The 285,836-nt window shown below is 46.1% G+C and overlaps 1 protein-coding gene across 4 annotated transcripts; it reads left to right on the top strand.

Annotated features, from left to right (window-relative positions):
• The first annotated feature begins 156,246 nt into the window (after window positions 1-156,246).
• Window positions 156,247-284,374, top strand: LOC138449069 (zinc finger protein 547-like). Of its 4 annotated transcripts, none has more exons than XM_069604740.1 (8): window positions 156,247-156,375; window positions 197,828-197,954; window positions 200,805-200,906; window positions 205,966-206,076; window positions 240,332-240,448; window positions 273,721-273,828; window positions 274,167-274,271; window positions 278,411-284,374. In XM_069604740.1, the coding sequence occupies exons 1-8, from the start codon at window positions 156,352-156,354 to the stop codon at window positions 279,220-279,222; spliced, it is 1,506 nt and encodes a 501-aa protein (XP_069460841.1). In that variant the 5' UTR covers window positions 156,247-156,351; the 3' UTR covers window positions 279,223-284,374. The 4 variants fall into 4 exon arrangements, with proteins under 4 accessions (XP_069460841.1, XP_069460840.1, XP_069460842.1 ...); XM_069604739.1 differs by having other exon boundaries at window positions 273,718-273,828; XM_069604743.1 differs by lacking the exon at window positions 156,247-156,375 and adding an exon at window positions 177,043-179,512 and having other exon boundaries at window positions 273,718-273,828.
• Window positions 284,375-285,836: the final 1,462 nt, after the last annotated feature.

Below are 285,836 nucleotides of genomic sequence, written 5' to 3'. Positions count from 1 at the left end.
GCCAAACACTAAAGGCTATTTTACAGTCAGGAAATCAGCATAAAAGACTTTCACAAGAGCAAATTGAAACAGAGAAGGTAAAGCAACATCACAAGAAAAGGAATGATAAGACTCTTGGGGTGAAGATAGAGAGGAGGCAGCACCAGGCGGTCACTAGTAATCAAGAACTAATAATGAAGGCCAATCTAAAAACAGAGAAAGGACTCAAGCAGAAAGAATTGCCAGTGCCAAGTAAAATCCAATGATGGGTACAAATGTAGAAACTAGACATAGAAGGAACATGAAGAATCGAACCAACAATGAAGTTGTGGAGTCCCATTTTTCTCTGCTTCCCTCACTGTGTTCTTGCCTCTATGATTGTAAAGCGCAGTTTTGCTTCCTGAAGCTAGGTCCATGCTCAATAAATAACCGAGTAACATTTATAACTAGGAAGCTGTGGAGTGCTTGTACTTTTAGAGGTTGCAGTTCGTTAAAAAATGGAAAACAATGACCTGTTCTAGTCTGCCTGGAAACAGCAGAGACTGACACTTTTGTAGTGTTTGATGGAGCTACAATACAGATGAGCTGGGGAAGACTGCACTGGCTGTGAGCTGAGGAGACGTGTTGGTGCCCACCTTTGAAATTGTTCCCTTTGTGGAGTACATGCACAGAACCCTAGAGAAGAGCCACCAAGCCAAATGCCAGCTTTGCCAGCCTTTAATCAGCACTTAATGAGGGAAGCAGGCAGCAGGGCCCCAGCATAACCTTTTTGTAGATTGGACCCGTGTAGATCACTCGGAATTCCCAGGTATGCATGGATAGGATCTTTATTAAAATGCTGTAACCAGGGTTTGATACATTTTCTGGTATACTTTCCTTCAGCCAAGAAATGCCCAGAGAAAGGAGACTGGCTCATTACAAGTCCCCTGTTATCCCGCTAGTAATTCTGGCAGGATACCGGGGGACTACTGGAACTGTCTCCGCCGCCCGATATTCCAGTATTACCAGGATATTATGGGTGGCAGAGACACCGGTAACTCTCACCGTCACTGGTAATGCTGGTGCCGGTGTTTGCTGCGATTGTGTCTCCCTACTGGCAGACTTGGAGCTTGGCTCATTATGAGTTTGCCAGTCCGGAAGTAAGGCGCCAATGTATACCGGCACCTTATTTCCGGACCGGCAAACTCATAATGAGCAAATAAGTGTAACTACAGTGAATAACTTGCTGTTGCTTCCTTAAGGTGCAGACTGGTAGAGGGCAGATCCACTATCAACAAAATTGCTATTCTATCAAGACCGAGGACATCTGATTGGTAAGAATTTGAAAGATATATTTATTCTTTTTATAGAAAAGAACTGCACGTATGAAGAAATATTATGGAATGGTTTTAAGCAGGTTACGTTAAACTGAGCTGATAAGCAGGAGAGAGGGTTGGGCCACATTTACCCATCCAAAGCATGCTTTGTAAAGCTCTAGCTCTACACCGTTCAGTTCCTTCAGACATGGGCGCTCAGTTTCATGTCAGAAGAAACTCCTTCTGTGCCTTAGACTCTTGGAGCAAACCTGACTTTTCTAGCCCAGCTAGTGTTGGTCCCAGCTAAATGGGCTCTCTGATTTTTTTTTTTTTTTTTGTAAATATTTTTATTAGTTTCATCACAAACAAACATTGCACCTTAACATGGTGCATAAAACTACTCAAACCCCAACACCCCTCTTTTCCTTCACCTCCCCCTCTTTAAAATCACTATAAAAGGCCAACACGGTCCACTAACCCACAACTGTCTCTTCTCCATAATCCAGGGAGCTGTCCGTGTCCAATTCTTTGGGTCCCATGCCCGTCAGAGATGCAATCAGATGCTGCCACGCCATCAATGATTCTGTTTCCTCCTCGCTCCCTCTAAATGCATGGTCTCAGAATTGTTTACACGTATAAAGCAGTTTGCATAAACTGTTATGCAACAACTTCACACTATTACACTATTATTGACAATTAAAGACATAGTGCCAGATTTTCACAAAAACAGAAGCCCAGTTCACAAAGGGCATCTAAATGAGCACATTTTAGATGGGCCTATTCAGATGCCCTTTTCATCCCTTTGAACATTTGTGCAAATCAGGGGTCATTTCTGCGTATTTAAAAGCGCATCCTGAATTCACAAACAGGAAGCACTTTTAAATGCGCATAAATTAGGCGCATTACGCGCAGAGGGATGATCAAATCATGACAGGGTCATTTCCAACCCGTCTTGCTTTTTTAAAGTGAGACAGCCACTATTTCAGCTGCAGCTGTCCCTCTTGCATGTCGATCCCTCAAACAGGGAAAGAGGGATATATATTTTTTGTTTTGTTTGGTTGACATTTCACAGTGACAGGCCCTTTAATGGCCCGTCATGGTGAAGTGTGTCCCAGGCACTCACGAGGGTGCTGGGAGCCTGTTAAACATTAGTGTCGGGTTGTTTTCAAGGGGGCTGGCCAGTGCATCATTTGGACTACAGCACAGCCCCCTGAAAACAGGGCTCAAGTCGAGGGTACACGCGGGGGGATGGAGTCCACCCACTTTATTCAGAGGGGGGACTCAGTCCCCCCACCTAAAATGAGAAACATTAAATGTCCTCTTTGAATTTCTGAATAAAAGCTGACCTCAGGGATGAAACTGCAGTCTGGCAGATTTGGAGGCCGGAAACTCCACCACTAAACCATATAACTTGATGAAAACAACTAAAGGTGAAATATGCCATTTCGGTACTGCAAGTCCCAGGGAAAACATTTGTATTGGTTCTTGGAGTTTAAAACATGTTAAATGTTAAAGGTATTTGTACCGCGCAGCGTCACCAACGGAATTGGTCCCCAGACGCTCAGGCGGATCTGTAAATGATAAAGGTGGGATGGGTTAGTAAGGTGAAGGAGGGAGTAGGATAGTGAGAGGAGTGGTGTTCTGTTGGCAGCTTCAGCTCAGTATACACCGGGTGCTGAGCTTTGGTGCGGGTATCGGATCGGAGTCAGTCCGTGTGTGCTGTTGTTCCGGCTTATGTGTTGTTGCAGTGTTGTGAAGTGCGTGCGGCTTGTTGTGCGAGAGATGGTTGTGTGAGTTTTTTGAGTGAGATAAGTATGCAAAGTTTGAGTTTATATTGGTTAGTGGGTTACCTGACCTTTACCATGCTAACATTCACAGTTCTGTCTGAGTATGGCACTTGTTGGCCCTTACATTTCCATCTAGATGCGGCGCGGGCCAATGTTTAGGACTTCATCCAGGTGTGCTCATGCCAACATTCACACTTTTATCTAGATGCGGCGCAGGCTAGAGTTTAGAGATCCGTCCAGGTGTGGGTCTGCTAATATTCACAACTCCAGGTGTGGCACACGCTAGCATTCACGTTTTCCCTAGGCGCAGGCATGTTGTCCTTCAATCAATCCGCAACAATTTTGCGCCCGGAGTTCCCGGAGGTTTATGGGCAACTGCTTTTCCTCTGATGTGAGAATGTCCTGTGTATTTGTATTTATTTATTTGTATTGCGCAGTGTAGCCCTAAGGCAGCTGTGCGCATATCTTACATAGTATAGGTTCACATTATACAACCAAATTATTCAGCAGATCATAGTTACATATATATATACAAGGTCATATATACAATGGCATGTTACAAATGGTAGATAGCTAAATGCAGTTTTGGTTCCAGAGACCTGCTTTGACTTTATTTCTAAAGGTCGTAAATGATATTTCAGATCTTGTGGTAAGGGGGAGAGCATTCCATTTTTTAGCAGCAAGAACAGGGAAGCTAACTCCACCTGTCCTTTGTTGGTTAATTCGTGGTACAATTACACAGTGAGTTTGGGCTGTTCTGGTTGGTCTTGCTGAAGTATGCCGTGGAAATGTATCGCAGAGGTAGGGTGGTGCCTGGTTGTGTATAGATTTATGTGTTAAGGAAAGTACTTTAAGGTCGATTCTTTGGTTAATATTTAGCCAGTTGAGATTTTGTCTAATTATGGAGATGTGTTGTTTCTTTGGGATGTTACATGCTGATCTGACTGCATTATTCTTCATTACTTGCATTTTATTTAGGTTTTGTTGTGAGGTGCCTAGATAGAGTGCATTGCAGTAGTCAAGTTTAGATAGCACTAGTGTTCTTGCTACTGCTATGCAATTGTTAGTGGAAAGGTAGGGTCGGCAGGCTGTGATAAACTTACATGTGTACGCTGTGGCGATTGCCAGTGTATTAGCTTGTTTCTTGAAGGAGAGTGGCGAATTAATGTGAATGCCCAATGTTTTCACATTATGTGATACATTTATGGTATTGCCATCGATGTTGAAAGATTTGAACGCAGAATTTAATTTGTTTAGTTTACTGGGGGACCCAAGTAAGAGAAGTTTGGTTTTGTCGTTGTTTAGACATAAACCGTGGTTTGCCATCCAGTTTTGTATAATACTTTATATATCATTTAGTGTTTTGCTGTCTACAGTGTGGTCTCCAGTGATAGGTATGAGGATCTGGGTGTCGTCAGCATAGTTTGTGTATGTGACACCCAGATGGTCAAGAATATTAAATAAAGGTTTGGTAAAAACATTATAGAGAGTTGGTGATACGCAGGATCCTTGAGGGACTACACAAGGTAGTTAGATGGGATATTAGGGTCGAGTGTTGTTTTTTTTAACAATGGGAGTTCCCATGCATCCTTAAGGCTAGTAGGTACTGAACATGTGGCAAACGAGGCACTGATGAATTTCGTAATAAACGGTGCGAGGATGGGGGCCGCTTCTTTGATTAGTGTAGCAGGACAGATGCCCCCTTTACAATTGGAAGGTTTAAGTTTAAGTATAATCTGTTCAACTTCTTTAGTGGATAACGGTTGAAAGTTAAATTGTGGCAGTTCTGCCAGAGGTGACGTGGGGAGGTTTAGTGGTATATTATTGTTGATGATATTTTTTTTTAAGTTAATTTTGTTAAGTAGCATTGTAATTTTGTCTTGGAGCGCATTTTGAATATTCGTGCACCATTGAGTATCTTTGATACATGGGTCTGGTATGGGAGCAGGTGATTCAAGTTCTTTTAGCATATTAAACAATTCTTTTGTATTAGAGTTAGCTTTCACTATACGGTCATTATAGTTATCTTTCTTGGCTTGGATAATGGCTGTTTTGTAGTTGAATGACAATGCACTGAATATCTCTTTATTCTGTGCGGTTGGGTGTTTTTTCCAGTTAGTCTCTGCTACTCGTTTCTCTTTCCTAAAGATCTTTAGGTTAGGTGTGTACCATTTATTTAAATGGGCAAGTGGCTTAGATTTCTGTAGTTTAAGTGGGGCTAATGTATTGATAGCTGGAATTAAATTCTCTAAGGTGAAGTTCCGTTTACTTCTTATCGTTGATGCTGGTGCCATAGTGGGAATGGAGCGAGTTACTGATTTGTCAATAGCGAAAGTAATCAGATGATGGTCTGACCATGCACAAGGTATATTTCCTAACATCTTGATGGGGCAGTTGAGATCTGCTAGCCAGTCCAGGGTGCGACCCTTGTTGTGTGTAGGACTGTTTATACAATGTGTAAATCCTAGTTCTGACATTGTATCTTTGAGGGATGAGGCTTTGGTGTCTTTAGGGTCGTCAAGGCCAAGATTGAAATCAACTAGGATTATGACTTGAGATTTGCATTTGGTGTTAACAGATAACATTTGTGATATATCATTTTCAAAGGAGGAGATACCTCCTGGTGGTCGATAGATCACGTGCATGGTGATAGTAGTGGTGGCAGAGGTGGAGAATTTAACAGTAAGTAGTTCTGCTGAAGGAAAGTGGTCTTTATTGGTTATTCTCAATTCTAGCGTAGTTTTAAAGATGACAGCTACACCGCCTCCTTTGGTTTGATTAGAGTTTGGGGCTCTATCAGCTCGAAGAATAGAGTAGCTGGCTGGTAGAGTTAGAGCTAGGGCTGGCCCAGATGTGGGGTTCAACCAAGTTTCAGTAACAGCCAGAATGTCAAGGTCATTGTCGGTCAGAGTGTCAAATATGTCCACGGCATGAGCTTGGATAGACCTGGCATTTATAAGTCCTACTTTGATGGTATTAGGGAGTGTATTATTGGTTAAGATAGGTTTATTACTTGTATTCATCGTTTTAACTGTGGGTAGATCGGATCTAACATTGTGCACGTGACCTAATTTGTTGGAGGCATGGATAATAAGTGTGGAGTGTCGTGATGTTCTAGATCCTATCCTCCAGTTTCTTAGAGGCGTATTGCACGGCCCAGTAATAAACTGCAAGGTTGGGCAATTCAATGTTAAGTGGTTACCGTTGATCATATCTGCACTGCTGTCAGTCAGGAGAGAGGATATTGTCTGATGGATAGTATTATAATATTTGTTGTAGGAGTTTAGACGAGGGTGAATAGTGAGGGAATGAGGTGTCATGTCAATGCATGCTTTAAGGAACCTGGTTGGAGGGATGTCTACTGAAAGTGGTAGGTTAGATGTCATTTTTAGCTTAATGGATTGTTTATTATATCTATATGGGCTAGCCATATTGGCAAGGATAGCAGAAGTCGAGCAGTCCACTGAAAGAAGTGAGGTGATGCAATTTAAGAATAGTAGTGGTTGTAGGGGCATTCTCACTCTGGGTTATTAGTCAGTTATGCCTAGGTGGGGTGGTCTAAGATGTTAGGTAGTGTGACTACCTGACATGGGGGGCATTGCCATTGAAAATTAGCCAAATTAGTGGTGTTCGAGGTGTAGAGGCCGTCAGCGAGCCTGATTAAGGAGTCATCGGGCTGGTCTAGGTCACACAGAAATTCGGATGCATGGTCGCCAGTACAGAAGTAGGTGCGATTGGCGATATGCAATAGTTAGATCATGAACATGCAAAGGCTGATGGTGCAAATGCGTTCGCAGCATTTAGTGTTGTAATTACATACACCAGCTACTAGGCGTGAATAGTAATGTGTGGGCCCCCGAAAACCTCCAAAGAGCCATGGGTTGTGGCTGTGTGCTGTTGCTGTTGATTAGATCGATAAGTCATTTGCTTGTAGGCCATCACCACCAGTTGGATAGGCCCATCTCAAGATTTGGAGAAAAAAAACCCTTGAACTCTCTCTAGAGTTTGTGTGTTCTTGAGGTCATCTGTCACACCAGTCAGAGATAATCTTTGAAGACGTGCGCAGACTATACATTTGAAATGTCCTGGGCCAGTTATGTTGGAACAAAGTAAGTAAACATATTGTGACAGCGCTTACAACAATTTACTAGGGTGGTAAGTAGTGAGATTAATTTTGATACATTTTCATTTGCTTGCTTGTTGTTGGTCTTTTAAAAATATATATATATTCACAAATATATTGGTTTCAATGGCAATAAATATATTACGTTTAGAAGATTGATTTGCTATCTTGGGGAACGTCCATTGTAGTGTATAAATTCCCTGGTTCCCTGTGGTAGTGCGTTTGCCTGCCATTGCTATACAATAATAATTAAAACTTAATCGCACCACCTGCGTGTCTTCCTACCACCAACACACAGGAATAGTGTCATCCACAAAATGATGATCAGCTCCATTGAACCTCGAGCACAGCATTGCAAGTCTGTAAGGCACCAATAGCGGGGCGGGGCCCCCCTCCACAGTGGCTGGAGAAAATTAATTGGTACGGGCGAGTTCATCAATCGGGCCCTGTTACTCGTTGCCAAACATGTTATAAATGAATAAGCCACACCTGGTTGGTTGGTTGCATGTATGTGGTTAACAGGAGCGATGAAGGGTGTGCTTCAGCTGAGCAGCAACGTGCTGACCACTATAACAGACTGCAAACCTTGGCAGACAACCATTCAAAATACACATCTGAGAGTGGGCGTGTAATGGAATGCAATGAGCAACAGCGCTGGGCAATATAATACACAATGTGAGGGGCTGAGAACAAAGGGGTGGGAATAAGGTCATCATTGTATGTTTCTTTCATTTCAGAACCCAAAAATAGTCCCTTAGCATGACATTTGTGGCATACATGTTTTACTATTTCTAATGCCTGCGCATTTTATTTGGAAACTGACCATGATGTTAAATACCCACTTACTCGATGTTTTAACTTTTTTGCTGGAAAAGCAACGTGTTCCCATCAGCTGGAAAAGGTTCCTTGACAAATGCTCACAATGACAGACCAACGAGTGCTGTTTCAGTCACAATGTGTACAAAATAAGAGCCACTCATTCGAACCCAACTGGATGATTATGTGCAGAGAACAATAACCCGCTAAATACCAGCTGTGAAAGCAGTGGCAGCAGCCCGCCTGCCTTATTAGGGCCCACTAATGATACATGGGAAGCTTCAGACAACGGAAAGAGCTGCTTGCCACTTTCATTGATCTCGGCGCAGCATTTGATGTAGCTAATCGGGCACATGTAATTGACAGGTTATATACAATCTGGACCTTTGTTAACCTTTAATTCATGGTACACCAAAATTAGATTGGCAATTGTTTGAACGGATCGGAGAGGCAGGGGCATACAGCGGCACAGCGGGACACAGCCTCTGCTTATCCTTTGACACGGTGGCCTTTCACGGGCCACTGAGCAATAACGCCCACTCGCTTTCGCCCTCTTGTATTTATTAGCTCGTAGACGCAGGCGACCGCGGATACTTAAGTGTCTGTCGACAAGTTGCTCCATCTCCTTCCATCTTAGTAAGGCGGGCAGAAGATGTCTTCCTGCTCACTATGGTGTAACAATTTCTGATGTGAAATCCATACAATTACCAACAGGAGGAACTTTTCAATGGTGAACTGAATATATTTTAGTACAGAGCCAAACAACATACAATCAATTAAAGTTGAAATCCAACAGTTAGCCGTAAAACACTTCCCTTTGGGTTGCACACCTTTTAAAGTTTTCAAAAACACAATTAGAAGAAAATATCCTCTCTTGGTTTTGTGTGTGTGTATTGATTTTATGAAAAGCAAATGCCATTCGTTCTGTGCAATTTGGGTGGTTATGCAAAGCCAATTTCATGAAATGTGCATATTTCACCGTGACATGCTAATTTCTGGTGATGTCACATCCCATAGTGTTTGTTGATGAGTCCCCCCCACTTTAATTTTTAGGACTTGACGCCTGCCTGGAAATGTGCGGGCCACCTTTGTGATGAAGGTGCCCTCCGTATTTCCAAAAACGGGGCATGTTTTTGAGAATTTGCTCCCATAGTTTTTCTTTATCAACAAAACAAACCTTGTTCATTTAACCCATGTGAACCTCCCTTTACATAAAAAGCGTGATCTTATATGATCTACATATTTGGACCATAGACTAGCATTGCAAAAAATCCACTGGGAATCTTTAAAAATGTCAACATGTTACATTCATGATACAAGAGGCCGAATATTCCCTAGATCTCACCCTAACAAATGGCGTAAATTGCAGGCCGCACTTATTGCCTTTTCCCTTCCTTCCAGCCAAGCAGCTAAAAAAAAGCAGCTTCCTACTGGTCGAATAGGAAAAAGCTCACAGTGTTTACATCCGCCCACAGAATTTGCACTGGCAACTAGCCATTAGCGCGTGATAAATCACTATTGGCAAGTAAGAAATTGTATGCATTTACACGTGGAGAATTGGCAGGCGTGCCAGGCGGCGCTTGAAATGTATGCATGACTCGTAACTTGCATTTTTCATTCTTTCACCCTGTTCATATTTTCTAACCCTACACCTATTTCACCATGATTCCATAATCTCATATATGACACAGAATTATTCTTCCAAAGTTAGAAAAAATAACTTTATAATGTAGCCATGTTGCATGAGACAGAACACATTAGCAGTGTAATTCATGGAATTAATGTGCGCCGAGAAACGAGGGCGTAAGCGTGAAAATGGCACGTTTCCTGATTCATGGAAGGCAGTACGCGTGGCTTACCTGGGACCGGCGCTGAACTACACGTGTCTCACACATCATTGCGACATCCCGAAGGCTGTGCGCGAGACGCTTAGTGAGGTCTAAGGGCTGAGGAGACGCTGTTTGGCTGTGGCGAGTGACAGCAGTATCCAGCAGAGAAACCAGCAGAGGAGCGAGATCCCAGGTGCAGCATATCAGTGTCCTGAGAGGTGCGTGTGCCTGTGCCTTTTAGATTTCTACCCAGTCATCAGTCACCTGACTGGGTCTCAAGGCATAAAAGGCCGCCTCTCCCGCCCTTGCGGCGTTAAGCCCTGAGGTCTAAGGGCTGAGGAGACGCTGTTTGGCTGTTGGGAGATGGATCCTTCAATTCTGGTAGCCTCGACAACGCTAAGGACTCGAGCCCAACTCAAGCGTGTGGCCCCGCTTGAACCTCCAGAGCCCCCGCCGAAAAAATGCCGGCAGAAGCAGGTGAGCCAATATTTTCCATGTAACTCGCCTACAGACAATTTTGGTCACACGAGAGAATCCACTCCCCATTTTCATGACAATGTGTTTATTGGCCCAGCCGAAGTAACGTCATATTCGAAGTCCCCTGGATCCAATTCCCACCTAAACCCTGAAGTTACGTTGGGTATCATGCAGGCTGCATACCCTACACTCAATTCGAATCAGGAAAGATCAAAGACTTGCCGTCTGTCGAGCCTCAAATTACTACCGACGTGTGATTCGCCTGAAAAATACAACCACGCCACGAGAGACTTACCGGTGGGATCGGATCCCTCCCTTGTAGACCGCGACGGGATGGGCGTGTCCCCTCGAGAGTCGCGGGGGCCAGTGGTGGGGATGATGCGAGATACCCCCTTCCTGGACGCGTGCTCACAAGCGCCGGCAGTTGCTTTCGACGAGTTCGCCGTGGATGGGGGGCGGTGCTATTCGATAGCCCCGGAAGAGGAAAGAGAAGATGTCGAGGACCGTGACTCCCTAGCGGAGGCTGTGGATACTACACAGCGACTTGCTGATCCAGCGGAGGCGAGTCCCGAGTCCCGCAAGCTTTCGAACTGCTTCAATGAAGGCGAAAGCCTTTCTGTCGCGGAGGCAGTTTGCGGTAATGACGTGTTAGTGGTTACTCATGAAGGCTTATTGTCCATAAAGTCTAGCCAACTACAAACGAATACACCAACTTCATCGTTACTATGCTCACCCGCAATCAATCCGGCTGAAGTTCAAGCTTTGACTGATGACGTCCTATCAGGTGACAAACTATGGGTCGGTGAATTGGTGTCTGGGACCTCAGACAGGAGAACTCGCTGGAGGTGGTATCCACAGTGCTAAAGAACCTGATATTACTGAACAAATCGTACTCAAATAAACATTCTGTCACATCTACTCCTAAGCTTGTTGCATTGCCGGAGACTCCTCAGGAAAGGAATCGTCCGAACATTACGCTTTTAAATAGTCGCAGTTGGGAGTATGGCAAGAGTATGAATTACAAAGTCTTTGACCCTGCATCCCCAGATGAGTCAGTCTCGCCTATGCAAAATATAATGGCAGACTCACAAAAAACACTCCCGATGCATGGTGGGTTAAATCTTAATCTCAGACAGAATTTTCAGCAGCAAATCACAAATGAGTCAAACAATGAAGGTTCTGTGAATGATTCGACTACAAAAGACTCCTCATTTATCGAACGCCCCTTTCCGAAAATTAGACGGGAAAGGAATCGCCATAGACATGTAAAACGTAACTTACAAGGAATAGGCAGTGAGAATCAGCCAGCCTCATGCGTGCATGTACCAGCAAATGAGCTTCTAATAGCTCTAACTTTGGCAATGGCGATTTCCTTAACACCCTTTACAAAGCTATACGAATCAATAAATGAAAATATAAAAGACATTTCGACCCTAACAGCTATGCTGAACTCAAAAGTGATGCACTTGGAGTCATTACAGTCCGCCCAAAAATCTAAATATGAGGAACAAAATCACACCATATTAGCGGAATTAAAGTCCTTAAACGAAGTCAAACTAAATGACAAAATCGATAAAAAACTCTTTGCAGAAGTTGCAAGGGAAGCCTTGTCTCTCTTTCGAAAACCGGAAAGTGAACGAAACTGGGATGTGCAAATCCCGGGAAGCGATATAACACAATCAACAAAGTCAAAGGAAGGCTCCCGTGAAAAGGATAAATTCAATTGCGATAAGTCATCTAAAAAGCTGTCTTCTAAAAGGCAAGACTCCGAAAGCCAAGTAGAAGGATCTGGAGACAAAGAGAAAACAGCCTTGCCCACTTCGCCGGATCCAGGTTGTCTCCTAGCGGAACCGTTGGCTGGGCCCCTAGCCAACTGCATTACATCGACAAGGGATAAGCCGGACGATGCTAATACCCTTGATATGTCCTTCAACACTGCCTTTCTACAATCTAAAAATATTACGAATCCGGCGTTACTGGACGCCCAACAAGCTTCAAGTTCCATGCAGTCCGTGTCGGAGGTGTCACAAGCCAGCGAGCCAGGTATCCAACCTCCGTCCGTTGTGATGCCGGGCGTGCTCTTTCCAATTTTTGGGAGTCAAGATGCCGAAACGAACTTGAAAGCTTATGTGACCGAAAAAAAACCACAAGCTTGTTTGGAGAAAAAACAGAAGAATTTGCCGGCACGGAAAAAAGGGCAACAAAAGGGTGTTTGCAAATTCCTTCGTAACCTAAACATGTTCCAACTGGTGGATAAGGCCATTACCTCAAGCTTGAAGTTAGCGAATACGATCAATGAGAAAGTACCCGTACGTTCAATTGAAACGGCAAAGGAACCTGATACTATTGAAAGCTTATTATGTCAAGAGGATCACTCAATCCAGATTGAGTTATTGGACCTTTCCACATATGAGGAGACTGATCCAACAAATGACTCCGGTCCAAGTGAGCCGTCCGCCATTGAAGTTCCACAGAAAGGAAGTATCACTGGCTTAACGATCGCTTCAAAATGTGACGTTCCTCATCGACAGAATGATACTCAAATATCGCACAAAAGTTGTGCTGTTCCTGTGAGCAATAACCCCCTGTCGTGTTCAATTGACCTCTCCAAAGTGAGGCGATGCGAGATCATTCCCAATATAACTGGAGACGGGGTGAGGGCCAGCGTCCCCAGGAGTCCGGTCTTTAAAACACTTCAAGAGAGACGGGAAGGTCAGCGTATGAATAAACCGCAAAATATGTTCGTGCCCAGCAAAATCAGCTGCATTGGCATGAATGGAGCCAACCAAACGGAAAGAAGCGGCGTCTCTCTCTCTACTTTCGCCACTGAATTCCGATGTCTGCAACTGAAAATGTCCCTCGATCACCTCCCTTTACCAAAAAAAAACGATACTATGGCTGAACAAAGGCAAGAAAAAACGGGTGACAAAGAATCATCGATTCTAGTCAAAGTAACGTTGGAAAGCTTATCCAGAGGAGATAACTTCATTTTGAACAGATCTAACGTATTAAATTATTACATCACATTCCCCATCTTCGGTCGCTTGATTCAAAGGATATACAAACGGTAGAATTTCCAGATGAGACCCGCACAGACTTAGTGACTCTTCATTTAAATTCCCATATAATAGCGAAAGTAATTCTGGAGGCTGAAGAAGACCTGCTATCGATGGGTTTTGATTCATATAAAGTGGAGGTCTTTGAAAGCGGCGCGAACGAACAGAGATTGAAAGGTTCCCGTGATGCACGGGCCCCTCAGATCGACACACAACGGCCCAGCCCAATAGTACAAAATACAAAGGTATCTAACTACTCTCAACTGCTGCTGCAGAAGCAAAACGAAAAACTGCATTCGCAGAAGCAAAATGAAGATCTCCGAAATGTTTGTCACAAGGAAGCCATAAACCAGAATGACGAGCGCCTCGAGGAGGGCGAGCCAATGAGAATGACCCCGATGGAGAAAATTAAAATAACAATAGCAAACAGAACTCCGGTACCTGTGGTGATGGCCCAGAATACAAATACCCAGGTAGAAAACGAGGCCCCGCAGGAATGGTCTTGGTTAGCTTCAGCCCTGCATATTAAAAAGAACAGCTAATGTTCAATCCTGAACCAGGCTCAAGAATGTTTGTTTGCATCTTGGAACACTCGCGGCTTTTTACATCTGTTCAACACCCCATGGATTGACGACTTACAGGTGATATGCCTGCAAGAAACTTGGTTGCGCGAAGCTCCATTGCTACCTGATTTTGAAGTTGCACTGAATCCAGCCGCAAAGGGTGAAAAAGGGCGCCCGGTAGCAGGGTTATTAACCCTGATCAAACGATCGTCCGGTTACCGCCTAATTAAATCAACAAACCATACGCCCTACATTCAAGTATGCGAGATAAAGAAACCCACTGACAAACTTTCGCCAGACGACACATTAAATATAATTAATATTTATTGGAATCATCAAGTGGCGGGGACTCACTCTTTTATCGATCAAGTTTCCGTAATAATCGACAACTTGCGGGAATCTTCAAGTGGTTCAGGCACTATGCTCTGCAGTGATTTAAACATCGATTTTTTCACACCGCAGAGCGAGGCTAAAAGACGCCTCGCACAATCTTGGTTGGAAGAATTGAAAAAAGAGGGTTGGCGATGTTAAACGGCCACATACAGGGAGATACACCACCAAAAGTTACGTGGCAAAATGGAACTCAACGTTCAATAATCGATTACATTTTTGTCTCTGATAAATTTCAGGAACAAATAAAATCATTGAATGTCTGTAAAATGATGAATAGTGACCATGACATGTTGGTAACTAAATTCGACAACAGTCTTGTAACACAAAGACAAAAATGGGGATTTAATATTTTAGTCGAATCTAACAGACTACGCCTAAGACTAGAAGAACAGGACGTCGCCAAGATTTATACTCAGTTTAAATCGCATTCAACAGACATCGAATACGCTTCGATATTGATGCAATTCAAATCTAAGACCAATGGAATGAAAAACTACAGTTTCCAAAGAAATCACTCCTTTGATTTAGCAGTGTTACAACGAAAGAGAGCAATGCGAGCTGAAATCAGGAAGAACAATAAAGGTCCAGCAGAAGAAAAATTGCTAAAAAACAAGGCAACTAGACAGTGTTACAAAAACTGGATTAATTCCCACCAAGCTATACTATATCAAAATGACGCTGAGGCTATGTTACGTACGTTATCGTCCAAGAACAGCAGGGATTTCTGGTGAGTAATAAACGAATTGGAAGCACCGCAGAAGGCGTTAGTTACATGTCAAGTAACGGAAGAAGACTGGATCAAGCATTTCACCATGCTATATGATAAACCTCGCACTCCAGAAAGGCAGCAACTATCCACACTATCAAAGTGAAACTTACTTTCTCAAAAGCTGAAATTCGGGAAGTCATAATGAACGCGAAAAATTCAAGAGCACCGGGGCCAGATGGACTGACGAATCTTATGATTAAACAGTTTCCTGACCAATGGACGGATTTGTGTTCCGACTTGTTTTCACGAATAAATCTAGAGAAACGAGTGCCAACTTCCTGGAAAACTAGTATCATAGTACCAATATTCAAGAAGGGGAACAGAGCGTTACCAAACAACTATCGCCCTGTGGCACTGCTCGATGTGTTAGGTAAAATCTACGCATCGTTATTGCAAAAGAAACTGACTAAATGGGCCCAATTGGTGCAAAAAGTCGATGAGAGACAAGCGGGGTTTGTGCAACTAGTAGGGTGCTCATTGAATTTGCTGATCTTGAATCTGCTAAAGATGGAAGCTCTGAGGACTAACACAAGAGTCTATGTGGCCTTTGTCGATTTCTCGATGGCGTTCGATATGATTGATCGCGAAGTGCTGTGGCAGAAATTGGAAACCTGGGAGTGTCCAGAAGATCTTCTCGCAGCGATCAAATAACTTCATACTGACACCTCGATCGCCATTCGCCTTGATCAAAAAGGTGCATTATCGACCAACATCAATACCTATAAAGGAGTCAAACAAGGTTGCCCATTAGCAGCAGCAATCTTTAGTTTATTTATTTTCGATATAGGTGAGGCAATCCAATCTGTTAGAGCTTTTTCACCCAAACTTAACTCAGCTCCAGTAGGCTGGTTATTATATGCCGACGACCTTGTTCTTCTGGATCGTACGCCGATCGGGCTTCAACGTAAATTGGACGTGGTCCAACAATACGTAGACAAGAACCGTTTAAAAATCAACCCGTCAAAAACAGAAATCTTGGTGTTTGAAAATTTACGATCTAGTCGGATTCAAAAGGGACTAAAATATCGGTGGAGTTTAAATCAGGTCAAGCTAGAGTCATCGACCTCCGTAAAATACCTGGGAATGATCCTTAACTCTAGCATTTGTGATGACCCGTGGGTAACTGACTCCAAGAGGAAATGCGGGCAGCTGGCATGTCAAGCACTAGTAATCCACAATATGGCCGTTTTTCCATACGTCCAGTGAGGAATTTTTACGAACAAAAAGTGGTCCCCATCTTGTCTTATGGTGCAGAAAATGCATTCGGCTGCCCTCCATCTCACTGGGCCTCCTTAGAACACATGTTTTGGTCAAAAGCACTGAGTCTGCCAATAGGCATTTCTACATCGTGCATAAGATACGAACTTGCTCTCGTGTCACTACATGCACGGATCTGTTGGAATCAACTGGTGCTGTTACGAAAATCTAAAGCCGAAATTGGAATTCCTCAATTCAAGATCTTCCACAATGCAAGTGATGGTGATACCGACATATGGTCGCAATGTATAAAACGAGGTGAAGACTTGTTGTCTGGGTTTAACATCAAGCTCTCTGCGTCAACCCAGCTGGTGCCAAACTAAAGATCTGGCGCGCAGATAGGATAACAACAAGTAACGAGCGCCTTTCCGCAAGTGCGATGAAAGATGCGCCGGCTGAAGCCAGAAGTTATAATTCGTTGCTACCTTATATAAGTCTATTCCCAAATCCAAATGCACGAAGACGATACATGCTATTTAGGCTGAATGCCTTCTTAACGAAGGATCGAATCAAACTAAAAGCAGGAGAAACTGACCTAAATGTGATCTGTTGTATCTGTGGTAAAGATGTGGAATCCCTGAAACACCTCGTCTTATTCTGTTCGGCTTTAAAAAATGAAAGATCGATCCATCTGGGAGGATGGGCTTCAAATCACCAAGCATTGAGTGCCGAAGATTGGTGGCAGAAAATGTGGAACGGAAAGGACCGGAAATTAATCATGCCCCTGACTTCATTTTTGACAGTAATTGAAGAGTCGCTAAACAAATTGATGCCAAAAATGTAAAATGAATTTGTGTGATTTTTTAGACTTGTGATTAGTAAGAGAGCACGATTTGACATTTAAGGCGGAGAAAAGACGGCGAAATGGACATAGGCTACAGGGGCATTTTTAAGTAAAACCGTGATAATTGTAATAGTATGACTGCTTAATTGTTGTGAAAACATTTTAAAGGTTTGATTTTCAAACCAATAAAAAATAAAAAAAAATAAAAAAATTAGTGAAGGCGCACAACGTCCAGCGCACACACCTAAAAAGGGGGCGGAACACGCGGAATGGGGAAGAACCTTCGAAAATGTGGGCGTTAGAACCGCTGGGAAATCCTCGCAACGCCCACATGTATGCTAACAACACGTATTCATAGAATCGAACAGGGCAAACCTGCGCGCGCCAAAGGACACGGAAAGCCGGAAACACATAAGCCAGGTGGAAGCTGGCGGAAGCGGCCCCGCGCAGCATAAAAGTGCGCGCAAATAACAAACAAGCTCATACAGCTACGATGAATGTACCATTCCTCACAGCAGTGATCGTGGGACACCGCAGGAGGAGGAGGAGGATAGCCATGACCCGCATTTTTGTACCCAAGACCAGCCTTTTTGGGATCCCGGATGACCAGGTCTATGGCAGGTATAGGTTTCAACCTAATATCATCCTAGACCTGGTCACTGAGTGGGAGGATGACCTCACATCACCCACCCTGTGCTCCCAAGCACTGAGCCCCTTGGAAAAGGTGCTCAACATACTGCTTTTTTTGGCCACTGGATCATTTCAGCGGACAACTGCCATAGTTGGTGGCATCTCTGTAATAATTGAGGATTCAGAACAAGTTAGGTAACTGACAGGTTATCTCAATGACTCACCGATACTCCTCTTCCTCTCCTTTCTCTCTCTCTTTCTCTCCCTCTCTCTGGATCGGATATCTTCCAACAGGGTGATGAGTACAAAAGCCTCCTTAAACCGTTTTTCCTACCTCTAGAAGACTAGAGGAGAGAAAAGGTCTCAGGGAAACCCTCTGGGGAAGAAAACCCTGTGTCAGTGACTGCAGTATCGATGTCGTCTGTGCAGCGTAGATTCAGGTGAAGAGTGGTGGAAAGCGGTCTTGACGGAGAAAAAAGAAGAGAGTTTGGTAAGTATATGAGGGTAAGTGAGTGATAGAAATTTGAGGTAAGTATTTCTCAAATTACCCTTAAAAAGGATTAGGAGGTGTATCACGCTGGAAGAGGAGACTTCTGGTAACCACCTGATGAAGTACGGAAATTCGTTAGCACAGTACAGAGTATAGAGTGAGCAAGAAGTGTAAAGTAAGGGGTCTTTACCTGGCAAGTTGTGGGAGAGGAGCTTGGGTGTACAACAGGAATAGCAGGTGTTGTACGAGCGGGTCTGAAGACCGAACTCGGAATCCCTAGATATTGAATAAGGGAAAGAAATGTGTCAACTAAGGGTTACTGTTTGAATCAGGGGTGTCTGTTTACATCTATCCTTCGTACCGATGAACCTTAACAGTCTGCTCGCCGGATTCCTGATTAGGTGTGTGCGAGAGGGAGCTGGAGTCTCTGTGGTCGGAGAGGAGTCGAGTAGAAATGCAGAGTCTGAAAGCCGGAAAGAACGAGGGACAGATTTAGGTGCTATAAAGTTTTCGATGCAGGAAAGACGTATTGGAAAGGTATCCCTAGATACGAACTTACATAGCGTTGTCTGTGAAGAGTAGCAACGCATCCATGCGTTGTCAGCAGGGACAGATAAACTGAATCTCGAGTAGGAGGGTGGAGCTTCCTTGGTGCTCGGTTGTGCATTGTCTAGACCCACACCGTCCATAGCTATGGCCATCTTGGAAGGAAAAATGGCCGAAATTCGTCGTCCATGGGACCAACGATGCCACAAAGACCAATGTCTCCGAAGAGGCGTGACAATCTCACAGCCACGCAGTCACACTGCCTACACCAGGTGTTGGCAATCATGACTGCACGCCCTTCAATCCGCAGGCACATTTACATGCCTAGAACACCCGCAGAAAGGCAGGTCATGGTCCAGGACTTTTACGGGGTGGCACACTTCCCCAAAGTGCTTAGTGCCATTGATTGCACCCATGTGGCTCTACGTCAACCTAGGGCCACTGAGCCCATCTATCGCAACCGCAAGCACTGGCATTCTATCAACGTGCAGGTGGTATGTGATGCCAAGGGAATCATCACCTCTGTCTACGTAAACTATCCAGGGTCCACCCATGATAGTTTCATATTCAGAATGTCACCCCTAAACCGGGTCCTGGAAGCTGGGAGGCATGGCGACACATGGCTCATTGGTGAGTACAAATGCCTGTGCACATACATGTCACACAGAGACAAATAGACAACCCCCAACTAATGACAACCATTATCACCTCCCCAGGGGACAGTGCCTAACCTCTGAGCACCTACATGATGACGCCAATACAGAACCCCACCACACCATCCCAGGTAAGATACAACACAGCCCATATTCCAACCAGGGCCATAGTGGAGCGCACATTCGGAGTGCTGAAGTCACGTTTCCGCTCCCTTGACCGCTCTGGTGGACAGCTACTATATGCACCCATAGTAGTGTGCAGGATCATTGTGGCAGCATGTGTCCTGCACAATGTTGCAACACGGCGGGGCGTACCGGTGGACATGGTGGTGCCCCACATCCCCAACCACATGCACGCCCGCTGCGCATGGGAGGGGAAAGGGCACGTGGCGAGGTAGCCTGTACGCAGCTTGTGGCTACATTTTTCACCTAAAATCCCACCCCTGTGGAGTGCACACAGGCCTGGCACATACCAGGTGACAATGATGACAAAGGGACAGTCAACTGTCACAGCCTTACCACCCTCAGAATGTGTCCCTGGAAGTGCTACATTGTACATTGTGTTCATCCCAAGCTACTTAAACAAACCCAATCACGTGTGACCAAAAGGCACACAGTCATGGTGCATAATCCACTACCCCCTTGCAAAACAGCACATCCAAATATTGGTATGTCACCTAAACCCTCCCAAACCCCATGTCACCCACCCGACACACCATGTTATGTTATGTTACCTGAACTTATAGAGCGCAAGGTCGCCCAGAGGCATCATGGCGCTGGTGAGGAAGCTACTGACCAGGAAGAACAGTGAAAAGCCGGAGAACTAGAATAGAGTGGTTTTCAGAAATTTCCTGAAGTCCAGATGGTTAGATGTAGATTTGATTGGCATTGGGAGGGTGTTCCAAAGCTTGGCCACAGCAATGGAGAAGGCTCTGCCGCCAAGTCTTTCCCGGTTATACCTGGGAACAGCAAGTAAGTTGGTGGCCGAGGAGCGGAGATTGCGTTCCTGGATATATCGGGAGAATTTGGATTGAAGGAACTCAGCTCCTAAGCCATGAATGGCCTGGTGGACAATACATAGTGACTTGAACTTAACTCGCTGGGCCACTGGAAGCCAGTGGAGTCGGCGAAGCACTGGCGAGATAGGCGCACTGTAAAGAGAGCCAGTGGCTAGTCTGGCTGCCAGGTTCTGCATACGTTGGAGTCGTTGGAGGAGGCCCACCGGTTGAGAAAGGTACAGAGAATTACAATAGTCCAACCGTGAGAGGACTAGCGCAGCCACCACGGGAGGACGCATAGCTAACGGGATCATAGGAAGGACCCTCTTTAGTACCCTAATCTGGTGGTGGGCAGACTGGCAAACGGCTGTCACCTGATTTGACATGGATAGGGAAGCAGAGAGAAAAACCCCCAGATTCTTCACTTTGTTGACTGGGCAAAGCAGAGGACCCAATGACGTAGGCCAGAAAGCGGGAGTCCATAATGAGGGGCTGGGGGGGGGACCCACCAGCAACACCTCCGTTTTGTCGCCATTGAGCTTCAGCCAGTTTTGATCCATCCAGGCAACGACTGCCTCTAAGCAGTCATGATGGCATGCAATGGGAAAGCAACCAAATAAATGGACAACACATGACACAACTGTCACAAAGTGCACCGTGACAAATGGAAACAGGCCAGAGACAATTCCCTGTGACACATCAAAATGAAACCGTACACATGAACATATACTTACCAGCATAACAAATCATGAACACATGACCCAACAGTGGTAACGTCAGACAGTGACCAATCACAATATCTGAAGTGTCCCAATGTGACAAAGCCACCACATGGACCCCTCCCATCTTTAGTTTGTTGCTGGTAGGTAAATGTTGCAGGGTACCGCATACAGCATGAAGTGCATCAACAACGGAGACGGGCAAGGTAACACATGAAGATGCAACATGTAAATATGCACAATGAGCAATATTAAAACCAACATACATGTCAACCATGCACTGGAGAAACCATCATGAATCCCCGCTAGGGGTGTATAGACAGTTTGGACTTTAGACTGAACATACAACTGATGGAAGCCCAATGCACCTGTGTAAGTTACTGTCACACAGTGCCCTCCTTGAAAGCCCATGAAAAGGGGAAGCAGGAGTGGCATATGTATCTGGACCCTAAGCCTCAAACACAAGACAAGCATGTATTGGCCCAGCCGGAACACGCAGTGGATGCCTTCGGATGCCACACAAAGCAACACACTTACATGAATGCACAATAGACAAAAAAAGTGAAAAATAAAAATAAACAATAAAAAATGGCCATGGTTGACCGGGGGGGACCACCCAGAAGGGAGGAGGTGCAGGGTGCGCCTCAACACCCACATGCGTGGATGTTCAGAAAAAGAAAATAAAACTCCATTGGCTCATGGCCTGCACAGCTAGCCTATAGTGGGAGAACTGCCATTGCTGTCTTCACCCTCTGATGCAATATGAGAAGGTGTGCGTGGTATGGGAGGCTGACCATGCATAGCCTTGGCATGCGTCTCCATGGCAGCAAGCATGCAGGTCTCAAAGGTTTTGCTCTGCAGGATGATGGTCCGGAGGTCCCCATGCAGCACCTCACGTGTAGCACAGAGTTCCGCCTGCAAGGCCTCACGTGTTGCATGGACTTCCGCCTGCAAGCCCAAACGTGATGCACGGATCTCCTCATGTGTAGCCTGGAGCTCAGCCGAAATGTTGTGTGTTAGCTGCGCCATCTGCTGTTCCGCCCTTCTACTCTGGGCCATCTCAAGTGCACCCAGAGTAGCTCTGGGGGAGGTGTTATCTTCCCTCAGGGCATCCCTGTGGGCCTGTGCCTCTGCAGCCATGTCTGTGCGCAAAGCCCCCAGTTCAGCCTGTCTGTCCCTGTTGGCGGCCAAAATGTCCTGCATGTGTGAGCGGGACGTGGACCGCGTTGCCTGCTGCTGGAGCTCCACCTGCCTTTCGGGGGGGGAGAATGAAAGTGGACACCCTTTCCACTTTCATCTCACATGATGCCCCCTGTTGCTGTGCAATGGCATAAATGGAATTCTCCCACACAGTGTTACCGGGTGGCGCCTGGTCACTGCGTGGCCGGACACCACACCTGTCGGGCCCAAGGAGACATGGACCTTGCTGTACTGGTGCTGCCTGTGGCTGCAGGACTGCATACCTCCTTTGATCTCCTGGCCCAGGAACAGGAGCAAATATTGTGGAGCGTAACGCTGCATCAGTAACTGCCACAGGCAGACATTCCAACACTGAATGGGCCCTTGAGGGTTCTACCCCCACTGCAGGTGTGTTGGACAGAACAGCATCCATGCCAGAATCACTCACCTGTGACGGCACATATGGGTCAATATTAGATTCTGCACCAGAGGCATAGAGATCCTCAGAGGTGTACCCAGAGACACCCGTGGACAGGATGGTCTGTAGCAACAATGGATTCTCGTGCGCTACCACCCCACATCCTCCACTGGTGCCTGGTTGGGGCTCTGAATACTCCTCCTGCGCCATCTCTTCCTCCTCCACTGCTTCCAGTGCCTCATCACCTGCACAAAATCAAAAAGAACACATGAGCACACATGTTAACAGCGTAGGCCACACACGTAGGCATTACAATGTTGACATCCAACACATTAATCAGACATGTCACACATGACACAAACTCAGCCATGCACGCAGTGCCAATGAAGTTGAAGGGGACCCTGAGAGCAACCACGGATGAATCTAAAATGGAAAAACAACACATGTGCTGCATGGTGGATAGCACCTGCATCACACAGAAGCCTGTGCCTTGCATGGACCTTCAACAAACATGACAGATGCCAGCACACAGATAGCACATAGCATAGCCATGGCAGAACTGACAAGCAGGGCCAGATGGGAGTGAATCACTACTGTCCGCCATCCATGTAAAATGTATGTCATCAGACAGTACATGGAAATCACTACGACAAAACACACGTGTAGCACGATGCAACAACGCCAGTGTGTTGAAATACAGTGACGGGAGGCACATCGATACATCAATGGTAGGTCACTTTGACATCACACTAGTGAATAGGCACGTTGAAGGTTGAAACAGGGCTCAGAAGTGAGCAGGTGCAGTGCAGTACATGTGTAGGGCCTCAACTGTCAATAAAAAGACAAAAACAGTAATTACAATGTTGTGTCATGATGGCAGTGTAAGGGCAAGTGCAGTCATCATGTGCAAAGTATTTGCTGTGGGTTGTAGGGATACAGTGAACCCCAAACCCAAGGGCAGGGGATACCTTGGAGGCAGTACATGGGTGAAAAGGTCACTCAGAGTACCCTGTTGTAGCACACAGTGTGGGCAGGTGTCAATTGCATACTCACAGTCATCTGGGACTACAGCAGGGGAGAGGAAGACAGAAAGCACAACACATGAGTAAGCATCATAAGTGCGCCCAGACCTGGGAAACACACAACACCAGTTGCAAGAAGGCAGGGAGGCTGTACCAGAGGGAGGCATCTGCTCAACACAGATGACAACCCCACAGAAATGGTCATGATGATCAACTGACCCTGAGTGAACAGGAAAGGGATGATGAAATACCATGAAAAGGAGTAAATACTGGAGATGGAGTGGCATGAGGGGCTTGCCTCAGACCCATAGGGGCTTGCTTGGAATGCACATGGTCCATGAATGAACACGCATGGGCACTGTGAGCCAGTGCCATCAGCACAGTCAGAGTGACAGGTCCTGCATCAAGGCCAAAGGTTGTTCCACACAGTACAGGTCTGGCAGAGTTGCAGAGGGAAGAGTGCATATTCACAGAAAATTGGGAACAGGCTGTTGCAGTAGTCCGCCATGGGACTCACCAGTCCCATGTAGACAGTGAGCTGCTGGGGGATAGAGAGGCAAGGAACGATGGCCCTGATGAGGATCAGCTTGCAGGGTGACGTCACAGAGATGTCAGTCATGTGACGACAGAGGGTGAGTGTTGAGTGGAAGATCATCACAGACTATCCGCAAACATGTCATTGAGCAAGAATATGGACAAGAGAGGCTGGGGAGTGATTGGCATGGAAGGAGGGTGCAGGTGTGTTGATGAGGATTGCCTCTGTATGCAGCACATGGCTTGCATGCAGTCCCCATTACAACAAGCACGTATCAGTCAAGCATTGCATGGGCCATACATGCCAGTCATGACTACATAGCCTGAACTGGCAGTCAATCACAACACATCACCCAAGCAACTTACACATGGCTTGCACACACATGCATGGACACTCACCGGACAATGTCTCAAGATCCGGGAGGTCTCCCACGCCTTGGATCTGATCCTCTGGGATGAACGCTCCAGCGATCGCCTCATGTTCTGTTCATCGTCCTCTGGTGGTGTCCCACTGCCAGTCACCAGAGTAGAGGCGTAATTTGAAGCCTGTTTGTTTTTAGCTCAGCATTTGAGGTCATTCCAATGCTTTGAGCAATCATGAGCTGTGTGCTTCACATATCCCTAGGCACTTATGCCATCCGCGATGCACTGCCAGTGGGCCCTACGCTGAGCAGGTGTAGTTTTGCACCCTGCCGTCACCAGCATGTCGCGGCCGTGTTCCGACACGTAGCCCACAAGTGCGTCCAGTTCCACATTATTGAAAGTCTGCTTCCTTGACGTGCCGGAGGGCTGAGCCGTGTCTGGGGTCCCAGCCTGTTTCACAAGAGCACGCTTCTTCCTCTTGAGAGGTGGTGCGGACCCTGGGTGGCTTCCGCCGCTCCGGTCAGTAGGGGCTGAAGCGCAGGTGGACTGGCCACTGGAAGCAGGCAATGGCATGATGAACAAAGGTCTCACTCCAGGCATTGGCTGCTGGGTGCTGTTGCCAGGACCCAGCGCCACAACTGCCTCGGTGTGAGGGGCCGGGACCAACACTGTCCCGGCTGGGTGACTTAGAGCCGGGGTAGTGTCAGCTGCAGCTGCCCCTGCAGCCTCCACACCCTGGCTGCTCGGGGCATCAGATGACATTGCTGCCCCAGATCCATGTGGCCTGGTGACAGCAACTTTCCCCGCCACACGTGGCTTGGACTTCGTGACACGGAAGTCGGCCTGTGAGTCATCCCGTGACTGTTCCGTGACCAATCTGGGCTGGGCTAGCAGGCCCTGTGCTGGGGTGGTGTCAGCTGCATCTGCCTGACACGCTGGCGGTGGGGTGGCATAGCTGTCCCTGAATGGTCCTGGACACACTGCCCTCGTGGGCCACCCTGCCCACATTGCCCACGGCTGCCACCTTGGCCACCCTGGTCACCCTGGCCACATCCCCTACCGCGGACACCTCTGGGAGGCCGTCCAGCTGTTCCTCCCTTACCACTTGATGGCCTCCCAACCATGGCACTGATGTACTTGTGCGAATGGGAGGTGCAGAAAACAATTGTCCTGGGCAATTGGGCTGAAGGGGGCAGGGTAGATGGAATAGGTACCCCTGTGCTTCTGCAAGGCTGTCTGACGTGCATGCGACCCCTCGGTAGACCACGTGCGTGGAATTAAAGGCATGGTCTAGTAAACATTTTTATTGTCCCTACGGGTCGGCCATGTTTTTTTTAAGCCTAAGTGGCACGGTTTTAGAAAACTTTCCTATGGACCTTACCCGAGTTTTCGTCCATTAAACGCACGCGAAAACAAACACCAGGGAGCCGCCATTTTCTGATAATCCTATCTTTTCCCCGATCGCCCTGGCTGACCTGCTTTTGCGGCACTAAATCAATTCCCCCGCCCCTGAGCCTGTCATCAGCAGACTCGTACCGCCCATTTCCCAACGCCAAAGCACATCTCGTGTCAACATTCGCTGCGCTTCAGCTACCGACGTGTCGCCATGGAAATGGCAGGACGCCTCTCTCCTCAATAAGTATAAACAGACCGTTTCACAACACACAGCAGCCGATTTTTGATTCCGTTCCTCTCTCTGTGTTACTTTGAGTATTCTGTGACTCGTTTCAGTGCTCTGGTCAGCTACCTTCGCCGCTTGTAGCCCGTGTGAACAGATACCAGTACCACCGCTCTAAATTATGTTAGTTTGTTTTACACACAATGGCTACAATAATGCCCTACATGTACGAGCCCGAGTATACCGAGGAGGAACTATTGGAAAGGGAAGCACGCGAAAACGATGGGGATTCGGACGGCAGTTGGCAGGACGAATGAACAGATGAAGAGCCTGGGCCTAGTCGAATGGACGGCGTCTCCACCTGGTGCACATGCAAACGGTGCGAGCTAATGCCAACTGAGGACGAGAACTGCTGCTGCCGAGAAAACTCGGGATGCCTGGCCTACATTTCGGAAGGCGAGCCACGACCGCATTGCATCACCAAGCTGCCAGACTTAAGGGCAGCCTGCCTCACACGGGCCGTGTTGAGAATAATGATGGTGCTTATGCACGAACTTCGAGCAACTGTTCGTCCTCGTAATCCGAGTAACGAGTAAGTATACTCTGCTTGTCATGCCACTCCTATTTCATGGTCTTCTACTATATCCAAAATTACATCTACATATCATTGTAACGCATGTAAGTCGTTGAATAGTGTGCATTTTCTGGATAGCATTTGTCCGTGTAAAATGCCATTAGTTATAAGAATTGTCATTGACAACAAACGTTTATTAAACTTAACTTGGTAATTTAAAAACAGTTTGTTTCATTCCTTTTCACAGGTGCTACAGGCTGGTGGCCTATCGTTCCTTTACATGGTGGCTTCACGGGAGGCTTGGACACCGCGTTCGAAGAGTGATACCCGCCTGTGCCGTTCGTGCCATTAGAGAAACGTTCCCGAGTGACAGCGGTCAGTACAGGGGATTTTCTCTCGCTGTGCTGCAACCTGACCTGTATAATCTTTAAAGTCTTGTATTTTTGTGTTATAAAAATAAGATACAAAATAAAACACCACATATATTTTAACAACGGTTGTCTCGATTTTTTAAATGAATCAAGTGTCTCTCCATTCAAGGATGGACGTCAGACATCTGTGCTCTGAATGGGTGAAGGTCTGGTTGCTGTGAAGCAGGGTGGTCACTATCTATCTAAGCCAACATAACATATTCTCGATAATGCATGCACTAAAACACACTTGTTCAAAGTCTTTCAGTAGGTTATGTCTCTATAAAAGTCACACATATATCTATACTAACATTTACCATTGGATTATACAGTCTTGATCACTATAATACACCGGTTGAAGTGTGGGTCTGTGCTCACAAGAATCTCCGGCATGTGGCATTTGTTATTGATAAGCAACGATATACTATCATTGATATAAAGGCGATATACTGTATATTGATATAAAGGCGGTTCGCGCCGGTGGATGCGCGCTGGCATGGGGGGCTGTCAGGGGCGCGAAAGGCCAAGGTGCCAAACTACATGTACACTTCAAAAGGTGTCCCACGCCAAGGGGCCATCGGTCACATGGCCTCCTCAGACCCCGTGTCTCCAGCCAGGCCTCCCCTTGAAGCAGGCCGCCCCCCTGCTATCCACATAAGTGTGTCTCCATTCAGCAGTCTTCCTGTGCCTTATCTGCACGCCCCAGGGCCATCCATCCCACCCCCCTGTATCAAAGGCGGTTCGCGCCGGTGGATGCGCGCTGGCATGGGGGGGCTGTGACGGGCGCAAACGGCCAAGCTGCAAAACTACATGTACACTTCAAAAGGTGTCCCACGCCAAGGGGCCATCGGTCACATGGCCTCCTCAGACCCCGTGTCTCCAACCAGGCCTCCCCTTGAAGCAGGCCGCCCCCCTGCTATCCACATAAGTGTGTCTCCATTCAGCAGTCTTCCTGTGCCTTATCTGCATGCCCCAGGGCCATCCATCCCATCCCCCTGTATCAAAGGCGGTTCGCGCCGGTGGATGCGCGCTGGCATGGGGGGCTGTGACGGGCGCAAACGGCCAAGGTGCCAAACTACATGTACACTTCAAAAGGTGTCCCACGCCAAGGGGCCATCGGTCACATGGCCTCCTCAGACCCTGTGTCTCCAGCTAGGCCTCCCCTTGAAGCAGGCCGCCCCCCTGCTATCCACATAAGTGTGTCTCCATTCAGCAGTCTTCCTGTGCCTTATCTGCACGCCCCAGGGCCATCCATCCCACCCCCCTGTATCAAAGGCGGTTTGCGCCGGTGGATGCGCGCTGGCATGGGGGGCTGTGACGGGCGCAAACGGCCAAGGTGCCAAACTACATGTACACTTCAAAAGGTGTCCCACGCCAAGGGGCCATCGGTCGCATGGCCTCCTCAGACCCCGTGTCTCCAGCCAGGCCTCCCCTTGAAGCAGGCCGCCCCCCTAATACCACGACATACACACGTCATTCATTCACAAACACACCCCAGTTTCTAATATTTTAAAAACCACTCGATATGTCTCATGAGAACATCTTTGTGCTTTGCAAGTCAACTCCTGAACGTGCTACCTGGGAACCACTGAGATCTATGCTAATCTGCTCGTCGTCGTGCTATCCTTGAACTTCTGTGACCGCTTCAAGCATACCCATCAGTGCGCTACCTGTGGCCATCCACCTATTCTCCCGCAACATACTGCTCTGCTTGCTGAATCCAACTGTTTGTTGGTCAAGAAAGGCCATGTATCCTGGTCATATTTCGCAGATTTTTAAATTTCTATCTATTTTCGAGTAGAGTACACAATAGTGCTATGTTCATTGGTCTCATTGGTATTGACTTGAGTTTCCATTGCTATGCTATCAATAGATCTATTTATTTTCATCTTTGTCTATTGTCATTGAATTGCATCCTTCGGGGGTCCAGTCTATAATGTAAGCATGTTTCCTTCTCGTGCAAGACAGAACATCCAAGGAACGAGTCACATGTTCAGATTTCAGTCACATCAATTATACATTTCTGCAACTTATGCAAATGCTAAGCAGCACATAATGAACTGGTATAGTTCCTGTGACCAAAACAAACCTTGCATTGATCATTGTATGATTCATTTACTTTTGTATCAAATCTTTACTCTTGAAGATTGTATAATAATGTTGATATTTACTTTTCAGATTTATCAACAATGCCTGCCTGTTCGATTAGCGGTTGCCCTTTCGAAGACCCATGCGAAATCTGAAGGAACTACAATGCATGTATTCCCGAAAACTGTTGATCAAATAAGAGAAAGGGTCAGACATTGCGGATATCCACTGGATGAGCTGGAAAGTAGAGTCCAACAAGTCTTAGAGGACAAGAGGGGTGATCGATACCGCATCTGCAGCCGGCACTTTTCCTTGGACATGTACACAACTTCTTGGGTAACAAAGAAGAATAAACGGCGAACGACACGGAAATTGCGCAAAAACGTTATTCCCACTCTATTCGTCCACATTCCGTCACCGGTGAGTCAAGTGTCCGGATTTAGCTTTAGGCCTTGCGGTAGTGTTTAGGTAGCCGAATGGATTAATTGATATTGTAGGTGTTCTATCCCTTGTAATAATTTCGATATTGATATGAGTGTATAGTTTTTTGAATAATGACATTTATCAATATATTCTTTTTCGATTTCATAACCCAAAAATGCTCGATACAGCACAGGGAACTGTGCTGTATGGAGCATTTTTCAAGTATTCTGTCGGCTTACATGGCTATTTTTAATATTGGCATTTCATTATCAATCATTAATTGACCTTTACAACTTCTTGACTATCCCTTGAATCTGAAGCAAGAACATTCTACATCCTTGACGTGGTCGCAGTAATCAACCACTTCTAGCGCGTATCAGGTAATCTTACTAGGCTAATCCGCTACATACTTGTTTTATGCATGTCAAGTAATAGTTTTATTCTATCGTGTAATTATTTTACCGAATGTTTGGTTACTGCTTTCCAATTGATATACACCTTAGTTATCGTCCACTGGTGTTTGTTTTCAGTTATTATTAGTGTTATCCATACTAATGCAAGTACTGTCTTTCAGGGAGATGCTGAAGCGTCCGCCACATCTACAACATTTCTAGATGTTTTTCAACATCAGGAGGTATGGATACTGACAGCTCCATCGAGCATCATCATCAGAGCTGATATTCTTGTCGTTTGATTGTTCTACACAATGTTTCTTTTGTGGTTAGCCGTTGATATGTACCTGTGCTGTCGACCCCAGGTGTGTGTTATGTTTTCACAATTGTAATCCTCACTAATGCAAGTACTATGTTTCAGGCAGTTGATGGAGCGTCAACCCCTGCACTTGATGCAGAGTCTGACATTCAAGTATACGAATCGGCGCAACAGCTTTCAGAAGTGCGCACTACATTTGCAACATCCATAGATATTCTTCAGCAGCACAAGGTATGGATAATGACAGCTCCATCATGCGTGATCTTATAACGTGATTCCATTTGCTATACTTTCTTCCCTATTAACGCAACTGCTGTGTTTCAGGGAGACGACGAAGCTTCCACCACAATCACAACATCTCATTTAGATGATGCAGATGTAAAGGAATTGTTGAAATAAGTCGATGAAATGTGATCATATTTGGATTTTCCTTGATTCTTTTGGACAATGCATCATTTGCGGTTATCTCTTTATATGTACCTGTGCCGTCGACCCCAAGTGTGTGTTGTGTTTCCAATATTGAAAACCATACTAATCCAAGTACTGTGTTTCAGGGAGACGACGGAGCTTCCACCACAATCACAACATCTCATTTAGATGATGCAGATGTAAAGGAATCGTTGAAATAAGTCGATGAAATGTGATCATATTTGGATTTTCCTTGATTCTTTTGGACAATGCATCATTTGCGGTTATCTCTTTATATGTACCTGTGCCGTCGACCCCAAGTGTGTGTTGTGTTTCCAATATTGAAAAGCATACTAATACAATTACTGTGTTTCAGGGAGATGCAGAGCCAGAGGTATGGATACTGACAGTTCCATCGAAATAGATCATCACTGGTCGAATACTTGTCGTTTGATTGTTGCACACAATGTTTAAATCGTATTTGGCTATTGAGATGTACCTGTGTGTTCGTCCTCACGTGTTTTATGCTAACAATATTTTGATACATAGTAATGAAAGTACTATGTTTCAGGGAGACGATGGAGCATCATTCCGTGCTGTCTATGCGGATACAGAGAATACAGTCGTTGCAGCGCAAGAGGAAGGGGAGGACATGCGGAAATGAATCAGAGCTACAGCGTGCAGATGTTGAAGGTTGAGTCAAAAAAGTTGCAAAGAAAAAAAAACAAAAAAGGTTAGTTACAAACAGTTCATAACTTTAAAAAAATGTTTGTGCTGGGGACTATTTTATGTTTATTTTTCCAGTCAATTCTACTACACTCCATCTTGTGTTTAAACTGAACATCCCTTTTCCAATCTCTCCTCCAGTTACCCGTGGGTGTCAGAACTATACACACACAGACAGTGAAGCAAATGAGAGATGTGGCTTGCCAGACCGTGTACACTATGCAGGAACTATTAATTGAGGCGAGGCGTGTTCAGGCTCGAGATGCTCATGTCCAATGGCCAGAACATGAATTAATTGTGTTTGGAGACTACAGCAAAGTTGCATTGGACCATAGCTACAGTGCGACCGCACCACCACAAGAAGATGTTATTGAATGTATTGAAGATAGCTCTGAAGTAGTTGCAGATCAATTTACACAATCTACACCCGCCAAAAATTTGCCACCAAAAAACCTGTCGACATTGTTGTGTTCTCCCATCAATGTTGAAGTAATAGATGTTGAAATGACAGAGAATGAACCAGCCGCAGCATCCATAGACGCATCAGAACTTGATATCAGCGATATTACTTTCCAATGTGTTGAAATCTCCACAACATCAAAGGCCGAAACAACGTTGACGCAGGATGACAGTCTAATGAAAGAGAGCAAATACATTGTATTCGACAGTTGTTTGATGGAAATTATAAGTATACTGAAATGTGTGCATTCCATTAGAGGGAAAGTATGTGGGAAGCCATTGATTAATCTGACTCGTCAAATAAAAGGCAGTAACGTCAAAATAAATGCCGCCTGTAGATTAAATCATAGGTTCTCATGGTCTGCACAACCAATGCTGGGGAAACTGCCAGCAGGCAATCTACTGTGTGCAGCTGCATCACTTTTTAGTGGCTCCAGTTTTAGAAAGTTAGAGGCTTTCTTTCAGTTTGTGGGACTCCATTTCATTTCTAAAGCGCTGTACTACACATACCAACGTGATTATCTGTTTCCGGCCATTAGTGATGCTTGGAAAATTGAACAATTGTCTCTAGCAAGTACATTCGAAGGCAAAGGTTTCAGGCTAGCCGGCGATGGACATTGCGACAGCCCTGGATTTTCTGCCAAGTACTGCACCTACCACTTTCAAGACATGGATAGTAAGAAAAGTGTGAGTTCGGTGGTCGTGCAGGTAACACAATGTACATCCTCAGTGGCCAGGGAGAAACTAGGTTTTATAAAATCAGTGGAATATCTACAATCGAAGGGAATGCACATCGACCTCATAGCCACGGTTAGACACGTTTCAATTGCCAAGACAATGAGAGAGCAGTTCCCACATATTAAACATCAATTTGACGTATGGCATCTTGCTAAATCAATCAATAAGAAAATCTCGGCTGCAGGGAAAAAAAAAGGTTTTGAAAGCATTTTGCAGTGGTCACATTCTATCACCAACCATCTTTGGTGGAGCTCAAAAACTTGTGAGGGGTCAGTGGAAATACTACTTGAAAAATGGCGGTCACTGATGCACCACTGTACCAACGTTCACCGCTGGACAGCAAATGAACATTTCCACCAATGTGAACATGGCCCTTTGTCCCCAGAGGAGGCACGGAAGAAGAAGTGGTTGATTCCATCTTCACCGACACACAAAGCCATTGAGAAGATTGTTTTCGACAAAACTCTATCAAGAGATTTCAGAGGACTGACTGAATTCTGTCACACAGGAGATTTGGAGGTGTTCCACAATATGTGCCTAAAGTACAGGCCAAAGCGCTTGCATTTTAGCTTTCGGGGCATGAGACATAGGACTCTACTAGCAGTCTTGGCCCATAACAGCAATGTCGGACGTGAACAATCTAGGACTAGGGGTAAAGTAAGGATGCCTCGCTACACTAAGGTGTTTTCAAAACGAAGTAAGCAATGGGTGATCAAACCAGTCTATGATGAAATGCAGTTCGACTTTGTGAAAGGCCTTATTGTTGCTGTGTTAGAGAAGCACAGATATGGAATTTTGGACGTTTCTGTGCAGAGCAGTGATCCATTGCCACCGAACATTGCGACTGTGCCATGCCCACCCGAAGCACAGCTGATTGTGAAGTACAAATCCCGGTTTAAATAATTGCAATACGATTGTCTTTTTGTAAATAAATGTTATTGTACAGTGTACCTGTAAACCTAACCCCTACCTTCACCATCATGGGTGGCGAACAAGCTGGGTGTCGTCTTTGAATTCTCTCTATTCACCTCACATATGTGTATGTATATATTTTTCTCATGTCTCATCTCATGTAAATGTAAATGCTGCGCACTGTTAACGGAGGGGAGGCTTGCGTATTGCAAATAATAAAACAAACAAACAAACAATAAATCTCACTTTTAACTCAACTCCTGTGGTACTTTATACTTTCCCTGACCTTCTGCCAAAAATTAAATGTCTCAATTTGGGCTGCAAAGCTCGCAGACAACGGGGACAAAATTGGGGCACTTAGAACGCGCCAGCCAAGCGGGCCGTGGCATTTGGGAGAGAAGCCAGTTCACATTTGCACATTGAGGCACACTACATAGACGGATTCTAAACTTCAAGTTCTCACAGATGCCTATACTACGTGATGTTGCAAATAAAGAATGCGAAGGACAGTGCCCAGATGAGGCCCACAAGTCGCACTGGAAGTATAAGGGTCTATTGTTTTTTGACCTTGAGACAGGGACCATGCCGAAAGAACTACATTTGAAGGGAGTGCGCAATAACGTAAGAGACGATAAGGCAGTAAATTCAGAAACTAGACCGAGTTTCATTTTAGGTTAGTATACGAAAAATCGTTGTCAAGAGCACGATCCATTTTACAGACTGCATTACGAAGAGACACAATGGAAATTTCAAATATAATGTAAGTAAATCTTTACACGCTTTTATACCGGAATGAAGATTTAATGAATGGATGCATGAATGAATGAAGAGCTAGGAAAAGCAAGTAAAACTGTTCGTAGTGGGCACATGGGCATGCAGGTCCACTGGTCTCACCGATCTCGGTCCTTGGCCCAGCCACTTTTCCCTGCACTGCCTACCTGCACTACGGGACTGTCTCTGTATCCTTCAGCCCCTTCTCCCGGCATTTACCTTGCACTTGCCACCAGCTGGCCCTATTATTTAATTTGTATTCAACTAACCATGTACAGCCCTTCCCCATGCACGATCAGAAAGACACCTGGCCTAGTAGGATCGTTGTCTGTCTGCCCTTGTTCCCCACCTGCCTCGTCACGCCTAGAAACACTTGAGTATAGGCGCGTTACACATGCCATATCATATATCATATCATTCCTCACGCATGTAGACTGTCGTTTATCATTGTGTGTTGGCCTCGATTTATCTCGTTACTTTTCGCATTGATTTTAGAGACGAACATACTCCATTGAACTATCCTTGCAAGCAAATAGTTTCTGATCGGCCGTAATAAATAAAATGAGTAATATTAATGAAGTTCGGCTAGCAAGACTAATTATAATTTTTTTGTTTTCATAACAGGTATTTGATCCCTTTCTGCCACTGCCATCTGTTTGAGACACCGGCGGATGGATTCTTCAGCAGACACCTGCAGCTTTGTGTCAACAACTGGAGCACGATCACCATATTATGGGACGATCGCCAAGGGCCCACATGCCCTTACGCTGTACTAGTGGCTAGAAGCAACATATCAACCTTTTGGCTGGACTAGTGCCTAGTTGATGGAACAGCCTTGCGATTCACCGTGCTTCCAAAGTGATTCTTTTTACGAAAATGAACACCCTGTGTACCATAAAGGAACAGCGCGTGACTCAAGATGAAACGGAACAGTTATTGCGGATACAGATAAAAGAAAATAAATGGCTTCCGGAGTTCATATGTCAATTGCTGAATATTCTCTAAACATTTAATGTCAAATAAATGTACTTTACAGCCAGGGCGAGCGGGGAAAAGATAGAATTATCAGAAAATGGCGGCTCCCTGGTGCTTGTTTTCGCGTGCGTTTAATGGACGAAAACTCGGGTAAGGTCCATAGGAAAGTTTTCTAAAATTGAGCCACTTAGGCTTAAAAAAACATGGCCGACCCGTAGGGACAATAACATTTTTTACTAGACCATGCCTTTAACATCCCGCAGTACGCTGTGGCACCTAGAAACACAGAAAATGCATACGCGTGGAACGCGCAGGCCACTATGACCTCGTAAATGGGGTATGCGACACACATGGGCAACCACAGTGGGAATAATACGTGCGTGACTCACCGTCTGCCTGGAAAAATGAAGAAAAAACACGCGTCTGTGTGTGTCAGCAACTCGCCCGCCAAAACAAGAAGTAAGCACTGCCGCAGTAAACAAGAAGTACGCACTGCAACCGTTGTGAAGTAATCGCGTGTGAACCCACAAGAAGAAGAAGAATCCTATGTGGACTTTTAACTGGTACCGAAGGCAACGTCCGTGCGCGTCACGTCACTTATGCGCTTAGCGCTAACGGCCTTTCCTCGAATTCCACGCTAATGCACTGTTTTTGCACATGCAGAGTCACTCTGCATCAAGCCGGCCACGCAACAACACACGGAAGACCACGCTCCTGCCCACAAGGCCATTTACCTGCCCCCCATTTACTTGCCCCCCAACGCCTCCTAAGATCCATCTGCTGCTACCAGCCAACTCAGTGTGCCTGCTGCCAACGTGCCCTGCAATTTGGTGCCTGCACAGAAGACATTGCCAGGGATCCTGTTGCTGCGACCAACCCTGCTGAAACACAACTCCCGACTGCTGTACCATTGCTCCACAGCCGAGCCCCAGAACCCAGTTGCCCACCCACACCTGCCTCAGTGGTTGCCATGTCACACCAAACATCATCTGGGGCCAGTGGCAACCTCCCGGCAGAGAGGCAGAGGGCTGCCACCTTCACTGCCAATGAAGTTGGCATCCTGGTGGAGCAAGTACTAGGGCATTATGATGCCCTCTTATCAACATTGCGCCTCGACTAGGAAGGACGGAGCAGGATCTAGGCGGGCATTGTGGATGTCATCAACGCAGAGGGGGTGGTATCCCGCAACTACAAGGATGTTCTGAAGCGCTGGGAGGACTTCAGGGCCAGGACCCTCTACAAGGCCCTTTGCCTCATGGAGGCTGAGGATGAAGTGGGGAGCCGGACCCAGATGACCAACAACCAGATGAGGGTCCTGGAGCGCATACGCTCAGCGCTTCACCACCAGGTCCTACTGTTGCAGACCCGTCTGGAGTCGAGTGGTAAGTGTGCATTTGTTCTTGTCCAGCGTAGTGCATGTTGAGGTGTGGCTGGAGTGTGCACCTTGGCCTTATGTCTGGGATGCCCCATGTATGGATGTGTGTGAAGGTACATACAGAGAAGAGAGTGGGCACCACCATGTATTCAAAAATGTTCAGAATATTCAAGTAAAAATCAAATGTTTCAAAAAAGAATATACATCCAATTGAAAAGGAGCTGGCTGTGACAAGTCTGGAGACACCCGGACTTATAATTGCAACACACGCTGGAGACCAAGTAATAATACTGGGTCACACAACCGCTCTCATATGGGGCCCAAGATGGGCACTTATTTATATCTGATTCATGACAATATGTTCAAGTATCCATAATATACCATACTTCTTAGAGAAAGGAAAATGAGTCTTTCTGATTCATATCAAAAATGATTTATCCATAATAGTTCAAACAAAAAGCTATCACTAATAATCCTTAGTGAGGAAGCAGTTGCCACAATCCACATGTATTAGACTAAAAAAGCCAATGCATTTCGGAAATTATTTCCTTCATCAGGGCGAGTCTAATTATATAAGGCCAGCAAGCAAGTATATAGCATAACAAATGCAAGTATGTGACATAAATTCATATAATGGTAACAATTCAAACGAAACATACATTGAAAAAAATGAAAGGAAACATACCAATCAGTAGATGTTACATCATGGGTAAATATCAATAGCAAAAAAGAAAAAAGAAAAAGAAAAATGCCGTAAGTGGTTTATAAGGTAAATAAATGAAACCAAAGAATATTAGGTGTGGATTTACCTCATTGGTGTGGTCAGTGGTGAAAAACAGAACGTCCTGCGTTCATGCCCACTCAGCAGTGGGTTGTAAATGATATTATGCACAAAGGCATGGAGAAAATCCACTCGTGCTTACAAGGAAACCAATCTGTGGATCATAAAAGATCCAATTAGATACTGTGTTTTACACTCATACTTGGTCAAAGAGAAGGATTGTAATCAGATTCTTACCTTATAATACACAGAGAGAAACGATCCTCCACTGTGCAGCTGCAGGGCAGTGACTCAGACTGCAGTGTGAAGCCGTTGTCTAGGCAACGGTTCTTTTGTTTAGCATGTGACCACCTCGTTTCTGTGAGATGCAGGTGGTCACAATTAATGATGTAAAATCGGCCACACCAATGAGGTAAATCCACACCTAATATTCTTTGGTTTCATTTATTTACCTTATAAACCACTTACGGCATTTTTCTTTTTCTTTTTTCTTTTTTGCTATTGATATTTACCCATGATGTAACATCTACTGATTGGTATGTTTCCTTTCATTTTTTTCAATGTATGTTTCGTTTGAATTGTTACCATTATATGAATTTATGTCACATACTTGCATTTGTTATGCTATATACTTGCTTGCTGGACTTATATAATTAGACTCGCCCTGATGAAGGAAATAATTTCCGAAATGCATTGGCTTTTTTAGTCTAATACATGTGGATTGTGGCAACTGCTTCCTCACTAAGGATTATTAGTGATAGCTTTTTGTTTGAACTATTATGGATAAATCATTTTTGATATGAATCAGAAAGACTCATTTTCCTTTCTCTAAGAAGTATGGTATATTATGGATACTTGAACATATTGTCGTGAATCAGATATAAATACATGCCCATCTTGGGCCCCATATGAGAGCGGCTGTGTGACCCAGTATTATTACTTGGTCTCCAGCGTGTGTTGTGTGAAGGTACATGACAGTGCTGCATGTGAGTCCAGTCAAGCGTGTTCCACATCAATGGTGTCTGTATTGCAATGCATGATGTGCACCAGCATGTAATGAAGCAAATATGTTTGCATGCCTGTGTCTGTACTCGGCCATGTTTGGGGTGTGATACATGGATGCTTATGTCACCTTCATGGACGTGCACAGTGTACATGTGCGTGTGTCTGGGTGGTGAGTATGTGACTATGAAACACCACGGATGCATGACACATGGCCATCTCAATGCCTGATTGACTGATGCAGCACAGTTGCCAATGAGGGCTCTATGACAGGAGCTAGACATGGCCAGATGCATGACTGTCCGGTGGTGGGTGTGCATGTGATCGCCATGTCCCATGATGCATGTGAGGTTCAGCCCCCCTTCTGATGTTCAAACGGTGCCTTGGACATGGATGCAAATGTCTGTTGCACGTGCCATGCTTGTTTGTGCATGTGTGTTGCTTGCACTGATGCATGTGTTGTGGACGGTGATGATGGTTGTGACGTTTGACAGTGCCCCTCATGTGGATTTGCTTTGTGTCTAGGAGACTATTGTTCAGTACCCTGATGCTTGTGTTCAATGTCGCCCTATCTACAGCAGCGATTGAGGAAGAGGGCGGAGACGGCGCTGTGGAGCAAAGTGGCGGGGATGCCTCCACCAGACGGAGACGCAAGGCCCAGACACCCTCCCAGGTTAGGTCATCTTCCGGGAGAGAGGGGACTGGTGCCACGTCCGCGACTACAGCCGCAGCTTCTGAGGGGATGCCCAAGAGGGCCAGGTCGGATGTGGGATCCTCGGCAGCGGAAGGGGCAGGTGAGCCCCCACAGGGGCAATCCAGTGCAGAAGACGGTGCAGAGGCATCCAGGTCGGTGGTGGGTGAGGTGGAGGAGGAGGCTGCATCAGACCCGCACATGGGGCCTGGAGGGGGTGATGGCACCAGTCCACTTGCTGCAGTCCAGGGGCAGGAGGCAGCGTAGGTCGCCGCGGAGGAGCCTCTGCCTAATCTTGTCCCTGATATTGTGACTGCATCACTGTGCACCAGCACGGATGCCTAAGTCCAGTGCACTACGCAGGTAGAGGATGAGTACACGTCAACTGACCTTCCTCTACCTGCGGATGAGGTAATCCGTGACAGGGTTGAGCCCGTCCTAGTTGGTGTCGTGATGCGCACACGTGTCATTCGTCATGATGTGCGTGCTTCCTGGCAGGACCATGCACATCATCATGAACAGGTGTGTGCCATCCTGAACTGGCTAGGACGGCTCATTGTCGCGGCTTTGCTACATGTGCAGGACCTTGGTGCAACCCCCTCCTCCTCTTCATTCACTATGCGCCAGTCGTACTCCATGCCGTCTTCTGGCTCACATGCCACCAGGGCCCCCTGTGGACCTGTCTCCTCCACCGCGGCCAGTCTGGTGGAGATCCCATCACTGCCACAGTCGGGAGTCAGATGTTCAGCAGAGGTGGTCATCCTAGCAACAGGACCCTGGCAATGGAGGTTGTGCAGGCACCTTTATGATATGATATGATATGGTATTTGTAACGCGCCTATACACAAGTGTTTCAAGGCGCGACGAGGCAGGGAGGGAGGGAAACAAGGGGAAGACAGACAAACGATCCTACTAGGCCAGGTGTCATTCAGATCGCGCAAGTGCAGAGGTAAGGGGAAAAGGAGGAAGTGCAGGGGGAGGAGGTGGGGGGGAAGTGCAGTACAAGGTAAGTAGCGTAAAAAATAATAAATAATAAATAATAAATAAAAAGGGCCAGCTGCTGGCAAGTGCGAGGTAAGTGCAGAGCAAGTGCTGGGAAGGGGGCTGTAGGGATACAGTGACAGTCCCACAGTGCAGGAGGAGCCAGGGAGGCAGTGCAAGTGGAGAGTGGCTGGGCCCTGGACCGAGGTTGCTGAGAGTGGCCCATATGCAGGTTTAGTGCTGAATTCAGTGGGGAGTTAAGCAGGATTAGCAGGGGAGAGGGAGAGAGAAGGCAGAAGCGAAGAGGAAGGTTTTGAGGTGCTTCCGGAACCGGAGATGGTTCTCCTCAAGTTTCAGGGAGGCAGGAAGGCTGTTCCAGAGGGAGGCCCCTGCTGCGGAGAGAGATCTACCCCCAGCTCGTTGCTTCGAGAAGCGGCTGACCATGAGGGAGTTGGAGACGGATGAGCGAAGGGCTCGTGAAGGAAGATATTTAGGAAGAGAGAGTTGAAGGTATTTAGGTCCCAGGCCCCAGAAGGCCTTGTGGACAATGCAGAGGGTTTTGAACTTAATCCTCGCAGCCACTGGGAGCCAGTGAAGAGATTTCAGTCCTGGAGAGATACGGTCCCTGGGCTTGAGGCCAAGGACAAGTCTCGCAGTTCTGTTCTGGATAAGTTGCAGAGGGCGGAGAGTGGAGGCAGGCAGATTAAGATAGAGGCTGTTACAGTAGTCCAGCCTTGAGAGAACCAGGGCTCGGGAGACAGTGAGCTTCTGGGGGAAGGAGAGGAAGGGATGAATACCTCTGAGGAGGTGCAGCTGGTAGTGTGACTTCTTAGAGACGTCAGATATATGAGGAGAGAAGGAGAGTGTGGAGTCGAAGATGACCCCGAGGTTTTTAGCCTTGCAGGTAGGGGCAGGAAGGGGGCCAAGGGAGGCCGGCCAGAGAGCTGCAGGGAAGGAGGGAGTGGGTGTGCCGATGAGTAGAATCTCAGTCTTACTGGCGTTGAGGCAGAGGTCATTGGCGGCACACCATTCCTGGATAGCAGACAGACAGTCGGAGATGAGGGAAGGAGAGGAGGAGGCCGAGGGTAGCCTGAAAATGAGCTGGGTATCGTCTGCATAGCACTGGAAGTAGGGGCAGAGAGCGGCGATGCGGTGAGCAAGGAGTGCCAGATACTGGTTGAAAAGCCAGGGAGAGAGGTTGGATCCCTGGGGGACACCACAGGTGGAGAAAAAGATGTCAGAGAGGAAGGAGCCCATTTGGACCTGGGAGGGTCGACTGGAGAGGAAAGAAGTCAGCCAGGCCAGAGCCTGACCAGTGATACCCAGGTTATCACAGAGACAGTTGAGCAGGATGGCATGGTTGACAGTGTCAAAGGCAGAGGAGAGATCGAGCAGAATGAGAACACAGGGAGTGTTGGAATCGAGGTTCAGGAGCAGGTCCTCACGGATGTTCAGGAGAGCAGTTTCCGTGCTTCTGGCCGCTCTGAAGCCGGATTGATGGTCATGAAGATTACCAACAGATTCAGCATGGAGGTTAAGCTGGGAGATGGCCAGTTTCTCCAGGAGCTTACCCAGGAAGGGAGTAATGGAGATTGGGCGATAATTGGCCGGGCAGGAGGGGTCGGCAGAGGGTTTCTTGAGGAGGGGGTGCACAAGGGAGTGCTTGAGGGGGGATGGGAAGACTCCAGAGGCGAATGAGTGGTTGCAAAAGTCAGCCAGGGCAGGAGCCAGGGAGTCGATGTGGTCCTTGATGGTTTTGGAGGAACAGGGGTGAACCTGTTTAGACGAGGCTTTCATAGATCGGACTTGTCTGGAAACCTCATCAGCAGAAAAAGGTGGAAAAGCAGAGAAGGAGGGTGGAGGGGCGGCTGCAAGAGAGCAAGAGGAAGAGCCGGGAAGAGAGGGAGGGAGGAGAGAGGAGGAGAGCGAGGACAGGATGTCCTGAGTTTTTGAGATGAAGTGCGAGGCCAGTGCAGTGCAGAGGGCCTGGGAGGGGACAGGAGAGGTAGAGACTGCAGCAGGGTTGGCCAGCTCCTTGCAGATTTTAAAGAGTTCGGCCGAGTTGTTAGATGCCTCAGAGATGCGGGCTTGGATAAGGGCTCTCTTCTTGGTGTGAACGGAGAGCCGGTATTGCCTTTGGAGCATGCGACAGGCCAGTTTGTCATAGGATGAACATGAAGCACGCCATTTCCTCTCTGCCACCCTACACTTGCGTTTTAGGGTGACGAGATCCGAGACATACCAGGAGTTACATTTGGCTTTGGGCTTCAGGCGGATTCTCATGACGGGGGCAAGGATATCGAGAGTATCAGATATAGAGGAATAGAGCATGGAGAGGGCTGTGTCAGGGTGGGAGTCAGCTGAGGGGGGAGGAGGGGGCGAGAAGGTAGCAGCGAAAGCCTCAACTGACACGCGCTTCATGGGTCGGATGACCGAGAAGGTGGGTGGCAGTGAAGAGGGTGGCTTTGCCTGTGGGGTAGGGAGGGAGAGGTGGGAGGATAGGAGAAAGTGATCGCTCCAGGAGAGAGGAGTGGAGAGAGGAAGGGAGAGGGGAAGGTCAGAAGAGATCAGAGCATCAAGAGTGTGCCCTGCAGAGTGAGTAGGCCCAGACGGGAGAATAGAGAGTGAGAGAGAGTTACAGAGTTCGCGAAAGAGACCAGTGGGGGGACAGGAGGCATCGAGGTGGATGTTGAAGTCACCGAGAAAGAGGAGTTGGGTGGTTGAGGACAGGAGTGAGGAGGAGAGGTCAGCCCATTCAGAGAGGAAGGAGGAAATTTGACCAGGTGGCCGATAGATAGTAGCCACGGTAAGGGAATGGCTAGGAGAGAGAGAGAGTCGGCAGACAAGGCATTCAAAGGAGGAGTAGGTCTGCGTAGGAGTGACAGAGGCAGGAATCCACTCAGGGAAGATAAGGGCAACACCACCCCCTGAACGGTTGGGCCTGGGCACGGAGAGGATCTTGTAACCGTCAGGTAGGAGTGTGTCGAAGCTGGTGGCAGAGCTGGCTGTGAACCATGTCTCAGTGAGACTGAGGACGTCGAGGTCCAGTTCCTCAAGAAGGCGACAGATATCAGAGGAGTGCTTGATGGCAGAGCGAGCATTTAGAGTGGCAATGTGGAGAAGGTTGCCACCTTTGAAAAACTTCCGGGGAGGGGTACAGATCAGAGGTATGCCCTGCGGAGGTGTTAGAGAAGGAGTTGAAGAGGGAGCAAGAGAAGGGGCAGGGGGGGAGGGGAGAGGCAAGGTAGCCGAGGACAGAGGAAGGGGGACAGCGGGAGCGGAGAGGAAGTTGATGAGGCGTGGGAGGCGTCTATGAAAGAGGTGAAGGTTGGCCTGAGGGCCTTGGACCAAGACGGTCCCGTTAGCATAGACATTAATGATGGCCTTAGAGGAGTGGAAAGGGGCCAAGAGGACATCCCAACGGGTGCCACCATTAATGGGAGAGGAGGAGAAAGGAGAGAGCACAGAGACCATGTGAAGGGTCCATAGGTCAGGTGAAGGGACGAAAAAGAGAATGTCAGTGAGAGTTTCCTTGGAGCAGGCGCTCGTGTAGGTGTCAGCGATAGGGAGGCCTGGGTTGGAGACCAGGATGTCCTTTTTAAACTTTTTCCTACCGGATTTAGTGAGGAGAGCAGGATAGTCAATAGAGAAGCAGTTAGAGTAGATAGGCGAGATGGAGAGCACCATGGAGTAGGAGGGGAGGCGGACGACACGAGTATGCAGACAGGAATTGAGTGGAGGGCACTAGTTTAACACGATACAGAGCAAACAGTAATGCGTAGTAGGTCAGGGCCACCTAAGTTTGAGAATCCTGCGAGGGGAGAAAAGCACCCTAGTTTAACACAATGCAGAGCAAACAGTAATGCGTAGTAGGTCAGGGCCACCTAAGTTTGAGAATCCTGCGAGGGGAGAAAAAGCACCCTAGTTTAACACAATGCAGAGCAAACAGTAATGCGTAGTAGGTCAGGGCCACCTAAGTTTGAGAATCCTGCGAGGGGAGAAAAGCACCCTAGTTTAACACAATGCTTTGAGCAGGGCACGTGCACGACGCCCCCAGGGGTTGTCAGCATCCCAGAGGCAGTCGTGGTGGCACAGGCAGTTCGCATCAAGGCAGCAGCAGGCTCGACGTGGGAGGCGTCTGGACTCAGGGCCAACTACATCACAGGGGTAGACATCGGCAAAGGGCAGGAGGACCCAGGACAAAGTGTATCTTCCGTGTGGCAGCGGATGGGCCGGCAAATAGGTGCAGAGCGGCGGCGGGCATAGAGGGCACGGCTCACCATGGTCAGGGCGGAGAACTCCATGCGGCGGGCAGAGAGGCGGGCAGAGTTCCTCGAGGAGACTTGCAGGGAGTTGGTTAGGAGCATGGCCGAGTCCCTGCGAGCCCTCGAGGTGAGAGCTGAGTCCCGCCTCTGGGCTATAGACACGGAGTTCGATGATGCCCTTGCCAAAACTCTTGGTAACAAGGGTGAGCCATACGTCTAGCCCGCCGCCATTATATATAGTTCTTTAGTGTGAGGTTTCCTTTCTTTTTGTTTTTTGTTTGGAGGACACGGACATTGCTCCACTTTTTGTATATAGTTGTTTTTTAAGGTGTTTTTTAGGATCATTCTGGCTTTTGGGATCATGTACCCTTCATCCTTTCTTGTGCATAGTTGGACTTTGGTGGATTGTTTGGCTTTTATTTTCCCATGGAGTAATGGTTTATTATTACAACGACAAGGACAAGGACCAGTTTCAGAATTTTCTCTTTTTTGGATTTTCATGTTCATTTGGATTTTGCATTTCAATTTGTTTACGTTCATTTCATTTCCATTCTCATTTTTGATGTTTATGTGGTGTATTTTCACTTTTCTTAATACATTTTCATTTGGTCCAATCTGAGTGTTGTCTGCTCTCAATTGTTTGGTGCATGTGTCAATTGCCATTGGCTCAGGAATGTGTCGCTGCTGTGTGGCTATGTTGGACATGTATTTGGGTGCATACATGTGTGCTTTGGTGAATACCATGCCATGGGGCCAGTACTGTGAAGTGGGGCCAATGGATGGGTGTGGAGTTGCACTGGGGGGGCAGCGTGGGGTGGCATTTGGGTGCACATTTGCTACATGATTGTATGTTGTGACAATGGGTTTGGTGGGGGGCCATGAGTCGGGCCTGCCTGCAGGTTGCCGTCACTGTGGGGGGGGGGCATGAGTCGGGGCCTGCCTGCAGGTTGCCTTCACTGGTGGGGTGGGGGACATGAGTCGGGCCTGCCTGCAGGTTGCTGTCACTTTGGGGGGAGCATGAGTCGGGGCCTGCCTGTAGGTTGCCATCACTGGTGGGTTGGGGGTACATGAGTCGTGGCCTGCCTGCAGTGTATGGTGCCATGTGGGCTGCCTGCAGGCATGGTCATGGGTGATGGGGGGTCCCTTGTGGTGTGGGCTGCATGCGGGCATGGTCACAGGTGATGGTGTTGTCCCTTGTGATGTGGGCTGCCTGCGGGCATGGTCACGGTTGATGGGGGGTCCCTTGTGGTGTGGGCTGCCTGCGGGCGTGGTCATGGGTGATGGTGTGGTCCCTTGTGGTGTGGGCTGCCTGCAAGCATGGTCACGGGTGATGGGGGGGTCCCTTGTGGTGTGGGCTGCCTGCGGGCATGGTCATGGGTGATGGTGTGGTCCCTTGTGGTGTGGGCTGCCTGCAGGCATGGTCACGGGTGATGGGGGGGTCCCTTGTGGTGTGGGCTGCCTGCAGGCATGGTCACGGGTGATGGGGGGTCCCTTGTGGTGTGGGCTGCCTGCGGACATGGTCACGGGTGATGGGGGGTCCCTTGTGGTGTGGGCGGCCTGTGGGCATGGTCACAGGTGATGGTGTCGTCCCTTATGGTGTGGGCTGCCTGCAGACATGGTCATGGGTGATGGGTGGGTCTCTTGTGGTGTCGGCTGCCGTCACTGTGGGGGGGGAACATGAGTCGGGGCCTGCGCACAGGTTGCCATCACTGGTGGGGTGGGGGGACATGAGTCGGGGCCTGCCTGCAGGTTGCCGTCACTGGTGGGGGGTACATGAGTCGGGGCCTGCCTGCAGGTTACCGTCACTGGTGGGGTGGGGGTGACATGAGTCGGGGCCTGCCTGCAGTGTATGGTGCCATGTGGGCTGCCTGCAGGCATGGTCACGGGTGATTGGGGGGTCCCTTGTGGTGTGGGCTGCATGCGGGCATGATCACAGGTGATGGTGTGGTCCTTTGTGGTGTGGGCTGCCTGCGGGCATGGTCACGGGTGATGGGGGGGTCCCTTGTGGTGTGGGCTGCCTGCAGGCATGTTCACGGGCGATGGGGGGTCCCTTGTGGTGTGGGCTGCCTGTGGGCATGGTTACGGGTGATGGGGGGGTCTCTTGTGGTGTGGGCTGCCTGCAGGCATGGTCACGGGTCATGGGGGGTCCCTTGTGGTGTGGGCTGCCTGCAGGCTTGGTGATGGGGGGTCCCTTGTGGTGTGGGCTGCCTGCGGGCATGGTCACGGGTGATGGGGGGTCCCTTGTGGTGTGGGCTGTCTTCAGGCATGGTCATAGGTGATGGTGTTGTCCCTTGTGATGTGGAATGCCTGCAGGCATGCTCACTGGTAATGCGGGGGTCCCCTGTGGTGTGGGTGTCTGCGGGCATGGTCACAGGTGATGGCGTGGTCCCTTGTAGTGTGGGCTGCCTGCAGATATGGTCATGGGTGATGGGGGTCCCTTGTGGTGTGGGCTGCCTGCAGGCATGGTCATGGGTGATGGGGGTCCCTTGTGGTGTGGGCTGCCTGCGGGCATGGTCACAGGTGATGGGGGGGTTCCTTGTGGTGTGGGCTGCCTGCAGGCATGGTCACGGGTGATGGTGTTGTCCCTTGTGGTGTGGGCTGCCTGCAGGCATGGTCACGTGCGATGGGGGGTCCCTTGTGGTGTGGGCTGCCTGCAGGTATGGTCACGGGTGATGGGGGGGTCCCTTGTGGTGTAGGCTGCCTGCAGAGATGGTCATGGGTGATGGGGGGGTCCCTTGTGGTGTCGGCTGCCTGCGGGCATGGTCACAGGTGATGCTGTGGTCCCTTATGGTGTGGGCTGCCTGCAGGCATGGTCACGGGTGATGTGGGGTCCCTTGTGGTGTGGGCTGACTGCCGGGTGTGTTCGCGAGTTCATGGGTGTGCGAAAGGCGCTTTTCAGGCGATTTCGCTTGCCCGAGCGGGGTACATGTATTCAAGTGTGTGCGCAAGGAATTTTCACGCAATTTGGCTGGTGCGAGCAGGGTACACATATTCAAGGGGTTGCACAAGGAGATTTTCACGCGATTTGGCTGGCGCGAGCAGGGTGCGTGTATTCAAGGGGGTGCGCAAGGAGATTTTCTCGCCATTTTGCTGGCGCGAGCGGGGTGCGTGTATTCAAGGGGGTGCACAAGGAGATTTTCACGCCATTTTGCTGGCGCGAGTCTGGAACGAAATTTTGCTGGGTTTCGCAAGGCCCTTTTCACATGATTTGGCTGCCGCGAGCGGGCTATGCTTTGTTTTTTACGCAAATACGGTGTAGGGGGGCTGTATGCTGGTCCAGGGTTAGCGCGGCCCTTTGCGCCATATTGGGGATTTCTTTGGCTTTTTCTGGTGCAAGGGGAGTTCTTGGGGGCATAACTGGCGCTGCTGGATGTTGACTACGCCACGGCTGCAAATGGCTCGGGCAATCCATGAATACGCGGTGCGCCAAAATGCTGTTTTATGCTGCGCTTGGCGCATGCGTGGCGCACGCTCCCTCTCTGCGCCAGGCTACTTCTGCGCAGAATTCTATGAATTGGCCCCTTTAAATGACTTACACAACCATCACTCACTACAAGGGTAAAACCTGCAGAAACACTTGGTGTCAGTGGCATAAATGCCATTTAAGCTTTAACTGCATGGCATGTAGGCTTGAAAAAAGACACTTAAAAAACCAACTGTTCAGTCTTAAAGAATTCCCATTCCAAGAGCAACAAAGGATTTGAGAATAACAAGTGCCATGAACGGTATCCAGTCAATATATCTAAAATATTACAGAGTGGTACATTTCAGAGTGGACCATAATACGAAAAACACTGCAAACATTAATTAAATAAATAAAGGGTAGTGGGGAAAAGGGGTTAAAATAGGTCAATTTGGGGTGACGTTATAAGGGTAAAAAAATGGGGTCGGAGGGGACCCCTCAAATTTAAAACAATTCAGTGTTTCTCTATTTTGTCCATGATAAAATGTAGCACTCTGTAATTGTGGTCAGTAAAATTACATATAACCCCATGAACCTGTGAAACTTCCTTTAACAAGTGACCACATCACACAGAATTGATCTGTGTAACCATCAGCTACAGTCCCTTTCACTGGAAGGAATTCAAGACTTTGGAATAACAGTAGAGGCCTCTACAATGATTGACCCGACTCTTTCAGCTAATACAAGCACCTCTGAGTGATAACATTTTTATTTTTATTTCTTTTATTTTTATTAAAGCGTTGGTTCATTTCAAACCTTTGCCACACAATGAAAAAAAAGGAATACATTACATCAGTACAAACAACCAACATTAGTCAGCTTTCCACTAAGTTCATAATAGGTTAAAGAAATTTAAAAACATCAGGTATGAGGAAATATTAATAGGGAGGTACTGTTTATCAAAAAAAAAGAAAGCTGAATTATAAATAACAGGAGGGGTCCTCTTCCCTTCATAGATAGCACTTAACCTAGACCCTCCCTAATATGATAAAAATGTCCTCTAAAAATCTTGTTAATGCGTGTCAATTTAAGATCAGTCCCCTGGCCCAAAGCAAACCACCATTACCCAGCGTTCCTGGCTGGGAACGGACTTACAAAACCACCTAAAAATGATGTTCTAATGTCTCTCAGCTGCAGACATAAAATGACTAAATGCTGTAGCGTTTCTTCAGATTCACTACATAATCTACAGGATGTTTCTCCTTCAACCACCTGATTTCGTTTGCTTAGCACCTCTCTTGTGTGAAACAAGTTAAGTCTAAACCTCATGAATACTATTCGATGACGCACTCTGGAAAATCTAATCAAATATTTGGGTACATTATTTAGAGTATAAATCTCAGTCATGACAAGGCAGTTGGAGGCAGATTGTGATTTCTCATTTATTGTCATAATCCAGTCCTCACTCCAAATGTTCTTTTTGACTGCTTCAGCATTGGATAGCAGCGAGTCTTCCATCAGATTTATTCTCGCCAATATTCCTGTTACGGTCTTGGCCCAGGACTCCCCAACCCAATCCTAACTAACTGCCTTTTTTTAAAAAAAGATTTTAAATTGAGGTGGCGAGCTCTCTAGTAAAAGTTTGCGATAAAGTAGGAGACCTTTCCACATAACCACAGCATATAAGGACACCAGCTCTAGCTTGTGTCTTATCAATGCTATGGGGGTGCATTGTGGGAGCTGCTGTTACGCTCACCTGGTTCCCACAGGGGCGTCGATCGGACCCAGACAGCTGCGGTCTCCACCAACGTGATGCGTAGTGAAGAGATGACAGTCTGGACTGGCCCACCTAATCTTGTCTGCTGGACTCGTAGAAGTATTCTCCTGCAAGTGGAGAAAGGGATTTAGCCACACGTGGACTTTAGTGATGGCCCCCCCAACTGTTCTCGTTCTCCCCACTAATCACCTCCGATATCCCCTCTTGGTAACCTCACCTTATGTTTTCAAATGATGAGCTCTCCATCCTGCATGGCATGCAGGGCGCTTAGATACCAGTTACTTCACTGCTTTGAAGGTACTGGAGGAGTTCCGGAGGAATATTGACTCCAGTGTCTATAAAGTTCAAAGAGTTCAATATGTCCGATGTTCACTCTTGTTCCATTCCCTCGTTAGGTTGCAGCTGGGTCCAAAAGAATATTGCCTGGAGGCAGCTAATGGCGTTCAGGTAAGAGTCTGTATTACCAAACACTGTCCGGTAAAAGTTGCATGAGTTTAACTTGCTGTTTTCTCTCCCTTTATAGGTGCGGCATAGAAAGATGCAGCAAATTAAAGGATAATACCTCTGGTGGTAAAGCAGATAAGCCTGTGGTGGCAAAGAGATTGTCTTTGTCGGTTTTCTCGGCTCACCTTGTTATTCCTTTTGTTTTCCCCCCAGGTGCTGGGTTTCGACAAAGAAAATGATGGAGGCAGCGCCGAGCTGAAAGATGCGGTGGACTGGTGAGTATAACGCGGCGCTGATGCTGGCGAAGCGACGCGTGCTGAAATAATGTCCTTTCCGGGCTCGGAGATGTGCTGAGTCCGGAATCAGGTAAGGAATCAAATAATTTCCGTGATCTAACCTCTTCTCCTTTCTTTTCCTTTTGTCTAGGAGCTCTGGATTCAAGGCGGGCGTAGCAGAAGACTGGATGCTGACTTGCAGACACAGTGAGCGTTACGCTGCTGGATGCAGAATAACACGAAGCATGAGCTGCTGTTCGGACGTGGTTTAAATAGCCTGCAAAGTAGTCCCAGGTAAGAAGTTCCCCAGAACCACACCCGAGTAAAAAATAGTCCCTGTAATAAAATAGTCCCATCCAGGCCTCACGTTGGCTTGGACTCATTTGCAGCATGGTCTGCATAAGGTAAGTAAAGTCTATGAGCCTGGCGCCTATGGCGCCAGGACTGATTTCTATGATGAGCCTGGCGCCTAAGGTGCCAGGACTGAATCCAAACAGCCCCCAGCCGGGGGTGTTGGGGTTTTAATGAGTATCTGGATGCCTGATCCCGGGGCTCATGCACTCGATCTGGATGCCCGGGGGTAGGCATCATGACAGCTGCAGGATCTTCCTCCAGAAAAGACCCTCCAGTTTGGGCCAAATGTCCCATGCTAAGCTTAGAGAAACTTCCCCACCATACGTCAAAATAGGGGTTACCTTTTGCTTATAGAACTTAAGCACTGGCATCAGGGAGAATTTATATGTATATATTTCCGAAGAATTACACATGCCTGCGTAGCCAGATTCCTGTGATCTCAATTCCATCACTCGCTTAGCGTCGTTGATACTAGGATTGATGTCAATTCCCAGGTACTTCTCACTGTTTACTACGGTTATTGGTTCGTTCTCCAAGTGCCAGACACATTTTTCTCGTTTCTTCTCCTTTAAATTTTGGAGGACCAAAATTGCAGATTTAGACACGTTCATTTTAAGGCCATTGACCTGAATGTATTTTTGTAACGCATTTAATTTGCATTGGAGACAAATCTTTGTCTGGTCCAGGATGATTAAATCATCTGCATAGAGTAACCAACCAACTTGTTCGCCATTAAGTCTAGGTGGAAAAGAGTCGCCCTCTCCTAGAGCCACTTTGCGGTCAGAAATAAATAAATTAAAAAGTTCCAGGGCAAGGGGGACAACCTTGCTTTAGCCCTCTTCAGGTCTCAATTCTTTTGGAAAGGAGTCCGTCTAGTGTAAGCTTCACCTACATTGAAGTAGAGGTGTAAAGCGAGATAATAGGAGAGCAAATATCCCAGGGGCAGCCCCATGACTCAAATTTAGACCACAGCAGCTCTCGGTCGACGCTATCAAAGGCTTGTGCAAAGTTAACGAAAGCAATCAAGTTTTTCTTTCCCTCCCGCAAGGCTCTGATTTTTAGGATGTTTAACAAGAAAAGGTTCAAGCTAGATCCTACCTCTTTTACAAAGCCTGATTGTCTTGGGTCATAATGGCTTAACTTCTTTACCCATTTCTTTAGCCGTGTTAAGAGAAGAGAGGGAAACATTTTCCCCAAGACATCCAGGTGCACGATAGGGCAGTAATCTTTAGGCTCAGATCTAGTGCCTTTTTTAAAGATCGGGATCACCACTGATTGCTTCCAGGAGTTTGGTATTTCACCTCTAGATCTTACTTCTGAAAAAAGGGTCATACAAAAGTTGGCCCATTCTTCCGGGGGGTCTTTTAAGCATAAAATTAGAAAGGCCATCTGGGCCAGGTGCCCTGGAATTGCTGGCCTTCATAATTAAGCATTTAATCTCTTCCCTTGAGAATGGTGGAGACCATCCACTGCTTTGATTATCCTGGTCACTCCGGGCTAGAGCTTTCTATACACCTTGTTTCTGGTAAAGGGCTCCAACCCCTACCCAGTCCGACTTATTAACTGAGTTCGACATCAGGGCCCTCTGTGTGCCCCCTGCTTCATTTAACAACAGCCACAGACTTCTCGATTCCTTGGAGGATAGTGTTTTGAGCATTAGTTCCGATTCTAGCTGTAATGTAATGACTTTGTGCGATAGAAGCCAGTTTTCATATTGCTGTTTCCTGTTCTTAGCTTTTTCGCCTCCGTCCAACTCCCTGGAGAGGTTTAAACGTCTAATATTGCTTCTCAATTCGGGCCTTTTAGCTACCACCTCTTGGTCGAATTGTTGTTTTGGCTTAAATTGCCATCTTCTCCCCTCTCCCTTGATCTCCCAGTAATCATTCAAGAGGGACACAAAGCCACATTTAAATTAGCCAACAAGCAATAGTTCAGGGAGGCCACCACATCAGGGTTTAGACAGAGGCGATTTCTACCTGGCACAACTTGAACATTAACCTCCCATTTGCTCCCCAGTTTTTTTTAATTGGTTGTAGCAAAGTCATGGTCACTGTGTGTCATTGGGATCACCTTCAGCGTTTTAACAAAGGGGGCAATTCCTGGGGAGACAAAAAAGTAGTCGAGTAGAATTTTGGCTTCCTCTACTCTGTGTCGCAGCCCCTGGAATGTCCTCTGGAGTATGGCCAATCAACATATGAAAGTCACGCTCTGCAATTTCCTCCATCCAGACCGTTGTCCTAGATCTTTTCTTTTTCTCTGCAGTGATCGCAGGGGTACATTTCAATCCCTTCTTCCTTGCATTCAGGCAGTTCATATTCAAATCCCCACAAATAATTATCATCGGATTTACACAGTTAATCATGAAGTCATCATTCACCTTCTTTATCAAATTCAAGAACCTCAAATCATCCCCCTCTAGTGGGTTCCAGTAGATGTTAATGACCACCAAATTGAAAGAGGGACCTGAGCACCTTCCCTCACATACCATTAATATAGTTTGCATATAATGGCTTTGGTTAGTAGATTTAACAGATTTTATGCCCAGGACCTTCTTAATTAAAGTCAGGAGGCCCCAGCTCGGACTACCTCTTCCAAATTTGGTGGCAGGATTTAGAAAAAGATGGAATCCCTCTGCTTCAAGTGCTGCCGATAGCCAAGTCTCTTGAAACACAAGATATCAAAGACCGTGAAACCCCCAGCCGTGTCATTGAACAGGTGGCTTAAGCCCCTAGAGTTTCATGAAGCCAGAACCAAATGGTCGCAATCGGCGGCATCCCGGCATTAGCAGCTCCTATTAGCATTGAGGGCGCTTGCTACCCTTACACAGCTTTTTTCCTCCAGGTGGCTGCTTTTTATTGGCCGAATTCAACACTATTGTCCTTTTCGACCTTGGCATTTAATCGAATGTGACTTTATTCGGGCTCAATGCTACTGTTGTCGTTTTAAAGTGAAGTCCTATAGCCTCCCTAGGAGCGGCTATCTCCCGCTCCCTTTGAGGTCTCGAGACCCAAGTTCTTTCCTCTTTATCAAGGGCTTCTAACTGCCATACAGGTTTTTCCTCCATATCTGGGTCTGCTAGCTGCCATTCAGAGACCCATGTATGTTGTTTAGTATCAAAATACTTTTACTGCTTATATCAAATCCCAGAGGCCAAAAATGTTCAGCGGTTGCCAGGAGCAGGTTGAATCGATTTTTGAGTTCAGGTGTAAACAGACGTAGTCAAATTTTTGGGAAATAGGGAATTTGACTGCAGCAATATCTCCGGAGGCTATAGCCTCTAGGGCTGGAATGTGGTGTAAAGGTTTTAAGATGTTTGTACGGTTCATTCGCAGTCCGTCACTTGCTGATTGAAGTCTATCCAAATATAACTTAGACCTTCCATTAATGTTATCTCTCAGCTTTGATCCTGTATTGCCACTAGGGATGGATTGATCATTTCGGGGTCAAGGGTGTACCTCCTTTATAGGAGGCGTCCTTGGGGCCAAATTATTTACAAATTGGTTACTTCCATGCATGAGAATTCCCTCTGGTGAAATAGGCATCGAGACCTCATGGCACATATTGGTTACCACCTTTAAGCGTCTCTCCTCCAGGGTCAAAAACCAGACTTTTAGAGGCTCATGAGATTGAGAGCTTACAGGAGCCAACACTTCAATGTTGATTGGTGGCGGTTGGCCCTCGGTCACCTCTTGGCCACTCCCACGAGATAGAGTTGCTATCGGCTCATGGTCAACATCTTCCATCTTGTACACTGATATGTCCAGGAGCTCCTGATCGATTGAATTGGCTGATGTATTCACACGTGTTGTCTTCATCATGGCCAACATTTAGATCTTTACTCTTTTCCACCTGAGTTGCACTTCGTGGTCTTTTGGTCACCAATTCTGCATCGGGGAGGTGAGCTTTGAGGTTTCGGATGAAGCCTCTAGAGCCATTTGACTTAGCTGGCTTTTTAAATTGTTGATACTTGGATTTTTTCAGTTGTTGCACCGGGGCAGACGGGGGGATAGTTTTGCCCATGTTCTTTTTTTTTCCTTCTTGTATAGAAGATTTGATAGGTGTTCCCCTCCACCTCTTCATCCTCAGCCCTAGTGTTTAGGGATACCTCCTCTTCTTACATGCATTTGGTTGTATGCCCCTCTAGGTTTACTGCTTCTGGGTGGAGGTTCAAAGGGTTTATGCTCATAGCATTATCCAGTGAGCCACAGGAGGCCAGAGTGGGCCCGTCAATCTCTTCCCTCGTTATTGGTTTTGCAGGGATAAATTCAGTTGTCTCTGATGTTATCATTAGGTCCACCCTTCGCTCTTCGAGAGGAATCCTAGGGGCCGAGATCCGTTCGAGTGGACATGTTTGAGACTCTTTGGTCACACTCTTAATCATTTTTTTTAGGTGGATCACGCCCCCATTTCAACATCCATCATGTGGTCACACTATAGTTTCTGCAAGACGCTTTCTAAGGCAAATTCTTTACCAAGCCTGCTCTCTAGAGAATTAACAAATGCCTCAATGTGGATCAGTTTGGAATTAGTCATGGCCAACATTGTGGCCTGGTCTTTATAGTTGTTGTTTTTAGCCTCATACAGCTGTAGGAACGTCTCTGCCGCTAGGACCCCTCCTCTTCCTTTGTGTTTGCCCGGAAGCTGTGTAAAAGCCTAGTCGCCGAGGCTGCTCTGATGAAGATGAAGAGTCTGAGTCCGACTGAGGCGTGTATCTAGTTTGACTGGTGTTTGAATCAGGCTCTCCACCAAGAATATTGGCGATGGAGTCTGCATCAGGTGCCACTCTCCCAGTGTCCGGGATGTCTGCTACACAACATCTTTTCCGCGCCAACGAAGAATTATAGCCGGGAAGTGGAGTTCCCATAGGCGGGATCTGTGGCCCAGTAGAATGGGATGATATTGCAGGATTAGCGGGAGGAGACAACAAGATCCCCCTCATAGCAAAGCTCTCCTTCTGTTCAGAACAAAGTTCTAGAAGATGTTCGTTTTCTAGGAGAGCCATATATGAGGGTTCGCTCTGGGAGGTTTCATCTAAAGGATTTCCCTTATCCTGCATCCAGGCATTTGGAGGCATATTTTTCCAGTGATTAATGGGTTCACTTCCCTTAAAAAGAAGCGCAGTGTTTTCGGCAGCAAGCTGATAGGCCCCTTGGCCCCCCTCCCAAAGGGCTGCAGCGGAGTACTAGGGGAGGTGCAGCTTGTATTAATCACAGGCACCGATGTAGTCAATGGCGGTGAAGTCGTCAGGGAAGGAGGAGGAAGTTGCAAAGAGGTACCTCTCAACCCACTGCAAACACTGTACATCACTCGGGACACAACCGACCCAACTCACAATAAAGGAAACATCCAGGACTTCATAATCACAGCCTTGCCAACCATCTAATACAACAAATCCCTACCTCTTGACTTGTCAAATTACCTTTCCATTCCCTTCACAATCCACCACGTCATTCTGGCCAACCACACCCAAGCCTATAAAGGAGACATCCTGATCCTTCATAGACTACCCTTAGGAACCACTCACATAAGCCATGGTTTGTTATGACCCAACAACACCCTACCAAGATCACTGAACAACACCCTGAATTCAAACGGTAACATGCATTCCCTAAAAAAAACTATGAACCATCATAGCCAGCCATCTGAACCCTGGTGCACGCAAGGACTCATCAAAGGACTCCTGCAGAAGCAAGAGAAAACCTGGTGTCCAAAATCCGATTTGATCCTAAATCTACTTAAATAATTCCGGTCATCCTACAGATATTCAACACAGTAAATGTCTCCTACTTCCAGAACCCCATAGCTGAAGCGAACAATGAACTGCACCAGCACCCATTTATTTATTTATATTTGTAAAGCACATGCCACAGGCCTGAGGGCATAATTGCGCTGATAAGAACATAAAACCAGACATAACGAACAGCACATAAACCTAAGATCAGGGGCCTTAGTTGGGCAAAAGCTATGCCCCTCGCTCCAGGATACTGTGGGTACTATATTCCGGAGGGCCTCTCAGAGCCTGAGCTTGCCTAGAGGTCCGCAAAAGATTAGTGTTCACGCCCCATTGAGAAATTCACCATCAGCAACTTCTACACTCACAAGATCCACTAAAACAGTGTAACTAACATGAAAGCAGGTAACGCCCTGCTCGTTCCACCGGCAATATAACAACATGGACTACCTTCAAAGCACCCCATAGAAGACCGGCTGAAGTGATTAGCATCCCTCAAATGACCATCCTACTCTAATGACATCCTATTTTTCAGACCCAGAAGCAGCACAGACACACCCACTATCTAAGTGTTAGACAATGCAATTTGTATCATTGACAGTAGGTAATCCTGCCTCCTGGTACTCTTCAATCACTTTGCAGACTTTGATAAAATAGACCATAAAGCTCTCATCAACATGCTTCACAAGAACATGGGAATCAGAGAGAACGTCCTTTGTTGGTTCGCCTCCTACCTAGAAAAATGCCATCAGTTTATCTAGATGAAAACCTCCACATCAGCCCCTCCACCAATCACTTGCGAAGCCAGCAGGGATATATCCTCTCAACTATTATCTTCAACTTGTACATGGAGCCCCTATTAACCGTCCTTGCCAGCTACAATATCCACATTCGACAAAATGCTGGTGAGACACAGCTCTGCCTGAAAATATCCATCAGACACATCCACCATGTTAAAGCCCACCTTGCCTTTATTCAGACCTGGATGTCCAAAGCCTTCATAAAACTGAACCTCACCAAAATGGAATTCTTGCTCCTTAACAACGACAACCCAGAACACTTCCACATCCAGATCTGGCTGCTCGCTTATACTTCAAGGGGCTCACCATGCAGGTGACACCTGGGCAAAGTCGCTGGAATTCCCCACTGCTCCTTCAAAGCATGCTTAGTGAAGAAAGCTCAGACAGCATGGTACCCACCACCCTACCTGCAGAAAATCAAGCCCTTCCTGTCACGCACCATCTTTAGATGCAGCGTATAGGCCCAAATCCTATTCCCACCTAGACCAGGGATGCTCATAACCGGCCTACCTCGACTACCCTAACACCTAGGAAAAGTGCTCTCCATCCTGATGCCCACCTAATCAAAGGTTGCTGCAAATACAACATAGTCACAATCATTAAACGCCACTAACTGCTCCTATTAGCGCAAAGTCCCTTGAAAGCCAGTTGCATTATGAACAAAGCTGTCAAAATGGCAGATCCTCCTAGCTAACAAATAAAGTCACAGTTGTTGGCGGTCATGACATCATCCAAAGTTAGAACCTGGCCAGGCTAGAGCAATAGACGTGGAGGAAAGAAGGAACCTGGAAAAGACTTCAAACCAGGGATAGATTTGATATCTGTCCTGCAGTCGATTGTGCTAGAATACAAGTGGACCCTTTTGCAGAATTCATGAAGCTCTCCGTTTAACGAGGATATGTCACTGCCTCTCATAGGGTCCTGTATCAACTCCTTCATCAAAAAGCACACAATATACTATGTTGTTAAACCAAGTACTTGCTTTATCCCCCCTATCAATACTTGGAATGATTAGACACACTATTGTTTCAAATCTTTAAACACTGCACGTTACATATCCAATGTATGAGATCCTGATTCTTTTTTATGTAGACCCCTAATCCCACCCCCCCCTTACTTCTCTTAACCGAGTTGCTCATCTCCTTAGCCTCTCACGGTGGAGCACTGGCATGCCATCCCTTGATCCCCTCCTAATTTGCTCTGATATGTTAAGTGCTGTCACAATTGTGGCCCTGTTGGTTCCCGTAGGACAGCAGGGACACTAACCTCACGCACTCCAACATATCGGTAGTGGCCCTTACATCCGTGTTAGGGAGAATTCGCTCTTTAGGCTGAATTTCCTAACCTAGTGAGTCCCCCAGCAGCTTTGCTGGATTTCTGGAGTTTGTTTTTTTCTCCTGCCAAGAGTGAGACTCTTTTTCTCCCACTCTTGGACATGATTTATGGTGTTCCTTTGACTGTTAATGTGTTTTATGGGCTATGGGGTCCTTTACTCCATAGGGCCTCATGTGTTTTTACTATGTGTGTTACACAGCACCCTCCGTGCAGTGACACAGGGGTGTCATAGTGACACCCCACCATAGACTCCATACCCTGGGACGGACTACTGTCTCCCAGGGCATGTAAAGTCACCATTGGCTTTACTAGTCCCAAATTATGAACAGAAACCAGTACAAACCATCATATTGTGGACAAACTGGTCGGGGCAATTTGATTGCCCGGGGGTCTGTTAGTCGAGGGGGCACGTCTCCGTCCCCCCTGACCGAGTTTTGGCTGGTGGCAGTGGATACTACTTTTTATATTCGACCGCGAATATATCCCTATGGGATTTTCCCATTTTTCGAGGCTACCAACTTAAATTATTTAATTCTCATAGCCTCGAACATACCGCCGGTTTATTTATTTAATATTAATTCGCTGGTTGGTATTTTTTGCCAGGACTCGATTCTAAAATGGCGTTTGTGTTCTCTTCTGTGACTCCAACCCAAGTCGAGCCCTTTGTTCCACTTTTTGGCGGGCTTCTCCACAGAAGTCTCCAAAAGTGGTGCCACTCTGTCTGGGAACCACAGGGGGTCTGGGAGGGGGTTTAGGCTCCCTGGACTGAGTTACCTTGGTAACTCAAGTCGCACTCTTGTGTGATTGGCCCAAGTGGTGAGCCGGCCGGCTCACCACTTAGCATGTTTGATTGACAGCTAGGCTGGGTGAATGGGGGTGTGCTGCATAAAAGCAGGGCTTTGGGGACTGGAACTTCAGAAGTCACCACAGGACCTGAGAATCCGACGAGGGAGATGCTGAGCCGACCTACCACGACGACACCACCGGTGGAGCCCTGCGGAACCGACTCACCACTTCCTGACGACAGAGACGATCTCCCGGCTGGAGAGGCTTCTTCCCCTGACTGGTGGGCACAACCAGTTTACCTTCTTTTCCTCGCATCCCAGGACGTCTTGTGGTCGAATTGCCCATGCCAAGCACCTTGGCAACCGGATAGCCACTTACCCCTGGATCGCGAATAAAAGGACCGCTCCTTTTACCTGAGAACTCCGCGGCTGGTTTCTTCCCTGGCAGTGCAACGGACTCCTGTCTTCCTCCCCGACAAGATCCTCTCTTCCCCCGGACGAAGCACCGACTTGCATCCGCTGCCAGGAACAACTGCCCCCGCTGGAGCATTCTCACCACTTTAAGGTACCGTGTCCGCCAGGCCTCCCTTTCTAAAGATTGCTACAAGGTAATAATAATCCCTTAACCTTCTGGACTGGGCTGGCCGCCTTGACCATCTAACTGGTCCCTTTCTTTGGTCCACCTCTTTCTGAACCCTTTCAAGACTTTTGTGCACTGCAACCATGTGACCTTGGACACATTTCGTTCTGATCCTCTTAAAGTGGATCCGGCCTCCTGAACTCTAACTTCACGGTTTTACTTTGCCTTCCTCTCTTGTTGTGTTCTTATGAAAGTGTTGGGATCTGTTTCAATTTATACCCTGCTTTTCTCTCCCTTTTTAAAACGAATTATTAGAGTGCCATCTGCGTTAAGCGCTCAACGCTGTCTGAAAATAAGTGGGGCTCTACTTAAGACTTGTCTAATATTCTTTCAAGGGAGTGTATATCTTTTAGTGACAGTGTTTCTTAACTGCTTAACCTTAGTGCCTGTGTGTTTTACTAGATGTGGTTTTAAATAAATAATTATATCTCTTTTACACCAAGCTCTGGTCAGTGTTTACTTGTTCTACTGTGCCCTTTTGACCTATTGTGAATACTCTGTATACTGCCTAACTCTTCTTGAGGGAAGTCTGACTGCTCCGCCACAGCTACCAAGTGAATCTGTGTGGTACAGACTGCTACCAAGTGGGTTTACTGCCAAACACCTGCAGTCTTAAATCTTTTGCAGTGGTCCCAGAGGGAACTGCACAGGTTTCTGCCTAACACTGGTGGCAGCGGTGGGATTTGAACCCACGCCTCCCAAGAGACTGGAGTTCAGAAGAATGAATGCCCAGGCTGAGCAGAAGCAAGCTGAGTTAAGACTCAGAGAAATAGAGCTTAATCATGAATTAGAAATGAAAAAGTTGTCTGTGGAAAATGCTTCTCTCTCCTCTGGTTCTTCTAGGAGTTCCAGTCCCAAAAGACCCCGGATGCCTAATGCCTAAAGAATTAGTGGGTATGTATGAACCTAGATTGGATGTGTTGGATTGGTTGAAATGAGGGAACTGCACAGGTTTCTGCCTAACAATCCATTTTCCTTGAAAGTAAAGAAACCAATACGTGCCTACAGCAAAGATACCACCTGTATTGCTGAGCGGCTTTCATCCTATGCTCTGTCTTCTCTCTGCATGCCCACCGACACTCTATCAATTGGTCCCTGCCCAACTGCCTTAGAACCAGAGTAGCTTCTCCTTAAACCTCTGTCTGATTCTAGCACAGCTGTTACCTTACAATTCCCTTTTTCACACTCTACTTTCAGAAACCTTTTAAAATCACACGTGCCCAAACAGCCAATTATACGTTGGCCACAAATGTCAATATACAGCATATCATTTAGGCTATGCTCATCCACTACTGTTTTTTGTTGGCATTCTGGTACTTGTAGTTTTGATTTTCCCATTATAAATCCGGTAATGCAACTCCTGAAGTAAAAGAAAAAACAAATAAATGACCAGAATGACATTGGGCATGTTGGCATGTAAGGTTTCCTCATCCCTGTCTCTTGCATCAATGGCAACATTCTGTGTAATGAGGTGTATCTGTTAATAAACCACCCACATCACCCCTCAGGTCATCATATTCCATGATTTCTGGCTGCCTATGGGCCCACAGACATAGTTTTAGATTTAGATCAGAGATGTCACCTTTTTCAGTTACACACGTGAGAAACCCATCCAGGCTCGTTTTATTTCTTGGAATCCTGTGACTAGCAGTCTGAAATTTAAATAAATACAAATCTCATAATTCCAAGCTATAATGGTACGGATTTGCTTGGAACTGAGAAATTTGGGAGCTCTGTTAGCCCCACCTGAACAAGGACGAATACCATTGTTCATGTGGCTTCTCAATGAGCTAAACAAGGAGAAACCGAGGGATGGCTTACCTTAGCTTTTTATTCAAATCAAGACAAACATCCAGAAAATCCAGCCAAATGACCAGCGGTGGTCTTCCATTACACACCTCCCTATTTCACCGTTTTTTTGGAGCTTCAGGATCTGTAAGCAGCGGGCTAGAGACCAACACAGTGCAGGGCAAAGATGCTTTGTTGTAATGTTGATGTGTGCAGATCTGAAAAGCTAAGGCAGTTTGCAGTGTATACGTTTTAGCTATTTTGTGACTTGGCTAGAGCAGTGGTTGATTTGCATTACAGGTTGCTAATGTAAATTGTTTGTGTGGTTGACTGTAGTGTTTGTGAAAGTGGTGTTTTAGGAGTGGAGAGTGGTGCTTTGTGTATATATAAGTGGTGGGTTAGTGTGGATTTAGGAACATTTAGTTTTATGATATGATATCATATGATATAAGACATTTATAACGTAACTGTACACAAGTGTTTCTAGGCACGACAAGACAAGGAAGGGAGGATAGAAGGAGGACAAAAACAACGATCTTACTAGGCCTTGTGTCATTCATATTGTGCCAATGCGAGGGGGGGGGATAAGTGCTAGGAAGGTAGGGAATAGGCGAGAGTGTAGAGTAACTCGTAAGTGCTGTCAGGAGGTGGCTCATAAGTGCAGAGAGTCCTCGTAAATTCAGTGGGTGGCCAGGTAACCAGAATGTGCAACAGACAAGGACATAAGCAAGGAAGAGGGAGAGAGAAAGTGCAATGAAAAGGAAGGTCTCGAGTTGCTTGCAGAACAGTGGTCCTGCTCAAGTTTGAGAGAGGCAACTGAGGACAGAGGACTACCCCCTAGTCTTTGCCTGGAGAAGCATCTCACCCTCACAGAGTTGGAGGTGGATGAGTGGAGGGCTCGAGTAGGAAGATGCTTAGGAAGAGAACGTTGGATGTAGTGTGGTCACCGGCCCCAGAAAGCCTTATGGACGATGCAGAGGGTCTTGAACTTGATCCTCGTAGCCACAGGGAGCCAGTGGAGAGATATTCGGACTGGAGAGATCCAATCCCTGGGCTTGAGGCAAACAACAAGTCTTGCAGTCCTGTTCTGGATTAGTTGTAAAGGGCAAAGAGTAGAGGCAGGCAGATTTAGAACGAGGCTGTTGTAGTTGTCCAGCCTAGAGAGGACCAGGGCTCTGGAGACAGTGAGCTTCTGGGGAAAGTGAGAAAAGGAAGAATACCTATGAGGACGAGCAGCAGATAGTTTGACATCTTATAGACGTCAGAGATGTGAGGAGAGAAGGAGAGGGTGGAGTCGAAGACGACACCAACGTTCCTATCCTCACAGGAAGGTTTAGGTAGAGGGCCCAGGGTGGGCGGTCAGAGTGAGAGAGGTAAGGTGGAAGCAGATGTCCCAATGAGGAGGATCTCAGTTTTACTGGCATTAAGGCAGGCATCGTTGGAGGCACACCGTTCCTGAATTGCAGACAGATAGTCAGGTATGAGAGAAGGAGCAGATGACAATGCCTGAGGGGAGCATGAAGGAAAGCTGACTGTCATCCGTATAACACTGAAAGTTAGAGCAGAAGGTAGCTATGGGGTGGGCCAGAGGTGCCAGGTAGTGGTTAAAGAGCCACGGAGAGAGGTTAGACCATTGGGGAACACCACAGGCAGAGAGAGAGAGAAGAGAGGAAAGACGCAAGTTTGACCTGGGAGGGTCGATCAGGGAGAAAGGAGGTCAACCAGGCTAGGGCCTGACCAGAGATACCCAGGTTGTCGTGGAGACAATTGAGCAGCATGGCATGGTTGACTGTGTCGAAAGCAGATGATAGATCAGGGAGAGTGAGGACAGAAGAAAGGTTAGAGTCAAGATTGGAGAGCAAGTCTTCACGGGTGTTCAGGAGTGCAGTTTCCGTGCTTCTGGCTGCTCTGAAGCCAGACTGGTGGTCATGGAGACAACCAACAGATTCATTATGTAGATTTAGCTGGTAGATGGCCAGCTTTTCCAGGAGTTTGCCCAGGAAAGGAGTGATGGAGATTAGGTGATAGTTTGCCGGAGCGGAAGGATGGGCAGAGGGCTTCTTTAGAACGGAGTGCACAAGGGAGTGCTTAAGGGGTGAGGAGAAAGTTCCAGTGGCAAAAGAGTGATTGCAGGAATCGGCCAAGGCTGGAGCAAGGGTGTTGATGTGGTCCTTAATGGTTCTGGAGGAGCAGGGGACCACCTGCTTTGACAAGACATTCATAGATCGAACTTGCCTAGAAACATCGTCGTGAGTGAACAGGGGGAAGGAGGAGAAAGGAAGAGGAGATAGAGCTGGAGAAAAGCCTGGAATGGTAAAAAGGAAGAGGAGATATGGCCGGAGAGGTGCCTGGATTGGGAGAGCAAGAGGAGGTAGAGGAAGAGAGAGTGGACGGGATGTCCTGAATTTTAATGGTGAAATGACATGCCAAAGCCGTGCAAAGGGCCTGGGAGGGAATAGGATAGGTAGAGACTGCAGCAGGATTGGCCAGTTCCTTGCAGATTCTGAGGCATTTGGGAGAGTTGTTAGAGGCCGCTGAGACGCTGGAATGGATGTAGGCTCTCTTCTTACAGAGCACAGAGAGTCTGTATTGCCGTCTGAGCAGGCAGCAGGCCAGTTTGTCAGAGGATTTGCTAGATATCCTCCACTTCCTCTCAGCCACCCTACACTTCCGCTTAAGGTTGGCGAGGTCGGAATCGTACCAAGAGTTGCACTTGGATGTGGGCTTCAAACGGATCCTCATGACGGGCAACGACATCAAGAGTGTTAGAGATAGAGAGGGGAAGGTTGGAAAGGGCTGTGTCAGAATGTGAGTCAGCCAAAGGTGTAGGAGGAGGAGAAAAAGTAGCGGCAAAAGCTTCCACTAACACACGCTTCATGGGCCGGATGACCGAGGAGGTGGATGGCAGTGCTGGGTTCGGCTTAACCTGATGGTAGAGAGTGACAGGTGCGAGGATAGAAGAAAGTGGTCAGTCCAAGAGTGGTGAGAAGGTTGGGGAGGGGAGGTCTGACCAGATCAGAATATCCAGGTTGTGCCCTGCAGAGTGACTCGGGCCAGAGGGTAAAATAGAGAGAGAGAAAGAGTCGCAGAGGATGTTAAAGAGCCCCCAGGAGGGGCTAGCAGCATCCAAGTGGATTATGTTGTAAAGTGCTTATCTGTGAATGCATGAGATGTGAGAATGTTGGAGTCTTGCTCAAGAGAACCCAAGAGAAATGCCAGCATAGAAAGGTGCATTAATAAATGGGGGAGGGGGAGTGATAATAGATGTCTCCTGTGCAACATGCTAACCGAGAAAACATAAGAATGTGCATTTCAAACGGGCAACAGACATTAAAAGGAAACAAGTCGAGTGTTAAGAGCCCAAGAAGAAAGAAGTTAAAGCTAGGCTCAGAAGAATGTTGCAGGAGAACTGTAAGAATAACACTGGGAGGAAGTGAAGTTAAGCCCCAAATGTGAATTGATGCCCGAGAGCAAAGCAAGCCCCAAAGTGGAGAAGTATAAGCAGGGGCAAAATGCAGGGGGAAATGTAGTGAAAGAAGGCCCCAGCGCTTGCCCAGGGCACCAGTGAAGAAGAAGAAGAGGCACTCCAGAGAAGTATCAAAGGGGTTGCTGAACAAAGAGGTTTCCCCAGCGCAGGCTCTAAAGAGCAATAGTGAATATGAAGGGGAGTAAAGCCCAGTGCAAGGGTGGATGCAGCATCAAGTGTTAAAGCAAGAAGAAAAAATAGTCACAGCGGTGATTCGAGGGTTAAAACAGGCCCAAAGAGCTGCATACACAAGTGTAATCGCCCCGCAGTAGGGAAGAGTAAAGATAGCCCAGCGCATATGGCCCCGTAAAGGCACTGGGCATTGTGTTCTTGGGAAGTTCTTTTGTATGGTGAATATAGGGATACAAAAGACACATACCAGTCGGTGCTTTTAATGGAGCAGCGCCTGGCAAAGAGATACAGGAGCGGCATTTCAGAGTATGCTTGTAGTTGTATGGCAGCCACAAGGGGCTAGCAAGACAGCGTCAGGAGCATAGAGAAATTGTTTGGGAACAGGAGCAATTTTTTTTGCGAGGGGTGATATAAAGCAGTGAAGTGCTGTGCACATTAATGGAGCATAATTCTGAAGAAGAAAAGTAAGTTATCGGGTGATATTACGTCTACAGTATCCTTTTGTTTAATTTTTTTTTTACAATGTATGACATGGTTTATGAGATGTCACTGTTCTGGTTAGAATTGTCTTGTAAGGTACATGTTGAAGTAGTTGGCTGAATTGATGATTAACGTATGCTGCAATAGAGGATATCACTTTTTAAGGATTTGCAGGCATCTATGGACTTTTATGGACTTTTTAGAAATACAGTCATTGGCCCTCATTACGACCCTGGCGGAAAGTGACTGACCGGAGCGCCACAGCGTAAATAGCGTTTCCGCCATTGCACGAAGGAGCAAAGTGCGGCCCATTCCGACCCATCGGGCACGAGCACCACGCCACGGCGGAAGTGCAAAGTCCGCGATGGCGGAAATGACCCCAAAACGGCCCACACCGCCGCCGTACGGCGCCCTAGGTGCAATACCGCCACCCCTCTTAGCGGTCACCGCAGTGTGCGCCTACCGGAAAGTACGGTGACCGGAAATATACGGAAACGGAAGTTAAAACATGGGCCCGGAACGGGAAACATCCCGGCGTACACCTATAAAACCACTAAAACCACACAACCACTAAAATCACTACCCTGAAACACACCCCAACCCGTCAACCACCCTAGCGAAACCAAGACAAATGGGAAAAGTAGCGAAGAAAGCGTGCGACCGCAAGCGGCAGGTCCACTTCTCCCGCGAGGAACTCACCGTGCTAACCGAGACCCTCCAGGAGAATGCTGCCGTCGTCTTCTCCACGCAAATGACCAGAACGGCACTTGCAAACAAGAAGACCATATGGGCTCTGGTGGCACAGCGGGTAAGTGCGGTGGGGACCGCACCCCGCACCCCACAGCAATGCCGCAAGCGATGGGACGACCTGCGGATACGCGTCCGCAGCATACTCTCTGCCAACCGCAACATTGCCACAGCCACCGGGGGAGGTCCTGAATCACCCATCAAGTTGACCCCCTGGGAAGAAATCTGTGCCTCCACCATCGGAATGGAGAGCATAGAGGGAGTCGGAGGGATGGAGAAAGGAGTGCAGACATCCGAAGATTCAGGTAGGTGTACCAGATAAAACAATGCCAAATCCACACAGTCCATCCATGTGAAGTACCATGCGTCCACATAGTGCAACAGAAACACATGTCCAGGAGAACGGCCACACACATCGGCCTGATAGCGCACGTAAAAACCCACAATAAATACATAAATAATTAAAAACCCCTAATACACGCACTACACGTGCAGCAGGCACACCCTAACTGCAGGCTGCCAAACAACTGCACCCTCACTCCACACACAAATCAAAGCACCTCCAAGGACCCGACCCAAATCACCCTCAGGTACCACCCCAGAGCATGTGATACAATGCCATTCCAATTCCCACAGACCCATCATTAACCCTCGCCCTCCTTTACTCCACCACAGGGTCCGATCCAAACGACGAGCTACAGGACACCCCTACCAGCACACCTGCAAAGAGGGCCAAGACCAACGGCCAGAGACCCTCCACCTCAGCTGCACGCATCAAGACACGGCAGCAGCACAAATCAGGTGGCAGCACAGAGGAGGGAACATCAACAGGCACCCCAGCAGCCAGCATGCCCACAACACCACCACCACAGGTCCCCCCAATGGATGCCACAGAAGGCACTGCCTCTGGTGGCAGCAGCACCATAGGTGACACCCCATTGATGGCAGCATGCTCCGACACAGAAAACGGGGATGTCGAAGTCAGATCCATCCATGACCTGTCCCAATCCCCCTGTCTGTCCCATCCCGTACAACATGAGGATACCACGCAGGGGCACCCACAAGACAACGACTGGCCATCCCCCACAAGCCCTGTGGCAAGGCAACATGAGGACAACAGCCCCTCTGTGACACCCCCGCAAATGGGCATGGCCCAGCAGAGGCAACAGTCCCTCGACCAGTTAATCGTGCAACAGCAGCAAATGGCCACGCTCCTCAAGGACCATGCCGATGAATGTGGGGGCACTAAGGCAGACATAGAAACATCAACTGAGACACTTAGGGCAGAAATGGAGAGAGGCACAGAGACGCTAAGGGCACAAATGGAGAGTAGCACCGAGAGCCTGAGAGTCCAAATGGAGAGTAGCACCGAGAGCCTGAGAGTCCAAATGGAGAGAAGCACCGAGAGCCTGAGGGGGGAACTGCATGCGACGTCCAAAGACGTATGTGCCGAACTTGCCGCAGTGCGCCGTGTGCTCACTGAGCTCTCGCAAACCCTTAGGGACATGCATGGACGTGAGCAGGCAGACACATCATCCGTTGCAAGTTCCGTCCAGGGCAGCCCCCAACGTAGATCTGGAAGGAACCTGCGCTCCACAGGCAGGGGTGCCCCTGATACCCGCAGAGGGGGCTTGCAATAGCGACAGCCCACTGACAATGAGCATCTTTGGACACTGGGGTTCGGGGGGGAGGTAGGAGGGTGGAGGGGGTGTGTTGGGCTCACTTGGGTGGCGGGTCGATAGGGTGTTCAACATGACATCACATATGCCATAAAAAGTGCACGATCAACCAATGAGATGTGTGGACATTGATTTTTGTGTACTAGGCCATCATAGGCGTACAGTCCATATTGTGCATGTCCCAGACACGCACAGTGCCACGAGTCCCGTGTCCATGTATCAGCCACCAGGCGTGAGTGCTAGAAGCATACATCAATGAGATGCTGACGAATGTCACGGGCCTCCGGTGCCTCGCAGACTCCATGAGGTGCTGCCACATCCCCACCCTCATCATGACCATCATCAGGTGCTTGCAGTTCTGCGTCAGGGGGCATGGGCACATTTCTACGTACGCACATGTTGTGGAGCATGACACATGCCATCACCATCTTTGCAACCTTCTCATGGCGGTACAGGAGTGCCCCGCCAGACCTGCTGAGGCAGCGGAAACGAGTCTTCAGTAGGCCGAATGCCTGTTCAATGACTACACGGGTACGTGAGTGGGCATGGTTGTAGTCCTCCTCATGCTGGTCCCGTGGGTTCCGGACTGGTGTGAGGAGCCATCTCTTCAGTGGATATCCAGCATCACCTGTATGTGGACGAGAAACGTATGATGTGGAATGCCATTTCTACGTACGCACACCCCCCCCCTTCCTGCCAGGTCATTGCCAAATCACATTCCCCACATAATCATGCATGTAATGAGACTCACCGAGTAGCCAGGATCTGTTCCCTGCGTGTCGCTCCATGTAGCGTGGTATTGTAGAGTTCCTCAAGACCATAGAATCATGGGTAGATCCAGGGAATCGGGCACAACAATGTGTAATGATCCTGTTGGAGTCACACACCATTTGTACATTCAGGGAATGAAATTGTTTTCTGTTGCGGTACTGGGCCTCCATGGCATGTGGGACGACCAATTCCACATGGGTGCAGTCGATGGCACCAATGCAACCCGGTATGCCGGCAAGTGCATGGAATCCCACTTTTGTGTTGGTAATTTCCTGCTCCGAGCGTGGTAGAGAGATGTAGTCGTCTGCGTGCTGCAGGAGGGCATCGAGCACTTGCAATAGTGTCCGTGAGAACAGTGGCTGAGAAATGCCATGCAACTGTCCGACTGTGTGCTGGTAGGTGCCTGTGGCCAGGAAGTGGAGTACAGACACCACCTTCAGTAGGGGTGGGATGGCGGTTGGGCTATCTATCATGCTGACAAGGTCAGCCTGTGTCATGTCCACAATGGCGGCTATGGTGTCCCGGTCCAGACGGTAGAGGGTGTGGATCTGCTCATCAGTGAGGTTGAACGGATGTGCTCGGAGGCGTGGGATTGCGGGCTGCCTGCGTGGTGGTAGTGGCTGTGCTGGCGGCCCTTGCTGGCCCTGCCTTGGCCTCCTCCTCCTCCTGCGTCTCCTCCGTGCGGCTGGTTGTAGTTGGTGTTCGTCTTCTTCTTGGAGTTGGAGCACTTGCAGTGCTATCAGGTCCCCCAGGGCCAACATCGCGAGTCCTGCCGGTAGCATTTCGGTGTGGTTGTGGGAGGAGACTGGCTGTGCAATTTATGTGTTTTCAGGCTGTATGGCCTCCACCTGTGGTGATTAATTCCACCTGTGCAAACTGCTCTCCCCTTTGGCCGAGCACGTCCCGCGCACAACGCTGCAAATCGGGGAATGGCATCTTGCTATTGCAATCATGTATTTGTACCCGATGGCCGTGTAACATTGGTTGACATGTTCATTCTGCTGTGGTCCCATTGTTGCACATACTATCTGTGCAGTCGCGAACAGACTTGTGAAGGGTCAGTGGAACGTAGTACTCGAGTAACGGTGGGCCCTCATGCATCACTGTACCGAGTTGCAATGACGGGCGGGGCGTCCCATTTGTGGGTGAAGGCAGTTGCCATTTTCACACACAGCCGCACTAGATGGATTAATTAGTGATTTCAAACGGCCACAGATGCCTCTTCGACGTGATGTTGCAAATGTGGAATGCGAAGGGCGGCGCTTTCGGTTTCCAGCTAGCGGCGAGGAGATGCCCACAGGTCTGACTGCAAATATAACGTTCTGTTGTTCAATGTCCTTGAGACAGGGCCCATGGCGAGGAAGCAATGATTGATATGAATAGTTTGGGATGCGCAATTGCTATGTGGGCGATGAGGCCGGCCGTTCCCAAATACATGTTACTTCACAACACTGGAATTACGGGCTGGGGCACTGTGGATTTTGCAGGCTGCATAACGCACAGACTCAATGGTTGTTTCTAATGTTATGTGAGTAATTATTCAGGCGTTTTGATTCCGGGATGAGGGAATGATGCATGGATGCATGGGCAGGTGATTTGCTACAGAGTTTGCCATGTACAGGGCTTCTTGGGATCTATCCGCCTCCCCTACGCTATGTGATGCAGGGCTGCCATGGTGGGACCATCGTCTATCTGGCCTTGTTGAGCCCTCCCTGTCTCGACACGCCCTCAGTCACTTGTGTCCATGCACATTAACATTCCCATCTGATGGATTCTGTTTTGACAGACGCATGCACAGGTACACTCGTTTGTGATGGTGTTTGCACCTCGATATAGATGGTTAGGAGTCGCAAGTGGTTTTGGGGTGGTGATGATCCTTTGGAGTGGGCTAGCATGCATATGGCTGTGGATTTCGTGTGATCATTGAAGTGAGTTGTTGGAATGTAGTTCTGATGGCCATTCTGTTCTTTTTCTTTTCTTTTGGTTGACAGGTATCTCCTCCCCTTTTGCCACTGCCATCTGTATGCCACTCCTGCAGATGGGTTTTACTCCCGACACCTGCTGCTTCGTGTTAATCAGTGGAGCAGCATTACGATCTTATGGGACGATCGCCAATGGCCCACATGCCCTTACGCAGTACTGGTGGCTCGGAGCAACATTTCGGCCTTTCAGCTGGACTAGTGCCTCCCCATTGGGACGGCCCTGCGGTTCTGTGCGCTTCCATGTTGCCTTTTCGTACGTGAATGTGGCTCTGTGTACCATGAGGGAACAGGACGACACACAAGTAGTGGCTGGTCATTTCTTGCGGATGCAGCCCACAATGGTGATTGGTGTTTAGGAGTTCATGGCCTGATGGCTGTATGGGCTTGGTGACTTTGATGTGCATTAAATTTCTATTCTGATTTGGCCCGTGTAGCGTTTTTCTTTGCAAGTGATGTGGCATATGCCTATTTGGGGGGCGATGTATTGTGAGGAGATCTGCATTGGGTTCCAGCTTCGGAGTTTAGTTGCGTGGTACTGTACTGGGCGCGTTTGCCTACTAAGCCCGTGAGGTCAGGGATGGGGGCTGCCAATATGACAGTTTGAATGTTGTCATGCTCAGGGGCGGGGGATTGGGTTTTGTGTAACAGATGCCGGTCAGCCAGGTGGACTGGTGGAATGATGTGATTCTCGGAATATGGCTGGTCACAGGTGCCTGTGTTTGCGTGCGTTTCTTGGTGGGGGACTGTGGTCATGTCCATTGGGATGGCTTCTGTATTCGTGCCATCTGTGCCCTGCAGCTCCCATTGGCCCCTCTTGTGTTTCTTTTGTTCGTTGCCATGCATGGGTGACTTGTACATTTCAATGGTTGCATTGTGGCTTCATTGCACCTACGGGGAGTTGTACTTTGTGGGCAGGGAGCGGTGTACAGGCACTCAGTGGGGCCGTTTACGGTTGATTCGCGATGCCGTACTTCTCACCATGGCGGAATGGTACATTACGCCATGCCTGATGGCGTTAGGTACATGTCCGCTAGGGTCGGAATTGGCGTACCGTTGCGCCATGGTGGTGTTTGCGGTTTCGCATGGCGCGCGCGCGCGTGCTTGGTGCAGTTAGCGTTGGCGTTCACTACGGTGTCGCTAATGGCTTCGTACTTTGCGGTGACGGGTCATAGTCGCACCGAGCGCTATTCGATGGCGGTATTGCATTTCCGCCATCGTTTTCCGATTTCCGCAAGGGTCGTAATGAGGGCCATTGTGTTAAGTGTGTTTAAGTGAAGAGCATGAAGTATGCCAGGAGTGGTGAAATGGAAGAGCCTGTATGTGTGAGTTAGTGATAATGATTGTGAGGCTTTGCAGGTATCAGTACATTACTAATGGACATTTATGGACTTTATAGAAATTAGTTATTGGGGGTCATTACGAGTCGGGCGGTAGGGGATACCGGGCACCGGTAAGGAGACCGGTGCCGGTAATCCCCTTCCGCCCGATTCCGAAGTCCCCTAATGGGAACCGCAAGGGACGTGTGGTCTGACCACACGTCCCTTACTAGTCCCGTTAGGGGACCAGGCTGCCATTTTAGCAGGCCCATAAATAGCGCCTTCCCCATTCCCATTGAGCCCTATAGGGGCTCAATTGGGTATGGGGAATGGTTTGTTCAATGGGGACTTACCGGTCTCGCCAGGGTCGGACTACACCGGTAAGTCCCCATTGAACAACACCGGATTCAGACCCGTTATTGGCGGCAGTTATGGCGCAAATAGCACCATGACTACCTCCAATCTCGGAATGAGGCCCATTGTCTTGCTAGACAATTGTATGTGCGTGATGTATGCTTGGTATGGCAAGATGTTTGAGCCTGTGTAAGTGGGCTAGAGGTAATACTTTTTTGTTAGGCATTGCAGGGTTTATGTTGTGCAATACAACAAAGACTTTTAGCACTCCAGCATGACTTTTCACCATGCATGTTTTTGTTGGTCCTAGCAAAATCAAACCAAATTGTAATTATTTTAACATGTAGATAATTCTTGGTAAGGATGGAAGTATAGCGCTAAGTGATCTGAAATGTACCACGGATGACAGAGAGATCAGAGTGATTATGTCAGCAAATGTGCAAGAGTCGTGTACCCTCGAATGTTTAAATTGAGGTCATGCCTAATATACTTAAATAAAGGGAGGTCGTGCCTCTCACATTGAGAATCTGAGTGTCAGATTAAAGTATGGATGTGAAGTAGGGTTCATGTCTAAAGAAGATGTTATATGAGGTTATCCCTCAGCAATGGTTAAGGGGGTGAGGTCACGCCTGAACTCAGATATATATGTGGGAGTAGTAAGTTTCCCAATATGTTTAGTAAGAGGTCACGCCTCTAGAAGGTGGTAATGGTTAGGTCGCGCCAAGGACCATTTATTTAGAAGAGGGAGGGTGCCCTGACAGTTGTCATGGGGAGGTAGTGCCTACTGCAATGTATCCTAGGTGGGATAGTGATTTACACAGAGGTGAAGTGAGAGGTCACGCCTCCATGGGATGATGGTTGGGTCGCGCCTGAGCCATCAGTGTTTCTAAGTTGGCAGTGGGATCAATCCCATGTTGTTTTAGAGTAGCACACCCTCTTTAAAGGTGCAAAGTGTTGTGTGAATGTGCGCTAGCTATGTTTTCTTGAGAAAAGGAGATGTGTTGTAAACTATATTAGTTTATGTGTATGTATCTGAAGTAAGAGAGGGAGATATGTTGTAAAGTGCTTATCTGTGAATGCATGAGATGTGAGAATGTTGGAGTCTTGCTGTAGAATGTTGACCTGTCCGTGTGTGTGAAGGTTCCAGCCTATGCCAGTTGGAGCTGGGCCTACCTGGGTGATGGGACCCAGTGGTGTCCTCTAAAGTAAGATATTGATGTAACTAAGAATAAACCTTAAGTGTTTCACCTGCAAAGCGTACCGAGGCTGCTTTACATCAGATATTAAGGTCTCAGAGCAGGAGAAGTTGAGGGGTAGAGGCAAGGAGGGAGGAGGAGTGGTCAGCCCCCTCAGAGAGGAAGAGGGCAGCCTGGCCAAGCGGCCTGTAGATGGTGGCCACAGTGAGAGAGAGGCCAGGAGAGATAGAGAGCCTGCAGACCAGGTATTCAAAGGAGGAGTAGGCCTGCGTAGGAATGACAGAAGCAGGAATCCACTCAGAGAAGATCAGGGATACTCCCCTTGCAGGGCGGTTGGTTCTGGGTTCAGAGAGGGCCTTGTAGCCCTCAGGGAGGAGAATGTCAAAACTCATGGCAGAGCTGGCCATGTACCAAGTCTCGGTGAAACCGAGGACATCCAAATCAAGCTCTTCGAGGAGACGGCAGATGTCTGAGGAGTGTTTGACAGCAGAGCAAGAATTAAGATTAGCGATGTGTAGCAGTTTGGCACCTTTGCAGGACTTCCGTGGAGGGATACAGGAATGAGATACCCCCTACATAAGTGTTAGAGGTGCCCGAGAATGGTCAGAGGAGGAAGGGGGAGATGACAGGGTAGTCAGCGAGCAAGAACAGGTTGCCCGAGAGGTGGCAGAGGGAAGAGAAGGCAGAGTGGCCAGAGAAGCAGCAGAGGGTACCAAAGAGGTGGCCGAGGAAGGAGGTAGCAGAGCGGCCAAAGAAGCAGCGGAGGGTACCGGAGAGGTGGTGGAGGAAAGAGGCGGCAGACCGGTCAAAGAAGCAGCAGAGGGTGTCAGAGAGGTGGCGGAGGAAGGAGGCAGCAGAGGAGCCAGAGAGGGGTAAGTAGGAATAACGGGAGAAGGAAGTTGATAAGACGCGGGAAGGGTCTATCGAAAAGGAGCAGATTGGCCTGAGAGCCCTGGACCAAGACGGTATTGTTTAAGTAGACATCAGTGATGGTCTTGGAGGAGTGAAAGTGGGCCAAGAGGTCATCCCACCAAGTTCCACCATTAATGGGAGAGGTGGAAAAAGGAGAGAACAGAGACCATATGGGGGGGTCCATTGGCCTGGAGAGGGAAAGTCAAAGAGGATGTTGGTGAGGGTCTGTCTGGAGGAAGCACTGGTGTAGGTATCAGCAATAGGGAGGCCTGGGTTGGAGACCAGGATGTCCCCTTTGAGCTTCTTCCTACCAGAAATAGTGAGAGGAATAGGATAGGATAGTTTTGACATTTGTTTTCGGTTTGCGTAAATTTCATTGTGTAGGGTATTTTGTTTTGCTGATGTAGTTGTTTGTCGAGATGTGTTATCGGACTAGGGCATTGCTGTCAATTGACCAGTGGCTCGAGTTTTTTCCCGCAATAAAACACCAACCCCGTGAGGCACCAAAAGTATCAGGAAAACCTGCAGCATGTCCTTTCAGATGCAAAGCAAGCCTTTCCTTCTCCATACAATAGCTTTTCAAGGGTATGCTTCTGCCCAACAGCCACAGAGCTTTGACCTCTTGTGCATTCCTTATCCTATTTAAATTACTTCTCACCTTTACCAGCGAGAAGGGAGGCGGTTTCCCCACGCAGCATGTCAGGAGAGGACAGGAGTGGAAATGAAAATACATCTGGACCTGAAGAGAAATATTAAGACGGTTTGAGAGACCAAGTACTGCAGAAAATGATTCTGCAGAGAAATTATTTAGCCCACATAGCTGAGATACAAAGACAAAATCTTCAGCCCGGGAAGTGCATTTTAAAGGTCTCATCCCACCAGGGAGACTGGGAGGAGATCCATAACTGGCCTACTTCCACCACCTTATAAAATGTGCGCTCCATCCCGCTGCCCACCTCATCAAAGGTCTGTGTAAATATAACAAAATAGCCACAATCATCAAACAAATTCTAACTGCGACTACTAGCATGAGGCCCCTTCAAAACCGGTTGCATCGTATACACTGATGTCAACATTACACATCCTCCTAACTAACAGGAGGCGGCCATCACATCATCCAAAGTTAGAACCTGGCTAGAGCAACAGAAATGCAGGAAAGAAAGAACCAGCAATAGATTTCAAAGGAAGAATACCACTATTATCATGCCTCTAAAAAAGTATCCTGGGAAAATAACCCTGAGAAGTCCCAGAGAAAATATCAAAGGGGGAAGACTTGCTGCTTTGCATTTAGAAGGCATTGCTGAAATCAGAACTGTAGGGAGGGCCCAGATGACAACAGGGAATGGGATTCCAGCAGTAGTTCAGTCTCTGAGGGAGTGTGGACTCAGGCTCAAAGGCACAAGAAGTGCAGATGCCAAAAGAGTTTCACCAAAGACCCCATCAACCAAATAAAAGACATCAAATGTTGTATGGCCCCTTATCACAAAATGCAAAATATTCTGTGTGGGAACATCTAGAGTTGTATAAACAAACAATGTCTTCCTTTGAGATAAGGAATGATCTCAAAAACATGGAGTATGCAAAATGGACGCTCTCTCTCGGGCGTTCCAGCTTCTATGCAGAACCGGGGGCCAAAACCACCATAGATGGTCTACTTATAGGGTGTCCATTTTAAAACACTTTTCTACACACAGAAATCCGCTAAGAGGCCCGTAAAGCTGCATACAATGTGGTGTGTGGCGAGGACCAATCACCAAGAGACTTTGCACAATAGTGTAAGTGTATATTTGCACACACTTCTTCAGATAAATAGCAACATAAGGGAGAGTGTATTACCACATTATTTAATTCTCTTCCAAAATACATGGTCACCCAATTAGTGAACGACTTCGATGAGTCCTAAATACTCAAATGGGCGATTTCCCAAGATTTAAGGTCCAGAGGCCTACAGGAAGTAAAAACAACTCCAAAACTCCCCAACCATCTACAACACCTACCACTGTGAAAGTGATATAGATGAAGAGCACTCCTCCTTTGGATTTGTTGGTAGGGGGGGGGTCGAAGAAATGCTCCTTTTATTACCAAACATAATGACCGACAGGGGAGGCCCTCTGCCCAGTCCCAATCAAGTAGTGCTCAACCCACGTTCCAAAATACAGACTCTTCTGACACCAGTATATATATAAGCGCATGGCTTCTAGATCCATCGTAGTTTACAGATGCCCTCCCCGCAACAGGGGGTGAATCAAAATCAATGAACAGTTCCCCGAAAAATCGTAATCAGAATGTTTTAGGAGAAATAAACCTAACCCCCCCTCCAAATCCAACATTTCCAAAATACCCTTGTAATCCTAATTTTCACAACCACTTCCCTCCTTCTCTTTCTAGTTTCCAGGACAATGGAGCCCAGAACCATGTGCACCAGAAAGCAAGAAATTAAGGCTACAGTAGTAATTTACAACAATACCAGTGTTACCGTGCTAGAAGGGATAGCTACCCTTTCAGGGTGCAGCAAAGGTATGACCAAATACCCCACTACAGTTCTGAATGACGGGAAAAGATCGCTCAATTTGAGTGAAAGGTCAAGCAATTGACAGAGAACATTGAGGATTTTGAGGGCCCAACCGAATCCTTAGACTGCCAGCGTACCCCAAAGTGCCCCAACGTCTGGGTCAGGTGCCCTGGGGGACAATGGCAAGAGGCAAATAATTCAAATTATTGCGTCATAGTGGAAGAGGAAAATGGGGATGTGGCGGAAAAGATGTGCCAAGCCATGGAGGAAGCTTCCTTTCTGGTCCATAAAAAAAATCCCTGAATTAAATAAAGAAATGTAAGAAACTACTAGCGTCAACTCCTTCCACTGGGAACTAGAACCAAAAGAACTCAGAAAAATAGTGAAATTCCAAGAAAATAAAAATAAAATGGTCTTCCAGAGATGGTGTGACACCTCTTAAAGAAAAGTCGGTCAAAATAGAACACCCTGGATCCAGGTATGAAAGCCAATCTGATAAGAGAAGACAGCAAAGAGTCTGTGGAAAGGGAGGTGGCGGGATACACCTAGTGCATGTTTAGTCCAACAGGTTCCCAAGCCAACTCATGTGAATATAATCTCAAAAAAGAAAGCACATACATTGTGATGACCCAAGGTCAAGAAATAAATGACATCAAGAAAATCCATGCCGAGCTGTCCAATAACTCACACATTCTTTGTAAACTAGAGTCTAAAGATGGTAGATTATATGCTGCTGTTCAGATACAGGGTCAGTGTGCTTCATCAGCTCTGGTGGACACAGGGTCGTAGGCAACCTTGATTTCAAAACAAACTTTTGACTAAATCAACCTAGGGAGGGGAAAAAGTAATACAATCCCTCTCAAACCTCTTCTAGGAGAATTTCAAAACTTTGATGGAAAGGATATTTCTGTCAATGGGATTGCAATAGGAAGATCAAAATGGGGAGACATTGTTTGAAACATCTGGTGATCGTCGTGACTCCAGAGAGTACACCCCGTTTACTAGGGAATGATTTCATTCAGAGGTTGTCACCTCAGATTGATTCTGGTGAACCAGGTTCCTTGGACCCAAACAAACCATCCCATCAAGCTGGAGTGCCAATTATATCAGCCTGAATGACTCTTGTCACTTGATTGAACGATACCCCAACCAAATTTAATTACATTTTCAGAACAATCAGGCTCCCGAGATCACTATTATCTCAGTAGAACAAAGTGGCAAGGGGTCCTCATCCTAACTCCTAAAAATGTATCTCCCTCCCCACAACAAGTGGTCTGCCATGTAGGAAGGGGATACTTTATAGTTCTACATTCAGGTGGACCCTAAAGAAATCGAAAGTTCTCCTGAAAAGTGTTGACAAAAACATATTCACCATTTTTTAAAAACCTTTATTTATAGACACTTGGCATCGATACAACACAAGCAAGCAATGATCAGCAAAACAAAACATCTTTCCAGCACATACCATTGGCAACCCGAGGCACGCCCATTGATCGCTCCCCAAGAACCAACATGCATATGATTAATTCAAGGAGCTTTCCCTGGCCAAGTATGTTCGAAATTAACTCCAAAGGTTCTTTGGGTGGTTGATGCCAGGTAACAAGGTTATATATAGTTCCTCCATATCACTGGCCCAGGTGACATCCTTCAACCACATCTCACTCGTAGGAGGCTGTCTGTGAGTTTCTCTCTTAAAAATAGACCTCTTAGCAAGAAACAAGCCCAAATGTAGGAACCTGTGCTTGACCATTTTCCTTGTGACCCCCAGCACAAGCTCACAGGTTGTCAGAGACAGCTGCATGCCCAGTATCCAAGAGCACAGTCTCAACAGTATGCCAGTAATCTTGTAATACAGGGCAAGACCATAACATGTGCAGCAAGCTCGCATTGTCAGATTTACATCTGGGACACACACGGAGCCAGTTTGAAATCGATTCAGCTTCGACAGAAGATAGTACAGTCTATTCAAAATCTTAAATGTATAAGCATATACTTGGAATTTAAAGACAAAGCACAGATCGCCTTCCACTGCTCATCTGGGATCTCATTTTGGAGGTCGTCACACCACTTGGAATGGATTGATGGAGTGTGTCAATTATCAAGTGACTGAATCAGTTTGCACAGCACATATATGCTTTTCTGGCGCCTTTAGGATGCATGATAAACATGCATGCGACGGAGGTTCCTCTGGATTTTTTTTTTTTTTTACAGCAGCTCACATTTGCATATAGTGCAAAGTCTGCAATGCCCCACCACCCACTGCTGGTCACATACCATCCCAGTGTACAAAGCGACCATCCTCGTATAGATAACCAACATTATTAATACTTGCTGCACCAGGCTTTGTTCAAGGCTCTTATCTAAGGTAGAGGGCAGCGTTGACAGTCCCCACAGGGGGAGGCGCTTGTCATAAAGGACAGTTAGCTGGAGCCTTGCATTGAGCCTTGTCCACGCCTGCCAGGTTGCCCCAGCAGGGTCCATTGGATGTGCTGTCTTATATCACCCACCCGCCAAAAGGGATATCAATGGGGCCTGATTGGCCGGTGCCTGCTCCAGATAAACATGCGGTAAGGAGGTGTCTTCACCTGACCAGTAAGTTGAGTAGTGTACCTGTGCTGTGAGAGAGTATAATTCAAAGTCTGGAGCGTTAAAGCTGCCCTCCCAATATGGCTTAGTCAAATGCATCCATTGAAGTCTAACCGGGCCCTCAGCCCAAATGAAATAGGTACATACCGCTGTATGCTCCTTAAACAGTCTGCTGCCAGGCCACAAAGGAATATTAGGAAACATATAGAACAGTTTGGGGACTATCATCATTTTAATGAGGGACAGCCTACCGGCCAGCAACATAGATATGCTGCCCTATCGCTGGAGTTTGAATTTCATATCAACCATATAGATCCCATAATTCAGTTCTCTAGTGCACGCCGGCATCCGGCTGACCACAATGCCCAAATATTGTATACAATGCGGTGTCCAATTTAGCCCTTTTCTGCACCTCGGTTCTGCAGTTCCTTCAGTCAGCAGGAATATGGGGGTATGTATACAGGAGCCTCACCCAGGAGATGAACCTCTGCCCAAATCCATAATTGGTCAATACCTGATACAAAAACGACCACAACACCATGTCATCAGCTTTCTGCATATCTAAGGAGACTGTGATAGCCTGAAATTTGTCAGGTACCTGCGCCATTACATTATACAGTCGCCGGATATTCAATGCTGTGGAACGGCCTGGGACAAACCCTGACTGGTCAAGATGGACCATATGCGGCATCAATGGGGAGAGTCTCAGTGCCATCACCTTAACAAAGATCTTTGCATCTGTATTCATGAAGGACAGCAGCCTATAGGAGCCGCAGTCCTCCGCAGCCTTGTTTGGCTTAAGTAAAAGTATAATTATAGCCTTGCGCATGGTGTCAGGAAGCGCGCCCTTCAAAAGTGCCTCCTCCGAGACCACTAATGGGCGTGGACAGCGATGGCCGCCTGATCCAGGGCTCCCAACCCAACAGGGATTAAAGGAATGGTTCGGGCAGAAAATATTATTGTCCCTATGGGTCGGCCATGTGGTTTTAACCATAATTCGATCGATCATACAAACATTTCCTATGCACCTTGCCCGAGTTTTCGTCTCTTGAACACAAGCAAAATCAGGCAGCAGGGTGCGGCCATTTTGTGATAATCTTATCCCTTTCCGCATCGCTCTGGGTGACCTGCGTCTGTGGCACTAAATCATATCCCCCGCCCCTGATCCTGACATGACTAGACGCGTACCGCCCATTTCACAAAGCGAAAGCACGTCTCGTGTCAACATTCTCTGCGCGTCAGCTACTGATCTGTTGCCATGGAAACGGCAGGAAGCCTCTTTCCTGGACAAGTATAAACAGAACGTTTCACAACACACAACAGCAGATTTTCTTTTCCATTCCTCTCGCTGTATTTCTTTTGAGTATTCTGTGACTCGTTTCGGTGCTCTGGTCAGCTATCTTCGTTGCTTGTCGCCCGTGTGAACAGATACCAGTACTATCGCTATAATTTATTTTCGTTTCTTTACCACACAATGGCAACAATAATGCCCTACCTGTACGAGCCCGAGTATTACGTGGAGGAATTACTGGAAAGAGAAAGCTCTATAGATTATGGGGATTTGGACAACAGTTGGGCGGACGTTTTAACAGATGAAGAGCCTGGGCCTAGTCGCATGGATGGTGTTTCCATCTGGTGCATCTGCAGTCGGTGCGCGCTAATGCCAACATAGGTGGAGAACTGCTGCTGCCGAGAAAACTCTGGAGGCTTGTCCTACATATTGCAAGGCGATCCACAGCTGCAATGCGTTACCGAGCTGCCAGACTTCATGGCAGTCTGTTTCACACGGTCCGTGTTGAGGATTTTGATGGTGCTTATACACGAACTTCACGCAACAGTTCACCCTTGTAATCCAAGCAACGAGTAAGTGTAGTCTGGTTGTGATGTCATTTAGGCCACTACTATTTCACCATTGTCCCCTATATTCTCGTAACTTCAAGATATCATTGTCACATCCATTTAGTCTTGGAATTCTCTGGTAATAGTCGCATAAAATTCGTTCAATATTGTGCAGTGTCTAGTTAGCATTTGTCCTGGCAAAAATGCCATTGTATACAAAAATTGTCATTGACAACTAAGGTTTAATACACTTATCTTGGTCATTTAAAAACAGATTGTATCTTTATCTTTCATAGGTGGTACCGGCTGGTGGCCTATCGTTCGTACACATGGTGGCTTCATGGGAGGCTTGGACACCGCGTTCGACGAGTAACACCCGCCTGTGTCATTGGCGCCATTAGACAAACTTTCCCCAGCGACAGTGGTCAGTACAGGGGATTTTCCCTCGCCGAGCTGCAACCAGACCCTTACAGTGTGTAGTATTTTTGTGCCATCAAAATAAGAAACCAAATAAAACACAACATATTTTTTATCTATGGTTGTTTCATTTTTTTAGTAAATCTAGTGTGTGTCCGTTCAGCAGTGTTCCGGTGCCTTGTCTGCACGCCTCCCGGACCATCCCTTCCACCCCCCACTATCAAAGGTAGTTCGTGCAAGTGGATGTGCGCTGCCATGGGGTGCTGTCAGGGGGGCGAAGGGCCAAGGTGCCAAACAACATGTACACTTTAAAAGGTATCCCACACCCAGAGGCCATTGCTCACATGGCCTCCTCAGACCCTCTGTCTCCAGGCAGGCTCCCCTGAAGCAGGCCGTGCCCCTGCAATCCACATAAGTGTGTCTGCATTCAGCAGTGTTCCGGTGCCTTGTCTGCACGCCTCCCGGCCCATCCATCCCACCCCCCACTATCAAAGGCAGTTTGCGCCAGTGGATGTGCACTGCCATGGGGGGCTGTCAGGGGTGCGAAGGGCCAAGGTGCCAAACAACATGTACACTTCAAAAGGTATCTCACGCCCAGGGGCCATTGCTCACATGGCCTCCTCAGACCCTGTGTCTCCAGGCAGGCTCCCCTGAAGCAGGCTGTGCCCCTGCAATCCACATAAGTGTGTTTACATTCAGCAGTGTTTCGGTGCCTTGTCTGCACGCCTCCCGGCCCATCCATCCCACCCCCCATTATCAAAGGCAGTTCACGCCAGTGGATGTGCGCTGCCATGGGGGGCTGTCAGGGGCGCGAAGGGCCAAGGTGCCAAACAACATATACACTTCAAAAGGTATCCCACGCCCAGGGGCCATTGCTCACATGGCCTCCTCAGACCACGTGTCTCCAGGCAGGTTCCCCTGAAGCAGGCCGCGCCCCTGCAATGTACATAATACCACGACATATACACGTCATTCATTCACGAACACATCCCTTTTTGTTATTCTTTATAGACCACTGTATGTTTACCATGAGAACATCTTTGAGCACTGCAAGTCAATTCGTGAACGTGCTACTGTGTGACCGCTTCGAGTGAACTCGTCAGTGTGCTACCTGTGAACATCTCCCTGTTCTCCTTCCACTAATTACTCTGCTTGCTGAATCCAACTGTTTGTTGGTCAAGGTAAGGACATGTATCCTAATCGTATTGCAGCCTTTGCGGGCCGTGCCTATAGTATAAGCATGTTTCATTTTCGTGCATGATAGAACATTCAAGGGACGAGTAACATGTTCTGATTTTCAACACATCAATGAATCGTTTGTGAAATTTATCCTATTATACAGCCGCACACGCTGCACTTGTTTTGCTGTGGTGCCCAAAAGAAAACGTGCATCGAAAAATGTATGGTCCAATTAATTCTTTCTCACACGCTCATGCAAAATAATTTTCTAAAAATGTTGACCTTTATTTTGCAGAATTTACAACAATGCCTGCATGTGCTATTTTCGGTTGCCCTTCGAAGACCCATGACAAATCCGAAGGCATTACAATGCATGTATTCCCTAAGACTGTTGATCAAATAAGATAATGGGTCAGACGTTGCGCATATCCACTGGAAGACCTTGAAAGTAGAGTCAACCAAGTCTTGGAGGACAAGAGGGGCATCGATACCGCATCTGCAGCCTGCACTTCTCACCGGATATGTACGACACATCCTTTTACACAAAGAGGAATCAACCGAGCGCAACTCGGAAATTGCTCCCAAACGCTATTCCGACTTTACTCGTGAAAATGCTGCCACAGGTGAGTCACGCTGCAGGATTTAGCTTTACGCCTGTATTTTCGGTGTAAATGCCACTTATAGTACTTTCCATATTTATGTGATTGAATAGCTGCTGAAACAATGAGTTTTTTGCTAAACATCAGTCCATGTTTTGTAGAACCCACATAGAAAAATGATTTATGGGGACGGATAACTATGCTATATTATGCGTTTCAATAAGTGTCATTTTCTAGTATTTAGTCTCCTTACATGCCATTTTGTAATGTTTGAATTTCTAAATCGAATAATACTTTCCCTTTACCACTTCATTACTATCCACCAAATATGAAGGAACAAGATTCAACATCCACGTGTTGCCTGGAGTTATCAACTACTTTGAGCGCGTATCAGGTATTACCTAGCTATTCTGTTCCAGACTGGTTTTATGTACGGAATTCTAGGTAATGTGATCATATTTTTGCAATGTATCATTTCATTACACAATGTTTCTTTACCACTTTACTGTTGATAAGTACCTTTGTCGTCTTTCCAAATTGCGTGTACCGTTTCCAATCTTTTCGACCTCACTAATGAAAGTACTGTGTTTCAGGGAGATGCAGAAGCGTCCACTACAATGCGAACACCCCTCGCAGTAGATCCGGTGTCAGAGGTATGGGTCTTCATAGCTCAATAGGACGAGATAATCTGATCATATTTACGCAACCTATCATTGCATTGCACAATGTTTCTTTGCCACTGTACTGTTGATATGTACCTTTGTAGTATTTGTCCCGTTTCCAATCTTTTCGACCTTACTAATGCAAGTACTGTGTTTCAGGGAGATGCTGCATTTGTATGATACAATTACATTATCCATTGTGGTTGTTCCCGAAACAGACCATACAGTTGCTCCAGAGGTATGCGCATTGACAGTACCATCGTATAAAAGAAAGTCGGTCTAATTAGATGTGTAATGCCAATGACTTATTTTAAATGGATACTATTTTTTGTAGGGATGCATACAAGATCTGTATATTGAACAGGAGGCACGTGTATCAGAGTCGGTCCGCCAGTTTGCTGATGTTAGAGTAAAGAAGGTTTAAAAAAAAAAGAAATAAAAATAAGGTTAGTTATAAGCACTTTCTATTGTTGGCAAAAGTTTTGTGCTAATGCCTTCATTATATGCTTTTTTTATGTCAATTGTACAACACTGTATGTTGGATTTAGACTGAACATCCCTTTTCCTATCTGTCCTGTAGTTGCCCAGTCGAGTACGGACTATGCAGACACAGACAGCCATACAAATGACAGATGCTGCTTGCCAAACTGTTTTCACCATGGAGGAACTATTCATTGAGGCGCGTTGTGTTCATACTCGAGGTGCCTATGTCCAATGGCCAGAAAATGAATTTAATAAGACCGGCGATTCCAGCAAAATGTTCTTGGACCATTGCTACAATGCACCTGCTCTGCCAGAGGAAGACGCAATTGAATTTACAGAAGATAGTTTTACATTACTCGATGACCACTTGACACAATCGACACCCGCCAAAAAAAGCCCCCAAAAAACAGTCCACATTGATGTTTTCTCCTATCCATTGTCAAGTAACAGATGTTGAAATGACAGAAACCGAAGCATCAACACTATTGACCGACGAAACAGACAAAGATATCGACTATAGTGTGTCCGGTTTGGTTGATATGTCCACAACGGTTCAGTCCGAAATAACAGTGTTGCCAGATGACAGTATAATAAAAGAGGCCAAATACATACTATTCGACAGCAGCTTGATGAAGATTATAACAATGCTGAACTTGTGCATTCAGTGGGAAGGGAAGTATATGGAAAGCCATTGGTGAGCATGACTCGTCTAACACAAGGCAGTAACCTGAAAGTACATGCCACCTGTGAAAAATCACATAAAGCATTTTCATGGTCCGCTCAACCGATGCTGGGGAAAATGCCAGCTGGCAATCTACTGTGTGCAGCAGCTTTACTTTTCAGTGGCTCTAGTTTCACGAAGTTATTGAGTTTCTTTCAGTTTGTGGGACTACATTTCATTTCTAAAACGCAATACTACAAATACCAATGTGATTATCTATTCCCTGCCATTAATGAAGCTTGGAAAATTGAACAATTGGGTATTGAAAGTACATTCCCCGACAAATGGTTCAGGCTAGCCGGCGATGGACAGTGTGACAGCCCCAGATTTTCTGCACCTACCATCTTCATGACATGGAAAGTAAGAAAATTGTGCGTTTGGTGGTCGTGCAGGTGTCCCAATGTAAATCCTCGGTGGCCATGGAGAAACTTGGTTTTATAAAATCACTGTAAGATCTATAATCGAGGGGAATGCAAATCGACCTCATAGCCTCGGACAGACACGTTTCAATAGCCAAGACAATGAGAGAGCAGTATCCAAATATTAAACATCAATTTGATGTATGGCATGTTGCCAAATCAATTAATAAAAAAAATCTCGGCTGCAGGGAAAAAAAAGGTTTGAAAGTATTTCTCAATGGTCCCAGTCTTTCAGCAACCATCTTTGGCGGAGCTCCAAAACATGTGATGGGTCTGTGGAAATTCTACTGGAAAATTGGCGCTCACTGATGCACCACTGTTCCAACGTTCACCACTGGACAGAAAACCAACATTTCCACCAATGTGAACATGGCCCTTTGTCCCCAGAGCAGGCACGGAAGAAGAAGTGGTTGATACCATCTTCACCTACACACAAAGCCCTTGAGAAGATTGTGTTTGATAAAACTCTATCAAGAGATCTGAAGGGGCTCACAGAATTCTGTCACACAGGAGATTTGGAGGTGTTCCACAATATGTGCCTAAGGTACAGGCCAAAGAGATTGCATTTTGGCATCCAGGAGATGAAATGTAGGACTTTACTAGCGGTATTAGCGCATAATGAGAATGTGGGCCGGGAACAATCTAGGACTGCAGGAAACTTGGGGATGCTTCGCTACAATATGGCCTTTACAAAAAGAAGCAAAAAATGGGTGGTCAAGCCAGTATATGATCAAATGGAATTCGATTTTGTGAAAGATCTCATTGTTAATGTCGTCGAGATGCATACTCATGGAATCACGCACAAATCTGTTCCGAGCACACATAAGTTTCCACAAAACATTGCCAGCGTACCATGTCCACCCAAAGCAGAGCTTGTTAAATCGTTCAAATCCCGTTTGAAATGATTACCGTCTGTTTTTATTTTTGCAAACAAATGTTTCTATAACCTTTATAAATAAAGTATGCATTTTATCTTGAAAATATATTACAATTATTACGATTGCTTTCACATTTCACAGTTTAGTTGAGATACTGTGGGACCTTAATTTTTAGTGTTAATGAACAATGGGTAATAGTGTGTAAGAATATTTGGGTTTTGGCAGTTGACTTGCAATAAAGTTCCGCAAAAAGCTGAATAACTGCTGGACCTACAAAAGGGATTAGACATAGGCCACAAAACATTCCAGGCACGCAAGAAGTACTGACTGTGAAAACATGTCGTGTGGTAGGAGGCCATGAAATAAGCAGTGGTGGCCCTATTGGCAAATTTCACGGACAGCTGAGCAGCACCACGAACAACGAGCGGCCCCCTATTTCCTGAGCCTGTGTTTCAAAATTCATTTTATCATGGATGCGTTGACACGGGATGTTGCAAAGTAAGAATGTACGTTCATTTTGAGTGAAGGTCGCCAGCTTTGAATTTCGGCTTGGGAGCTGTGAGGCCCCACGCGTCCCTTGCACAGTATAAGGTTCTATTGTTTTTTGACCTTGAGAGGCAGGGACCATTGTGAAAGGGATTGAACTGAAGGGGGGTGTAATAACGTATGATATGATTAGGTTGCCCATTCCCAAACTGCACCTAGTTACATGTAAGTTCAGTTTATGAGAAAACGTTGACACGAACGAAGGATTCTGCATCACGGTCTGCATTACGCCTAGAGAATGGAAATTTCGATTGTAATGTAAGTTTCTCTTTAGACGATTTCATACCAGATCTAATCGAAATAAGAATAGCTGACCATTACTGATGGGTGACATTGTACTTGTTCGTTCTGTTTGGCATATTGCAATAAAGTGCTAGTACTTCTATCTAACGGGCAACAGGGGCAAGCCAGCATCGAGACGCATGTAGACCACCACTCGTTTCTCCCTGGCTCAACGCTAATAAATTATTAAATTGTTTTTGCACCTCAAATTATTGCCCCAGTTTACGCATTACGTTAAGAGCTCAACATTCTCATTTGCACTATCCGTGGAAGCAAATAGCAGAGTACTTTGATATTCCATGTTGTATTCACTCGGTTCACATTGTGTCACCTCTGCGCTAATAAAGGAAATGAATAATTGTAATAAAGATCGGCTACTGAGACACTTTTCGATTTTTATCTTTTGCAAACAGTTACATCGTGCCGTTCTGCGATTGTCGTCTATTCCAGACCCCGACCGATGGCTTCTTCAACCGCCAGCTGCAGCTACATGTCAATCGCTGGTTCTACTTGACCGTATTTTGGGACGATAGACAAGGTCCAATCTGTCCGTACGCGGTACCGGCAATTAGGAGCAACATAACAACCTTTACAGTGGTCTAGTGCCAAGTTGAAGCAACAGCCTTGCAACTCACCGTGCGACCGAAGTGCTTCGATTACCCAAAACGAACACCCTGTGTACCCAAAATGAACAGCGCGTGGCTCACGATAAACATTTGCGGGTTTATTACCTAAAACAAACACCCTGTGTACCCATAAAGGAACAGTGCGTGACTCACGATAAACATTCGCGGATTTATTAAACGACAGACAAGGTCCAATCTGTCCGTACGCAGTACCGGCAAAGAAAATAAGTTCTATTTTAATTGATTCGGTCACAAGCCGATTGTTATCGAAACATTTAATGTGAAATAAATGTACTTTACCAATTGTACAGTCTTGTTGTTTCCTTTTAAAGTACAGTTTCATATTCCTAATCGTGACGTGCCGCGCTGTGAGGCGATGTGTGTTGTTTTCCGGGTTCCGCGTCTAGTCACGTAGGTGAGGACTGGGCGCGTTTGGCCACGCTGCCCAGCAACGTCACGGAGAGAGGCGGAGAATATAAATGATTTGGTGATGTCAGGCTCAGGGGCGGGGGATATGATTTAGTGCCGCAAACGCAGGTCACCCACGGCGATGCGGCAAGTGATAAAATTATCACAAGATGGCCGCGCCCTGCTGCCTGATTTTGCTTGTGTTCATGAGACGAAAACTCGGGTAAGGTGGATATGAAATGTTTGTACGATCGATCGAATTAAGATTAAAAGCACACAGCCGAACCATAGGGACAACAATATTTTTGACCGAACCATTCCGTTAACAATGAAAAAGAGCATTTCCTGACTTTATTAACGGAAGAAAACGACAGAGGAAGACTTTTAAGAGCTGACAACCAGTACTACTGCTCCGAAAAGCAATTCTGGGGGCGAGTTGAAAGGGAACTCACAGAGGGTGTGGAGGCGCTCCCCTCCCCCACCAGGCACTGACAACAGAGGCCCGCAGGAAAAGAGCGCCAACCCGCCGGGGACAAGCGAAGTGGCCGGGACCCTCCGACAGGACTCTGCCCAGAGAAACATTAGCCCCCCGCAGTGGAGAAGTGAGACCAGCCTGGGGTGGGGACCGCTTCCTGCAACCTCAAGGAAAAGAGAAAAGGAGCGAATAATGCAGCTGCATTGAAGCGGACGCCGGGGTGTCGACCGGGTCCAGCGGGCAAGCCTGGTGCTGTTTCTCCCCACCAGGTGCCCTCTGGCCCCAGCGGTCACCTTCTACAAAAGCTGATTAGAACAGGGTGTCGTGAGGGCTTGGCAGGGGGCCCGCGGCTCCCGTCTCTGAGAAGAGACGCCGTTCCATCAGAGAACGCGGAAAAAATCCAAGCAGCCCCCCAGAGCCGACTTCGCCCTCCGGTTCCCACCTGGAACTGGGGCGCTGAGGAGGGCGAGGTGGGACAAGTACACGGAGGATGCAACACGCAAGGCACAGGCAGCGAAGCTGTCTGTAAACGGCACCGACCCAGGTGGTGGAGGAGAGGGGGGCGGCCCTCCGCCAGCACACCCCGCCAATCTTTCCCAGCAACGGACTCAAAAAGCTGCAGCGGGAACACGGGCCACCGGCCCACGTGGCACACTGACCGGAGCCACGGAACCAACAGGAGAGAAGGTAAGAAAAGGCCTCCCCTCTGTGCCCGCGCTCCTGCACAGGGCGTATTAAAGAAAAATCACCAGGGCTTCCCCATAAACCCTGGTGCACCTTGCAGCAGCCGAAAGCAATAGCAGGGGATTGAGCAACACCCCATCGGTACTGTGTCACACCCTGGGGGGCAACCCTTAACAAAGAACCCTGTAAACTGCTCCAAGAAGCGGTGCCAGTGACACTCACCCGGGGTATGTGCCAGTGTAGCCCCCAAGGACAAATCAGCAGCCAGACCACAAGGCAGGGCCACAAGGCCTGAAAGGGCCCCAGGTGGGACCACCTGGCGATCTGCCCAGACACTAGTCACAGCAGTTCAACGCCAGCACCGCTAACACGCCGGGCCCAGATCCCGCACCCCAAGAAGTCGGACAATTGGGTCTCCAGATAACTCCTGAAATAGAACATTTCATACCAGCCTACCCCAGCAACATAAGGAGCGCGAACACACAGCAAAGTGCCCTAGAGCCTAATAAAGCCTTCAACGAACAAGGGGGAAACAAGAACCCTCGACAGAGACTCACAAGTAGCACCCACACAGCCAAGCCGAGAACCCCAAAAAAGCAGGGCAAGGACGAATAATGCTGGTGGCGGTGAGATGTCTAGATAGACTGCAACAATATAGAAGGGCAGAGAACCTGGACCCCCCCCCCCTCCGCCAAAATGAGCGCAGCAGCCAGAAAAGAAGACCTTGCAGGAATTATTGCGGAAATCCGTGCGCTGAGATCGGACATACAAACCTCCATCTCAGAAATCAGGGGGAAAGTGGAATGCATCGAGAGGAAGGTTGAAAATCTGGAACACAACCAAATTAACACAGACCTAATGGAAATGAAACTCAAGGATGACTGAAATGGAAACAAAAGAAGAAGAAATAACCCTCAATTTGGACGACATGGAAAGTAGGGAGAGATGGTCCAACCTAAGAATAGTCGGCCTAGCGGAAACAGAAGGGGAAACGCTGACCATGGTCGAGAGAAAAATTCAGGAATTTATAAACCAGCTCTTTGCAACAGAGGGGGACAAAACAATGCACGTTGAAAGGGCGCATAGAGGAGGGCGTGCATTTGCGGGGGGACCACGTTCAATAATAGTGAAGTTCCTTAGCTACAACGAAAAAACAGAAGTCCTCATAAAAGCAAAACAGACACTGGACATCCTGTTCCAAGGCTCCAAACTCAAGGTCTTTCAGGATCTATCCAACTTCACGCTGAGCAGAAGGAGAGCGTGCAAACCCCTCACCGCATGGCTAACAGAGAAAGCAGTGAGATATAGATGGGGGTACCCCTTCGACCTTACCTTCGAGGTTAAAAGAGAGTAATTCTGAGTGGTGACCCCAGAAGAGGCAAAACAGGTACTGAAACACCTAACAGACCGGCACGGCAGAGGCCCATCCGGACCATGTCATGACCAGGCACCCAAAGAGCAGGACGACAAAGCCCCCATGATGAAACCAGAAAGGTACATGGTACCAAGGCAAAAAGACATACACATAAAAAGCGAAGAAAAGAGATTCGCACGAGATACCTTCCAGGATGGGTGAGTCATAAACCTAGTGGCCCTCAACCTCCAGAGGGCGTCTCAGCCCAAAGAACCTAGGTCACTCACAATGACTGCGGTTCAGTTACTGGGTGATTTTATGTTTTCAGTTCAGTTAAGGGGATCATTTTGGTTAATAGTTCAAGGGTGAGGGAAAGGGGGTGGGAGACGCACAAAGGGACAGACAAACACATAAGACTCGCGGCGCAACACAGCAGGCCAAATGCAAGGTTCATAGGGGAGAGAGGCTGATAACTGGGCGGGAATCAACCAGATGATGGCAACACCCACGGCACCAAGACGAGAGATCGGGACCCTGAAAGTGGGCACACTGAATGTCAAAGGGCTTAACTCGCCCTCTAAAAGGTTGGTTGTGACACGAGAATTTGATAGAGCAGACCTCGGCCTGCTCTTTATCCAAGAAACTAGGCTGAAAGCGGGGGGGGATAAAAACCACTGAGTGGCAAGGGAGTGGGACAAACATACTGGGCCCCAGCAGACCGCAAGAAAGGAGGGGTAGGCCTGATTCTCCACAAGAGATTTAAAATAGTGAATACAGATGCTGATGGAAGGGAGGCTCCTGATAGTGCGGGAGACTGGGAAAACACACCCATCACCCTGGCGGGGGTTTACACACCAAATCTTGCTTGGCCAAGCAGAATTCAATGAGGAAGCCCTAGCAACAATAGTGAGCACGGCCAGCGGCCCCTTGCTAATATGGGGGGGATTTTAAAACTTGGGCTCACCCTCAAATGGACAGACAGACTACACAGGCGATATATAACCTGTAACCTGTCAGCGGTAAACCCTAGCAGGTTTCAAAAGTGCCCCGGGGAGACCGATCTAGTGGACGTCTGGAGGACGCTCAACCCGAACAAAAAAGGATATAAATTTAGAGCCGCGGTTCACGGGACGTTCACCAGAGTGGACTACTTAATGGTCAATAGATAAACCTTCCCAACAATCAAAAGCAGTGAAATCCACCCAATAGGATGGTCAGACCATGACATGGTCACGGCGACATTGGGGATGGAAGGGCTGACCCAGCGGGTGACCAAAGAGCGCTGCAACAGATTCCTCCTTAAGGATAAACTGTATTCCCAGGAGCTAGATTAAGCAATACAGGAGTACTTTCAGACTAACGTTAATGAGGAGGTTGGGATCATAACGGTTTGGGAATCAGGGAAAACGGTCTGGAGGGGGCACCTGATGAAACAAGGAACACTATGGAAAAGGGAAAGGAAACTACAAGAGGAGAAACTGAGGAAAGACATCTCACATCTAGAGGGGAGATTACAAGCCCTGCGCTCATACAGGGAGGACCACCTGGAAACACCTAAGCAAAAAAGGAAAGAGTTAAGGGCGTTAGGAATGGGTGATGTCCAGAGAAAGCGGACACTCCTGAAGCAGAAATTCTATGAAAAAGGGGACAAGGCAGATAAAATGTTGGCCAACAGATTGAGAGCCCAAAGAGCGGAAAGATGGGTCGACAGGATCCGAACAGAGGAAGGAAGCTAGGTACATTCCCTGCAGGGGATAGCCAACCAATTTGCCAACTACTATGCAAAACGTTACACATCAGAGGGGGTTAAGGCTGAAGTGGAGATGGGGGAATTTATAAAGAAAAAGGCCTAACCCGCCTTACGCACTCAGAGCAGACCCTCCTTGAATCCCCAATAACCCATGAAGAGGTAGATGCGGCAATCAAACGTCTCCCCCAAGGATGGGGCCCAGGCGAAGATGGATATACTATGGGCTTTTACAAACACTTCAGGAATACCCTGTCCTCACACCTCGCTAGAATATTCAATCACATACAAGCCTCGGGCCAGGCCCCGCCCTCCTTCTCACTGGCGCACATAGTGGTGCTCCCCAAAGCAGAAAGAGACCCCACATCATGCAAATCCTACCACCCAATCTCGCTGATGAACACCAATGCTATATGCAAGAGTCCTGGCCATGCGTATGGAAGACTTAATGCCCTGCCTGATTCGACCGGGTGGAATGGGCATTCCTCTGAGCCACCCTAAGAGAAATGGGATTTGGAGAACTCTTCCTAACGGGGGTACAAGCAATATATAAAAACCCCAGAGGCAGAGTCGCAGTGAACAACAAGCTTTCACAGGAATTCCCCCTTTCCAGGGGAACCAGACAGGGCTGCACACTGTCTCCACTCTTGTATGCCCTGTCAATAGAGCCCCTTGGCAATGCGATAAGGAGCGATCCAGCAATAGAGGGTTTTGTGGTGAGAAATACAGAACATAAGCTAGCCATGTTCGCCGAGGATATAATGCTTTACCTGTCTTAAACCAGCACGTCAATACCAAGATTATTGCAAACACTGAAAGAATTTGGCAAGTGGGCAGGTCTAATCATCGCTCTTCACATATAAGGCACTAACGAACCCCGGAGACAGAAACATCCCCGCGTGCGGTATACCAACAACACAGCAGAACTTAAAATATTTGGGGATCAAAATTACCAAAGACACCGAGGACCTCTACAAGGCAAACCTACCCCCACTATTGCTAGAACTAACAAAGTACCTTGAGAGGTGGGGCAAACTCACAATATCGTGGTTAGGCCGCCTTAACGCTATAAAAATGGTAATACTGCCCAAACTCTTATACAACTATCACATGCTGTCCATTGCTATCCACACATCACACTTTACCAAACTGAAAGCAAGCTATGTTTATGAAATTCCTGTGGCAAGAAACAACGTATCGCATATGACACCCTAATCCAACCGGAGAAAAAGGGAGGAACTGGTCTGCCAGACCCCTACACTTTTTATCGTGCTGCCCAATATTGCGCCCTTATCCCGCACCTGAGAGGAGACAAGCAAAAACAATGGGTGGCTATCGAAAATTATCTACTTAGGCCAGTAACACTGGGCGAATGGCTGTGTGCCCCCAAAAAAGTATACCCGAACAGCGTTCTAAAACACTTCGCAATGAGCCCACTCCTGAACATGTGGTGGAGCAAGAAAGAAATGAAAGGTCTCACAACATGGCCCTCCCCGATGAGCTGTATATGGACCCGCCCATCAGAAACAAAATCCAAGACCCCAATCGCTATCAGGAGTGGTACGAGGCGGGCCAAGAAAGGGTCGGACAAGTCCTAAAGCGGGATGGGTGCATAACAATTCAAAACTTAGAAACAGGGCTACAATTGGGATCCCTCCAAGTGTTCTTGTATCTGCAGTTAAAAGGGGTGCTCTCGACGCCAGCATGCAAAGATGAGCTCCAGAGAGAACTCACCAACTTTGAGCAGATACCCAGCTAGACCCACTCAAGCAAAGGCCTTACTTCGTGCCTATACAGAGCCCTGATAATCGAATAGAAAAGCAACCTCGAGAGCCTCAGGAAAAGATGGGAAAAAGACCTAGGCCCACTAATGTCGGACCAGTTGTGGTCCAAGATGTGCGGAACAGCCCAAAAAACATCCACTTCGGCGCAATACAAGTTACATGGACTGTAACTGTTGCACAGGTGGCAGTACGACCCCCTGAAGCTCTCCAAAATGTTCAATCAGAATAGCCCACTATGCTGGAGGGAGTGTGGTCCCCTGCCGATTACTGGCATATGTGGTGGGCATGCCCAGAATCACAAACGTTCTGGAGGGAAGTGTTGGCGTGGATAAAGAACATAGAAGGGATCATTAGAGACATGGACCCAAGACTCGTGTTGTTTGGACTTGAAGACCACAAGGGGCACTGGGTAAAAGTCCCACACATGACATCTTCCTTCTACTCGCAGCAAGGGTTTGTATCACAATCAGCTGGAAAGCCTCAACCCTCCCTTCAGGGGGGAGGGAGGGGATAGGGGGTAGGGGAGTTAATACCAAGTTGAAGTGTTGAATGATAAGCATGCTTGTATTTGTTCTTGTGCTAACCGATTGATCACTTTGGTGCTGATGCATGACAACGTACATATGACAAAATGATCAATAAAGTCAATTTTGAAAAAGAAAAGTGCCTCCTCCCACAGTTGCAATAAATATGGGGCCAGGATATCCAAATATTCTTTATAGAACTCCACCCCTAACCTATCAGAGCCCGGGGCTCTCCCATTGGGTAAGTCAAGTGTTGCTGTATGAATCTCTTCCATCATCATCAGCGTCTCCAATGCATCCCGCAACTCCCCCCAAAGCAGAGTAGTCGGTATCATGTCCAAGTACTGTGCAATCTTGCTATGAGTGGCACTCCCCTTAGGCTGGTATAGCGCATTATAAAAGTTGTAAAATACCCCATTAATATATTTGTTGGTATGTGCAAGCGAGCCATCTGTTCTCTTAACATAGGGTATATGTGCGTTTACAAATCCTGTTTTGATCAAACGTGCCAGCATTCGATCGGGCCTGTCAGCTTCCCCATACCTTCGGGCCATCATGGGTCTGTCCAGGAACGCCAGTTTACTCTGGGCCAAATCCCTAAAATTTCCCAGTATGGACTTAATTTCAAGTCGCATAGCCGAGGAGGGATGCTGCTCATACTGTTGTTGCAGGTCTTCAATGCAGCCTCAAGTATGGACAGATCCTTCCTCAGACACTTAGGAACCCAGAATTCCACTGACATGACAACCCCTAAACATACACTTTAAATGCCTGCCAAAGAGTTGCCACTGAAGCGACAGACCCAACGTTATCATCAAAAAAGAAAGCCACCTGCTCGCTCAAAGTAAAGGAAAAGAAATGCAGCCGGCTTGAATTGCCAGGGCGGGCGAGTCACCATGTCTGGGGAAAGGTGCATTGGCAATAATACAGGGGAGTGATTAGATAATTGCGGGCCAATAGGGAGCAATGCGACAATGTATTAAATAGGGAGTCAAACACCAGCCATGCGTCTATGCGAGAGGACATATCATGCACAGTGGTATAAAATGTATACTGCCTGTGCTCACCATGTTACATTTGTCAGGCGTCCAGCAGTCTCAGTGACTGCATATGATGCAGTATTTCTCACTTGCTAGTGCGGTCCAACACTGAGTCCCATATTGCGTTCAGCTCTCCACCGCAGATAATCTCTGCCAGTGGATAAGAGGTGCACAAAGCAAACACCCTACCATAGAAACCAGGATTGTCTACTTTGGGACCACTGACATGGAGAACTTCCTTCTTCTGCAGGATCCTGTAAACTAGTACATATCTACCCTCCTCATTCACCTTTGTGTCCAGATGTGTGAACCGTAGCATGCAGTGTATTAAAATCAGTGTGCCTCTAAAGCTAGTGGAGTAGGTTGTGTAATATATCTAAGCTCCCCAGCATAGTGCCAGGCCAAGCACCTGTCGCGCCAATGTATGCATTTCCTGTAACAACAGAATCTGGGTGCCGTTCCTATTGGCATATGTCATGATCTTACAAACTTTAATCGGGTTGCCTAGACCCCTAACTCTCCATCTACGGAACGTGACCTCTTGTGTCATGTATCCACCCGTAGCCATGTACTTGCATTCATAACGTGCCACAATGCGCCATGGCGCACATAAGAACCTTGTTCTGCGATGTATTAAGCCAAGTGTATTTTGAAAAAACCTAACTTACCCACAACCCACTGTAAGGAACTTATGGTGGCAACAGTAAAGGCAGAGACCAGTGATGCCAGTTCAAGAGTATTTATTAAACTGAGTTTGCAGGTTGGGAAAACGCCTAATCCAAACCTCAAGCTAAGATGGGCGCAAGCTACGACCATCAAATGAAAATAAACCAGTCCTAGTGGCGTTGTGTCAAATTAAAGGGCCAATACTAAGAGAAATCCATTGACAATCCTTACGCTAATTACAAAAAGAGTGTGGGATAGGATTCATGAGAAAGAAAGAAGTTTAAAAAAATAAAGTGTTAGGATCCAGTAGCCGGGGTCTCCCTTTCCCACGTTTTGAGCACGGGATAAGGTGGAACATCTGATCACAGCACACTACTCTGGCTTTCCCTGCACGAGATGACAGTTCCGCTCTCAACTTTCAAGAACCTTGATGGCCAAGTCTCATTTCCTGCAAAAAGTCTCTTGCCTTAGGGGGTCCGAAAATAACAAACCAAAAAGTTCCTTTTATACTGTAGTTAGGGTGATAATGGCTCGCCCCTGGTTCCCCCTATTCTGGGCGTAAACCCCTTACAAATCGTATTCAAAGTTCTTTTCCAAATTGATTTTTGGGGTGTTGACTTTCCACCCCTGGATCTCCCTCCTTCGAGTTGGGACCCCTGTCGGACGTCAGCCTTCCTCCTTCTGGTTCATTATGGCTTTTCCTTGGTTCATGAATCTTAATGTCTCTTTAAGCAATTTTTCAGGCTTTGCCCCTTTCTGTCTGCATCCCTCTGCCAGGTTCACTCTTGCCAAATTTTGCTAAACATTTCACTGTGGACATCCCTCGGTCGGGTTCACTTCTGTCAACACACTGTTCATAGGGTCTTTGACTACGCCCCCTTTTCTTGCCAATCTAGCTTCATACAATTTTCACTGTGGACATCCCTCGATTGGGTTCACTTCTGTCAACACATTGTTCCCACGGACTTCAGGCTTCGCTCCTTTTTGTCAGCATCCCTCCGCCAGGTTCACTGTTGCCAACTTTATCAATCGGGCCTTTCTCAATTCCTCCATCATCTGTCGGTCAGACTTTCGACTGTACAGAGGATTTTGCAAGACCCCTGTATGACCATTTTGGATGTTCCTGTGCGGCCTTTCCGAGGCCTTCTGGTATTAGCAGTTTCCACAAACACGGGGCTGACTAGAGTCTCTCGAGTAAGCAGTCACGTGGTGCTGGATGCCTCTGCAGCTGGCCTCCCCTTTATTCTAGCAGTTCTTCCCTTAATTTGCTACTTGCGTTGAACAGTTAGGTTTTGTTATCAGTTCTCCCCTCGACTCACTGGCTGTGATGTGTTGGCTTTTCAGAATATATGGAGTCAAGGCTGGTACCACGGTAACAGGTGCCTCCCTCGGTCCCGCTTATCAGCGTAGGCACGCTGTGTGTACCGTTGACATCTGCTGCAACACACTTGAGCTATTGTCTGCGGTCTTACGATTCCTTCTGCGTAGGTTTCGCAGATCTGGGTCTAAAATGTCAAAGTCGTGTCTCTCCTTGTCAGCCTCTTAATATTCACAGCCTTTTTCCTCCTCTTGAACTGACCGGCCTGGATAGCTGTCTCGTCTTGCGGTTTGCCTTGCTCGTCATTTTGTGCACCACCTTTTATCTCTGCGGGGAAAAGAAAGGGCCATCAGGTGTGTGTGGTTCTGGTTAATGGCCTGACTTTGCCAAACGCTTACATTGGGACATGTCAGGTAAACGGCTCGGGTGTTAGTCCGTTGTCTGTGGTGTGGAAAAGTGTTTGTGTTGGAAAGGGGGGTGGAGTTAGTGGTTTTGAATATCCTACAGGTTTGAAAGGAGAAAGGGTGTTTTAAGGAATTACAACCCTTGTACTGGGAGGGTTGGTAAATTTAACAGGATGAGTTTGCTAGGGTTTGTGAAATACACTGGATGGACCAGAATTATTGTCGTGAAAGCAACAGGGGGGATTGTGGGAAATATAGTGTTTTGTGAAAATAGACTGGGTGTTCGGGAAAGAATAATCATAGGGACGTGGAGAAGAATGGTTGAGAGCACTCGGATAGGAAACAGGGAAACAGGGATTTAGGGATATATACATTTTGGGTGCAACCAGGTTTGGCACCTTACAGGATTGGTTATGTACAGAGTGGTTGTTGGATCTGGGCAGCAGAGTTTTAATGAGAGGAAGCGAGGCAGATATATTATAATCTATAAAGATCTTAGGGATTTCATCCTCCTCTCTTGTGCCATACCGTGTCTCAACTGAGATATTTGCCTGAGCACAACTCCGGGTTCCCCTATCCAGGTGATCGGGCCTCATTACGAGGTGGGCGGTAAGGGATTACCGGCACCAGTAAGGGCACCGGTGCCGGTAATCCCTTACCGCCCTACTACGAGGTCCCTTAGCGGGTCCCTTCCTTAACGCCTGGTTTTACCAGGCGTTATGGAAGGGACCCGTTAAGGGACTTCAGAGCTGATTACGGTACCGCAATTTGTGGTACCGCTATAAGCACCTTCCCCCTTGCCATTGAGCCCTATGGGGGCTGAAATGGGAATGGGGAACGGCTTTTTCAATGGTGACTTACCGGTCCTGCAAAGGTCGGAATAGACCAGTAAGTCCCCATCGAACGGGACCGGACACGGTACCGGTATCTGACCTGCCGGGAGTAACGCCACCCGCCTGCAGACTGAAATGGAAACACCAGCACCGTTAATTAGGGTGTCAGTGTTTCCATGGTCCCCATCCCCATGGAGTCCTGTGACTACCTCCAACCGTAATGAGGCCCATCGTCTCTTGCTCGTCCGCTCCTAGGGTTGGGGTCTGAGAGTGTCAGCCCTTCCCAGTCCACCTGAATAAGGGGTTCCCGAGGTCTGCTTGGGAGAATACCCTCAGGTTTCTCACACCACCCACCCCCACTGGTGCCCAAACTGCAGCAGTGCCTGCTCCCACCCCACCCACCACCAACCAAAAACTGAACATTTGTGCTCAGAGGGGGGACATACAAACCCGCCCAGTTATCATGTAAGAGCTGAGTTTCCCGTGCATGTGTCTCTGTGAAGGATATGTCTTTGGACGGAACAGTAAAAAAGTACACTTTGTTGTTAGGCTGAAATTTCAATTGAGCTGGGAACAACATAGCATAGGGAACGTTCCTTTTCCACAGTAGCTTCTTGACACCGGCAAACATGTGTCGCTTCTGTTGGACTGCCACAGTGAAATGGGGATAAATGTGAATGCTTTGCGACTCAAGTCGCAGATCTTTCAATTCCCTTTCCTGCCATAATATACTGTCTCTGTAATTCATAATGCGCGCAATGATGGGCCGTGGATTATCACCAGGCTTAGTTTTAGGCGCGCTCCACCGTGAAATGTGGCAAGCGCCCCGCTTCTCCCAGGAGTGTCTTGAGCAACTCTTCTACTGCCATGTCAAAGCTGCCCCGAAGTGCATCCTTCGGCAAGCCTATGATGCATATGTTGTTTCTGCGGGACTTCGACACGCAAACCTTGTGAACTTCTCTTTCACTGCCTTCATGTCTTTCGTTAAAGAAGTCACTGTAGCCTGTAGGGATGTGATGTCATCTTCCGCTGCGCCCAATCTACTTTCAACTTCAGTGATTCTGTGTGCCTCTTCTCCAACTGGGCATGAATGGATGTTACATTAATAGTGATGTCATCTGGTTTTTCATTAACTGCCCTTTCGCATGGGGTCCATGATTTGTTGCGTAGTCAACGGTTTAGTCACATCTTGCGGAGTAGGACTGGATATTTTACTGGCAGCCGGGGATGCCGCCTCTGCGGCCCTCAGGGTGGCCTTTGCGGAATGGTCCATGCTGCTGCCTTTCTTGTTTTCAGCACCCTTCGTTATGTCAAGTCTGTCAGGGAAGCTATGTTGCAAGTTGAGTTATCAAAGAGTGTTCCCCAGAAGTGAGGATGGGCGTAGTATAAGTAAACAATGCGACCCAGCAACCAAAATGTGCAGCTGTCTCCCAGGCAAGCGCCCCCTCTGGGCTCAACAATATCAATGACAGCACCACTCCCAATTCAGTTAATAGGCCCATGATTGCTGATGTGCCCATGCAAGCTCCCAACACAGAACCCAGCAATATCAGTGGCAGCACCACACCCATTTTAAATAATAGGCCTCTGAATGCTAATAGTCCCCTCTGTGCTCTCCTGCCTAGAGATGTAGCTGGTTCCTAGCAGAACAAGTGTCACTCCCTCATCCGTCCCCCACAGGAAGTATGTAGCAATATTAACATGGCACGAGGGAATATCGCACAAACCGCCAGCCATAAGCCCTCTCACTTATATCCATATCAGGATACAGACTGGAGGAGATACCAGGATATCACTGCCGTGGCCTCTATCCTCACCACAGCACAGTGGAGCACTGCAGTGGAGAACAAATGCAGGGACAAGGGCGCCTGATGTCGCCACAGGCTCTTTGCCCACCAGAGAACAGGACACTGTGCTCCCAGAGCTGCAGGAGCAGCAGCCCACAGCCTGCCCCCACATGCCAATTCAATTCGGAGCCCTCCGTATGTCACTGTAGTGGTGGCACGGCCACGATCCTTCCTCTGCAAACCGTTAACGCCACTTTTTCAGAACCAGTCACAACAAATGAGGGATCAACACGGTCTGGGTCCCTTTCCCTATATTGTGAGCAGGTCTGCATGGCTTACAGGATCACTGACACTGCAGTAGTAGCACAAGTCACCCACTCCTACACGGAGCTCAAGAGAAAGCCGCCATTCCCTCTTTTAATTTGACAAATAAATGGGAAGTTGATCTGGAAAAACAAGATTCAAAACATGTACTACCTAGCAGGTGTATGTTAAAAGTTTCACTTTACAATAAAACTATTTACCATAATTGCTGGATCGTTAGAGATGTCACTTCTGAATTTTATCTGGGGAGTGATATATGCCATTGATTTGCAATTCCTTTGGATGTTATCAATAATAAAGTTTGGTCAAGACTAGGGGTAACCCAGTGGGCTTTGACAAGTTTGAGAAAGCATTTTGGTCATCTCAACTGTTATCTTATGCTGTTGAGGTCCAATGTGAGAAACCTGACAGTGTTCTCCCACCTACTCCCCGGGAACCTCTAATCAGATGGCCAGCAAAGGGCCATTGCTTTTGGATCCAGACCCTGGGGGTGGACAAGCGAGGGCGGATCATCTGAGTGGAGGGTCATGAGGCATTGAGAGGAGAAAATCCGAGGGTGAGACATGGTATTGGTATTATCCCTTATTCCATTCCACCTCAAAACCCTTCCCCTCAGCGTTCATGGGGTATTTCCAAACCCATTCCATCTCCCGCTCCCCATTTCCAACAAATACTGGGACGATGAAGAGGGAACCGGTAATAGTGAATATTTCCCATAGGAATACCAAGAAAGAACTAAAGTTGTCCCATTGATAGATTCAAGCAGAGTCAGACATTTACTAATTAGCACTCACACCTGACTCTGCTTGACTGTTTTTACAACTATAAAAGGTGCATATCTACACAGGTAAAAGGGCGAGCTGGGGCGGACCAGAGAAGCCAAGCAGCAGAGAGCAGCAGGATCTATGGCCTAGAGGAGAACGGCATGCCGAGACGCTGGTCCAGCATTTGTGAAGGGCTGCAGTGTGGCTAGGGAGCTGTGTTTCCAGAGAGCCAGAGCGAAGCACCCTACAGGTGTAACGCTCACCTGATTCCCGCAGAGGCGCCGGTCTTGACTGGGTGAATGCCGTATCTTCAAAGGTGATGTGTAACACACGGTTGGCTCTTTGGGCTGGACCTCTGTGCACTGTATGTCTGACTCGAAGAGTAAGATGTCTTAGGTAAGTGAACGCCGAGCTCTCCATCTGCCTCGGGGCAGGGTGCCGTAACCAGTTTCTTCACTGGATAAGGGTGCAGGCCTCTTGACCTCAGAGGACTGCTGTCCGTCGTTAACTGCACGAACGGTAAGTTCTGGGCACTTCAAATGTCTTAAAAGTCTTTTGTAATGATATCTCTTGTTTTGCAGGGTTCCGGCGATGGCGGATGGCGGGCTGATGAGAGTTGAGGATCGAACCCGCGTGAGGAATAGAAGCGCCTGGAAGCATGTAAGTAAACGCTTGTAGCCTGCTTCACGATGCGCACTAACTGTCCCTTTTACCTTGCAGGTACAAGTTCGGAGCTTTAGAGAAGCTGAAGGGTGCTGGAATACCCACTGGATTCGGCGTGGGAAGGAGTAATGGCACGTGAGTAATAAAGTTGCCCAATGTCTTTAAACGCACCTTCTTTTGTCTTTCAGATGCGGGATGCAGCGCCAAAGGCCTCTGGAGCGTGCGAAGACCTGGTAAGCTTTTGTCTTTCAGATGCCGGAATGCAGTGCGAAGACCTCCGGAGCATGCGAAGAGTAGGTAAGCCTTTGTCTTTCAGATGCCGGAATGCAGCGCGAGGCGTTGGTGACAGCCGATGGACCAGGTAAGAGATGCGCTGCCACTGAAGACCGTAGTGCTAACCTGTTCTTTCTTTGTCTTTACAGGTGCTGCTGAAGACTGGATTCCAAGATGGTAAGCCTTTGTTCCCTTAGGCCCAGGATCAGAAGCAGAAGACACGATGAGCGTTCTGCTGCAGAGAATGCAGAATAACACAAAGCAAGATTCATCCATCGGGTGTGGTTTAAATAGCCTCCTGTAGTGCTTAGGTGTCTCCTTCCACAGCCACGCCTAGGTAAGAAAAGTGTTCCTGCTTTCCAGAAGAGTTCCAGTGTTCTGAACCTAGGGAGTGGCTCCTGCCCCACCCAACAGGAAAAGTAGTCCCAAACAGAAGAGGATAAGGGGTTCAACTGGCAGGTAAGTAAGCAGCATGGTCTGCTGCAGGTAAGTCCACCCAAGGATTATGAGCCCGGCGCTTCCAGCGCTGGGACTGGGCCTCTTTATGAGCCTGGTGCCACTGGCGCCAGGACAGGGTCCAAAACGTCCCAATTGGGACTGGCTGGCACTCGGAACCGGGGTTATGGGTCTGCTTCCAAGGGAGTCGGGCAAGTCCTGATCTTTTGGAAGCAGAGATCATGACAGCACCCCCCCCTTAAGGCCCTTCCCAAACCGGGCTTCTCCGGGGGTTTGGGCTTGTTAGGAAATGTTCGATGAAATCTTTTTATAAGACGAGGTGCGTGGACATATTCTGCAGGTTCCCAGGATCTTTCTTGGGGACCGTAGCCTTTCCAGTCAATCAGGTAAAATAGATTAGATTTGGAGATCTTGGAATCCAGGATGCTTTTGACTTCAAACTCGAGTTCTCCATCAACTAGAATAGGTTTTGGAGATGTAGTTAGTAGGGTTTGAGGTTGCACGGGTTTTATTAGAGAGACGTGGAAGACCGGATGTATCTTCATGTGAGGGGGCAAGTCCAACTTGACCGCTACTGGATTTACTATGGTAGTGATGGAATAGGGACCAAGGTATCTTGGGTTGAATGTGCGTGGTCCTTTTAGAGGTAGATATTTGGTGGATAACCAGACTTGATCTCCTACTTGATATTGGGGGGCTCCTTTCTTGTATTGTTCTTTAGCCTTTTGAAGGTGAGAAACGGCTTCCTTAAAGGCTTGGGTGATTGTAGAATGCAGGTGGTCTACTGCTGGTGTTCCAAGATCTTGGAGTGGATCCAACTCCGAGGTTCGAGGGTGACTACCGTATAAAAGAAAAAACGGGGTCTTCCCAGTTCCCGAGTGGACAGAGTTATTGTAGGCATATTCGGCTATCCAAAGGATATCTTTCCAAGTTTTTTCAGTTTGTTGTAGCATGCAGCGCAAATACTGTTACAGAGTTTGATTGGTCCTCTCGGTTTGTCCGTCGGTTTGAGGGTGGTGGCTGGTCGAAAGTCTCACATCAATTTGAGCCGACCGACAGCAACTTCGCCAAAAATGAGAAATAAATTGACTACCTTGATCCGAAATTAGAACTGAAGGAAAACCGTGCAGTCGGACGATGTTTTCGAGAAATTCTCGGGCCAGAGTTGCTGCTGTTGGTAAGCCTTTAAGTGGAATGAAATGCGCCATCTTGGAGAATAGGTCCACGATTACTAGGATCGTATTGTATCCGGAGCATGGAGGTAGTTCGGTGATGAAGTCCATAGAAAGCGTATGCCAAGGGCGAGGCGGGATGTCAATAGGACGTAAGAGGCCGGCTGGTTTTTCCTTTTGACTCTTGTTTTGGGCGCATACTCCACAGGACATTATAAAGTCTCTGATATCTTTTTGCCAAGACGGCCACCAGAAGTAGCGCTTGATCTTTTCCGAGGTCTTGGTCATACCGGGATGTCCTTCCATTAAAGAATCGTGATAACAAGAGATTACCCTTTTTTGTAAATCTGTGCTGGGCAGGTATAACCGTTCTTGGAAATATAATAGGTTGTCCTTCACCGTAAAGTCCTTTCCCTGCAGATGCCAATTCTGTATGTCTGCTGGAGTTACCAGTAGCCTGGCTTTATCCTTAACTTCCTCTATGGATTGTGTGGCGATTACACCTAGAAATCTTTGTTCGGGAATGATAGGTACAGGTTTAGGATTGATCAAATGTTCTTCCACTCCCATCCGAGAAAGGGCATCAGCTTTACCGTTTTTTGTACCAGGTCGATAGGTAATTATGAAGTCAAACTCGGCAAAGAATAGTGCCCAACGGAGTTGCCTAGAGGATTGAGCTTTTGCGGTTTTCAAATATTGCAGGTTTCGGTGATCTGTAATCACAGTAACGGTGTGTCGGGCCCCCAGAAGATAATGCCGCCAAGCCTTAAAGGCGGACTTGATAGCTAGAAGTTCCTTATCAGTAATAGTGTAATTGATTTCAGGAGGCGAGAATTTGCGGGACCAAAATGCCACGGGATGCAACTGATTGGTTACTGGGTCCTTTTGTGATAGAACTGCCCCCATGGCAAGGCTCGAAGCATCGGTTTCAACGATGTAGGGAGTTCTGGGCGAGGATGTTTTAAGATCGGTGCAGAGATAAATCTAGTCTTCAAATTCTGGAAAGCTTGTTCCGCCTCGGTAGACCATTCAAAACGTTTGTTTTTCTTTAACAAGGCGGTGATGGGCTGGACTATTCGAGAGAATTCGGGGATAAACCTGCGGTAAAAGTTAGCGAAGCCTAACATGCTTTGAACACCTTTTACGGAGGATGGCGATGGCCATTTGAGAATTGCATCGACCTTCTTTGAATCCATACGCACTCCGCTAGGTGATAATATGAATCCCAAGAATTCAACTTCAGTCACGTTGAAAACACATTTTTCCAACTTAGCGAAAAGTTTGTGTTGACGCAATCTCTCGAGGACCATTTTCACGTGTTTCCGATGTTCAGTTTCCGATGAAGAATAAACGAGGATGTCGTCAATGTAAACAACAACACACACATCTATGAGCTCTCTGAGGACATCGTTCATAAAATATTGAAAGGCGGCCGGGGCATTGCATAGTCCGAAGGGCATGACCTGATATTCAAATAGCCCATACTTGGTGCGGAAGGCCGTCTTCCATTCATCGCCCTCTTTTACTCGTACCAAGTGGTAGGCTCCTCTAAGATCCAGCTTTGTATATATGCATGCTTTTCTGACTTGGTCCAGGAGTTCAGGGATCAAAGGTAACGGATATCTATTCTTAACGCTGATCTGGTTCAGGGCGCGATAATCTATACAAGTTCTAAGGTCCCCTTCTTTTTTTGGAACGAAGAACAAAGCTGAGGAAGCAGGGGACTTGGAAGGACGAATAAACCCATTCGCTAGGTATTGATCCAGGTATTGTCGGAGGTGAAGATTCTCAGGCTCGGTGAGGGCATAAATTCTACTACAAGGAGGAGTAGATCCAGGTATCAGGTCTATCTGGCAGTCATAAGACCTATGAGGAGGTAGAGAGTTAGCCTGATCCTTCCGGAAAACATCTTGGAATTCTAGGTATTCAGGAGGTAACTGGGGAGCCTCCGAGGAAATTGCTGCCAGTGCAACACCAGGTCGAGGGTGACAAGTAGAGACACATTCTGGAAACTGAACCGTTCTTACTCGCCAATCGATCTGAGGATTGTGCTTCTCTAACCAAGGAATTCCTAGAATAATCTGGAACTGAGGGGCCTTGATCACATCGAACACGATCTTCTCATGGTGTCCATCTTGACTTACTAGCGTCACTTCTTGGGTGGTATGCGTTACTGGTCCGGAGGCTATCTCCGTACCATCCACCGTAGTAATGACGTCCTTTACAGCCTTTGGACAAAGAGTCAGATTCATCCTCAAAACCATTTCATGATCCACATAATTGCCGATGGCACCGCTGTCGACGTAAGCTTCAATCGCATGTAATCGATCCGGATGTTCAGGGCTAATGAGGACCATAGGTATCACGAAATGCGAGGTCACGGAAATGGTTTTAACGCTCGGCAAGAGGACCTCTATTCTTGTCGGGCGAGGTCGTTTCCCTGCTCAGAGTTTGTGACCCTGGTAACTGCAGCTCCTACTGCCTTCTTGGCTGGTTTCACCGGACAGTCTCGAAGAAAGTGCCCCGAGTTTCCGCAATAGAGGCATAATTGCAGCTGTTTTCTCCTTTCCCGCTCCTTTTGTGTTAGTGGTCCTTTCAGGCCCCCTATTTGCATGGGTTCCCCGGAGTCTACTCCTTTGGTAGGAGTTGGTGGTTTGGACAATACTCGAGCATCAAACTTGGAACGATCGGCCTTCCTGTTCTGCAGTCTGTGGTCAATTTTAACGACTAAGTCAATATAGTCCGAACAGTCTTGCGGGGGATTCACTACTTGGGCTAACACATCTTTGAGCTCTCCACGTAGACCTCTATAAAACAGCGTAATCCTTTTGTCCTCAGGCCATCGAGTTTCCACTATCAGTCTGTTGAAAGACGCAATATAAGCCAAAAGGTCTTGATTACCCTGTCGCAATGAAAGGAGCTCATTGTCCAAGGCCTGCCCCTGTGAATGTCTTGCAAACAGTTTTTCCATACTGAGCAGAAAAGCTTGAAAATCAGGGAGAACCAGATCATCTTGATTAACTAGAGGGATCGACCAGTCTGCCGCATTGCCACTAAGGTACGAAAGCACGAAAGCTACCTTAGCTTGATCAGTTGGAAAGGCTGTTGGCCGGCATAAGAAGTGCAACCGGCACTGATTAATAAATACTGCAAACCTCTTTGGGTCACCAGAAAATCGTTCGGGCGGAGCCAGAGGTACATTCCCAGGTAGGTTGATCTGCACTGGGTTCGTAGAGGATGTTGAAGGAAGATTTGCCCCTGATGCGGGTAACGGAGTTTGTCCGGCTTGTGACTGTAGCAATTGTCTAGCGAGATCGTCTGTTCGCTCCTTGGAAATAATCAGTTCCCTTCTTAGAGCATTTGTTTCCTGACGGGCTGCATGCACTTCTGCTCTTAGTTCCCCAAGTAACCGGGCTAGCTGGTCGGTATCTGAGGTTTCCATAGCGCCTGGGTGGGAGTTTTGCGGTAGGCTTTGTGTTCTGTAACGCTCACCTGATTCCCGCAGAGGCGCCGGTCTTGACTGGGTGAATGCCGTATCTTCAAAGGTGATGTGTAACACACGGTTGGCTCTTTGGGCTGGACCTCTGTGCACTGTATGTCTGACTCGAAGAGTAAGATGTCTTAGGTAAGTGAACGCCGAGCTCTCCATCTGCCTCGGGGCAGGGTGCAGGGTGCCGTAACCAGTTTCTTCACTGGATAAGGGTGCAGGCCTCTTGACCTCAGAGGACTGCTGTCCGTCGTTAACTGCACGAACGGTAAGTTCTGGGCACTTCAAATGTCTTAAAAGTCTTTTGTAATGATATCTCTTGTTTTGCAGGGTTCCGGCGATGGCGGATGGCGGGCTGATGAGAGTTGAGGATCGAACCCGCGTGAGGAATAGAAGCGCCTGGAAGCATGTAAGTAAGCGCTTGTAGCCTGCTTCACGATGCGCACTAACTGTCCCTTTTACCTTGCAGGTACAAGTTCGGAGCTTTAGAGAAGCTGAAGGGTGCTGGAATACCCACTGGATTCGGCGTGGGAAGGAGTAATGGCACGTGAGTAATAAAGTTGCCCAATGTCTTTAAACGCACCTTCTTTTGTCTTTCAGATGCGGGATGCAGCGCCGAAGGCCTCCGGAGCGTGCAAAGAGCTGGTAAGCTTTTGTCTTTCAGATGCCGGAATGCAGTGCGAAGACCTCCGGAGCATGCGAAGAGTAGGTAAGCCTTTGTCTTTCAGATGCCGGAATGCAGCGCGAGGCGTTGGTGACAGCCGATGGACCAGGTAAGAGATGCGCTGCCACCGTAGTGCTGACCTGTTCTTTCTTTGTCTTTACAGGTGAGGCTGAAGACTGGATTCCAGGATGGTAAGCCTTTGTTCCCTTAGGCCCAGGATCAGAAGCAGAAGACACGATGAGCGTTCTGCTGCAGAGAATGCAGAATAACACAAAGCAAGATTCATCCATCGGGTGTGGTTTAAATAGCCTCCTGTAGTGCTTAGGTGTCTCCTTCCACAGCCACGCCTAGGTAAGAAAAGTGTTCCTGCTTTCCAGAAGAGTTCCAGTGTTCTGAACCTAGGGAGTGGCTCTTGCCCCACCCAACAGGAAAAGTAGTCCCAAACAGAAGAGGATCAGGGGTTCAACTGGCAGGTAAGTAAGCAGCATGGTCTGCTGCAGGTAAGTCCACCCAAGGATTATGAGCCCGGCGCTTCCAGCGCTGGGACTGGGCCTCTTTATGAGCCTGGTGCCACTGGCGCCAGGACAGGGTCCAAAACGTCCCAATTGGGACTGGCTGGCACTCGGAACCGGGGTTATGGGTCTGCTTCCAAGGGAGTCGGGCAAGTCCTGATCTTTTGGAAGCAGAGATCATGACAGCACCCCCCCCTTAAGGCCCTTCCCAAACCGGGCTTCTCCGGGGGTTTGGGCTTGTTAGGAAATGTTCGATGAAATCTTTTTATAAGACGAGGTGCGTGGACATATTCTGCAGGTTCCCAGGATCTTTCTTGGGGACCGTAGCCTTTCCAGTCAATCAGGTAAAATAGATTAGATTTGGAGATCTTGGAATCCAGGATGCTTTTGACTTCAAACTCGAGTTCTCCATCAACTAGAATAGGTTTTGGAGATGTAGTTAGTAGGGTTTGAGGTTGCACGGGTTTTATTAGAGAGACGTGGAAGACCGGATGTATCTTCATGTGAGGGGGCAAGTCCAACTTGACCGCTACTGGATTTACTATGGTAGTGATGGAATAGGGACCAAGGTATCTTGGGTTGAATGTGCGTGGTCCTTTTAGAGGTAGATATTTGGTGGATAACCAGACTTGATCTCCTACTTGATATTGGGGGGCTCCTTTCTTGTATTGTTCTTTAGCCTTTTGAAGGTGAGAAACGGCTTCCTTAAAGGCTTGGGTGATTGTACAATGCAGGTGGTCTACTGCTGGTGTTCCAAGATCTTGGAGTGGATCCAACTCCGAGGTTCGAGGGTGACTACCGTATAAAAGAAAAAACGGGGTCTTCCCAGTTCCCGAGTGGACAGAGTTATTGTAGGCATATTCGGCTATCCAAAGGATATCTTTCCAAGTTTTTTCAGTTTGTTGTAGCATGCAGCGCAAATACTGTTACAGAGTTTGATTGGTCCTCTCGGTTTGTCCGTCGGTTTGAGGGTGGTGGCTGGTCGAAAGTCTCACATCAATTTGAGCCGACCGACAGCAACTTCGCCAAAAATGAGAAATAAATTGACTACCTTGATCCGAAATTAGAACTGAAGGAAAACCGTGCAGTCGGACGATGTTTTCGAGAAATTCTCGGGCCAGAGTTGCTGCTGTTGGTAAGCCTTTAAGTGGAATGAAATGCGCCATCTTGGAGAATAGGTCCACGATTACTAGGATCGTATTGTATCCGGAGCATGGAGGTAGATCGGTGATGAAGTCCATAGAAAGCGTATGCCAAGGGCGAGGCGGGATGTCAATAGGGCGTAAGAGGCCGGCTGGTTTTTCCTTTTGACTCTTGTTTTGGGCGCATACTCCACAGGACATTATAAAGTCTCTGATATCTTTTTGCCAAGACGGCCACCAGAAGTAGCGCTTGATCTTTTCCGAGGTCTTGGTCATACCGGGATGTCCTTCCATTAAAGAATCGTGATAACAAGAGATTACCCTTTTTTGTAAATCTGCTGGGCAGGTATAACCGTTCTTGGAAATATAATAGGTTGTCCTTCACCGTAAAGTCCTTTCCCTGCAGATGCCAATTCTGTATGTCTGCTGGAGTTACCAGTAGCCTGGCTTTATCCTTAACTTCCTCTATGGATTGTGTGGCGATTACACCTAGAAATCTTTGTTCGGGAATGATAGGTACAGGTTTAGGATTGATCAAATGTTCTTCCACTCCCATCCGAGAAAGGGCATCAGCTTTACCGTTTTTTGTACCAGGTCGATAGGTAATTATGAAGTCAAACTCGGCAAAGAATAGTGCCCAACGGAGTTGCCTAGAGGATTGAGCTTTTGCGGTTTTCAAATATTGCAGGTTTCGGTGATCTGTAATCACAGTAACGGTGTGTCGGGCCCCCAGAAGATAATGCCGCCAAGCCTTAAAGGCGGACTTGATAGCTAGAAGTTCCTTATCAGTAATAGTGTAATTGATTTCAGGAGGCGAGAATTTGCGGGACCAAAATGCCACGGGATGCAACTGATTGGTTACTGGGTCCTTTTGTGATAGAACTGCCCCCATGGCAAGGCTCGAAGCATCGGTTTCAACGATGTAGGGAGTTCTGGGCGAGGATGTTTTAAGATCGGTGCAGAGATAAATCTAGTCTTCAAATTCTGGAAAGCTTGTTCCGCCTCGGTAGACCATTCAAAACGTTTGTTTTTCTTTAACAAGGCGGTGATGGGCTGGACTATTCGAGAGAATTCGGGGATAAACCTGCGGTAAAAGTTAGCGAAGCCTAACATGCTTTGAACACCTTTTACGGAGGATGGCGATGGCCATTTGAGAATTGCATCGACCTTCTTTGAATCCATACGCACTCCGCTAGGTGATAATATGAATCCCAAGAATTCAACTTCAGTCACGTTGAAAACACATTTTTCCAACTTAGCGAAAAGTTTGTGTTGACGCAATCTCTCGAGGACCATTTTCACGTGTTTCCGATGTTCAGTTTCCGATGAAGAATAAACGAGGATGTCGTCAATGTAAACAACAACACACACATCTATGAGCTCTCTGAGGACATCGTTCATAAAATATTGAAAGGCGGCCGGGGCATTGCATAGTCCGAAGGGCATGACCTGATATTCAAATAGCCCATACTTGGTGCGGAAGGCCGTCTTCCATTCATCGCCCTCTTTTACTCGTACCAAGTGGTAGGCTCCTCTAAGATCCAGCTTTGTATATATGCATGCTTTTCTGACTTGGTCCAGGAGTTCAGGGATCAAAGGTAACGGATATCTATTCTTAACGCTGATCTGGTTCAGGGCGCGATAATCTATACAAGTTCTAAGGTCCCCTTCTTTTTTTGGAACGAAGAACAAAGCTGAGGAAGCAGGGGACTTGGAAGGACGAATAAACCCATTCGCTAGGTATTGATCCAGGTATTGTCGGAGGTGAAGATTCTCAGGCTCGGTGAGGGCATAAATTCTACTACAAGGAGGAGTAGATCCAGGTATCAGGTCTATCTGGCAGTCATAAGACCTATGAGGAGGTAGAGAGTTAGCCTGATCCTTCCGGAAAACATCTTGGAATTCTAGGTATTCAGGAGGTAACTGGGGAGCCTCCGAGGAAATTGCTGCCAGTGCAACACCAGGTCGAGGGTGACAAGTAGAGACACATTCTGGAAACTGAACCGTTCTTACTCGCCAATCGATCTGAGGATTGTGCTTCTCTAACCAAGGAATTCCTAGAATAATCTGGAACTGAGGGGCCTTGATCACATCGAACACGATCTTCTCATGGTGTCCATCTTGACTTACTAGCGTCACTTCTTGGGTGGTATGCGTTACTGGTCCGGAGGCTATCTCCGTACCATCCACCGTAGTAATGACGTCCTTTACAGCCTTTGGACAAAGAGTCAGATTCATCCTCAAAACCATTTCATGATCCACATAATTGCCGATGGCACCGCTGTCGACGTAAGCTTCAATCGCATGTAATCGATCCGGATGTTCAGGGCTAATGAGGACCATAGGTATCACGAAATGCGAGGTCACGGAAATGGTTTTAACGCTCGGCAAGAGGACCTCTATTCTTGTCGGGCGAGGTCGTTTCCCTGCTCAGAGTTTGTGACCCTGGTAACTGCAGCTCCTACTGCCTTCTTGGCTGGTTTCACCGGACAGTCTCGAAGAAAGTGCCCCGAGTTTCCGCAATAGAGGCATAATTGCAGCTGTTTTCTCCTTTCCCGCTCCTTTTGTGTTAGTGGTCCTTTCAGGCCCCCTATTTGCATGGGTTCCCCGGAGTCTACTCCTTTGGTAGGAGTTGGTGGTTTGGACAATACTCGAGCATCAAACTTGGAACGATCGGCCTTCCTGTTCTGCAGTCTGTGGTCAATTTGAACGACTAAGTCAATATAGTCCGAACAGTCTTGCGGGGGATTCACTACTTGGGCTAACACATCTTTGAGCTCTCCACGTAGACCTCTATAAAACAGCGTAATCCTTTTGTCCTCAGGCCATCGAGTTTCCACTATCAGTCTGTTGAAAGACGCAATATAAGCCAAAAGGTCTTGATTACCCTGTCGCAATGAAAGGAGCTCATTGTCCAAGGCCTGCCCCTGTGAATGTCTTGCAAACAGTTTTTCCATACTGAGCAGAAAAGCTTGAAAATCAGGGAGAACCAGATCATCTTGATTAACTAGAGGGATCGACCAGTCTGCCGCATTGCCACTAAGGTACGAAAGCACGAAAGCTACCTTAGCTTGATCAGTTGGAAAGGCTGTTGGCCGGCATAAGAAGTGCAACCGGCACTGATTAATAAATACTGCAAACCTCTTTGGGTCACCAGAAAATCGTTCGGGCGGAGCCAGAGGTACATTCCCAGGTAGGTTGATCTGCACTGGGTTCGTAGAGGATGTTGAAGGAAGATTTGCCCCTGATGCGGGTAACGGAGTTTGTCCGGCTTGTGACTGTAGCAATTGTCTAGCGAGATCGTCTGTTCGCTCCTTGGAAATAATCAGTTCCCTTCTTAGAGCATTTGTTTCCTGACGGGCTGCATGCACTTCTGCTCTTAGTTCCCCAAGTAACCGGGCTAGCTGGTCGGTATCTGAGGTTTCCATAGCGCCTGGGTGGGAGTTTTGCGGTAGGCTTTGTGTTCTGTAACGCTCACCTGATTCCCGCAGAGGCGCCGGTCTTGACTGGGTGAATGCCGTATCTTCAAAGGTGATGTGTAACACACGGTTGGCTCTTTGGGCTGGACCTCTGTGCACTGTATGTCTGACTCGAAGAGTAAGATGTCTTAGGTAAGTGAACGCCGAGCTCTCCATCTGCCTCGGGGCAGGGTGCAGGGTGCCGTAACCAGTTTCTTCACTGGATAAGGGTGCAGGCCTCTTGACCTCAGAGGACTGCTGTCCGTCGTTAACTGCACGAACGGTAAGTTCTGGGCACTTCAAATGTCTTAAAAGTCTTTTGTAATGATATCTCTTGTTTTGCAGGGTTCCGGCGATGGCGGATGGCGGGCTGATGAGAGTTGAGGATCGAACCCGCGTGAGGAATAGAAGCGCCTGGAAGCATGTAAGTAAGCGCTTGTAGCCTGCTTCACGATGCGCACTAACTGTCCCTTTTACCTTGCAGGTACAAGTTCGGAGCTTTAGAGAAGCTGAAGGGTGCTGGAATACCCACTGGATTCGGCGTGGGAAGGAGTAATGGCACGTGAGTAATAAAGTTGCCCAATGTCTTTAAACGCACCTTCTTTTGTCTTTCAGATGCGGGATGCAGCGCCGAAGGCCTCCGGAGCGTGCAAAGAGCTGGTAAGCTTTTGTCTTTCAGATGCCGGAATGCAGTGCGAAGACCTCCGGAGCATGCGAAGAGTAGGTAAGCCTTTGTCTTTCAGATGCCGGAATGCAGCGCGAGGCGTTGGTGACAGCCGATGGACCAGGTAAGAGATGCGCTGCCACCGTAGTGCTGACCTGTTCTTTCTTTGTCTTTACAGGTGAGGCTGAAGACTGGATTCCAGGATGGTAAGCCTTTGTTCCCTTAGGCCCAGGATCAGAAGCAGAAGACACGATGAGCGTTCTGCTGCAGAGAATGCAGAATAACACAAAGCAAGATTCATCCATCGGGTGTGGTTTAAATAGCCTCCTGTAGTGCTTAGGTGTCTCCTTCCACAGCCACGCCTAGGTAAGAAAAGAGTTCCTGCTTTCCAGAAGAGTTCCAGTGTTCTGAACCTAGGGAGTGGCTCCTGCCCCACCCAACAGGAAAAGTAGTCCCAAACAGAAGAGGATCAGGGGTTCAACTGGCAGGTAAGTAAGCAGCATGGTCTGCTGCAGGTAACTCCACCCAAGCATTATGAGCCCGACGCTTCCAGCGCTGGGACTGGGCATCTTTATGAGCCTGGTGCCACTGGCGCCAGGACAGGGTCCAAAAAGTCCCAATTGGGACTGGCTGGCACTCGGAACCGGGGTTATGGGTCTGCTTCCAAGGGAGTCGGGCATGTACTGATCTTTTGGAAGCAGAGATCATGACAACAGGCTGCTATTGCAACATTACTCATTCCCTTAGGACCTGTGCCGGCCCCAAGGGCATCTGAGGGACAGGTGGTGAGACCCTGACCTCAGGCCCGCACAACCAGAAGGGACCGCTTGTCAACACGCTGCTGCCCGGGTGGGTCTCGTGAAAGTAATAGAGAGAGAGAGAGACTCAGAAGCATGCAGCTCACTGAAGCGGAGCGGGCGAAAGGAAGGCATAAACAGCACAGAGCGGAAAAGAGGAAAAACATTAAATGAAACTAGTAAAGCAATATAGATTGACAAGATCAAGAGAAAGTTAGAGAAAGCAAGCAAATCAGAGTGCGCAATGGGCACGAAATGAAAGAACTGTAATAAAGAGAGCGTAAGCGACCCAAAACGAGGGAGAAGGGTGCATGGGTCCCGGCAGAGTGGAAAGTGTGCAAGTGTGCACAGAGTAGTTCAAGAAGTTGCCAGTGGACACAAGAAAGAGAGGAAGGTGCAAGTGTGCAGGAGAAGGAAAGAAAGGTGCCAGTGGGCACTAGAAAGAAGTCAAGAAACAGAGAGCAACAAGAAGGGGTGCAGAAAGCCCCTGAAGGCAAAAGGTTAAGAGAAGGAAGAGCAGGAAATAAAAGGGAGGGTTTAAAGCTTGGAGTGGTCGCGCTTAGGATGAGCAAATAAACTGGCATTTTCGAAAGTCATTGATGCTACCCCTTTAAACTCAAGAGTGGCCTGAGCCACTGTTGTTTCCGGAATGGCGGGGTCATAATGAGGCCCACTGACATTGTTTGAATTCTGGAGAAGGTCCTATGAACAGTCCCTTTTGATTGAACTCATTGTTTTAAAGCTGACCAACCTACACCTGGTGAGAAGACCACCTGAAACCAATCCTGCTTTGCTATCTTTGTCAAACCACCACTGTTTGCTTTTGAAACACTTCCTAACACATTTTTGTCAGAGCGTGAGGGCAAGCATAGGTTTAGACACAGACAGATTTTTATTTTGGACTTCCAGACTTCAACAGCCCTTAGAAACATCAATTAAGGGAACCATCCCTTTAGTGTTAGGGCCAGTTAGGCATTACACCAACCCAGGAACTTTAGTAAATAAAGGATTCAAAACTAACATCTTTGAGTCTGTGGCCCTCTAATACCATGCCTGTCTCACACCAAGCAAAAGAAGATGTTACTACACCAGGACAGGTGCGACAAATTACAGTGGCAATCAAAATAAAGCACAGACAAACCCTGAAAGAACAGGAAGCATTTATAAATTTGAATCATACACTCCAACAACAAGGATTGTCCCTACATCCAAAGTCACTAGTCGATCTCATTGATGACACCATTCAAATATTGGTGGATAACAGCGATCGTCAAAGTGTTGATTTGCGTACGGACACCTCTATTGGAATGGTGGTTGACTCCAAATACTATTCTATTGTTTTAGAAAATGAAATTATGTGTCTAATTCCTGAAAATTGCTATGATAAGAGCAACAGTATCTGACCAGAAAAGATTACAACCCCACAGGGGGGTCATTTCTTGGTGTATTCATCATGCCCTTATGCAGTAGAAGATGTTACCTGTGACATCTTGGAAGATGAGGTAGTATTTAGAGTTAATAATAACTATCGCAAACCCATGGAAACCCCTATCCAGGCAAACACCACCAAAAGAGATCAATCCACCCAACCGAAGGATACCTCTGAAATATCAAGACTAAAACTAAGAAATAAAGATGGGTTGCAACCAACCAAAAAGTTAATGCACATACAAATAACACTTGCCTTTACAGGCACAACGGGGGGTGGGGGGCTAGAGTTTCCAGATCACTAGTCTTTCGATGTCAATGTTCTGTCTGAAAGATTGATGGAAAAAGGGATCTCCCAGCTGTACCAGACCTTTAACTTCTTCACCCCCCCCAACAAAACAAACTGAAGTCTAGTTGGGAAAGATATGTGGGGATACTGCAGAGCAAGGACTGGGTGGAGGCACTGGTAGAGGCCACAGAAGTCAACATAGCCTCCAGAATGCGATTGATTCAGTACAAACCTGTACATAGAATATATTAGGAGACAGATTGTTCAAAATGGGGAGAGTAGACACTGATAGATGTACCAAACGTCAAAGAGAGGCTGGCACCTTATACCACTTGATCTGAGAATGCCCTAAATTTACAGAGTTGTGGGATAAAATTACCAGGTTGTTAACCAGAATCGTAGGCCACAGAGTGCCCAGGGATCCTATGTTATTGCTGTTCCACTTCAAGGGGAATATGAGGGGTGCACGGGAGAGGAAAGACTCATCCACATCACTGCAATGGTGGTCAAAAGGGACTTAGCAGCCAAATGTAGCACGCAAGAAATGCCTACCCTGGGGACTAGAAAATAGGTATGGAACACTGCTGCAGTATGGAAAAGACAACCTACAGGAACTGAGGGACATATAGGAAATACAAGAAGATATGGTGTAAATGGGAAGAGTCTGAGGAATGGCAGGGGATGGCATCCCAGCCACAGCCACACCGAAAACTTCATGGATCAAAGCAAAGTCATCAGGATAGTGGAGGGGATTTTGTGGGACACTGGGTTTTCTGGGGGGGACAACATGGGGTTCTGTGAATGGGGATATGCTATGTGATATTGCACTTCTTTTGTTGAAAATCAATAAAACAAGTTATAAACAAAACAAAAAATACCAGAGGTATTCCCAGGTTTCTGGCAGATGGTTGAAGAAAAGATCAGTCCGGCCGATGCCTGTGAGACCGATGAACAGGAACAACATCTGAGACAGGCATTTGAGGCAGGTATTCCTGGATTTCAAGAGTCTCTTCTCAGTTGACTCCTATAATTGTGGGCATACGACTATTCATTCAACAACAATACCTACAGACCCTGAAATGACTCCTGTGTTTGTAAGACAATGCCGGTTGCCTCTCCAATCCATGGAATCACCCACAGAGATTATTAGAAATCTGGAATCCCGTGGAATAATTTGTTCTATCCACAATACCTTTAACAATCCAGTACTAGGGATGCTAAAACCAAATGGACAATGGAGACTTTGTGCCGACCTGAGTGAGTTGAATAAATAAATACACATGTCAAGGTGGCTCCTTCCTTATATTGAACAAGGACTGGCACAGATCCATGAATCAAAGGAGTACTCAGCCCTTGACCTGACAAATGACTATTGGGCACTACCTGTGAATAGGGAAGATCAATATAAGTTTGCCTTGACCTGCAGGGCAGCAATGTACCTGGACCCGGACGCTCTTTGAATACATCAATTCAGGAAATTAGTTGAAAATGTTCCTTCAAAAGGCCATGTCTGATATGAGCGAAAGAGGAAACTTAGCTTATGTGGTTGATCTGTTTGAGCAAAAGCTCAACTGTGGAGGAATGTCTGGGAGAAATCCAATGTTCTCACGAAGTTGCAAAAAGCTGGTGTGAAAATATTTTTCCAGAAAGCACAATGTTGATCAAACAGAGTGAACTTTCTGGGACAATTATGCGGAATAATTTGTTCTATCCACAGTACCTTTAACAATCCAGTACTAGGGATGCTAAAACCAAATGGACAATGGAGACTTTGTGCCGACCTGAGTGAGTTGAATAAATAAATACACATGTCAAGGTGGCTCCTTCCTTATATTGAACAAGGACTCGCACAGATCCATGAATCAAAGGAGTACTCAGCCCTTGACCTGACAAATGACTATTGGGCACTACCTGTGAATAGGGAAGATCAATATAAGTTTGCCTTGACCTGCAGGGCAGCAATGTTCCTGGACCCGGACGCTCTTTGAATACATCAATTCAGGAAATTAGTTGAAAATGTTCCTTCAAAAGGCCATGTCTGATATGAGCGAAAGAGGAAACTTAGCTTATGTGGTTGATCTGTTTGAGCAAAAGCTCAACTGTGGAGGAATGTCTGGGAGAAATCCAATGTTCTCACGAAGTTGCAAAAAGCTGGTGTGAAAATATTTTTCTAGAAAGCACAATGTTGATCAAACAGAGTGAACTTTCTGGGACAATTACCCAAAAAAGAAGGTTTGCACACTTCTGAATTAAAGAAACCCACAACTCTATGTGAGTTGCCAAGCATACTTGGACTGACTAATTCTCCAGCATTGGAGCTATTATAAATTCACATGCTCGCTAAGTGTGGGTCTGGCCTACGGAAATAAATAAATAAATAGGGGGAAGAACATGCATATTCCCCATTCTCCCGGCAAAATGAGGAAGAACAAGGACTAACGTAGGAGTGTTGAGGTACAGGCCACGCAATGAAATTGCACACCCAGTCAAGTGCAAACCCAACCGAATTCATGGATTTCAACGTGCAATTTCACATCAGGAATAGTCAAACGCAAACCTTGTGAACTCACCAATGCATGATAGGAGGTGCAAAGCACTATGCAACTAGGATCCAATGAGCAAAGGTAACATTTACATAGCGTTTGTTGTGGGGGAATGGCCCACAGTATTGCTGGGGTGCTTTATGGTGGGGATAAGGTAGGCGCAAATGTTGGTATACGTTGCTGGTTTTGGTTTGTTTGGGGACGTGTCATAGGCATTTCGGGCGCTACTCACTTTTCTTTGCGGATAGGGTTACTTTGCGGAAACCATTCCATGAATATGCGGAAGGTACATGTGAAAGTAGGTGTTTTACGTGCAGAGCACTTTGCAGGGACTTTGCACTTTGAATATGAATCGCGTCCTTAATGCTTATAGTCAAGAAATTCATTGAAGACTATGCAGAGATCAGTCAAACTTTGGTCCACTTATTGAAGCCAGGGGCAAAGTAGGAGTGAGGTGAAGAACAACCTGAGGCAGTAATGCAATTGAAGAGAAGCCTCTGAGAAGCTCCTTGTTTGTTTTACCCCTTTAAGAATAAGATTTTTCTTTAGAGATTGGTTTCTCAGACACCTATTTGATGTTGGTGTTATACCATAAGCATGACAAAGTCAACAAGGTAATATCCTACACAAGCTAAACAATATCCTCTGTAGAAGGGAAATGCAATGATTGCAAGAAAGTACTCCTGAAACTACCACCTGTTTATCCAGGGAGAGCACATTGTAGTAGAGATCTCACACCAACTGTTACAATATCTACAAAGTTATCAAATACAGGCTGGGAATGTCTGTAGTTCAGGAGTTACTTCTTGGATTCTGTCAATGCAGGACTTTTCCTTTTGAGGTCTGATATGGTCAAAATAATAAGAGCCGTATAGCTTAAGGATGGGCAGGCTTACATGACTGTGTCAAAGAACACTGTCTTGAGGATTAAAATCTAATAACCACTGATAATATGGAGGCATACCCGGAGTCCTCGGACAAGGTATACAAAGAAAACACTTTTCAGGACATACCCACAGTTTATGTGGATTGGTGTTTCTACCATATTACTGAAGATGAGAGAAAGTATTGTTTGCTGGCATTAGAAACACATGAGCCAATGATCTTTCCGAGCCCTCTGCTGGTTACAAAATGTTCTAAGTCAAAACATAGTTTTCACATGACCGAAAACGAAAAAGATCGATTTAGAATAACTGCTTTGTGACCGCACAGAGCGGTCATTCTAAATCGAACTGTAAGCCCCTGCCGCACACAAGTGCGCGCAGGGGCTGACAGTTGAGTATCTGTGCGTGTGTGTGTCTGTGTGAGTGTCTTGCGTGAGTGTTTGCGTGTAGAGATGTGTGTGGACTTGGTGTGTGTTGTGCTGGGAAGGGTGGGTTGGGCGGGGGTTAAACTCCCCCACCCCTGTTTCACATAACAGCCAGCGGGTGGGGGTATGGAAGGGATCACCTTGGAGTGGGGGGGGTGGGTGGCAGGAGCATGTCATATTGCCGCATTTTAAAGCAGACACAAAAAAGGCAAACACAAATCAGTCTTTTTTGTGTTTGGTCTTTAAAAGGTGGTAATATGACATACAAACTACAAAATAGGTCCCAGAAGTAGTCCGGTGGAAGAGCTGATGGCAATTTATGAAGCTGTCCTCACTGCAGTAAACCAACAACTCACAGAACTGATGATTATCACAAATTCCGATTATATATGAAATAGGTTTGTGGAACACCTGGTTAATTGGAAAAACAGAGGCATGCTTTGTGCAAATAAACCATTAAAACATGGTTGATTCATCCAGACTATTGATGACCTGGCGCCAGTGGTTCAGATTCATTCTAAACCTTCCACCCATCCCTTTTTTGGTTGTAGTTTGTCTCACAATGTGAGAGAGGGTATGCCCAGACGTAGGTTCCTTGCTCGCTGCGCCATAGGGAACCAAGCTGCACCTCACTGAAGAGGCCCAACAAGGTCGAAACATGTCTGGGGTTGCTTGTGCTCCTGTGCAGAGGGGACATGGACTAGCAGTTCTAGCTGGGCTGCTACTATTGGTGGCAGTACCTGACTGATTTGCATATGGCTGGACCACTTTTGCAATGGCGCAGACGGGCTAAAAATCGATGGTGTGGAAGGTTGCCCAGATCAGTGCCAGTGGTTCAGATTAATTCAAAACCTTTCACCCATCACTTTTTTGGTTGACGTCCAATATAACGATCATCTATTGGAAAAATATCAAAGTTCATCCCAAGATGGAGGGTCCAGATAAAACTGGAAATTATTTGGCTGATCAACTGGCCAAAACAGGAGCTCTACAGGGGGACTTCATAGATATAGAGCATCTCCTAGGATACGACCAGATCACACACTCGTACTTATAGTAAACTTTCAGCTGCTCTGTGGAGTAGTGATGCTCCTGATGCAAACTTGATCGCTGCTCAAAAATAATCCCCTTACTGGGAAATTCTGTTATAATTTAGAAGACCCAATCAGTTTTTCTTTGACAGAATCAGGTGATCAAGGAAAAGAAGACCTTCAAGTTCTGATGAAATTTCAGAAAATGTTCAAGACAGACTTGTGTTAAGTCAGAATCAGGAGACTGACAACTCATTGAGGTTTGAACTTAGTAATTTGTATTTGTCTTCAAAAATCCCTTTTCTATCCCTACGCCCTGGTCCCTATGCTTCGCAAAGGAAAAGAGTAAAGGGTTGTATATCAGGATGTCGTACAAAGTAAAGTCTGTCCACCATCTAGAAACCTAACTAGCCTGATCCCAGCCATATGGCTACAAGGGAAAGGTAGCTAGTCATAATACAAAATTACTAAAAAGCCATTGTCCAAATTATGGGTTTCTGGCTGGTTTATGACCCAACTTATATTGTCTCAGTGTTAAACCAGAGCGCCTGGCCCTAAGCAGGACTCCAGCCAATGTCTCTAGGTCTTTCACCCACTCCAAAGTTCCTACCCAAATGTCCATCCTATTTCAACACCCTTTCAACTCCTACCCCTCCCTCGGGTCTCCGGTTGCACTGCTTCTTATGGGCATGACCTGGTGTCGGCCCACTCTGAGGCAAATGGATTCTGTCCCCACCCTGTGGTCTCGGGATTCATACCCCTTCATGAGGTATCTGCTTTCTTAGTAACATGTGGGCCATTTTGTCTCTCTGCCTCCCTATTGTGTTATTCACTTTCTCACCTCAGCTTGGGATATCTGGATTCTTGTCCTAGCTCGGGCAGTCTGAGACCTCAGCCCCTGTTGGGCTATTTGTCTTCTCACCCCAGTTTGGTGTATACGGATTCTTACCCGGTTCAGGCAGTTTTCTTCTTCAGCCCCTCATGGGCTATTCACCTTCCGAACCCGGCTTGGGGTATCTGTGAGGTAGCCCGCCCACTACCTGTTTGCTCGAACGCACTACATACCTGTGTTGGTACAATGGCACTCCTCGGGAAAGGAGATGGTGTTGGCTCTGTTTCTGGGTTCCACGTCAGTGCTCGCTTTTCAGTGTTTACCTTTGACTTTTCAGAAGATCCTGGTGTCGGCTCCAGTCTGCACTGTTCGACCATGTTTCTTGCAATTGCGTCACTTCTCTTGGTGGTGGGGCTGAGCTTTTCCTGCTCTAGGTCTGGATCAGGGGAGCAGCACTCTTTTGGGTTACTTGCTCCTCCAGAGTCCACAACATCTGCAATGAGCTGCCTTCTGACTCTGCCTCAAAGGGTGACGGGCCCACCTCTGCATCTCGGCTCAGCAGGCTTGCCGGCATTCTTCCGTTGCTCGCTCTCTCATGGTTGGTCTCATGGGCCCTCTTTGTTCCTTCTGGGGAGGAAACAGAACAATCCATTGGTCCTGCAATTCATATCGTGCAGGCAACTAAAAAGGGTTAGAAACCATGCCAGTTATGTGTTTTTGAACATTCCTATGGTTGTTGTATTATTCTTAACATATAGACCATAAAGACATTAGCTTCCTGGGGCACAGTAGGATAATCCCTGTCAAGAGATAGCATGTCCTCCAAGTGGGGATCACCCCCAGTAGGATTGCATTTGCCCTATCCCCTACGAGGTGTGACACTTGGCTTGTCCACCTCCCTAGTCCCTAGTATTCAGCTCAAGTGACAGAAAGTGGCTGTAATCACTCAAGGAGAAGGGAGCTGGGTCAACAAATGGCTATGAACAACTAGATTTCAAAGAACGTTTGCAATGACGATGAGGTCTCTCAAAAATCCTAAATGGCCCAGCTCTGAGACTAACACAATATGGCTGTTACCAGGTAGGAATTACAATGCCATTTCATATTGTGATCCATCCCATTACATGTCAAGAATAAAATGGTACTATTTAAAATTGTACACATGGAATCACATTTTCTTAAGTAACGTTTGATTGAAAGGTTGTAGAAACCTACTTTTATTTTAAATTGTTCAGGCTGAAAAGCTCTATCAACTGGCTGAAAAATTATATATTTTTGATAATATTTTTATTATGCAAATTAGTCAACTGTAGATATTCTTGCGCAGAAACATTGCACATCAATGATTCATATATCCAAACGTCCGTGCTGGCTAAGCAGTTCTCATGAGCTGAAAAAATAACCTATGTATAAAAGTATCAGAGTGTAAAAAGCTAAAATCTGTGTGTGACCAACATGATCAGACAGACAACCCCGAAGAGAACATCAATCCAGAACGCAATCTTCTAGATTCAGTCAACAAAAAAACACAAGCAACAAATCTTAATGCAGAATCTAAAAGAAAATTAGACCAAGACAAAATCAAATTACAAACACCAACTTCAAAGGGTAAACTAAACCCAGAAAACAAAAGGATCCGTTGCAACCTAGTCAGCACCAGATCAATTTTAAAACATACCAAAGAAATGTACAAACCTTGAAGGGAGGGAGGAACTGACACCCTAGTCCTCAAACAGGGCTATGTGAGGGGTCAGAATTGTGAGGCAGACCACCTTGTGAGGTTTTCTCAACAAATGTCATTTTATTATATCCAGATGTTGGATGAACGCCTCACTACCCCTACCCTGACAAGGATTTCCTTGCCTAAAATAAACTAAAGGAAAGAAATCTGTCCCTTACACTTATACATATAACAAATAAACAAGGAAATGTATGGCAGTTCAAAACAACAATAATTGAATTCACAATGTAATGTCAGTCTCTCTTCACAACCTGGGGTGAATTCCACTTCCCCGGGTTAAGACATGATTCTGCTTCACAGTTCAACAAAAGAACACAAGGAAATCCTGGTTTTCAACAAAAGTTACAACACCGTCTTATGCCACTTCAACTTGTCAGCAGAAAGTTCCAACACAGAAAGTATAAGGTTTCTCTTCCTCTTTGAACAAGTTCTCAGTTCATCAGCAACAATAATTGTCTTGGTCAGGATGAACATTGTCTTGGTCAGGATAATTCGCCACAACAAAGAAATTCCAAAGAGATATAGTTCCTTTGCAACAGCTTTACTTAGCGTTTCTTTTAGCAGCACAAACAACATAAATTGTCTCTGTCAAAACCACTTTGTAGCACTTCTCCAACTTCTACCTGGTTTACTCCCATACGAGGCCTACTTCTCCAAAGGTTTTTCATCCGAGTATACATCCCTGCCCGAACAACATTTCACATCAACAGTACTTTTGTGGTTTAGATTAACTGACAAGAGGCTCACAACAATTTCACAGTATTCAACACATTGGAGCTCTAGCACTTGTAACAACTTTTCAGGGAAAACAAGATTCACATTGGTGCTCTTTAATACTCTTCTACAAATGATGCTCCTCTCCTTCTGAATATTCCTTCCCCAGAAGGGCAACCTTTTTCCCACTCTCGTTTCCCCACTACACTAGTAACCAAAGACTGCCAAGGATAGTGTTTCCTTCTGCTTCTCCCTTGGCTTTGGCAATGTGAGTTTATACCAGCCTTCCCCATATTATGGACAAAGTATGGGCAATAAGTCTCTCAGATTATGGACCGTTCATTAGTTCCCTTCAGCTGTTGGCAATATTGACTAAATTGTGCTTGCCTAGGTGTTAGTCTCTCCTGGCTTGGGGCAATTTTTATTTTATTTATTTGCATTTATAAAGCGCACAAAGATGCCCTGAGGCATCGTGGCGCTGTTACAGAAGGCTTGAGCTTAACATAGGTAGAATACAGTCGGTAACAGTAGTAAAATGACCGGTGTTAAGAGGCAGGGGTTATACTTTCCTTTGGTTACAGTGGAGGTATAGCCGTGCATGTTAGTAGGCAAAAACATTAGCGGAATAGAAAGGTTTTTAAGTTCCTTAGTGAGGTTGGCAGGGCATTCCAAAATTTGGTTGCAAAGTGTTGGAAGCTGGACCCTCCAGCTCTAGTTCTTTTGAACGTGGGAACATATATTTGGTTGGCGCAGTGTGCTCTAGTGGGTCTGTTGGAGTTGTTGAGGGTGATTCTTTCTGAGAGATAGGGTGGGGCGTCTGAGGTAAGGCACCTATGTGTGATGGCCATGGCTTTGAAGAGTATACGTTCCCTTACTGGTAACCCTAAGCGTGTTGTTTTGCGTGATCTGGAGTTTTTTAAATTCCTGACGGAAGCACCTAGGAAAAGGGCATTACAGTAGTCCAATTTGGTACCTATTGTGGCTCTGGCAATGGACAGGCAATTTTTGGTGGAGAGGAAAGGTTTGACTGCGTTGATCACCTTGGAGGTGAGTGCTGAGGAGGAGGCTATGGCGTTGACCTGGCGAGACATGGATAGTGAGGAATCTAGGTGAACACCTAGTGTTTTGACAGTCTTAGAGACTGTGATGATGGAGTTATCGATGTTGAAGGATTTATATTGTGGATGGAGTTTGTTGAGAGTTTCGCTGGTCCCTACTATGAGGATCTCGGTTTTATACCCATTTAGGCATAGGCCGTTGGCAGCCATTCAGGTTTGGATGGCTGTGTAGATTTTAGTTAAGGCTGTCATATCTTCATCATATGTTCCTGTTAGCGGGAGTAGTGCCTGCGTGTCGTCCGCGTAGTTGGTGTACGCTATGTTGCGACAGTTGAGGTCATTAAAGAGTGGAAGGGTGAAAATATTGCAGAGTGTGGGGGCAGTGCAGGAGCCCTGCGGGACGCTGCAGTGAATGATGGTGGGGGTCGCCGAGGCAGTGTCTGAGAAGACCTTCATGAGTCTACCTTTTAGGAACAAGGCCACCCAAGCGATAACTTCTGGAGAGAAGTGTGCTTCATTTTTTAGGTGCTTGCCTAGAATATCATGGTTGACAAGGTCAAAGGTGGCAGACAGATCCAGTAGGAGAAGGAGTGCCGGTTTGCCTTTGTTCATGATGACCCCAAGTTGTATTTTTAAGTTGAGTAGGGCTGACTCTGTCCTGTGGCCCGGTCGGAATCCTGACTGTCTTTTACCTAGGATATGGTTGGTTTCAAGGTATTCCTGGATTTGCGTGTAAGCGACTTTATCCAGGATCTTGAGCAGGAAGGGCACGGTGGTGATGGGTCTGTAGTTATTAGCGACTTCTGGGTCAAGAGTAGGTTTCTTTAGAAGGGGGCGAACCCAAGCTTCTTTTAGACTGTCTGGAACTATGTTGGTGTTGAAGGAGGCGTCTGCTCGGGGAGATGGTCGAGAGCAGCTGCCGAACATTACTGCTTACCCGCATGGGGCAGGCACACGATCATGTCGGGCTGCTCCTGCAGCGTATGCAGTAGATGGCCTCGCGATCCTCTGGTGGTCCGGATGGCTGATAGAGGCTCCTGCCTCTTGAGGAGGGCGCTGCGAAGTAGGCTCAGACAGGTGATTGCCCTTAGTGTGGGCCCTTCGTGGGGGAGGCCCGGCTTTCGCCTTCCGGTCTTGCGTGCACACGGAAATGGCATTCTGCAGCCAATCCGGTAGTGCGAGCGTTGCTGGGCAACGTTAAACAAAAACAATGGCGGACGGCACCATTTTAGCTAGTGTGCTCCTCGTGGGTAATGGCTACCTGATCGGCAAGCATTGCTGGATCAGGGTGTGGCGTCAGTCCAGGTCAGCTCGGGGAGATGGTCGAGAGCAGCTGCCGAACATTACTGCTTACCCGCATGGGTCAGGCACACGATCATGTCGGGCTGCTCCTGCAGCGTATGCAGTAGATGGCCTCGAGATCCTCTGGAGGTCCGGATGGCTGATGGAGGCTCCTGCCTCTTGAGGAGGGCGCTGCGCAATGCGTGTAGGTCTTACATTTACCAATATCACCCCCTTGGTTTGGGTACAACGTCCTTTCATCGCGGGACGTTTTTTCGCACGGTTTTTTACTGCACATTTTTTAACGAAAAAACCCATCAGTTTTTTTTGTGGAGGTTAGGAAATTATATATATGGGATGTGGGTGTTTGGGAATAGATAAAAACTGAAAGGGAATGGGGTTGGGAGGGGACCCCCCAAAAAGAATTAAAAAAAATAATTTGAAAAAAAAAAACCCACGAAAAAACATCCAGCGATGAAATGACATGCAACCTTGGTTTGCTGGCCTTTCCACAGACTCACACTTTTAACATTACAGTCATTGGACTTGTTGCTTTTCACTAGTTAGAGATTCGAAATCACCTTGGGAATCACTTTCACTCCTACGCACGTGTGGCGTCTGCTGCTGTTCAATATTTCGGTATTCAGAATTGAGCTATGAACTTCTTTCACTTCTATGCGACTGTTGCTCACTCGTGGGACGCCTGCCTGAGCCACGCCAGCGGGGATTGTAGTGTAGACCTGTGTCCTCACCGGGTAAGACATGCACTTCCATTCCCCTTGCCGCTCGCAGGAATTCAGCTTCTGTAGCTCCTCACTTCTCAGCCAACTGCTTCCTTTAGTGCGCCTTCACCCACGCCACCTGCATATGGAGCTTCTCTTGCTCTGGGGGTCTTCTGATGCATCCCATCAACCGGAAACCTCCTTGAGGCCCTCAGGTGGATGCTAGCAACCTGAGACGTTCTCCTGGAAGGGAAGGCTCCCCTTGCCTTTGCTTCCCGGTGCGTAACCTCTGCAAAACAGTCCTCCAACGGCCAAGCTTCTCTCCTGCATGCTTCCTGCTGCATGGCCACTGCCCTTCAGACTCTGGGAGGCAAAGACCCTCTCAGTACCGGCAGCTGCAATCTGCCACATAAGGGCCCCAGAGTCTTCTCTCTCCTCCAGCTTCAGTCTGGGATGTCTGCACATGTCACACTGCTGCTGCTTCTTACTGCTACTGCTACTGCTCTTCTCCTGCTCTCTCTTGGCTTGCACTTGTGAGAGCTTTTTAAGCCTCTCAGTCTCCATCAGGTGTGGGTCATTTATATTCATGATTTGAATATTCCTGCAACATTGCACCTATTCAACCCTCTTCCTCATCCCAGTACTAAGGGAGCTTTGGGACTTGAGGTCCCTAATGACAAAGTTAGGTTTCTGAGCTAGATTTTCACTTTTAAACATAAGTTTGTTGCTCACAATATTCTTTAAAGGAATTTCATAAGAATTAGTCACCAAACTTGATTGACAAGGGACAGGCAATTCTTTTAAGCTGTTATTATTCATAGACTTTGATTCACTGTACCTTTAGCTTTACAAGTCTCACCATTTTAGAAGGGTTTTGATCTCTCCGAAGAGCTAGCAGTCTGTGATTGTTTTCACTCCAAGCCATTACATACTTTGGCATTGTGGCGCTATCCTTCCTAGCGGAAGACAAACACTGTGTTTCATCCCACAGATTCCTCTCATTCCCCTGGGCCTTTTCTACTCCCAGGTGATCCTTCCACAGAAAACTACCCCCAAGTTCAGGATCAGAAAGTGTCTGTATTTCCGTGGCCACCACAGAGGAGACTTTAGGTAGATAATTAGTGAGGGGTCTGTAGGATTCATCACATCTAACACAACATTTCAAGATAGTTGCACACAAATCTTTGCCCAAAAACTTCAAACTGAAACAAGCCAATGGAGAATGAATAAGAGGAGGAGGCCTTGCCATTGCATACAAAGACAATAACGTCCCAAACTGTGAATCATTCCTCTTCCACCCAGCCTTGAACCCGGAAACTAACCTTTCATTCAAACTCATTTACAGACCACGGACATACAAATCTGCTTTCACAGACATATCAACAACATTGCCATAAAATATTACCACCTGATCATACTTAGAGACTTCAACCTTTGGTTTTGAGGAAGAAAACACTAACTCTCCTAAATCTCTAACAAATCAACTGCAAGTGATGCACCTACAGCAATTGGTGAAGGGAAGTACCCAAACGTCAGGACACACCCTAGATGCAATCTTTTGCAAGAGAAATCTAATTACAATATCGCCCCCAATGCAGAACCTTTGGAGTGACCACCTCACTATACCATTCATGAAGACCCCACCAAAGCGAATAGAAGCCAACCCCCTGCCCCTCAAAATACCACCCAATTCAGAATAGAAACTGGAAATCCATAAACACTGGGGACCAGGCTGGAATGCATGACAACATCGATCACCATCTCACACTCCACCAACATCAAAGAAAAAGCAGAAAATAAAAAAAGTGATCAGTGAAACACTTGATGACATTGCACCAGAAAAACCATTCACCCCTTCACAAAAGAAAACAGCAGCGAGATGGTTCACTCCTCACTTCAAAGCACTGAAAAAAACGAACAGAAAACAAGCAAGAATGGAGGAAAAACTTTAATCAGCAAAAACAAATCGCATTCCAAAATCAGATACGAATATCCAAAGCCGAGATGGTCTACGCAAAAAAATTATACCACACCGAAAGTATCACCAATTCAACTAACACCCAGAAAGAGATGTTCAGTATCATCAACAAGCTAATAAACCCAACATCCTGTAACAACAAACCCATGCCCTCTCAAATTTAATGCAACAACCAGGAAAACCACTTCAAAAACAAAAGACATCAAGAGCAGATGCAAATACACCAACAACACCACTAACCAAACAACACCGGAACTAACCACAAGACTAACTGACTTCCCACATATCTCGGCAGAAAAAAACACAAACCTAGTGAACAAAAGCAAAAGAGCAGGCTCACCAACTGTGACATGTATGATATGATGGCTTATTTATAACGCGCTTAATACCCAGAGGTTTCTAAGCGCGGACTTGGGGAACAAACCTGTGGTGCTCTGTGTCGTCTTTCTTCCAAGGCGAGCATGTTGCCCCTGAGCTATCCTCCCAAGACAAGACTATGCTTACCCAAAAATCACTGGCAGAACACTTCTGCAACATATTCAACCACTCATTGACAACAGAGAATATACTACAAACCTTCAAATCAGCATACATTAAACCACTCCTGAAAGACCCCGCCAGGAAACACAGAAGACCTAACCAACTGCAAAACTCCTAGAAAGATATGTATACAAACACATCCTGGAACACGTAGATAACAACTAGATACTAGTCCAGGCACAAGTCGGCTTCAGACCAATGAGAGGAACGGAAACAGCATTACTGTCTATATGGGTGATCTAAAAACCAACGCTGACTCCAACATCACTTCGGCATTAAGTCTAGTAGACCTATCCCCAGCCTTCGGCACAGTGATCCATGAAACCCTCATCAAAAGACTCTGAGAAATGGAAATCAGCAACAAAGCGTTACTATGGCTAAATTCCTTTTTGACAGAAAGAACAGAAACAATGTGGCCAAGCCCCTTCAAACCAGCCCCACATAACACAATCTGCAGAGTTCCACAAGGGCCATCACTCTCGCCACTGTTCTTTAACATCTACATGACCCCTCTCATCAATCACATCAAAAGTCATGGACTGACGTGCTACAACTATGTAGACGACACAGAAATCATCTATGAAATCAGCACAAGTGAAGAACTAGAACCACCCCTAACAAACTGCCTCACAGAAATAAATGCATGGATGGGCATCATCAACCTTACACTCAATCTGGACAAAACAGAAATCATGATCACGCCCAACAACCTGTCAAACCAACTCCACATTCCATGGCCTATAGAACTGGGAAATCGACCAGAACCCTCACAAGTAGTTAAAAACCCTGTGATACTAATGGACAACGACTTAACACTAGACCCACATATTTTTTTGGGAAAACTCTTTTTATTGATTTTCACAGGATAACAAGTAAACATTCCCTTCCCCCCTCCCCCACCCCTACCCCTCCCCACCAGCCACGAGATTGACCCCTTCAACCACCGTCCACACGGTGCTAAGATTCTACAGTCAGTGCAAATCCAACAATCTCAATCGCTGCGGGCACCACATCACCTTAAAATCGTCTTTGAGAATGTTCAATAGTTCCCCCCAATCTGCCGCAAAGCGCTGCACCTTATTATCCATGGCGTAAGTCGCCCATTCCAAGGCCACTATCTCCCACATCTTTCGGAACCAGTCTTGAATCATAGGGACCTCTGGGCCCTTCCATCTTTGGGCTATTAACAGCATAGCGGCAAGAGTCATTATAACTTTAGCTTTTTCCCTTCCTCTAGGTTCTCCTGCCCCCAATTCCTCCCGGACACCCAAAAGAATTTGCACTGGAGTCCTCGCGTCCTCCAGCTTGAAGGCCAGCCCCTGTGCCTCCCGTACTTCAGATGTGCTCCGCGGAGCCCGCCATCCCACAGCCCCTGCAGCAGTCCCCCGACACATTAGGGTAAATCCTATGAAGCCGGACAGGGGTATAATGCCACCCAAACATAATCTTATACCATGCCTCTTGTTGGTGGGGTGCCTTGACCAGTTTAGGAATCCTCCTCCACAGCTTTTCCCAGTCCCTCCTACTGACCTCACATCCCAGGACCCGCTCCCATTACCGCATGTAGGCCCATTGGACCCCCGCCCTAGAGCCATCCAGAATCTTACAGATGTTGGAGATGAGGCCCCTCGCCCCATCATTAGTAAGCAGACATTTTTCAAAGGACGTTGGGTCCCTTGTGGCTGCCTTCTTGACCCCTGGATGTAGTACCCAATGGTGTATCTGGGCATACCTCAACCTCTCTCCTTCTTGAACCGCAAAGTGCCTCTTACAGTTGTTAAATGATAACAATTCCCCCCCAGCAAACATCGCATAATTTCCGACAGCCACCCTCCTGCCACTTCGTGAAGGCTCCCCTCTCCAAACCCGGGGAGAAGTCCCCATTACCAAAGATGGGGATGAAGGGAGAAGGGAACGTGGTAATCCCTTCCGAGCCGGCCAGCCTGTCCCAGACATCAGCCAAAAGTTTAGTTATGGAACTCTCGTACAGGTGGCGAGGCCTATGCGGTTTCGGGAGCCACAGTACTTCTGCTAGGTTGCAATGTGCTACGCCCCTGTCCATCCGCACCCATAATTTGTCCCGCGTCCCTTCCTCCCCCTCAGTCATTCCCTGATAATTTCGAAGCTCTGTTGCCTCGTAATACCACCGGAAATTTGGCAATGCAAGACCTCCCTCGCCCTTCGGAGCCATCAAAAGTCTGACTCCCACCCTAGGTCTTTTCCCCTCCCTAATGAATCCCTTAGTCAGCGTTCCCAACTCCCTGAAGTAGCTCGCCGGGACTGGCTGCGGGACAGCCTGGAATAGATACAAAAGCCGCAGAATTGTGACCATTTTAACTTTAACCGCGGCTATCCGCCCTATCCAGGACACCCTTAGATCTCTACACCTTTGGAAATCCCTCTTGATTGCTTTAAGGAGCGGGGAAAATTTGCTGTGAACCAACCCGCCAATGTCGCCGTAATTCTCACTCCCAGGTACCGAATCCCACTCGAGCTCCAAAGGAAGCTTGTATTCGCCCTCAGGCTCTCCCTTTCAGCTACTCCAAGTGTTAAGTTCAAAACCTCAGACTTATTGACGTTCATTTTTAGCCCTGAAGCCACCCCAAAGGTCTCTAGGAGGGCCACACTCACCTGTAATGAATCCCGTGGAGGCGTGAGCATGAGCAGCATATCATCAGCAAAAGCTGCTACCTTATGTTGCTCTCCTCCGAATGGGACACCCCGAATCTCCCCCATCTCCCAGAAAGCCTGAAGCAGCGGCTCCAAATAGATTGCATACAATATCGGGGAAAGTGGGCAGCCCTGCTTTATCCCCCTCTGCAGAGGTATCTTTCTGGAGGCGAACCTTTTTACCATCACTCTAATAGAGGGCGCCTGATAATTAGCCTTGACCATTGACAGAAAGTCCCCCCCAAAGCCCATCTTCTCCATTACCCTGAAAAGGAAGGACCACTCCACGCGGTCAAAAGCCTTTTCCGCATCTAAGGCCACCAGGATCGCGGGCGTGTGTGTTTTCTGCACTTTTTCAATTATGTGGGCCACTCGACGGATGTTGTCCGTGGTTTGTCTGCCCCTAATAAACCCGGCCTGATCGGGATGTATCGGATTCGGAAGGATGGAGTCAAGCCTGTTGGCCAATATCTTGGTGTAAATCTTAGCGTCAAGATTAATCAACGCTATAGGGCGGTAAGAGGCTCTCTCTTCTGGGTTTTTATTTGGTTTCAGGATTAAGGTGACATTTGCCTCTTCCGTGGAGGGCGTAATTCTACCCGTGAGACGAAATGAGTTAAACAGCGAGGTGAGATGCGGGACCAACTGCACACTGAACAGCTTATAAAAGGCAGCTGTGTAGCCGTCCAGACCTGGAGCTTTGCCTGGTGGGAGAGCCCTTATCACCCCCCCCCCCCCGCACCTCCGCCTCAGCGATTTCTCGATTTAGGACTTCACTCGTCTCCCTGCTAATTTCCGCCAACCAGATTTTTTGGAGGAAGTCCTCCTGCCTGTCGCCTGGAGGATGTTGGGAGGTGTAGAGCGACTCGTAGTACTCAGCAAAGGCCTCTTGTACTCCCTCATGGTCTGGGAGCCGCTCCCCCGTGGCCGACCTCAAAGCTGTTATCGCATTCCTCGTCCTTTTACCTCTTAGTAATTGCGCCAGCAGGGAGCCAGTTCTATTGGCTTTTGCATAGTATTGTTGTTGCACACATAGTAAGGCCCCCTTCACCCTCTTAGTACGTAGGAGTTCCAACTGCCCAAACGCCTTCCTATAAACTCGCATTGCCCTCCGAGAGGGGGTGCCCCCCGCCGCCTGTCTAGCCACCTCCACTTCTACTTCTAATTGCGATTCCAACGCTTGCAGGTGCTTCTCTCGGTGGGCGGATATCGCTATCAATTCCCCTCTAAGGGTGGCCTTAAAGGCATCCCACCTCGTGTCCTCCCCAGTATCCCTCTTATTGTTGGCGTCAAAAAAGAACTTAATCTTCTCTTCAATGTCTTTTCTGATTACTGGATCCCTCAAGATGGCCCCTGGGAGTTTCCAGCCCCAAATCCCCCTTCTCCTCCGACCCACATCCATCTCCAGACAGACTATTTTGTCATCTGCAATCCCTATCGGCCCCGTGCCTACCTCCCGAATGGCTCCAACTAAAGCAACCGATACCCATATGTAATCGATTCTGGATTGAGAACCGTGGACACCCGACAAAAAAGTGTATCCCTCCTCGGCCCCCCTAAGCTCCCTCCAGGCATCTCTTAGCCCCAGCCTGCTGACCCTTTCCTTCAAGTCCGCTGAAAATACAGCTCCTCCCCCCTCCCCGCTGCCACCTGTCCTATCCTTCCTCTTATCCCAAGCAGTGTTAAGATCCCCAAGAAGGACAATTTGACCCCACAAGTGCTCTTCCAGCAACTTCAGAACCCGCTGCAGAAAGGGTTCCTGGCCCGTATTGGGAGCATACACTACCGCTATCGTCAAAGGGACCCCTTGACACTTCCCCTTTACTACAATATACATCCCTTCCTTATCCGTAAGCACTTCGCAGGACTTAAAATCTACCGTGTTCCTAATTGCCAGGGCTACCCCCCTTGCCTTACAGGGGGCCGAGGCGTGCAATATCTGATCAAAACCTCGCAATTTCAACCTGCCCTGGTCCTTATGGAGCAAGTGCGTCTCCTGAAGACCCATATCTGGCTTCTCCTTTTGTGTGAAGTGCTCCAGCTTTTTCCTTTTGAGAGGGATATTCAACCCCCTCACATTGGGCCTCATTACGACTCAGGCGGTAAGGGTTTTACGACGGCGTAAACAGCGCCGACCCTTACCGCCTGAGTACGAGGTCCCTTAGCGCCATGGCGGACTTAACACCTGCTTTTAGCAGGTGTTAAAATCCATGGCGCTAAGGGACCATGGAGTTAATTACGCCACTGTAATTTACGGTGGCGTAATTAACGCCTTCCCCACTCCCATTATGCCCTATGGGGCAAAAATGGGAATGGGGAAGGGTAAATGGGGATTGGGGACTTACCGCCCCGCCAAGGTCGGAATGGGGCGGTAAGTCCGCCAACCACCATGGCGTAAACATAGTTTACGCCATGGTGGTAAAGTTACGGCCCAGGCGGTAACTTACCGCCTGGGTCGTAATGAGGCCCATTATGTGTTAGCCACTTAAGGGAACCCCCAGCGAAGGAGAATCGCCGTTGAGTGGGAGTGCCTCTCCCCATTGCCCTTCCAACTTTTGCTCATCGCCACCCCCCCAAACTTCCCCGAATCCCCTCTCTTCCCACCCCCCTCACCCTGTGAAGGCTAATACCTTCCCGCCCACGCCACCCGCCAACCTCGGGCATCCTCGCCCTTTTTGCTTCCAACATGGTTGCATCCCCTACAACCCCTCTGAGCTTAGACACCCTACAGAGGCCCACCACCTCTAACAGCCCATGTCAAATCAAGACTGCCCCGGTGAGCCGCTTCTAGCTTCACTGGATGTTCCATCACTCCGCCGACCGTTTCCTCTGGGACCCCTTTTCCTCTTCTCTCGAACCGTCGTCCAGTCCCAAGGCTTTGATCCAGAGCGACCACTCGGGCCCGGGAGGCCTGCACCGGGGGGGGGGATCCTCCAGCTCAATGTGGAGAAGAGCAGCCCCTTCTTGGAGGAACGTGATTCGTCTTTCGGATCCCTACCATTCAAAGAGCAAGACAAAAGGAAAGGTCCACCTGTATCGAATTCCTCTTTCATTAAGGACCTTCACCACCGGGCCCATTTGTCGCCTCTTTAGGAGTGTACTGCTCGCCAGATCCTGGAAGAGAGCGATCTGCTGACCCTCGAACATAATTGGTTCCCGTAATCTCGCTGCTCTGAGAACCGCCTCCTTCTGGGGATACTGAGTAAATGCGGCCAATACATTCCGTGGCCTCTCCGTCTGGCCCTTGGCCAGCCGTCCAGTTCTATGCACACGATCCAACTCCACCGCCTCTGGACTGCCCTCCTCCAAGATGTCCGCAAAGTTACCCTGGAGTGTCGCCTTCAGAGTCTTATCGGGCACAGATTCAGGCAGCATTTTAACCTGTATGTTGACCCTACGGGACCTGTTTTCCAGGTCTTCCACTTGGAGTTCGAGATTCCTAGTGGCGACATCCAGCCTCTCTATAGCTTCACTATTTGCTGTGTTGTCTTTATCCACTTTTTGGAGGCCTTTCTCCAGGATGTCAGTCCTCTCCCCCAGTTGTCGCATCTCTTGCTTCAACTCCCCCACAGCTTCTTTCAGGTCTGTGCGCATTAACTGAAACTGTTCTTGGAAAGTCTTGGCTAGATTCGCTTGCAAGGTGTGTAGTTCTCCAATGAACACCTGTCTAGGCATGTTTGCCAAATCCTCTGCTCGCCTTAACGCGGGTTCCTCCCTTAATGTGCCCTCCAGGGCCTCGGACCCCTCCTTCGAGTTCTGCGCTGACCACATGGCTTGGAGGGTTCCCGTGTTGTCCCCAGAGGGCTGTAGGTGCTTCCCCCCTCTTCCCTTAGATTTCGTGGTCATGGCGGCCACCTCCCCCTCGCTGGCCGGCTCCAGTCCAGCTGCGCTTCACTGACCTCTTGCTAAAACAGGATCCGCGGGCAAGGAGCAAGCTTTAATGGCCGTCTGCGCAGGTAGAGTCCGCCCCCTAATTCCAGGCGGACCTGCAAAGCTATCCCGGGGGCTTTGCCCCCTTGCCTCCTCACAAGCCGCCCAGGCCTGGCTCAGCGTCGCTTGTTGGAAGGATGGAGTCCTCGCCGCGCTGAACGTACCTCCAGTGGTCGTATGCGGTCCCTCTGTTGCCTTTCCTGTCCCCTGGGGAGGCCGGAGCCCCCAGGGCCTCTCTCCCCACCTCCGAGGGGCAGGGGGAAGCGAGTCTCAAACTCTCCCGCAGTGCGGGGCGGGCCGGGCTTGCCGATGTCTGATCACTGCTCCCGGGTAGGCGAGGTCCGATCCTCCGCCGCCAGCCGCCCTCTGAACCGTGGCCAGCAGGGCAGAGATCCAGAAAATATGGCTTCTCTCCTCGTCGCACCCGGGCACCCACCTCCAGGCTATCCGCCTCTGCTCCGCCACGCGGCTCCCAGCCTCAGAGTCCTAGCCGTGGGGCCCGCTGCATGCTCCGACCTCCCAGTCCGCCACCACTCGTGGACCGCTCCCCCCAGGAGGCGCCGGGTCCCATAGCCCGGGGATCCGCCAGCAGAGGAGGCCATCCCCGGTTGTGGTGCCGGCGGTTCTCCTCTCCTGATTGCTCTCCGCGATGCAGCTCACCGCAGGGCGGGTCAACAGCTGCTCCCTCCAGCACAGCGAGGCACTTCCCAGGCTCACACCTCTCTGCACACTGCCCGTCGCCCAGGGCGGGCCCGCTGCAGCAACCTCTGCAGATCCTCCTCACCTCGCAAGTCCCGGCGCCACTTTCTCGCCTCGGCACCTCCGGGACAAAGCTCGCCGCCAGCACCCTCCTCCCCCCTTAAAGTCCACAGGTGGCCACTTAATGCATAAACGGAGTCCGTTTAGTGGGCGGTGGGCACCTTACAAACAGACGGGTCCAGTGAGCGCCGTCGGCACAGCTACTCAGTGCCGGCGGCCATCTTGGAATTAGACCCACATATTAACACAGTAGTAAAGAAGTGCTTCTTCCCCCTACACACAATCAAACAGATATTACCCTTCCTCACCATCCAACATCAAACCCTTGCTGTGATCTCACTCATTATGTCAAGAATAGACTACACAAACAGCATCAATCTCGGAAGGCCGGACGACCTCACCAAAAACTACAATGAATCCAAAAAATAGCTGCAAGAGTACTACTCAGACTCAACAAGAGAGAAGACATCACACAAGCACTTAGAACCCTACACTGGCTACCAGTAAAAAAACAGATTATCTTTAAGACACTCAGCATAACCCACAGAGCAATCCACAGCCAAGGAATGGAATTCATACCAGAATAAATCTCCATTTACAAACTCAACAGAACACTGAGATCCAGCAACGACATTCACCTCAAACCAAAACACTTCTTGAAACTGAAATTTGGCGGATCAGCGTTCTCCTTCATCTTGTCAAAACTTTGGAACTCGCTCCCGAAAGAAATGTGGACAACAGAAGAACACCTGACCCTCAGAAAATTGCAAAAGCATGGCTCTTTAACTCACTGAACTAAATGGAAAACTCAGTCGGAGAAAAACAGTCATCACAACACAAGAGAAACCCCAAAAAATAACCTCAACCGAATCAACCGAAACCTGGATACCCAAAGAAACAAAGAACTTTAATACAGGCCACCATAGAAGAATCTGAACCCTAGCAAACCAACAAGACCCCCGAAGACAAGGGCACGGAATGCCCCCATCCCTAACCCTACTAACAACTTTCCAATATTGTGTATACTCACCCTAAAACACCAAAACAAAACACACACATACTTCTACAAGAGCCAAAACCTGAAGCCACCACAAACTACAAATCTACAATCCCCCTTAAACCAAACACACTACAGGGAACCAAACCACAGACACACAAACCACCCCGTATAGCCTCACGCACAAAATATCACCAAACCATTACCGACCAAAAGACAAACCCAGCACGCATCGACTGGTTTTTCTGAACTGAAGCTACCAACCGCACATCAAAGCTCTCTTGCTCTCTCCCTTTCGATCCCAGTGACTAACCCTCCTAAACCACCCTTCCTTTGTAGATCCACCAGAGCGCCTGGAGACCATGAAAATGGTGTGCAGTATAAATCACAATAACATAACATTATTGGATTCACTGTAGTGAGAGCAATCTCACTAACTAATTGGTAACATGATTACATATGAGGAACATGATGTTTCTGAAAATTACATTTGTTTAATGTATGCATCTCCAACATGAATTACCTCAAATGGGAGGGAAACTGGGATTAGAAATGATTCCCATTAGACTGCCCTTTTCATTATTATGGCCAATGAGTACGAAAGGGATGGTTTAGGGTGAAGTCATTTTTGAAACATTGTCCAATCACATACACTAACATGTTAGATTAGAGAATCACCTCTAAAGGGAGGAGTTACTAATCTATACCATTCCAAACCCAGTTTTGGGGCACTCACTCACTGACTGGCTGTCTGATTGAGTGGAAGAAGGAGGGAAAGGAGAATTGACCACATCAGAAAGGCGAATAGAGTAGATTGCTTTCCTTTACATCCATTTGGAATTAATTGCAGTGCACTGTAAGAGAAACCAGGCTGTGGAGGGATTCTGGCCCCATCTTGCTGACTGATGCACATTTATTACCAGAGGTAGAGAAGGGAACCAGTCATTAAGAAGGTGCCCACCTGTCTGTGAGACAGCCAAAAAGAAATGTCTATGTAAGTATATTATTAATGGAAAATAATTCTGATGGGAGCTGTACTCTAAAGGGGAATAGATTACATCCCAGCCCTTCTTATTTGTGAAACTGCTGAGGGGGTATCTAAAGTGACTATCCATCCTGGGAAACATAAGCACAGAAGAATAATTTTGGGAGTCAAAGGATATCTTACAGTGTGCAAACCTCGAACAAATTATGTAACTGAAGTCATTCACTGGTTACATCACTAAGCAGAGTTCTTGTCATGATGCCTGCCCCCGGGAAGCCAGACCAGGCCCAGCAACCCCGGAAGCAGGCATCATGCCATTTGGAGCATGCCCAAAAACCCCAGTTAGGGACTGTTTGGGTGTGGTCCTGGCGCCTATGGCGCCAGGCTCATAAGGATAAAGTCAGTCCTGGCGCCATGGGTGCCAGGCTCATTACAGAAAACCTACCTAATGCAGACCATGCTGCATACTTTCCTGGTGCAGACCATGCTGCACGAAGCCACATGCCAAATGGGGCTTAGGAGGGACTATTTTACCTGAGGGACTACTTTCTACTCGGGTGGGGGCTGTGTAAGAATACTTACCTGGGACTTCTTCCAAGGCTATTTAAACCACGCCCGGACAGCCGCACTTGCTTTGCGTTATTCTGCATTCAGCAGCGTAACGCTCACCGTGCCTTCAGCAGCTTCCAGTCTTCAGCCACGCCCGCTTCAGTCCTGGACCACCTGGAAACGAAAAGAAAGAAGGAGAAGAGATTTAAACTTGAAACCTTACCTGAATTCTTGATCCATCGCGCCGTCGATCTTGAAGAAGAAGTCATCGCACGCGCACCGCCACGCACCTCGCAGCGCCGCGCTGAACTCACCATCCAGTGCAGCTTTTCCTCACTCAGTCGCGAACTCTGCACTTCCAGACCGCTCTCCGATATCTAAGGGGACAAGAAAAGCCAGGTGAGCAAGGAATGCAAAAGGGCAATACAAGCTACCCCCAAATATTTACCGGATTACCACAGGGGGGTACTCACCTTATCTCGGGTCGGCGCAGTTAACTCTGCATCACCGCCGCACCCCGGCCCCTAAGGGGAAACCACTGGACATTACAAGCTAACCCCCAAACACTTACCTGATTTACCGCAGGGGGGTACTCACCTCATCTCGAGTCGGCGCAGTTAACTCTGCATCATCGCCGTACCCCGGCCCCTAAGGGGAAAACCACTATAGACTTACCTGACTCTCACCAACTACCATTTGGACTCTTCGTGGTGGTTAAACCGGCAACCTACAAGGAATCGGAAAGAGTGAAGATCAGACATTTGAACTCTTACAAACTATTGGATTCTAGAGTCAATACTGGAACTCACCAATTCCTCCACGCCAGTGAAGTAACTGGTCATCTACGCGCCCCTGCGCTCGATGCAGGATGGAGAGCTCATCTTTCCAAACCATCAGGTGAGATTAAGAGGGAACATCAGGAGTGGTCAGTGGGCAGACAACGGGAGTGGAAGGTGGGTTAACGCTCAAATTACGGGAGGTTAATCCCCTTTCTCCTTTGCAGAAAGATATTCATACGAGCCGACAAACAAAGTTAAGTGGGTCTGTCCAGTCAGTCATCTCGGCTCTACGTGGCACCAGGCCAGTCCAGATCGACGCCCCCGTGGGAATCAGGTGAGCGTAACAGTTCTGGTACTGGCGCTAAACCGCTCAAGAAAAAGGGGAAACGGGAATTAAGGTTTATTAATGCCTGAATATTTAATTGCCTATTGTCACCGTAGGACTTCCCAGCTGTACCAAGTTTAAGTACCTTCTTTGTAAACATGAAAATTATATATATTAGAGCAAGGAGTAAATATTACTACCTTTAATAGTGCTGATCTTCCCAAATATTCAAGTAATACACATAAAAGAGAACCTATAATTCCATTAAAATCTTCCTTTAGATATGTGTCATATACAAACCCTAAACAAAGTGGATTAAGAAAGACATCAATACAACTAAGAACATTGTGGTTACTGTGAACAAGTCCCACATTGCTCTTAGTACTGGGACACAGAGTCCCTAGAATATAGTGAGCGGTCTAGTTGTTCCAATGACCCACACCTGAGTGGGACCTTTAAATATATAAAGGCCTGTCAGGTGCAGGTCAGTAGAAGAAAGCTGTGGCAGCAGGAGCAGGAGGAGTTTCAGAAGCAGGAGAAAGTAGAGGCTGGTGCGCTGCTTTGCAGATAGTGCAATGCCATACCAAGGGTTTGTCAGAGCCCTGGAGATGTAGAGGACGTGCAGCGGGAAGCGGTGGTGAGACCAGCTGGCCTGCAAGAGAGACTCGCTCTCCATGCCGGACTATGCACTATGGTGTGAGGACTACAATGGAGCGCGTCTGGAGACGTGTGAGTTACAGTGGGAGTCAGCACGTGCAGCAAGAGGCTGACAGCTACTCACCACAAGAGACTACCCGATGAGCAGCAAAGTATAACAAGTGGGTCTGGAGGAGACACCAAGAGAAACAGGTGAGTTATCCTGTAATAGGTAACGCCGGGGCGCTCCAACATAGACTGCTTCAAAAGAAAGCACAGTTTTAATACCAAACATTTGAAAGAAAGCAGATTGATTATCCAAAAGGGAGAGGGCAAGTAGAAGGATATTGTAACCCACATTTCCCTACCCAAAAGGTGGCAATTGTTAAACAAAGTGAATGTGACTGGCCTGATAGGAGAGACCCAATAAGAGAACATTGTAACCAGCATTGCTCAATCCAAAGAAGGGCAACATTAAAACAAAGGGGATACAGTTTTCCCAAAGAAGGATATTCAAATAAGGGACAATATAGCCTGTGCTTTGGCAGATTGAATGCCTCAGTCACAGGAGCTTTCAATCACACTGTCAGCAGCCTATAGGTTGTGTGGGAAGAGGTATGAGACAGCAGGGGAAAGGCCCTCATTGTGAAAGGGATCAAGGGGGAGAGTGTCATGCACTTACCATCGCAGAAAACTCCTCAGCTCCCGTTTCCACACTGGTTCCTGCGGCTGTCCTGCTACCTCTCAGCATAGCCTGCGAGGGTCGCTGGGGTGCCGGGGGTCTCCCGCTCAGCTTCTGCGATGTCATGGGCTGCCCCGCCATGTATCTGGGGCTGCGCCTGCATGCCGTTCTGTGCAACGTGATTGGGGGTTGTCATGGCACCTCCTGGACGCTCGGCAAGTGAGCCATCCTCCCACTCACGTGACCTGCACCAATCACGTGATTATGCAACCAGGAAGCAGCCCATAAAAGACCCAGCCAACCTTTCATTATTGCTTCTCAGCATTCCTGTGAGTAGCCTTTTGGTTGCTTCTTCCTTGATTCTTGTTTTTTGTGGCTCTTTGACCTTGGCTTTGTTTTTTTGGATTTTCCTCTGGATTTGGCTGCCCTATGATTTTTCTTCTGGTTTTTGACCCTGGTTTTTCCTCCTGGATTGCTATTTCGGATTTCCCTTCTGCTCTGGTGACCTTATCAACAATGCCTGATGCTGTGGGCGTATCGACAGGGTTTTCCGTTATGTTGTCCACCCCACTCGAACCCTGAGAGTCTGCAGATTCCCCTTCCTCCTCACCTGATGAAGATGAGATGTCCAACTTCTTTCCACGGGATCGACGAGTGAAAGTCCTCCTCTCCTTGTGTAGATAGGGTCGGCCTCGGGAGGAAGCCACCGCGACCCTTTGGGAACGAATCAGCTGTGACTCCCCCCCGCGACAGACAAGTGAGGCTAGGGGAAAAGCCTTTCGGCACAAAAACCCCTTCGGAATGTAGATATCCGATGCAGCGGAACGAGAGGACACACCAAGACCAGCTGGAATATGAGAGACCGGAATACCGGCGGATAGGGCTCAGTAAAGGCGAGTTGAGAGAACGGCACAAAATGGAATCAAAGGGGGGGGGCCCGAGAGAGAAAATCAAAAGAGGCAAGGCAGGAGAGGAGAAGGGAATCGAGCAATCCACGCGCCCAAGAGAACTAACGGGGCGCAGGCAAGAGAGAGAGAGAAGACAACGGAAAGAGAGAGGTAAGCAGAGGAAAATAGGACAAGAGCGGAACACCGCCAAGCGAGAGAACTGTGGAGCGCAAGCAACGAAGAGGAAACAGAAGTTGCAACGCGCCGAGCCGCCAAGCGTAAACAGGGAAGTACACTCGGCAGCGGCCATGATGGAAAGGACTAGACCGCTAACAGCGCTTGGGAGCACAACGTGGCGGCACAGTTGGACGGCCGCCATATTTCCACCTCTTCCATAGACGCCAGGAACCTGCGGTTGTGACAGTATGCCCCCCTCGAAGTCGGGTACCCCCCGGCTTGCTGGGATGTAACCTGTGAAACTGCCGTAACAAACGGGGAGCATGTACATGGGTCCGAGGTTCCCAGGTATCCTCAGAAGAAGGATAACCTTTCCAATGAATCAGATATTCAAGGCGACCTCTGTGGTAACGAGAATCCCGGATGTGAGAGACCTCGTATTCCTCAGAGGTAGGAGCAGGCAAAGTGTGGAGTCTGGGGGTATTCTGTTTTCTGTTCCCTGATACGAAGGGACGTAATTGGGAGGTATGAAAGGTCGGATGAATGCGACTAAGATTCTCAGGCAGTCTGAGGCGATAAGCTACTGGATTGATCTTGGATAGGACTTCGAAGGGACCAATAAATCGGGGAGACAGCTTAGAAGGACGTACCCAGCGGGGCAGCAACTTGGTGGATAACATGACCTTGGATCCTCTGTTCCAATCCGGTACAGGTCTCCGGTGTTTATCAACTTGTAGTTTGTTACGGGCGTTGGCCTGTAGAAGACTTTGGTTGGCGGTGTTATGGGCTTCCTTTAATCTAGAAAGAGAGGTTTCTATGGATGTATAGGAGTCTCAGTCCAGAAGGTGGGTACTATAGATTTAGGATGGTACCCATACGTACAAAAGAAAGGGCTGATCCCAAGTGCGCTGTGTACAGAATTGTTATAAGCGAACTCAGCTGTTGGTAAGAGAGAAACCCAGTTATCCTGTTGTTGGTTAATGAAACACCTCAAATACTGCTCAAGGGTCCCGTTTAGCCTTTCCGTCTGCCCGTTAGTCTGTGGGTGGAACCCAGAGGACAGGGCCCTTTCGATACCCAACAGTCTACACAAGGCAGTCCAGAATTTTGAGGTGTATTGGCTCCCACGGTCAGACACGATCTTTCTGGGGAGACCATGCAACCTGAAGACATCTTTCATGAAGACTTCCGCCATAAGGGAGGCCGAAGGTATCCTGGGTAAGGGGGAGAAATGAGCCAACTTCGAGAAGGAGTCTACTGTTACCATGATACAGGTACACCCCTGGGAAACCAGTAGATCTACGATGAAATCTGTAGATATGTGCTTCCAGGGGCCTGAGGGAATCGAGTCTTGTTGAAGCAAGCCAAGGGGACTTCGAGTAGGATGTTTATTTTGCATACAGGTCAGACAGGTCTGGATGTATGCCTGAGTATCGGCTCGCATACCGGGCCAGTAAAAGGATCTCTGCAGTAATTCCAAAGTCCCTCGTAAGCCTCTATGCCCGGCCACCTTCGAGTTGTGACACCACTGGAGAGCTTGTATTCTGAGGTCCTGTGAAGGAAGGATGAGTCTCCCTCGAGTGAAGTACAGACCGTCCCTCTGATCCACCGGAGTCCTCCCCACTTGCAAGAGTGTTTCTTCTGGGGAAAGAGATCTTTCCCTCACTTCTTCCAAGAAGGACGATACAGCGGAAATGATCTTGATATGTGGAAACATGAGCTCTTTCTCGTATCCCAGAGAGGTCTCATCTCTGCGAGATAAGGCGTCAGCAACCTGGTTTTGGGTACCAGGTATGTATGTTATGAGAAAATGGAACTGTGCAAAGAAATGCGCCCATCAGGCTTGTCTGGTGTTATAACACTCTTGTTGACGTAGGATCTGTAGGTTCTTGTGATCAGTACGTATCAGGAACGGATGTAAGCTTCCTTGGAGAAGATGCCTCCATTCTAGAGAAGCCAGTTTCATAGCTAAGAGCTCCTTTTCTATGACGGAGTAGTTTAGCTGACTAGGGTTCAGAGTCTTGGAGAAATAGGGGATGGGATGTTCTTGGCCCTGATTTGATTGTAGGAGAACGGCGCCAACCGCACCCACGGAGGCGTCGGTCTCAAGAATAAAGGGAAGCAATTGGTCCGGCTGTCTCAGAATAGGGGCAGAACAGAACCTTCCTTTCAGACAGATGAAACTCTCCTCGGCTTCCCTGGACCATCGAAAGGGCCTGGAGGCTTTCTTTAGTAAAGAGGTGATAGGCAAAGTGAGTCTGGAAAATTCGGGAATAAACTTCCGGTAAAAGTTGGCCAGTCCCAAAAATCTTTGAATCTCCTTGACCGACGAAGGGGAGGGCCAGCCTAGAATAGCTTCGACCTTCTTGGGATCCATGGCGATCCCCTCGCTGGACAAAATAAACCCCAGATAGGAGACGGAGGATTTGGCGAAATCACACTTTTCCGGCTTGACCAATAAATGATGTCGCTGCAGCCTGTGTAATACTTCCTTCACATGACGAGTATGCTCTTCGGGCTGACGGGAGTAAACCAGAATATCGTCTAAGTAGACAACGGTGTTTTGGCCCAAGAGATCAGAAAATATACGGTCCATAAACCTTTGAAAGATGGAGGGAGCGTTGACCAGTCCGAACGGCATAACCTGATATTCGAACAGCCAATAGGGAGTGCGGAAAGCCGTCTTCCATTCGTCACCAGTCCTGATGCGGAGCAAATGGTAAGCATTACGTAGGTCGAGTTTAGAAAAAACTACCGAGCCTTGGACGGTCTCCAGGATCTCCGAGATTATGGGCATAGGGTACCGGTCCTTGATGGTAAGTTGGTTAAGCCCTCGGTAATCGATACAAGGTCTTAGGTCCTTGGAGTCCCTCTTAGGAATGAAGAATAGAAATGCTCCTGCTGGTGATCTGGAAGGTTGGATAAGTCCTTTGGCTAAGTTGTCATCTAAGTAGCGTCTAAGGACTTCCTTTTCCGACAAGGAAAGGGGATACATCCTACAAAACGGAACCAGAGCCAGAGGGACTAAGTCTATCCTACAGTCCTCAGGTCGATGAGGAGGAAGTTCCATGGGTTGTTGGTCTTGGAACACTGTGGCGTACTCCTGAAGACAGCATGGGATACAATGGATCGTGCTCTTCTCAGGGGCACACCCCATCTTGACGCTTTCGAACAAGGGTCCTGGAAGACACTTCTCCTGGCAGTAAGCAGAATGAAAACTTAGAAGATTGGCCGACCAATCTATGGTAGGGTTGTGTCGTCGGAGCCAACCAATCCGCAAAATGACTGGGAAATGAGCTACGTGAATGATATCGAAGCTCAGTACTTCAGTATGTTGTTGAATGGATACCCGTACCTCCTCTGTGGTGTGGGTAATGAGGCCAGAGCACAGAGGGGTACCATCTACTCCCTCTACCTTCTGGTCTTCCTTCTTGGCTATCCTGCGAAGGCCTACCTTGTCGGCCCATAGGGTGTCCAGGAAGTTCCCGGCTGCTCCGCAATCCAGCAGGGCCAGAGTCTCCATTTCCTTTCCTCTGAACTGAAGCTGGACGGATACCACCATGAGACGTTGGTCGTCCGAGGGTTGGGCAGAAGTAACTGAAAGAGTGACGTAGGAACTGGAAAAAGCCCCTCGGTAGTCCATCCTGCCAACTACCGAGGGCGTTCGTTTCCCGGACGTCTGGGGGGTACATCTGGGCAGTCTCTCAAGAGGTGTGTGGAGGAGCCACAGTATAGACAAAGGCTGCCCTCTCTTCTCCTCTTCTTCTCTTCCGCTGTCAAGGGCGCTCTGGTTGCTCCTATTTGCATAGGTTCTTCCCGGGTGGATGGACGAGCGGCAGGTGAGGAGGTCGATGGGTGAGTCTCGGGGTAAGAGCTGGAGCTACGGGTCTTTCTCTTTTCATTCCTCTGTTCAGTCAACCGAAAATCTATCCGTACAACAGCCTTTATGAGATCTGAGAAAGAATCGGGGCGAGGGATCCTAGCGAGCTCGTCCTTCAGCTCTTCGCGCAAACCCCTCCTGAAGATGGTGTATTGAGCCTCTTCTTGCCAGCCAGCTTCTGCAGCTAGTCTTTTGAAGGAGGATATGTAAGTGAGTAGGTCAGAACCACCCTGACGTACATCCAACAGGTCTTCACTAGCCAGGTGAACACTCTCAGTGCGAAGAAATGTCTGCTTGAGAAGATCCTTGAATGCTACAAAGTTCTGTAGCACTGGGTCGGACTGGGACACCAATGGGGTAGCCCACGCTAGGGCATTACCAGTCAGGTGAGTGATCATAAACCCCACTTTAGCGTGATCGGAGGAAAAGGCGTTCTGTCTGAAAGCGAAATGGATATTACAAGCTTCCAAGAATTCTTTAACTTTTTTCTCTGATCCGTCGAATTTGCCTGACACCAGAGGCAAAGGTGGTAAATCTGTGACTTGCTGTTCTCTGGCGGTAACTCTCTGTTGGAGAGCGGTATTTGCCGTCTTAAGGGCTTGAACTTCCAGGTTTAAGTTTTGTACAGCCGCAACCAATTCTTGAAGTTGCTGGGGTGTTGCCATGTCAGTATTTTGGCGTTGCAAGCTATCAACAATGCCTGATGCTGTGGGCGTATCGACAGGGTTTTCCGTTATGTTGTCCACCCCACTCGAACCCTGAGAGTCTGCAGATTCCCCTTCCTCCTCACCTGATAAAGATGAGATGTCCAACTTCTTTCCACGGGATCGCCGAGTGAAAGTCCTCCTCTCCTTGTGTAGATAGGGTCGGCCTCGGGAGGAAGCCACCGTGACCCTTTGGGAACGAATCAGCGGTGACTCCCCCCCGCGACAGACAAGTGAGGCTAGGGGAAAAGCCTTTCGGCACAAAAACCCCTTCGGAGTGTAGATATCCGATGCAGCGGAACGAGAGGACACACCAAGACCAGCTGGAATATGAGAGACCGTAATACCGGCGGATAGGGCTCAGTAAAGGCGAGTTGAGAGAACGGCACAAAATGGAATCAAAGGGGGGGGAGCCCGAGAGAGAAAATCAAAAGAGGCAAGGCAGGAGAGGAGAAGGGAAGCGAGCAATACACGCGCCCAAGAGAACTAACGGGGCGCAGGCAAGAGAGAGAGAGAAGACAACGGAAAGAGAGAGGTAAGCAGAGGAAAATAGGACAGGAGCGGAACACCGCCAAGCGAGAGAACTGTGGAGCGCAAGCAACGAAGAGGAAACAGAAGTTGCAACGCGCCGAGCCGCCAAGCGTAAACAGGGAAGTACACTCGGCAGCGGCCATGATGGAAAGGACTAGACCGCTAACAGCGCTTGGGAGCACAACGTGGCGGCACAGTTGGACGGCCACCATATTTCCACCTCTTCCATAGACGCCACGAACCTGGGGTTGTGACAGACCTAGACTTTTTCTGGACATAGATGGTACTTTGGTTTCTGGTTTTTCCTTTTGGATTGCTTCCCTGGAACGTGCCATTCAAACGTTGACTGTGAACATTTACTTCATCTGCGCTGTCACCTCCTGAGGAAAAGGTTTTCCCACTGCTGGGTTTTTCCTTTCCGTCCTTCGATATACAGCTCGTTCCTCATTAGGTAGGTTGCAATCTCAGTTTCTATAAAAATTAGTTCTTCTGAAGATTGTTGGTGTCCTAACAGTGCCCTTTCCTCTTTAGCTACCTGGGATCCGGCGGTGCAGTTCCAGTCCACCTGGGGCTTCAATAGCTGGTTAGGGAGTTGTTTTATCTTCTCTGACTGGTGCTTGGGGACGGAGGTATAGTTCACTCGGGAGACCACGCTTGACAGAGAGAACTGTAACCTATATTGCCAATGGCAAATAAATACATGTAAGAATCATTGTCCTTCTGTGCAGCATATGTATGAAAGAAGTTATAAACCAATGCTGTTACAATTCCAAAGACTTATCCCAGAAGCTGTTGTTCCCCATTGAGGAGTCAAGTATGGAAAGTTGTGAACAAACATTACCATGAAGTATGAATAGTTGTCGTAGTAGTAGGAGTTTTGTCCTGGAAAAGTGTTATTTGTGAAGGAACATAATGTGATGAAAAGTGATTGGTCTCCTGAGAAAAGAATCTCTTTGTCATTAACTTCTCAAATGGATGTATGAAGAGAAAGACTTTTTAAACTGCCAAGTGGAATCTTTAACAATTGCACTAAGAAAGAGAACCCTTTTTGAACTGGGAAATCACTTTGCCAAGTGAAGGATATATTTGAGACAAAGAACTTTCCTGAAATTAACTTTGATTTAAATTATTCTCCTGAAATGATCTTTAGTTTAAATCATTCTGAATTGATCCAGTGGAAGGGGATCCAACCCTGATCTTAAGAGGTTCTGTTTTCTTTATATGTGAATATATGATGAGTTACAAAGTTGAAACTGCCAAATGGGTCCTGCATGATTTTGTTGTATATAATAGTGTGAGGGACAGGCATTTTTGGACATTAGGTCATTTTCCTTTAGTCTTGGTTTTGTTAGGTTAGGGAAAGATAGACATTAGTCTCACCCTTTACTATTTAATTAAATGGTGAATTCTGAGAAAACTCCATGTGTCCGTCTACAATATCTGACTCCTCACATATGGTGTCAGGATTGGCATTGGAGTCAGTTGATACAAACTGGGGATCCCACACAAACACGGTAGATAAAAACCCTGCACATATTGCATCAGAAGAAGACCGACATGCACATACTCCCTCCCTAAATAAGTCATATGCTTAAACTTTAGAACATAACTCTATAACATCCACAACTGGGGATGAAATGACCTCAGACCCCATTTTCATCAGGGAGCAGGAACATTAAGAGAAGGCTATAATAACTGTTGGCCTCTCCATGTTAATGTAGGGGTAGACTTTCACAAACCTGCAGGCCCGGCCATCAGTCCTTTCAGGCAACCTGTAAAGAGTAACATCTACCATCTTATCTGTCCCCAAATTGATGTGATTCCCAGGAAAGAGAAACTCGCAATTTCTCTACTGCTAGAAGTAGAATTTCCTGTTTACCTATCTGTCGGCATTATGCCTGTACACAAACAGGGTTACAAATATGTCCTCTGTTTTCTTGTGGAAAGGAATTCAAATGTATGTTCCTGAATATTTCACCAAAACCACGTGAAATATATAGAGGGGATAGAGTAGAAAGATTGATATACAATGTTGCTTGGGACGTATGGAGTAAGGAAAATCCTACAAATTATACTATTAACAACTCACCAGAAAAATGTGTTTCCAATTGTTTGGTAAGTGAGGCTAATTGTCAGTTTCTTTCCAAAAAGGAGTGTGAATCCCATAATATTATGACATGTTTTAAAATGGAACCAATGTAATCCGGAATCTAATAACCCCCTTTCAAAGCCAAGTAAATCTTGTAAACCTTATTATTCACTTAAGAATACATCTCACATCTCACAAATCCTTATCAGGAACTTATAGAAACATTGAAACCTCCTCTTTCTTTTCATATTTTAAAGACTTAGATTTCTTAGAGGGTGATCTGAGGAGTACTAAGGAAAACCTCCTATAAAGCAGGGGTATTTCATTTGTGGGGGTTTCAGACAGTCTATTTACCAATGTCCTTTACATTTTCCATGGCCTACGAAAGAGAAACAAGGAAAAACAAATTTTGGATTTTCTAGTGGGGTTAGTATATATTTTCAGTCTAGAGAAGAAACACCTTTTGAGAAACCTGATGTCATGCTTTGTGCGGGGGAGAAAAATCACTTTCGAATCCCAGTGATAATACGTAGGAAGACAATTTGGACCCAGCTGGACACAGGGGGTAGAGGATATGGTATAAGAGCTGATATTATTGCTCCAAATCTGGAAGCCTTAGTTCAGAGAATTGTAGGTTGTGTTCATGGTCAGGCTAATAGGCATCCTTTAACCGTTAACCCAGCTTGATGTTACCATATCGGGGAAGGAAGTCTCATTATTAGTGGCAGTGATACCTGATCTTCCCACTCAGCCAATATTGGGTAGTGATGTTCCCTATTTTGATCAATGGGCACTCTGAGTGGCTCATCTAAAAGTGAAAACAACTAGTGCTCCCTGCGAAGAGAAGAATACAGTATTTTCTTCTTATTACCCCATACATTCTTGGGATCAAGAGGAGAGATCTTCAGAAGAACAAGTTTGAAACTGGGAAGTTCAAAAGTCTTCTGTGAATTTGGTGGAAGTTGATGGGTCAGATATAGGAAAAGAACTTGGAGTGGGAGGCCAGCTTTTTAGGGAAAGGGTATGTGATGAATCCTGCAGCCATCACAGAATCCCAGCCTAAAGTCTCCTCCCATGTGGCCAGGGGAAGGCAGACGCTATCTGATCCTAACCCTGGTGTTGGTATCAGGTGAGAGGATCACATGGGAGGAGAAGGCTGTCAAGGGAATGTGGTGGCTCTGTCGGGAGAGATGCGGTATTCATTCTCTTCTGAGAATGATGTTTTTTTAATGCCTGAATATTTAATGACACGTTGCCACCGTCGGACTTCCCCACTCTGACTTACCCGCACCAAGTGTAAGAATCTTCTTTGTAAGCATGAAGATGATATACATTAAAGTGAAGGAGTTAATGTTACTAAGTCATAAACATAAAAGAGAACCTATAATTTGAATAAAATTTTCCTTTAGATATTTTCACCTACCAACCCTAAACAAAGTGGACTAAAGAGAGACCTTAATACAACTAAGAACAATGTGGACTTCAAGTTCAACGATGCTCTTAGTACTGGGACGAGGAAGAGGGGCACAGAGTCACCAGACCATAGTGAGCGGTCTAGTTGTTCTAATAACCCACACCTGACCTGGACTTTTAAATACATAAAGGCCTGTCCAGGTCAGTAGAAAAAGGTCATGGCAGCAGGAGTTTCAGAAGCAGAAGGAAGTAGAAGCTGGACCCACCGCTTTGCAGATGGCAGGACACCATACCAAGGGTTTGTCGGAGCACTGGAGATGCGGTGGACATACAGCAAGAAGCAGTGGTGAGACCAGATGTCCTGCAAGAGAGACTCGCTCCCTGTGTCGTCTATGCACTCTGGTGTGAGGACTGCACCAGAGCACATCTGGAGCTGTGTAAGCTCCAGCAGGAGACAGCCTGTGCAGCAAGAGACTGACGGTAGCTGTTCACTGTGAGAGACTACCCGGCGAGCAGCAAAGTATAACAAGCGGGTCCGGAGGAGACGCCAAGAGAAACGGGTGAGTTATACTGAACTAGAGTTTCTGTTTTCTTTGAATGTGATTATATGTTGAGTTACAAAGCTGAAACTGCCAAATGGTTTCAGTGTGATTTTGTTGTATGTAATAGTGTGAGGGACAGACATTTTTGGACATTAGGTCATTTTCCTTTAGTCTTGGTTTTGTTAGGTTAGGGAAAGATAGGCATTTGTCTTACCGTTCATTATTTCAATAAATAGTGAATTGTGTGTGAGAAAACTCCATTTAAGTGTCTGTCTCCCATGTCTGACTCCTCACAGGAGCTAGATATAGAAGTATTTACAATTGGATTAATTGTAAGTCCAAATAATTGTGCTTGCTGCTTCTACATATATTACTTACCAGACTTGCAATTTTTCCCGGTGCCCGCGAATGGGCAATTACCGGGTCATTACAGCCCTGCCTGACGCAGTAATTGCCCATTTGCGGGCGCCAGAATGGAATGCTCCCCATTCCCATTTCAGCCCCATTCAGAATGGTGCCAGTGTATCCGACATGCTGTGCTCACGGGTGCCGCTCTGCCCGCCAGGTCAGACCTGGCAGGCAGAAAGGCACCTGTGAGCACACTTGTAATTTGCCGGTCTGGGAACTACGGTACTGGCAAGTTTACTGGTACCGTAGTTCCTGGACCAGCAAACTTGTAATGAGGCCCACTTATAGTGAACATCCATTTTCCGCCATATGCCTATTAAGGGGTAACTCAAAGGTACAATGCAGTACACACTTCTGCTGAGTGATGCAAATAAGATGACCTACTTGTCTGTCAAACTATTCGCAAATTACAGTCAACTAATTGACTGTCATCTCTATTGGGGCCAATACACTTATCTAAACGATTACAAAAAGGTTAATAAAAGTGCCCAAAGCCATGTGGGTATGGGCAATGCACGAGTGAACCTCAATCGCACTGTGAAAAATTGGTATTTATGCTAAGGGATGTCAGGTGGCACCAAGCCATTACACAAATTCTGGGACCAGAGTATACACTCGGTTTCATGGGACTTCCCTTCTGACTGCCCATACACCTCAAAGACACTGCAACTGGAGCACCATTCAGTTTCAGAAGTTTCCCTCTAGTTGCACCCTCATATCTCTCAAGCAGAACATCTGTTAGTTTGTTCCTTATAGAATTTCACACGGTTCCACCAATCTGCACCACATTTTACATAGTTACCTGTTAGGACCATCCGGACATTACTGGCTACATGACATTTGGACACCCCACCCCCTTCTCTGGATTTCAGCCCCTTCCCACATGAGACTGTTGCAGTCGTAAAAAGACCAGACAAAGCTCATTTTAAGCATCTCAGCGCAACAAACAAAACTCGCAAGGGACCAGAAACCACGTTTCAAGGCCCTGGGATATTTGCACCACAATGCACTGCACTGCGCCAGGGTGAGGCGACAGGTGGGTAGAGCATACAGAAGGTCCAGATGCTGAAGCACGAACTCTCGCCTCCCCTCCATGTCTGGTCAGCCATCCACACGCACCCATTCTCAGTGCAGTTTACTTCAGAGTGCAGAGCACAGCATGCGATACGCGACTCTGAAACGCGACCCACAGCATCATTCATTTTTTCCCAACAGTTAATGAGAGTGTTAGCATGTCTGTCTAGAGAACCCGAGCGCAGTACATAGTTATTTTTTTGCTAGTATGTACATATATAACACGCTTTTAATGAGACGATTCATGGCCATTTTTCAAGGCATAAATATTTCGCAACATATTTATATATTTACATGCAGTAAAGTCGTTCCAAGCATGGGGATATTAGTTCAAGTGCAAGGAATTGAAACTCAAAGCAGTCATTTATTTTTACTTCACGGCCAGAACCTCGGATTTTGGAGCGGGAGGGTGGCAGGCGTAAGGCGGTCTATTAAACCAGGAACTAAAATGTACGTGGGTAAATTCCAAAGGATCTTATATTGTCTAGCAAAGCAACTGTCAGGAACTGCGAGGGGTCCCCTTCCATTTGCTGCTCGGAAACGGTGCCGCTACTGAGCAAGTGCTCGTGATTAGTGTCTTACGTTGTGAGTCTGTCCAGTCGTCCGTCGTCCTGTCAATCCTGGCCACGGGGAGCTGTGTTTCCTGCTCCTTGTTTACTAGAAAAACACCAAGATTTCATCCGGACAACGCCGTCAGCAGAAAGATGTCCCAGCGGGAACCTGATAAGGTCGGTGGATAATTGACGGGTTTTCATAATTGCGATGAGACCCGGGCTGAAATGCATGTTGCATTGCCAGCTAATTAAACATATTCCCAGCTAATTAAACACTTTGAAGGGCCGAGAAGTAGAATTGTCTGATTTCGAACTAAAACAATTATGAGAGGGTTTCCTGCACCTAATGAATGATGCCCGAATCCACCCACTTTCACGCAGTGCATGTTTCACTGTATTTTACCGCAGCCATTCTATGCCGCCCTACCCCCGCATCCCCTCCTTACCCTGCCTCCCCACACCTCCTGTGCTTGCCGCCCCCTGACCCCCTACTAGTCCTACACCCTCTGCGGTGAAATATCCAGCGGTGGAAGAGCAGGCTTAGATGGGAGCATACCACAATGTTCAGAGCCCTCGAGTTTTCAAAATGGTTAAAAGCGAGTTCTTCTTTGTATATATATAATGACATCACAGGAAGTGATGTCACATTACAATTCACACCCAAGATGTCACAGGACGTGACATCATCAATGCCATTGCAGTAAATGTTCAAAAAGGCCCCCAAATAACACCACCATTAATAAAATAAAAAGGAAAACTCCAAAGAAGTACACATGTACAGTACTGGAAAATAAATGCACATTACCCTATGTAATATGCAAAAATAAATCACTGCCGTATTCATACCTCGCAACACACACACTTTGGGCGGATGTCATCCGACATGGAAAAAGCACATACACACACCCGCCAGCCTGAGCCCTTAACCCGCCCATACAATTAATTGGGCTCTCATGCACAAGACAGGAACTCTTCTGTTTTCACCCGCACTGGGGTCAGAAAGGTTCGAGAGCTATGGCTATATTGCACACATCGAGCAATAATGGTCCTAGCAGGAGGAGGCTGTGTGTGTCTGCACCATCATGGCCATCGGAGATTTTAAAGAAACAAGAGGGGAGATGGTGGTTTAAACATACATGGGTACGCCCTAGGCACAGAGCATCATGACAACATTGTGTGTCAGGTGCTTTACATCCCACTGTATGTCTAACCATGTATCTAACAAGTAGCTAACAATGACCTCTCAGTGTCATCACCAGCGTCACATTCCAGTATGCCCAGTTAGCCCAGTAGTGGTCGATTCCATTATGCCAGGTGAGCACAGCCTGACAGATTCTACCATAGCTCTCACCTTGAGCCACGTCAAGCAGGAAAAGCACATCGTTTCTTCTTTTCATTCTTGGAATTGTAGTCCTGCAATTAGAAATGGAAATACAACATTGAAACTTCCAGAATACAAAAAAAGAACCAGGACTGGGTGGCCTCTATCGGCTTGATATTGTTCTATTTGTTAGCTCTACTCCAGTATGCCCACTCAGAGCTATAGTGCCAGAACCCATTACAGCTGGGCAGGCTCCCCTGTCAAATCCTTTTATGCCCACTTAGCGCAGTAAAACGTTTCTTCATTATGTCCGGTTAGTAGAGCAGTGCCACATTCCATTAGGTCCAGTAAGCACAAGAAGCCTCGCCAGTTACTCGTATGTCCATTTGCCACAGTGAGGAGTGGTGCAGGTATACCCAGCTAGCAGTGTAAGGCCTGATAACACTTGGACTTGTAAGCACGTAGTTCTTGGGAATCATTATTCCAAGTAAACAAAGCAGGCTTTCCTCGATAGGATCAGATAGCATGTAGTGCATGCGTTAATTGGCATATCCTGGCCAGATGGCTTCATTGCCAGTTACCACCATTAGACGAAATTCACTTATTCAGAAGGATCGCAGTAAAGGCTGCTTCTTTGAGGCCCAGAAAGAACAGTTCAGGTGCCATTATTTCTAGTTGGACCAGTGATGCCTAATTCCATAGTGTATAGGATCTAGTAACTTTATTCTTGGTGTGGACAGGTAGGCCTGTTTCTATCAAGCCCAGTAAGCACAGCAAATGAGTTCAGTGATGCCTTGTTCCATTCGGCCCAACAAGCACAGTAAAAGCATACGTCATTATTGCCAATGAGTATAGTGACTCCTGGTTCTATGAGGGCCAGTAGGCACATCAATGTATATTTACAAAGCTAAGCTCCACATATCAGTTGGCACACGTTCCTTGCGCAACAAATCAACCAACCAGCTCGAATCACAATGTGTCTGCAAACAGAGGACCCGCAAACAATCCTTCTCTTGTCACACACCTGCCACCTGGAACTAGAACCCAGTATCAGCTCAGAATGTCCCCACCAGTCTCCAATTTAGCAAATCTCTAAAAAGCTTCCTTTTTCAACAACACCTGACGAAAGACTAATCCCAATAGACAGAGACTGACAAACAGACCACAACTCGCAGTTCTGCGCTACTGTTCAGACGCAAGTCCAAATGTTGGCTACGCACGCTTTAAACAATGAAATACAAAATAAAATAAAAAATAAGGTCTGATGGTAATATTCCATATTAGCATGTAAGGCCGTTACCTTTTTAGCCCAGTAAGGTCAGATACCACTGTTCCCATGTGTGTTAAGTGCAGTAAGGTATGGCAACTTTATTCCCAGTTAGTACAGTGATGGCTAGTAAGCAGGGGAATGTTAAATACAAACCATTATCACCAGTTAGGACAGTGATGACTAGTAAGCAGATGAATGTTAAATACCAATCATTATCCCCAGTTAGGACAGTGATGACTAGTAAGCAAGGAATGTTAAATACCAACCATTACCCCCAGTTAGGACAGTGATGAATAGTAAGCAGAGGAATGTTACATGCCAACCATTATCCCCAGTTAGGACAGTGATGACTAGTAAGAAGAGGAATGTTAAATACAAACCATTATCCCCAGTTAGGACAGTGATGACTAGTAAGCAAGGAATGTTAAATACCAACCATTACCCCAGTTAGGATAGTGATGACTAGTAAGCAGAGGAATGTTAAATTCCAATCATTATCCCCAATTAGGACAGTGATGACTAGTAAGCAGAAGAATGTTACATGCCAACCATTGTCCCCAGTTAGGACAGTGATGACTAGTAAGCAGAGGAATGTTAAATACCAACCATTATCCCCAGTTAGGACAGTGATGACTCGTAAGCAAGGAATGTTAAATACCAACCATTATCCCCAGTTAGGACAGTGATGACTAGTAAGCAGAGGAATGTTAAATTCCAATCATTATCCCCAATTAGGACAGTGATGACTAGTAAGCAGAAGAATGTTACATGCCAACCATTATCCCCAGTTAGGACAGTGATGACTAGTAAGCAGAGGAATGTTAAATACCAACCATTATCCCCAGTTAGGACAGTGATGACTCGTAAGCAAGGAATGTTAAATACCAACCATTATCCCCAGTTAGGACAGTGATGACTAGTAAGCAGAGGAATGTTACATGCCAACCATTATCCCCAGTTAGGACAGTGATGACTAGTAAGCAAGGAATGTTAAATACCAACCATTATCCCCAGTTAGGACAGTGATGACTAGTAAGCAAGGGATGTTAAATACCAACCATTACCCCAGTTAGGATAGTGATGACTAGTAAGCAGAGGAATGTTAAATTCCAATCATTATCCCCAATTAGGACAGTGATGACTAGTAAGCAGAAGAATGTTACATGCCAACCATTATCCCCAGTTAGGACAGTGATGACTAGTAAGCAGAGGAATGTTAAATACCAACCATTATCCCCAGTTAGGACAGTGATGACTCGTAAGCAAGGAATGTTAAATACCAACCATTATCCCCAGTTAGGACAGTGATGACTAGTAAGCAGAGGAATGTTACATGCCAACCATTATCCCCAGTTAGGACAGTGATGACTAGTAAGCAAGGAATGTTAAATACCAACCATTATCCCCAGTTAGGACAGTGATGACTAGTAAGCAGATGAATGTTAAATACCAATCATTATCCCCAGTTAGGACAGTGATGACTAGTAAGCAAGGAATGTTAAATACCAACCATTACCCCCAGTTAGGACAGTGATGAATAGTAAGCAGAGGAATGTTACATGCCAACCATTATCCCCAGTTAGGACAGTGATGACTAGTAAGCAAGGAATGTTAAATACCAACCATTACCCCAGTTAGGATAGTGATGACTAGTAAGCAGAGGAATGTTAAATTCCAATCATTATCCCCAATTAGGACAGTGATGACTAGTAAGCAGAAGAATGTTACATGCCAACCATTATCCCCAGTTAGGACAGTGATGACTAGTAAGCAGAGGAATGTTAAATACCAACCATTATCCCCAGTTAGGACAGTGATGACTCGTAAGCAAGGAATGTTAAATACCAACCATTATCCCCAGTTAGGACAGTGATGACTAGTAAGCAGAGGAATGTTACATGTCAACCATTATCCCTAGTTAGGACAGTGATGACTAGTAAGCAAGGCATGTTAAATACCAACCATTACCCCCAGTTAGGACAGTGATGACTAGTAAGCAGAGGAATGTTACATGCCAACCATTATTCCCACAGTGATGACTAGTAAGCAGAGGAATGTTAAATACCAACCATTAACCCCAGTTAGGACAGTGATGACTAGTAAGTTAGGAATGTTAAATACCAACCATTATCCCCAGTTAGGACAGTGATGACTAGTAAGCAGAGGAATGTTACATGCCAACCATTATCCCCAGTTAGGACAGTGATGACTAGTAAGCAAGGAATGTTAAATACCAACCATTATCTCCAGTTAGGACAGTGATGACTAGTAAGCAGAGGAATGTTAAATACCAACCATTATCCCCAGTTAGGACAGTGATGACTAGTAAGCAGAGGAATGTTACATGCCAACCATTATCCCCAGTTAGGACAGTGATGACTAGTAAGCAGAGGAATGTTACATGCCAACCATTATCCCCAGTTAGGACAGTGATTACTAGTAAGCAGAGGAATGTTACATGCCAACCATTATCCCCAGTTAGGACAGTGATGACTAGTAAGCAGAGGAATGTTAAATACCAACCATTAACCCCAGTTAGGACAGTGATGACTAGTAAGCAAGGAATGTTAAATACCAACCATTATCCCCAGTTAGGACAGTGATGACTAGTAAGCAGAGGAATGTTTCATGCCAACCATTATCCCCAGTTAGGACAGTGATGACTAGTAAGCAAGGAATGTTAAATACCAACCATTATCCCCAGTTAGGACAGTGATGACTAGTAAGCAGAGGAATGTTAAATACCAACCATTATCCCCAGTTAGGACAGTGATAACTTGTAAGCAGAGGAATGTTACATGCCAACCATTATCCCAGGTTAGGACAGTGATGACTAGTAAGCAGAGGAATGTTACATACCAACCATTATCCCCAGTTAGGACAGTGATTACTAATAAGCAGAGGAATGTTACATGCCAACCATTATCCCCAGTTAGGACAGTGATGACTAGTAAGCAGAGGAATGTTAAATACCAACCATTATCCCCAGTTAGGACAGTGATGACTAGTAAGCAGAGGAATGTTAAATACCAACCATTATCCCCAGTTAGGACAGTGATGACTAGTAAGCAGAGGAATGTTACATACCAACCATTATCCCCAGTTAGGACAGTGATGACTAGTAAGCAGAGGAATGGTACATACCAACCATTATCCCCAGTTAGGACAGTGATGACTAGTAAGCAAGGAATGTTAAATACCAACCATTACCCCCAGTTAGGACAGTGATGACTAGTAAGAAGAGGATTGTTACATACCAACCATTATCCCCAGTTAGGACAGTGATTACTAGTAACCAGAGGAATGTTAAATACCAACCATTATCCCCAGTTAGGACAGTGATGACTAGTAAGCAGAGGAATGTTAAATACCAACCATTATCCCCAGTTAGGACAGTGAGATCTGGTTCGTTATGTCCAGTTTTCAAAGTGTTGGCTGCCTAGACATGGCCAGATTGGCATATGTGACGTGACGGCACATCTCTGGACTTTAAACAGGGATTATATTATATGACAATTTGATCCATATGTGGATGGGTACTAAACTTTGTTGTTAGATGAGTACCCACAGTGGTTGTATTCCTTTGGTAATATTTTTGTAAAGTGCCATTGAAGCCTGTGACGTATTCCCTATTTTTGTTGTTTGTACATTGAAAGTTTTTTAATATACTGTCATGGACCAATCTATTTAATTGGATGCTTTAGACTTGCTTATTTCTTCGTTATTATTAAAAATGTGAAACTATTTTTTAATTCCAACTTGTCCCCCATATTGTTTTGCTTTAAGTGTTAATGCAAGGCACCTCTAGTACCCGACTTTAAACTTTGTCTTCCTATACAGTGGGGAACATTGAAACCATACGACATTGTGACATTGTGACATTGCAGAAAACGTTGTTGCTGGATTGTCCAATAATTGATGGGTATTCCATATTTATGAAGAAGGGCAGGAAGGGCCCCAAGGGTCGTCCCTTTGGTGGCTTGTTGCTAGCGTTTAAAAACTCCTATGGCTGGATTTTTGCAACCGTAAAAACCTCACATGGCTTGATTTTGGCCGGCACCCTTAAGATCTCTTCACCCGATTCCAATTTTTCATGCTTGGTTATAAACTTGTATATTAACCCTACTGTTATGTGTGAGGATGCTAAAAGAGCTGAATTAGGAAAACATTCCGAACATTTTTTGGTACGAGCCAGTTGAGAACACTGTAGCATTTTGTGTTGGAGACTGGAACGCAGGGGTGTTTCTAGCAGACGTTCTGCTAAAGCAGCACATGGACTCTCTTGGACTAAATTCATGAAAAGATGGCATCTCAATAGAATTAATGGGCGTGTGGACTGAGATTGAAATTGTCAATCTCCATGGTTTGGACCATATTTCAACTCAACCATTGATTTTATGTACGTGCCTGACCCATGCCTGCATTTGGCCAAATCCTTTAGCATTAGGAAGGATTAAAAAAGTGATCAGGCTAAGCTAATTCTCAGCTTAAACATCTCTCCAGGTTAAAGAAAATCAGGGCATATACACTGTACAAATCTTTCTGTTAATAATTAAAGTACTCGGACCCCTCAAACCATGCTGAACGTTGATAAGTTTAATAAGTTAGTGGAGCTGGAATGGGGCAGTTTGGGGCAACTGGAGAGAGTGCTCTTTTGTTTGCCGGAACGCTTTACTGACACTATTAAGAGGTGGTTAATGTCTTTAACCACAAGTATAATTTGACACAAGGCCCACTGAGGCCTCCACACAACCAAAATGTGATGAAGAGATCAGAGCCAAAAAGCATCTTTGCAGACGCAAGGTAAGATACATTGGAAAGGAAGGGGGACTGAGTGATCAAGACAAACCAGATTCGATGTTGTAAACAGATATTCAGAAATTGACAGATATTCAGATAATCAGTTATTGGTAAATATAGAAGTGATAATCAGTATATGTTCTCTTTTTTGGTAACTCAGGACAATAAGTGTATAAGGAGGGTTCTGAATGGACATGAGTGGTACTAGAGAGCTGTCCAATGTAATAGTACATTGGAGGGTAGGTGGACCGCCCACATTAATCTTCTCTTTAACATACAGGTTTCTCTGGGTAATACCCTGATGCTTAAATCTGTGGAGATTTGGAAGATGGACTGGGATGCGGATGACAATAGATTGCTTATTGGAAGGTTGAAAAGTTCTAGGGTGTGTGGTTCTGATAGTATCTCAAACATGGTTTTAAAAGGCAATATAGAACTATGGGTTGAAATTGTATTTATTCCATTTAAGAAAATAGTACGTTCACACGTCTTTCCTTCCTCTTGGCATAATGCCATTATTGTGCCCATATACAAGAAGGTACCTAGAAATGAGCCCAGTAGTTATCGTCTGATTGCCTTGATTGACTGTATGAGCAAAGTATTGACATCGTTGGTCCTAAACGATCTCACTGACTCGGCTGAGAGGACCTCCAGACTCCATTTATTACCAACAGGTTTCAGGAAGGGGCTTAGAACCTCCTTGAACGGGCTTGTTTTTACTTTCCTCCTTATGAAAACACTAAGAGACAAGCATCATTCACTCTGTGTTGCCATTCATGATATTTCTGCTGAATTTGATAAAGTGGACAGGGAGGTAGTTTGGCATATGTTGTCCAGTTGGGGATTCCCATCGGGTCTTTTGAATATGGTGAAACTATTTTATTCGAACAACAAAATCTGTGCACGTCTAGATGCAGATGGTGCAGTACCAAGAGAGATTTACGTTGAAAAGGTGGTGAGGCAAGGATGAGTCCTTGCACCACTACTTTGAAGAGGGCTGCCACCCCCTCCCCTACAAGCCCTGTGCTTTGTAAGTAGGATGGTTGGCATATGCTGATCACATCGTCCTCTTCGACTTAACCCCTATTGATCTTCAAAGGGCATTGAATGCAGTTGAGCAGTATGTAGATGAGCACAAATTGACAATTAACCCTGATAAATCTGAGCTTTTGATTTACAATCAAATGAATAAGCATAAAAACATTATCTGGAATATCAACAATAAATCGATAAACGTGGTCCAATCCGTAGTGTATCTTCGGTTTACTTTTGCGTCATGTTGACTCCTTGCCACAGCTAAGCAAAGGGTTGCTGCAAAACTGGAGGCTGTGATCATTCAAATTAAGTTAATTAATGCAAAGCTTTGTTTTTACACATTAGGGCCATTGTTGCAATTGTATAGACAGACGCCACTTCTAAGATTCTATATGGCTTGGAGCTACTAGATTCAACTATTTAGGGATGGTTAGGGATGTTTAAGGGCCGGTTATGGCAAGCTCTTCTGGGTCTTCCCAGGTCAGTCCCCTAGCTGTAATTCGTTGGGAATTAGGATCGTCATCCTGGTGGTACCCTACACCTATAACTAAAACAAACTAAGGTTATAATATAAGATTAAGGATGAAAAAGAAACGACCTTGCTTAATAAACTGGAAGAGGTTCATAAAATGAGAGGAGACACAACCATCGTGAGCTTTATGGAAGGATGCAAAGACCTTTCAAAATAATGTTCAATTGTGTTTGAGGATGGTCTTCTCTCTTTTTATAACAAAACTAAAAAAAATGGGCTAAAATTGAAAATTGGGAGTTGATACAAAATGACAGGTTGTATGCAGAATTTAGGATCTCATCTATTGGCCTAAAGCCACATCTTCCTTAAATCCAGAAATCTCCATCGTGATCATATAGAATGATCTTACTCAAATTTCGATTACATTGTTTGTTAACACTGGAAGTCTGAGGTCGGAGGATTAGCTTGGCAAAGGAAAGTAGAACGGGCAGACTTTGTAAAACTCAGCAGCTCTAAACTCTAAGGAACTTGGTATTGTACTGCACTGAGCTTGTTGATCATCGAATTAAACCCTTGGTTAGGTTTGTTTACTCTACCAGTGTGGTTTTTAGTGATCATTTATGGGTGGGTTTGATGACAGGAAAACATTATCTCTATCCATTGCCCTGGTGAATCTTTTGCAAATTATTTTTGATAAATTGGGTGACATCCAAACCCTTGCGCAAGATCTTCTGAGTCTACAAGAGTGAGAGATGTGATGATATTATATTGTATCTGTTGTTTAATTTAGACGGGAGACTTATTGCCTCATAACAAAGTTTATTTTTGTGATGCTGTTTTTACAATTTTTTTGTTTGTTTTTCCTTAGTTTGATTGGGGCGGCCTTTAATCTTGAACTGTGTATGGCAAATTGTCTCAGTCTTGTTTTAAAATAAGTTTGGATTCTTTTAATTGCTGACTCTAGTTTAGTCTAATTTTAGTTGATGATAAGAGCAAATTGTGAGTTTAGAAAGTGAGAGAGTTTGATATTTTGCAATATACATTGTTTTAATCTTGTATATGGTGAAAAGTGTAATATGGTAATTGAATTTCTGATTCAGTGAATCATCTGTTATAATGATTCCGCCAGAACTTGAGCATCCCACCGTTCCGCCAGAACTTGAGCATCCCACCGTGTAAGAAATGACACCTCTAACAGCTGTCGCAATTTCTTCCCCCAATGAGAATGTCAGGTCTGCATCAGGACCTTTGTTTAAACATTAGATAGTGGTGCAAAAGTGCACGAAAAGCCGTGTCTGTTACATAAAGCGCAACATTTGAAGTGCAGGGTAGTCTTCCTCTGGCCCTACAGGTTCTTTCTCATGCCATAAAGTCCTCCGAATAGGCCCTTTGTCTGGCCAATACTGAGCAGGGGGTGCGGCTGTGGGCCAATTGAGAAAGGTTACTCACAAAAAAGGAAAAACAATCTTGCGGTTGTTGAAAAGGCTCACATGGTGGTTGGGAAGATTGTGTACCTTTTTCAAGTAATCCGTCTTTAAATAAAGGTAGCACTGACATCTAAGCAGACTTGTGAATACCCAAGCAAGCTGGAGACTTTGAGACAGAGAGATGTGATATATATTTGTTTGATTTTATACCTTGCTGATGGAAGAGCATACCTGTGTCCTAGTGGTGCACCATTATAGCAAGACCGCTTTCTTCACCACCCCCGCACGCTTGCACAGCGCAGCGGTCTGACTTGCAGCGCAGTGGCAGGAATCCTGCCCTCTTTCACACTGAGCAACAGTAGCCTGTGAGCCACCAAGAGGTGCAGAATAGTATATAGAGAAAGGCTCCTCCCCAGCTGAAGTGGCGGCAGAGTGTTCCTCTTGTGGATGAAGGCCTTCCTGCAGCCAATGTCAGAAGCCATTCTATGAAGAGCGAGCTGTGATCAGGGACACAAAATGGAGATTGGGTCCAGCTGTCAGCAGCCTGCATGATTTTCAGCCACCTCTCTGTGGCTGCTGAATCCTACCCCCATTTGTGGGAGACTTGCACGTAATAACTGAGACTTGAGGTCTCCGCCTATGAGTCACAGAGAAGGGGACGCAGTGGTACTGCACTTGAGAGAGACATTTTTACTTCTGGCTCTTTTTTATCTGCCCATACAACCACCTCACCAACATATCTCAGCACTATGATGGATGCATAATACAGTCTTCCAAGGTGCTTTCATTTCATTAGTAGGTGGTTCATTGTCATTGAGCGGGGATCAAACTGGTGGCACCTGCATGCGCTAGCTATCTGCAACACTCATGGGCATCCTTCGAGCAGCAGGAGGAGAGTGTGAAGTACATGTCCTTTCTGAGACAAAGCCACCCAGAGCTAGCAACTCTTTTATTGTTGCTTTTGATTGATTGATTGATCGTTTATTTATATAGCGCCTATACACAATGTGTTTCAAAGCGCTTCAAGGAGGCAGGGAACATGGGATAAATACACGTACATTCTTACAAGTCCTTGAAACAGTGAAGAATGTGATCATTTACTATCAAATCGTAGCAGATAGTACAAGTGCTTAGAACAGTAAGTGAGTGGAGAGGGGGGAAAGGAAGGAGACAAAACTAGCAGTAGCATTACTATGCCTGACGACAATTGTTGCAGTGCAAGAGTGACAAGAGGTGGGGGAAGGGAAGGGTGGGGGTGAGGGCAGAGGAGGGAAGGGGTGAGGGTAGGAACAAAACAAGTGGCTATCAATAGAAAGTCGATGACTGTCAAGATAGTGCTGGGGAGGGAGGGGGAGGAGAGAACAGAAGGGAAGGGAGTGGACATACTAGCTGTTATCAATGGTCAAGGGACTGATGACAAGAGTAAGTGCTTAGGGACGTAAGAGGTATAGGGAAGGGGTGGGGGTTGGGGGGGAGACGGGATGGCTGCAATGACGGGCGGCTACAAATTACTATGCCTGACGGCAATTGGGGTAGTGGCATAAAATGACAGACGGCGGTAACGGAGGGAAGGGGGGAGGGAGAGGGTGGTGGAGAGGAGGCGAGAAGGAGGAGGGGGGTGGGCGTAAGGGCAGGAAGGAGGACAGGAAAGGGGAGAGAGGGAAGAGAGCAAACGTAAGGGGGTAAAAGAGAAGAAAGGAAAAGGGAGAAGAAAAAACAAGGGGACACTTGAACGGGCAGGGGAGACAAATGGACACTGGCGGGGGGGCAATGTAGACAGGGGGACACTGTCCGGGGGCAAGGGGAGCATAAGGACACTCTAAAGGGGGCATTGGGATACACAGACACTCAGGGCGATAAGGGGGTACACAGACACTCAGGGGGGGCAAGGGGGTATGTAGACACTCACGGGGGCAGTGGGGGTACACAGACACTCAGGGGGGCAATGGGGGCACACAGACACTCACAAGGGGCAGTGGGGGTACACAGACACTCACAAGGGGCAGTGGGATTACACAGACACTCATGGGGGCAATGGGGGTAAACGGACACTCACGGGGGGCAGTGGGGTTACACAGACACTCACAGACACTTTGGGTTTATGTCTCAGTTGTGCTACATGACTAGACATGCATCTTTTACATGAGTGTGTACGTGGACGGTTGCCTGTTATGTTTTATTTTGTAATGCCTTCTGGTATGGCACGAATCTCATATTGCTTAACAACCTTTTACCAATGAACAGCGCCTTATTTTTGTTTTGCTTCTTTTTATTTAGAGAAAATAGCCACCTGATGTGTCTTCGGCCTGCTGGAAAGCAGGAAAGACTCTGGTAGGGCACAGGACCCGGATGGGTACACATGGATGTTGCAGTGTACCGGTAGAACACGTATTCAGGAGAGAACGGCAGGTACACCTTTCCAGTTAGGGCTCCCATGCTGCAGCCCCTAACCGACATCCTAGGAACCCTCAGGTCCCGCAATGTTCTACATGCCATTCATTCCATCAGCTCATGCACACACACACTCACTAGATAGAATCCAAGTCACAACAACATTATAAAGGCAAATGTCTGCTATAGTAGTCTCTCCAAATCTCTCTTGTTAAAAACTCAGTCCTCGCCTCTTGGCCCATTTTCATAATAGTACCACTTTAATATGACTTACCTTCTCAATTTCTTAACCTCACAAGAACGCTATCGCCGTATGGAATTGCGTTAATGGTTACCATCTTGAAAGTATTTTTCACGTCTATCAATTCTAAGACATAGGCGAGGTATTTTAGCAAGGGTTAAAAATCAACCTCTAGTCAAACCATCTTCATGAACTAGGAAGGGTTAAAAGAAGACCTATAGTTACACAAGCCTTAAAAGCTAATAAGGGACATTGCAGTAGATCTCCAGTTACAGAGTCCTAAACAGCTATCAAGGGTTGGAACAGGGTTCTTCTACAGTTGACCTACTGTACAGAAGCATCAGGCTTTGTTGGAAAACAATGTAATTTATATAAATCCTTCCCTCTTATTTATAGTAGGTGTATGTCACATATGCATGTAAAGAATGCACTAGAAATATTCTATATATGTCAGTGGAGGTGGTATATGTCAGTTAGTGATCATATCAGTATATTTCAATATCTTACTTAGTCTCACAATGTGACTCCAAAGTATCGGTCAAATATGGTAGAACATTGAATAGGTAAAATTATGTATTATTATTTTATACTCTGGTAGAAAATGCCTCACTCACAAACTAGCGCAGGGCTTTGCAACCTTTAGCTCTCCACATGTTTTGGACTACAACTCCCATCAGTCCTAGCTAGCATAGTCAATGGCGAGGGAATCATGGAATTCATAGTCTAAAACATCTGGAGAGGCACAGTATGCAGACCCCTGATTTAGTGGATTGGTCGGTGTCCACTTGGATCCAAAAGGCTTGCCTTAAAATCAAAAATTCAAATGTTAAGAAAAAGTTAAGTAAACCCAGAGGTTTGTCAAAGAACCCCAAGCTCAATCTAGCTAGACCTAAAATGTCATTTGGATTACCACCTTGGTTTCAGCCATCCCCTCCGCTCCATTCAACCCCCATCATCCACCCTCAAGCATGTGGGATCTCTTTAATGTCCAATTGTCTACCTGTAAATGCTTTTTAGGGCGGTGAGCTTCAGTCTGACAGAGCTGTCCACAAATTCGCCTGTTCTGTGAATGAAAACCTTTGTTTGCAGCAAACGGAACACACACGCAAAAAAAACGGCCACCTACTTCATTGTTTCATCGTTAGCCATGTTAACGAAAACATGGTGGAAGCTGAAATAGCTCACCGTAAACCAGAACATTTGTTTAATGAAAACACTCGCCCGTGTAGTCCTTACTTATTACAAAACGTCATTTTGTCCCGTCATGGCGATGTCACTGCATCCCTTGCTGGCTTGTGTTAATCCAACGCTTTGCTACATCTAAAAACGTGTCGGCTTCACTCTCATTGCTACTCTATTCGAAATCAAAGCATCACCGTGCGGAGCCTGCTGGAAAGGAAGCCACGCGGGGAGCTATCATTCTATCGTGTACATTAAACAGGTGCTTCAAAGGTGTGGCTATATTTTAATTGCATTTGTTTCAGGTTACATCTCTCACGTGTAAATGCTTGAAGACACAGTTTACGCATTTTCCTTTATGTACTGTGGATGCAACAGTGCACCTTTGTTTAAATTATGCGCGTTGAGTGTAGTCTAAGTGTGCAAAGCACTCTGTCCTATGAATCCCCACACTATTATGCTTAAATGTTATTTCAGACAGCCCTCTGTGCATAGTGCAATTTGCGTATGCTTGAAGAAGCAGGTCATCACACACTGATCACTTGTGGGTCTAGGAATTAGGTGGCTGGCTAGGCTCGACTAAGCAGCCCAAAGAGAGGCCAAGGGCGCTGTTGGTGGTTTGCAATAGATTGGCATTGTAAAGAGAGTCGATTGTTGAGGTAAGTTGGGTGCTTCAGTCTGGGCGGCTATGTGTGTTGCTAGACCGAATGTGCTTAGCCATAGCAGTATTCTACTGTGCATGGTTGCATGGCCGTGCCTGCGGCCTGTGTCCATACTAGTGGTGTTTATACGTACCATAGACTTGGAAGTTGTTTGGTTGGAGGTTTCAATATATAATAGGCCAAGAAAGAGACTGAACCTAGATGTGGAATTCCTGTATAGTTGGAGAGAGGCCTAGTTTTACGCTACACTAGGTTTCACAATATAATAGGCCGAAATGGGGGCTATACCTAGGTTTGAGTACCCTGTATAGTGGGAGAGAGGCCTATGTTTCACGATGCAGTTTGAGTACAAGATTACAAGGGACAACACACCTAGATTTGGGGATCCTGTATAGTGGGAGAGAGGCCTAAGTTTCACAATGTAGTTTGAGTGTATGTGTATATATATATATATATATATATATGTAATGCAATAGGGTGTATATATGTAATGGCGGGTTGTGGGGGAGGTCAGGCGTCCACTGTTTCCTCCACAATGTTGGTGAACCCAAGGTTGAGTGTTCGTGTTGTAAGGTCTCAGTCAACTGGGAACCAGATTTCAATCCTTTCCTCCAATGTTATTTTGTCAATATGTACAGAAGATATTACTGGGCACACAGTATTTTGTTTTTTATTTATTATTTGTTTTCATATACTTGTTTATGTTTGTCCCAATGTACTGGTCCTACTGGCACAAAGTCATATACAACAGTATTTCACCATGTGTTTTTGTTTTCAAATAAACATTTTTTATCGTGCACTGAACTCCTGCAACCTACTAGTCCAAGCACAGATCTCCTGCCCAGTGAGTGTGCTAGATATAACATATTTTGTGCAGTGCATTTAACACCTGCTACATTTAATCAGTTGAGTGTTCTACCTATAAGATGAGTCAATTCCCCTCTTTCGGTGTTCACACCACTATTGGTCCATCATATATTTTTGTCAAATATTTATTTCTAGTCTAACTGCTAAATGCAGAGATGTTTGTGAGGTTTGGTCCAACCAGGTGTGCCATTTTATCTGCATTTTAGAATGCACCTCTTACCATTTTCTCCTCCATTAGAGCTAGACCGGTGATAGCACCAGCTTCTATAAAATCGGTACCGATCACCTAGAGGTGCCCTCCCCGCCCCACTTGTTCACACTAGACTCACGGGCCCTCAAGGCAATCAAGGTTACTTTGGGCTGCATTGCATCCCAGGTATCCTGCAATGCCTTGCCTGCAAGGTGTAACCTGATACCTGCAAGGTAATCTCATGCCATAGCATAGCAGCAGCTCAAAAAGAAAACTGTTGGGATTTTGTATGGTGGAGATTCTGCTGAGATGACGTTTGTCCTTATAGCGATTAAAACCGAGGGATAGATAGCACACAGCACCATACCTGCTGGTTCAAGTTGGAACACACTATTGGCCTAGACCAAAAGCGTAGATGGCACCAGGATCTGAATGGAGACCAACAAGCTCTACAACAAGAAGTGGTCTATACCTTGCATAAAGGTCTCCTTCGGTAAACCAACTTTGACATGTGAGGTGCACTTCTACAACAGAAGAGCCCTTAGAAGTTAAAGGAGAATGTGTCCCAAAAGGCCAAGAAAATCTAAGCACCTTCAAAAAAGAATACATTCCTCTTCACTGCTGGGGCTAAGTTGCTGCACTGTGCCCTGCAGTGCGTATCTTTCCCTAGTCTTCCCCTTTTGAATATTAGTACATCTTCTGTTTCTGTCTGTGGGTACAGTAATGTGCATTGCCTTCTTCCCATTACAGCCCCTCTCATCACAAGGGTGCGATTCCTCTCCTATTGGCATTAGGAAGGTTTAATACTGTTGGAGTGTACAGTACTGTGTCTTGTGTTCTTTGTGAGGGCCCATGACATTAACATGTGACATCAGGCAGGTTCTCCTCTGCATAGAGGATAGGACTTGGGGAAGCATAGGGTTTTTATCTCCTGGAAGTAGGGATAAGACATCCACTTTCTCTGTGTCTCACCCTGGTCGCTACTTAATGACAAAGCCAAAAGGGGCCAAAAAGAGATACCAAAGGGCCTGGGAAGCACTGAAACATTTTACAACAGATAAGGGCTGGAGATTTTGGTGGTCGATGTAAACGGTAACCTGGTATTTTGCCCAAAATAGGTGGTGGTGCCATTCCAAGAAGATGGCTTTAATAGCTAGCAGTTCTTTGTCTTTTATGGTATTTAAGAGTTCAGTGGGCATGAACTTCCTGGAATAAAAGGATACAGGATATACTTATTAGATGGGCATGGTTGAGATAGATCTGCCCCCAGAGTATATGCAGTGGCATCTGCCTCCACAATATACAGGAGGTCCGGATGTGGATGTTGCACTACCGGGCATAGATGAAAACTATATTCAAGGTCTCAAATGCCTGATGGGCCTCAGTGGACTATGAGAACGGGATTTTCGTTTTGGCCAGGGTGGACAAAGACAATGCAGGGGACGAAAAACCATGAAAGAACATCCAATAAATGTTTGCCGAACCTAGAAGCCGCTGCAACTCTTTAACAGGCTTTGACCTTGTTGTTACACATTGAGATAACTGTAGACGAGAGTTCATATCCCAGGAACTCAGCTTGATTAGCGTGAAAGAAATACTTTTTGACTTGGCATGCAGGCAGTTGTCTCGTGAAGCCTGAAAAAACAGTTCCAACATGATGGAGGTGCTTGTGCAGTGAGGGGAAAAAATCAGGATATCATCTAGGTAAACAATATCATTTATGACGTGGATGTTATTGAATACGTTATTCATAAAAGGCTGAAAAGTAGCCTGGGCAATACAGAGGCTGAATAGCATGAACAAATAGCATTCAAATAGCCTATATTTTCTTCAGAAGGCTTTCTTTCATTCGTCCCCATGTCTTTTACGGACACAATTGTAGGCATTTCTGGGATCCAACTTAGTAAATATTGTGGCTCAGTGGCTTTAATCGAAGAGTACCGATATCAAACGTATTGGATTTCTGTTTTAATTGTGATTTTGTTGATTGCACGATAGTCTACACATGGTCTTATGTCACCCTTCTTCTTGGAAATCAAGAATAAGGAAGACGCTTCCGCGGCCCAAGAAAGTTGGATGAACTCCGAATTCAGTGGGGAGGTATGATATTCATGAAGAACAAGATTTTCTTTGTGTGCTAGGAATTGTGCACGACTACATGGAATAGCAACTCTCTTGACAAGATCAATAGGGCACTTGTAAAGTCGATGTGGAGGGGTCCCCTACGTCATTTAGGGTAGTAGACAGCACTGGGGTGGGAGCCATTTTCTAGAGGGCACTTGAGAAACACTGCACATGGCAGTGTAAGGAATTGAATGATAAATCCTTGTTTTCCCAATCAATGGTGGAGATTTGGGTTTGTAGCCATGGAATGCCCACATTCTAAGGGACTCCTTCCTGCCAACCGCATTACCAGTTCTAGTGTATTAAACATTTTTTCCATTGGGCCGCACTCCTGTAACCCTCAAGCAAGCTTTATTCTCCTTATAGCTCCTTGATGCCCGTGGGCTGTAGTGCGCTCTACAAATCCAAAAAAGAAAGAAAGAAACACTAGCCCTAAGGGCCGGTCATAAGAAGGGTGACTGTCTTTGAACAGTCAAGAGCTAAGAGCCAAATCACATATTGTTTGCACCAGTTCGGGTACAGCTTTCTTTGAGGTAGGTAAGTTGTGCTGATGTATGAAAATAACATCCATTTAGTTATTGGTGGCCCCAGGGCCTAAAATGATACAGGCCAACAAGGCATATTTGCCTGGTATCTGGTAGGAGACTTTAACAGTTTAGGTTAGATGATGTAAGTGAAATGGTACATACCCGCCGTTCATCTGACTTCCCTGTCCATGCGGCTTGATGCAGGGATGAGCCACAACGTTTTCGGAAAGCCTCAGGGGTCTATGCCGACAAGCACAGAATTAGAGCCCAGCCTTTTTGCAAAGGATGCATAGATTCAATTCTCATCTACCTTCCCTTTCTTCCCTGGTTAAAGGGGAGCATCCTCCACCAACCCCAATTTACATGGGTTCATGTACAGGAGTGGGTGAAAACTCTCTGGCGGCCTCAGTTGGGGATGGGAAGTGCAAGCCTGTGGTTTTTAATTCCCCCTTTACACTCCACAATGCAGTTCACCTAAATAACCAGATCCAGGAGTGCGATATAGGTGGTGGGGAAAGACAACACCACAACTAATGCATCCTCCAGTACGTTGTTAAGGCATCAATAAATAAAAAACAACTGCCTTCTTGTCCTCTGGCCATTGTGTCTCAGCTACTAATTAATTACAATTAGCTACATATTCTACAAGCCCGTTCTTGCCTTGGCATAGCGCAGGGAAATTCAAAGCGTTAGCTTGGGCCGTATATCTGGTATTGAATACCTCGTTCATGGCAATTAATAAGGAGTCAAAATCATTTAGGACAGGATTGTTGGCCTCCGAGAGGGGATTTGCCAGGCAGCTGCCATCCCTCCTAGATGAGATAGAACAAAAGTGGCCTTAGTTTTAATATCGGGAAAGGCCGCTGGGTAGCACAAGAAATGCAAATTGCATTGGTCGATGGTCTGCTATTGTTTAGGGTCGCTGTGGAAACGTTCTAGAGTGACCAACAGAAAAGGTGTGGGAAGAACCAAAGGCAGTGCAGGTCCGGGGGCAGAAGCTGCCTGGTTATCAAATTTGACATCAGGGTGCAATGGGTGATGGCCCTCCCTGGATGGCATCAATTAGCTGATTGGGTTCATCATGGGCTGATTCCATGTCTGTTTGTAAGGCTGTGCTAGCCTGTAAGACAGAAGCCAAGAGGTCCCCTAAAGATGCAATCTCTCCACCGAGTAAGGCTAGTGGCTTCTCAATCTTTCGCAGCATCACTCAAGCTATCGCCTCAGCTGGGTAGTCGATCCCCCACCAATCCAGCAACCCCAGGTATGAATCCTCCTGCAGGTTCTTGTATTGAGTGAAAGGCCAGGAGGAATACTGGGCAGGTTCTCTCCCAGGCTGCAAGGGAAGAAAACTGGAATAGGAAAGGGTCAATAAGCAGAAGGAACTGTGATCTAGAGTTCCCTCTCCAGCCTCTTCCCACCCCCACTGCATCCCCAGGTACCTGGTAGTATGATGCTGTGTAACAGGTGAACTTATGTAGATTTCTGCCCGCTTAATTCTGAATGGGGGCATCCGGACAGCCGCTCATAGGAAAGGCGGGGAGGTGCAGTCTGTAAAAACAAAGAAGCAAAGTTAAGACTCCAAACCTGCGATCCAGTTTTCAAATGGAAACAAAAACCAAGAAGTAGAATCACTTTACTAGTTCCAAGGAATATCCAACACAGTGTACTGTTCAAAGCAGGGCCACAAACCATGGAGGTGTATCAGTTTGCCAATCCTAAATCCAAAAAGCCATCATCCAAAGCAGGGTTTGGAAGTCAAGCACTAACACCAGTTCACTAAATCTGAGAAGGGAAAACTGCAGCCAAGTTGAAGACTCCATAATCGGAATACCAACGTGAGATTCGCGCCTGTACGTCAAACCAGGAAGGAGACTACTCACGATCCCATGTGAAGCTGAGGGTCAAGATCCAGCAGGAGTACAGACAAGGAAGATAGGCCACTGCTGCAACTGCCTACGTATGTTAAGAAGCATGTTGTAGTGAGGGGAGACCGTAATTACATCTGCGTTAGCCAAAGCCCTGCAATGTGGTTGCAAATGGGTCACTGTGGTCTGTAAGTTTTCATGGTAACCTCCAGGAGCGGCGTTGGCCAGCAGCATTCCTGGAATCTGAGCCGTGACACTTCTGAATGTGACCACTTGAGGAAGGGCATGGCATGCCTAAAAAGCAAACAATAAATAAATACAATAAATTAGTGTATTCCATACATCCCTGGTAAACCCAGCCCCCACATATCGCTCTGTGGATCCTGTCCAACCGCTCGCTCTAGTCATCTGCCCCTTCCTCTACCACCTACTCTAAACAATCCCATGGCCATTTGTGTCACCTCCTCCTGTAGACGCTGTAACTGTCAGGCCATACGTTTATACTCTGTGTTCTTCTTTTGTTTGTGACATGCAACAGAGTGATTTGCTACTCTAACCTGTGAATACACGGTGAGTAGCACCTTTGAAAACTCTGCCCATTCTAGCAGTCCATTGGATCAGAGATGATGGAACCCATTCTGGTATTTGCATTAGCGAATTGATGCAAACATGAATTTATTGTCTCTGACGTAAACTCTCTGCATTACTGTTTAAGGCTGCCCCATCCTCTAAAGTCTACTCATTTCAATGAAATGTGAGTTGTGACAAGGTTACTGTTGGGAGGTCAGCAGATGGGGATTGGGAGACCCCGATTAGGGGAAGCGGCACACATTCCCCTGGAGAGCTACATCCATTTCCTAACCTTTTATTTCATGTAACTCATAGCACCCAGGCACCCCTGCATTGGTCAATGAAGTATCACAAAATGGAGAACCGTGGGTGTCGCACAAACTGCTGCCTGTGGGTGGGCCTTGGGCTCTGCAAACTGATTGAGAACAATAACGGATACCCAAAGTCCATGAGAGACGTGCAAGAGCACAGCTCTGGGGATGTTCCACAAGTCTTCCCAGCACAGGTATAGGGGACCTTGCTGTCATTCCAAAGAGGCAGAACATCACAAAAACATTATAGCGGCCTACCTCTGTTGTGTCATCCTGGAGTTGGCTGGCTATGGAAGATGGGCTGTCTCACCGCCCTTATAGTTTCTTGGTATGTGCAGCTGCAGCGTAGTTTGCAGTACATGTACTTACACACAAGGAAATTGTAGTTTGTTGGTATCACTTCTAATCAGAGGTCCAGCTTTCGATTTGTGCACAGCTACCGCTGGTCTCCCACTCATGGTCCAATTACAATCGAGTGGAGTACAAAAGGAGGGCTAACCAAGAGGGGATGTCAGTAATACAAAAGTGTAGATTCACAGACACCTTGGGCTTCAAGGAGTAGGGAAGTTCTTGTGATGGTCTCTGGCTGACCTCCGATGAAACCATGCAACTTGCCTTAAATGTTAAGGGGTGGGCAGTGATTTTTAAAGTGTTCATCAAGAAGGGAAACTTCTAAAGGCAGATAATCCTCTTGAAGTCCCAAGGTAACAGATGGACCAGGCTGTAGACAGAAAGCAGAGCAAAAAGTGGATCTTTGAGTTGGCGAGATAAACAGAAGGGATGGACTTCAGTAAAGGAAAGGATCTGAGACAAGAGAGAGCAGGTAGCAACCAAAGGGCAGGGAAACAGGAAGAACAAGGACAACAAGACAGGATTGACGTCTGCTGCAGGAAACCAACCTCAGCATCACAACTCGTCTTCGCTCCCCGCTCTGAGGCTTATGATGCTTTGTCCGGTCTGCATTACGATCACCATCTTACATCATGACGTATGTGACTACACTAACCATGGGGTCCACCGTCTTGGAACCGGAATCTGTTTATAATGGGATCATCATCTTGGGAGGATAGAGCTACAATACGGATCCCACATTCTGATTAACCTTTTAACTGCCATGGGTCCCCCCACCCAGTGCCAAGGCCTTTTTTGGTGATTTAAGTATTTCACCATGCAAAGCCTTCTAACATTTTATCCTTCATTAACCCCTTAAGTGCCAAATACGAGCTATCTCGTCCTTGGCACTGGGGAGGTAATCCCAAGGACTAGATACCTCGTCCTTGGCACTTGGTGGATGATGGAATTTCCAATTCCAAAGGTACCAGGTATGAATATGCATGACAGGGGAGTGTGGAATCCAGGAGATTGTTCTGAATGGGGGTACATTTTAGGCAAATACATACATATTTTGACTCAAATTTCTGTAATCCATTATGCTTTGCTCCTAGCAGTTCATGGAAATGAAAAGATGCATTTTTACTTTTAAAGTTCCACTGAAAATCAAGCACTAGTAACAATGGATCTCCTACCTGTGATACCGCTCAGGTGGTACCACTCAGACATTCTAACCTATAGAGCTTTCTGATTGAAGGCAGTTGGCAGCATCCTCCATGCCTGTTGTTTCCTATGTTGTGTTGTGTGACACAGTCAGGAGCCTGGCCCTGTCAAGGGGGACAAGGACTCCTCCCATCCTGGGCCAGGAGGCTTACCAGGCCAAAAGACAGAGCCAGCACTGGGGAGTCACACCACCTAAACCCCCTCCATGCGCGATGAATGTCTTTAATGGTACCACTCTTTGTCACGTGATGCCTTCCTGTACTTTTTCTGGCCAGTGTTCTGTCTTTCCTGTTTCAGGACTACAGCTCTGAGATTGCACCAGGGTGCCACCAAGAAAACCTGGACCTGAGCGTGAGGAATGGAATCAAGAACAGACAGAGTGTGGACGTGAATTCCTCTTGTCAAACAGAGAGGAGACACTTAACTCACCCTACCAACCCCGTGCAGACCCCAGGCGAATGATGGGTCAGCAGAAAACGAACTGGGATTGAGAAGAGACTGCAGGGTAATGTGAGAGACATATACATCCTCCCAAAGCCAAATTTGAAACCAAAGACACCAGCACAGGCAGAATAACACAAGTAAAACAAGCAGTCTGTTCACCTAACTCATACCGTGCCAGCAGAGACTGGAAAGAGGGTGGAGCTAAAATAATTGTTTTATTGCCTCTCACCTGTGTAATCCAGCTCCTGGGGAAGGAACAGCTTTTGATTGGTACCTAGAGTCAGGTGAGCTCTGCAACTAATGCAAGGGGCAGGTTGAGACACAGAACTAACAGAACCCCAGTATAAAAGAAGACAGCGTGAGAGGCAGAGTGTGGGTTGCACGGTATGGTCAGGAGGTGTGGAGGTGGACCGAAAGACGAGGCGGAGGACAGACGGGGTAGTGGAGTGCTGAATAGTTGGTCACAGAGTTGGAGTAGATTGCAGCTGAGATAATTGTATGAGAGAGTGGTACCAGTTGTGTGTAGTGTAGTGTGAGTAGTGGGGCGTAGAGAGGGAGAAGTGTAGAGGGATTATAGAGAGAGAGAAAAGGGAGAACGTGTGTGCTAGAAGGGGGCAGTGAGAGTGCAAGGCAGTTGTGGGAGAAATGCTGAGGGCAGAGTGAAGTGGGATGGGGTGAAGGTAGTTGCAAGCGTTTGGCAAAAAGAGTGTGTAAAGTTAGGGCACAGAGGTGTCGACAGGAGATTGTGGGTAGGAGAGGGGTATGGAGAGGAGAGTGCTATGGAGATTAGAGTAGCGAAGGTAGAAGAGAGCAGAGAGTAGAAGTCTGAAGAGGGAGGAAAGGAGAAGGGTGAAGAGAGATGAAAGGAGGAGAGTGGAGTGGAGAGATGTGAACATCAAAGGGACAGAAGAGAGAGAGAGAGCGGGAAGATGATCAGAGGTAGGGTGGACTGTACGGGAGAGGGAAAGTATGTTGTTGGCTTCTGCATGAGTTGTTGTAGGCTGAACTCAATTGTTTCCCAATCCATGCTGAAATAGAAACTGATTGATCTCAGAGGGCACACCTCTATCGTAACTGTGGCTTGAGGAGGCAGAGTCTATTTTATCTACAGCAGTGCGCAAAGTGCAAATGTTAAATGCCTTTGTGGCAGGGGTGGCAGCACTGTTTTCTTTCTATTGCACAGCTGATGGATCCCAGACGGAGCAACTCTATTGGATTGGTGGCTTGAGAAGGCAGAGCATATTTCAACTACTGCGCTGCAAAAGCATGTACAAAGTGCACAAGCTAAGATCAGTTGTAGTGATTGGAGCAAGTGGAGTTCAGAAGCTCAGCGTAAGTGCTCCTACATCCTTTTTAACCAACAGTATTAATGCCATTCAGAATGCACACTCTGCGTAGAAAAAACTGTACAAGCTGAAACCATTACAAAATCTGGCATACTGTCGAGTTCGTCTATGAACACCCTCCAGCCCCCAACCACTCCAGCTTGTCTGGACTCTCTGATTCCAAAGACGATTACACCGGTTGTTAAGGGAACCCTGCGTACAACAAACTTTTTCCATGCTGTAGCAAAACTCCAACAGGGGGTGTGCAGGAACCTGAACAAGCGATACCGGAAGAGCTTACTAGTAATATAGTAACTGATGCAACGGAAACTGGAACTACTCCCCCAGCTTTTTCCTCAATGATGGATGTGGTGTCTTAAGATCTACCCCAGAATGTATCTCAAAATGTATCAGGTGATTTAAATCCCACCCGTGCTCCACAACCTACAGCTACTCCTCAGCTAACTTCACTAGGTTCCCAGCTTGATACCCGACCTCCGTTTCCAGACAATTCAGCTCATAGTAGAACTGCAGCTTATTTACCTCAGTAATCAGTGGCAGGCTTTGGTATTTCTCCATATAGAGTTATTACTCCTAAACTGGACTTATTTGGCTTAAACACAATTTCGGCCCTATATTTTGTACTCGACTCTCTTGTTCGGCTGTACAAAAACATACATTTTACCTCAGAGAAAATAAAGTTATGCTGTCAACTTTTAACACCAAGTTGAGCTTTATGGAGGGCTTTCTCTTGGCTCAAAAAGGCCAATGGAGTGATAAGTATTGTATCCCTGATCTATGAGGAACAGAAATGGCAGAATGCGCCAGCTCTTCGAAAGATGCAGTTATAGTTTCTATTCCACCATCTACCCCATTGGCAGCTTTATTAATCACTGAATATTCTGGCTTGGTCAGGAATGAGATAATTCTGCCTAATAATTCGGAAACTGAAGTTCTGGATGCAGGGAAATCTGACACACTTTTGGAACAGAAATGTAAAAAAATATGAAAAGACTGGTGAATGTTAAGAACAGAGGTTTGCATATGTTTTGAACAACTTTAAGACCAAATGTTATGTTGAAAAACGTTTAATCGAAACTCTTGTAGTTGTATTGAACTTTTAGAACTTCAGGAAAACTGTCATCACGCAGCCCATATCGAATGGAATATTTTAAATTGGATTATTAGTCCTATTAAGTCCAATTCTTAAGAAGATAGCATGAACACTGACTGGTCTGATCACCATTTGCTGACCTTTTCCATAAATGTGAAACTAACTTTCTCTCACGGTCAACCTAAGCGTGTTAGTTTTCTGATATGTGACTTTTCACTGATCAATTCCTCCTCTCTCTCGACTATTTTTGAGAATATTAATATCCCTTCTGATAAGGATTTTTCATTTGACTCTGTGAGAAATGTAATGACAAATTGAAATCTGGGATTGACAGTATTGCACCATTACATCAAAAAAACAATTTGTTATAAACCTTCTGCTCTGTGGTTCTCAGATGATCTAACTTCTTATCGACAAACCGTTTGCTGCCCTAAACATACCTGGCATTCCTATACCTAACCTGACAATCTAGAACAATTATGACATCTTCGGTTTTGTTTTTCTAAGTTGATTATTGAGCTTAATTTGTATACTATAACTCCTTGATTGAGGACGCTGCAAATAACCTTCACTTTTGAAAACTATGAAAAATACTCTCCCTTCGGCTCGGCCATGTATTGTGAATAAATCATGCCACAACTTTACACTCTTTTTTTTCTAAGAACATTTCTGATATTAGACTGGAAATTCCAAAGTCTGACTCTGCGACCTTCCCAGTCTGTTCTATATCAGGTAATGTTGGGAATTAATTTAGTCTCCCAAATGATGATAATCTCTGTGAATTGATGTCAAGAACTAAAGCAACTTTATGCCGTGACAACCCATGTCTGACACTTAAAGTAAAAGAATATTTTTCTCGTTTTCCTCCTTTTATCCACCAGATAGTCCATCTCTCTTTATTCTCTGGTTGCTTTCCAGATTATCTGAAGGTCAGTAATATCTCTCCATTATTAAAGAAAGCTAATTTGGATATTCACTGCTTAGCTAATTATAGACCAGTTTCCTCACTTCCATTTCTTGGAAAATGTATCAACTACTCTCATGGATCAGTGATCAAAACCGTTTGGCACACTATCTATCTGGTTTCGGATCATGGTGTAGCACTGAGACTGCCACTTTAGATATCTTGGACAATGTGTATAAAATCTTGGATGTAGGCGGTTCTTGCTTGCTGATCTTGATTGACCTCTCAGCCGCGTTGAACATCATCGACCACAACAAATTGCTTAATATTTTGTCAGCCCGTATGAGCATTGATGGCCAAGTGTTAAAGTGATTTCCCTCCCATTTAATTAAGAGAAAACAGATAGTTGTTATTGGAGATAATTGTTAAGACCAGATTTATGTGCTTTTCTGGGTCCCTCAAGGGTCTATTTTGGCTCCTCTTTTATTTAATCTGTATACAGAACCCCTAGGGGACATTGCTATAAAGCACAGAGTGGAATACATCAGTACTCTGATGAAACTCAGCTTTATTTGAGAATTTAATTTGAGAATGATCTATCTAGATTGAGAGAATGTCTTGTGGATATTGCGGTTTGGATGTCCAGTTACTTTCTGAAACTAAATCAGTCCAAACCGGAGTTCCTGCTTTTTTCACCACCTTCCCACACTGTGATTGTTTCTCATTGTTTTAGTCATTTTCAGCTCTTTGGCTCTTCTGGGGAACTTTACCCTGCTGCCAAATCATTGGGCCATACACTTGTTGCTTGTCTAAATTTAGTACCTCGTGTCAATGCTTTGACTAAAGCTGCTGAACATCAGTTATTTGATTTAAGAGCAGTGAAATGTTTTGTTTCTTCTGTTCATTTTTGTATTCTGGTACAGTTCCTTGTTTTGTCCTGTATTCATTTTGGTAACTCGGGTTTGATTGGATTCCCAACTCCTTCTTTGGCACCTTTGAAAGTCGTTTTCAGTGCAGCAACACACCTTGTCCCTGGGGCATGGGCATATGACCATATTGCTCCTATTTTGATGGAAATCCATTGCTATGTATTGTACGCAAAGTACTTTATATAAAAACTCCTCCTGCTTGACCGACAAATTAAAGATTGCTGGTGGTCTTCTCAAGCTTCATAGTTTAGACTATCTGTGTCTGGAGGTTTATCCGTTTCGTTATGCGTATACCTCCAAAAGATCGTTTTCTGGTGCTGCTTTGAAGCATTGGAACCCGCTACTTGTCCATATTCGTATGGTAGCTGAGTACCTGAAATGTAGGACATTATTGAAAGCATGTTTATGGAATATTGCTTTCTGATTCTCTTCATCCTGTTGTTTTTATTCCTTCTTTTAGGAAGGAAGTTTGAGTTTGTGATAGTGCTAGATCTTCATTCTTATTTTTTTACTATGTATTGTAACATTTGTGTATTTTGATATGTATTATGGTGTACAGCGCTCAGATGCTTTGTCCTTGTTTGCGCTATATAAACATTGTAAATAAATAAATACATTTCAAAAAGCCATGACACCTCACCCTGAAAAGGAACAACTTCTGTTAGTCTGGCTACAAAAGAGATAGCAAAGAAAAAGGGGAATGCAAAAAAAGAAAAAGGGAAAACAAAAACATAGTAGATAGTTTGGAAGTGCAAATCAATATCACATCAAATCAGTGGTCGAAGTGAGCAGGAGCGGTTGGGAGCGGTGCTCTTTTTCAAATTAAGTTTTACTGCTCCTATACTTTTATTTTAAAAAGAAACCGTTCCGGAAAGGTTTCGTTTGAAAATAACAGTGTAGGAAGAGGTTGAAACTTGCACTTTCAGTGCACTGCACTGAACGTTCCCTTAAACAGCAGGTGCATGTGTTTGGGTGTTTGTATTGTCTGTGGGAGGCGGTGTGGCGATGGGGTGTGTGGGGAGTGGGTGCAGGCTCGCAGGGAACATAGTTCCACTACTTCTTTTCGTACGCTTCGACCACTGCATCAAATGGATCAATACTTCCCATAAGAAATCCTTACCCCATATCTGAAGATTGAGTGTCCATTTTGGATTTTTCCACTTAATAAACACCTGTTTTTGATTATTGACTCTCCTAATAAAAACACTGATTTAATGGATTGTTCTAGACAAGAATATGGGAAGTCTGAATTGGACTCTACATGAATCGTTGGTTGGAAATAATTTGATTAATTAGAAGAATGAATCAATTATAAATTAACCCAGGGCTGTGCAGCAGGATGTTTGCTTAAGTTTAATGTCCGAGAGTTGTCAGGTTGCCTGGGCTTCAAATGTATTTTTATAAAGAGATTGTGAATTCAACTAAATTGAGCAAATGTGTTGGCTGTTTTCTAGCATTTGGCCAGTCTTACGTTGCTTTACTCTAAAGTCCTTGACCAAATCAAATGTATTGACCGTGTGAGGACAGACATTGTTGTGATCCATGTTCACTCAAAAATTATTTATGATATGTTGTTGTCAGAAAAAAACACAGTGCTCTCAATGGGGTATGACGTATATGGAATCCTGGAAAAGTGTATGAGGGCCATTCTAATTCAACCTCCTGAGGTCCCGGCAAAGGCTTGAATGGTTCATGGCCATACCTAGGAGTAAAAAGTTTATGACAAGGGAGTATGTAAAAAAAGGTCTGTTTATTTTGAAACCAGTGCTCATTGTATGCTTGACAAAGAATCTGACTGGTCATGGCTGCCTTCAGCTTTGTGACAAAACAATACATTTCTTGGTGGGGTTAAGTATACACCATAGGGCCCAGTGATAAAATGCTTCTTATGGAACACTTTTGGTTTTAAAACATTTATTTAAGTTAAAAGAAGGCTTTATGTTTTTAAAGAGTACACCAAATATTACATTTGCTAGATAAATCACCATATATAGATGGATTTTTTGTATTCTTGCAGCCTTTCCGTAAGAGTATTGGGGTCGTCCTTATGGAGGGTTATTGATGGCTGTTTGAAAATATATTGGGCAATTCTGTAAAAACTGGTATGTGTCCCATCCTGGTCTTTTGGTGATCGAGCCATCAAAGGCCTCAATAATTATTTTTTGGATGGAAATATTTTTTTATAAATATCTACTGGAACCCAATGTCAACACTCGATGCTGACATTTTGGATTTGCTAATGGATATTTTGTCTGCTTGGTTTGGCGATGGTCCTTCTGGCCATATATGAATAGCCAATGACTTCAACTGCGATTGCAGGAAATATATTTCTAAACTTCAATCCTCGACCTTAGAACTAGATTATCTACTGAGTAAAAACTGGTTTTCTTGGTGTGCTCTGAAGAACACATGGGATTTGTATTGCTTAAACTGTCATGAGGACTCCAAATATCCGACGTGGCAACGAGGGGGACATACATCTACACCTGACTACATTTTTGTCTCTCAGTCAATCCAGGATATCTCTGATCATTTTAAAATACTTCCAACTAAATCTAGTGATCATTATGCCTTATCTTGTTCTATTTTAGGCCGAACAATACTGTGAGGGCCACGTGCCCTGACGCATTCATTTTAAACAACGTAGGAAATCTAATAATCTGGAAACACTACATGACTCTGACATTCAATTCCAGATTATTGCCCTTGTATAAAACATTACATTCTAATGTGAAAGATTCATTTTTCTCACTTCCTTAATTTTCATGCTTCTTTTTCCAATTCACGCAATGTCTAGCTGACAAAGCAACATTTTGTCCCGAAAGGCACCACTACAATAATTTAGTCCAAGTAAAAACAGATCTTGTACCGTAACCTTCGTGCCCTTAATAAATCTAAGGCTCCCGACATGTGGTGCAAACAAAGAATTAAAAAAGAGAATTATAAGAACTGGTTAAATGGCTTAAACACATAATATTGTAAAAACATTGCAAACCAATGCTCTGGTTTGTATCTGATAGTCAGAGTTGTTGTTCTTGATTGGTAGGCTTCTATGCAATTCAATCCCTTTTTCAAAGACAAAGTGGTTAATGTATTTCCAAGAGCTCTATGCTCCTGGTGAGCGGGATTGCCCAGTTCCTATCCATCGTGGATCTAAAGGATGGGATCTGGACTTTAACCGTGATGATATATTGAATTGTTTAAAAAAGCAAAGGCAGCACATGCGGCTGGTCTGTATGGCTTCTCAAATTACACAGTGAAGGGGGATCTGGAAATTTGGGCAGCCATTCTATTTACGAAAAGCACCTTATCATGTCCCTATATTCAAGAAGGATGATGGGATGAGCCGCGTAATCTATCTCCTGATTGCGCTTCTTCATTTTGGGAGCAAGATATTCTCCTCTATAATTTTGTAGAAACTAAATATTTGGGGAAATGAGGGCAGTCACCTAGATAAATATCAAGCAGGCTTTCGTAAAGGTGTAGGCACACAGTTAAATTGTCTATTTTTAATTCTGACTCAAAGAAATGGCTGGGATAAGAAAATGAGTATATATGCAGCTTTTATTGATCTCTTGGCAGCCTTTGACAGGGTGAATCGGGGCAGGCTGTGGAATAAACTAGCAGACTGGGGCCTCCTGGATGCCCTGCTAGGGCTCCTAATACAGCTGCATACTGATACCTTTATTAAAGTAAGACGTGAGGGGTCGGGGCTAATATCTGATGCTGTTAGTATGTATTGGGGTTTCCATCAGGGCTGGGTGCCAGGACCAACACTATTCAATCTGTACATAGTGGACTGAAATGTTTTCCTTAATGGGACGAAAGCTTTTCTCCTGCATCTAGTAATGCTGCATTACATTGTATGGTGTATGCAAATTACCTGGTCATCCTCAATTAAACACTGATCGGCCTCCAATGTAGCCTGAATGCATTTTCAAGTTACATATCAGAGAATAATTTGGAAAGAAATCAATTGTAATAGATCAAAGGTGATGATCCTTTCCAAAGCCAAAAGGAAAGCAACCTTTCAATGGAATTTGGGAGGCAGGAACTTAGATAGTCCACCAATTTACATACCTTGGATTTGTTTTATACAATAAGCCTCAACTGGTCCTATGCTTCAAAAGGTTACAATCAAGGTGCATGATGTTTATTTCCCAGTTGAAAAAAATAAACTTGACATATGGCCATTACTCCATGCTTCTGGTACTTACATATTACAAATTCAAGGTAGTTTCTTGTTTGCTATATGGATCTGAGCTTACCTATATCCTTGACGAGCTGATGTTGTTAAAGTTGGCTTAATATGGAGGAAGGTTTTATTATTTCCCAATTGTGTGCCAGTTCCCGTATTAAGATATGAACTAGGCATACTTTGCCTATCAGCTCGGAAGATGCTGTCACTTTATAAGAACATTATAGATCCTCCAGAAAATTCGCTTTTTGAGCATTTCAATTGTTTTCATGGTAGGTGGAAAGTGTGAGGAACTAAATAACTGGGTAAAGGACTGTGAGGGGGTTTTGAGTAGTATTAACAAGTCTAATTAGGGCCTCATTACGAGTTTGGTGGTGCAGGAAGAATCGGCAGTAATGCAGCGGTAATTCCATTAGCACTGCATTACCACCGCATTAGCGCACCACCGAACTATGAGTTTGGAGGTAAGGTGAGGAAAAACCTCCAGCAAAAAGCTGGAGGTAAATCTTCCATTTTGCAGCCAAAATGCAGCAAAATCATCAGAATTTACTGCCAGCGATAATTCCACTTAATCCCTCTCGAGTACTATGGACTCCATAAATGGGGATTAACACTGCCATAACGCCACTTGTAATCTGGTGGGAATCCCGCCGCACCAAGTGGTGGTAACAGTAAATCCAGTATTCCAGTAGATTTACCGCTGGAATACTACCAAACTCGTAATGAGGCCCTAAAACTACTCTGCGATTATGGCTGGTGTAATACCAGTGATACCATAAGTAAATATGCTCTTTTTATAACATTGCTGCAGATGAAAAAAACATATAATATGGTTCCTGACTACCTTAAAAAATTCTCATGTATAAAAAAGAGAAATTCCTTCTTAAGGTTGCTAATGACAGTTCCTACTGATTTAGGACGCAATAATGGCTAGAATTAACATCTCTAGGAGTAGTCGTATTTGTTATTATTGTATGGATACAGAGGCTCTTGAAACTTTAAAACATTTGATCATTGAATGTCCCAAGCTTTAGAAGAGAAGGGAAACAGATTGTATGGGCCTTATGTGATGAATCCTACAGAGTCCTCACAAGAACCCTTCCTAAAGTCTCCTCCCAGGTAGCCAGGGAAAGGCAGATGATTCCTGATCCTAACCATCGGGCGATGTTAGCTGGGAGGATCACCTGGGAGGAGAATGGCCCCAGGGAAATAAGAGGACTTCGTGGGATGAGACGCTGTATGTGTCTTCCTCAAGGAAGGGAATATCTTAAATACCATAAAATGTAAGGGCTTGCTGTCGGAGAGAGTTTTTATTTTCCCAAACTGACTGTTGGAATATAGAAGAAGATAACCACAAGCAATTATGTTCTGAAAGTCAGAAAATCCCTCTTAAAATCACTGACATTTCTAAATATGAAAGCCCCTATGAGTCCTAGAGAATTAAGGAAGGAGTCTTTAAATGTTACCGATTTAAATCCTGAGAAATCATACACTTTTGTGAAAAGTTAAGTAATACGTGGCACTCTCATAGTACTTTGGGGAGTAAGTATACGATGAACAGTGAACATGGTAATGATCCTTTCACTAAGAAAGCCAATTTCGTTGTTGTGGACTACAAGTCCCATCAATCCCTAAGTCCTGGGACAAAGAAGAAGACTGCAGAGGCACAGGACTGCAGATCGCAGTCCATTGGGAATAATGACCCACACCTTAGGAGGTCTAGGAGGCATAAAAAGCACTCTCAGCTGCAGGCAATAGGAAGGAGCAGTAGCCTCATTTTCCTACCTCCATGTGACAGCGGAAGCAGAGGTTGTGTGGGAGCAGAGATGCTGGGACCACAGTGGGGTGTGAAGTCGATGCAGGTCCTGAGAGGGTCCTTATTGCTCCAGACGATAATTACAGAGCTAGCGAAGCGGGAAGTGTCAGGAGAGACAACTCTCCCTCTGAGGAATGCAGCTGCAGTAGTCAACACAGCAGAAAGCATACCTTTTGTTCACTGTTCCCCTTTTCTGACAAGCACCGGTGGCAGGCGAGCACTGACTTGTTGTGGGAGCTGGGAGAGCCTTGCTGGTGACAGACATGAGCAGCGGAGGACCGGGGAGAAGGGATTCTCAGACCACATGGGGAAACTGAAGCAGAGGACCTGGAGGTAGCGAGGCGAACAGACCTGAATGCCAGACCCAGTGAGTTCAATATCAGATAGTGACCCGAGAGCTCTCTGTAGCCACCCGCTGGCCAAGTCCAGGGGCCTCAACCCTACAAAAGGGATAAACAAGTAAAACAAGGGAAAATAACACTTTTGTATACTGAACCAATAGAAAACATGTGTATTCTTACATTAACAACCAAGCTGATTTCAAAGGGTGCAGATGGTAAAGTAAGAATCTGATTGCCATATTAGAAGAGTGCGATTGTGACATTGTGGGGCATAACAAGAGCCAGCAAAGAGAAAGGGCAATATATATACGAGAAAAATAGTAGTTTACTCTGGCCTGGCAGGACAGTACACCAGGTCAGAGCATGTTGTAGTATGTGGATCTGTTCTGGCAAGAGAGTACACCAGAATAGAGCTAAGCCTGGCAGGCGAGTAGACCAGGTGAATGCCATTGAAGTACTGTTGTATGATTTAAAAGTCTTGAAGAAGAAGTTTACGAACCACTAAAGTATTTTTGTTGAGGAATGCAGAATCATCCTGACAAATTAAAACCATTGAAGCAAGCGTTATGTGAACTGCTGCTGAATAATTTAATGTTGCCAAACAAATGGTTTTGTGAATTGCTGCAGAACTATCCTGAAAAAGACCTTTTTGTTGAAACCAATGAAGTAAGGAACAGAAATTGTTTCAACAACTGGGTGTTATCAATTTGGAACTTTGTGTTCTTGAGTTGAAACCAAAAGAGAACTTTGTTACGATACAGGATTTCCTTGACCTTTTTGAAACTGTTGGAACAAAATCCTAATTGATTTGGTGAAGGGGAATTCGCCCATATTAGAAGGAGAAACAGTTGTTATAATGTAAATTTAACTGTTATATTTGTTGCAGTTGAACTGCCATATATTGCCTTGTTAGTTTGTGTATGATTAAGTGATAGGGACAGAATTATTTTCTTAGAGCGTTTCCTCTAGTTTATTTTAGGCAGGGAAATCCTCATCAGGATAGGGGTAGTGAGGTATGAATCCAACCTTTTCAGTTAATAAAATTGCATCTTTTGAAAAACCTTCACAAAGTTGTCTGCCTCCCATTTCTGACCCCTCACACTTATGACTGGAATGAGCATTCATTTTCCAACTTGTTTTTGGTCACATATTATACTTGGAGGGAGGCAAGTATCTTTAACTTTGTCTACCCTGAGATATGTGACCAAAATATTTCAATTGTTAGGCTTTTAAATTGACTGAACTATCCCTTTAGCAATAATTTTATTGGAATGTTATATCAGATGAATTTTAAAATGTATACTATTTATGTAATCTTTTAAGTTATGTGTATGATTATTGTTGATGAACTAGCTGTGTCAAATTTTGTACATTTGTTTAAGGTTAGTTACGGACCATATCACAATACAAAACTGAGGGTATGACCGAACCAGAGCAGCATCTAGTGACACTTTTTCCCATCTAGCCATATTGACAAACCTGGGGAGTGTTAAGCTAAGGAATCTTTAGAAAATCCCCAGACAGTGTGAGATAAATGAGGCTGTTCCTCACTGGCAGCTAGCCCAACATAGTAGCTGTTACCTATCTCCAGTTGCAAACCTGGGGAATATGGAAGCCAGGGCTAGGGAGGTGGGAAGCCCATGGGAGGACGGGAGCGGGGCGCCTCAAAGTTTACCCGCCACCTCCCCAACTCTGGTGCATAACACTGAACAATCTGATAAAATTAACATTGAACGGTCTGATTATGTTAAAATTTAACAACCTGCACTGCTTAAATTGCTAAAAGGAATAAAACCCCCTGAACTCTCTTGAAGACTCTGCAGACTGTTAAGACAATCTTTATGTTTAGTGTTAGGAGTATGGCCCTGGGTGACATACCCTATAGAATGTGGGGGTCTGAAAGCTCCATCATTGACAGTTGCCCACAAGTTGCGCCTGCCATTGTAAGCTATGTGGATGCAGAATAACGTTTTACTTGCCTTATTAAGTACTGCATAGTTGGGAGTCTAGATTACTGGATTAATAGCTCTGCTGCAGAGATCTCATTTTCTACATTTTCTATCAAAAATATGCAATATTTGCATGTTTTATTTGCTGACATCTTATTTTCTACATTTTCTATCAGAAATATGTAATATTTGCATGTTTTTTTGCCAATTTCTTTATAAAACATTTGGACTTTCACCAAACATAACAGAATTTCCCTTCCAAATAATATGTAGTATATATGTAGAAATGTGTCACGGCCCGCCTGCACCCGACACATCACTGCATGACCGTGAGGAACTTGAAGTTGCGGTTGCGCCTCGTGGAGTCCCCATGACGTACTGTATGGAGGCATGCAACTGAACAGGAACCCTGTAATAAAGGGAAGCTCATCCCTTAAAGGCCTGCTTCTCAACAAAGGAACAGTGGTTGCTCATTCCCCCAGCTATCTGCTCCCTACTGCTGGCTCCTCGACTCCATCTGGCTCCTGCATTGTGGACTGGCTGGGATACCCCTGAATTGGAGCCTGGATGTATTTATTTTCCTGGAACTGAACTCTTTCATTGGATGGAGAAGTGGCTTGCATACACTTTGGATATTTCCCTGTATCTCTCTTGAACCATGGGCAGTTTCCTTGAACATGAGTGCATGCCACTTCAAGTATTTCTCTTTTTGTCATGCTATTTAATTGGTTTAGAGCTAGGTCTCCCACTACAGTTTCTAACTTGGGTTTTTTCTTTTTTCTGTCAGCCTACAGGGATCATCCAGTTCCTCTCTGTATCTTCCATTTGAATCCCATGACCGTTTTGTTTGTTTACCAAAAGGGGTGGCATTATTTGGAGGATGAACCCCATCCGCTTGGGTTCAACACTGTATCTTGACAGAATTGTAACAAAATGTGCAGTATTCCCTTATATTTCAACTTGAACCATAAACCATGTAACCCTCCTGCGCACTTTGTGGTTATAACCTCATCAGGTGGATCATACACAAAACTTCGCCACAGTGACAATCTCGATTTACTGGCCATAACCAAGACCTGGCTACACAAGGACGCAGGACCAACTCTCATGTTGGCAGTACCTGACAACTACCAAATCATTAGAATGGACCGGCCTAAGGCCAGAGGTGGTGGCCTAGCCATCATCTTCAAAACAACCCACCTTATTAGACTTGCCACCTCAGCTCCCTTCACATCCTGTGAAGTACTCTCTGCCAAATTGCCCCTCTCCAACAACCGTACTCTAACCATCCACTTGATTACATATACAGACCCCCTGGGCCTATAGGCACCTTCAAAGACGACCTAACCAGTCTGCTAGCCAACAACACTAAAGATCACTCTCAAACACTACTGTTGTGAGATTTCAATCTAGGCTTTAATGATACTGACAACAAACACGCTGAATCGATTGCAGCTTTACTAAATGACCACGGTCTTACGCAAAAAGTTCTCTCACCAACACATATCAAAGGAAGGACCCTTGACTGGGTAGCCGATCTAAACTGCAACATCAACATTACTGATATTGTCCCACAATCTTGGAAAGATCATCACTTAATAAACTTCTCTGCCGCATTAGACCTCCTTTGCCCCAAGCCTAACAACTTGGCACCGCCTCTCCCTAGCAGAAGTAAGAAGGATATTACTGCTGAAAAACCTATCCCTCTTCTACTCCCTGCCATCTCTGGAATGGAAAATAGCAACCCTGACGCATTGGTAAATACCTTCAATAATGCTATGACTAAGGCACTGGACATGATTGCTCCTGTCAAACTGCGCAAAGCTAGACAAGTAGCGCACCTGAATGCCTGGTTCACCCCCCAACTTAAATCCTTAAGATCACAAAAAAGGAAACTGCAGTCTATTTGGTGCCACTCCCCCTCTGAATATAACAAAAATAACCTAACAGAATTTGCAAAAATGTACAAAAAAGAAATAACCAAACCAAAAAGAACACCTTCAATGACAGGATTGAGAAAGCTAAATCCAACACCAAAGAATTATTCTTCATACTCCGCGAACTAGAATCCCCAATCCAACCGGTAGACAATGCCCCAAAGGATAAAGTATGGTGTACTAACATACAAAATACTCTATGGAATAAAATCTTGTCCTTATAATGCAAAATTGCTAAAAAAAAAGGCCTCACTACCACTCATTGACCAACAAACAAGTCAACCCTCGGTGTCAAGGACATCTACACCCTTTAGATTCAAGACTGTCTCCACAACTGAAACAGAAAAAATAATACTCTCCCTCAAACCCTCTAACTGTAAAGGTGACACATGCCCAGCACAGATAATAAAGGATGCAGCTAGAGACCTAACTCCTTTTATCTCCAAGCTAATAAACTCCTCATTCAAAACTAATACAGTACCGGCCAACCTTAAAGAATCCTGGGTCCTACCATTACTCAAAAAACAAACTCTGGACCCCACTATCCCTACCAATTACAGACCCATCACCACTGTGCCATTCCTACTTAAAGATAATGGAAAAATAGCTTTGCTACTCTTACTGGACTTGTCGGCAGCATTCAACTTGGTGGACCATGTAGTGTTATGTAACCACCTCCAATCTGCCGCCAACTTCACCAAAGATGCCATAGCTTGGGTCAAATCCTTCTTAGCTAACCGGACCATGAGAGTCTTCTCTACTTCAGCCTCTGCTGACCCGATCAAAATAACCTGCGGGATCCCACAAGGCTCCTGCGTCTCCCCCACTATGTATAATATCTTCACCAAGCCTCTGTTCGACAAGTTGGATAGACTGGGTGTCACCTACACTAACTATGCAGATGACACACAGTTCCTCATACCCCTTTCGGCAACTTTGAGGCGGACTCAGCCTTGGTGAACAAAATATACTCCCTCATTCAGGCATGGATGGCATCCCAAGGCCTCTGCCTGAATGACGAAAAAATTGAGTTACTAATCTTAGGCTCTGAAGCCAATATCCAAAAACTCAGCCCAAACTACACATCCTTCAACATTGATAATAACCCTATCAAGGTGATGTCTGTAGTTAAAACTTTAGGATTCTACTTGGACTCCTCTCTCACTCTCAAAAAGCAAGTCAATTCCCTCGCCTCATCCACAACGTACACTTGGAAACTGTCATGATCTCTGCTTCCAAAAGATCAGGACTTGCCCGACTCCCTTGGAAGCAGACCCATAACCCCGGTTCCGAGTGCCAGCCAGTCCCAATTGGGACCTTTTGGACCCTGTCCTGGCGCCAGTGGCACCAGGCTCATAATGCTTGGGTGGACTTACCTGCAGCAGACCATGCTGCTTACTTACCTGCCAGTTGAACCCCTGATCCTCTTCTGTTTGGGACTACTTTTCCTGTTGGGTGGGGCAGGAGCCACTCCCTAGGTTCAGAACACTGGAACTCTTCTGGAAAGCAGGAACTCTTTTCTTACCTAGGCGTGGCTGTGGAAGGAGACACCTAAGCACTACAGGAGGCTATTTAAACCACACCCGATGGATGAATCTTGCTTTGCGTTATTCTGCATTCTCTGCAGCAGAACGCTCATCGTGTCTTCTGCTTCTGATCCTGGGCCTAAGGGAACAAAGGCTTACCATCCTGGAATCCAGTCTTCAGCAGCACCTGTAAAGACAAAGAAAGAACAGGTTAGCACTACGGTCTTCAGTGGCAGAGCATCTCTTACCTGGTCCATCGGCTGTCACCAACGCCTCGCGCTGCATTCCGGCATCTGAAAGACAAAAGCTTACCAGCTCTTCGCACGCTCCGGAGGCCTTCGGCGCTGCATCCCGCATCTGAAAGACAAAAGAAGGTGCGTTTAAAGACATTGGGCAACTTTATTACTCACGTGCCATTACTCCTTCCCACGCCGAATCCAGTGGGTATTCCAGCACCCTTCAGCTTCTCTAAAGCTCCGAACTTGTACCTGCAAGAAAAAAGGGACAGTTAGTGCGCATCGTGAAGCAGGCTACAAGCGCTTACTTACGTGCTTCCAGGCGCTTCTATTCCTCACGCAGGTTCGATCCTCAACTCTCATCAGCCCGCCATCCGCCATCGCCGGAACCCTGCAAAACAAGAGATATCATTACAAAAGACTTTTAAGACATTTGAAGTGCCCAGAACTTACCGTTCGTGCAGTTAACGACGGACAGCAGTCCTCTGAGGTCAAGAGGCCTGCACCCTCATCCAGTGAAGAAACTGGTTACGGCACCCTGCCCCGAGGCAGATGGAGAGCTCGGCGTTCACTTACCTAAGGTGAGGGTGTTAACCTTTGGTGTTCTACAGGAGAAGAGAAAGGGAAGAGGAGAGAGGCACCCAATAACCCCAGTTCATTAATCCCATATTTTCTATCTGCAGACATCTTACTCTTCGAGTCAGACATACAGTGCACAGAGGTCCAGCCCAAAGAGCCAACCGTGTGTTACACATCACCTTTGAAGATACGGCATTCACCCAGTCAAGACCGGCGCCTCTGCGGGAATCAGGTTAGCGTTACAGAAACTCATTAGAGCTTCCAGACCATACCTCTCGAGAGCGAACTGCACCACACTAGCCAGTGCTCTTATCATGTCAAGACTAGATTACTGTAATGCCCTGTACTCAGAGGCCAACAAATATATTACAGACAAAATTCAAAGTCTGCAGAATAACGCCCCGAGGGCAGCTTTGAACATCCCTTACAGAGAACATATTACCGCATTCAGGAAAGAGGTTAACTGGCTGAAAATAACGGACAGAATCCTCCTCAAAACAGCATCCCTCACCTCCAAATGCCTGAATAACCTAGCACCTCCATACCTAATGGATAAAATTACCAGGAGAACAGCTACCCGCCCTACGAGATCTGCCAACTTACTTATGTTGGAGATTCCCAGGTTCAAACGCTCGACAGCAGGAGGAACCAGTTTCCCTGTTAAAGCTGCACAATGTTAGGACAAATTACCAGTTGACCTCAGGCTAGAACAACCCTACCCTAAATTCAGACATAAGATGCTCAACTGGCTACACACTAATGACATCTAACCGACGAACTACACTTCTACCTCTCCAGCACCTACACGATCCTCTGTTTCCGCCAAACTACACTGGAGTCTGATCAACTGTGCACGCATGGTCATTAGCTCTGTCATACTTGCATGCACCATGGATATACGATAACGTATATGTATATGTATGTGTGCATATACTGATACTTATGATAATGCCTCCTTGACTTACCAAGACCATTGCTATGTATTTGATGTATCTTGTATCTTGTATTTTGCTCCTATTGCAATCACTGCTCTATGTATTGCTACCTTTGCACTGTATCTAAGTTTTAAGACTTCTTGTTTCTGTTGCGCCCGTCTACACAAGGGCTTGGTGCGCATTACCAAACAAATAAACAAACAAACAAATATATCCCAGAAGATGTTTTACAATAAGTTAACAATTCAGCCATAGTGGTGAAATATACAAACTTAGGCACATTCGTCATGGGTTTATTAGTTTGATTTTGGTTAAAATTTGGAGATAGGGTATCGATTGAGATGGTGATCTGTTCTTGGGCGTTAGGCTAAGTGTAGCATCTACCAAGAAAGGATTTAAATTCACTTTGTGATTTTTACTCACTGCATATATCTCTGTACCGTTGTTGAAATTTGGTAGAGTGGAGTTGACCGGTTACAAAAGGCAGAAATGTGTTTGACAATTCACACGCATATGTTTGTTTAAAAACATGTTATTGAAGTAAGATCTTAAGCATTTCATACAAAATTTGATGTTTGATGTTTTAGGTGTCAAGTATTTTCCACAATGCAGCTGCCCTTTTCTCTGAAGAGGAGTGGAAGCTTTTACATGAGTGGCAGAAGGAGCTTTATACAAACGTGATGAATGAAATCCACCAAGCCTTGATATCTCTTGGTAAAGTTCTATTTCCTTTAATCTATTTGTATTTCCCTATTAATTGTTCTATGCTCACACTCAACTTCTCTTCAGAGCATGAAGCTTTTGAGAAGAGAGTAAGAGTATATTTGTTTTAACCAATAGTCATAAAGAGGGTCTTTAAGACAATGTGGAATTGTGGTGATAACTATTATGATTGGTACCTGGAAGACAAGGTAAAGATCAGTGTGCTGTCTAGATTTTCCTTTTCCATGGCGGCCAGCAGGGACATGGAACAGCAGCAGCGGGGGTGGGGGTTGAAGCGCCACCACTGAATGAATCCGTTAAGTGTGGCTGAGGGAAAGCAAGGGACCGTAGACCCGAGGGAATGGAGGGGAGGGTGGGGGAAGCAGCAATCAGGCTGCTCTGAACACAGGCAGAGATCGTGGGATTCAGCCCACGATCCAAGCAACCTGATTGGTCGCCTCTCCTGCCCAGGGTGCTAACAATATGTCTCAGAAAGCAAAATGATGAGCATGATTGGAGAAATAAACCTCATATGAAATGGCAGATGGTGACATTGATTGGTGCATTAAACATTAGTAGTTCTAGTGCTAATGCTTCTGGAGCGGGGACAGATTCAGTATTTGCCTATTACGGTGGTTGTGTCCAGGCAATCTATTCTAGCTGTCCTCTTAAGTGGGCAGGATTCACACGCCTTGCTTCCTTTTGGGGTTTAGCCTCTTACAGTTGCCCGTCCAGAGCCTTTAGATCTGGCAGCCATTTGAATCTGTGTGAGTTTCTTTTGGGAGGGTGGGTATTTGGTGGGTGGTGATTGTTGGTGTCCACCCTAGGCAGGGGGTGGTGAGCAGAGGAAAGTGGTAGCCTGATAGGCTACCATGGGAACTTCTGTTAAGGAATTGACAGGGCAAAGTCATTGCTAAGTGTAAGGTGCTTGTAGTGAGAAGAGATAAGTGGGAAGGAGCGCAGGGAAGAATGGGCAATTGAGTGCCATTTAAACATTTTAATTTAAAAAGTAACAAGTAGATATGTTTGTAGTTTACATGTTTCTGGTCAGTGTTTTTGAAGTTGGTTTGATCACAACGGCACCTCTGATGAAGCCAAGATGCCACCCAGACAAGGGTTCGATACACTCCAGGGCTGACTCAAGCCTTCATCCGTCCCAGGCTTTACATTGAGTACCAAAAAAGTCGGTAAATAATGATGGTAATTAGAAACACCTGTTAGCAGGCACTCTGAAACTGGAATTCACAATATGCAGCGCTATACATATTGTGACTGTGACAAGACCAGCACCCTTGCCTTCTCAAGAGGGGATGGGGACCTCTCTCAAGTATGGGTAGGAGGGCTTAGGGAAGGCCCAAAACCCATTCTCACCCTCAAGATGAGGCTGTAGAAAGAGCACCAATTTCTATCCCCCCCCCTTATGCAGACCTGCAAGGGTGAAGACCAATACAATCTCCAGCAGTGCCTCTGGAAACAGAAACTTGCCAGGGTCTTCTAATCTTTCCAGTGCTCCAGCAGAAAAATTAGAAGACCCCAACCAATGAGCAAACTGCATCATCGCCGAGTCAGGACAGAAAGCTGCTGCGGAGGAAGGGACAGCCACACAGGGGAGAAAAATCAGCACAGCCAACAAAGCATGCCAGAGGTGCCAGCGCTACAACGCAGAGAGAGAGAAACTGCGTCTCTACACAACTACACAGAAGGTCTTGCGCAGCCGCTGAATAGTGCCCACACCTCAACAAAAGAAAACCCTAGACTACCAGGAACAAGGGGAGGAGGACTCAATCTCCCCATAGGGACCCACCAAAAGATCCCACAGAACAGGGCATTGAACCACAAACGTGATCATTAACACTCACTCGCCAGCTTTGATCATACATGACAAGCTTGCACGGTCGAAGTGGGCAGAGCTAAACCCATTTTATAGCTTTTCAAACCACATACACGACCCGAGTGGGGGAGACAGGGACAAATTGGCCAGGGAAAGCTATACCATCATCACAGAGGGAGTGGGGCTGAAGCAGAGGACAGGAAGCAGGAGGTGTGGATCTTTCGGGTTGCGTCAGAGGTGGAGCTGGAGGACGACCAAGAGACCAACAGGAGGGAGGTAGGTGCAGTGGCTTGTGGAGCAGATGAAGTATTGGCTTAGGAGTGAAATTGGTTCTGCAGTTTTAGTTTGCATATTTGTGTGGGGACTGGTTGGTGAGACTAGAGTAAGGAGTGGTTGTTAAGTGGATGCACTGGGTGAAAGGAGCCTGTTTAGGTAGTTGGGGGGAAGAGATGTAGTGTGCAGGTGGAGTAGTAGTAGTTTGGAGATGGGAGGAGTAGGGGTGGGAGCAGTAGTGAGGTGGAAGGGAGTAGTAGTTTAGAGCAGTGGAGTAGTAGTGTGTAGGTGAGAGTAGTTGTAGTTTGGATGAGGGAGTAGTTGGAAGGGAGTAGTAGCATCAAAGTGTGTAGTTGAGACTAGACTGTGTGGGAGATCAAAGGGACAGGAGAGAGGATGGAGAGTAAGAGGGATGAGAAGTTTAGAGTGGAAAACCGAGAAGGAAGAGGTGAGAAGGAGAGTGTCAGAAAGGCCTGAATCAATTAGCGTAATTGCAAAGTTACGGACACCGGGGTTAGGAAAGAGGGTTAACAACCAGATGAGAGAGAGAGGGATTGCCCTTGGCCCCACATACAAAAAGAAAAATGCTTGAACTGTCTCTGTCTCGGAGTGATTATTGGGCCATCTGTGACAATACATAGAACATCAAATATTATTATTATATTACATAGAACCGCCAGATGCTGGGGCATGGGGGACATGGGGAACATCAGAGGAGTAAATCATGATCCTTTGTTTCTGTTTACTTTTCACAACAGGTCCACTGATTGCCACCACGGTCTGCTCTTTAAGATCCAAAGGAAAAGAAGATCCCTATGCCCCGGATTCAGAGAGCTGGCACATTCATAATCCTTCTCCTGGTAGGTGAGAAACAGAGAAAAGCTTGGATGGTGATTGGTCTGTAAAAGGTTGATTGTTCTCCCCACTGCTTAAGCAACCATATACTCTCATACACACAGCCTCAGCTCTGGCACTAGCATATGGAAAGCATGAGTCTCTGTAGCTAACAGTGCATGGAGATCATGCAGTGAACATTACCGTATTTTAACAGCCAAGAGACCAACCTACTTCTCAATATTACTTCTTAAAATGGGGTCTTTACAATTCAGTCACAAGACCGAAGCTGAAATGTTGACAGCCAAAAATAGCTTCCGGCTGCAGCTCCATTCTTTCCTTTTGCAGGAGGGAGGGTGTGCATGAGTACATTGGTATTCAAACGTTTGTATGCCGAGCCTGCCGCCTGAGTACAACTATTGTTTCTGCCGCCCCCCAGATTCCATATCTGCTTATTTTATGTATTGAAAGCAATCACCATACTCCCTTTTTGAACAGCCTCGCATCCCCTCAGAACATCCTTCAGGCCCTTGAGGGACCCCGCCCCACAGTTTGAAGACCACTGCCAGTAGGCCCCCTTCCAAACAAGAAAAACATAACAGTCCTGTGACATAGATCTTAGGATGCACGTTTCATAAATCACGTTTGATTTTCTGATTCTTCCTGCCTCTCACCTTGTCCATCACGGGCATGCACGCGTAGACCGGTAATTCCGGAGGCGGAATTCCATAAATCCCCATTCCCATGGAGTCCTATAGGACTCCATGGGGACAATGGAAACACTGGTTCCGTCTATGACGGAGCCGGTGTTTCCATTTCCGCCTGAAGGCGGGTGGTGTTACTCCGGTAGGGACACCTCCCGCCTGCAGAACTGTGAATCAGCCAGTCTGGAAACAACTGTGGCGGCGGATTTACCGCCACTGTTGTTTCCGGACCGGCAGGGTCATAATGAGGCCCTATGTCTCCTTCAGAAAGGACCACAAAACGTGGCTATTTCCTGCAGCATTCTGACACGTGTAGTGGTAGGGAGTCCCTTGCTCATCTCCATCGTGACAGCATCAATCATCCTGCCACAGCCGCGTAGGTAGCCAAACCTGTCGCTCTGCAAGGTGTAGCATACCACTGATCAGCCAGGTCATCTCCATCCCCCTAGCAACAACATTGCAAAACTCAACCCAGGTACATGATCTGACACCACCGCGAGGCACAGTTCTAAGAGGCTTATTGTAGCAGAGCCAGCCCGCCTGACTGCATATGTCGGCCTAAGCTCACACGCATTCTAAGCCTTAAGACATCCTTCCCTTACCTTGAACCTGATACTAGGATAACATGTCCTCTGTACTTACTTCTGTCATTACACCTTGAAGACCCTTGATTTTAGCCCATCCACTGCACTTATATGTATGAGTATTGCCAGCGAATTGCAATTAAAGATTAGCGAGTAGCTTCAGTATCACAACTAGAACACAATAAGACAACCGCTCTATCACGTTTACCAGCACGGTTACCGCCAAACCTGTAATGAGGCCCAGAGAACTGGTACCGGAGGAAAGTAAAGATCTAGATCAAAAGTATATAGTAAGAGCAAGTAGTAGATAGCGTGGTTTTAAAGAACTAATGTGGTTACAGTATACCATGTTAAAGCGCTAAAAAGCAAGCCAATGAAAAATAATGCACTTGCTTTTTTGGGCTGTGTAGAAAAGGACATCTTGAGATGGAGCGGTGTTAAGCAGTAGCCAAAAATGTGCAAATAAAAATGAACCTGAAAAGGAAAGAGAATGAGAAAAATCTACTGGGAAAAAAATATTCAGCACCCAAAAGTGACATTAATATACCAGCAGGCTATGTGCTCATTTATTTAACTTGCATTGATATTAAAATTCGACATACGTCATTGTGTCCAATTGTGGTACTGCTACTGATTGGCTGCTGGTCAGTCAACAGTTAGCAGAAGTTGCACAGGGATATGGCTTCCCTGTGCAGCTCCTAACAGATACTTTGAAGGAGTAACAGCACAGAGGGCCCTAACAGCCCATCGCAATATTCTCTGTCTATGATTTGTGAAAAAAGATCCTCGGCTGAGAAGACACGTCCTTTCATCTACTGTACAGTGCTGGATTTCAAGGATGTCAGTAGTAAAGGAGAAGGGGCTGAGCTGTGGCTCAACATCAGTCACTCATCCTCCTTTTTTAGTTTTGGCTATGAGATGGTGCTCTATCGCCACATATAAAATACAATTCATGCATTGGAGTATATATATAGGAGGGAATTGGGATGTGAGGAGACACACACAGCATGTGGCTTTGACATTTTGGACCCAATGCATTGATCACCTCTGCTAATTCCTATGACATTGCAACCACTACCTGCCTCTCTCCACCCAAAACACCGACCCGGGATCTCTCTGAATTAGCTATATCATGCAGTAACATCAAGCTTTGTTTTGTATAGAGCCAGCCAGTGTATGAAGTCTTCTGAGGGCTAGTGGTTTAATTGCAGCTGTAAACACCTCCTGGTGTAATACAAATATGTTAACCAAGTGTGCCTTCAACCACTTGATTTATAAGCATTATGTGTGTCCTGCCATCTGTTCCTTGCACTGAAGCTAGTTAAAAGCAAGCATTGCCAAAAGCAACTGTTTGGGCTTGTGTATAGATAATATATATGCATTGGCCAGACACTGACATATCCCGAGGTACTTCATTATTATTTTTATTATGGTATTTATTGAGCGCGGATCTAGCTTTGATAAGCAACGGAGCGCTTTACAGAGGTATACAACAATACAGATACAGAACGGAGCGCTTTACAGAGGTATACAAGAGTACAGATGCATAACGGAGCGCTTTTCAGAGGTAGAAACAAAGCAGATATATAGCGGGGGTAGGATACAGAGGGGCACAGATAGGGGTAAACCTGTACAGGGTGGGGGGAGGAGAGGGTCGGACGGCGTCAGGTGACGCGGGGCAGCGTGATGACCTAGGTGTTGAGGAGGATAACGTGATGACCTAGGTGTGGAGGAGGATAGACTTCTTGAAGAGGTGGCTCTTGAGTTCTTCTCAAGAATTGTAGGAGCGTGGGGCGAGTCTGATGCTGAAGGGAGGAGGTTCCGTAGTATTGGGGCGTAAGCAGAGAAGGATTGGTTTCTAGTCTTTTCCTTTTTGCAGCGGTGGATTTCAAGTCTGCACAAGCCCTGACTTCTGGTGGTGCGCTGTCTGCCAGAGATGCTGAGTTTCTCCACGGGGTAGCTGGGTGACTTGAGGGCGACTGATGATGATGCAGCCAGACTTGAAGGTGATTTGTGCATGCAGTGGGTGCCAGTGAAGGTCGATGAGGACGGAGGTGATGTGGTTGTATTTGCGTAGACCCTTGATGAGTTATGCGGCTGCGTGTAGGACACTTTACAGGGGCACAAGGGAGTACGACAGGAGGCCTTCGAAAAGGGCATTGCCCACATGAAGGTGGGATGGGACTAGTGCTTAAACAGTGGAGCTAAAGCTGTCCAGAGAGAGGAAGGGCTTGGCTTTCTGCAGGAGGGAGACACCAGTTTCTAGCTTTTGCCATCTAATTGCCAGGTAATAACTTTATGTTAGTGCCTTGCAAAGGCTTATCCCATGCCAACACAAAAAGCCAAACGGTTGGCTTTGCCAATGCTTGTTTTTTCCATTTAAGGGCTGGCTGAAAACAGTCAATGCATTGTGGAATATGTGGGTCCGCTTTGATTCTGATTTGACCTGCACTCAACAAATCCTTGGCATTAGCCAAGCAACGTAACAGTGATCTCCGACTATGCCCTGTTATTATGCCATAGATAGAACTCTATTGCGCACGCTGTATGGGTGTCTCATTCCATCCAGGCCTAACTATTATTCTGCAGCTTGCACTCGCTCTCAGAACAAACCTTTAAACTTAAATGGATCCAGAATAGGGATGCCAGAGACATACTGAAATGGAGGCCAAAAGATCATGCCCAGACAACTTTCCTTAAAACAACTAGTGGCTACCAGTAAAACTGTTTAAGCTACTGCGCATGTTCCACAGTGAAATGGTTTTCCCTAGGCCTCTTCTGTTTGCAGGCTGCGATGAACAGAAATGAACTTACAAAGTCCTTGAGGCAGGTTACCTCTAATAAGCTAATGGGAGACGCCTCTCCATGCTCGCCCCTCTTCACTGGAGTAGCCTACCAGTAGAGCTGAAAGACAACCACTGTGCAGAAAGAAAACTGACAACTAATCTCCTAAATGTGATGTTTGAACACTTTCCGATCCACATGGCTATCCAAATGACTTAATACATACATGTATACAATGCAGGTGGTATTGGGCATGGCTATGGGTAGGACCTCAGACAGTGGTCTACCACCAGTACCAAAGTATAAACACCTATGGGTACCATTTTAAACATTTGAAAGTCAGGAGCCATTTTACAAGCATTTGCTCGGACAGGTGCTGGTCTATAGCATCGGCATTTTCTAGTAGACGAGGGCACTCCCTGGTATGTATTGACTGGTGGGCTGTGTAGTGCACATGCCCTTACCATTGGCACTCCGTAAATCCGGTGTAATATCTACCTGGGTGTGCTTCCCTGGTGGGCAATATTTCTTAGCTGGCAAATCTAATTCAATAAACCTACTCACACACCTGATGCTTTATTTTTGGTGATGAGCTCATTGCGTGTCCCGTACCGCGCATATCAATGTATGCAGTCCTTATGTAAGCAGGAGGCTAGCTCAGGGGCAACGTGCTCGCCTTGGAAGCAAGATCACACGGAACACCACAGGTTCGATCCTCGGGTCCGCGCTTAGAAACCTCTGGGTATTAAGCGTGTTATAAATAACCTATCATCAGCAGCAGCAGCAGCAACAACGTTTACATTGTTATTTGATATGTTTCGCATAACTTCACTCCGTAGTTAGTACTACAGCCCATCACTGTTACAGGTGAAGCATGCTTTCTTATAGCGTGCAGGCTACATGTTTTGCAAATGCTTTGATTTTGAATAAGTGTATATGTCTAGGCATGTGTAATCGTGTAAAACTAAGCTTCTAAAAGAATACAGTATTCATTCATCTCCCCATAATAACAGGACATCAAATTGTAAACCAGGACACCTCTGCCAGCATCGATGGAAGACAAGAGGTCTATGTCTCTGAGCCCCAGCCGCAAGAGAGAGTTGGCATTAATGCACCCACCTTAGGTAAGGGCAGCTGTTTAAAGAAAACTTGAAATGGGGGCATCAAAATGTGATGGTTGATAATGCTTGAGCAGAACATTGCCATGCTTAGTGGGCATTGCGCTAGAGCAGGGAGTGCGTTGAGGTTTATCAGGGCACTGTGGTGGGCCTTATTCAGCATTGCAAACACATTTGTCATTACAGAAAGCAGGATATCAATGTAGTTTAAAGTAGAGGGGGAGCAGGAAAAAGCATAGCGATAGCTTAGTCTGATCTGATCCAAGGGATCTGGCTTGACTTTTAGAGACAGGGCAAATGCCCATACCTGGCACCCTGCCTCAAACACACTGTCAACACGAAACATTTACTTTGCACTCTGCCTCACCTCAACTCAAAGCGCACACCTCCCTCACATGCACATACTGTCAGTTACGGCTGTGACGAATCAACTTCCGGGGGCACCATTGGTCCAGGGATGAATAACGGTTTCTAAACCATCAATCATCCCCACACGTCTAGTACACCAGAAGGGATCCGAACAGATTAGAAACAGAAGCAAATTATAACCCTCCTTGTCCAATTTTGCTAATTTTGACAGAACGGCAGGCTTATCTCCGCAAGGTCGTGGATAGTTGTTTAGTTGCTACACAGAGAACATACAATTATTACCCAATGAAAAAAGGAACTGTCCAGTCAAGGTTGTATACAAAGATCTACTTTATTATTATTCAACAGACAGTTGTAGCACACCACAAAACACAACCCACCATGTAAAGGAATGCAGATGACAGACAGTTTCAAGAAGGAAAAGGAATGCACTCTGGATACTGACAGGAGGGCAGTCGATAAAGTAATTAATCGCAATAGTTCAAGGATACTTGGTTTCAGCACAAAGGGAGCAATGGGTCGTGAAATGTCACTAGGAGCCTTGGGAGAAGGACCAGGGTGACAGAACCACAATGTACCTTGTGCTTGTAGAAGTCCTTGTTGCTTGACAGTGTAGGGCACTTTGCAGCTCCTGCGACAGAATTCAAGACGGGAGGCAGCTGCGGGTATCAGGCGGCAGGCAGTTCGGCGAACGAGGCTGGATGGATGGATGGCTGCAGGCTGGCCTACACAGCGGCTCGGGGTCAGGAATCGTCTCAGTGCTAGTTGCGGGTCTGAAGCACTGGTCGAGGCATCTCAGATGACATTAGCGACTGTGACATGACAACCATCAACGGTGCAGTCGGTTGCAGCTCGTGGGGCTTGACCGGCTCGAAAATGTCCTTTAAAGCGGACACTGGTTGATGCTTGTCGATGCACTCCTCCTAACTTCTTCACTGGACTTGTGTTGTCCTTTAAGGCAGACGGGCCAAAGCTGAGGTGAGTATGGCATGCAACGGCCTTGTCCTTGGTTTGGTTCAGAGACTCTCTGGCACTTCGCACCTAGGAAGCTTGCTGCAGAGCCTAGCAGGGCACGCTGTGTGTAGGCTGGGCACTGGTTCTAGAGCTGCTGGAGGGTCCTCTGGATTCAGTATCTCCCTCTGTTCCCTTGGAGATGTTTAGGGGAGGGATCTTGCATCCCTCTTTGGAAATCCTGGCCTTATTTCACTGGCGGAAGCTGTAAGGTAAACTGTACCTTCATCCAGGGCCCAAGTTCTTCTTATTACTCCTTGCAAAGTCTTCAGATGATCTGCCCAAAAGAGGGTCTCAGTCCGCTTTTAAAGCCAAATGGTCCACAGTGATTGGTGTAGGCTAAGCCTACCTTAATGAACCAATCCTGGGTCCCCACCTACAATCTCCTGTATGCATGAGGTCATAATCAGAGTGCTTTGCAACGTAAAAGGTACAGGGGTGAAAGCATGTTATACTAAGTCCCACCCTTCTTCCTGTCTGTTGTGGATCAAAGGGTCTCTCTAGTAAATTGAGCTCTCTGTGGTTCCTGATTAAAGCGTATGGTATCCCTTGAAGCTGTGCCGAGAACACACTTTATCTTCCATCAATCCACATACTCCTACCTTCTGAATGAGGCCCTCCCTATGGGGGTTGCCTACTGTAAACACATAGTCCCAGACATGACAGGTCACTGCCCCTGATACTGAGAGGCGGGAGCTGACTTCAGGTTGGCACAGTGCATATAAAAGGTTGTTGGGGTTTCCTGTCTATTTTGTTAACCTCTACAGCCAGGCCCCATGTGGGCCTGTTTGAAGTATACTCTATTACTGTTTTGATTATGTTAATTGATGCCACCACCTGCAGTGCTTACATGGAGCCTTTGATAGTTAATTGGGCTGGCCATGGCAGGAGGAAGGTTTTGCCTTCCCCCTTCTGAGATGCCTTGATGTACTCTTGGCTGTCACATTCCAACTAAATATGACAGGGGGAACGGCACCTGTAGGCTGTGTCCACCCACAGTACACCGGCCGATGTGTATGTTGTGCGGTGAGCATAAGAACATGTGTACGGATTAGCCCCACCCATTTTACGAAGGTTGATCTACCATCATTCAATTTCATTTCAAATTTCAAAAAAGCCCAGACAAGCGCACACCCACCATGCAAACGGTCGAATTGCTCACAACGACTCAGTGAGATAAAACATGTTTTGCCAAAGATAACATACTTAAATCAAAAGGTGAAGTCGAGATTTGAGCCTAGTCTGCCCTTTTAATATGTGATCATATATCTTTTTCAACCCTAGATGGTACAAATATATGTTAATGTTTGACTTTCAATAGCTAAAATAATAATCTGTTTTAGAGCAATGTCTTGAAAAGTATACAAGTAACATTCAAAACCAACTTGGCACGTAGCTAAAGTATTTTACAAACATGGTGGGCAAAAAAGCAGCTGATTGTCGCTTTGTTTTTCTCGTCCTGAATGGAAGGCTACAAGTAGCAAAATGCAAAGTAATGTCAGCCCAAAGAATCCCACACACAACAAAAAACAAATGTTTATGACAAGATAACTTGCTTACAGTCATTGTTTGACACAGACATGCAGCTTCTTATTATCTATTATGTGAAGAGTTTGGGTAGTTAACTGGAGTTGTGTGGGACGTTTAGGTGCAAATGCGACTTGCAGGTAGTCCAGTTTGTGCCACCCAGCAGTCACGCTTATTAGAAGTGTGAGTCACAGACATTGATCTAGTCCCCAATGTGAAGATGCTTCCTGCCTGCGCATTGGGGTGTGTTGAGAGGTGACCTCTGTGGTCAATTGCTACCACCCACTCCTTGATGGAGGGCCCAAAGGTGTTGTGGGGAGAATCTCTGGTCAGTCCCACAACAGCCAGGTCAGGAGGCAGGTTCTTGTCACATTGGTGCCATAGTATCATCCAATCCCTTTACAAAACATTCAAAACATTGCTAGCTGTGTTAGTAAAGATTTGAAACTTGTAGGACATTTATGACAGGTCCTGTGTTTGGACAGTTTTTCACACTCTAGTATGGGAATTTGTTCTGCAACTAGAATAATAGCACTGCTTAACAGCGTGAGTCGAGAGAGAAAAATCTGTTTAGTGACTCGTGCAAAAGCAGCAGTGTCTCCCTGGCCTTGTATAGGCTCAATCTGACTTATGCAGGAGACCCCCGTTAATCAAATGTGGGCTTCTGAAACACATAATCATTCAGCTCCAGTGAGAGAAATCATATTCAAGTACAGACCCTCACAGGTATCCCAGCCCAAAGGGAGGGGAATAGGGACAAAGTGCTAGTGTATTTGTGTTTGGAGAATGAATGTGTGAGAGTTGGGAGGCAGTGGAGGAAGGGGAGGCTTGAAACCAAGAGTAGGTTGGAGGTGACAGGAAGAGGAAAGGAGCTGCTGCAGAGAGTAGGAGCTAAGAAGGGCACTTTGACAGGAGAAGCAAAGGAGGTAGTGGAAACAGTAAGAGCTAAAGAAGAGGCGGTGACAGGAAGAGGAAAGGAGGTGGTGAACAGAGGAAGAGGTGAGCAGGAGGCAACAGACATTTCAAAGGCTGTGGAGGGGAGAGTGAGAGATAAGAAAGAGGCAGTGACAGGAGAAGGAAAGGAGGTGGTGGAAACAGTAAGAGCTAAAGAAGAGGAGGTGACAGGAAGAGGAAAAGAAGTGGTGAACAGAGCAAGAGGTGATGAGGGGGAGGCAACAGACTTTTCAAAGGCTGTGGAGGGGAGAGTGAGAGATAAGAAAGAGGCAGTGACAGGAGAAGGAAAGGAGGTGGTTGAGAGGGTAAAAGCTGAGGAGGACGTGACAAGATGAGTACATGAGGTGGTGGCTGGCGAGTCTTAAGAGCTAAGGATGAGGAGATGGCAGAAAGAGCAGAACTGGAGAAAGTAAGACCCGAGGAGAGGGACATGAGGAGGGGAACAAGGGAAGGGGTGTTGAAAGGAGGAGTTGGAAAGGAGAATAAACCACCTGTAGGGCGTGTGATTAAAGAGCTTGGAGGTACAAGCATATGGCAGATCATGAAGGAGGCCAATCAGGAGTTTCCTAGGCCAAAGGGGATGAGGTATGCCCTAGAAGAAGGCTCTTTGGGTACAAACCTTAGTTGGGGTGACACGGAGGGTAGTAAGTGTGGACTGGGGGCCCCTAGGATCAGAAACCTTGGGCTAAGGGAAGGTCAGGATCTCAGCCAAAATCTCCAGTGTCTCAGTCCTAGCCTTCCTCTGATGCAGACCGAGCCACTCCGCCACTGAAAATCCAGGGTCTTTGCTGGTAAGAAGGTGTCGACACTAGCTAAGGCTCTTGTGGATTTCCTCTTTTGATGAAGGCTCAGCCACAATCAGCAACCCGACCACGGTAACCTTACCCATGAACCCACAGTCCTAAAGCTACAGTGATACCGGTTTCAGAGGACTGATTTTCCCCAAAATATCTGTGGCTGACACTTGGGAGAGACCAAGAGACACTTTTGAAAGACATTCTTTTGGTAAACCTAAGATATTTCGAGACTTTGAAAGGTTGATCATCCTTACTACTGTTGTGGAACATTTTGTGTTTGGCATATTCCTGAACCCGTCTATGAAGACAATGATACTCGGAATCTGGAAGAGGCTTGTGTGGGGATGGGGGAGATATGGGCTATAGGGAGAAGAATTCCCACTTTAATTCAGTTTTTCCATAAGTTATCTGGCCTTCACTTACCCAACAGCATCCCTGGTTGGAGAAGCCCTGAACAAACATTACTAGTAAAACCTTAAGCAAGTCTGGTCTTGGTGTAGCAAGTGTAGGTGCCTGCACCACTCGCTACTGTGTATTTTGATGTGCGCGTAAAGCGCTTCCTAATTCATTAATTCATTAAAATTACTGTATTTTGGCAATGAAGCCTTAAAAAGTTACATACTATCAATTTACAATATAAAAATGCAAAAACAAAAACAACCTTTACAAAGTAGACATGTAAAAACATAAAAGTATACATATTCAGTTAGCAGTTACATAAAAAAACAGTTGTCTAAATCCGGAATAAAACTATATATTAAAAAGTGCAATTGTTTTAAATATGTTTCCACTTCACTGCCAGGGTTTAAAAAATATACTTAGCTACTGCAAAAACAACATGAAGATGTTCTGTCTTTTCCCACCAGGATAAAGCTGGACTAACATTCCTAATCCCCTTCTTAGTAGCAACGGCTTCAACCATCTATGGCTGATATCTGCATACTGGGGGCATACACATAATACATGTAATTCTGACACTGCCAAGGTTGTACAGCTTGGGCAGAGTTTTGCATCTGCAGTTAGCCATTTCACTGAATATGCACATAATACAAGTATTTCTAATAGACATTTTAAATAAAGCAACTTAATGAATGAGCTACTGATAACAAAGAGACATGATAAATAGAACTTGCAAGGCCCCAATGCCAAGGTAGGCTTAAAGTGGCAAGTCTCACCGGCGACAGACGGCAATGTCAGCGATGACTGCAAGGCACGGCACCCAAGCCTTGCACAGCTCCCTCTTCCCCCTACCACTCCCCCCCAATTCTTCTTAATTTTTCCATGACACAAGGACACCCCGTTTCCATTAGCAGGTACATGTAGATGTGTTAGAGCCAAGCACTTCGCCTGAGATAGACCAACACCCACAGGATTCGCCTGGCCCACCTCTAATGCTGATCCTGTAATGATGAAACACATATACTATATTGGGAAACTGAAATAGTGTAGTGCAATTTGTTATCCAACTTGCTGCGATTTCTAAGAATAAATAATCAGAAAATGCCAGGATTTTTAAAAATATGTATTTATTGTTTTCAAATACAACCATGTTAACTGAGAATTGAACAGTTCCCCCCCAACCTCCCTCCCCCCCTCCAGTAGATCTTATTAGTGTCTCTCGGTATGGGAATATCTTATGCACTGAAAATGTATGTGATTTTTAATTTTATGGGGGCACCATTGTTTCATATAGTCTGAGTGCAAGTAGTCCAGGACTGTTCCCCATTCTTTTGCAAAAGAACAGGCTGAGCCCTGAATTGAATGTGTTAGCTTTTCCATAGTCATCAGTGTCCATACTTTCTGTAGCCATGCATACACTAGTGGTGGGTCTTATTTTTTCCAATTTTGAGCTATAGCCGCCCATGCCACTATAACTAGGCCCATGAAGCTCCTCCAGTGTGATTTCCAGTATTTCTTAGCCGCCTTATCTTTCATTCCGCATACCACACCTTCACCCCCAACTGTTCCGCATTTGGAAACATTTTCCCCATCTCAGTCGTTACCTCGGACCAGAAACTCCTGATCCCTGGGCAGTCCCATCATATGTGTTTCCACGTACCCACTTCCGTGCAGCCTCTCCAGCACAAATTGGACGTTTCAGGGTACATTGCATGCAGTCTCTATGGTGTGTAGTGCCATTGGATTACTATCTTTACCCACATCTCCCTCATTTGGACTGATCGGGTCATTTTTGGAATACTCTTCCACAAGTCTGCCCACTGATGCTGTGGGATTTCCTCCCCCAGAGTTTTCCCCCATTTGACCATATAGGCCCACTTGGCTTCTTCTTCATGGGATTTAATAAAGATGTACAGTGACGATACTAACCTCCTGGACCCCGAATCAGTTATCAAATATTTTTCAAATGGAGTGAGATCCCTAGTTTCGCTCGTTTAACTTCTGGAGTTGCCATCCAATGCTTAAATTTGTCATATTTGTATCTGTCCACTTCAGTTAATTTTAGTAAGGACTTACACTCCTCGAATGATCTTATTTCTGTGTCGTGAAACATTTCCACAATTTTTGTACACCCCGCTGTTTCACACTTCTCTAAGGCCCCTGTTCTAAACCCAGAGGGAATTGGGGTTCCGACAGATGGGTGTGTAGGGAGCTTCCTCTGTTGTCATGATACCCCTACCTGTTTGTTCGTCCCAGGATTCCAGAGTGGTCCGCATTACCACACTGATGCGAAGGTTCGGGTGTCTATGTTGTTTTGCCTTGTATAGGCTCAATCTGACTTATGCAGGAGACCCCCGTTAATCAAATGTGTGCTTCTGAAACACATAATCATTCAGCTCCAGTGAGAGAAATCATATTCAAGTACAGACCCTCACAGGTATCCCAGCCCAAGGGGAGGGGAATAGGGACAAAGTGCTAGTGTATTTTTGTTTGGAGAATGAATGTGTGAGAGTTGGGAGGCAGTGGAGGAAGGGGAGGCTTGAAACCAAGAGTAGGTTGGAGGTGACAGGAAGAGGAAAGGAGCTGCTGCAGAGAGTAGGAGCTAAGAAGGGCACTTTGACAGGAGAAGCAAAGGAGGTAGTGGAAACAGTGAGAGCTAAAGAAGAGGCGGTGACAGGAAGAGGAAAGGAGGTGGTGAACAGAGGAAGAGGTGAGCAGGAGGCAACAGACTTTTCAAAGGCTGTGGAGGGGAGAGTGAGAGATAAGAAAGAGGCAGTGACAGGAGAAGGAAAGGAGGTGGTGGAAACAGTAAGAGCTAAAGAAGAGGAGGTGACAGGAAGAGGAAAAGAAGTGGTGAACAGAGCAAGAGGTGATGAGGGGGAGGCAACAGACTTTTCAAAGGCTGTGGAGGGGAGAGTGAGAGATAAGAAAGAGGCAGTGACAGGAGAAGGAAAGGAGGTGGTTGAGAGGGTAAAAGCTAAGGAGGACGTGACAAGATGAGTACATGAGGTGGTGGCTGGCGAGTCTTAAGAGCTAAGGATGAGGAGATGGCAGAAAGAGCAGAACTGGAGAAAGTAAGACCCGAGGAGAGGGACATGAGGAGGGGAACAAGGGAAGGGGTGTTGAAAGGAGGAGTTGGAAAGGAGAATAAACCACCTGTAAGGCGTGTGATTAAAGAGCTTGGAGGTACAAGCATATGGCAGATCATGAAGGAGGCCAATCAGGAGTTTCCTAGGCCAAAGGGGATGAGGTATGCCCTAGAAGAAGGCTCTTTGGGTACAAACCTTAGTTGGGGTGACACGGAGGGTAGTAAGTGTGGACTGGGGGCCCCTAGGATCAGAAACCTTGGGCTAAGGGAAGGTCAGGATCTCAGCCAAAATCTCCAGTGTCTCAGTCCTAGCCTTCCTCTGATGCAGACCGAGCCACTCCGCCACTGAAAATCCAGGGTCTTTGCTGGTAAGAAGGTGTCGACACTAGCTAAGGCTCTTGTGGATTTCCTCTTTTGATGATGGCTCAGCCACAATCAGCAACCCCGACCACGGTAACCTTACCCATTAACCCACAGTCCTAAAGCTACAGTGATACCGGTTTCAGAGGACTGATTTTCCCCAAAATATCTGTGGCTGACACTTGGGAGAGACCAAGAGACACTTTTGAAAGACATTCTTTTGGTAAACCTAAGATATTCCGAGACTTTGAAAGGTTAATCATCCTTATTACTGTTGTGGAACATTTTGTGTTTGGCATATTCCTGAACCCGTCTATGAAGACAATGATACTGGGAATCTGGACGAGGCTTGTGTGGGGATGGGGGAGATATGGGCTATAGGGAGAAGGCTTCCCACTTTAATTCAGTTTTTCCATAAATGATCTGGCCTTCACTTACCCAACAGCATCCCTGGTTGGAGAAGCCCTGAACAAACATTACTAGTAAAACCTTAAGCAAGTCTGGTCTTGGTGTAGCAAGTGTAGGTGCCTGCACCACTCGCTACTGTGTATTTTGATGTGCGCGTAAAGCGCTTCCTAATTCATTAATTCATTAAAATTACTGTATTTTGGCAATGAAGCCTTAAAAAGTTACATACTATCAATTTACAATATGAAAATGCAAAAACAAAAACAACCTTTACAAAGTAGACATGTAAAAACATAAAAGTATACATATTCAGTTAGCAGTTACATAAAAAAACAGTTGTCTAAATCCGGAATAAAACTATATATTAAAAAGTGCAATTGTTTTAAATATGTTTCCACTTCACTGCCAGGGTTTAAAAAATATACTTAGCTACTGCAAAAACAACATGAAGATGTTCTGTCTTTTCCCACCAGGATAAAGCTGGACTAACATTCCTAATCCCCTTCTTACTAGCAACGGCTTCAACCATCTATGGCTGATATCTGCATACTGGGGGCATACACATAATACATGTAATTCTGACACTGCCAAGGTTGTACAGCTTGGGCAGAGTTTTGCATCTGCAGTTAGCCATTTCACTGAATATGCACATAATGCAAGTATTTCTAATAGACATTTTAAATAAAGCAACTTAATGAATGAGCTACTGATAACAAAGAGACATGATAAATAGAACTTGCAAGGCCCCAATGCCAAGGTAGGCTTAAAGTGGCAAGTCTCACCGGCGACAGACGGCAATGTCAGCGATGACTGCAAGGCACGGCACCCAAGCCTTGCACAGCTCCCTCTTTCCCCTACCACTCCCCCCCAATTCTTCTTAATTTTTCCATGACACAAGGACACCCCGTTTCCATTAGCAGGTACATGTAGATGTGTTAGAGCCAAGCACTTCGCCTGAGATAGACCAACACCCACAGGATTCGCCTGGCCCACCTCTAATGCTGATCCTGTAATGATGAAACACATATACTATATTGGGAAACTGAAATAGTGTAGTGCAATTTGTTATCCAACTTGCTGCGATTTCTAAGAATAAATAATCAGAAAATGCCAGGATTTTTAAAAATATGTATTTATTGTTTTCAAATACAACCATGTTAACTGAGAATTGAACAGTTCCCCCCCAACCTCCCTCCCCCCCTCCAGTAGATCTTCTTAGTGTCTCTCGGTATGGGAATATCTTATGCACTGAAAATGTATGTGATTTTTAATTTTATGGGGGCACCATTGTTTCATATAGTCTTGAGTGCAAGTAGTCCAGGACTGTTCCCCATTCTTTTCCAAAAGAACAGGCTGAGCCTTGAATTGAATGCGTTAGCTTTTCCATAGTCATCAGTGTCCATACTTTCTGTAGCCATGCATACACTAGTGGTGGGTCTTATTTTTTCCAATTTTGAGCTATAGCCGCCCATGCCGCTATAACTAGGCCCATGAAGCTCCTCCAGTGTGATTTCCAGTATTTCTTAGGCGCCTTATCTTTCATTCCGCATAGCCACACCTTCACCCCCAACTGTTCCGCATTTGGAAACATTTTCCTCATCTCAGTCTTTACCATGGACCAGAAACTCCTGATCCCTGGGCAGTCCCACCATATGTGTTTCCACGTACCCACTTCCGTGCAGCCTCTCCAGCACAAATTGGACGTTTGAGGGTACATTGCATGCAGTCTCTATGGTGTGTAGTGCCATTGGATTACTATCTTTACCCACATCTCCCTCATTTGGACTGATCGGGTCATTTTTGGAATACTCTTCCACAAGTCTGCCCACTGATGCTGTGGGATTTCCTCCCCCAGAGTTTTCCCCCATTTGACCATATAGGCCCACTTGACTTCTTTTTCATGGGATTTAATAAAGATGTACAGTGACGATACTAACCTCCTGGACCCCGAATCAGTTATCAAGTATTTTTCAAATGGAGTGAGATCCCTAGTTTCGCTCGTTTAACTTCTGGAGTTGCCATCCAATGCTTAAATTGGTCTTATTTATATCTGTCCACTTCAGTTAATTTTAGTAAGGACTTACACTCCTCGAATGATCTTATTTCTGTGTCGTGAAACATTTCCACAATTTTTGTACACCCCGCTGTTTCACACTTCTCTAAGGCCCCTGTTCTAAACCCAGAGGGAATTGGGGTTCCGACAGATGGGTGTGTAGGGAGCTTCCTCTGTTGTCATGATACCCCTACCCGTTTGTTCGTCCCAGGATTCCAGAGTGGTCCGCATTACCACACTGATGCGAAGGTTCTGGTGTCTATGTTGTTTTGCTTTCCAGAGCAGTTCCGCCAATGGGGATCTGGCAACTGCCCTATCCTGTGTCACCCATACTGATTGATGCTCCTCCCCCAGCCATTCCTTTAATACCCTTAATTGCGCCGCTTGGAAATATTTTTGAAAGTGGGGGAAGGACGTCCCCTCTGCCCGTATAGGCGCTGTGAGAACCGCTCTGGCAACCCTCAGGGGTTTCCTTTTCCATATATATGCAGAAATTGCCTTTGACAGTGCTTTAAAGAATGATTTGGGAATCAATACTGGGAGGGCCTGAAAATAGTACAACAGCCTGGGGAGAATGTTCATTTTTACTGCCTGGATTCTGCCACACCATGAGACCATTAGGGGGCTCCAGCGCTCCAGATCCCTCCGTATATGTTCTAGGAGTGGGGGATAGTTCCCTTCATACAGTAGCCCAACCTTGTGTGTCAATGTTATTTCAAGGTACTTGATCCCTTCTGCAGCAATTTTGAGATCTAGTGCTGCTGCCTCCCTTTCCATCTCACTTTTATCTCCTGCCAGAATTAGTATCTCCGATTTTTTCCTATTGATTTTGAGGCCAGAGATTGCCCCAAATGTCTCTAATTCTCTTATTGTTGCGGCGAGTGTCCTACCCGGGTCCGCTAGGGCTATCAACATATCGTCCGCATATGCGATCACTTTATGTTGTCTGCCTGCCATCTCTATCCCCTTTATGAGGAGGGATTCTCTGATTCTGATTAGCAGTGGTTCCAGAAAGATGGCATATAAGAGAGGGGACAGCGGGCATCCCTGTTTTGTACCCCTAGAGATCTCAGAAACAGAAAGGGGGTGGGACTAGTAGACAAAAAGGATGACGGGATACGCGAAAGGTTTTTTATAAACTTGGTTTATATTCCCAAGACTTATTCAAAAAACAAATCTAAAACAATTATTAAACACAATTTCAATAAAACATTGTGGCTCATTCATTTTCTATCATTCACATTCATACTCTCTTCAACACCCTATCACGATTTTCTTTTCGAAAACTGGTCTATACACAAAGAAACAGTCATATATCTGTTGCATCTTTGAACATTAAAAATTAGTAAAGAGAACTCCCCATCAATTTGGGGTAACAAAAAGTCTGTGTTGTGTTGTTCCCACTGATTCGCACGTCGACAGGTGTTACAGTTGCTCTCAATGAACATCATCAATAGTACTCTCTTTGTATGGCAACCTTCTTCAGGACAAACAACCAATTTTCTCGTACATATATCGGCTTGAGCCACACCATCTCCTATCCAGTGGGCAAAGGAGGTGAAAGATGTGATTCTTTCAATTCAGTCACACTGCAGATGCCGCGTACATCATACGGAGTGAGACCACAGACGGAAGGCTACAGATCTATGCGAAATAGAGACCCAATCCCAGCCTGTACTAAAGAAGAGTGATTAAGTATGTGCCTATCCTCAACACAGAATCAGAGCCTGACAATAATTGCACACTGAACAAGTTGGATTGACAGTGTGAGACGTGGTCATTCCTGTTCTGAACCAGAGGACAATTATCCTCAAGATCTTGATTGGAGATGTGCCGAAATTGAAAAAATCACATCTTTCACCTCCTTTGCCCACTGGATAGGAGATGGTGTGGCTCAAGTTGATATATGTACGAGAAAGTTGGTTGTTTGTCCTGAAGAAGGTTGCCATACAAAGTGAGTACTATTGATGATGCTTGTTGAGAGCAACTGAAACACGTGTCGACGTGAGAATCTGTGGGAACAACACAACACAGACTTTTTGTTACCCCAAATTGATGGGGAGTTCTCTTTACTAATTTTGAATGTTCAAAGATGCAGCAGATATATGACTGTTTCTTTGTGTATAGACCAATTTTCGAAAAAACAATTGTGATAGAGTGTTGAAGAGAGTATGAATGTGAATGATTGAAAATGAATGAGCCACAATGTTTTATTGAAATTGTGTTTAATAATTGTTTTAGATTTGTTTTTTGAATAAAATGAAAGACTTGGAAATATAAACCAAGTTTATAAAAAACCTTTCGCGTATCCCGTCATCCTTTTTGTCTGCTAGTCCAACCCCCTTTCTGTCTCTGTTTCTATGACATGTAGGACTAGGGACGCTAACACAGGTACCCCTCTCTTTTTTGCACCTCTAGAGATCTCTACCCTATCTGAGATTTCCCCAATAATGGCTATCCTTATTGATGGGTTTTTGTAGTTGGCTCTAATCATATTTATGTAATGTTCACCAAATCCCATACACTTTAATGTTTTAAATAGAAGTGACCATTCCACCCGGCCGAATGCCTTTTCGGTATTGCCAGAGTGTGTGTGATACCCGTCTTCTCCAATAGGTGTATAAATCTTCTAAGATTGTCGTGCGTTTGACGACCCGGTATGAAGCCCGATTGGTCTTTGTCAATCAGGTTGGGCAAAAGCGGGGACAATCTAGCTGCCAAGACTTTGGTATATATCTTAGAGTCCAAATTAATTAGACCAATGGGGCGGAAGAAGCCGGGCTGGGAGGGGTCTTTTGTGGAAAACTAGAACCTTTGCCTCATTCATTGTCGGGGTTACGTTTCCACATTCTTTGAAGGTGTTTAGGAGTATGTTTAGGAATGGAGTTAATATGTCCGCACATTTTTTATAAAATGGGGCCGTAAAGCCATCTGGGCCGGGTGCTTTGTTATTGGGTAGGTCCGCTATTGCCTTTTTCACGTCCTCTTCCCTGATCGGGCTCTCTAGCGCAATTGTATCTTCTTCCGTTATTTGTGGGATGGGGAGGGCTTGCAAGTACGCGTCTTGTGCGCTGTTATCCAGGTATTCCGTCGTACATAGCGTTTGGTAGAACTCCCTAAAAGCCTCCCCCATGTCTTGGGAGCGGATAAGAATCTCTCCGCGAGCATTTCAGATATTTTTAATCGTCATGGCCTTTTTTTTCTCGCTGAGTTGTCTAGCCATGTATGTCTAGCCATGTATCTATCCGCCTTGTTGGCCTTGATGTAGTACTGTTGCTTGAGATATAAGAGCGATTTCTCTGCTTTTTTGGTGCGCATCATTTCCAATTGACCTTGTGTGTGTCTCAGAGCTTTCTGCATGCTGCGGGTGGAATTAGTCAATAGTTTCTCTTGTGTGTCCGCAATTTTCCTTTCAAGCTCTCTTTCCCAGCTCTAACTGTGTTTGTCCCTGGATGCTTTAAGTGCTATTAGTTTCCCGCAGATTACTGCTTTGAAAGCCTCGCACACCGTTCCTATTGGGACATCTACAGTGTCGTTTTGAACAAAGTAGTCAGTAACCATGACCCTTATTGACTCCCCCACTATCGGGTCCCGCAGAAGGTCCTGCGGGAATCGCCAGCGCCACAGCCCCCGCAGCCCCCTTTCCAGGGGTATTCAACTCCATCCAAAGCAGAGCATGATCTGACAATGAGATTGACCCAAGTTCTATGCCCTGTATCCTTCCCATCAGACCCACCAAAGCCCAGAAATAGTAAATTCTTGACATAGAGTTGTAAATATGCGAAAAATACGTATACCCCCTCTGTTCACCCTTGAGTTCCCTCCATACATCACACAAAGCCATATTGTCCATCATTTGCATAAGTGGCTTGGACGGTGCCCCCTGCCCCTGTGCCCCTCCCGTACACCTATCTGTTCGTGGGTGCCAGGCCAGGTTTAGATCCCCCCCCAGTATCATCTCTCCCATTGTGAAGTCTTCTAACTTCCCCAAAGTGTCCCGGAGAAAGCCATCTTGCCCCGTGTTGGGAGCATAGATTGATGCCAAGGTGAGGCAGTGTCCGTCTATCAGGTATTGGCAAATGCCCATTCTTACCTGATAGCTTGTCTATTAGTCTACAGTCCCCTCCTTCTTTTACCTCTTTCATCACTCCTGCTCTTTTATCTGGTGCATTATCTTGAGCCCAAATCTTATACCCTCTGAGGTACACTTTCTGTTTGTCCTGGGCTCTTATGTGGGTTTCTTTCAAAAGTAGAATGTTTGCCTTGTCCCTTGTAAGCATGCTCTCCAGCTTTTTCCTCTTCACTGGGGAGTTAAGGCCCCTTAGGTTATATGTGAGAATACAGAGCTTCCCCATGATGTCTTAAAATGTCAGGATTTTAAGAGGAACATTACCCCACCCTGCAGTGGTGAAATGGCTCCACAGTTTTGAAAGGGGTATGGACAGATACAATAAACATGATGGGGACGTAGGGCTTAAAGAGAACATCCATTGCAGGAGTTAAAGGAGTGCGGGTTAAGCCAGCGCTAGTGAAGGGCACATTTGTTTCCTACTGTTTGGCTGTTTGCTGCTTTGCTGGGGCTGGGTGCCACACCACTTGGGATCTAAAGACTTCATTGAAGGAATAAGGAATAAGGTAAGAACCTGTGCGAGTGTGCGAACCTCAATGACATATCACTCACCTCGCCCCCCCCACAACCCCAAATCACATATATCAACCGCAAATCACGGAATCCTAGTCTGTCTGTCTGCATTAGAAACTGAAAAACAGAAGTGCCGTCCAAAGGAGCCACTCTATTGTTTGCGTTGACTCAGCACTCTCTCCCGTCCTGAGATCAAAAGCAGGGTTACTTACCTTTGAGTCTTTTCAATGGAGCAACCTTATTAATTCTGACCCCACACACACACATGACGTCTGTGCGCTCTTTTTAACGCTACATCTAGCACAGCGAAAACAAGTGCCCACACTTCATCTAAACTCTGAGGGAAATCTGACAACATACTTGCCGACCGGAGACTGCGGGCCTCGAGCCTTTGATCGGGGAACGCCTACACAAACAGCCATCTAGGAACAACCATAGGAAATAGACAAAAGACTTAGCCGATACGCTCGTGGGACTGCAACATCTTTGTTTTCAACTCAACACATGTGCGCAAAACAAGTACAACCCCAGTACTACTCCACGCAGCAAATCAGTAGGCGCTGCTGTCTAGGAGATTGCGGGGGATCTCTTCTCGGATACCAACCTCACTCTCTATCTTCAAGTAAAACACTGAAGCATTAAAGACCAGCGCCTGGGAGACTGTGGGGGCCTGCCCTTTGGATCACTTTTGCCCTATGCTCCGCTCTAAGTGCTCGCCAGAGCTTCCAACTGCTCTATTTTCAATCAAAATAGCGAAGAAAAAAGAGACTGCGGGGGCTTGCCCCTTTGATCCCGTTTGCCCCTATCACAGTCTACATAGTGCCCCCGACCTGACAACAGCGTGTACAGATAATCTTGGTACCTCATCTCTGGAAATGCCTTCCACAACTCAAACCAAACATGTGAATACATCTGGCCCCAACACAAAGCGGTGCGGAAAGCTGGGCACAAAGTCCCTAGCACGCCTTCCTTGTGATACAACTCAACTGACTCTGGAACAAACAATTCAAAGGCGTAAGATAAGGAAAGGCGCACTTGACATCTCCTGCGAGACTGCACACATCAAATCACCTTCACCAGCCTCAGTGGAGCAATGCAGACCACAACAACAACAAACCCTCCCTGCATTATCCAACATCTACTCACCTCCAGAACATGACGCCCCAACAGATGACCAAGGTATATCTAACTCCCAACCAATCCTTGCTGCAAATGAATGTTGCAATGAAGAAAGGAAAGCCAACTTAACCATCCAGAAATCGGCACTAGTAAAACCAGTAGAGATCACAAACAAAGATCTCACAAACTTTGCCAAGGACCCCACGGTGGCTCATGCCGCAACTCTGAGCGCCACCAAACCAGCTCACCCCTTGATGACCCATCGCATGACGCTCCCAATGCCTATGAGATTGCCATTCTCACTCTGCACCTCAACAAACGGACACTTGACAATATGAACCCCTCTCACCCTGATGGACCAGAAAGTATTACACAAATAGAACAAGCAATCTCAGAGAACCTGGCAATCCTACTAGAATCCGGTGACAAACAATTGAAAACAATTACCCAAACCCAGGCAACACGACCCTCCTCGATCGACATTTCTAAAAAGGAAAAAGCCAAACTCGCTAAATTAAAATGGCTTCAAACCCATGCAGCTCAAAAAAATGACAAATAACTCACATTGCATCAACCCACTAAAACAAACGAAAAGGCTGCACGTTTATCCCTCGACATCACAGAAATAGAATCCATAATGAACAGTGCAGAAAGAATAAAGGAAGTCTTTGGCGATGTTTCACTCTTGAGACAACCCAATTAAACTTCTACTCCCCTGGTGAGAGGCACCCAACCCCTCACGATACACAAATCTTCTATAAAAACTGAACCACCAAAGTCAAGCCATCCAAAGGAACTCGCCTCAAATCAATTAATTTACGAATCAGAGGAGTCTTTCCACACGCCAGCCTACCTAAACGGGAGCCAGAAGCAGGCCCTAGTAACACGATCGCCTACAAATAACAAGAAAGAACCTACACTGAAGAAACATGACAGCGACGAGTGCAACAACCACAGAATACCAACCACCATGTAAGACCTACAGAAAATGCTCATTGCCATCATTTTTTAGTCCATGATACCTTTTTTGAAACTCCATAAAACCATTAACGCTAACATCCGCTACCAAAAAAATGTTGCTAGCCATGATTCATTCTAAACAGATCTACACAGAGAACTTCATAAATACTGTTGAAAAACGGCTGGATCAGGAAGCTGAGCAATCTCGCCTTTCTCAACAAAGGCTGTTCGAGGTCGCAAGAGGCGACCGTGAGGATAAAATCCAATTAACCGCCAATGTCATGACATGGCCAAAAACCCCTCAGCAAAAGCAGATGATAATCCAACCGCCCAACACAAACTCCACAGTGAACATTCATACTACGATTGCTTGCCCAGCACTTGGAAGGAATCACCCAGACCCATATTTACCAACTCAACCCACAACAGCTATGATCAACAATTTCTCAATATTACAGCCGACTGTACTCAACCTACCAACAAAGATCCCAGGGACAACTCCTACAGATACTTTCCAGATCTTTTCTCAAACTAAGAGGACAGTTGCTGTGCCTAATAGAAAACCAAAAACAAAAGCCAACCAAACAGACAGGGTCACAAGCGTTCTTACAGACTATAAAGCAACCTCAGGAACGAACGGCAAACAGTCAGCAACAACCTGAAAAACCAACTTACCCAAAAGAAAATCCAAACAAGATGACATTTCAAGAGCCCCAAACTGACACCATTTCGGCCCTTATAACAAATCCTGAAGACAATAACTTCAGTATAGAAGCCTTACTTAACTTAACAACTCATACTGATCCACATGACCGAGTAACGAACGAGATAAGCAATCTACCGAGCAAATCTGGCCTGATAATTATCGATTGATACATCCCCAACTCTCCAGAGACTTCCGTTCCCACTTTTGAAGAAATCTCAGATGTATCATTGAAGTATTCACTTAGAAACACCAACGACAATGATACGTACGAAGAAATCTCAAATGTCTCCCTGGCCTACTCATCAGGAAAGAACTCTGATAACGAAACATCGTCAGAACAACCAATCCGAAAGCATTCAAACCACAGACCTCACAAACAAGTAGATATTCAAAATGCCACCACAAATAAAAGCAACCAGCCAGAAGATAACATTTGTCTACTACTATTTGTTAACCCATTGTCCCAAAATGTATGTCACAGTTTGCGGCTAGAAAACATCATACATAGATCTGCTCCTCTAACACTGAACAGGACCAATGTCCTACTTCTCCTCCAAGCAATACTTCAACTTAAAGCAATTCGCACAGGGGAGATCAAGGTGTTAACATTTGAGGATGACTACCTCCTTGACAAAATACAAATAGAACTACGAGATGAGAAAATCATGGAAGACATATTATTGACGGATAGAACATTACACAAACTTGGATTTAAATGCACACGTACAACAGAGAGCAATAACGCCACTAACCGAACCCAGCAAACTCACAGCCCGGATCGGATATGAGGAGAAGAGAACCTGGGACCAAACACCCACGATAGAGTACCAATTACATACACAGAGTAGTCGGCCTACAACAGTGCCATCCTTTCTCCTCTAAACACTCTCCGACCAGGGTGCGAAACGACAGCAACAATTGTCCGATAAGACGTGAATATGATAGACAATCATCGAAGACACATCATGACCTAACCGGCAACTCATAACCACTAACACAACCTGGAAACAACTGGCCCTATGTTCATGGGACACCAGAGGGAACACACACCTGTTCAATCAAACATCGCCTGAACTGGAATAACATCGTATTATCTGCCTTCAAGAAACATGGCTCACAGAAACTCTGTGTTGCGATGGATTCCTAACTTTCTTGAATCCAGCTCTCCAAAGCAATCAAGGAAGACCATCTTCGGGCCTACTTACATTGATCAAGATCAACCCCAAATGGGGCAGTCTGTGCTTTCAGAATATCAATCCTTGGATACAAAACACCATTGTAAAAATCCAAAGTAATCCTGTGTATCAAGATCCTTGTTCTCTCCAGCAGAAACACAAAATCTTGTTTATGAACTTGTATTGGAATCCGGCAGCCATAAAATATGACACCTTTCTAGATGGAGTATTCTTATCAATGGACGCTTTAATAGACAAACATCAATCCATTAAATGTATCATCTGCTGAGACCTAAATATCCATCTGCATGCTCCCAACGGTCAACTAATCAACCAGAAAGATCTATCAACACGTGCCCAGAGATGGTACAAAGAAACAAATATCTGCAATCTCATGCTAGCAGGTCATGCAATTGATGACAAAAACACTATCAGACCTACATGGACACGAGGAAACTCATCGGCCATTATCGATTTTATTTACCTAGCCTCAGGTCTAAATGCATCTATAAAGTCAGTACACACTCTCGTGACCACGAAGAGTGACCACTACCAATTGGTAATACAAGGCCAAGATTTGAATCAACAATCTCATAGTCAAGCGATCCGTCAATTCCAATTTATCGGCAACACCGCAATACTACAGATAAGTCATCCACAAACTTCTAACCTACTGAAGCGTTTCCGACAAGCAAATATGAACAACGCTGATAAACTCAACTACCAATGGCTTCTCATTCCCTTTCATAAACAAAAAACTCTCCACGGGGGAAAATGCATGCACATACATACAACGCCCAATTAGCAAAGAAAAAAAAGGCTATGAGAAAGACACTTCGTCTACTAAGAAAAACCCTTAGTGCAGATAACATTGCTAAGATAAAAATAGCCAAACAAGCGTATTCAAACTGGAGAAAATCCCATCGAATGAATATCCAACAAGACGACGTAGAAACCATCCTGAAGGCGTACAAAACGCATAATCTGATAGAGTTATGGAACCTCCTGAAAAATAATATACAACACCAACATACATTGACTGCAAATGCCACCCAACAAAAATGGACACAGCACTTCTCTGCCATATATAAAGCCCATCCGACGGACCATATACCAGCTGACACAAATCAGAACGCGAAGTGGCATATAAAATGGGACATCCAAGACATCCCAGAGATGATCCATAAGCTAAATCCCTCCCGTGCCCCAGGCCCAGATGGGCTCTCTAACAAAATCATCAAGAAAGACCCCCAAACCTGGGCGAATCTGATGGGAAACCTTCTCTCTCTGATTAACAGACTAAACCGGAATCCTCCCTCCTGGCAGACCGCCACAATGGTACCAATCTATAAGCAGGGACCTCCTGATGATCCAGCAAATTTTCAACCCATTGCCCTTCTCGACCCCCTAGGGAAACTATTTGCTTCACTTCTACTAAAAAACCGGAACAAATGGGCCACTGACAACAATCGATGTGCCACAAGGCAAACAGGTTTCACAGCGAATGTCGGGACCAATGTCAACTTGCTTCTACTAAATATGATTAAACACAAAGCCATAAAAAACAACACAGTCGTATATGCAGCGTTCATTGATCTCCATATGGCCTTCGACGTCATATCTAGACAGAAATTATGGAACAAACTGGAAGCGTGGACATGCCCCATGGAGATAATCGAGCCAATCAAACTGCTCTACTCTAACACTTCCATAACGATTAGACTCTCTAAGGAAGGTGCAACCACTCCTCCAGTTCAGACATCGAATGGTTTAAAGCAGGGCTGCCCTCTGGCTGCCACACTCTACAATGTGTTCACCGCAGATTTCGAAGATCACCTTCATAACAATGCTCTAAATCCACCTAAAATCAACTCTATTTCTGTCCCAGCCATGATGTATGCCGATGACATCATTTTACAGGATAAAATGACACATGGTCTATAGATCAGCTTACAATCCTTGGGCGAATACATGGAACTAAATGAACTCTGTATTAACGCAAAAAAAATGAAAGTCATGGCTTTAGTGAAACAGCGATTCAAGAAGAAAAGACTGCTGAACCTTATACTCGATGAGAATCATTTGGAAGAAGTAAACACATTCAAATACCTAGGAATCACTATCAATCAATCTAAGATGGAAAAACAGTGGATAATCAAACTTGAAGAGAACATACAATCCCTAGCAAGGCAAGGCTGTGTATTGCATTGTAAATATGGCAAGTTTTCATTCAAACCAATAATATCCTACTACAGACCAAAGGTTATTCCAACTATAACCTACAGAAGCGAAGCCATGCTCACCACACGAAACACCGATTGGACTAAGCTTGAAGCAATCATTTGGCGCACAATTCTGAAGTACCTATCGACATATCCCATGGCCAGAATAAGGCATGAAATAGCAACACAATCGCTGGCCTCTATAGTTTTATGGAAACAACTTGACATATTTCGTAAAATGCTATCTGATGAGAAAACACCAGCCATGCAAATTTTGAAATCTCACTCGGGTGCTATAAATACCTCTGTTTTGCAAGTGTGGAAAAACAAATTAACACAACAGTTTGCAAACAAGGATATCCTAATTGATATGCTAACCTTACAGCCACAACACGCAAAAAGAAAACTCATGCAGAATGACAGAATAAAGACTATCAAGCAGAAAGAAATGTACCGTATGAATCTCCAATGCTCTATCGACTTAGGGGCTATCAATGAGCTACCCAACTTCCTGGTAACATTTTCAGACCATAAGCTCAGAGCAATTTATATGAAAATTCGTCTGAACACTTTACCGACACAATCTAAATTGGCCCTGTCAAGACTGATACCTTTTTCGAAACAGCACTGTGGTTTTTGTGAAGACCGTGACACATCAGAAACACTACACCACCTTGTGATGGTATGCACAGCACTCGGCGAGCGGAGAACCCTCTTTGGTGCCTTCTTTGAAATCTCATCGCAACACATGGATGTGGAAACAAGATGGTCAATGCTAATGAATGGACAAGTCAATAAACTTATCTTCACAATCTCCCAATATCTTCAAAGCATACTAGAATGAGACAAGAGGACAAGCTGAAACTGATCAAATTGAGATATTCCTCCTTTGTAATTCAACTTCAACCACGCCCAGAAACCTTACTCATGCTGCGCTTATTTTTTACCTGTTTGTAGCAACATTGTACAACTATGTGACCCAGTGTATACACTTGAAAATAGTATAAATTAAAAGTTTATAATTAAACTATATCATTTTAAATAAAAATAAAAAAAGGAGTATGGGTGGATTAAGGCGGTAAGGAGAGAGAGGGGGTGTTAAGGTAAGGGGTGAAGACTGATAATGACCAAACAGGACCACAGTGTTATCTACAAACAGGAACTACATTTATTTTACATGGCTGTTTTAGTCGTTAAAAAAAGCAGTTTTATTGCAATTACTTTCCCAATTTACCTGCGTTCCTGATCCTTGAGCCTGGGAGCTCCTCCAATGCTGTTTTCTTCCTGGTTCGGACTCTCCTTGCCTGTCCGGGCTGGGCTCCTTTGTGCGGCCTCCACAGCTCCAGTCGTTGGGATTTTTTCGCCGGCCATCCTCCGCCCAAGCATCCAACGACGTTGGTGTGGCGGTGCATCTTGCCTGGGCCCCCGCCGCCGCCTCCATCCTGAGCCTGGTCCTGATCCTTGTGGCTCCCCTGACGCTGTTTTCGCCTTGATCTGGACTCTTCTTCCCCTGCCTGGGCCAGGTTTCTTGGAGAGGCCTCCACAGCTCCAGTCGCAGAGTCTTCCTGCCGGCCGTCCTCCGCCCGCGTCTCCAGTGATGTTGGTGGTGGTGCTCTAGCCCGGGCCCTTGTGACTTCGCCCGCCGCCCGCCTCCATCCTGTTGCAGGCTTCTATCTGTCAGCTCCAGACCTGGTCCACACCTCCAGTGGCCGCCGAGGAGTGCTCCATCCAGCCCGGCCTCTTGCTGCTTTGCTGCCACCCGCCTCCTTCCTTCGGCTGGCTCCTCCTGTGACTGCTCTGGCCCAGCCCCCGCCTCCATTGGCCTGTGTGGGGTGCTCCGTTTCTCTCCTTGATCTTCTTTGCTGCGCCGCTGCCCGCCTTCATCCACTGGCGGCCCCCTCTTCGTCCTCCACTCGGATGCTTTTGCCGGCTCCTTTCTGGTGGATCCAGTCTTGGTCCGCTCCTCCAGTGGCCACCGAGGAGTACTCCATCCAGCCCAGCCTCTTGCTGCTTTGCTGCCGCCTGCCTCCTTCCTACGGCTGGCTCCTCCTTCAGCAGCTCTGGCCCGGCCCACGCCTCCATTGGCCTGTGTGGGGTGCTCCATTCTGTCCTCCATCCTCTCTGCCACGTCGTCGCCCGTCTTCATCCACTGGCGGCCCCCCTCTTCATCCTCCACCTGGCCCTCCAGTGACGTTGGTGGTGGTGCTCTTGCCCGGGTCCTTGCGACTTCGCTGCGTCCTGATGCTGGCTCCCTCTGGCAGTTCCTGACCTGGTCCGCACCTCCAGTGGCCGCTGAGGAGTTTTCCATCCAGCCCGGCCCCTTGCTGCTTAGCAGCCACTGCCTCCTTCCTACGGCTGGCTCCTCCTTTATCAGCTCTGGCCCTACCCTTGCCTCCATTGACCTGTGTGGGGTGTTCCAGCCTGTCCTGGATCCTCACTGCTACGCTGCCGCCCGCCTTCATCCACTAGCGGCGCCCTCTTCATCACAGTCCCTTGCCTCCAGTGCCCTTGCCTTGTGGTGATCAAACCGGCCCAGGGCCCTCCTTGAAAAACAGCCGCCCAGGGCCTTCCTTGCAAACCCAGTCTCCTCCGAGCAAGTCACTACTCTGATCCCGGCCCCTCTCAGGGGATCTCTGCTCCGCTGCCTGCCTCCATCCTATGGCTGGCTCCTTCTTCACCACCACCCAACCTGGCCTCTCAGCTAAGTCCTGTCCGCCTCCATCCTATTGTGGCCCCTTTTCATCCGAGGCTCGTGCCACCAGTGGCCTTGCTGGGTGGTACTCCATCTGGTCCTGGGTCCTCCTACGTTGGCGCTGCTCACCTCCACCCTGCTGCCGGCTCCTCTACGTGGATCCCTGATCGACCAGCGCCTCCAGTGACCTTGTGCGAGGTGCTACTTTCTGTCCTCAGTCCCGCAGCCTGCCTCCCTCCACCTAGGGGCTCCTCCTCAGCTGCCTGACTTTCGTTCTCACTCCGCCTATCTGCAACGGTGATGGGTGTCCTTCACCTTGGTTAAGATCTCCTCCCGTAGGGCTGCGGTTACTGCTACCTTCCCAGGCCTGTTTCCCAACCTTTCTAGCAGTCCTGTCTTGATTCCACTACTTATCTGCTGTTCCCACCAACTCTCCTCATATACTCTCCCATCCCCTCAGCCACACTTGCCTAACTCTTCCACCAGCTCTAAGTACTCCTCCTCACCTGCTCCCCCCTCTTGACACCTTTCCCCGCCCCCCCTTCTCTTCCTTCCTTCCTCTGCCACCAGCTCTCCAGCCACCTCCTTACCCCCCTTCCTCTCTCCTTCCCCCTCGGTTATGCGCTTACCAAATCTCCCCCATACGTCCTTTTTTTCCCCTCCCCATCCCTCCCTGCCCCCCCTGTCCTCTCCTATTTTACTCCTCCCTCCTCCTCTTATCCTTTACCATCTTTAACCTCCCCTTCCACCCTTCCTCTACTATGCCTTCCCTCTCCCACAGCCCTAACCTTCTCTACCCCCCCATTATCCAACCCTCCTCCCACATTAACATTGCTCTCTGGAATGCTAGATCCCTCTGCAACAAGACTGCAGCTGTTCTTGACATGTTCCTCCATTTCAACCTTCATTTCCTCTGTCTTACATAGACCTGGATCCCTCCTCACAACACCTTTGTCCCTGCCTCCCTAACCACCTCTTCTTCCTCCTTCTCTCACATCCCTCGCGCCTCTGGTCATGGCGGAGGGATTGGCCTCCTCTTCAACCCTAAATACCTATCCTCTCCCTCCTCTCCTTCCCTTCCTTCTTTCCCCTCGTTCGAGTTTCTTTACAATTCTTTCTCCTCTCCTCAGCCTATCTCCTTTCTAATTATATATCGCCCTCCTGGCCCTCTCTCTACCTTCTATGACGACCTTGATCACCTCCTTTCTCTCATCTCTCCCTTTTCCTCCCCCTTTACTGTTCTCGGCGACTTTAATCTTCACTTCCCTTCTTCCCCTCACCCCCTCCCCTTTCGTCAATCCTTGACTCCTACCTCCTTTCCCCTCTTCCTTCCTCTCCTACTCACTCCTCTGGCTCCATACTTGACCTTATCTTTAACTCTTCCTATCCCTCTTCTTCTGTCTCCACCTCTATGATCATGCTTTACTCTCCTTCTCTCTTACCCCCTCCCCCTTCCTTCTTCCCCTAAACCTTCCCCTTCTTTTTTCTCACGTCATAACCTTTGTAACTTTGATCCCTCTCTCTTTTTTGAAACTTGCTCTTCTTCTCTCCGCTCTCTCCGTGACTTCTCCTCTCTTTCAGCCAATTATGCACTCTCTGCTCTTTCCTCTTCTATCTCCTCCACTCCTGATCTCCTCTACCCCATCTCCTTCTTCCATCCAACCCGGAAACCCTCTCAACCTTGGCTCTCCCCTCAACTCCTCTCCATGCGCCGTCTTCTCTGTCGTCTCGAGAGACTCTGGCACAAATCTCCATCACCCCCCAACCAATCCCCCTATTTCTCTTATCACTCCCTCTATGTCTCCTGTCTCACCTCAGCTAAACGATCCTACTACTCAAACCTTCTTCATTCCCAAGCTTCCCACCGCCCTCTTACCTTCCAAACTCTATCTCGTCTTCTCTCTCCCCCTACCCCTGATCCCTCAACGTCTGCCACCCTCTCTCCCTCTGATTTCGCAAACTTCTTCTCCTCAAAGATTCTTGCCCTTCAACAGACAATCAATTCCTCCTCACTCTCCCCCCTCCCCCTTCTCCCTCTTATCCCTCTACTTGCATGACTGAATTCTCCCCAGTCTCCCGCTCTGACCTCTCTATCCTCCTCTCCAAATCCCATCCCTCGTCTGCCCCATCTGACCCTGTCCCCTCCTTTTTTATTCCTAAGATTTTCCCACTACTTATTCCCTACCTTACCTCATTCTTCAATATCTGCCTTTCCTCGGCCTCCTTCCCCTTTGCTTTTAAACATGCCACTATCATTCCGATTCTGAAGAAACCTACTGCTGGTCCCCGGCTCACCTCGAACTTCCGCCCTATCTCACTTCTCCCTTTCTTTTCTAAACTTCTTGGGCGCCTTGCCTACTCTCAGCTCTCATCCTTTGTCACTAATCTCTCTCTCCTTCCCCCGTCTCAATTTGGATTTCGCCCGAAACACTCTCCTGAAACTGCCCTTACTTACATCCTTAACTCCCTCCTCACTGCCCGACACTACACTCTAAGCAATCCTCTGTCCTTATTCTTCTTGAACTCTCGGCTGCCTTCGACACTGTTGATCACCCCCTTATCCTCAACACTCTCTCCTCCTTTGGTTTCAAAGGCTCTGTACTCAATTGGCTTTCCTCTTACCTCTCCTCCCGCTCTTTTTCTGTTTCCTGGGGCGGCCGCTCCTCTCCTTCCCACCCGCTTGAATACAGAGTTCCCCAAGGCTGTGTGCTTGGTCCCTTCCTATTCTCACTCTACACCTCCCTGCTTGCCCCTGTGATCTCCTCTTTTGGCATCTCTCACCATTTCTATGCCAATGATACACAGCTCTTTCTTTCCTTCTCTTCCTTCTGTCCTGACCTCCACCTTAAACTTTCCTCCTGTCTCACTGCTATTAAAAACTGGATGGCTTCCTGCTTTCTTTCCCTTAACTCTGACAAAACCGAAGTAGTTTTCTTCCCTTCCAACTCCCTTCCCGCTCCCTCTCCTCCCCCTTTCATTCATTTTCCTCCTTCTAATCTCACTTTCTCCACCCACGCTCGTAACCTCGGCTTTCACTTTGACTCTTCTCTCACATTTTCCCACCATATCTCACTCGCCTCTCGTGCTTGTCGCTACCACCTCTACAATATCCGCAAAGTTCGCCCCTCTCACTTTTCATGCTACTGAACACCTAATCTCCTCCCTTATCTTATACTGTTCCTCCTTACTTTTTGGCCTTCCTACTTCACATCTTGCCCCCCTCAAATCTATTTATCACTCTGCCATCCGTACTCTCTGTCTCCTCTCCCCCCGTGACTCCATCACTGTTTCCCTTTCCTCCATTGGCTGGCTCCCCTTTCATTCTCAAGTTAAATTTCACTTCCTCTGTCTAGTGTACAAATCTCTCCATGATCTCGCACCCCCTTATCTCTCTTCCCTTCTCTCATTTTACACGCCATCTCGTCCCCTTCGTTACGCTGACCACTTCCTCCTCACTGTTCCTCCCTCCCCCTGTGCCTCCTCCCGTTTCCGCTCCTTCCAACTCCTGGCCCCCCTCCACTGGAACTCCTTGCCTCTCTCTATCCGCTCTTCTCCTACCCTTTCCTCTTTCCGCACCTCCCTCAAATTTCTCCTTCTTCATTCCCTACCATGACACCCCCCCTACTCTCACTCCTCTCTCCTACCCCCTTTCCCCTCCTCCCCCCTTATCCTCTCCCACCCCCTCCTTCCAACCTCCACCTACCTTCCCTCCCTCTTCTTCCTAGCCCACTCCCTCCTCTCCCCTTCCCCTCCGAATAATTGCTCTACATTCTGTTTTTGGTTACTGATTCATGTTTGTAATTTGCTTCTGTTGTTATAAGTTTTGTTATGTTAAATGTACCCTGTTGTTGTAACTGTACAGCGCTTTGGTATAAAGCGCTATATAAGAATAAATACAATACAATACAATTTAGATTCAGCAGCATGCATCAGCAGCGGCCTCTGGCCGGACCAGGCAACCAACTGGCACCTCCTGGAAACTGGAACACTCATACACTCCAGGCCTTACGTTGTTTCCAGGTTCCAGGATGTCAGAGGGAGCTTACAGCTGTAAAGCACTAACACAGTTGTAGCTATAACATAACCAGCAACATAATAAATGAAACATAACACATTTTCTGATGCTTGTGAATTTGCTTAGAATCACATACTGTGCATATAGTCTGACATCTAGTGGTAGTTGCGGAGCATGGCATCTTTCTTTCGAAGATCGAAAGGGGAAGTTGACATGGGCGTGACTGTAACACTATCCCTAACGTTACGTGCACTGTACCCAAAATCCCTCATGCGTCGAGGTCCCTCAGATGGTTTTTTTCCACCCAACTAGTTGATCGACTTATGCAGAGTTCGCTAGGGTTAACATTGCTTACTTTGTTCCAAGAACTACGGTTGTCTACTCTCCCGACTACTCTTTTTTCGACGACTGCCTCGTGGGGTTCCTGCCGCTGAACACATCCACAACTGCTCAGCGACTGTTGAACTGCTCAACGACTGTCGATCAGGTGGCCTCAGACCTTCGGCCAGGCCCTTCCAATAGGGAAAGTGGGACCCTGGATTTATTCTTCTTCAAGAATGTATTTTCTTTTCCCTTCTCTTTCTATATTTGGTCTGGCTGCTGTCACACTCTGCTATGGAGAGGATGCCCTTCAAATTTTGCCTGTCGTGTAACAGCAAGTTTCCGTGGAAGGACAACCATCGCTGTTGCAATCACTGTCTACCTCGAGACCACAACGAGCACTCCTGCAAGTCCTGCAAGCTCTTTCGACCCAAAAAGCTGCAGGGAAGGCGTCTAAATGGTGGGCGGCCTACGCAATGCAGGCCGAAAGCCATTCCTCTGTTGGCGCCGTCGCTTCGGACAACGAGGGATCCATCGGCAGCCATGGCTCCGAATGAAAAGCCATCGACCTTTCGGCAGAACCTTCAGGCTACCAGATGCCCGTCCCCGACAGATAGGCCGCCGGCTCTGTTATGGGGAGTTCATACCCCGGCGACAAGGGCACACACCCACCACAAATACCTAAGTACACAACCCCCAAGGCCTCCTCGATGGAAACGTCGAAGAAGCACGCAACGCCAACAGGGCCACTGAAAACGTTGTCGGCATCTGCCGAACCTCGCGGTTTAGCGCCCCCCACACAACCGTCTTCATGGCATGCAACTGGGCACTCCTCTATTAAGGGCGTTTACCCCAAAAAACATACGGTCGGCGACAAACCGTCCAAAGGTGCGCAAGCACCTAAGGCTTCGGTGGGATCGTTGACCACGATGCCTCATTGAGGCGCGTTCAGACCATCCATTCAGCCGCCGAAAATACACGAAAGCATTGTGGCTATTATTTCGGCAGCTGCAGAACATAAGGGCGTCCCCTCTTGTCAAGTATTCTGAAGCACCCTAACCTCTCTCAAAGGCCTTATTAGGAAAATCTCCCCCTTCTGGGCAATCTTTTCCACCTCCAGACCCTTCTGCATGTTCCCTATGGACTAGAGAGAGATTTGAAAACTATACGGATAAAATGATCCATATATCACTCCCAAAAGACCTAGGGAAGAGGACTCCTGCCCCATTCCACAAAAACTGCAGACATTTCCCATCTCTGCGCAAGGCCACCAAAGGATATCTTGAACGTCTTAGAGCAGGAGGATACCTATGAGGACATTAATCTATTTTCTCAGGACACAGCTGACCAGGTCCAAGACTGGGATCAGGATCAGTCATGAGAACAGGGCCCTTGGCGATCACAGAAGTGAAAGGGACACTGCGAGTCAGCAGCCGCAAGGTAAGTAGGGCGGTGGGGACCAAGTTGGAAATGTACAGGGAAGAACAAAGGTCATTTCAGAAAAATTATCTTCAGTCTTCTCTCCCTCGAACATTTGGATCTCGGGCTTTCAACCCTGATCCCTCTAAACCGCATCTGCTCTTCCACGTGCCGATACTGAACTCCCATACTTGCGCTTGGCTGCATTCCCCTTTTACAGATAATCAGGGTTGTGGCTGGGTCATGTAATTGTCTGACTGCACTCAGGTGACCCATGTGATGTATACATGGCATGTGATTTGGTATGGCCTGCACAAAGATCAGGAATGGGGGAGAGGGCATGATGGCTCGCCCTATTGAACCCTGGACAAGATTACGTAGCAAGAGGTCTTCCTCGCAGAAAAATAGAAAGTCCTCCTTCCTATAATGACCAAAGGATTGACAGATGACTCAAAACCGGATATAACTTATTTATTTTAATTTTATTTTATTACATTTATTACTCTCCCAGACCCTGGTCCAACCCATGTGATGTATCCGTGGCTCGTGATTCGGTATGGCCTGCACAACTTACTGATTCTCCGGCTGATGTGTTGGCAAGCAGACCTCTCCATGACTTCTCCACTTCTTCAGCTGTACTAGCTGAAGTTACAGATCATATGCCTGTCATCTTGGAATAATTCTGCCTGCAACTCCTCATATAGTCTAGAGTTTCCACCCTGCATCTACATAATGCAGTGGTCTAAACTTTGTGCTTATGTTCACAGGATCCTGCAAGCAGGTACTAGTGAAAATTGTGGTTCTTCGCACAAGTAGCACTTGTGAACCTCTGTCTCTTTGCAAGCCAGGTTCTCTGCCTATGCTACACAGCTTCGCCCATGGAAGTGGCTCCACAAGCACCTAACTTCTCATTCTGATGTGTGTCTTCACCACTTTAGGGATGTTTCCCAAGCACCCATGATGATTTTCAGTGAGTGGGAATGGTCATACACATGAGGCTACGGATGGGATAACTGGGGGATTCCCCAATGAACCTATTCTGCAGCCTCCATGGGTGGTGCTCCCCATGCTAACCCCAAACCCATCTGTTAGCCTCCAGCATGTAACTTTGTCTCATGCTCACAACATCTCTGTGAAGCTCTCCCTTGAGCTTGATTCTCTATGGAAGATGCCTCAATGGCTCTTTTTAGCCCTGGCTGGAGTACTCAATAGGATGGTTTGTGGGCTTTCTACCATTAAAGCTAGGGGCCATTCCCAGGTATCTTGCCCTGTTGCCTTTCTGGCAAGTCAACTCACCCTGCCCTCAGAGGCTATCCATCTGGTCTCCACAGCATCCATCATGAAGACCTGTCCATTTTTACAGACTTGGTCAATCCATCTTTCAGGTTGCCGGTCAATAGAGCAGCAATTAAGCAAGTCCAGTGGTCTTTCTTCAACCTTGTGGTTTCTGCTGGAATCCGTACATAAAAACGAAAATAAAAAACCGAGTGGGAGATTTGGCTGAATTTTCAGTAAAATAACTTTTGTTTTTTTCTTCGTCGAACATTTCAGCTTCGATTTAATCTTGGTAATCCGTTGCCGTTACTATCTCAAAATTGGTAAAAAAAGGTGCCTAGATCTACCCCAATGCAGTTCTTCTTCAGAACCGCTGATGGAGGGTGTGGTGCCCAGCATGGCCAGGCTACGGCTTCTTTTAATTCTCCAATCAGCTTCAATTATCCATCCACTCCATCCACCTGTTATTTGAGGATTTTGGGAAACATCTCAGGATCATCAGGAACTTGGGACTCAACCTCATCCTGGTCTGTCTCGGGTGGTTGTGCCTCGGCAAGGGTTGGGGTTGAGTGTTCTGACATTTTGAACATGGACAGTACCCAAGGGCTGGGTTCTGCAAGCTTGTGAAGGAGATTGACTGTTCGTCTTGCCGGTAATGAAGACATCATTCCCAACTTGGCATCCCATTGTGGATGTGGTTTTCGGACCCTCCATCCTGGATTCTTCCCCTGTCCAATGACAAAAGCCTCATTGTTGTTGATCGCTACGCGAAAAACAACGTCCTCCTCTGAGGAGCATGCCAACTTGACTATTGGTTGGGGAGGGGCTATAAACCCTGGTATGGCTTGCATGGGACCTGGGGTGGAGACTTCCCATATCTGGACTGCCTGCAATGTAGGGAGAGAAAGAACTAACAGATTGCCTTGATTCACTGGGCCAGAATCCTAGAGGCAGACTATGATGGTAGTTATGTGCAGCATGACCATATGACTTGTTTGTCTCTGTTTGCTTACAGGTAGAAGGCAACCATGCAACCGCTTTCTTCCCTGAAAACCATTTTGGCTTCTGTCCTCACTTCCGGCCTCATCACACATTCCCCATTTCTTAATATGCAACATTTCTTCCAGTCCATGTTTTCTATTAGTCAGTCGAGGTGCTCGTTGACCCATTTGAAGCAAGGTGCTGGTCTCCCTCCCAGTGGGAAATGTGAAAAAGTCACAAACAGGTTGTTAAAGATGGTACTGGGGTGACGCTGGGCGCCGGGGAATACCACCCACCCTGTGATGCAGCCCTCAAAGGCGGTACGTTGGAGATCCCCAAGTCTGCATACCCCACCCCTAGCCTCATGTGTAGGACTGCTTCTATACACTAGACATGTCTATGGCTGCCAGCGAATTATCAGCATAATCCTGGAATGAGAAGTGAGCCTCATGTGCACCTGCGGCCCCGGGCATCCATGATCATGTAAACCTGGTTTGTATAGTGGCAGAGGTAGATGAGTGCTGCTCACTGGAAGAACTGCATGCCTGACTCAATCCCACTCACTGGGTCCCAGGAATGTCAAAATAGAGTGAATAATGATACTGTATGTAGATGCAGTGTAGAAGAACCTCTGGTGTCCATGAGGAGCTGCAAGGGTTGGAGGCAGAATGACTGCTCAGTGAGTACATATGATTTATAACCTTGGCTAGCGGATTGTGGGGCTGTCTGCTAGTCAACATAACAGCTGCAGGATCAGTAGTTTGCATAGGCCATACCCAGTCAAAGTTCAGGCTTACACAATGCACACACCTGAGTGCAGTCAGACAGTTGCATGACCTGTCCACAACCCTGTAGATCTATAAAAGCAGAGTGGAGAGAGAGAGCGGACAATAGGTAGAGAGCAGAGAGGAGAAGGCAAAGAAGAAATAGAGGAAAGGAGGAAAGGAGGAGAAAGAAGGGAAGGAGGGAAAAAAGAAAGAGGGGGTTGGGTGGGAAGGAGAGCGATAGTAACAGAGGATCTGGATATGAGAGAGAGAACAGTGTAAGAGGCACAAAGGGTAATGAGAGAAGAGGAGCAGGTGAAGAGGAGTGAGCGTAGAGTGGAGGAAGTGGAAATAAGAGAGAGGTAGAGGAGGTGGAGAGAAAAAATAAAGGAACCGCGAAGGTAGAGAATAAAGGGAGAGAAGGAAAATGGCAGGGAAAAGGAGCAGAGATTCAGAACATGGTGGAGGGAAGTGGAGGTGAAGAGGAGGAAGAGAGTACGGAGTGCAAGAAGGTGACAAGGGAAGCAAGACAGAATTCAGAAAGGAGGAGAGAAGGGGCGATAAACAATGCAGATAGGTGGAAGCAGGAAATTAGGGTAAGTGAGCAATAATGTCTACATGCTTGGCCCTAAAGAAGATCATACAATGGTGGAGGAATGTAAGATTAACACAAAACACTTTGAAGTCCTGCCTGTTGAGTTTGCTCATTACCACCAGGACTGGATACCTGAAAACCCCTGGGGTCTTACCATTTTTGTAATTTCCTGACAGTCGACAAGTCAGCTAAAGATACAAGGTGGGTGTGACCAAGTAGGTAAGTTGAGGTAATCCAATGCCAGGTCCTGATGGCTTCAGCAACAACCAAGCAAGACACCACAAATGCCAAGAAAGAAGTGTGTGACACTATTAATTACAAAGAGACCGTAGATCCTTCCATCCAGGAATGTCCTCTGAAGAAGTTAAAACAAGATTTTACGTATAACTCTCATCTATTCTCTGTACAGATTGCTATTCGGCCGTCCAATGTGACCTTTTATTTCGGATTCAAGAAGAGGAACAGCCGAGTAGTAGAGACTGGCCTGTCTCAGAAGGGTCTGAAATCTGTAAACGCCCCACTAAAGGTGAGTGAACTGTTATTTTAGTGAATAAAAAATAAAAATCTTAACAATTACAAATTGAGCTATGCTTCCCTTTTTATTTATTTTTTAATATTTATTTTATTTTTTATTTATTAAGCACAGACCTTGCTTCGAGAAGCAACAGAGTGCTTTACAATCATAAGGGGAAGAACATGGCGGGGGAAGCAGAGAAATAAGGGAGTAGGGAGCTAACAACAGGGGAGGGGGAAGGAGGGCAATTAGTCAGCAAAAGGCCTACAAGCAACCAGTGGGGATTTTAGGCATAAAATAGACTTAACTTTAGACATTACATCAAAATAATATAGCACATACAGAAGGTCATAAACTGTACCTTGAAGAAAAAGCTGCATTGATATATATTGTTGTATTCTTCACCACTGTAACATTTCTCAGGAAAGATTTACGATCCAAGCCCAGTATACCATAGTTGGTCATCTATCTGCCTAGTGCTGGTAAAAGCATGTGTGATGAATTCACTCATCACATGACTCCTAGATAGTGAGGTTGAAGGTACTCTGGGGATCAGGTTTGCCCACCCGCTTTGTGAAGTCCACCATGCAACCAGTAAAAGGAGAATTTCCCATAAACCTTTTCCATTCCCTGTAGGTCCGGCAACATCAGTCTCAACCTTTTTCTGGTTGATAGCAGCATCTAGACAGAGAAGGAGACTGAAAGCTACATCTACCATAATGCATTACATTATCAGGTTCAAAAGCCGGAATGGATCATAAAACATCTGGACCATATTCAAACAGAAAATTTGTGCCAGCAATACTTAGAAGCCAGAAGAGTACCTATTTCTCACCAGGGCAGTCTAAAGCCCTTTGTCACCGCATTAAAAACCAAAATATCAGGTTGCACTACAGTTCCTGGAATGCAATCATCTTACAAATCCTGAGCCAGAATCCACATAAGTTCCAGGTTTTTCCAACTGAAAACCCAGATGCATACACTAGCCCCCACTCACTACCAAAATCCTGGTCACTATCACTCCCAAAATGCATAATTCTTCTGAGAATAATACCCAGAGTGGATTTCTGGAACAGGTATTATAAATAAGGAGACAGCCAGGTAAAATCATAAGGGACCACAGGGAACTGACAAGAACCTTTAATAAACCCCTTCCTGAGACTTTAAAAAAAACCCAAGTCAGACCCCCAGCATCAAAGACGGTAGACTGCTGTCAGCCGACATTGGGACCATTCACACCATGTGTTCAGCCAACCACACAACACCGCAGAGATAACTCGGCAAGGAAGCCTCCAGTCTCCTCCCCCCACCCATAGGGACTTGAAATAAGATCCCCTCTATCCTACTCCATCCAAAACCAAATTGTCCACCAACCCACAGCAAAAACAACAATATTCAAATTACTTGAGGCTCTAAATTTCGACCAGGAACCCCAAAACAACCCCACAAACATCATTAAAACTCCATAAAAGCGCCAAGAATTTTGAGGCGCGGGGAAAGACAAGCAACCTGTCTTAAAGCATCCATCCCAAACACTAACCGGGAATACAAGATGGCTGTCATACATTTGCTCCTCCTTCCCTGCCTGTACAGCTAACTAAATAGGTACATAGCAGCCTCCTTTCTCTCAGTGGCCGGCAGATAGCTTCAGCCCTCCCATAAACAGAGGGCATGAGCTCCCAGTGTTTGTCACAGACCTGGAGGAAGCAGACATGCCTTTTACTGCTCCCTTGATTCAAGGGGATAATACTGCCTGGAGCAAAATAGTGTTGCTGCTGTTCACTATGCAGAAGACCCTCTCAAAGATACAGGTAGGAGATCATCACACCAAGAAGAGACTGAAAGGAACCACCCCTTGCAGGAGGATCACATTATTAGCATCCTGTAAACGTCCCTGAATGAGGGGAGAGAAATAAGGGTTCCCACTGAAGAAGAAATGTTGAGATTCCGAGGTCGTGATGACACCTCAGTAAGACAACTCTGAGGATGGGAAGTTGTGGGAAGTTGTAGTGAGACCTCAGTTAGACCTTCTGTTAACACAAGGTAGTGGCGAGACCACAGAGAGAAATCAGAGGTTGGGTAGAGACCTGAACAAGTGAATGCTAAGAATCAAGGTTTATGAAACTGAGGTTTGGTGGAGACCTGTCGTGAATGCTGGTGTGAAGTACCAGAGGTTAAGGATAAACCCAACAGTACAGCAACGAGTGCTGAACGAAAGCCCAGCACAAGATGGAAGACAAAGAGGCACATGAGAAGCCTAAAAGAGAATCCTGAAAACCCAAATGCCTGAAAGGGGTCTAAAGGCACTAGGTTAAAGGAGGAAGACTGATGAGGGGTTGAGACTGTGAGTAACACATGGAAAAGCCTACACAAGAGAACTTTTCTTAATTTATTTAGATTAGTTTGGACATTTCAAAATAGGTAAATCATTGTATAACTAATACCACCTGTGACAAAGTCCCCTGCTTGGCTTTACATATTGGCAGTGTAAATATCTTGAAGTCTACAAAATGTGCAATCTCGCAGCAATATCGGCGAGCGCACCCTCCCAATCAAAGTGGAAGTTAGGGTACTGCAAGGTTTGCAAACCTGCTGGCTGGGCTACAGAACATCCAAACTATATATGCGAACACCATGGAAGCCAAAACAGGTATTATCCAATTCCAGGGAGAAGTTGCACAAATCATGAGAGACATTTGCCACGGGTGATGCCCACAATCTCACACACTATGCAGACTTTCAACAGGCCGCTGAAGAAACCATGGACCATAATGATCATGACGTATACCATCCTGCACATTTTCCATCCACACACTGTGAACAACATTTTCCCTTTCGCTTTTCCATCTAGCAATACACTTGTGGTATTGACCACTTGAGAAGCACATTTTACTTTTAGCAGCTGATTGCTACAAGCTGCACACCAGTCAATGATAAGAAATCAATTGGAAAGTCATTCTTCAAGATTTGGGAGTGCACTCATGTAGATGGTTTTTGCCACAAGCCATTACACTTGCCAAGTTTGCATCACAGCTGGTATTTGGAAAATGATCTCTAGGGAATGCACTGTTTTGGACTGGTCAGGGAAGCACATATATGCTTTTGTCCAATGCATGTATTCCACTCCAAAGAAATCTAAAAAAGATGCTATCATTTACAGATTATTCTTATAGCCCCATTGTGTCCTCTCCAACTTTAATTTTATGATGGTCTCACTCCATCAATCAACAATTCTCTGATGCTTCAGGTTCAGGATGTTATTCTTCAACTCTTGCGTCCATTGCTACAATTACAAGAAACCTGACTTCTGCCCCAGGAAGCAGGTGTAATTGCTGCCTATATGAGATCCCACTGAGTCTTCCCAAAATGTAATCCTGCTGGTCTTCATAGGCTGTTCTCCATGCAGCATTGAGGGTCTGATGAGCCACTGGCAAGAAGCGGCATGATATAATAGGGCCAGCTAGCCCAATCCCATTTGGCCACTTCTGCTATCCTTATTCAGTTCTGCAAGAAGGCCTCATGGTTTCCCCCTGAATAAATGTTTGCAGTCTGGTGCTAGGAGGTCTTGGGGTCTATAGCCAACCTAAGCGGGCCAGTTGTCCATGCACCAGCTAACACAGTAAGATCTGTATAGTAGGGAACATTCTCTTCCTCTGGCTTCCATGACTTAGGGTTCCGCTTGGATTTTTAACAAGGTGCCAATGAAAGATTTTATCTTATAGGCTGTGTCAGTGTCCTTTCTTTTAAGTCACTCAAATTGTCCCGGATGGGCCACGAAGTATGACCTGATGGTTTTAGGCCAAACAACAGTGACTGAGACCACTGTTTCTTCCAGCTCTCCTTTAAATTATGGAGGGAAGTTGCTCTGAATGTTTCGCTTGTCCACTAAGATCTAACCAGTTCTCTTTATCGTCTTTTGGCGAAATAAATCTCTAGGTCACCCTTTTATTTGTTAGATGTTCCCAATTAGGAGTTAGTCTACTCTAGATCATTATCAGAGGGTTCCAGCTCCTCCCCTGAAAAGTTGTAATCTGGCAACAGCATTCAAGTTAAAGTCCTTGGATTTGCCGTTTAGATCTACAGACTGATCTTTTAGTCCCCTGCCTGGCACTGTAGTGATACCCCAGTCTTCCCCTTTCTCTTTGCTCTGCTTTGGCCAGTGGGCTAGGCTTTATGTCTATTTTATTTCTCTGTTTCCTTAAGGCCTGCCGAGTGAGATAGTGGCTAGAATGGATGAAGGGGGAGGAGACACAGGGCAGCCATCATGGTTTCCACTGGGCTGACCTGCTTTTTCCTGATTTGTCCTGTTTGAAATGCTGTGGTCTCTGGCACTAAGTTGATTGGGTAAGTGTGTCCATGTGAAAATCCTTTGGGGACTCAAACCTCTTCCTTCAATCCACTGACCTGACATCAGGTCTGCAGATCTCCTGGGACCTTCATCGCGGTTTCTGCAAGTTTGCAACCCAGGCAGCAGGTTTGGCGAGACTGCGTGGCATAGGAAGACCCGTGGGAGCCCACAATGCTGCTCCCACCCATAGGCTGTTTGTGTCTGATTTAATTTGTTTCAGTTTTAAAGGGACCTGGGCGAATTCCCTGAGAGACATAGGTGTATTTGTTAGTTTCTTCAATCTGAAAATTAAAGGTTTTTGGATGAAGGGTCAATTTAGTGTTTTGGGGATTTGGGTGGTGTCCTAGGGGGCCTTAAGAACACCCAGATAACAAAGGAAGGCTGAAGGATTTTTTAATCACATATTTTAAATCTGAACAGAACATAGGGCTGGGCATAGGCAGAGTCCACTAATGGGATTCACTCATCCCTCGCTCAACCTCACAGGAGCTCCCACCACGCTAACCTGAGCGTCCTTAAACCTCAGCTTTACAAATTATCGATCAGTAACACCGACTATCTAATACTAGCTAGCTGTGAGGGCTTAAAGGCAAAACGTTTATCTATCTAGCTCCCTCTCGGGATTTTCTAGGGGGTGCTGCAACCTATCACTTCCCCAGGTTTCTTATTAGGAACTGATGGTTCAATTGTTTCAATATTAGACGCTCAGATTCAGCCTCTCCCTCCGTCTCTCCCATTTTCTCCTCTTCCTAATCTTACTACTTCATCAAGTCTATGATCCCTCTCCCTCTCCTGTTCTGTCCGACTCCCTCCAATTTCCCTCTCTCTCTCTCTCTCTCTCTCTCTCTCTCTCTCTCTCTCTCTCTCTCTCTCTCTCTTCTGTCCCTCCGATGTCCATACTATCTCTTCACATTTCTTTCCACACCCTCTCCCTATACTACATTTCTTTTCACACCCCTCTCCCTATACTATTCTCATCTCCCCACTCTAATCTACCCTCCCCTCTCTACTATCCTTACCCCCTACTCTCCACCCTCTTCACCCCTCTACACACCTCTCTCCCCACACAAAATCCTCTATCTAAACATAACAAAAAATTGTGGGTTGTACCGAGCCTGAACTTCTACCACACTTTACTATTATATGGTCATTTTAGAGATAATCTTCTTGCTATAGTGGGGTGGTTGGCTAGCAAAGGCCTTTGTTGGGAAAAAGGCTCAACCCCTAGGCCTCTAGAACAAAGTGCAAACCTGAATCATCCAACTTGCCACTTGCGCCATTACCACATTCTTTTCACTTGAACATAAAACTAAAGAGTTGATACTCCTAATGATAAAGGTTGTATTTATTAATTTGAGCACTTTGTGCTTAGTACAGCCAACATTTGTTTCAACCTTTCACAGGTTTTCTTCAGGGCTAATTATTCTTGTTCCTCTTTTCCATTTCAGTTATTAGAAAATAATGTTATCTTGCTGAGGTTTCATTCAAACCTTGGATTCAAATTGTTAATTCAATGTTTCTTTCTCTCCAGGTTATTGCTCCTTAAAAATATACTCCTTCCATCCTTTCCTTTAACAGGATTTGATCAGTATTCTTTGTTTATTTATGTTCGGTTTGAAATGTCCACATTTACATAATGATTCAGATTTATCTAAACATGTATGCGCTAATCTTACCACACTCTCTCCACCTATCTCAACTATCTCCCCAACTTTCTTTACACCCCTCTCACCACTACTCCTACGCCTTGCACTCTCTCCCCACCCTCCTACCATACACTAGCATCTCTCTATCTAATTCTCCCCAAGATTTCTCTCTCCCTCTTTATCATACTCTCCTTTCACACATACCCTTTTCCATACTACATTACATACAATTCGTAAGATTTCTTATTACAGCTTAAAAAATATAAATTAAATAATTTCATTTTTCAAATTAAGAGAGGCTGTAATATGGTACAAGTGGATGCCAGTCATCAACTTTCAGAAATAAAATACTCATAACATTACACAAGTATACATGTGAGGTATAATTGCCTACATTAAGTGAGCTGGGCCAATCCTTTTTAGGTTTACATATCACTGTTTTTTTAGGAGACCTTGCACAAGAGTAAATGGCGCGGCATAAGAAGAGGAACTAATGTTCTAATATTGTTGTGCAGGACATTGACCATTTGAGGTTTAGGTATGTAGGTATATACCTTGATCTGTAAAACAATGATTTTACTTACTTCAAATGTGTTTGTTGAAGATATTAAAATGATTAACATTTGATACTTCAGTCTACAACTCCTACAGCCTTGTAGAGAAAATATGGATTATATTAGGATTTACTGACAATAATATCGATCCCAGGCAAAAGAAATTCATCAAATGCATTCTGTGGTAGTTTTGAGAGAACATGAATCCAGATGAATCTCGAAACATCAGTCGTGAAAAAGGACAAAACATGTACATGTTGGTTGATTATTCAGATGGGACTGATAGCCTATGACTAGTCAATGCAGAACGGAATGCGGTTCATACATTATTTGCTTCTGGGTTGAAGGTTTGTTAATCACAGCACTTTTGTGGTGTCAGTGTTGAAATGTAGCATTATATTACTGGCATTTGCTTATTGTAATGATTATTATATATTGGGCCTCATTACGAGTCACTCGGTATGGAAATAACGGTGGCGGTAAACCCGCCGCGTCACCGTTGTTTCCCTACCGGGTGATCTCGAGTCCTGCAGGCGGAGGTGTCATTCCCGCCTGGTCTGACCTGGAGGGTTTAACACCACCCACCTGCAGGCGGTCGTGGAAACACCGGCAGCATCACGAGATTCAGGTTCGCCCGAATGGGGATTTACTGAATTCCGCCTCTGGAATTCCCAGGTCACCGGGGTCGTAATGCCCCGGTAATTCCGGGAATCATGGAGGCGGAATGGTAATACGAGTCCAACAGTAACATGCAGGAATTTCAGGAACGGTTACCACTGGACTCGTAATGAGGCCAATTGTATGTTGGGAATTTGTCTCATATAATGCTTATTTGAAGATGTATCATATTTATTAAATGTCATTTTGTTCTTACCCTATGCATGATGACATCTCTATGTTTATTAATGATGAATTACGTAATTATGCACTTAATGGAATTAGTTTGTACACTGTAAATTGCTAAACTGACATAAGCATTATGAACATAGGGTTGTAGGCCTGATAGAACTATGTAATCTTTAGTCTCCACAGTTTTTCAAAGATTGTATAAGTATCTATCGGTGCCATCTGTAACTGTGGTTTCAGGCTCAGGTCCCTTCTTATTGTTTTAAATTTGCTGACTTAATGAAACATCTGTTGAACTCTCTGTCTGGCTTGCATGCTGCTATTTCAGCATCTGAAACAAGGCACAGAACCCCCCCCCTGTGATGGGGGTTTCACATTACTGCTACCACTGTGTTTTTGCTGCTACTTACAGTCTCAGGGTTTACCAAGGCCATTACTTTGCCACAGTTTTGGGGTCCCTAACAAAAGACAGGCATATTGTTGGGATCCAGGTGAGAAGCCCCTACAACCTGAGTGGGTCCTTAGTTGTTAGAATTCCCCACTCTTCAACATGAAGGCAAAGAGCCTCGGCCAGTACCGGATGTGCCAGGATGTTCCCCCCCAGTGGGTGGACTGAGTGGGATCTCGCAGGCTCACTGCCTCCACCAAGGTCTGGTACTATCCTACCATGGATGTTCAAGACTCCCAACTAAGAGTTTAATTTGCAGACCTTGTCAGATCCAGCCTAAACACTCTTGGTGATGGAGCAGTGGAAAGACAATGAATGCTCCGCATCCGTTTGCGAAACAACAGAATTTCCAGATGTTTACAGTAAGGGTTCCTGAACGTACTCGCTTAGAAGAGTCAAGAAACAACACAACTGTAAATCGTACACTCGAGTAAAAATGTCACAGCATTCTGGAAGTACGCAGAACCCCACAAACTGACGACCAGCTTGGGTGAGAATCCAAGATGGCGCCATCATCGAGCATGCCCTATATCGGCACAGAACTACCAGATGAGGTGAATGCTGCATTTAACCAATGCACAGAAGATGCTTGTTACAAATGCATGGCACAATTAACCAGACAAAAACGCTGAGCTTTGAATGTTAAGAAACCTGAGTGTTGCCACTCTCCATGTGGCCCGTGAGCCCCACACCTCCATACACATTCACACGGACACAGTGTTGCTGGTGCGGGCTCCCCGGTCGTCTCTGAAGCGGCCAAGAACGCCCCGTTTATTTATACTGCAGACGACGGAGTGACTCTTCACTCCGTCGCGTGCGCACACTCTTAAAGAGGCAGCGCCACACTCCTCCTTTTCCATAAAAACAAACACATGAAAAGGAAACACTAGCTACCACACATCACAGCACACTGTACCTTCCTATCCCCAAAGCCCCCTTTAATGACATCCACCCAGGTTCTGCGGTAGACGTCGTCCCCCGCGGTACCTGGGACATAACAACAGTTTATCTAGTCCATGACATAGTCCGTAAAACGGGCAGGTTTCCCTCACCCTGTCCTCAGGGGGTACCTCCTGCCAGTCTCTCTGGTCGGTGTTCCATCGCCATGCTCTACCCGGGTCGGGGACCCCGGGAGGACCGAGGAGCCACCACCTTCATCAGGCACCTCCTCCATGTCCATGTCTGCCATTGTCTCTGCCCTGGACTCGCCTAGTTTTTTAAAGAAGCTGGCATTGCTGGTGACAGAGCCTGTTCCATCTAATGCCGTGACCATTGACCCCTTAACTGCCGCCACGTCTAGCGGCGCTGGCTCATAGGTAAGGGAGAGGTTGCCTTGAGAGTGTCGGTTTCTTACTAGCACCTCATTTCCCGGGACAATTCTCGAGGGCCTTAGACCCCTATGGGCATTCTCCAGATCTGTCTGTGCCCTTCTCTCTTCTTCCACCTGTTCACTATCAATGACCGCGGGTTCACGCTCTCCCACCTCGGGCAGGACGTCCCTTGGGCACCGCTGAAACATAGCCTCGGCAGGTGCCACCCCCGTAGATGTGTGTGGGGTGGTTTGGTACCCTCGCAGGAACACATACAGCGCCCTCTGCAGACACTCGTCTTTGCCCTGAGCGATGCGGAATACCTTGTTCAAAGTTCTCATCATTCGTTCCACCTCTCTATTAGCTCTGGGCCACAGCGGGGCGACTTTCCTGTGGTATATTACATACCCTTTCATCAATTTTGCAAAGCTTTTGCCCTGAAATGGTGCTCCGTTGTCCGAGCACAACACTTTGGGCAGTCCGTGGGTGGCAAAGATCTTCTCCAGCGCCACTACCACTTTCTCGAACGCAACAGACTCTACGAATTCCACCTCTGGGTACCAGGACCACTCGTCAACCACCACCAGGAAATGTGTGCCCCTGCTCGTGGATCCAAAGTCGGCATGCACCACCTCCCATGGTCTTGTCCCTCTGGACATGGTTTCAATGGTTGGCTCCCTTAGCGCAGGCGATGCCGTCTGGCACCACACACATGAGACCACAAACTCCTCCATTCTCCTTTCTGGTTCCGGGAACCAAACCCTCTGTCGGAGGCGGGTCTTTGTCTTTGGAGCACCCTGGTGCCCCTGGTGTGCCAGCTCAATGATTTGCTGCACCTTGGCTTGTGGCATCACTATGCGGTCTCCTCGAAGTAGCAGGCCAGACTCCGAGAACGCCAGCTCTTTGCGCACCCTCCACAGATGCTCCAGGGTTACCTTGGACTCCTTCGTTCTTCGGGCCCGTGACTCCATCACAGTCCTCCAAGCGCTGTGCTCCATGGCCGTCTTCAGAATTCCGATACACTCATCTGCCACCGAGGCCCCCTCCAGTTCCTCCACCGGCACCGAGTTTGGCATTGCAGCTTCAACCACCAGCCGGATGTGCTCGTCCTCTTCCTCCGCACACCTGGACGGCTGGTCGTCCCACCTCGGGTGCCTGGAGAGGTAGTATGTGGCATTATTACTGCCCAGTCGATATACCAGTGACACACCATACTCCAGGAGCACCAACATCCAGTGTTCTATCCTCACAAGTGGTTTAGAGGAAGAGCCCGCCAGGATGGGAAGCAGAGGCTTGTGGTCTGTAACCACTGTCACCGGCCTCCCGTGCATGTACAGTCTGAAGTGCCTACAGCCCCACAAGACCGTCAGTGCCTCCTGCTTGATCTGCGAATGCCGCTGTTCAGTGTCTGACAGCGCCTTGCTAGCATACACTATCGGCCGGACCTCCTGATTGGGGCTCGCATCGTCCACGATCTCCGTTTGTAGGGCCGGTGTCATGATGCCTACCCCCGGGCATCCGGATCAAGCCCATCAGCCCCGGGAGCAGGCATCCAGGTATTTAATAAAACCCCAGCAGCCCCAGCTGAGGGCTGTCTGGGTTCAGTCCTGGCACCTTAGGCGCCAGGCTCATAGACTTTACTTACCTCATGCAGACCATGCTGCAAATGAATCCAAGCCAACGTGAGACCTGGCTGGGACTATTTTTCTACAGGGACTATTTTTTACTCGGGTGTGGTTCTAGGGACTTCTTACCTGGAACTACTTTGGAGGCTATTTAAACCACGCCCGAACAGCAGCACATGCTTCGTATTATTCTTCATCTAGCAGCGTAACGCTCACCAACCGGAGGCATTATTCTGTAACAAACTGCAACTTCTTACGCCGCACCTGTAAGGAGAGAGAAACCAGCAATTTAAACACACACATCTTTTGCCGGACAGTGTTGGGTAATACAGACTCTTACCTCAACACCATCAGCTGCCACAAGACAATCTTCCCTTGGACCCAGCTGCAACACAAGAAAGGAATGTACAAGAGTGAACATCGGACATATTTAACTCTTTGAACTTTATACTTACGGGTTCTCGCCTGGAACCTCGGAGTCAATATTCATCCGGAACTCTTCCAACGCCCTCAAACCAGTGAAGTAACTGGTATCTACGCGCCCCAGCATTCCACGCAGGATGGAGAGCTCATCATTTACAAACATAAGGAGAATATTTCTACGGGTCAAGCAGACGAGATTAGGCGGTCCAGTCCAGTCTGTCATCTCTGCACTACGCTTCACGTTGGAGGAGGTCGCAGCTGTCCGGGTCCGATCGACGCCCCTGTGGGAGCCAGGTGAGCGTAACAGTCGGATCAAAGAAGGCCATGGTGTCTCCGGCAGTAAGAGCACCCTTGATGTCATCAAAGGCCGCTTGCTCCAACGGCCCCCACTGCCAGGTAACTTCTTTTCTTGTTGGTGTCCGCAGCGGTTCCGACCGTGAGGCAAGGTTTCTGATGAATCGGCCACAGTAAGTGACCATGCCCAGGAAGCTCCTCACCTCAGCCATATTTTCAGGGGGGCTGGGCCTCCTGGATGTCTCTCACTTTCCGTGGAACGGGCAACACCCCACCCTCCTTGAAGACAAAGCCGAAGAACTCAATGGACGTTCTGAGGAATTCGCACTTGTCACGATACAGGGTGAGACCCAGGGATTGGAGGCGCTCAAATGCTCTGCCTCAGCCTTGGCAAACACCAGAATATCGTCGCTGATGTTGAGCACCCCTTCCAGGTCTGCAAGGGCTCCCCTGATAATGTTTTGGAAGACCTTGGCAGCGAAAGACACACCAAAGCTAAGTCTTTTGTACATGTATAGCCCCCAATGGGTGGTAAAGGTGGTAATGTATCTAGACTCTGGGTGAAGCACCACTTGATGGTACCTGGCTCGCAGGTCAAGTTTAGAGAAAAAACGTGCCCCCTGTAGCTCAGTGATAATGTCATCGATGGTGGGCGTCAGGTGTCTTTCCCGCTTTATCGCCTTGTTAGGTAGGCGAGTCAGGCTGCTTCGGCTTCCGGGCAATTACGATTGGGGAGACCCAGGGAGTGGGGCCCTCCACCTTCTCGATTATGTCCAGTCCGACCAGGTTATCTAGCTCCCGGTCCGCCAGATCTCTTAGGTGGAAGGGCACTCACCGATGTTTCAATGCCACAGGCTGAATGGACTTATCAATGGGTAGTCGGACGGATTCGTCCGTCATCTGCCCAATGCCTTTGAACAGAGATGAATGATTGTCCAGCAGCATCTGTATTTTGTCCAGCAGCATCTGTATGTCCTCAACGTACACCGAGTATGCAAATGTCACGATGCCCAGGGCCTCTGTGAACGCGCAGATCAGTAGCGTGTTGCTGCTCACCGGAGTGACATAAAACCTTGCACAAATCTTTGCCCCTCTATGCTTCACATCTGCGATGAACGCACCATCAAGAGGGATTGGTTGTGCCCCCCCAAAGGTAAAGATGCGAGCCTTGGGAGTGGAGAGGCATGGCAGGGATTGCATGGCATAATAGTGTTCTCTGGCCATTACATTCACAGAGGCGCCATTGTCCATAAGCATCGGGGTTGCCGCCTGGATTTTGAGCGCAACACCCCCACACTTGACACAAATAACACATTTTCTTCTTCTTCCTCTTCCTTACCTTCTGGACCTTTGCATTCATCCCCTTGGTCTACTTGGGCTACATTGGATGAGCGCTGCTGGCGGAAGAACCCAGCCTGGACAGGACCTCTTGGAATGACCATCGGACTTGGGGCCTTGCACATGCAGGCATAGTGGTCAGCAGCATGGTAGCGGCCGCACGACTTTCCAATGTCTGGGCTTTTAGCAAGATGCGAAAGGTCAAACTCGCACTTCATGCATGAGTAGACCGGCACCGACTCTGTCATGCTGCCCGCCCGCTGGGCGTCTCAATCCTATGCCTCTGCCCACAGCACAAATGTCCTCCACCTTGTTGGGACGTACTCCAGCCTACATGCGGGACGCCCGTAGCTCGGACCCCTCATGGCAACTCCCTAGTTCTAATATCATGGTGTCAGGGTCATTCCAGGCACAGGGCACTGCAAGCCTGCGCAGCCTCCCATAGAATGCGTCCAATGTCTCATCGCCTTTTTGGCACGCGGCGCCCATGAGAAAACATTTGTAATGGGCATTTGCCATGGGGAGTAAGTAGTTGTGGAGAGCATCCTTTGCCGCAGCATACGAGCCATCCTGAGGTTAGAGGGACAGAAACACCTCATTTACCGCAGGCCCAGCGCAGTACAGAAGGGTAGCCACCTTGCTGTTATCGTTGGTCTCCATGGTGGTCCTGAAATAGATTTCTAATCTGTTGTTAGGCAGAACCCTGTGCAGTTCCCTCTGGGACCACTGCAAAAGATTTAAGACTACAGGCGTTTGGCAGTAAACCCACTTGGTAGCAGTCTGTACCACACAGATTCACTTGGTAGCTGTGGCTGAGCAGTCAGACTTCCCTCAAGAAGAGTTATAAGCAGGGTTACATGTAGGACCTGGTATAGGCCCAGTAGGTACAGTAGGTAAGGCAGACAGAGGCTCAGAGTGGCTAACTTCATTAGGTTCACTTTCCTCTTCTGGCTCATTATCAAGGCTTTGATTCAGATCAATACCATCACTGTTTTCTACATTTGCTGGGGCGGGTAGATTCCTCTGTACCACCCAGACTTTGGTTTTCTAACAATCTTTCTATAAGTTCCATTTTCTTGCCCTTCTCAGAGAGATTCTTATGTCTACACAATACTTTTAAGCAATCAGCAGTTTTGGCAGACAATCATTCTAGGGTATAACTCTCCATAGCATACATAGTTAGAAAATCAGTTTTTAGTGCTAAGCTTTGTGGTTAGTTGTCCTAAAGTATTCAAAAAGCACACTAAAGTGTATACTCAATACAAATCCCATCGCTGTACACCAGTGTTAGGCAGAACCCTGTGCAGTTCCCTCTGGGACCACTGCAAAAGATTTAAGACTACAGGTGTTTCGCAGTAAACCCACTTGGTAGCAGTCTGTACCACATAGATTCACTTGGTAGCTGTGGCTGAGCAGTCAGACTTCCCTCAAGAAGAGTTAGGCAGTATACAGAGTATTCACAATAGGTCAAATGAACACAGTAGAACAAACAAACACTGACCAGAGCTTGGTGTAGAAGAGATATAATTATTTATTTAAAACCACATCTAATAAAACACACAGGCACTAATATTAAGCAGTTCAAAAACACGGTCACTAAAAGATATAGTCCCGGGAGGATAGCTCAGCGGCAGCGTGCGCGTCTTGGAAGCAAGACGACAGGAAGCAACAACAGGTTCGATCCCCGGGTCCGTGCTTAGAAACCTCTGGGTGTTTAAGCGCGTTATAAATACGTAACTAAGACAAAAAAAACACAATTACGCAACTAAGAAAAACAAACAATTCCTGTAACAGCGCCTCGATGCCTGCAGGCTGTGTGAGCGCTTTATAAATGTAAAAAAAAAAATAAAAAAAAAAATATACACTCCCTTAAAAGAATATTAGACAAGTCTTAAGTAAAGCCCCACTTATTTTCAGACAGCGGTGAGCGCTTAACGCAGATGGCACTCTAATAATTCAGTTTAAAAGGGAGAGAAAGGCAGAGCATAAATTGAAACAGATCCCAACACTTTAAAAAGAACACAGCAAGAGAGGAAGGCATAGTCAAACCGTGAAGTTAGAGTTCAGAAAGCCGGATCCACTTTAAGAGGATCAGAACGAAATGTGTCCAAGGTCACACGGTTGAAAAGTGCACAAAAGTCTTGAAAGGGTTCAGAAAGAGTTGGACCAAAAGAAAGGGACCAGTTAGATGGTCAAGGCGGCCAGCCCAGTCCAGAAGGTTAAGGGATTATTATTACCTTGTAGCAATCTTTAGAAAGGGAGGCCTGGTGGACACTGTACCTTAAAGTGGTGAGAATACTCCAGCGGGGGCAGTTGTTCCTGGCAGCGGATGCAAGTCGGTGCTTCGTCCGGGGGAAGAGAGGATCTCGCCGGGGAGGAAGACAGGAGTCCGTTGCACTGCCAGGGAAGAAACCAGCCGCGGAGTTCTCAGTTAAAAGGAGCGGTCCTTTTATTCGCGGTCCAGTGGTAAGTGGCTATCCGGTTGCCGGGGTGCTTGGCACGGGCAATTCGACCACAAGACGTCCTGGGATGCGAGAAAAAGAAGGTGGACTGGTTGTGCCCACCAGTCAGGGGAAGACGACTCTCCAGCCGGGAGATCTTCTCTGTCGTCGGGAAGTGGTGAGTCGGTTCCGCAGGGCTCCACCGGTGGTGTCGTCGTAGCAGGTCGGCTCAGCTTCTCCCTCGTCGGATTCTCAGGTCCTGTGGTGACCTCTGAAGTTCCAGTCCCAAAAGCCCTGCTTTTATGCAGCACACCCCCATTCACTCAGCCTAGATGTCAATCAAACATGCTAAGTGGTGAGCCGCCCGGCTCACCACTTGGGCCAATCACACAAGAGTGCGACTTGAGTTACCAAGGTAACTCAGTCCAGGGTGCCTAAACCCCCTCCGATACCCCCTGTGGTACCCAGACAGAGTGGCACCACTTTTGGAGGCTTCTGTGGAGAAGCCCGCCAAAAAGTGGAACAAAGGGCTCAACTTGGGTTGGAGTCACAGAAGAGAACACAAATGCCACTTTAGAATCGAGTCCTGGCAAAAAATACCAACCGGCGAATTAATATTAAATAAATAAACCGGCGGTATGTTCGAGGCTATGAGAATTAAATAATTAAAGTTGGTAGCCTCGAACAATGGGAAAATCCCATAGAGATATATTTGCGGTTGAATTTAAAAAGTAGTATCCACTGCCACCAGCCAAAACTCGATCAGGCGAGACGGAGACGTGCCTCCTCGACTAACAGACCCCGGGGCAATCGAATTGCCCTGACCAGTACATCCACAATATGATGGTTTGTACTGCTTTCTGTTCATAATTTGGGACTAGTAAAGCCAATGGTGACTTTACATGCCCTGGGAGACAGTAGTCAGTCCCAGGGTATGGAGTCTATGGTGGGGGGTCACTATGACACCCCTGTGTCACTGCACGGAGGGTGCTGTGTAACACACATAGTAAAAACACATGAGACCCTATGGAGTAAAGGACCCCATAGCCCATAAAACACATTAACAGTCAAAGGAACACCACAAATCATGTCCAGGAGTGGGAGAAAAAACAAACTCCAGAAATCCAGCAAAGCTGCTGGGGGACTCACTAGGTTAGGAAATTCAGCCTAAACAGAGAATTCTCCGTAACACCTGTCCATCCACATTTTCCACCTGGGACCCAGACTGGAAGGTGCACCTGAGATATCAAACTCGGGCATTGGCTGCAGGGCACCTGGTGGTGTCAGTAGTGGTCTTGGTTGTAGTGCTGATGGTGGCTGTTGGACTACCACTGAAGGGGCTTGCTGCTCATCCGCAGGTTGGCTGGCATTCATGGTGGCAAGCGCCCAGGCACCCCTAATGGAATGGATGGGGCCGCAACCCACACCACCTCACCTTGCAGTATGGGCCACCTTTCTTTCCCCTTCCAATGGACATAGGCAGGCCAAAGATGTTTCACCGGCACCAACTCTTACAGAGGGCATCCATGGATGTAGAAGCCCCAACAATCACAATGCCCCAAACCAATGGGGAGCAAATGCAGTTCAGGTTCAAAGCCCCAAAAATTGAGCAGAGTGGGCCCAGGGAAGACACACAACAGCAGGCCTCCCCTTGCTCCACACCCAACACTCGACAAAAATCACTGAACATTTTTAAATTTCACCTCAAAAAGCACACCCTGTGCAAGATATGGCTGTCTGCCACAAGAATTTCCCAAAATTAGGCCTGGATGGCTCACCTTGTCTTCATGAAGAAGCCGCAACCTTCCAAGGCCCGGATTCTAAAATGGCCGACGACCTTAGAGGTTTGTGTCCCTCTCCGTGGCATGTTTCGAACGGTGAGAATTATGTCAAGTACATCAAAGAAATCACTGCCGAAAGTCAACGCCGTGCACGGGTCATAATCCCGATTCGTCACCACTGTTGCCACTCTCCATGTGGCCCGTGAGCCCCCCACCTCCGTACACACTCACATGGACACGGTGTTGCTGGTGCGGGCTTTCCGGTCGCTCTGAGGTGGCCGGGAACGCCCTGTTTATTTATACCGCATGCGACGGAGTGGCACGTCACTCCGTCGCGTGCGCGCACCCTTAAAAGGGCAGCGCCACACTGAGCATCTTGACCATGGAACTCCATGACACTGGAAGGCTACAAATGCCATATATGTTGGACAAGATATCCAGTCGAGGGATCACGCAGGTGGACGGCGCCCACCCACTTTTCTGAGAGGGCGGACACAGTGCCCTCTGTGCTCTGAAGAAATACATAAATGATAACAACAGGTTGCAGTGCTGCCCCTAGAAATCAAACCCTGGGCAGCAATTGAATGCTGGCGTTGCGCCTCTGAAATGAGACACTTAATATGCAGGACATGTTTTGTTACAGCTTCCCAAATTTAAAAGGTGGGCGCACGTTATGCTTACGCAACAAGGTAATCTGTTCTGTGAGCAAATGCTTTTTTGTCATGGTTTTTTCAAGCATGAAAGACAAGCCTGAATGAAATTACCATATTTACTTTGACGTCCCGTGACGTCACTTCCCAAATTTAAAAGGTGGGCGCACGTTATGCTTACGCAACAAGGTAATCTGTTCTGTGAGCAAATGCTTTTTTGTCATGGTTTTTTCAAGCATGAAAGACAAGCCTGAATGAAATTACCATATTTACTTTGACGTCCCGTGACGTCACTTCCCAATGCTCGTCACAGCTCCCCACACTTCTTTTTTTAGGACTGGAGGGGCAAGAACTCTTAAGACTTGGTTTCAAACTTTATTAGGTAGAAATGGTAATTAGGTGTTGTACACACAAGGACTATTGTGGTGTTCGGTCCACCATGGGAATGAAGACAAACACTCGACGTGTGAAGGTAAGTTTATTCCGGGCAACCAAATGCCATCCACCCGCTTCACTCCTCTTCACTTCCCAGCCTCTACCACCCTCTAGCGTTCTCGTGTGTCAGTTCCACGCATCAAGTTGGCACGAGGACAGACATACGAGCACACTGGAACACTACACCACTCCCTTCCTTATAAATTAATTCATCACCCAAGATACACCCTCACAGAAGATTCTAAAAGTACCAAAACAAATGTTGAATGGAACAAAACAATGCAAACAATATAATAAACTCAACAAATGCCTGGAAAGTAACACATACTTTACTTAGGACAATGGAAATGGGACACAAAGTGGCCACACAGCTGTCCATTTAAGATGTTGATGGAACAAAACAATGTGTCTCAATAGTTAATGCGAAATGAACAGGTACAAGGGCAGCGGTCCTTCTCATTTCCACTGGACTCACCCTCTGTATCTGATCAAATTTTGGACGTACGGCCCTTGATTTCACTTTTTGTGCTATTGTAATCTGTTCTTAGGTTTGTGGAAGTCCTTCAGTGACTCCACTGACTGCAGGAACAACAGCATGCATGCAAGCCGTGGCGCCCCACTTGCCCAGTGTTCTGATCATGAGTCCCGGAAACCGCAACTGAGCGGCTCGGAGCATTCACCACCCTATGAGTAGCACAATACACTCCACATTCTACACTTTGCCGTCCATTGTTCATACACACCCCTGCCGAACTTGCTCTCCTCTCAAAGGAGATGAGTATTTAGACTCCCCTTTGGGAACAAAACCTGGCAGTATGATCTTGACCCAATCCCCTTTCTTAAAATTAGGCTGGCGCGAATCTTGAAATCGCCTAAATTACATCTGCATTTTCTCCTGTGAGTCATGTAACTTGGTATGTACCCTTCTTAACTTAATACTGCTCACCAAGTTTACTTTCAACACATTACATACATACCAAGGCTTCGATTGCAATGGTGTCTTTCGGCCTCAAAGTAATTCAAATGGTGAGACATCGGTAGTGGCAATGAGTGGTTCTATATGTGAACAACATGCATTGGATCGCATGCTGGGGTGTCATTCTGTATGGGCAACAGTATGGTGGAGGTAACTACTCTGTTGAACCTCTCTACCATGCTGTTTGGGATGGTAGAGAGAAGTGGTGTGATGTTCAACACTGCACATTTTTTAAAACGCTTTCATTTCCTGGGACACAAATTGCACTCTGTTGTCAGATATGATGATTTCAGAGAACCCTTCTCTCCAAAACAATACTTTTAAGACCCCAATCACTGACTGAGTTGTAACTTCCCCCACAAACCAAACTTCAGGCCACTTTGAGAAATAACCAATTACTACTATAGCATATTTGCTGTCGGGTGAAACATGTGTGCAAGGGCACTTTTGGTACTGGTAGCAGTGTGATGGGGGCCTTCTAAGTGACCAATGTCTTATCTGATGCTGTACATACTTCACATTCTCTCACATATCTTTTCACTTCTGAGTCAATGGCCAGGCACCAATAGTTCTCATGAACAACCCTCTTCGTGACAGTGATACCAAGATGCCCTTGATATGATGCTTGAATAACCTTCACTCTTATGCCCCTGGGGGAACAACCTTGTCTCCGCTGTACAGAAACACTCCACAAAGTGATAACTCATCTTGCACTCTGCAGATAGGGATTATAGAAGCTCTGCAGATCGGCCATCATTTGCAAAGATATTCCTTCACTTCTCATAGGGGTTCATCTTCTTTGTCTGCTATGACCAAATATTCTTCATTAATATGTTCATATGTAGTCCATTTCATCAATCATGGCTACGTCCACACTTGGTTCATCTTCAACGGTGTTCGGGACCAGCATGTGTGAGAGACAATCTGCTGCTACATGTTTTTTCTGGGTTTTGTAATCCATGACATAATCATATTCATGCAGAAGAGCAGAGACTCTCGCTAATCGTGGAGCTACCTTCATAGTACACTAAGCTGTCAGCAGAAATGCTGATCCCCAAATGTACTATCTCTCTCTTTGACACATTAGTTTATCTTTGAATTGAATTGTGTGCATATTTGGAAAGACACAAGTTCTTCTTTCATGGTTGATGGAGTTACCTTGACTATAACTTGCATCAGCTTCTTCTTAGGCTTGGTCCCTTGCGATGTTATGGTATGTCCTAAATATTTGACATCAGTCAGAAGAAGCCTGCATTTAATTGTTTTGTGGGTCTGGCCATACTTTTCCAAGGTGCTTAACATCTGTGGCAGGACTTGCACGTTCTTTTCAATTATATCCATGTATATTTGTAGGTCATCCTGGAATGTGACCATATTGTTTAGGCAGCCAAATAATGAGTCCATTAGTCTCTGGAAAACCACTGCTGCAGAAACTAAGCCAAAAGGACATGTAAAGGAATTGGAACGCTCCAAATGGGGTGATAAATTACATACATTCCGTAGAATCTTCAGTAAGTTGAACTTGGTGGTAAGTAGATTGTAAGTCCAATCTGGAGAAAAATGTCACTCCCCCAAATTTGCTGATCATTTAGAATATGTTGGGTAGAGGTTGCACATCCACTTGTGTGCTCTTGTTGAGACTTCTATTGCTTAGGTCCACACACATCCTGATGTCTCTGTTTCCTTTACGAGCTAGAATATGGGTGCTAGCCAGTTAGTGCATTGCACTTCGTTTATGATTCCTGCCTTCAATATCTCTTGACATTACGCCTTCAGTTGCTCTTGCAGTCTGATTGGCACTTTGCGCACATGATGCTTTATCTATTGCGCCCCTGCCTTCAACACTATCCTATGCTTGAATTGCCTGGCCTTCCCTATTTTGTCTTATAAAATGAGAGGGTACATTTTAACCAAGTCGGCAAGATGTTTCTTGGCATTGTCCCCTTGTGGGTTTGATGCTGCAATACAGTGCCTACTTATGGAGAGAAGTTTCTGTTCCCCACCTGGTTTTAGAGTGAGTTGAAACTCAGCCTGGTGTTTTCAGCACAAAATAGATGGGCCTCTGGCAGCTACAAAGAGCATGCCATCAGTTGAGTTATTCTTTCTCTAATGTACTGACCTTCCGGCATTACGGTGTACAGCGATCCGGAGTCAGCTATTAGTGATAATTCCCACCCAGCTATGAGCACTTGTACTGTGGTCCTCGGCGGACGAGGTTCCTCCTGAGGTCCATCAATCGCTAGCACTGTGTTGCAAAGATAACTTAACAGTTCTTCTTCATCCACCTGTGATTGCTAATCTACTGCTGCCACATCAAGTCTGTAGTACCCGATCACATGCCACTCGACATCTGCGGTCATTTGTGGTGTAGACATGCTTGTGCGAAATGATTAATGCAACCCCAAGTTGCACATTTCTTTCCCCATGCAGGAAACATTTTGTGCCTTGTGATGTGTAGGGATTTAGCACATCTGATTGCTCAGTGTTCTGGGATTTGTGTTCTACTCCCTGGGTATATGCCTGGAATCTCGTCTTTCTGGTTGCCTTGCATTGACTGCAGACATGGGGTTGAGCACCCCCCCACCCCCGAGTTCAGGTTCCTTAGCACATTCTTTATTGTGACTTTGCAACTTCTTCTTCCCTTTAGTGTTACTCCACACCATGGATCATCTAATGCCTTTCACCATGGTGATGGCTTCATCCAGGGTAGGCTCTACAGCCAACCATAATCTGCTGTGAGCATGTTGATTGTCCGTAGGGTCCAAACTTGCACTTTGCAGCTAGCGTTCTTAGTGATGCTATATTTTGCTCAATGGTTTGGCCTGGCTGTTGATCTCATGTGTAGAACACGTGTTTCTCCATGGCTGTATTTATTTTGGGAAGACAGTATCTGTCCAGCTTTTGGAGTAGCTCGTCAAATGAGGACAGTGGGGGAAGATAAAGTGACTGCTGTATGGCTGGAAGATGCCGGCTCACTTCTTGGGCTTCTGAACCTAATCGGGTCAGTACGACAGCTGTTTTCTTATTGGCCAAAAATTGATGACCTTCTGAGGCCTTGAGATAGGTTAGACATTTCTGCTTCCACCTTTGCAATGGTACTGTAGGGTTACCAGGCTGCATGAGAAATGTTGCTGGGGGTTTAACATGCTGAAAAGTTAGTATGTGTGGTGCTTGTTGCTGGCACCCGCGGTTGGCAGGCTGCGAGGTGTCGTCATCACTGGCTTTTTCTTTCTTTGAATAACCTAAACTAGAGTTGTGCTTTAATTTCTCAATTGAATTTAACCTCAATTTACAAGCCTTGGATTGCAATGTCCCACCATCCAAAATTAGCAGTTTGATTGCACTCTGCGCAGTGGTTCTTTCCTTTTATTTTTCAAGTGTCGCATGGCTGTCTAGCCAGCTGTGTTTTCATCAGAGGCAGCAGCTCACCCATGAGCTAACGACCATGTGCAGATGGAGGGGCTCGCTCAGCAACCGCTCCCCTCTGTGGCCCCACCTATGGTCAAGCTCTGGCCAATTACTTCTGTGGTGCAGGACAGAAGTCTCTGGTGCAGCCCTCCAGCTCTGGGCCTCTTTGGTGTCATTCGGCCGCCCAGCTCCTGGCAAGCAGCCGATGGGGCCAACTCGTCGGCAATGTGGTGTCTGGTCCACCTAAGGAATGAAGATAGACACTCGATGTGTGTGTAAAAGTAAGATTATTCCAGGCAACCAAATGACATCCACCCCGCTTTGCTCCTCTTCACTTCTCAGTCTCCAACCATCTCCCTCCAGCGTTCTCGTGTGTCCGTTCCACGCATCAGGTTGGCACGAGACCAGACACACAAGGAGACTGGAACACTACCTATATCCCACTTTGTTTTGCTCCATTCCTCACACTGTTTTCATTAGGAACTTCCTAATAGTTTTAGAGCTTTACAGACATTGGGTCCAACCCCTTCCCTTACATACTACAAAATGACACATTGGGCCTCGGAAAGTCAGGCACCGGATTTGTTAAGTCCCCATTCCCATGGAGTCCTATAGGACTCCATGGGAGTGGGGAGACGGAAGCACCGGCACCGTTGCTAACGGTGCAGGTGCTTCTGTGACGACTCTGCCTACCGGTGCCGATGCGCCCGTCAGGGTCACACCTGTTGGGCGCAGCAGCCCCAGCAGGCAGTCTTGTAGTGTGCCAGTCCAGATACAAGGGTGCTGGTAAGCTTACCGGCACCCTTGGTTCCTGACCGCCACACTTGTAATGAGGCCTGGGTCACACATATCATTGCTCCTTCATACTCTTGAGTGTGGTGAAGTAAGTCAGGGGATCCTCCCTGCTCTGGCCCTCAGCCCAGCATCACTTAATGATCACAGTCACCTGACACACCTGGCTTCCACACCTCCCACCCCTGGTGTATGTGCCATGCTTAATGATGTTACACATAAAGATCAATAAACTGTATGAAAAAAACCTGACAGAATTTACAGTGTGACTAGAAGTGAATTCCAACAATTATTGAAACAAATAAATAATAACAACAATACTAAAATGATTAAACCATATTTTGATGCACGGATATATGAAAAAAAGGCGCTATGACTGACTGAAATACCGATAAATTGACACATTCTTTCTGTCTGATCACACTATCAGTATGTGACAAAAAGCATAGTACAATAGTCAATTTCAGCTAAAAGGCCACACATGCACAGAGGACCTCCTCGAGATTGAAGCTTTGAGGTATGTTTACCATTATCCAGCAATGTTATGGTGGGTTTGAAAAAAAGCAGGAACATATCCCTTCTACCTGCACTCTGATAGTAGAATAGGCTATTTCAGCTAAAACGCCTCACATGCACAAGACAACCTAATAGCCATCACTGGAGGTTCACCTCCAGATCTGAGAAAACGTGCTGAAAAGTTTTCTTTTTGCTGCATGTGAGGACATTGTCGTAGTCTTCTAGGATAGTGCTGTTTTATACACAGCTTTATCAACCGAAGCGTGGCAGCTCGCAAGGATGCAACAACTCACCTTATATGCATTTCACCCTCACTGGAGATCGTCAGTGTGGTATGGGTTTAACATTCTTAAGAAACATGCTCAGGGCTTCAAGAGTGCATTCTAAAAATATGAATAACTCTATGAACCCTATTAAAGGATATGGAATCAGGTCCAGCGTAGAGCCGAAAAATATTCCATGCTCACTTAAGCAAATGTTCCAGGCTATGAACTCATTGAGAGCAAGTGTTTGGCACAATGTCAACTGATAATTCCAAAGTGTTTCCAACACAGTAAGTATATCATTCTGTCCCTGACTCCTGGATGAAGTGATACAACTTCCAAACCATGCACTTTCAGTTTTCTTGCTGTATGGTCTGCTTCCATGAAATGTCATGCAACACTTGATTTTGAGTTCTTGTTGCGACTGCTAGTGGTATGTCCAGCATAAACTTTCTGGCACTTGAACAATGTATCCTGTGACTATGTAGTGAAGAGCTTCAGAGGTATGCGTGAACCATTGATTGGATGAGCTATAGACTGAAATGTAACTATGTTGTTACAACAAGTTAAACTGAGGTATGAGAATTTTCCAATCTGAGGTGGTCCTAATAACTGATGTTGAGACTTAGATTTAAAAGAATACTCTGATAGGTTGATCACCAGTGTTTGGAATCCTTTTATTCACAGAAGGTGGTTGAACTTTAACAATAGATTCCAACTCTGGATTTAAATGAAAAATTGCCCAATATTTTTAACAATATTGTGAATTTTGGATGTGTCTGGTCCATACATCAAGATGCATTTTATTAAGGGAACAATTTTAGAGACTCTAGATCTCATTAGGAGTTTGGCTGTGTGGGAAAAAATGGAGGTAATTCCATTATCTCTGTTACACGTTTGGCAGAATTGCCACTGGCGGAATTACCTAGTGGTAATTCAGATGATTTTTGGAGGTAAAGTGGAGGATCTACCTCCAGTTTGATGCTGGGCGTAAATTCTACACTTTTCCTCCCAAAATAAGCTGAATTACCACCAGGTAATTCCGCCAGTGGTAATTCCACCAAAAATCCCCAATGGATTCCTATGGACTCCAGCACATGGAGATTTACACTGCTTACCACCAGTTGGAATCCTGTGGTAAATCCACGGGACCAAGTGGTGGTAACGTTAATTACATTTGGTGGTATCTCAGCAAATTTACTGCTGAAATACCACCAAACTCGTAATGAGGTTCTCGGCTGGGTGTCAAAGCTTGTTCATGGCTAGTTTGATGTACTTTTACCAGGGCTGTTGTTATGATGTCCTCTAAATACCACCTCTGGTGAAAGTGATCCAAAATTGTAGTCACTGTTTGTTCAAAATCCTGTTTTTTAGAGTCAGTTCAACACACTGCCAAAAATTGAGAAAATGGAAGAGTGTTTTTGAAGGGCATGGGTTGACATGATCCAGAATATGACATTACATTTCTCCCAGTGTTCTTTCAATGTCTGGCCTACCTGTAGAGTGATATACCGCAATATCCTGAAGAAAACCGTGTCTTCAGTCCATGCATTTGGTAAATTTAACTGTTGTATGTACAGTGTTAAGACAATCAAAACATTGATTCAATTTGACCACGGACTCCTGTCATATAATGAAAACATCATCAATGCAGCATGTCAATAAAACAGTGCCACATTGACATAACCAGGGTGAAAAATATTATTTGCCTATGAAAAGTCTCCATGAAATGATTTAATTAGGGGGAAACTTCCATGAGTTGGCTTCAAAGTTGTTTATAGGATGTGAGATTATATTGGAAATGTTTTTATTTAGAGACAATGGGCCTCATTACGAGGCTTGCGGCCACGGAATGAAGGGGGCCGGTACGGGACCGGCCCCCTTCATTCTGTCAGGGCTGATCACAGGGTTTCCATTGCGGGACCCGGATCGGACGCCTGGTGAAACCATGTGTGCTTTCCGGGTCCTGCGAGGGGAAGAAGGAGGTAACAATGGGACACTTATAATGTGCCCGTTGTTTCCTCCATCCCCATTCCCATTGAGCCCTATGGGGCTCAAATGGGAATGGGGAATGGTTCCTGGAAGGAGGACTTACTGGGTCCTCCTATGTCGGAATGACCCGGTAAGTCCCCATTGCAGGATCCTGGAAAAGGAGCCCGGTTTGGAGGCAGCCATGGAGCTATTAGCTATTAGCTCCATGGCTGCCTCCAAACTCGTAATGAGGCCCAATGACAATAGCTTAGTTAGAAATTCATGATGCAATCATGGTAACTGTATAGAAGCTAAGGATTCTCTTACTGATGCGATACCCTCCTCAACGGGAATGTTTGCATGTAAACTGGAGACATCTGTTGTGGGCAGTATTATGTGTGTATGATAATCAGTTTATTTTTTCCAATTTGTGAAAGAAATCTGTTGTGTCTTTAAAATTATGTTCATCAAGGGTGTCCAATTGTTGCAGGAGATGATCGATGTATTCACCCCGTGGTTCCAGAACACTGTCATGTTGCAAAACAATGGGATAGCCATTGTGTATTTTGGGCAGCCAGTAAAATAACACAGGTGTCTGTGGTTATGAAAAATATATATAAAAAATAGTTTTACAAATAGTTCCTATGTACAATTTTTGGGAAATAAGCCACAAAGTTTGCACTAGGAGGCATCCATTTTATACAATGAAGCAGCCTCCTGTGTTTATGTTAACTCTGCTCTTGTGGCACTAATCAAGCAAATTCCCCCTACTGGGAGCTTTTGCTGCTTGCTGCTGGAGAGCAGACAATGCACACAGGCTTCAGCTGGAGGCTTGTCTCTGTGCTCCTCGTGAGTACTGCCTCTATTTATATTTAACCCGGCCGGCGCATGCGGCGTGCATTAGAGTATTCATAATTGCGGCGGAGGATTCTTGATTAATGCTGCAAGAGCTAAGTTAACATGAACACAGGAGGCTTGTTCATTTCACAAAATGGATACCTCTTAGTGATTAAAAATCCTGACTTCGAGGCTCATTTACCAAAAACTTTACATAGGAACTTATTGTAAAAATATTTTTTCTATATATTTTTCATTATGTCCACTCTTTTTAAACCATAACATTTTTGAGTGAACTACCCCTTTATTCAAACATATCCCTGTTGTTTCTGAGATGTTAATTGAATACATCATCTGTCACTGATTGAATCAGTTTAGCAATCTATTGTTTTTATGGCTTCATGTATGGCTTTTGTTCAATATTTAGCCATTTATATTTTTTATCACCTCATGTACAATATTTAATTTGTATTTTCTATTTTTGGGGAAAGTAAGACTATATAATGGTTATGTTTTATTTAGGTTATCAGTTTTATGAATTAGTAATGTATGAACAGGGTAAGCAGTCATCCAGTATTTGTTGATTTATCAGTATTTCAATTAGTTAGTAAGAATGTTTTCTTAGATAAATCCTTGCTTCAAATGTCTGGTTGAATCATTTTAGTATGTTGTTCTTTATTTGGTTCAACAATTGTTAGCATTAATTCCTGGTCAAATTATAAACTCTCTTAGATTGTCTGTGTTTCACAGGGTGTATTGCTTTTTAATGTTTCTAATCATTCAGCATAGCACATAGACCAAAGAATGCTACATCATACCTAGGCCATAGTATGGGGGTTGATTGTTTTTCTTAATTCAGAATCGCTCGGAACTGGAAGTCTTTTCATTTTGTTTGTAGCTGGTTATGTGCCCACATATTGATATGACGTGCTACACAAGTGGTGCGTTGACTTCATGCATGTCAAATAAGCACCATTACTGAGGTTTTTCCTTGACCTTGGTCTTGAGGACAGAGCGACCTTGTGTTCAGTTAAGGTGTTTCTAACTATCATGTAGTAATGGCAGTATAGTTCTATTTAGGCATCGTCATTATTGTTAAAATCATGGTACCAAGAAAGTTTGTTTTCCTATTCCATTGTGGTGCATTTGAAAAAGGGGTAGTGGTCCCGAAACCTGTCAAGCTATTGATGGAGCAATGAGGCAGAGCTAGAGTGAATCAAACTTTGTTAATTTAATTGTGTATAAGAGCGTGTTAATCATCATTAATGTTATCCGCTTTAATTAGACATGTACTTTGCCACTGGAGTGGTCACCCAGCCCTCAAAATAACACATGAGTGTGACCCGCTGTTTTTCAATTAGTACCATCATACCCATCCCAAAGAAGCCTTCTGTCGACTCAAATAATCCAGCTAACTCTCACCCTGTATCTTTTGCCCCTTCCTACTCGAAAATACTGCACATTTTCAATTATAGGATTACAAGGAATAACAATATTGAAAGTCTAGCTGCACTTTATAGTATGATGTATTTTGTTTTCTGCAAGGCATCAGGCTGGGTAGACATTGGGCCTCATTACAAGGAATGCGGTAGAGGGATAACAGCGCCGTTAGAGCTGCCGGCACCGTTATCCCTCTACCGCCCCATTACAAGGTCTGCTGGCGGGTGCCGCTAAGAACGTCTGGCTCCAGCTTCCCAACCATAGCAGCGACATATTGGAACACCCTCCCAGCCCAAATTATATTGATCAAATCTCATGCAGCCTTCCGTAAGGCATTAAAATCCAGCCTCTTTGTATGACGGCCTCCCCTTCTAAGCTGCTTTGTGCTTTGTGCCCTCTATTGTTCTCATATTATGTACTGTATCTTGCAATGCAACCTGTGTTGGGTCTACAAACTCACTGTAACTATGCAATTGTATCAACCTGGGGCCACTCTCCTGTAACCCCGAAGCAAGCCTACTTACATTTTCTTACAGCGCCTCAATGCCCATGGGCTGTAGTGCGCTATACAAATCCAAAATAAATAAATACATAAATAAATACAACCCAGTCGTCCTTAGCGGGACCTGCGAGCAGACCAGGATGCTAACAATGGGCCCGTCATTAACAGGCCCGTTGTTAGCATCCTCCCCATTCCCATTGAGCCCTTTGGGGGCTCAAATCGGAATGGGGATGTACCAGGTACGGGTTCCTGGAATGGGGAAATACCGGTCCCCCCAAGGTCAGAATGGCCCGGTGTTTCCCCATTCAAGGAACCCAGACCCGGTACCCGATATGGGGGTAGCTATGCTGCTAAAAGCGGCATGGCTACCCCCATACTCGTAATGAGTCCCATTGAGCCTCATTCCGAGCCCAGCGGTAGCCCTGCCGGTGCTACCGTGGGTTGCCGCCAAACTTGGAATTAATTACTAGCGCCTGACTTCCCGGTAACACCGGGGGATTACAACTCCAGCAGCTGGGAAGTCAGACGCCAGCAATTTGGTAATCCCCATTCCCATCGAGTCCTATTGGACTCGATGGGAATGGGGACATGGGAGCACCAGCACCATTTACAATGGTGCCAGTGCTCCCTTGACAATTCTGCCTACCGTGGCCACTGTGCCCGGCAGGGTCAGACCTGTCAGGCACAGTGGCTCCGGCAGGCAGACTTGAGTAAGCCCTCGGTGAAAGGGCGAGCTGTTACTGTTGTGCTGTTGTGCGTAGTTGGCGGAGTGGGCGGTCCAAGAGCCCGGCCGGTATCACGTGGCTTCCGCCTTGCACGTCTGTGCTGAGAAGGCTAAGGAGATGAGCCGCCGATCGGAAACGGCTGCAGCCAGCTTCCCAAAACAATTAAAAACATGAGCCCAACTTAAGAACTGGACTCCTCCGCAAGAACTGCGTGATGTTTCGGAAGCCCTAGCAGTGTATACTGAAGTGGTGCCAAACCAGGTAAGCCACTCAAACACTGTGAAATCACCAATTACTGAGCCTCTAACACTTGGCACAGATGCTGATGCTATTGATAGGTCAAACCGATGGCTTACAGTGACCACGATATGGTGGTAATGAGCCTAAATACATCATATTCGATACCGACTCCATCTTGGCCTCACGTCGTGTCTGTTCGAGCAGAATACGCCTCGAACTTGCTGATGCAGATGTAAACAAAATCGGTACCAACTTAAACCTAGAACACAATGAGGTCGAATATTGTCACCTATTGACCGACTTTATAGAACACAAACAAGGGCAGAAAAATAAAGAATTTGTTCACAAACACAGTTTTGACTTAAAGATGCAACAGCGCAAAAGACTGATGTGACATGAACTTTGAAATTTAACTATAGAAGGCAAAGATGCTTCTGTTTTAAAGAAAAAAGCAATCAAACAAGCATTCAGGAACTGGTGTAAGTCCCACAAAGCCATTACGTTGCAGAACGACTCGGAGGTAATGATGTCCAAACTACGGAACAAAAACTCAGCGGACTTTTGGAGAATCATTAATAACAAATTTGCTTCACAAGTTTCCTTGCAGGCAAACCAAATTTCCGAAGCAACATGGACCACCTTTTATACCAACATGTTCAGCGCGGAGGGGTGTGCAGAAGACCTCTACTCCTCGTAACTGGCTAAATGGCACCTAAAGTTTGACCGTCAAGACATCCTAACTGCAATACAAAGAGCTAATGCATCCAGAGCACCGGGTTCTGATGGACTCACGAATTACACCATCAAGCGTAATCCAGAGGCTTGGACTGACTTCTGCATGACACTCTTTCAAAGAATATCAGATAAACGAGTGTCCCCAACATCCTGGAAGGGCGCCATTGTTGTTCTGATTTTCAAGAAGGGCAATAGGGCTAACCCTGGCGACTACAGACCTATTGCCCTGTTAGATGTCATCGGTAAGATCTATGCGATCCAAGTTTCAACAGATGCTGCTGAGGTGGGCGAGTGAAAGTAATCACATAGATCCCAGACAAGCTGGGTTTGTGAAGGGCGTGGGGTACGGACTTAACCTGCTAATATTGAATCTCTTCAAGATGCAAGCTATACGACTAAACACTAAAATACACCTGGCCCTTATAGACTTCTCTCATGCCTTTGACAGCATTGACCGGGGAAATCTCTGGAAAAAACTAAGAGCATGGAATTGTCCCACAAGTCTCGTCAAAGCCATCAGGGAACTGCACTCCAACACAAACATCAGAATTCGGCTTGACCGACAGGGGACTGTTTCAAAGCCTACAGAAACATTTAAGGGTGTGAAACAGGGCTGTCCACTGGCCTCTATCATCTTTAATCTGTTTCTATCTGACGTCGGTGAAGCCTTCAGTGAGGTTTCCTCTTTCCCACCCAAGATGAATGGCACCCACGTAAATTGGCTTGTTTACGTGGATGATCTTATACTTTTAGACATGACTTCTATAGGACTACAACGTAAAATGGACACTCTGGAAGCATATGTGCGCCGAAATGGTATGCAGATTAACAAACAAAAGTGCGAGACACTAACACTCCAAAATCTAGGGACTGTGAAGAAAAATCAGAAGAAACAAATTTGGTTTATTGAAAAAACGAAGCTAAACACTGTATGCAAAACAAGCTACTTGGGCATGAGAATAAGCTCAAACATAGACGATGCACCATGGGCAGATTTAGCGAAATCTAAATGCCGACAATTGGTATGCCAAACAGCGATCATCAACAGGCAGTTTGGGAAATTTTCGCTAAAACCAATGATTGCATTTTACCAACAAAAAGCTGTTCCAGCCATAATTTATGGGGCTGAAAATGCACTGGGCTGTTCTTATAAGCTCTGGAATACTCTTGAAAACATCTTTTGGGTAAGAGCGTTACATCTGCCTCGTGGTACGCCAACAGTCTGCATCAGATATGAACTGGGGCTAATATCAATGCACGCTAGAGTGAGCTGGAATTTACTATGTCTTTTCAGGAAAAGCACCATAGCTACACCTGTTTTGCAGTACGAGATACTAAAATCCAAGAAGGAATATGTCTGCACTACCTTATCAATGTGGAATAAGTACTGCATTGAGATCCTGGAATTGTATGACATCAAGCTATCAACGCTGCTAGAAAATCCAGTTCTAGCCAAGAAAAAAGTGTGGAGCATGGATTGGCATCTACCATGCGAACAAAGACGCAACACTAGAATGATGGTTGATGTACCAAGAGAGGCTAGAGCATACGGGAACCATCAAGCTTACCTGACCCAATTTCCAGATCCCTCAGCTAGAACCATATACTTGAGGTTTAGACTGAATCTAATGGACACTAAAGAACGTCGAAGCTTACACAACTCAAACACAGAGTTATTTTGCCGTTTCTGCAAATCCTGTAAAGAGACGCTGAAACATCTAACTCATTTCTGCCCAAACGTACGCACACTGAGATCTCGCACTCTTGGTCCTGCATTCGGGAAATTGCAGACACTGTGTGCCGCGGAATGGTGGGAATGGATGTTTGAAGGATCAAACCATACACTCATGTTCGCCCTAAAAACATTCCTTGATGAACTAAATAAACGCTTGAAAGAAAGTGAAACCGACATGGAAATAGTACCTCTTGAATCCTGTACTTAAGGTCTTCTTGAAGCGGTACTCATTTTGGATCTCTGCGTAACAATGCGATCCTGTACGCAGCGAGAAGGATCAGCCTTAAGAAAGGGTGTATACTAAGATGTGGAGGGGGGCTAGCATTGTGAATTGTTTGGTTGTTTTTTTTCTTTTAGCTTTTTAAAGGTTTGTATAAACCGTATTAAAAAAAATAATAATAATAATAATGAGGACCATTGATTTGGTGCCCACTTACAGCACAAGATGCAGTGTGTCCAACCTACCTGCTGGAATTTAACTATAGTTCATAATCATGTCTTCAAGCAAGACTCTACTTTGCATAGTGTTTTAATCTCTCTATTCCATTCCATTGGGCAAACCAGTAAGTGACAAATCTGTCTATAAATCTGCCCCTATTTCAAGGTCAGACCAATCTGGAGAATAGGGCACAACAGTGTAATCCACATATAATGTATTGGGAATCTTTTCACATCTGCCTATTTCAAAGCTTTTAGCAGCCGCCAAACTTGGTAAAATATTTAATCATTGATAACTCTTTAAAATCACTCTATGCAGTAGCACAAAAAACATGATGAGGAAATGAATAATCCAACGCATGATTTATAGGTTAGCAAGTTGGCAACACCCCATCTTGATGCCGGCTATGCATATTTCCATGGGGTTCCATGAAACAATTATTTTAGCCAAGAAACTGTTTGAAATTTTAGTTTCATTGAACCAGTCAATCATTTCACAGTCAAATTGTACATATGTCATTGAATTGTAATCTGAAATCTACAGAACATGTACATTCTGTTCAGCAGGATACCCACTTTCTAATGATGACCTTAGTTGGAGGAAGGATGAGTCTGAATCTTTTTTGAGGGAGCATCCTCGTGCAGTAGAAGATTGCAGCACCGCAACCAAGTCAGGTATGTTACAAAGGCCTAAGTATTATTGTGACTCTGGGATTGAAAAGCAAGGGCCCCTTTTTATTGTTTGCACTGTTAAATTCTGTCAATCATCTGCTTTATTCTAGCATTGTAAATTCTTTTCACCAATTTTCTGCTTTCTGGTCACAGGATCTCAGGGTCTGCTCTGACTCCATGCCAACCCTGATATTGCCTGATGAATTACGTTTGCAGCTCTGTACCAGATAACCACTAGTGCTATGTTTATCGCTTTCACAAAAGAGAACACTCCCCTCTAATAAAATGACAGCATTTTCTATTAAACATAATTAAACTTATATTTCCATTTTTGACACCAGGATCTGAAGTCATTTCGTTCATCATAAAAGAAGAGAAAGAGGCATTTTCACTTGACCAACAAGACATTAAGAACCGAGGAAACTTCAATCACTCAGCAGAGAATGGTAAGTAATATAGACATGCCCAGCTCACGCAAAAATACATTTTAGTTACCCTCAATATGGCCAGCTAACAGAAATATATAAGCCTCTATCAATGTGCCACAGCCAGAAGATTCATCCGAATTTTCAATCATTGGAGCATTATTTTCAGAAGCGAAAATTGCTCTAGCTATTGGATGAACATATCAATGAGCTTTATGGATTCTGCTGTAGAATGCAAAATACCCTGAACATCATTCAGTACTTTGCAACCATTTATACATTCTGGTGTTGGACTTTGACATGTTCATTATTTACTTTCATTTTAGTTTATCTTGTTCACATTGTGAACATTGATTTCAATTATATGTTAATCATCAGTGGTACAACACGCTCTGAAGCCTCCTTGTTCCTGGTCCATGTTAAGGGGAGCCCTGATTAAAAAACTAAATCAGGTCCATTGTTCAGCTGGTTGTCAGAATCTGTGTTTTGAGTCATGGCATCAGTGCCTTTTAGCATTTTAACCAGAATCGTCTAGAATTGCTGCAGAAACACTGACAGGGCCACCAAAGCACCAGAAAGAATCATGTTTAACTTTGTTAAAACACCTTTAAATGTCAGTAATTGAATATGTTTCTTTCCAACTTGAATAGGTGGCAATGAGTTCCTGCTGTTGTTCCCTGGCAAACCGTCTCTTTTTATTTATGCAAAATACTCTGAGATAAGTAGGCTTTCGATCCTACCTCACTATTTACCTCCCTTTAATTAGTTGTATGCTTAACTTCGAACTTTTTCCAATATATCAATGTGATTTCTCATAATCTGTGCCAATAACTGGACACAATATTCTAAGTGGCGTCTAGATGTGGATTTGTACAGCAACCAAATCTTGTTTTTTCAAATTGAGGATAATGGTACTTGACACCCTTCCTTGAGTTGTATAATGGCATTGGGTCCTCATGTCGCCTTCAACCCCCTCCCCACCCCGAATACATTCTCAGTTCTGGTGCATGCCTTCAATACTGTAGGGAGTGCACATCATGGGCTGAAAACCAGTGTTGTTAATAGAGCAGGCACAACTTCTTATTATGGTTACACAAGCTCTAGTGCAATAATTGGGATTACACACCCGGCCAAAAGTCTCCATTCATTTCCCTTAAATGTGTAAAATAATCTGTAAAACAACATACTACGGTGAGCATATGCATATGTTAGGAGAGATAGAGATTGTAATTTCACTTTATATGTTTGATGGTAAAATAATATTTTACCAATTTCAAAGCAGGTAAAGGAGATAACATCTACAAATGTGATAAGTATCCCATCTCAGCTCCTGGAATAAACCCACACTCTGTTTGGTGAAGTGCTGAGAAACTGTCTTTTGTTTGTGTAAAGGGTACATGGGTAGAAAAAGCTTTTCTTTTGCCAAGATAAATTGCACTTAATCAAATCTGCAACTGGTGTCACTGAAGAGACCTGTAAAATGAAAATTATGCATTCTCACACGTGATCTCCGAACACGTGTCAGGGATTCCACCATTACCTGACGGAAAAGTCGGGTGAATCATGATGGTGGGCGTAGGAAGTAGCAAAGCTAAGAGGGAAGTTTCTATATTATCTGACCTTTCTTTTTTATAACACTTTCCGCTCAATGGCACGACATGATATCACAGATCAACCCTTCCAGTTCCGAAGCTGCTGCCAGAGATCACAGGGAAAGCCATTATAATATAAAATGCAAACACATCCAATCTGATACTTTCCCAAGAGTGGGCGAGTGGAACGGATGACTGATGTTGATGAGTTGAGTTTTAAAAATGGCCATCACATTGATATAGTTGGGAGGAACATGTACTGAAAAAGAGGCAACAAAGTCCACGTGTGCTGGCAAAGTGTGCAGATAGGATCAGGCAGGCTGAGCGGACTCCTTTTCTGTGAAATTATTTAAAGAAAACAGATTTTTTCTTTTTTTCTACAACAAATTCTGGAGTTAGCCAACTGTTTTTAATTGTCCTTACTGGATTGTGCATTTTGTTTCATGAGATGATCTTGAAGTACTTTCTTGAATGTTATCGTGCACGTTTGAGTTAACATGTATATATCGGTACCATAAATCTGTGCCAAAGAATTGCAAACAGACATGGGTCAACACATTTAAATATCACACTATGGATGAACACAATGAAGGCCTGTAGCCGCTTATTTAGAAAAAGGATTTTTGCTAAAAGTAAACAAAGAATCACAGTATTATGACTTTTTTCTAACAGAAATGGATTGTGAGAGATGTATTCCTAAAGGCTAGTAGTAGTCTGAATAAATTAGATAAAAGTATGCCACAGTATGTTGTTTTATTTCATATACGTGGCAAGTAAATATTGATTTTTCACGAATCTTGTTCATTTTCTTCTAAATGCTTTTATTCAATCCATAATCAGTATTCATGGTGGTATGAGGAAAAAGGAAACAATTTAAAGCGTCCTACATATATGGGTAATACAGGCCTTCCATATAACATGCTAAACTATACAAAGTAAAAGTGGGTTTTAAACATTCTGGTAAGAAGAGTCTCATGAGAAAAAGGGCTAGGATTTCAGGGGGGTGCTTTCTCCAGCTAAATGTGAAGGTATCCTCCCTTTACTGAAGTGTGGTTGTGGGCACAGCACTACTCTCTCTGACTGAAAACCTACTGCAAACTCTAGGTGGATGAGCATGTGCCTAGAGTGGAGGTCAAGGGTCGGGTTAGCGGGGATGATCACGGGTCATATAACTTCCCCCATGACATCAGTTATTAGGATTGCATTTTGGAGGCAGCCACACTCTTTGAACAGGCATCAGGCCTAGGCAGAGTTCCTTCTATTATGGCATTGGACTGTGATTCTCTAATGATATGATATGATATGGCATTTATAGCGCCCCTATACACACGTGTTTCAAGGCACCCCATCACATTTCCCTCAATAGTTTGTCTATTATTATCTTTGATACAAGATGTCTAAACTGAGGGTCTGTAGTGTAAATGTAAAATCTGCATTTTTAAAAGAAAAACACAAATACAGAGCTTGTAATTTGTTGTAACAAAATATTTCTGAGTTAATGTAAGTTTATTATGTAGCTTAACATATGTGTGGCTTCTGGGTCCTTTGTCCTGAAGTCCAGCAGCACTCTAATTAAATACATGAACTATGTCCTTAACTGTTAATAAGTGTGACTGACTTGTATGAGAAATAATAAAAAAGCAAATAAAAAATGCCCTTCTTCAACATGATAACCCATTTACTGCTGCATACATTTGACTGCACTGCTAACCACAATTAGTAGTAAATGCATAAAGAATGTGTATGTCATTTACTAACAAAGCACTGGGTGGGTACTGCCTAGACCGTGACATACACATTCTTAGCAGAGGAGGGGTTACATGTGTGAGTGTCAGCTCTTCAGCCAAGCATTGTAACATCAGAACTCAACCATAGTGAGTTATTGCAGGTGAGCGGTGATGTCAGAACCAGAATGTAGCAAGGAAGAGCCATACAGGTTTCCAAGTTGCACAATATGGCTGTATGTGGCATCACATGCTGCTTCTCCATTGGGCTTTAGACCTATTTTACATGCAAGGGTAATGCAAATATGCCGATGCCATGATGTGATACTGGTGGGTGTATATGTAAAATGCCTTCTGCAGGTGGCGTGCTGTTAGTTCTCACCATCTTTAGAATTTGACTTTCAGTCATGGCTCCTGTCTTTGCCAGTGGCTTCCAAAAATCCCAACACTGCATGTTACTGATGCTAGCTTAACTGCTTTTAGTTTGAGGTAAGAGAGCCCTTAATGAAAGGCAATCTGGTTGAAGCTAATCTATTTACACAATAGCTGTTAGACTGTGTTCACTCACCTAGCTGCGAGTGCCCAAGATCAACAAACCCACTCCCTGTTCTTTATATATTGTATCTGTTTTCTGCCCACTGCATTTGTTCCAACTGCTTGCTGTGTGCGCAGGTGTAGAGTGTTGTAGGCATACGCCAGATTCTTAAACTCTGATTGGATAGTCAGCAAAACTGGTATACAATGTTTTGACAGCTTGTGGCTAATTATGTGAATTATACAGTATTCATTTTCTAAAATCATCGCTAATGCATTTTAATACTGTTTTTCATATTGATTTTCATAGGTAAAGGAAGCACGAACATAAAACTAGATCATGGACCTTCTGTAAATCATAATGCGAATGCACTGTGCAAAGCTTCATTGGCCAACACAAGTGCACCCCAGAATACTAAGAAAGGAGTGCATTCTAGAAGCCATGCATGGGCAGGAAATAATCCGAATAATTGTGGAAGCGTGTCCAGCTATCCAAAACATTCAGAATTGTACGAGGCCACGCTGCATTTGGAGAAGTCAACTGCGTACAAACATGAGAATGCTTTGAGGAATGCAAAACACCTTCCTTGGGCATCAAACACACTGGAAAACTGGAGGCCATTTAAATCTACTGAAAGTGAAAACAACTTCTGCCAAAAAGACAGCCCCGTACGACATCATAGACCCCATGTAGACACAAGACCATACGTATCTACTGATCATGAGAAAAGCAATAACTGGTCTACATGGAATACTCGTCCAAGCACACATCAAAGAACACATTACGAGGAAAGACCTTATCAGTGTACTGAATGTGGGAAAAGGTTCAATAAAAATGGTGCTCTTGTAAGACACAAGAGAATCCACACAGGAGAGAGACCTTTTCCATGTGCTGAATGTGGGAAAAGTTTCAATCAAAAGGAAGTTCTTGGTAGGCACCGGAGAATACATACAGGTGAGAGACCTTATCAGTGCGCTCAATGTGGCAAAAAATTCAATCAAAAAGGAGTTCTTATTAGACATCAGAGAATTCATAAGCGGTCTCAAATGGAGAGAGGACGTGGAGTCTATGCGAAGGATGTTGAAGAGGAATGTTCCTACAGTGGTGTCTTGGCTGAGTAACATCATTTATCCGGACTCACTGCATGAGATGGTTACATTTCAGAAAGGCAAAGAGACAGGGAGAAAACCATTAAATATCAGACAGTATCTACCAATATGCAATCATAGCAACCTCCTAAAATGGAATACAGTCACTCTGTGGTGCTACATCTTTATACCATGTTGTTGATCGATTTACTATGACCGTGTAGTTAAGTGCACAAGCCACAAAAATCAAAATGATAGAATCTGTTAAATTGATAATTTCAGGTAAATATCAACACACGTTTCGCTTAAAGGGCATGTTCTGCTTCAAGGAAATTAGCTTCTTAGCCTAATGTGGAGTTCATTTATGTCATTGCATGTGAACAAAGTGTACTGCTCAGCTTCAAAACAAACATGAACCCTAAAGTATGTGAATTGATGCAAAAAAGCTAATACTAGTTCATTGAAGCTAGTCTCTAAACTTTGTTCTCTGCTAAACATACAAAAAACTAGGCCAGACTTGGTATTTTATCCGGATGAAGTGGGCCAATGTAAAGGTTCTGACACATTGCTACCGTTCAGCCACCTGCTTATTTTCACACACTACATACACCCATTAAGAAGAAACAGGAATCTTATGGAGGATAGTGGGCAGAAAAAAGGCCTTAGCTCAGTGTGAAGCTGCAGTGAAATGAGAGAGCAAAATCTAAACTGTGCGTGGAATGGTACAGATGTCTGTTCAAGTTAAAGCAAATAGGAGGGCCACAGACCCTCTTGAGGGCCTGCCAATATGCAACATCGATGGGTTAAGCTCTGCCATGAGCTTTTTGTAGTTTGGCGGCACTAGATTAAAAGAGAGGTGTAAGGCCCCATTTTCGCAGATGATCTATCACCAGACAGACTGGCCTTGTTTTGCCATCGATTTGCTCTTTGGCACCCACAGTCTCACTTTCACACAATAAGAACAGTTGTGCAATGACAAACTCATATAGCACAGACAACTCTGGGGGATAATCAGTATGTCATCCAGATGAAGTTCTCTGTTGGCCAACGTAGACGGTCTGCCACATTTCCACATTCCAGCCATTCCAAACATGGAGGTAATGCAGGAAAGTGTGCAGAAAAGGTGTCTCCTGCCAGTAGTGTGGTGTTGGGGTGGAGTCTAGATACAAGCAGAGGACCCTGTCTCCTGTTGATGGTGTGAGCATCAAAGCAGTCCAGGAATGCAGTCACGATAAAGCATGTTGGGAGAGAAAGAGCGAAACAGGGAAGAATGTTTCCTGCGATACAGCAGCCTGGTCCACTTCATGGGGAAGAGGAAAGAGAACATGCTACGTCACATGGTTCAAATGGGCAGAGTGACCTTAGGCTGTGAGGAGAAAAGTGGTGATAATTGAGAAGTGGAAAAGGATACAGCAGGAAGGTGCATTGGTATGGTGGATAGCACAAAAAAGTAATAGATGCAGCCTAGGTAGAGGGTTGAATTAAAACATGATAGCAAAAAAAGAAGGAAGAAAGACAGAAAACATGTGAACGAGAAAATGAGTCTGATAAAAGGAGGAAAGGTGTAGTGTAGGCAACAGATTTAATGGACACAACAAAGAAATATAGTTTAAGATAATTTGTGTCTGTTGTCAGGATCATGGGGATTCATAAGTGTCTCTGACGCTATGAAAAGTTCTGTACAATTTGTGATTCCTAGGTTAGTCTCTAGGTGACTCTTCCCAAGGTGAGTCCTTCTTCCTGAGTTAGTACCCAAGCATCTCTTCTTCCCTAGGATAGATCCCAGGTGACTCTTCTTTCCTCTACTTCGAATCCTGATCTCCAGGAAGACCCGTTTGTGGGGTTTCAGGGTCCTATGTGAACCAGCACGTGATGGCTGGGCCTTGGTGAGAGCTGGGGTTAGGCGATGTGGAAATGCCCTCTCAGACCTTTCACTAAATGACTGGCCCCTTGAGCTTCTCTACTGTCAAAGCCAGGGAGCCCTCTTCACCTTCCTTTCTTGAGGTCCTGACTTTGGTCCTTGTTGCCAAAACCCATCCTAGTCTACCTATTTGATGGATCCCAATGGCCTTCTGCTTAAGGGGACCTTCTTGCACCTCTTAATCTGTCCTTTACCTACTTTTCTATCTCCTCAGCCCTCAACCAAGTGCTTGTACCTCCACCCAAACTCATGTCACCACCCTTTTGTCTCGGATTGTGCATCACTCTCTCTTCTTTTTCTTGGTTCTTCTCCTTCAACAGCCTACTCTCTCCTTTCACCTCCCCCCTCCTTTCCTCTGGGGTTCCTTCTAACCCCCTTTGCATGCCTCCTGTCCTTCCTAGGTTGGTGCTCTGCCTGCACCTTATAAGTGCTTTGCCACACTCAGGTTCCTCCACCTTTTCCAGGCTTAGAATTCACCTCTACCACCTCTACCACATTGGTTTCCTTAGGGCCTAGCATGCCTTCTCCAACATCCTTCTCTGAACTTTCCTCCTCTCCTCTTTAATATCAGCTACATATCAATCCATCTCTCTCCTCAAAGTATTTCCGCCAACGTTTTCACTCCACCTGATATTCCACCTCTCCTCCTTAGCTCTCCTTTCACCCTCCTATGCTCCTGGTCTGCCACCTCACTACTCCTTTCACCCTCTTCCTCTCTTTTACTAGTCTTCTGCCACTCCTCCTTAACACTCCTTCTATCCTTGTCCTCTACTTGAATGGTCTTCCATCTCTCCTCTGCACTACTCCTTTTACAGCCCCCCTCCTTATTTACTGATGTCCCTCCCTACCACATCCTACCTCCTCAACTGTCCTTTGGCCATATTTCTCCATTGGGTGTGCACAGCATTCGCTTTGAGGGATGCAAATACTGAAAAACGTCTTGTCCTCCTTGTGGTTTGAAGTGGATTTTTCTCCCATTTGTTTCAGTGAGGGGAGAGGCTGCAGGGGTCTCTGTCCCATTGTGCATGCAGCAAGGCACAAGGAAGGCATGCAGTATTCCCATTGCAGGCCACTTCTTAGCATGGGGAAGAAGGGGCACTCTCTCTGGATATCTTGTGTCTGTTTGGGTGAGGGTTACACTTCCTTTCTCCGTGTATCATATGGGAGAGAAGGGGTGCCCTAATGACATTGTTTTGGAGGGCTAGAAAGCACTCTTGGATTACCCTCATCTTCTCCATTGTCCTTTTACCTCCAAAGCTGCAAGTGTGGTTTTCTAGTCCAGTGCAGATTTTCCGGTGGTAGGAAAAATAAAGATTATAGAAGCTGCAGCCCATCTCTGTTAGCAGTGTCAGCTCTGCTCAGATAATCAGAATTTGGGTCCTGTTCTCTAGCATCTCTCCTGGCCTACAGAACCTAAACAGAGAGTCTCCATAGTCCACTTTTCCCAACTCCAATGCTGACTGTCACAGATCGAGTGCAGGTTTTCCCACTGGCAAAGGGGGGGAATTCTGTGAATCCCACTACCTGTTTGATTTGTCTTATTCAAGGGCCCCAGTGATTTTAGATGGGACAAGTGATGTGTCTTGCTTCAGAGACCTGCGCATCTCATTTCCAGATTGTGATGATGTCTGCAAGCTCACTTCATTACACCTGCAACTGCCATTGACTTTCACACATTCCTACATTGTGGTAATGCTTTGGGATTTGCACAGAGGCTCCAAGTGTCACCGAATTCAGCTGGTCATATGGATATATAAACATACTTTGCATTTTACTGTTTTTTTTAACAACAAAAAGTGGAGAGAGGCCACCAACGCCACTCATTCCATCCCTCACTCCCCCCTTCCTTTATACCTTACCCAAATTTACCATCTATATTTTTGTGGTTAAAAAAAAATCTGAAAAAAATGTGGCAGAATTGTTATTCACCAAAAGTGGGTAATACGCTCATATTATGAGCAAAATGGCAAACAGAGAGTTTATCATACCTGTGTTGTGGCCATAAACTGGATGCCAGTTATGATGCATATCTGCTTTAAGGCTTGAATTCTAGTGCTCTCTATTAAAAGGCTAGTCTACTTCACTTTAGTTCTCAGGGGAGTAATGACAGCCAATTAGAAGGCTAGAAACGTGAGCTTGCACATATGGCATAAGCATGCATTCCTTTGCAGCCTCTGAACCACTCTCTCAGTGCTGCCATTTCCTTTCTCCGGAGTCCATCCCGCTCTCCCCTGCTTCGCGCTCTCCTCTCTTCAATTACATCTCCCCCACCCACTAATCCACACCCTGACTACTTACCTGTCCTATGGTGCCTTCTTCTCTGGCTCTGCATCCCGGCTGGGCACTGCTAAAACTGGAAAGGGGCATCATTACGGCCACAGGACTCCATGGGAGTGGGGAGACTGAAGCACCGGCTCCGATACCAACGGTGCCGGTGCTTCTGTGACGACACTGCCTACCGGGGCTAATGCGCCCGACAGGGTCGACCTGTCGTGCCCAGTGGCCCCGGTAGTGTGTCACCCGGATAAAGCGTTCTGGTAAGCTTACCGGCACCCTTGTTTCCGGACCTCCACACTTGTAATGAGGCACAATGTCTCTTTTCTATTTTCCTGGTAGCCATTTTGCTGTTTGCAGTTTTTCAATGGGAAATCAGTACACGTTCAAAGCGCATCAACTGTTTGTTCCAAAAAAGGACCCCAAAACTATTATCACTTAGCATTCGGGGGTGTACAGGAATTACAACGACCCGAGCAATTGTCGAGGCTCTTGTTACGCTTGGACCTACCTTCGGCTTGGACTGGCGGGCCGTTACATGCAATGTCCAACCCCAAATGCAGGGGTACTAGCAAAAGAGGAAGTTGCCCTATAAATGTTCAAGTGCTTAGATGTATTGAGCAAAGTAAATCCTGTTCTGCTTATGGTTCCCTCGCAATGGAGTCCCAGAGTGTATGGCCGTTGTTTCTTTCTTCATGCAGCCAAATAGTGAAATGAATGCCCGAAACAACTTAGAAATGTGGACTAGCACACATTGTACGCAAGCCTCTTAAAAATACTTGTACTGTATGTTAACTTAATTGGTGACAAGGCTACTTACACTTAATGGACCTTGTTTGGTTTTATAGCACTGTACATTATTTTTTGATGTGGTGTTCTAAAAGAAAAGTCGCAAATATTGCATGCACATGTGTTTTTCATTAAAGTTGTCAAAATAATTGTGCATTTCTTTTCTATAAATGGCACAAATAAAAGTTGTACTTTTCTAAAGTTCGATGTGTTTTAAGCTTTTGGAAATTGGTAAAGGTATATACACATATATATTCTAAGTATATTTTCACTTTTGTAACTAATGCAACATTTCTTATTTATTGGTTTTGTGTAGTTTTTGCCCATAGTTTGAAAAAGTGATGGGCAACATATTTGAGGCTGGAGAACACTACTCTAAAAGGCAATTTACTTAAAAAAAAGAGCAGAAGGATCATCAGGATATAATGGGCAGCATCATAACCATGTGCATATTTCTCCTACTGGCTCCTGGATTTTCCTTCCTACCACCAGTTTCTCATTCATCTGGTATGGCGAAAGGGATCAACAGAGAGTTCAGGGGGCTGTGGTTATCAGAAACCCCAGGTTTATTGTGCAGTACACTCAGAAAGGAACAGAAAGTAGGGCAATCCAAGGTAGGATATGTCTCTGAAACCAATTGAGGGCAGAAACATGATAAGTGCAGGGAATATTCATAATGCACAAGGGAGTCTCTGATCAGATCGTTAACCCGGGTGCAACGTTCAACAAATGCTCACAGGGCAGAGCACTCCCAAATTAAAGTAACTCCCTGTCCGCAATAAGATGGTTTCGCCAGGGGCAATTCCTGGGCCTATTACAGGTCTTTTTGTCTTCCTACAGAGACACAGAAACAGATACAAGAATCCCATTTAACTATCGGTATCTGCATTCTGAAGATTCAATTGGCCTCATTACACGGTAGGCGGTAGGGACATACCGTTACCGGTAAGGGATTACCGGTATCGGTAAATCCCCTCCCCAATCACGAACCGGACATACCGCTATTAGCGGCACCGCAAAGTACGGTGGCACTATTAGCGGCAAGTCCGTGAGCGCGCGGCCCCTCAGACCGGAAATAGCGGCATAGCGCTAATATCACGGCATCACGAGCCATGCGTACATGGCAATACCGGCATGTAGTAGACCCAAAGAACCCTTACCGGCAAGGCGCTAATACCGGCATCGCGAACCACACGTTAAAAGAGCACAGCAGAGTTCCCACCTGCCACAGGTGGACAAAATCAGCACAGGTGGAGGCAATGGAGACTGGCAGCACAAAAGAGCACACCACACCCCTCCCCACACCCATTCCCACACCAAGATGGATGCGTTACTAGCAGCATTACATGGGCTAGAGGACATGATTGCTGTGCAGCAGCTACAACAACAATTAGGCAGCACAGAGGAGACGCAGGAGGAGGAGGAGGAGGGCAAGACAGGCGCAGCAAGCACCACCAGTGCACCTAGTGATACCACAGAGGCAGCCACCAATTCCCAGGATCAGAGCCAGTCCAGTCAACCTAACCCCTGACCAGATACACACCCTGTACCGTCTGGACTGGGATACCATCACCACCATAGTAGACATGATATACAACGACATTGTGAGTCTCATTGACATCCGTACTGCCATCCCCCCTCTACTGAAGGTAGTAACAGTGCT

The sequence above is a fragment of the Ambystoma mexicanum genome, chromosome 1p (assembly GCF_040938575.1).
Source record: "Ambystoma mexicanum isolate Mex_15411 chromosome 1p, UKY_AmexF1_1, whole genome shotgun sequence".
Lineage (NCBI taxonomy): Eukaryota > Metazoa > Chordata > Amphibia > Caudata > Ambystomatidae > Ambystoma > Ambystoma mexicanum.
Note: the sequence above shows the minus strand (reverse complement) of the source record. Positions and strands in the feature narration are given on the sequence as shown.

Bases quoted from the DNA above. Each gene is read 5' to 3' on its own strand.
- LOC138449069 (XM_069604739.1), top strand. From the start codon at position 156,352: ATGTCCCAGCGGGAACCTGATAAG. The intron at 156,376-197,827 runs GTCGGTGGATAA...TTGATGTTTTAG, and splicing joins CCCAGCGGGAACCTGATAAG to GTGTCAAGTATTTTCCACAA. The intron at 274,272-278,410 runs GTAAGTAATATA...TGATTTTCATAG, and splicing joins CAATCACTCAGCAGAGAATG to GTAAAGGAAGCACGAACATA.